This window comes from Achroia grisella, unplaced genomic scaffold (assembly GCF_030625045.1).
Source record: "Achroia grisella isolate CSIRO2021 unplaced genomic scaffold, CSIRO_AGI_Agris_v1 utg660, whole genome shotgun sequence".
NCBI classification, from domain to species: Eukaryota; Metazoa; Arthropoda; class Insecta; order Lepidoptera; family Pyralidae; genus Achroia; species Achroia grisella.
The window spans coordinates 5,783,714-6,030,634 of NW_026712984.1; the positions used below are offsets into that span (position 1 = coordinate 5,783,714).

The 246,921-nt window shown below is 34.7% G+C and overlaps 11 protein-coding genes across 14 annotated transcripts; 5 read left to right on the forward strand and 6 right to left on the reverse strand.

The window, feature by feature from the left end:
• Positions 1 to 503: 503 nt before the first annotated feature.
• On the forward strand, positions 504 to 30,628 carry LOC131849871 (trifunctional enzyme subunit beta, mitochondrial). The gene is made up of 11 exons (XM_059200003.1): positions 504 to 709; positions 2,420 to 2,591; positions 3,530 to 3,717; positions 4,960 to 5,147; positions 6,371 to 6,545; positions 7,561 to 7,691; positions 9,249 to 9,350; positions 10,148 to 10,261; positions 11,060 to 11,134; positions 11,683 to 11,760; positions 29,538 to 30,628. Exons 1-11 carry the CDS (start codon positions 652 to 654, stop codon positions 29,670 to 29,672), a joined length of 1,416 nt encoding a protein of 471 aa, XP_059055986.1. The 5' UTR covers positions 504 to 651; the 3' UTR covers positions 29,673 to 30,628.
• A 6,341-nt stretch (positions 30,629 to 36,969) lies between these two features.
• LOC131849870 (uncharacterized) lies at positions 36,970 to 68,501 on the reverse strand. Its single transcript, XM_059200002.1, has 16 exons — positions 68,000 to 68,501; positions 65,109 to 65,357; positions 63,689 to 63,802; positions 63,014 to 63,078; positions 61,378 to 61,575; positions 60,097 to 60,194; positions 59,514 to 59,658; positions 58,413 to 58,546; positions 46,922 to 47,078; positions 45,656 to 45,772; positions 44,682 to 44,827; positions 43,363 to 43,600; positions 39,724 to 39,957; positions 38,464 to 38,559; positions 38,131 to 38,346; positions 36,970 to 37,481 (listed from the first exon to the last, which is right to left on the reverse strand). The coding sequence occupies exons 1-16, from the start codon at positions 68,154 to 68,156 to the stop codon at positions 37,356 to 37,358; spliced, it is 2,490 nt and encodes an 829-aa protein (XP_059055985.1). The 5' UTR covers positions 68,157 to 68,501; the 3' UTR covers positions 36,970 to 37,355.
• Positions 68,502 to 68,760: 259 nt separating this feature from the next.
• Positions 68,761 to 83,804, reverse strand: LOC131849696 (probable ATP-dependent RNA helicase DDX27). Its single transcript, XM_059199808.1, is given in 16 exon segments — positions 68,761 to 68,802; positions 70,166 to 70,561; positions 71,574 to 71,722; positions 72,906 to 73,109; positions 74,135 to 74,315; positions 74,989 to 75,171; positions 76,025 to 76,169; positions 76,687 to 76,884; positions 77,472 to 77,599; positions 79,016 to 79,099; positions 79,489 to 79,637; positions 80,433 to 80,631; positions 81,228 to 81,328; positions 82,326 to 82,467; positions 83,076 to 83,162; positions 83,588 to 83,804. Coding segments are annotated over 16 exon segments (2,481 nt in total). The 5' UTR covers positions 83,681 to 83,804.
• A 567-nt stretch (positions 83,805 to 84,371) lies between these two features.
• LOC131849613 (phosphatidylinositol-3-phosphatase SAC1) lies at positions 84,372 to 102,354 on the forward strand. The gene is made up of 14 exons (XM_059199722.1): positions 84,372 to 84,521; positions 88,697 to 88,791; positions 89,936 to 90,054; positions 91,787 to 91,879; positions 92,555 to 92,686; positions 92,962 to 93,070; positions 93,573 to 93,688; positions 94,803 to 95,027; positions 97,152 to 97,319; positions 97,772 to 97,978; positions 98,403 to 98,570; positions 99,721 to 99,822; positions 100,920 to 101,056; positions 101,483 to 102,354. The coding sequence occupies exons 1-14, from the start codon at positions 84,484 to 84,486 to the stop codon at positions 101,562 to 101,564; spliced, it is 1,791 nt and encodes a 596-aa protein (XP_059055705.1). The 5' UTR covers positions 84,372 to 84,483; the 3' UTR covers positions 101,565 to 102,354.
• Positions 102,355 to 105,349: 2,995 nt separating this feature from the next.
• On the forward strand, positions 105,350 to 129,066 carry LOC131849797 (proton-coupled zinc antiporter SLC30A2-like). The gene is made up of 9 exons (XM_059199917.1): positions 105,350 to 105,630; positions 120,029 to 120,157; positions 122,070 to 122,232; positions 124,077 to 124,268; positions 126,011 to 126,206; positions 126,874 to 126,967; positions 127,639 to 127,879; positions 128,610 to 128,805; positions 128,998 to 129,066. The coding sequence occupies exons 1-8, from the start codon at positions 105,499 to 105,501 to the stop codon at positions 128,762 to 128,764; spliced, it is 1,302 nt and encodes a 433-aa protein (XP_059055900.1). The 5' UTR covers positions 105,350 to 105,498; the 3' UTR covers positions 128,765 to 128,805; positions 128,998 to 129,066.
• A 16,760-nt stretch (positions 129,067 to 145,826) lies between these two features.
• On the reverse strand, positions 145,827 to 156,114 carry LOC131849813 (uncharacterized). Its single transcript, XM_059199935.1, has 9 exons — positions 155,920 to 156,114; positions 154,448 to 154,639; positions 153,508 to 153,696; positions 152,657 to 152,778; positions 148,335 to 148,516; positions 147,613 to 147,812; positions 147,222 to 147,441; positions 146,662 to 146,791; positions 145,827 to 145,959 (listed from the first exon to the last, which is right to left on the reverse strand). Exons 1-9 carry the CDS (start codon positions 155,968 to 155,970, stop codon positions 145,827 to 145,829), a joined length of 1,419 nt encoding a protein of 472 aa, XP_059055918.1. The 5' UTR covers positions 155,971 to 156,114.
• A 145-nt stretch (positions 156,115 to 156,259) lies between these two features.
• Positions 156,260 to 158,116, forward strand: LOC131849794 (dynein light chain roadblock-type 2-like). Its single transcript, XM_059199913.1, has 4 exons — positions 156,260 to 156,345; positions 156,420 to 156,498; positions 156,624 to 156,724; positions 157,741 to 158,116. The coding sequence occupies exons 1-4, from the start codon at positions 156,343 to 156,345 to the stop codon at positions 157,849 to 157,851; spliced, it is 294 nt and encodes a 97-aa protein (XP_059055896.1). The 5' UTR covers positions 156,260 to 156,342; the 3' UTR covers positions 157,852 to 158,116.
• A 5,231-nt stretch (positions 158,117 to 163,347) lies between these two features.
• Positions 163,348 to 173,453, reverse strand: LOC131849551 (glycine-rich protein GRP33-like). Of its 3 annotated transcripts, none has more exons than XM_059199634.1 (8): positions 173,002 to 173,422; positions 171,326 to 171,450; positions 170,246 to 170,355; positions 168,835 to 169,040; positions 166,889 to 167,032; positions 165,427 to 165,605; positions 164,653 to 164,861; positions 163,348 to 163,857 (listed from the first exon to the last, which is right to left on the reverse strand). In XM_059199634.1, the coding sequence occupies exons 1-8, from the start codon at positions 173,204 to 173,206 to the stop codon at positions 163,830 to 163,832; spliced, it is 1,206 nt and encodes a 401-aa protein (XP_059055617.1). In that variant the 5' UTR covers positions 173,207 to 173,422; the 3' UTR covers positions 163,348 to 163,829. The 3 variants fall into 3 exon arrangements, with proteins under 3 accessions (XP_059055617.1, XP_059055618.1, XP_059055619.1); XM_059199635.1 differs by having other exon boundaries at positions 164,640 to 164,861; positions 173,002 to 173,410; XM_059199636.1 differs by lacking the exon at positions 166,889 to 167,032 and having other exon boundaries at positions 173,002 to 173,453.
• Positions 173,454 to 173,686: 233 nt separating this feature from the next.
• Positions 173,687 to 180,824, reverse strand: LOC131849814 (uncharacterized). Its single transcript, XM_059199936.1, has 6 exons — positions 180,617 to 180,824; positions 179,395 to 179,476; positions 178,467 to 178,567; positions 175,990 to 176,077; positions 175,152 to 175,252; positions 173,687 to 173,901 (listed from the first exon to the last, which is right to left on the reverse strand). Exons 1-6 carry the CDS (start codon positions 180,668 to 180,670, stop codon positions 173,758 to 173,760), a joined length of 570 nt encoding a protein of 189 aa, XP_059055919.1. The 5' UTR covers positions 180,671 to 180,824; the 3' UTR covers positions 173,687 to 173,757.
• A 5,519-nt stretch (positions 180,825 to 186,343) lies between these two features.
• Positions 186,344 to 210,316, reverse strand: LOC131849599 (transient receptor potential channel pyrexia-like). 2 transcript variants are annotated; one of them, XM_059199705.1, is made up of 11 exons: positions 210,186 to 210,316; positions 200,919 to 201,033; positions 199,716 to 199,916; positions 199,145 to 199,362; positions 191,931 to 192,112; positions 190,954 to 191,135; positions 190,083 to 190,311; positions 189,597 to 189,755; positions 188,207 to 189,322; positions 187,598 to 187,858; positions 186,344 to 187,267 (listed from the first exon to the last, which is right to left on the reverse strand). In XM_059199705.1, the coding sequence occupies exons 1-11, from the start codon at positions 210,205 to 210,207 to the stop codon at positions 186,404 to 186,406; spliced, it is 3,549 nt and encodes a 1,182-aa protein (XP_059055688.1). In that variant the 5' UTR covers positions 210,208 to 210,316; the 3' UTR covers positions 186,344 to 186,403. The 2 variants fall into 2 exon arrangements, with proteins under 2 accessions (XP_059055688.1, XP_059055687.1); XM_059199704.1 differs by lacking the exon at positions 210,186 to 210,316 and adding an exon at positions 208,523 to 208,596.
• On the forward strand, positions 195,172 to 197,982 carry LOC131849600 (dynein light chain roadblock-type 2-like). The gene is made up of 4 exons (XM_059199706.1): positions 195,172 to 195,268; positions 196,417 to 196,495; positions 197,240 to 197,340; positions 197,846 to 197,982. The coding sequence occupies exons 1-4, from the start codon at positions 195,245 to 195,247 to the stop codon at positions 197,951 to 197,953; spliced, it is 312 nt and encodes a 103-aa protein (XP_059055689.1). The 5' UTR covers positions 195,172 to 195,244; the 3' UTR covers positions 197,954 to 197,982.
• Positions 210,317 to 246,921: the final 36,605 nt, after the last annotated feature.

Here is a 246,921-nt window from a genome sequence, read left to right on the forward strand (position 1 = left end):
ACTATCCAATATTATTAAACATATATATTTGTCTGTTACACTTTAACGTTTACATGGTACTAAAGGAACAAGACACGGTTAGAAACAATTTTATCACCAAAAGCAAACACAGGGTTAGGAAAGTAGTAATTTTATTTAAAACTTTTTGCGTCATTTGATTTATTTGAAACTGTGCTTATTTATATTTACTAATACTTTTTGGCAAATGCACTTTGTCCCTAGCCATAATAAAAAAAACTAATTGACAAAATCAACATCATCGTGATTGAAATCGATGATAAAGGCTGTTAATCATTTCAATACTTCTGAATTTTAATGAAAATTAATCAAACATTTTTTAATCGAAAATATAATTTTTTTATAATCAACTTAAAGTGATAATAAGGCTTTGAAGTATGTTACAACTTTGATAAGTCTTAGGTAATTCATTGTGTACTCGTAGTTATTAACCCCTGCACAGAGTAGCTGTCAAAGGAACTGTCAATGTCAATTCATGAATCCAATACATATTCAATTAAAAAGAGGTTAAAGTCCAATATCATTTAGTTTTTACAAGTTTAAACTTAAAAATTCTATTATATAAAATAGAATTTATTGTATTAATAAACCTTCGTTTGCTTAATAGTAGTCTTTAAGAGGAAAGGAGCAATTATGGCGTCTCAAGTAGCGAAATCCTTCATAAAGGCTCATTCTACAACCGCTAAGTTTGGTAATACAATTCTTCATAATCTTAGACATAAATTTTAGATAAATTATTCTGAATAAATCTACAATCATTCATTTAAAAAAAAATAACAAATTTGTCCCGTTACCTAATATGGTAACTAAAATTTTTTAACTTTAAAACTACATTCAAATTCATTAAACTTTGGACTTATATTGAGTTGGCATTGGTACAAATTGTTGTTTTTGATGGATGTCTTCCAATTTAACATTGAAAATTAATTATATTATTGAACAGTTATAATAATAGAGAAAAGTATGCATTTCTTATATCCCAAGTGTATTTCTTTTTTTCTCAATTAGGTTATAAAAAAAAAGTTTGTGAAAAATCCCTATTAGTTTCTTGTTCTAAGAATTTTATTTATTTATTTAAATAACAAGATTAATAATGTTTTTTAATTTTAATTTTAGAACACTGTAATTTAAGTGGCTTTATATGTTTTTTTTTTACTTAAAAGAAAAAGAAAGGTCTATTCTTCCACAAATTATAGTTTCTGCTCCTTTCATTAATACATATGACCTTGTAACTTGCTACATTTAGTATCTCAATTTAAGGCAAATTATGTAAATCACAATTACATCCATTTTTTTTTTATGAGACTAAGGAGTAAAACTTTTTAGTATAATTCCAACTAAGCTCTTCCTAAAAATGCCAGTCCATGACTAACAAGCTGTGCTATCTAACATTGTCTTTGAATTTGTCCTGTAATATCACCAATAATTTTTATTTTAAATATTTCAAATAGCATATAAGATCTTTCCATTGAAAGGAAAATGGGTTTTCCTAATTACTACGGACATCATATTATCATGTCACACCACAATGTCACTCATATATTGCCGTTTCAGGAAAGTAAAGTCCTACTTCAGATCCTGGAATTTCAGCTTTTTTCTCGTTTAAGTAACATAAAGGCATATCTTGTTAGCTACTTGCGAAAATGTATGTTATTATCTAAATGCACTCTTGTCAAATAAAAGTATTTCTGTCAACTGATTGAAATACTTAAATACATTCAGATTTTTTGGTATTAAGCCAATAGATTTTTTGGTACTAAACAAATAGATTTTTTGGTACTAAACAAATAGATTTATTGGTACTAAACAAATAGATTTATTGGTACTAAACATATAGATTTTTTGGAACTAAACAAATAGATTTATTGGTACTAAACAACTCTAGATCAGTGTTATCCAATGTGCCCCACAGAGGGGCATGGGCCTCACATTTGAAAATTGATTTTTAAAGGGGACAATTTGAAAATGGACTTGACACAAGTTTAACCTTTTTATCTCTGGGCCATTTAAATTCAATTTTGTTGTCAATTAAATTTGACAACAAAATCTAGTATTTTGTTGTCAAATTTAATGAAATAAGCAAATTAACTTAAAAATGTTATAAAGGCTATATGGTATAAAAAAGGTTAAGAACCACTTTCCTAAAACCTATTATTTAAGTTTCTTAAGTGAAACATTCTATTTTTATAAATATGTTTGTAACATAGATAACTTTCTTCCCACAAGATTCTATTTCTAAGAAGATAGCTTCTCAAATGAGCGGTTGTTTTAAAAAAAAAACAATAACTATTCAAAAAATTAAGTTTATTATTTTTATTTGTTGATGGTCTATTTTATTTATTCATTAATTTCTACCCTTCCTACAGGTGTTGTATGATTAATATAATTTTTGTTATTATAGATACAGCACGAAGAGCTCTCAGTGTGGGTGCAGCTCTCCAACAGAAGAAGACCTTGCCGGACCGCACCGGCAAGAACATAGTGCTTGTTGATGGAGTCAGAACACCTTTCCTTGTATCTTTCACCGACTACTCCAGGATGATGCCTCACGAATTGGCGAGACATGCTTTGCTGTAAGTCAAAGATTAAAGAGATATTTGAAGGTCCAAGAAGTTTGTGTTTTTTATTTTGTCAATAGTTTTTTGACGACCTCGGTGGTATAGCGGTCCAGCTCGCCGCTTTACGTCCAATAGTCGCGGATTCGATTCCTCGCACGGCACAAACATTTGTATTCACGAGTATGATTGTTTGTATCAGTCTGCGTATTTTCTATGTATAATATGTATGTATTTACGAAAAAAAAATAATTATGTATTTGTATCAGTTATCTAGTACCCATAATACAAGCTTTAGCTAGCTTAACTTAGGACTAGATGTAGCTGTGTGAATTGTCCTGAGATTATTATTATTTTTTTTTTGAGTTAGAAAGTTAGTTAGAGACAAACATTACAGCTGTGGGCGATAGTATGAATAGACTGTATGCATTATATAAAGCAAATACCAAGGCAAATAAAAAATAAGACAATTCTATAAAATAAATACATTTAAAATTAGTAGAACAATAAATATATAATAATCTGCAAAGAGTTTGCAACAATAGCTATTACGATTTTATATAATTATTTATTATTTATGAATTTAACATCCATTATCCACAATATTAGCAACATCTATATTATTCTTAGTATTTTACGGACTACTGTAATGCTGTACAGTGCTTTTCAAGGATGTTACAATATAAAGAAAAACAAACAGCTGCATTGTTCTTTTTATATTGTAACATCCTTGAAAAGCACTGAATAAATATTTTTTCTTTTGTTCTTTCTTTCTTTCAATCTGTTGAATTCTTATATCTTTGCTACATACAGGGGTCGAAAAAATAAAAAAAAATATATATAATAATAATAAATTTATAGTATAATATAATAATATGAATGAACATGAATGTAACAAAAAAAAATGTATAATAGTACAGAAATAAAGGCTTCTTTATCTTTTATCTTACATACAGGGGTCTCCTACAGAAGACTGGTATATCAAAGGATCTTATTGACTACATAGTCTATGGGACTGTCATCCAAGAAGTGAAAACATCGAATATCGGACGCGAGGCAGCCCTAGCGGCCGGTTTCAGTGACAAGACACCAGCACACACCGTCACCATGGCCTGCATCTCATCCAACCAAGCCATCACAACTGGTAATTTTTAATTGAATGGCAATATGATGGCAATGATGGACTGTCTCAGTGGTCGAGCGGTTGCACACCACTTTATTTCCAATGTATATTCCAATTTCGATTCCTGACACGGTGCAAACATTTGTATTCATGAGTATGATTGTTTGTATCAGTCTGGGTGTTTTCTATATATATTATGTATGTATTTACACAGAAAAGATATAAGTATTTGTATCAGTTGTTTAGTACCCATAACACAAGCTTTGCTAACGTGGGTTTTTTATGGATGATAATGGAACGGTGCACCGGCCTACGCTAACGGTTTACGCTGGCGGGGCACCAGTGGAGGATGATGATCATGAGGTCAGGTCAGTTAGCCCATCGTGATAAATAGGATGGATTTATAACGATGGTTTCCAGGGGGAACCGCGTGGCGGTCAATCTGACATAGTACATTGCTAGTAATGTGATTAAGAGTCCACATTACTAACAATCCCTTTCCCCCGCTAACGTGGGACTAGATGGCGTTGTGTTAATTTTTTTCTATACATATAAATAAAATTTGAAGTGTCTGTTTTTAAAATTGAAATAACCGTTTTTTACTACATGCATATGAATATAAATACGGTACATACACCAAAATAACATTTTTTACAATTTTAGTCTGTCTGTCTGTCTGTCGGTCTGTTTGTTCCCGCTAATCTCTGAAATGGCTAGACCGATTTTGACGGGACTTTTAATGGCAGGTAGCTTATGTAATAAGGAGTAACTTAGGCTACTAGTCAAAATCTGTCCAACCATTTCAGAGATTAGCCGGAACAAACAGACCGACAGACAGACAGACAGACACCAAAATAACATTTTTTACAATTTTAGTCTGTCTGTCTGTCTGTCGGTCTGTTTGTTCCCGCTAATCTCTGAAATGGCTAGACCGATTTTGACGGGACTTTTAATGGCAGGTAGCTTATGTAATAAGGAGTAACTTAGGCTACTAGTCAAAATCTGTCCAACCATTTCAGAGATTAGCCGGAACAAACAGACAAAAATTATAAAAATTGTTATTTTGGTGTATATACCGTATTTATATTCATATGCATGTAGTAAAAAACGGTTATTTCAATATTAAAAACAGACACTCCAATTTTATTTATATGCATAGATGTATAGAACTTAAACACAAAGAGTTTTTTTACATTTTATGAAAAAACTTGTTAGCGGAGAATGTGTTAAGCAAGAAGATCATATATTATCAATTCTCAACAGGCATCGGCATGATAGCGGCAGGTGTATACGACATAATAGTGGCTGGAGGAGTGGAGTTCATGTCAGATGTGCCCATCAGGCACTCGCGCAAGATGAGGTCGCTGTTGTTGCGAGTCAACCGCGCCAAGACGCCCGCACAGCGTCTCTCCTTACTGGCTTCTATCAGGCCTGATTTCTTTTCTCCTGAAGTAAGTAATAATAGTAATAATAACATTCCTAGACAAATCAGCGCCATCTAGTGGCTATCCCCAAGCTAAGACGCCCGCACAGCGTCTCTCCTTACTGGCTTCTATCAGGCCTGACTTCCTTTCGCCTGAGGTAAGTCATAACAGTAATAATCCTGGACAATTCAGCGCTATATAGTAACTATCCCCAAGCTAAGACGCCCGCACAGCGTCTCTCCTTACTGGCTTCTATCAGGCCTGACTTCCTTTCGCCTGAGGTAAGTTATAACAATAATAATACTGGACAATTCAGCGCTATATAGTAACTATCCCCAAGCTAAGACGCCCGCACAGCGTTTCTCCTTACTGGCTTCTATCAGGCCTGACTTCTTTTCGCCTGAAGTAAGTAATAACATTCCTAGACAATTCAGCGCCATCTAGTGGCTATCCCCAAGCTAAGACGCCTGCACAGCGTTTCTCCTTACTGGCTTCTATCAGGCCTGACTTCTTTTCGCCTGAAGTAAGTAATAACAGTAATAATAACATTCCTAGACAATTTAGCGCTATATAGTAACTATCCCCAAGCTAAGACACCTGCACAGCGTCTCTCCTTACTGGCTTCTATTCTATCAGACCTGATTTCTTTTCGCCTGAAGTAAGTAATAATAACATTCCTACACAATTCAGCGCCATCTAGTGGCTATCCCCAAGCTAAGGCAAGCTCAAGCGGGTGCAACACTCCATTATCTACCAATAAAAAAACTAAGACGCCCCGCAAAACTTCTCTCTTTACTGGCTTCTAGGTCTGACTTATTTTCACCTGAGGTAAGAAATAATAATAATCCTTGACAAGACAGAATGCCTATGCTCAAGTTAAGGAGAGCTTGTATTGTGAGCACTAGACAACTGGTATAAATACATTTTTTTGTAAATATATATATATATAATACATAGAAAACACCCAGACCGATACAAATAAACATTCTATTAAAATGTTAGCGCAGTGAGAGGAATCGAACCCCTGGCCTTCTTCTTCGTGTTTCATGAGTACTCGTCTGGATTTAGGCTTAGTAGACATAGAAGAAGGCCAGCTATAAAAAAGACAACTATAAATTTTTACCCTTTTACCAACAATACCTATTATTTTTATAAAGATATTATTACTTTAATTTACAAGGTTCGGTCTATAACTGATTAATTTATATATGAACACAACGAATCAGCTAATAAAGCTATCATATCCTTAGCTGCCAGCAGTAGCGGAGTTCTCATCCGGGGAGACGATGGGTCACAGTGCTGACCGCCTCGCAGCCGCCTTCGGTGCTTCCAGAAAGGAACAAGACGAATATTCCCTACGTTCTCACACCCTCGCCGCGCAGGCCCAGCAGAAAGGCTACTTCACAGACCTGATACCGGTCAAGGGTAAGCTCCCTTATGACATTTACCGTGATTTAAAGTGATAAATTGATGGTTTCATTATTATAGTATAAAACAAAGTCGTCGCTGTCTGTCCGTCCCTATGTATGCCTAAATCTTTAAAAGTACTCAACGGATTTTGAAGCGGTTTTTTAATAGATAGAATGATTCAAGAGGAACGTTTATATATATAATAATACATAATACATGTACACCCGTGCGAAGCCGGGGCGAATAGCTAGTTACGTAATATAAAACAAAGGCGCTGTCGCTGTGTCTCTATGTATGCTTAAGTCTTTAAAACTACGCAACGGATTTTGAATCGGTTTTTTTAATAGAGCGAATGATTCAAGAGGAAGGTTTATATATATAATACATGTACACCATACATGTAATGCGAAGCCGGGGCGAGTAGTTAGTTAATATTATAAATGCGAAAGTTTGTGAGTATGGATGGATATTTGTTACTCTTTCACGCAAAAACTACTGAACGGATTTTGATGAAACTTTACAGTAATATAGCTTATACATCAGAATAACACATAGGCTATAATTTAAAATGATATTATGTAAATTGGACGAAATATAATGATAATTATGATGAAAACGAAGTTGTGCGGGTCAGCTATTTAGTTATATTTATTTGAATGACTTAATTCTTTGAGTAAATCACAATATCAGTATGTCTTCAAAGTTATTTATAAATAATGCGACAGGTGCAAATACAGAACATGAGGTGGGTCGAAGTGCGACAGAAAATTATCTGACCCTAAAACTAGATAAGATATGACCTATTATGGAACATACTCGTAAATGTAAACAAAATATACAAACAAAAAAACATGTTTTTTTATGGATGGTAATGAAATGGTGTACCCGCCTGCGCTTACGGTTTACGCTGACGGGGCACCAGTGGAGGATGATAAAATAAGCATGAAGTCAGATCAGTTAGCCCATCGTGACAAATTCACCAAGAATTTATCGCAATATTAAATTAAACATTTTGGATGAAATGATACAGTGGACGGCAAGGATGGACTGGTCGAAAAGGACAACGGTATACGTGTATCTACGCCCGAACAACTCGCTAAACTGAAGCCCGCCTTTGTGAAGCCACATGGCACAGTCACAGCTGCTAATGCTTCTTTCTTGGTGAGTTTTTTTATTAATTTGTATGACAAACAAGCAGAGCAACTAATAATAATAATCATTTATTCAGCATAAAAAAGAGTACAGAGTAAAAAAGAAAACTTAAAAACTAATAATTCGCTGCTGAAAAGGCTTCCACTCAGCTGGCGCCGCAGCGTGTCACTACAGCGCTGATTTTCAGTGGAGCCACTTGAAAAAAATAAATAGCATTCGTGATAAATTTAAATATGTAAAATGAAGAATGAGTTAAATGGATGAATTATAAGTATGTGTGATAAATAGAAGAAAAATATATAAGGATAACAAAGTGTTGATAGAAAGACTTTTGTGTAATATAATATAGCTTGAGTATATTTATTTATTTAATCAATATATATGTATATATAACTACTGTATTTATCTGCCACATTTAAGATTTTTATACTTTTAATAAATATTTTTTAAAATGATGTTTAAATGACGAAACTGACTGAATAGTATTTTGAATCGGGGATGGTAAATTGGTCCACCATTTACAACTAATGGTATTATTTTTAATAGATGGGAAAAGCAAATGAGCTGCAGAAAGTTTATTTTTGTGATCGAGTTGTACAGTAGAATTAATGCTAGTTGGTGGTTTGTATTCACACACTTCGACTTAAAATGTAACAACTAAATTATTTAAAAGAGCAACACACAAGTTTCGTGCTCGTTCTTCTTGTGATGAGACAGGTTTCTGAATGAACGGTAGATTAAAAAAAAATGTGATGTGAATAGAATAGAAAATCATTTATTCAAATAAACTTAATTTAAGCACTTTTGAATAGTCATAACAATTTTTTTTATCTACCGCTACCATAGAATGAATTACTAGCTTTGTGTAGACGGTATTTAGATAAAATTAGCTTATTTTTATTGCGTAAGTTTCTACTTGTACAGTCTTTAAGTTTCTTGAAACTATCTAAGTTCATCTTGAAACTATCAAGTCATAAATGTACTTTGAGGCAACGGTGAGTATTCGATGACTATTCAAGAGTGCTTCAATGTAAGTTTATTTGAATAAAGGATTTTCTGTTCTATTCTTACAGTAACGTGTTATTCTAAAACAATAGTTTAAAGACAATGTGATTAGTATAAAACATTGATATTAGTTTTTAATTTTTTTATGGATGATATTTGAATGGTGCACCCGCCTGCGCTAATGGTTTACGTTGACGGGGCACCAGTGGAGGATGATAAGATGAACATAAGGTCAGGTCAGTTCGATCATCATGGCAAATTCGTCAGGAATTTATCACGACGGTTTCCAGGGTGAACCGCGTGGAGGTCAACCTGACGTGGTGTTTTGCTAGCAATGGGAACATTAGTCCACATTACTGTGGTACATTGCTATCTATGGAATCATTAGTTCACATTACTGTGGACATAGACTGCAATACAAATGGCACCGTGCGAGGAATCGAACCCGCGACTATCGGAATTAAAGCGGTGTACTAAACCACTAGACCACTGAGGCCGTCAATATATCCAGTAAAAATGTGATTGTTTAAATTAATTTAAAATAAAATGTATTTTAAACAGACCGACGGCGCATCGGCTTGCTTGCTGATGCCCGAGGCCAAGGCCAAGGAGCTCGGCCTTAAACCCAAGGCTTACCTCAGGGACTTCACGTACGTCGCCCAGGTAACAATCATTACTTACTTACTAATTTTTTAAATGGGAAAGTAACTCTGTCTGTCTGTCTCGCATTAACGCCAAAAGTACTAAACCGATTTAAATGAAATTTGGTACACAGATAGGGAGACACCGTGAGCTACATTTTTGAATAAAAAGGGAGAAATTTGTATGGAAGGTTTTTTCATTTTTAATGCTAGAAGCCTGAAACTTAGTTTTAGGCTGTTGATTAATCATTATTACATAGTATAAAACAAATCGCTGTCGCTGTCTGTCCCTATGTATGCTTAAATCTTTAAAACTACGCAACGGATTTTGAAGTAGTTTTTTTTAATAGATATATAGTGATTCAAGAGGAAGGTTTATATGTATAATACATGTACACCCATGCGGAGCCGGGGCGAGTAGCTAGTTATTAATAAATATGACATTCAAAGTAAAAATGTTATTCTTAGGGAGGTAAATAAAACAGGGGATGATAATTTGTGTAGAACGATGAAACTTTTTTCTTTGACATTTTTGGGTTAGATTATTAAATATTTTTTATTATGTGGTTTGAGTTTTTTTAGAGTGGCTTTGTACAAAAGTATGATTTAACTGATGTTTTAAATTTATTTGAAGGTAATTCCAGTATATTCTTCGGTATCTTATTGTAGATTTTTGACAAAAGATTCATTGACTTCTAAATGATACTTAGGAAAAGCAAGTTTGTCTTAATATCTAGTATTGTTATGAATATGGTTAAAGCCAATGTAAAAGCAGGTGTAAAAGTGAATGGTCCAACATTATTATTATTATATTAACAGGACCCTGTGGACCAACTGTTGCTTGGCCCCACATACGGCATCCCCAAGATCCTGGACAAAGCTGGTCTGAAGATCAACGACATCGACACCTGGGAGATCCATGAAGCTTTCGCTGTAAGTACACTTCAGTAATATCGGAGGTTCTTTGAAGAGGAAGAAACGACCGCTTACGTGATCCTGGAATGAGTATCAGTAGTTAGAACGCACAGACAATCCTCGGAACAGTGAGGTCCATCCGTGTAGCCTGTGAAGACACCAGGAGGTTTCTGGGCTTACAACATATAGAAAACCTCCTAAACTCTCTGTGGTCGCTCCGTGAAGCCTGTGAAGAGACCGGGAGCTTCTGCGCTTCTGAGAGGAGCTTGGTGGGCTCTACCAGTAGTCTCTAAAAGACTATAAGCATACCGGCCCAAAGAGAGGCTATATGCGGATTTTTTATAGTATCTAAAGGCTAGACTATGTTTTCTTTATGGATGATAATGAAATGTACCCTGAATGTAGCCTGCGCTAATGGTTTACGCTGGCGGGGCACCAGTGGAGTATGATAAGATGAGCATGAGGTCAGGTCAGTTAGCCCATCGACAAATTAACCATGAATTTATCGCGATGGTTTGCAGGGGAACCGCGTGGTCAACCTGATATGGTATATTGCTAGCAATGGGGTTAGCCCACATTACTACCAATTAAAAAAAATAATAAGTGTTTGCGATATATTTTTATTAATGCAAAATGTTAATTTAGTAGTACAATACTGTATTAACTCACAAATACCAACTTACTCTCTTACTTAAGTTTCTCGCTCGTTCTTCTTGTCCTTAGCCTGCGTTCCGAATAAGTGGTACAATAAAAAAAGACTATTCAAAGTGCTAATTTCAAGTTTATTTGAATAAAGATTATTTCTATTTTTTACAGGGACAAATCCTGGCTAATTTGAAAGCAATGGACTCTGATTGGTTCGCGCAGACTTATCTTGGTCGTCAATCGAAGGTGAAGTATTCAGAGCTGTCAGTCTGCTATCAATGATTGATTGATTGATTGATTGATTGATTGATTGATAATTGTAACAGTAAAATAACAAACAGCATAGTTACAATAACATAAAACAGAACATAAAATAATACCATAGTAATTTAATAATATTTATTTAGTAGTTAATTAAATCTGGAATCAAATTTAGTTTACTGAACATGGAAGGTATATGAGAAACTATTTAAAACAGTGATTCTCAAAGTGAGTCTATATCGACCCACAGGGGTCTACGACAGCAGTCATCTTGTTGTTTTTACTTTATGTTTTAAAAAAAGAAATTTACAAAAAATCAATACCAGGTAAGAATGGGTGGGGGGTCTACCCAAAACCGAAAAATATCGCAAACATAAAAGTTTGGGAACCTCTGATTTAAAAGAATACTTATGAGGAGCTTCAATGAAAAATATTGCAAAAGGTGGAGAAATGAAACACAGACGAAGTTGCGCAGGTCAGCTAGTAGTATATATGAATTTGAAGTCGCGACTTAGATATTTTTTTTTATACAGGTGGGAGCCCCCGACCTGAACAAATGGAATCTGTGGGGCGGCTCGCTCTCTATTGGCCATCCGTTTGCTGCCACTGGGGTAAGTTTAATATATATTTCATGTTGTTAAGTCTTAATAATATTCAGGAGGGTTGGCGTCTTACAAGTAATAACACTATAAGCCGAAACCCATAGTAATATGGTTCAAAACATCTTAATAATATTATAAAGATGCATAAGCTATACTACAGTAAAGTTTCATCAAAATCCGTTCAGTAGTTTTTGCGTGAAAGAGTAACAAACATCCATCCATGCTCACAAACATTCGCGTTTATAATATAAACTAGAGGGTGCGTGTGTGCGCGGGCCTCAAGAGGCCCGCGAGGCGTTGTCGTTGATTTTTTTTGTGAAGACGGTTTTCTTTTTGTTGTTAGAGTTGTCTGTTTTGATACGATTAGGTGACTTCCTATTGTAACAGTTAATTTTTGTTTCACGTGTACCATCCTGTGGCGAAACTTTGTATTGTAATGGTCACAATACAAAACCTAACCTAACCTACCTTTCTGTATACTATATTAGTCTGGGGTCAAAGTTTTTAATGTAGAGATCATAATACGAAACCTAACCTAACCTACCTTTTTGTTTACTATATTATTCTGAGGGCATAATTTCTACTGTAAGAGTCGCAATACAAAACCTAACCTAACCTACCTTTCTGTATACTATATCAATTTCGGTTCACAGTTTCTGATGCAGAGATCATAATACGAAACCTAACCTAACCCACGTTTCTGTGTACCTTATTGATCTGTGACCACAATTTCCATATTTTCCTGTCTATAGACCTAACCTCATCTTACTATTCAGTATACTAATAGTCTGAAGCAATAATTACTACTGAGTAGCAATACAAAATCTAACCTAACCTACCTCTCTGTATACCTATATATCTTTGACCATAATTTCTATTGTAAAGGAAATAAAGAAAAACAAAACCGTCTAGGTTGCGTGTGGGTCGGTTTAGCTGATTTTTTTATGGTGAAGGTTATCTTTTCGATCTTGGTTGCAGAAACATGTTTTGATACGAAACTATACCACAAATGTCAATTCCTATTGTAAGAGTGAAAAAAAACCTAACTCACTGTTTGTATACCGTATTGACTTATAGTGCCATTTTATACTGTAATGGTCCCAATACAAAACCTAACCTACATTTCTTTACAATATATTAGTCTGTGATCATAGTTTATAATGTAGAGAACAGAATATGAAATCTAACCTAATTCACTTCTGCATACCGTATAGATCTGTGGCTATAATTTCTATTATAATTGGCCATTATATTACTACCTAACCGAATACGAAATACAAAATCATATCGAACCCTACTTTCTATATACTAATTAGTATGGGGTCGCTATTTCTAATGTAGAGGTCATATAACTGAACCTTATCTAACCAACTTTTATACCTTATAGAATAGATCTGTGACCAAAATTTCTAGTGTGAAGGACATATAAATCATAACTGTATTTTTTACACGAACGATTATCATTTAGAATAGTCACCAAAGCAGGAATGAATTCCAAGATAGTCTCCTTAGCTGGTAATAAACCGTGGATATCATACAATGAAAGAAATGTATGGACAAAACTTATTCTCATTATTTACATGCTGAAAATTTTACACATTTTGCAATCTTCAAATTACAAAATCCAAAGACACAAATTATTCAGAACAGCTTTCCTGAAAATAATTTCGACATCGAAAATGTTCAATATTTGTGTGAGATTTTATGTCACAATCCAAAACTAATTTGATATTTGTGGTCACCTATACTAAGGTATAGGCGAAAAATTGACGTTTTCGGCCGCAGTATTGAATTTTTATTTTTTTTTATTTTGGCTTAGCTACCAGGGTGGCAAAAACATTTCGTCCATACATTGTCAACTCCTAATAGTTTACTATAAAAACCGATGTAAGTTGTTACATCGGTAATAAAGTTTTTCAAATAATTTTGATAAAAGCCTTAGGGTTATTATTTATCGCAGGTCAAGGACCTATGATAAATAATAACCACTCATCACTCTTTTAATTAAAATATCATAAATATTAAAAACGGGGATAGTTTTTAGCGCTGGCAATACTGAGATTCAATGCCATCCCATAAAAGCGGACTCGCTGCATGGTTACCATGTACCAAAATAAAAAAATCTTCCAAATTTTGTTCAAAGTTAACCTCGGCGGCCATCTTGGATTTTTCCGTTTTGATACTTCTGACATATATATTACATGACGACAGATATATTTCGTCCATATACATATTGTACAGAGACTTTTAGTGGGTCCTTAATAAATATTACTTTCTACGAAAATCTATGCACGGTGTTGCCACCTAATTTTACAAAAAATTGCATAAAACTATTAAGATGAGATTTATTATAGAAACCCGTCACTTTTATGTTTAAATTTCGAAAAAAAAAATTCCCACATTTTGGGTTTGCAAAATTACCCAAAAATCGGAGAAAATTTGTAGCCTATATAATACTTCACGTCTTTGCTCCATAGAAGTCAACTTGCTGTAAGGAATAAAATAGTACCCCAAAAATGAGTTTCAAAACGTCCCTAAACTTGTCATCGGGAATAAAGTACTCTAACTCGGCCGGCATCTTGAATGATTCCTTTTTAAATAGTTTTAACATATACACCTTGGTGAGAAACATTTCGTCCATACATTGTACAGAGCCAAGGTAACTCCTTCGAGTAGTTCCTAAGTACTGTTTACAATGGAAATCGATGTATGGTGTTGCCAGCTCATTTTGACAAAAACCACCTAAGACCCCTTGGGGATTTATTTGAGAGATCGTCATCATTGTTTGGTCTAAAATGATGAAACAAAATATCCCACGTTTTTTACTTCTTTCCGATATTACCCTAAAATCGGGGAAAATTTTTAGACCAGGTAGTGCTTCGTACCGAGAGTTTCCACTGCTCCATAAAAGTCAACTCGCTGCAGTGACGATGGGGTACATGAAAACTGAATTAAATAAAGTACCCTAACTCGGCCGCCATCTTGGATTTTTACTTCTTAATACTTTTGACGTATTCACCCTAGTAACAGAAACATTTCGTCCATACATTATGTAAAGCCTCGGTGACTTCTTCTTGTACTATTCCCTTAGAAAACTGATCTAAGGTGTTGCCAAATAATTCTGACAAAAACCACGAAAAACCCATAAGGGGATGATTTTTGACAGATATCCATCATTATTTTGTTTGAAATATCAAAAAAAAAATCACACTTTTTTGGACTTGTCTTCTAAATTACCCCAAAATCGGGGAAATTTTCATACCATATATCCTTTTTCGTCCATATATTGTACAGAGACACGGTCCTTCTAGTGGGTCCTTAGTAAATATAACTTTTTACGAACATCGATGCATGGTGTGGCCACCTAATTTTACAAAAAATCGCATAAAACTATTAAGATGATATTTATTATAGATCTCCGTTGCTCTTATATATAGTTTGTCGAAAAATCCCAACATCTTGGGTCAGTCCAAATCCCACATTTTGGGTTTGCAAAATTACCCAAAAATCGGGGAACATTTGTAACCTAGGTAATATTTCGAACCGAAATCTACCATGGCTCAATAAAGGTCGACTCGCTGAAGGGAAGCCAAAGGTATCCCAAAATGTATTCCTAAATTTATCATCAGAGATAAAATACTCAACCTCGGCCGCCACCTTGGATTTTCCTTTTTTAAATACTTTTAACTTATCCACTTTGGTGACAGAAACATTTTGTCCATACATTGTACAGAGGTAAGGTGACTCTCCTAGTAGTTCCTTAGTACTGTTTACTATGAAAATTAGTTAATAGTTCGCACCGAGAGTTTCGATTCCTCAATACAAGTCAATTCGTTGCAGGGATGATAGGTGCCACAAAACTGAATTTTAAAAAGTTCTTAAAATTGTCATCATAGATACAGTATCCTAATTCGGCCGCCATCTTGGATTTTTCCTATTTAAATACTTTTAACATATACACAGAGCCCAGGTTACATACACCTAGGAGTTCCTTAGTACGGTTTAGTATGAAAATCGATGTATGGTGTTGCCAGGAGATTTTGACAAAAACCACCTAGGACCCTTTGGGGGATGATTTTGAACCAACGCTCATAACTGTTTTGTTCAACTTAAGGAAAAAAAAATTTCCCACGTAAGGTGTTGCCAGATAATTCTGACAAAAACCACCTAAAATCAATAGGGGGATTGTTTTTGACAGATTTTCATCATTCTTTTGTTTGAAATATCCAAAAATTATTGTCCCACTTTTTAGGACTTATCTCAAAAATTACCCTAAAATTGGGAATTTTTTTTATACCAGGTAATACTTTGTGTTGAGACACATCATCTCTCCATAGAAGTCGACTGGCTGTGGGGAGGGCAATGGTCCTAAAACTACATTTAAAAATATCCCAAATTTTCTCCGAAAAGCAAAACTCCCCTATCTCTGCCGCCATTTTGGATTTTTACTTGTTAATACTTTTGACGTATTCACCCTAGTAGCAGAAACATTTCGTCCATACATTATGTAGAGCTTCGGTGACTTCTTCTTGTACTATTCCCTAAGAAAACTGATCTGAGGTGTTGCCAGATAATTCTGACAAAAACCACCAAAAACCCTTAAGGAGATGACTTTTGACAGATTTTCATCATTCTTTTGTTTGAAATGTCGAAAAAAAATTTTCCCACTTTTTAGGACCTGTCTCAAAAAATACCCCAAAATCAGGGAAAATTTTCATACCAGGTAATACTTTGTGTCAAGAGACATCATCTCTCCATAGAAGTCGACTCGCTGCGGGGTTGCCATGTGTCCTAAAACAACATTTAAAAATGTCCCAAATTTTATCCGAAAAGCAAAACTCCCCTATCTGTGCCGCCATCTTGGATTTCTAAAATTTCATAATTTTCCCTAGATGCCGGGTCCTTCGGCTATCCGACGCCGCACAGTGCGTTGAGCTAGCACACTCGTAGGTACCCTATCAATTTCAGTTTTTGAAGCTAGACTTCAATTTCAAAATTTGTCCCATGATGTATGGGTGTTGCCAGCAAATTCTGACAAAATTCCCCTAAAACCCTTCAGGGGACGATTTTTGGTAGACCAACAAGACTTTTTCATTTAAAATGTCGAAAAAAAATTTTCCCACTTTATGGGACTTTTCTCCAAATTTAACCCAAAATCGGGGAAAATTTTTAGCCCTGGCAAATCTTCTTACTGAGACTTACCCATGTCAGTAGGTGGCGTTTAGCTACGGGGTTGCCATGTGCAGCAAAAACGCGATTGAAAATATCCCAAAATTTTTCCAAAAACTAAATCTCCCATAGCTTGGCCGCCATCTTGGATTTCTGAAGTTTCATAATTTTCCCTAGAGGCCGGGTCTTTCAGCCTCCCACTGCCCTACAATAGGGATCGGTAGTATCCCCGCAAGTACCCTAGGAATTTCAGTTTTTGGAGAGACACCCCAATTTCTATTTTGGTCAAACCATGTATGGGTGTTGCCAGCAAATTCCAACAAAACCCACCTAAAACCCTTTAGGGGATGTTTCTCGATAGGCCTTGATGCCTCTTTTGTCAAAAATGTCGAAAAAAATTTTCCCACTTTTTGGACCATTTCTCCCAAATTACCCCAAATTCGGGAATTCTTTTTAGCGCTGGCAATACTTCTTACCGAGACCCATCATCGCCCCATAGAAGCCGACTCGCTGCGGGGTTGCCCTGTACCTAAAAAATGATTTTGAAAATAATCCGGATTTTTAGGACCAAATTCACACGCCCCCAACTCGTCGGCCATCTTGGATTTTCGAAATTTCATAATTTTCCCTAGAGGTCGGGTCCTTCGAGTTTCCTATGCCCTACAACCGGTGTCGCCAGCACCCCCGCAACTACCCTGGGAATTTCGGTTTTTGAAACCCTAGAAAATTTTCAACCAGTTTTTGGCAATTTTTTCGCCGCCATCTTGGATTTTAATTTTTTGTTTTTACGCCATATTCTGGGTCCCGCCGAGACGTGTCAAATCACTCTTTGAACGGAATCGATCCGAGCGAAACTGTAAAAGTTAGCCGCCATCTTTGTCCGCCATCTTGGATTTTCCCAAATTTCGGAATTTTCTCGTGGTCACCCTAGCCAAAGGAACATTTCCCCCATACATCGTCTCGACCCCCGGACGCTCCTTCTGGGAGAACAACTATGTCAATCAGTGAGTGAGTCACCGTAATGCAGCTTTATATATTATAGACTAGAGGGTGCGTGTGTGCGCGGGCCTCAAGAGGCCCGCGAGGCGTTGTCGTTGATTTTTTTTGTGAAGACGGTTTTCTTTTCGAATAGACTTAGTTGGCAAGTAGAGTTGTCTGTTTTGATACGATTAGGTGACTTCCTATTGTAACAGTGAATTTTTGTTTCACGTGTACCATCCTGTGGCGAAACTTTGTATTGTAATGGTCACAATACGAAACCTAACCTAACTTACCTTTCTGTATACTATATTAGTCTGGGGTCAAAGTTTTTAATGTAGAGATCATAATACGAAACCTAACCTAACCTACCTTTTTGTTTACTATATTATTCTGAGGGCATAATTTCTACTGTAAGAGTCGCAATACAAAACCTAACCTAACCTACCTTTCTATATACCATTTCGACCTGTGCCTTTAATTTTTATTGCAATGGGCACAATACAAAACCTCACATTACCTACCTTTCTGTATACTATATTAATTTGGGTTCACAGTTTTTAATGTAGAAATCATAATACAAAACCTAAACTAAGCTACCTTTTTGTTTACTATACCATTCTATATACCATTTCGACTTTTTATTTTTTTTTATTTTGACTTAGCTACCCGGGTGACAAAAACATTTCGTCCATACATTGTCAACTTCTTCTAATAGTTTACTATGAAAACCGTTGTAACAACTTACATCGGTTTTCATAGTAAAGTTTTCCAAACAATTTTGATAAAAGCCTTAGGGTTATTATTTATCGTAGGTAAAGGACCTATGATAAATAATAACCACTCAACACTCTTTTAATTAAAATATCATAAATATTAAAATCGGAGAAAGTTTTTAGCGCTGGCAATACTAAGATTCAATGCCATCCCATAAAAGCGGACTCGCTGCATGGTTACCATGTACCAAAATAAAAAAATCTTCCAAATTTTGTTCAAAGTCAACCTCGGCGGCCATCTTGGATTTTTCCATTTTGATACTTCTGACGTATATATTACATGACGACAGATATATTTCGTCCATATATTGTACAGAGACACGGTCCTTTTAAAATATTCGGTCGGTTCCTTAGTAAATATTACTTTCTACGAAAATCTATGCATGGTGTTGCCCCCTAATTTTACAAAAAATTGCATAAAACTATAAAGATGAGATTTATTATAGATACCCGTCACTTTTATGTTAAAATGTCGGAAAAAAATTTCCCACATTTAAGGTTTGCAAAATTACCCAAAAATCGGGGAAAATTTGTAGCCTATATAATACTTCACGTCTTTGCTCCATAGAAGTAACTTGCTGTAAGGAATAAAATACTACCCCAAAAATGATTTTTTTCTCGTGCTCGCCTCTTACAAGATGGCCGTCATGAATTATTTTTAACTCGTTTTTAATGAATCCGCCATCTTGAATGATTCCTTTTTTAAATAGAATTTTAAATAAAATACATCTTCTATTTCGTCATACATTTACAGAGGCGCGCGCGACAGTGTGGCGAGGTACATATTTACCGCATTTATGTAGTTCCTGAGACAATTACATTTTTCTTACCATAAATATACTTAAAACTTCACGAGATGCGTTTCAGTGACGGGCGCGCCCGCCTGTAACAACACGAACGTCCCCAAAAATGAGTTTTAAAACGTCCCTAAACTTGTCATCGGGAATAAAGTATCCACTGTAATCCTTTAAAATAACTCGGCCGCCATCTTGAATGATTCCTTTTTAAATAGTTTTAACATATACATCTTCAGGTGAGAAACATTTCGTCCATACATTGTACAGAGCCAAGGTAACTCCTTCTAGTAGTTCCTGAGTACCGTTTACAATGGAAATCGATGTATGGTGTTGCCAGCTCATTTTGACAAAAGCCACCTAAGACCCCTTGGGGATTATTTTTGACAGATCGGCATCATTGTTTGGTCTAAAATGATGAAACAAAAAATCCCACGGTTTTTTACTTCTCTCCGATATTACCCTAAAATCGGGGAAAATTTTTAGACCAGGTAGTGCTTCGTACCTTGTTTCCACTGCTCCATAAAAGTCATCATTGTTTGGTCTAAAATGATGAAACAAAAAATCCCACGGTTTTTTACTTCTCTCGATATTACCCTAAAGAACGTACCTTGTTTCCACTGCTCCATAAAAGTCAACTCGCTGCAGTGACAATGAGTACCTGAAAACTGAATTTAAAAAAGTACCCTAACTCAGCCGTCATCTTGGATTTTTACTTCTTAATACTTTTGACGTATTCACCCTAGTAACAGAAACTTTTCGTCCATACATTATGTAGAGCCTCGGTGACTTCTTCTTGTACTATTCCCTAAGAAAACTGATCTAAGGTGTTGCCAACTAATTCTGACAAAAACCACGAAAAACCCATAAGGGGATGATTTTTGACAGATATCCATCATTATTTTGTTTGATATACAGAAAAACAAAATTCCCACTTTTTGGACTTGTCTTCTAAATTACCCCAGAATCGGGGTAAATTTTCATACCATTTTTCCTTTTTCATCCATATATTGTACAGAGACACGATCCTTCTAGTGGGTCCTTAGTAAATATTACTCTTTACGAAAATCGATGCATGGTGTTGCCAACTAATTTTACAAAAAATCGCATAAAACTATTAAGGTGAGATTTATTATAGATCCCAGTCACTCTTATGTTAGAATGTAGAAAAAAAATTCCCACATTTTGGGTTTGCAAAATTACCCAAAAATCGGGGAAAATTTGTAGCCTAGATAATATTTCGAACCGAAATCTACCATGGCTCAATAAAGGTCGACTCGCTGCAGGGAAGCCAGGTACCCCAAAATATATTCCTAAATTTATCATCAGAGATAAAATAGTTAAACTCGGCCACCATCTTGGATTTTTCATTTTTGAATATTTTTAACTTATCCACTTTGGTGACAGAAACATTTTGTCCATACATTGTGCAGAGCTAAGGTGACTCCTTCTAGTAGTTCCTTAGTACTGTTTACTATGAAAATTAGTTAATACTTCGCACCGAGAGTTTCCATTCCTCAATACAAGTCAATTCGTTGCAGGGATGATAGGTACCAAAAACTGAATTTTAAAAAGTTCTTAAAATTGTCGTCATAGATAAAGTATCCTAATTCGGCCGCCATCTTGGATTTTTTCTTTTTAAATACTTTTAACATATACACTGGTGATAGAAACATTTCATCCATATACTGTACAGAGCCCAGGTTACATACACCTAGGAGTTCCTTAGTACGGTTTACTATGAAAATCGATGTATGGTGTTGCCAGGAGATTTTGACAAAAACCACCTAGGGCCCTTTGAGGGATAATTTTGGAACAATGCTCATCACTGTTTTGTTCAAATTGACGAAAAAAAATTCCACGTTTTTTTACTTTTCTTCGAAATTACCCCAAAATCGGGAAAATTTTTTGGACCAGGTAATATTTCCCACCGAGAATTTCCATTGCTCTATAGAAGTCAACTCGCTGCAAGGTTTAGTGGCACCCCAAAATTGAATTTTTAAAAGTCCCTAAAAATGTCAACATAAATTAAGTACCCTAACTCGGCCGCCATCTTAGATTTTTACTTTTTAATACTTTTGACGTATTCACCTTAGTGACAGAAACATTTCGTTCATACATTGTATAGAGCCTCGGTGACTCCTTCTAGTACTATTCTCTAAGAATACTGATGTAAGGTGTTGCCAGATAATTCTGATAAAAACCACCTAAAATCAATAGGGGGATTGTTTTTGACAGATTTTCATCATTCTTTTGTTTGAAATATCGAAAAAATTTTTCCCACTTTTTAGGACCTATCTCAACAATTACCCTAAAATCGGGGAAAATTTTTATACCAGGTAATACTTTGTATTGAGACACATCATCTCTCCATAGAAGTCGACTGGCTGTGGGGTTGCCAAGTGTCCTAAAACTACATTTACAAATATCCCAATTTTTCTCCGAAAAGCAAAACTCCCCTATCTCTGCCGCCATCTTGGATTTCTAAAATTTCATAATTTTCCCTAGAGGCCGGGTCCTTCGGCTATCCGACGCCGTACAGTGCGTTGAGCTAGCATACTCGTAGGTACCCTATCAATTTCAGTTTTTGAAGCTAGACCTCAATTTCAAAATTTGTCCGATGATGTATGGGTGTTGCCAGCAAATTCTGAAAAAATCCACCTAAAACCCTTCAGGGGACGATTTGTGGTAGACCAAAACGAGTTCTTCATTTAAAATGTCAAAAAAAAATTTTCCCACTTTATGGGACTTTTTTCCAAAATTAACCCAAAATCGGGGAAATTTTTTAGGCTGGATAAACCTTCCTGCTGAGAGTTATCCAAGTCCGTAGGAAGAGACAAGCTTCGAGGTTGCCATGTGCAGCAAAAACGCGATTGAAAATATCTCAAAATTTTTCGAAAAACTAAATCTCCCATAGCTTGGCCGCCATCTTGGATTTCTGAAATTTCATAATTTTCCCTAGAGGCCGGGTCTTTCAGCCTCCCAATGCCCTACAATAGGGATCGGTAGTATCCCCACAAGTACCCTAGGAATTTCAGTTTTTGGAGAGACACCCCAATTTCTATTTTGGTCAAACCATGTATGGGTGTTGCCAGAAAATTCCAACAAAACCCACCTAAAACCCTTTAGGGGATGTTTCTCGATAGGCCTTGATGCTTCTTTTGTCAAAAATGCCGAAAAAATTTTTTCCCACTTTTTGGGACATTTCTCCCAAATTACCCCAAATTCGGAAATTCTTTTTATCGCTGGCAATACTTCTTACCGAGACCTATCATCGCCCCATAGAAGCCGACTCGCTGCGGGGTTGCCCTATATCTAAAAAATGATTTTGAAAATAATCCGGATTTTTAGGACCAAATTCACACGCCCCCAACTCGTCGGCCATCTTGGATTTTCGAAATTTCATAATTTTCCCTAGAGGTCGGGTCCTTCGAGTTTCCTATGCCCTACAACCGGTGTCGCCAGCACCCCCGCAACTACCCTGGGAATTTCGGTTTTTGAAATCCTAGAAAATTTTCAACCAGTTTTTGGCAATTTTTTCACCGCCATCTTGGATTTTAATTTTTTGTTTTTACGCCATATTCTGGGTCCCGCCGAGACGTGCCAAATCACTCTTTGAACGGAATCGATCCGAGCGAAACTGTAAAAGTTAGCCGCCATCTTTGTCCGCCATCTTGGATTTTCCCAAATTTCGGAATTTTCTCGTGGTCACCCTAGCCAAAGGAACATTTCCCCCATACATCGTCTCGACCCCCGGACGCTCCTTCTGGGAGAACAACTATGTCAATCAGTGAGTGAGTCACCGTAATGCAGCTTTATATATTATAGACTAGAGGGTGCGTGTGTGCGCGGGCCTCAAGAGGCCCGCGAGGCGTTGTCGGTGATTTTTTTTGTGAAGACGGGTTTCTTTTCGAATAGACTTGGTTGGCAAGTAGAGTTGTCTGTTTTGATACGAAATCATTCAGGTGACTTCCAATTGTAACAGTGTGGCAAAACTTTGTGTTGTAATGTTCACAATACAAAACCTAACCTAACCTACCTTTCTGTATACTATATTAGTCTGGGGTCAAAGTTTTTAATGTAGAGATTAACCTACCTTTTTGTTTACTACATTATTCTGAGGGCATAATTTCTACTGTAAGAGTCGCAATAGAAATCCTAACCTAACGTACCTTTCAGTATACCATTTCGACCTGTGGCTTTAATTTTTATTGCAATAGGCACAATACAAAACCTCACATTACCTACCTTTCTGTATACTATATTAATTTGGGTTCACAGTTTCTAATGTAGAGATCATAATACAAAACCTAACCTAACCTACCTTTTTGTTTACTATATTATTCTGAGGCCATAATTTCTACTGTAAGAGTCGCAATACAAAACCTAACCTAACCTACCTTTTTGTTTACTATATTATTCTGAGGCCATAATTTCTACTGTAAGAGTCGCAATACAAAACCTAACCTAAACTACCTTTTTGTATACTATATTATTCTGAGGCCATAATTTCTACTGTAAGAGTCGCAATACAAAACCTAACCTAACCTACCTTTTTGTTTACTATATTATTCTGAGGCCATAATTTCTACTGTAAGAGTCGCAATACAAAACCTAACCTAACCTACCTTTTTGTTTACTATATATTATTCTGAGGCCATAATTTCTACTGTAAGAGTCGCAATACAAAACCTAACCTAACCTACCTTTTTGTTTACTATATTATTCTGAGGCCATAATTTCTACTGTAAGAGTCGCAATACAAAACCTAACCTAACCTACCTTTTTGTTTACTATATTATTCTGAGGCCATAATTTCTACTGTAAGAGTCGCAATACAAAACCTAACCTAACCTACCTTTTTGTTTACTATATTATTCTGAGGCCATAATTTCTACTGTAAGAGTCGCAATACAAAACCTAACCTAACCTACCTTTTTGTTTACTATATTATTCTGAGGCCATAATTTCTACTGTAAGAGTCGCAATACAAAACCTAACCTAACCTACCTTTTTGTTTACTATATTATTCTGAGGCCATAATTTCTACTGTAAGAGTCGCAATACAAAACCTAACCTAACCTACCTTTTTGTTTACTATATTATTCTGAGGCCATAATTTCTACTGTAAGAGTCGCAATACAAAACCTAACCTAACCTACCTTTTTGTTTACTATATTATTCTGAGGCCATAATTTCTACTGTAAGAGTCGCAATACAAAACCTAACCTAACCTACCTTTTTGTTTACTATATTATTCTGAGGCCATAATTTCTACTGTAAGAGTCTCAATACAAAACCTAACCTAACCTACCTTTTTGTTTACTATATTATTCTGAGGCCATAATTTCTACTGTAAGAGTCGCAATACAAAACCTAACCTAACCCACCTTTTTGTTTACTATATTATTCTGAGGCCATAATTTCTACTGTAAGAATCGCAATACAAAACCTAACCTAACCTACCTTTCTATATACCATTTCGACTTTTTATTTTTTTTTATTTTGGTTTAGCTACCCGGGTGACAAAACCATTTCGTCCATACATTGTCAACTTCTTCTAATAGTTTACTATGAAAACCGTTGTAACAACTTACATCGGTTTTCATAGTAAAGTTTTCCAAATAATTTTGATAAAAGCCTTAGTTATTATTTATCGTAGGTAAAGGACCTATGATAAATAATAACCACTCAACACTCTTTTAATTAAAATATCATAAATATTAAAATCGGGGAAAGTTTTTAGCGCTGGCAATACTGAGATTCAATGCCATCCCATAAAAGAGGACTCGCTGCATGGTAACCATGTACCAAAATAAAATATCTTCCAAATTTTGTTCAAAGTCAACCTCGGCGGCCATCTTAGATTTTTCCATTTTGATACTTCTGACATATATTACATGACGACAGATATATTTCATCCATATATTGTACAGAGACACGGTCCTTTTAGTGGGTCCTTAGTAAATATTACTTTCTACGAAAATCTATGCTTGGTGTTGCCACCTAATTTTACAAAAAATTGCATAAAACTATTAAGATGAGATTTATTATAGATCCCCGTCACTTTTATGTTTAAAAATGTCGAAAAATAATTTCCCGCATTTAAGGTTTGCAAAGTTACCCAAAAATCGGGGAAAAATTGTAGCCTACATAATACTTCACGTCTTTGCTCCATAGAAGTAACTTGCTGTAAGGAATAAAATAGTACCCCAAAAATGAGTTTTAAAACGTCCCTAAACTTATCATCGGAAATAAAGTACCCTAACTCGGCCGCCATCTTGAATGATTCCATTTTAAATAGTTTTAATATATACACCTTGGTGAGAAACATTTCGTCCATACATTGTACAGAGCCAAGGTAACTCTTTCTAGTAGTTCCTAAGTACTGTTTACAATGGAAATCGATGTATGGTGTTGCCAGCTCATTTTGACAAAAACCACCTAAGACCCCTTGGGGATTATTTTTGACAGATCGTCATCATTGTTTGGTCTAAAATGATGAAAAAAAAATCCCACGTTTTTTTTTACTTCTCTCCGATATTACCCTAAAATCAGGGAAAATTTTTAGACCAGATAGTGCTTCGTATCGAGAGTTTCCACTGTTCCATAAAAGTCAACTCGCTGCAGTGACGATGGGTACCTAAACTGAATTTAGTAACAGAAACATTTCGTCCATACATTATGTAGAGCTTCGATGACTTCTTCTTGTACTATTCCCTAAGAAAACTAATCTAAGGTGTTACCAAATAATTCTGATAAAAATCACGTAAAACCCATAAGGGGATGATTTTTGACAGATATCCATCATTATTTTGTTTGACATATCGAAAAAAATTCCCACTTTTTTGGACTTGTCTTCTAAATTACCCTAAAATCGGGGAAAATTTTCATACCGTTTTTCCGTTTTCGTCCATATATTGTACAGAAACACGGTCCTTAGTCAAAATTCCCACATTATGGGTTTGCAAAATTACCCAAAAATTGGGGAATATTTGTAGCCTAGATAATATTTCGAACCGAAATCTACCATGACTCAATAAAGGTCGACTCGCTGCAGGGAAGCCAGGTACACCAAAATATATTCCTAAATTTATCATCAGAGATAAATTACTTGAACTCGGCCGTCATCTTGGATTTTTCCTTTTTGAATATTTTTAATTTATCCACTTTGGTGACAGAAACATTTTGTCCATACATTGTACAGAGCTAAGGTGACTCCTTCTAGTAGTTCCTTAGTACTGTTTACTATGAGAATTAGTTAATACTTCGCACCGAGAGTTTCCATTCCTCAGTACAAGTTAATTCGTTGCAGGGATGATAGGTGCCACAAAACTGAATTTTAAAAAGTTCTTAAAACTGTCATCATAGATAAAGTATCCTCACTCGGCCGCCATCTTGGATTTTTCCTATTTAAATACTTTTAACATATACACAGAGCCCAGGTTACATACACCTAGGAGTTCCTTAGTACGGTTTAGTATGAAAATCGATGTATGGTGTTGCCAGGAGATTTTGACAAAAACCACCTAGGACCCTTTGGGGGATGATTTTGGACCAACGCTCATAACTGTTTTGTTCAACTTAACGAAAAATAAAAATTTCCCACGTTTTTTTACTTTTCTTCGAAATTACCCCAAAATCGGGAAATTTTTTTAGACCAGGTAATATTTCCCACCGAGAGTTTCCATTGCTCTATAGAAGTCAACTCGCTACAAGGTTTAGTGGTACCTCAAAATTGAATTTTTAAAAGTCCCTAAAAATGTCAACATAAATTAAGTACCCCAACTCGGCCGCCATCTTAGACTTTTACTTTTTAATACTTTTGACATATTCACCCTAGTAACAGAAACATTTCGTTCATACATTGTACAGAGCCTCGGTGACTCCTAGTACTATTCTCTAAGAAAACTGATGTGAGGTGTTGCCAGATAATTCTGACAAAAACCACCTAAAATCAATAGGGGGATTGTTTTTGACAGATTTTCATCATTCTTTTGTTTGAAATATCCAAAAATTATTGTCCCACTTTTTAGGACTTATCTCAAAAATTACCCTAAAATTGGGGATTTTTTTTATAGCAGGTAATACTTTGTGTTGAGACACATCGTCTCTCCATAGAAGTCGACTGGCTGTGGGGTTGGCAAGTGTCCTAAAACTACATTTAAAAATATCCCAAATTTTCTCCGAAAAGCAAAACTCCCCTATCTCTGCCGCCATTTTGGATTTTTACTTCTTAATACTTTTGACGTATTCACCCTAGTAGCAGAAACATTTCGTCCATACATTATGTAGAGCTTCGGTGACTTCTTCTTGTACTATTCCCTAAGAAAACTGATCTGAGGTGTTGCCAGATAATTCTGACAAAAACCACCAAAAACCCTTAAGGGGATGACTTTTGACAGATTTTCATCATTCTTTTGTTTGAAATGTCGAAAAAAAATTTTCCCACTTTTTAGGACCTGTCTCAAATAATACCCCAAAATCAGGGAAAATTTTCATACCAGGTAATACTTTGTGTCAAGAGACATCATCTCTCCATAGAAGTCGACTCGCTGCGGGGTTGCCATGTGTCCTAAAACAACATTTAAAAATGTCCCAAATTTTCTCCGAAAAGCAAAACTCCCCTATCTGTGCCGCCATCTTGGATTTCTAAAATTTCATAATTTTCCCTAGATGCCGGGTCCTTCGGCTATCCGACTCCGCACAGTGCGTTGAGCTAGCACACTCGTAGGTACCCTATCAATTTCAGTTTTTGAAGCTAGACCTCAATTTCAAAATTTGTCCCATGATGTATGGGTGTTGCCAGCAAATTCTGACAAAATTCCCCTAAAACCCTTCAGGGGACGATTTTTGGTAGACCAACAAGACTTTTTCATTTAAAATGTCGAAAAAAATTTTTCCCACTTTATGGGACTTTTCTCCAAATTTAACCCAAAATCGGGGAAAATTTTTAGCCCTGGCAAATCTTCTTACTGAGACTTACCCATGTCAGTAGGTGGCGTTTAGCTACGGGGTTGCCATGTGCAGCAAAAACGCGATTGAAAATATCCCAAAATTTTTCCAAAAACTAAATCTCTCATAGCTTGGCCGCCATCTTGGATTTCTGAAATTTTATAATTTTCCCTAGAGGCCGGGTCTTTCAGCCTCCCAATGGCCTACAATAGGGATCGGTAGTATCCCCGCAAGTACCCTAGGAATTTCAGTTTTTGGAGAGACACCCCAATTTCTATTTTGGTCAAACCATGTATGGGTGTTGCCAGCAAATTCCAACAAAACCCACCTAAAACCCTTTAGGGGATGTTTCTCGATAGGCCTTGATGCCTCTTTTGTCAAATATGTCGAAAAAAATTTTTCCCACTTTTTGGACCATTTCTCCCAAATTACCCCAAATTCGGGAATTCTTTTTAGCGCTGGCAATACTTCTTACCGAGACCCATCATCGCCCCATAGAAGCCGACTCGCTGCGGGGTTGCCCTGTACCTAAAAAATGATTTTGAAAATAATCCGGATTTTTAGGACCAAATTCACACGCCCCCAACTCGTCGGCCATCTTGGATTTTCGAAATTTCATAATTTTCCCTAGAGGTCGGGTCCTTCGAGTTTCCTATGCCCTACAACCGGTGTCGCCAGCACCCCCGCAACTACCCTGGGAATTTCGGTTTTTGAAACCGTAGAAAATTTTCAACCAGTTTTTGGCAATTTTTTCGCCGCCATCTTGGATTTTAATTTTTTGTTTTTACGCCATATTCTGGGTCCCGCCGAGACGTGCCAAATCACTCTTTGAACGGAATCGATCCGAGCGAAACTGTAAAAGTTAGCCGCCATCTTTGTCCGCCATCTTGGATTTTCCCAAATTTCGGAATTTTCTCGTGGTCACCCTAGCCAAAGGAACATTTCCCCCATACATCGTCTCGACCCCCGGACGCTCCTTCTGGGAGAACAACTATGTCAATCAGTGAGTGAGTCACCGTAATGCAGCTTTATATATTATAGATAATATTACACGGGGTAATTTCATAGAGTGAAATTTAATTATAATTATTATTGTGTTATCTGTGCTTTACAGGTTCGCCTGGCTCTACACACCGCCAACCGTCTGGTTCGCGAGGACGGCCAAGTCGGCGTGATATCCGCATGTGCAGCCGGCGGACAAGGCGTCGCCATGCTGCTCGAGAGACACCCAGACGCCACACCCAACTAAATCTACAATCATAACATTTAGAAGCCAATCTCCTGTCTACCAACCCTAAAAATCGAATATTCCTTTCTTAAATTCTTTTTCTAAATAGTAAATTGGCGCGAATAACAACTTTTATACGACAGTTGTAAAATCTTAAAAAGGCCATGTATAACATTGGACGTAGAAACATTCTAGTAAAGGCAGATACACATTATTAGCGTTTCTAATCGTATTCTATTACATAAATATTTATTCTATTTCTGCCTGATTATTTGAGTTACTAATATTATTTATTTTGTCATGTTTAGATATAGTTTATCATCTATGTAGTCATTTTTATTTCATGTTGAGTATGACAATAAGAGTACGTAAAATTTCATAACTTTTTGACCTTGCGTTTGATAGTTGTTTGTTACACAAATAATTCTAAAATTTAATAAATTTCTATAAAAAATTGTGGATCATTTGGGCTCTTCTCGTGCTCTCGTATATTGTTATTACATAAATTAGTATCTCTAATGTATTAGAAGTCTAAATGTATTAGAGAAATTAGTATATGGATCATTAAATTGTATACAAAGATCTGCTATCATCAAAACAAATCACGTTTAATTAATATAGAGATGAAAAGTGTTCTATCCGAGTCGAGAAAATACATTTCCCCAACGTAAAATTGTAAAAAAATTAGACAAAGTTGGTGCTAACTACTGTTTTTTATAAAATTTGTATACTCTTAACATTTTAGATACTGGCGTAATATATTCATGTTGCACATAATTCAATTATTGAATTTTATCAAGGTTTTTATTTAGTCTCAATATAATTTCTTTTTTAGTTAATGTAGCGACTAAAGTGTAAGGACAATATTTCGAATCAGTTTGTGTAGTAAGTAATACTTCGAAATAATGTTAAATGCTAAGCGTATTATTGCTCGTTTTGTAATGGTTCTGTTTACAAATATAAAATATATTATTTAATGTCATTTTTACTAACCCGACTTAAGTTATATATAACCGTTTGGACATTTCAAAGACTTGAAAAATAAAACAGAAATCTTTCAAGGCAACCATTTATTACAAGTCGCCTACTTACCAGCAAATTGTCTTTATTCTACATAATTATACTATAGGGACGAATCCGGAAAGGGCGCATTCGTCATACGACGTCCATTTATCTGCAATTTTTACATAAAAACACGCCCTTTCAGGGGCGTCCCTTATTATCTGCTACAATAAAAATACAATATAATCTGAAAGAGATTATAAACAATAGACCTTTTATGTCTAATATAAATCATATTAAAATAATGCTTCGCTTGCAAACACCAAGTCATGGATCCACTGAAATAATTTTGATATTAATTTCTGTGTGAACTGTATATATAAGTAACACCCGAAAAATATGTATCTAAAAATGAAGACTGCTACAAATAGAAAACCGCATCATAATCGGTCCATTGGTTTAAGAGCTACAAATAGAGATGCACAGACACGACAAACATAACAGCATCATTTTTGCATCGGAAGTTAAAAATTATAAGTGATCGATTGTACTTTAAAATATATGAAAATCATAATATAAACCAAAACAATTACTCGAATTTTGTCTGCGGTTTTCACTAATATGTTTGTGGTAAACTTGATTTAAAATTTGTAGGCTCAGTAATTTCCTAATCTATGAAAACCAATCAACTCGACTGAACAATAAAAGTCATAGTAAAAATATCAAGTGCCTACTTTTACTTACAAAAAATATCACCAAACATTACACATTATATTTATTTTGATTTTAAAATAAAATACATATATTAATAAACAATAATATACCTGCACCTATATAAACTCTATATCATCATAATTTCTGTTATAATATATTCTGAACAATTTATATAAAATCTAGTGTAAAATTCAAATAAATATTGTTAACGGCATATACTGATATGGTCACAGTCGGACGGGGCCTGAAGGACCCAGGTGGCACCCCATAAGCTTAGAGCCCGATACTAGATAGGATACTATCTTTGTGCTTGCTTTTGTCTTCCCAGGTACTTCGACAGCATATACCGTTAGCGCCGGCGAGAAACGTTCTAATATTACCCATTTTAAAAAAAGCCAACTCGACTATATCAACAATTCGACTTACGAACACACTATATATATATATATATATATATGTACCTTTTTTTATGAAAGTTAAATTGAAATGCATATATGACAGACAGTATGTGTTTTTGTAAATATCTACAAATTGAGTACAAGCTACGACTTCGATTTCCACTATTTGAACACAGTATTTTAGTACCCACAATGTAAAAGAATATTTGCCTAATCTAGTACAACTGTATTGTATAAAGAGTCAAGCATAGTTTATAAGGGTCAATAATAAGGTCCATACAAAACTTAAAAAAAAAAGATTAATTATAGATTCATCACGTGACCGTGCAGTTTGTACTAGTTTTAAAACATTTTCAAATTTCCTGTTTACTTTGGGACCGTGATTTAGTTTCATTTTTTAACACCACAGTGGATCTAAACAACCCTATTGAATGGCCATACAGCTGTAATATTTATGTATATATATATACCTGAAACTCAGCTCTTATTCTTTTCTTTTATATATATGAAAGCCAAGAATAAAAGCAGAGTTCCTTATCAGTTCTTAGCTCGAAAGCACTTCTAACGATAGATTTGACATATAATAAATCTGTAATAGACATACTTGAATAAAGATATTTTGATTCCATTTGATTTGACACACATAATACAAAGGTATCTTGATCGGATAAAACATACAAACCGTTTTACACATACAAAAGTAGGCACTGTTAACTAATATAGCCATGCACCAAAATTATGATAATCAGTGATTAAATCAATCATTTTAATACAATAATTTATTACATTCAGTGTACCACCATTGTCACCGTCCGAAGTACCTATCAGATCGACCGCAAGTTAGTTACAGTACAGTCAGCTTCATATAACATTAGTGACAGTGTTAGCAAAAATTAAGGAAAAACAAGTAAAAAAAAAAATAAACAGATAATATTCAATTATGCATACTAATTTCACAAATTATACCAAAAAATTATACAAATATATAAGCACATAAAATATATATCATTAACGGCCTCGGTGGTCTAGTGGTTTAGCACACCACCTTAGTTTCAATAGTCGCGGGTTCGATTCCTCGCACGGTTTAAACATTTGTATTCATGAGTATGATTGCATCGGTCTGGGTGTTTTCTATGTATAATATGTATGTATTTACAAAAAAACTAAGTATTTTTATCAATTGTCTAATACCCATAACACAAGCTCTGCTTACCGTGGGACTAGATGGCGCTGTGTTAATTGTACAAAATTATTTATAAATATAATAAAATAAAAATGATCAACAAAATGATGATCAATCCAGTCACTTATTCATGTTTTAATGAGACTGACTGTTAACTGAACTTGCGCAGAGCAACCTACAAAATTATTTAAGAAAATATATACTCAACGTCCGCTACTATAGCTCTATACACGGTGCCTCTCCATAATATGACATTGTACTCAGCATCATATGACCGCACCTCCGTTCGAATAAAATCACAATTAAAATAAACAAATTAGCTAGAAAAAGACGTTTCAAAATTTACGGTATACCAGTTCTAGTCCGTGAAAGAAAGCATCATTATCTTTTTTTATAGCACAGGAGACATACGAGCGGACGGCTCACCTGATGATAAGTGATTACCGCGGCTCATGAGCACCCGCAACATCAGGGGAATTGCAAGTGCGTTGTCGGCCTTTTAAAAAGGAATACGCTCTTTTCTTGTAGGTTTCAATATGGAATCGGTTTGGAAATACCACTGTTGGAAGGTGATTCTTGTGTGGTTGTGCGTGGCGAAAAGATCTGATAAAGACGGATTCTTTAAATAAAAAAAAATTGTATATACATACAAATAATCAAATGTATACACAGTGCCGGATTAGGTCAGTGTAAGACCTTTAGTAAATTCTATAAAATCGAACCTATAGTCTGCTTTTTTTAATCCCGGAGACAAATTTGACATTACCAATGTTGCCAGGATTTCGCAATTTTTAAATAGCATTGTGGCACTATCGGAAATTAATATTAATTATAAATTTTTATAGGTTACTCAGAAATTATTTGTGGGTGTTAATTTAAAAAGCAATATTACAAAATTAGTACAGTATAGGTATTGATAAATATATGGTTGTCGTATCAAAACATATTTTTTCATTATCTGCTTCTTCCTTATCCCATTTATTTGTGGTCGGCGTAATATGTTTTTCTTTTCCATTCATCCCTGTTCGCAGTCATCTCGTTATTTACTTCCTATCTTACCATATCATCTTTCTCACAGTCCATCCATCTCTTTTTCGGCCTTCCTCTGCCCTTAGAACCATCCACATTCATATGTAATCAAATATATTTTTAAAATATAATCAAATTATATTTTTACGTTTCGTTTTAGGCCCTCGATGGACGGGCCTGTAGCGCTGCTCCTGTACTCTAGTTACTAGACTGCTCCGGCACTGAGTACTTATATTTTTTTGACATCCTTCCGATCGCATTCTTATTTTAATGACAGTCAGCTCGTGACCACAGCTAGTGCTACCTAGTCGAAACGTCGAGAGGTAAATACCATTATTTACCATAACATTATTAGTGTTAAAACCCGTTTACTATATTAACAATTCTTCTGTTCTTGGAACAAAATAACTGAACCATATAAATGATATTGTCTTGTATTTGAGCGGAGGTGCGATGCCTTAAAAATAATATATATATATATTTAATTGCTACATAATTTTTTCAAACAATCATCAGTCCCTATATTCCACATTTAACTCGCGTCCATATGTAAATGGTACGAAAACAAACCATAATATATTTTAATTAATATAGGCACTGATTTCTAATTTAATAACATTAAAAAATATTTACAATACTTAAATTGAAACATTAAAAGCTAGAGCCAATTTTATTATTGTATTGGATCATTGCGTTTTATTTGTCGAAGAAAATACATTAGGCGAGTACTCGAGTTAATTCCACATTTTGCCAGACAAAAGAGGAACTTAATACTTGCGAAATAGACCAGTTTTTAGTATGACGTACTAAAATTTGCGCTTGTTCAAATGTCCAAAACTATTTCCACATTTTGCCAGACAAAAAAGGAATTTAATACTTGTGGAATAGATCACTTTATTGTACATACATAATCACTATTAGACGCTTTTATAACTGAGTCGTCGCATTTTCATTTCTATGGGACGTATATATGCGCTTGGTAAAGAAATGAGTACCGTAACTATACGGCCAGTAAGCTGATATTTAATTAAATGCACTCGGTAACAAATCTAGATTCCGTACAGAAACTTAAACGCGCCGAGACGTTCAGAAAAGCACCTAAAGGTAATTCAAATAAAGATCAAATTATTGCAAAGTTTTTGCCTCGTTCTTATTGCAAAAGTGCATGTAAGTACATTTTCTCGTTAATTAATAGGCGAGATATGGGATAGCAATGACGGCGACTTTATAGAAAGACTAAATATGTAATAAATAGAATCAATCTGTTTATAATATAAACAATTAGAACAAACATTTTTGAATAAACATATTGTTTTATTTTCTCATGAACAGTCACTGAAAAACTGACAACCTGAAAATCATGCGGATGAAAATAATTGTACATTTTTTTTAATAAAATTAATACCCAAAGGTAATAAATTTTCAATTATCTATTAAATAATCAAATACAGTCGTATGATATCGTCTCTATTTTCAATAAACAACATTGTAAACATAATTTTAAATCACGAAATGCTTTTGAACTGAAATTGTTGAGCGGAGTGCGAAGAGCGGAGCAATCTTAGATATCAGACTTGCACTGTTTGTAACGATACTCCTCCGAAACGGCTTGACTGATCGAGACTAAAATTTCATCGAAGGTCGACCTTGGGTCTCCATCGTTTACGACTCAAAATAATCCGATCGGGCAAAGTCGACTTTTTAAGAACAAACGCGCTTCGCTCAACATGTTGCCTGGTGTATCACAAACCTAGTTAGTTTCATATATGCATGCAACCTCTTTTGTGATTTCATATAAAATCATGTACTGTTAAGTAACTTAATTTTTGTAAGTAATTGTTAATTTTTGTACCAAAAATGTAGCTACTTTAAAACTTTTACGTTTAGTACACATTATTAGTATAGTTAATGAGGTCTTAATACGAATAATTTTATGGTGAATAAGGTATTTACCTCTCGACAGTTCGACTAGGTTGTACTACTTATGGTCACAATAACAGGCCAGCGATATTGATGTCTAGTAAATTTAGGCTTGTGTAATCTAGTCGAAACGTTGAGAGGTAAATAAATACCTTATTTACCATAATGTTATTCCTGTTATTACCCCATTAACATATATTAATAATTTATTGTAATTATCGGTAAAATGTTTTCATATTTACGATGGAGGTATTTCACTAAAAAAATTTAATCTGTTCAGCTTTTGGTCCTTCGAGCCGGATGTAGATAAATTTAGTACATTACTTGGCGCATAAATAATTTTATTTCTGTTCAGAACCATATCTTTCTACTAATCAATTTGATTCAATTTCAGTCAACAATACTAGTGCCAAGTAACGCCTCACAGTTAAGACTGACGTTTTAAAGAGAGTTAAATATTTATCACGAGTATATCCTCCATTTTCTAATAGAATTTGAGGAAATGGTAAATATTACCTCTTAATACCTTGTTTCAAATTATACATGCTATATATATTAGAACTGTTTAGAAATGCTAACGAACCATATAAACCTTATTTGAAAACATGCACAATATTTCAACTAGTGCAACAATACTAGAGATAACTATTAAAAAAAATACACTCGTTATAACATAATTTTCTGTATGTGTAAGATATTTTAAAACTATTCAAGTTCAACTATTTTTTTGATATACTTAAAAGGGTTTTAACACAAATAATTTTATGGTAAATAACATAAAAGGATTTACCTCTGACCGACTCTAGCTTAAGTCACCTCATGACCACGGCTAGTGCAACCTAATCGAAACGTCGAGAGGTGAACACCTTTATTTAGCGTTATAATAATAAATTACCTTTATTTACCATAAAATTATTCGTCTTAAAACCCGTTTAACTATATTAATAATGTGTTCTATACTTGATGGTTTAAAAATAAGTATTCAAGTATTCTTTGAAATTGTCTATTACAAAATCAAATAGTTTCTACTTAGATTAACAGTACTAAACCTTTTTTAACGGTTGTTTACCGGGAGCTCTTTAATCATATTATCATTGTAAATATACCTTTTATAATGTATACTTTAGATTAATTTCTAAGTATATAGCATTTTTTTTATTAGAGATTTTGGCTTACTGTCAGGTGCGAAGACCTGTAGCACTGCGACCTGTATAGATCCATTGCGCTCGCCCTTTTTCAGTATAGCACTAAGAAAACATTTGTTTCACAATAATATTCTCAGATAATGTCATATTGGTGAGGCGTTACTTAGACAGTATTATTGTAAATATAATTTCTTTTAACCCAAATAATTACTTCGTAAAATGCACTTTAACACAATGTTATAAAATTTAATATCTATACAGTGGACAGAAAGTCTCGGGTGTACATACATAGTAAGTCACACTGGTCGGTACGCTACTGGAAGTCTGCGAGCGACTGCCGCCAGGTGGCGTGGAAGGGTATGCGCAGGAGTTTCAGTTTGGTGGTCGGCAGCTGCGCCGACAACAGCCGCTGGAGCGTCGGCAGCGGGAGAATCTCCACCTAGGTGCAATTAATATTTGTTTTAATTGAGGCAACTTAATATTGTTTATATTACGATATGTATATTATGTATATGTTTATATCCTGTTCTAAAAATACTGGATATTTTCAAAATAGTTGCAAACTCTTTGCAGATTTTTATATATGTTTATTTTTCTACCAATATTAAATGTATTTTTTCATAGAATTGATATATTTTTTATACAAATAAAAACATGTGGCTACTTAAATTACGAATATATAAAAAAAAAAAGTGAATTGAAAATAAGAACTGGATGAAAAAGGACGCTCCGTAATTTTAACAATACACAAGAAAAATTTAATTAATTGATTTAATTAATATAATAATTAATAATATAATAATTTAATTAATATAATATCATTGTTTTTATAAAAATATACACTCTTGAGTGCGTGGCCAGTAAACAGTACTACACAACGGAACATTCCTGAGCAAAGGTGAGTAAGTTTGCTGTTACATTGCTTACTTGCTCTGAACACCCGTGTGGGAGACGTTCTTCCAGAGCATTCGTTATTTTCTTGTACAGTCCACTATCTATTTTTATTTATTCTATATACAGATTCGTAATCCAACAGTATATATATATATGTTACTCTATTATTATAAAATAAATAACGGGTTTTGAACCTGCGGCGGTCCGGCGACGTGGTGGTGTTCCTCGGGCAGCTTGCAGCCGGGCACCGGCTTGAGCACGGGGATGCACTCTCCGATGTCCTTCTTCTTGGTGTCGGCGCCCTGCTCGCACTGGTCTATGAACAGCTCGGTGACGCGCAGCAGCTCGATGGTCACCCCCCACATCAGGTGCGTCAGCGTGTCCTTCAGCCGGAGGACCCCGCTCAGCACCTGCCCAAACATAATAGAATAAATATCTATGCGCTGAAGGGTATGGTTGGGGTCGTCGTCTTCTCCGGCGAGGACGGTGTCGTGTGTCCCTTCAATAATTTCAAACGTGTGAATTACCTGTTTGTTGGTGGTGGCGGATTGTGACACGTATGTGGGTATGATGAGGAGACGCTGGATGTTCTTGCACTCAGCTAATGCGTCGTCGAAGCCGACCTGTGAAATATATAACAAAATTGATATTAGACAGAAATGTATGATGTATATTTAAAGACTTGGTTAAATTATTATGTTATTGTATGTTCAATTAATGTGCTCAATTAGGGACCATCCATAAATATTTCTTGACCTTGTTCTTATACTTGTCACACTGGCGAGACTGCCTCTCCCTAATTTAACTTCGCATACTTTGCAATTTATTTAATATTATAGGAATATTTTATGTATTTCAGAGTTCGCCGCTAGACCCGTCAGGGACAAGAATTGAAGGATATTCTTAGGAGAGATTTTAACTCCTCAGGGTAGAGCATAAACTTTCCAAAAGAGGTATTTCGTTTATACATGAGTGGGCTACAACCACATAAGATGTGTAGTGGCGTTTCTTCCCCAGCTTGGCAAAATCGGCATGTACCTTAATTATCAATTACAATCGTACATATGATTTGTAACGTATCGGGCATGCACCTTCACGTCGATGTTGACAAGCTGTAGCACGGAGCGCGCGCAGTTCAAAACACTCGTATATCGAGGCAGCACTAGTTTTATTCAACATTGTATGTATGTCTGTATGTGCCTGACGCGCAGTTTAAAACACATTGTATCTATATATGTGTGTATGTGACATATACATACCTTGACGTCGACGTTAACGAGCTTGAGCGCTGAGAGGTGCAGCAGATGCGCGAGCGCGTAAGTAAAAACGCTCGTATATCGAGGCAGCATTATTCTTATTTATCATTGTATGTATGTGTGTATGTCACATACGCACCTTGATGTCAACATTGACGAGCAGGCAGGCTCGGAGAGGTGCAGCAGGTGCGCAGTTCAAAACACTCGTACATCTAGGTAGCACTGTACTTATTCATCGTTGTATATATATGTATATGTCACATACATAACGCGCGCAGTTCAAAACACTTTTTATATATGTATGTGTGTATGTCACATATAAATCTCGAGCGCAGTTTAAAACACGTCGTATGTGTATGTGTGTACGTGACATACCTCGACGTCGAGCTCTAGAACAGAGCGCGCGTAGTTCAAAACACTTGCATCTCAAGATATCACAGTACTTATTCCTCGTATGTATGTGTGTATGTAGCTGACGTGGTATGTGTATGTGTGTATGTGTGTATGTGTGTACGTGTGTAGGTGGCATACCTTGACGTCGACGTTGACGAGCTCGAGCGCGGAGAGGTGCGGCAGGTGCGCGAGCGCGCGCAGTATGGCGGGCGCGGCGCAGGCGGCGGTGCCGCGCTCGAGCCGCAGCCGCCGGAGCCGCGCGAGCTGCCGCAGCGCCGCCGCGAACTCCGCGCGGAACGAGCACTCGCCCAGCTCCAGCACCTCCAGCGCGCCCAGCTGACCCACCACGTCCACCAGGCACCAGCCCAGCTCCTGCGGCCGAAGCGATCGTTATTTCACTGACCGATGGTCCTTCGAGCCGGATTTCATTAAGAATATATATTTAAATAAAAAAGACATATTGGTCCTTCGAGCCGGATTTCATTAAAAATACATTTTAAGGAAAAAGACATATTAGTACTTCATGCAGGATTGAATATAGTAAGTTATGGGTTGAATCCAAGAACCCAACTCCTGCCGAGAACACAACCGTTACATATCCGAACTGTGGTCCTTCGAGCCGGATATGAATACAGTAAATTATGATACATTACATAGTAAAGTATACATTAAAAAGATATTCATTCAAGAAAGACACTTTAAGAATCTTTAATAGCGTATAACGATTACATCTCCAAATATTGGTCCTTTGAGCCGGATTACATCTAGTAAGGTATACATCGAAATAACATAACTTTGGACAAATAAATTGAAGAAATGATATTGTTCAATTGTACATTAGTTTCCACCATATGATGTAAATTAAAAGTAAACGTGTAACGAAATCTTTCCTCAGTACAAAAAACTAAAGACGATGTTTCATTGTTGATCATAGGACTTACCTCAAATTGTTTTACTCCTACGAAATTATGGCTCACTTTTCCGTGTCTTAGCGTCCATAGTGCTGTTCGTGTAGTATATATAGCATAATTAGCACTTACTATTAGTTGGGCCATCAACTTGTTTGCAATTCAACAATATAAAGACCTCTATGAGCAATGAGACGAGCCGGCGAGGCTCTCGAGGCGCAGCTCGTGCAGGCGCGGCAGGCGAGTGGAGGCGGGTGTACCTTGATGGAGGTGAGCGAGAGGTGTCGCAGGTGGTGGAGGCGCGCGAGCGGGCGCAGGTCGGAGGCGAGCGCGAGGCCGGCGAGGCTCTTGAGGCGCAGCTCGTGCAGGCGCGGCAGGCGAGTGGAGGCGGGTGTACCTTGATGGAGGTGAGCGAGAGGTGTCGCAGGTGGTGGAGGCGCGCGAGCGGGCGCAGGTCGGAGGCGAGCGCGAGGCCGGCGAGGCTCTTGAGGCGCAGCTCGTGCAGGCGCGGCAGGCGAGTGGAGGCGGGTGTACCTTGATGGAGGTGAGCGAGAGGTGTCGCAGGTGGTGGAGGCGCGCGAGCGGGCGCAGGTCGGAGGCGAGCGCGAGGCCGAGGCCGGCGAGGCTCTTGAGGCGCAGCTCGTGCAGGCGCGGCAGGCGAGTGGAGGCGGGTGTACCTTGATGGAGGTGAGCGAGAGGTGTCGCAGGTGGTGGAGGCGCGCGAGCGGGCGCAGGTCGGAGGCGAGCGCGAGGCCGGCGAGGCTCTTGAGGCGCAGCTCGTGCAGGCGCGGCAGGCGAGTGGAGGCGGGTGTACCTTGATGGAGGTGAGCGAGAGGTGTCGCAGGTGGTGGAGGCGCGCGAGCGGGCGCAGGTCGGAGGCGAGCGCGAGGCCGGCGAGGCTCTTGAGGCGCAGCTCGTGCAGGCGCGGCAGGCGAGTGGAGGCGGGTGTACCTTGATGGAGGTGAGCGAGAGGTGTCGCAGGTGGTGGAGGCGCGCGAGCGGGCGCAGGTCGGAGGCGAGCGCGAGGCCGGCGAGGCTCTTGAGGCGCAGCTCGTGCAGGCGCGGCAGGCGAGTGGAGGCGGGTGTACCTTGATGGAGGTGAGCGAGAGGTGTCGCAGGTGGTGGAGGCGCGCGAGCGGGCGCAGGTCGGAGGCGAGCGCGAGGCCGGCGAGGCTCTTGAGGCGCAGCTCGTGCAGGCGCGGCAGGCGAGTGGAGGCGGGTGTACCTTGATGGAGGTGAGCGAGAGGTGTCGCAGGTGGTGGAGGCGCGCGAGCGGGCGCAGGTCGGAGGCGAGCGCGAGGCCGGCGAGGCTCTTGAGGCGCAGCTCGTGCAGGCGCGGCAGGCGAGTGGAGGCGGGTGTACCTTGATGGAGGTGAGCGAGAGGTGTCGCAGGTGGTGGAGGCGCGCGAGCGGGCGCAGGTCGGAGGCGAGCGCGAGGCCGGCGAGGCTCTTGAGGCGCAGCTCGTGCAGGCGCGGCAGGCGAGTGGAGGCGGGTGTACCTTGATGGAGGTGAGCGAGAGGTGTCGCAGGTGGTGGAGGCGCGCGAGCGGGCGCAGGTCGGAGGCGAGCGCGAGGCCGGCGAGGCTCTTGAGGCGCAGCTCGTGCAGGCGCGGCAGGCGAGTGGAGGCGGGTGTACCTTGATGGAGGTGAGCGAGAGGTGTCGCAGGTGGTGGAGGCGCGCGAGCGGGCGCAGGTCGGAGGCGAGCGCGAGGCCGGCGAGGCTCTTGAGGCGCAGCTCGTGCAGGCGCGGCAGGCGAGTGGAGGCGGGTGTACCTTGATGGAGGTGAGCGAGAGGTGTCGCAGGTGGTGGAGGCGCGCGAGCGGGCGCAGGTCGGAGGCGAGCGCGAGGCCGGCGAGGCTCTTGAGGCGCAGCTCGTGCAGGCGCGGCAGGCGAGTGGAGGCGGGTGTACCTTGATGGAGGTGAGCGAGAGGTGTCGCAGGTGGTGGAGGCGCGCGAGCGGGCGCAGGTCGGAGGCGAGCGCGAGGCCGGCGAGGCTCTTGAGGCGCAGCTCGTGCAGGCGCGGCAGGCGAGTGGAGGCGGGTGTACCTTGATGGAGGTGAGCGAGAGGTGTCGCAGGTGGTGGAGGCGCGCGAGCGGGCGCAGGTCGGAGGCGAGCGCGAGGCCGGCGAGGCTCTTGAGGCGCAGCTCGTGCAGGCGCGGCAGGCGAGTGGAGGCGGGTGTACCTTGATGGAGGTGAGCGAGAGGTGTCGCAGGTGGTGGAGGCGCGCGAGCGGGCGCAGGTCGGAGGCGAGCGCGAGGCCGGCGAGGCTCTTGAGGCGCAGCTCGTGCAGGCGCGGCAGGCGAGTGGAGGCGGGTGTACCTTGATGGAGGTGAGCGAGAGGTGTCGCAGGTGGTGGAGGCGCGCGAGCGGGCGCAGGTCGGAGGCGAGCGCGAGGCCGGCGAGGCTCTTGAGGCGCAGCTCGTGCAGGCGCGGCAGGCGAGTGGAGGCGGGTGTACCTTGATGGAGGTGAGCGAGAGGTGTCGCAGGTGGTGGAGGCGCGCGAGCGGGCGCAGGTCGGAGGCGAGCGCGAGGCCGGCGAGGCTCTTGAGGCGCAGCTCGTGCAGGCGCGGCAGGCGAGTGGAGGCGGGTGTACCTTGATGGAGGTGAGCGAGAGGTGTCGCAGGTGGTGGAGGCGCGCGAGCGGGCGCAGGTCGGAGGCGAGCGCGAGGCCGGCGAGGCTCTTGAGGCGCAGCTCGTGCAGGCGCGGCAGGCGAGTGGAGGCGGGTGTACCTTGATGGAGGTGAGCGAGAGGTGTCGCAGGTGGTGGAGGCGCGCGAGCGGGCGCAGGTCGGAGGCGAGCGCGAGGCCGGCGAGGCTCTTGAGGCGCAGCTCGTGCAGGCGCGGCAGGCGAGTGGAGGCGGGTGTACCTTGATGGAGGTGAGCGAGAGGTGTCGCAGGTGGTGGAGGCGCGCGAGCGGGCGCAGGTCGGAGGCGAGCGCGAGGCCGGCGAGGCTCTTGAGGCGCAGCTCGTGCAGGCGCGGCAGGCGCGCGAGCGGCGCGGGGTCGAGTCTCGCGTCCCTGATGGCGAGCGCGCACAGCGCCCGCAGCCCGCTCACCGCGCACGCCGCCTCCACCGCCGCCGCCGGGCACCGGCACATCTCTATCCTGACACCGCACCGCACCATATCAATATAACGCTCGTAATACCTGCCTTTACACGTACGTTCTTTGACGCGTATATAGACTTTCACTAAGGAAAAAATGTGAATTTAAATGTAGCCAAAGAGAACGAGAAAGATCAGGCGCGTCTCTATAGCTCGCGCATGCTCGGGTCCTTCAATCGTACGTGATTTAGCGCCTTTTTGTAATATTAATTATCATTGCAAAACGCTGGACAACTGACTATGGAGCAAAGACATAATTATAGAGTAATTTAAGATTCCATAAACATGACTCTGGAAAAATAAAGTGAATCCTGATCGTGAAAGAATATATCATGTAAACGCAGATAATAAAGGAGCAAGGGGTTTGTTAGTAACGTAGAGTAATAACCCCATTACTAGATATGTACCATGTCAGGTTCTCCACGCCATTTCCTCTGAAAACCATCCTGTTACATTCCTAGAAAATTTTCCACGATGGGCAAACTGACCTGACCTCATACTCATCCTGACTTGATATCATCCTCGACAGGTGGCGTTCACACATTACTACTTAAAAATATAATATTACAACTTATTTAAACGATAATGTATAATAAAAATTGTATAATTTATAACATATCAACATTTAAAGAGCATGATAGAAGATCGTGGAAACTGGCAAGAGATCCACCGACAACAGTGGTTCTTAAATTATGAATTAATTAATACATTTTTAACACAAACTGCCATAATCTGTCATCAATCTGCCAGAAAAAAGATTCAAATGTTTTATAAAACACTTTCCTTTTAAAAGTGTTTATTATACAATTATCTGATTGCATAAAGATTGAGTGCGTAGCGGTTTCTATGTTGATTGTGGCATACCTAATCCTTGGCAATGTAAATTTACTTAGAACAACATTTATTTAAACGAGCTACATGCAAACATCTTGCTCATTGTTGGGATGAGTCTGCGTTCTGAATGGTATAAAAATGTAACTATTTAAAAGTGTTTATATTAAATTTATTTGAATGATAAATATATATATTCTAAATAACATTGTAAACAGCATACCAAAATTGTATAACACACAGGTACATACCTCTCTAATGTGTCTACTTTGGATATGTGTTGCGCGAATTGTTCCCAGAAGACGGTGTCGTTCTGCGGCAGTAGCATCTTGCGTAAATCCAACCGCTTTGTGCCGTGTCGTTTCAGTGCGTCACACAACCCTCCCCAGTCGCTCACCTGCAGGAAATATGGTCAAATTGTATTAATAATAATAATAATAATAATACGCTTTCTTCTACGAGTATTGTACTCAAACCGAAAAACAGGTGTAAATGTTTCAAATAATTTTACCACCTATAGCGAGGTAGTGGTGTACCTGCGATACCGATTTGTTTAATCGGAAGCTTTTATTTTAACATATTAGTGTTAAAGATTTAAACGAAATTTCCACAACCGTATTTTAAAATTTACGTACTGGTGTTTTCATTACTGTTATACTATTATAAAGTTTCATTAAAATCCATCCACTAAGTTCCAGTCGTTCGTGTACTGAAATATTTAATGATTTTCTGTATCTGGTACAATATAGAGTATAAATAAATATAAAGTAAATTCTCTGAAGTGTATGATGCGCTTTTAATAGGAATGTTAGTTTATGAGATTCTCTCAACTGTAACTATATAAAGTTGGACAGTCTGTGTTTTATACACTTTGGCGAGTGCCGGACCTGCATAATTTGATCTTGTCCCTTTTTTTACAATCGAACTACACGACGAACACTAGGACTTCATCCGTACGTAGTAGAATTACACAAATTCGCACTGAGCGGTTCACGTCCTTAATACGCACTGCCAAAGAGTAGAACACACTTCCAGCTTTTGTGTTCCCGGAGAAATACCAAACCGGATTCTTCAAGTCAATAGTGAATAAATTCCTGGGTAACCGCGCTACATTCTAGATCTCGCCATCATTTACCATCAGATGAGGTAAGATTAAGCGCAAACCCATTTATAATAAATATATATATATATATATTATTATTATACAAAGCATATTAGTACTTACGTGTGAATTTTTCATCCTTATATGTCTCCAGAGACACGGCGTTGACGCTAGTTGCCTCCATAGCTTGCAAACTCGCGCGCAGTGAGCCAAGTCACGCATGCCCAAATATTGGAATATCTGAGAACACAAATATTGAATTTATTGTAATATAGACTTAAAATATGGTAGTTTATATAATAGTAGGTAGTTGTAACAGTGTCATAACAATAAATATCGCGTTCCGAGCAAGAGGTGTTTCAATTATTACAGTTATGTTTTGTTGTAATTTGAATGACAGGTTATGGTCATAGTAATAAGTGTATAATAGTGGTGGTCACAGTGGTAAGTGGTACCCGTCGCCTATATACATGAACAACAGCATGGAAAGCACATGATCATGAGGCACACAAAGGTCAATCGAAACCATTGTGGCCCGGCACCGAGTGGACCCAACTTCTTGTCACGTGCCGACACCGACCTAGATTTTGAAGTACAAAAATTATAAAAAGCTATTTACGCCTTAGGGAGTAATCTCACTTTAAAAAGCTTATTATATTTACACAGAGAGAAAACAAAACTTCCTATAAGTATAAGGAGAAACTATTTGTATTTAACTAAAATAAAATCTTAATTAAAATTACCAACACGTTAAATCTTATTGATCCAAAAAAATTCTGTTGTCTACTAATGGTTATCCATATTAACATCAATGTTTGAGGTCAATGATCCTAAATAGCTCTACCTACTTTAGGGTTGCTAAGCCCAAATTTAAAAAACCAGCATTGCAAGTTCAAATTCAAATTTAAAATATCTTTATTCATGTAGGTCTATTACAGAATCTTATGATATGTCAAATCTACCGTCATTTCGGAATGATTTCGAGATGAGAAGAACTGACAAGAAATTCAGTTCGTATTTTTTTTAAGTAAATGTACATATTTACAATAATACAAAAAACGAGGACTACCCAGTTTAAAAACAGAACGCAGTAATAGTGTTGCAATAGGTATATCAATATGTAGTAAAATTCAAGTAATTAATATAATCAGATTTTTAATAAAAAGTATTTGATTATTATTATAGATATGATGTTATGATACATAATTATACTGTTGAAAATCAGTAATTAAGAGGCGTGCATATTTTAAAAACCCCAGCACGTTGCCAAATAACAATACAAGACTTCCCAGGACACTTCAAAAACCGAACGTGTCCTGGGAAAACAGGACGGTTGACAACCCTAACCCACTTCGATCAGTGATTATATTATTAGAGACATAACCGTACCTGTACGACAACATTGTAGTTCTTCTCCTGCGCCTTGTGATAGAAGGCAGTGAAGTAGTCAGTGTCGTCCGCGCGGGGGCGGCCCCGGCCGCGGCGCGGGGAGGCGGCGGGCGGCGACGCTGCGCCGTTTGCGATGCGACCACGACGCTTATCCTCGCTGTTAAACGTAAAGTACATCTATTGGGGTTTGTTTTTATTGAAACAATAAAAAAAACATTTCTATACACTTATCTGAGCCGGTAGCAGCGTTGCTAATGTTGATTTTAGTATTGCCGCTAAATAGGAATCAGTTCTCCATACCACATTTACCAAACACACTCATCAGTCACTATCATTACGGAACTGTGAGCTTAAACCGCACCAATATACATATATAACATCTGACAGGAATACGACAATTTTTATTTTTTTTATTAATTATAATACTATTGCAGGGGTCAGTGTAACAGTAAACAAGTACACAACACTATATTTTGGGTAGGCTAAGGATCAAAACAGTTCGCATTTTTGTTCAAAATAACAAAGTTACAACACTATATATTTATGACAATAACAAAACGTTTTTTTTGTCGGTATTGTCATGTATATACAATAAGCTTAACGCTGTTTCAGTTTCAACCCTGATTCGGAACATAACGGAAAGACGTGGAGGAAATATTATAAGAAACAGCAGCTAATAATGAGCAAGAAAAAAACAAAAATATCGATAGTAGTGATACCGCAGCAAAGAGGGAAAGATAGTCTCGTTTAGCGCTGGAACTTATTGGAACGTATCCCCCGCGTTAAAAGCGGTTTTACTGTATATCTATTGACACCACTTCACAATTCCTTTCAGTCTTTCAAAGATTGACTGGAATAACCTGTATATGGAAGTCCGCCATTGTACAGCTTATTTGTTAATATCGTTGTATCCTGTTATTTTAAATGAATTTACTGTACAATAAAGTGTTGCAGTCAAATATTTTTTATTTGCCAGACTATGGACCTTTCATAAGTTGGCAATATATATAAAATCTTGGGAATATAACAAAGATACGTAAATGTTAGCTACCCCTGCAGTATATAATAAATTTAAATAGTATATGATATAGAAAACTCCATCGTACCGGAATGCTATAAAAAGCACATGTGAATATTATATACAAAATACAAAGTAACATATATAAAAAAAAATACCTTATCCATACGTTCCCTTAAAATATACCATAATGTAAAACACCGGTATGAAAAAAATGGATTTTCATTTTATTATGAAAACTTGTGGTTTGATACATTTTCTCTATATGACTAACATAATTTTAAACTAAATAATAACATCTTTATACAGTAAAACCTAAAACTAGATTAAAAAAATAATTACACTGTTGGGTTAAAACATGTGTTATATAAAATTCTTTATATATAAAAACTGCGGGTCACGTTGTTTGACCGCGATGGACTCCTAAACTACTGAACCGATTGCAAATTTGATTTGCACATTGTGTGCAATTTAATCCAACTTGAAAGATAGGATAGCTTACATCTCAATTTATAGTCGTAATATTATTTTATTTCAAATTATTTTTATATATAAAGAAACTGTTAGCCACAGCAACGCGTGGCTGGGTCTGTTAGTATATATAACACATTTACAGTTTAATAAAAATAAGAAAACAATGACTTGTTTATACACAAAATGGCGAATATATATTACGAAAGGAATAAATATAAATTTTCTTAAAAATAATTTTGTTTTCGAATATTTTACTATTGCACTCCACATTTGGAATGCAGCATTCTTCACTGAACAAGGGACTGAATAAAAAGAACTTAGACCAATACATCAGCATGATCTTAGCACTATCGTGACCATTCCCTTATTACCTGCCTTGATACAGACATTCTTTCACTGAGGAAGGAATGTGCATGTAAATGTACACAAAGACAACGAGCAAAATTTTGCAATAATTAATTAACATTGCAAAATAGCGAACGTCGTTTTTTGCACTACAATGATGTCAATATATGTGTTTCTGTCATCTATAGGCTATGGTAACCGTTTACCATGACAAGAATACAGTCCATCTGATGGTAAACGGTTACCGTAAACTATGGAGGCCTGAAACACACCGTCTGAAATTTAACTTTATTCTTCTAAAATAAAAGTAGCCTAAGGTACCAAAAAAGGTCCCGTCAAAATCGGTCCAGCTATTTCAGAGATTAGCCGGAATAAAGACTGACAGATTGACAAAAATTGTAAAAAATGTTATTTCGGTGCATATATCGAATCTATATTCGTATGCACGTAGTAAAAAACGGTAATTTCAATATTACAAACAGACACTCCAATTTTATTTATATATGTATAAATTATAATTCTTTTATACACTTCAAATCCGTCTTGTCAATAGTTTCCCAATATATTTGCGTATACCAAGTCCTTTTCTATAGTTTTCATTTTACCTATACACATATAAAATATTACAACATAAATAATATTAACTCGCGTTGCAGGTAGATCTCAAATTGACCAGTTCGCAGAATCCAGGACGCATTCACGACATACGCAGATCACTAATATCATAATTTTTTTCACAAATTCACAAAAAAAATCAAAACACATGTATTTTTATTACTTAATGGATTAATATAATTTGTTTAATTCCGCTACAATTGGCAAGTATGAGACCACAAATATTCAGTGTGGAAACCTAACCACCGCTGCTGGAAGTGTTACCTCTCCATTGGTGATCAAATTCTGACCGTTATTGTTATCTACAACTAAAATACGTATATCTTTATTAGACTTCACTAATAAACAATGGTAAATAAGTTAATAAAAAATATAAGGACAACTGTACATTGGCCATCTTGTTCATAATTTTTGGTATCAAACTCCAATGTGATGTATTTATTCCATAGAATATACAATTTACAATATTAAAATGATTACCAGTTGATGAAAAACAAATTCGAAGCTACACAAAATGAATGAAAATCATTGAACGACATCTAATCAAATAAAAAATCCTTTATTCGAGTGGGACGATTAGGCGCTTATGAACGTAAAGTTTTTTTTTATTAATATATTTTTCCCTACCGTCAAAATAGAAATTTATATTTTATATGGCATTTAATTATATTTGTAAAAATATATATTCACATACATAATCTTATTCTATATCTTTACATATATCTTGTTTCTTATTAATCTGGTAGTAGGACTGACTTCTAACATTGTAAAGAATCGATTAAGGAGGGATATTATACAATATTGTTGTCCACGATCTCGGTGGTCTAGCGGTCTAGCTGTGGCGGTGTCGCTTTACGTCCGATGGTCGCGGGTTCGACTCCTCACACGGTACCAACATTTGTATACATGAGTATGATTGTTTGTATCGGTCTGGGTGTTTTCTATGTAAATTATGTATGTATTTGCGAAAATAAAAAAATTATCTATGTATTTGTATCAGTAATCTAGTACCCATAACACAAGCTTTAGCTAGCTTAACTTGAGTCTAGATGGCGCTGTGTGAATTGTCCCGAGATTATTATTATTATTATATAGTACGTAAAATTTTACATATACCAGAAATTATACGCTCAAAGAAATAATCATAGCACAAATATTTGTTCTCTGATGGGCTGAACAGAGCAGATGTGGCTATTTTTTGGGCTATTGTAAGGTGCTAAAACATGTAAACATATATACTGCGACCCGTATATAGATCCATTGTGCTCGACCTTTATCAAAGTCCGCTACGTAGAACTGTCAGGGGCAAGAATTGAAGGATATTCTTAGGAGCGATGGTTTTTATCTCCTCAGGATATAGTTTACTTTCTAAAGGAGATATTTCGTTTATGCATGAGTGGGCTACAACCACAGAATGTGTAGTGGCGTTTCCTCTTCAGCTTGGCAAAATATGCAAAGCTAAAAGCTCAGGCCTAAGTTTGCCGAGTGTTGATTCAATTTGCAGTGTCTAGTGAGGGCCCTGAGTGTGGGCAGTAAGTCATCATGGCTGATAGAAATAGAAATAATCCTTATTCAAATAGCCTTTTTTTGAATGGTCATATACTTTTTTTTTCTACCGCTCAATCGGAACGCATACTCAAAAAGATTAGTAAATAACTTGCGTGTTCCTCCTTTAAAATAAATTACATTTTTAAGACTGTGTGTGACTAAACGCAGAGCTAACTGGATTGGAGACTGGGATATCCAAACTGATGAACAGTACATGGATGAGATTGTACGGACTTGCCCAAATGACAACGATAAGAAAATCACGGAGCAAAGGGAGTTTTTTTTGTTATAATGTTTAGCGGTGGGGAGATCTGTTATAAAGATGGGATAACGTGTTAGAAAGATGGAAAGCAATGAATTAATAATATTTTGAATTAATGTCAAAATATATATAAAATGTCTAAAACCTTTCCAGCCAATATTATCAACTAGATCAATTCCGCTATTGAATGGCAAAGGCACAGAGACAACGAGCCGCCTGTGCTGTCATAAATGGCTGCCACAGAATATGCTAAGTGTCGGACATAGACCGACCAGAACTTTTTAAACGAAATTCTTATTATATATACAAATACATATATATATGGATCTGTATTCTTTTAAACAATTTTTTATGACAATACAATGAATCAAGGCGTTTATAGACAATGGAGGTAATATTTTTTTTAATATTAAGGTTTAAGAACGAGTATTTCGATGTGGGAAAGCGCCTTATTAACAACTTGGCCTGTTGGTAAACACATACTGCATTCAGGGGCACAATTATAATAATATAATTATGCCTCTGAATTCGGTATGTGCGTCAAACAATCATAATATGTCTATACAATATGCTATATAATTGTATGTGCAGTGTTGTCGTTTGTTGGCCGCGGGTTATCTGAAAATAAAAACAAATTATATTACCAATATTACTATAAACTTATCTTAATAATATTATAAACGTGAAAGTTTGTGAGTCGTTTGTTACTCTTTCACGCAAAAACTACTGAAAGGATTTTGATGAAACTTTACAATAATATAGCTTATACATTACTTATGCGGTCACAGCTAGTAATAATATAAAAGCGAAAGTAACTCTGTCTGTCTGACTGTCTGTTTAGGCGTAAGAGACACGTCACGCCTAAGCTACTGAACCGATTTAAATTAAATTTTGGTACACATAGTTTACACCCTAAGAAAGGATATAGGCTACTTTTTAATGCGAAAAAGGGTTGTAAGACGTGGGAGATGAAAAGTTGTATGAAGGAATCGTCATTTTTAAAACTAGAAGCTTAACACTTATCTTGTAGGCTGTTGATTGAATATAAAAAAATATGACATTCAAATTTTGTTAAAATATTTCCATTAAAGGGGCAGAATAAAATAGGGGATGAAAGTTTGTATTGAAATTCGTCACTTTTGAAACTGGAATGATGAAACAATTTCTTTGACTTTTTTTGGTTAGATTATCAAAATATTTTTTCTTTATTTGACCAAGGTCACAATTCTGTTGCGTAATTTAAAAGATATAAGCGAATAGACTTCATTCAGAGAAAAATCGTCTTTAATAATATGCTACGTAAAGACGATTTTTCTATAAGAAATATTGGTAACTCACTGATGTGAAGATTGTACTACAGATCTAGGAACCACAATGAATCGCCTTCCGTTGAGGATGGCCAGCGACTGCGGTAAGGCAGCACGCAAGGCTAGCGCGCGCGGACACGCCGCCGCCCGCACGGGGGGTTGCGGTACTTGCGGTTGGAGTTGCAATTGGGGTTGTAATTGGGGAGTAGGGGGTTGGGGGGTTGGTTTAGCAACCGCCCAAACCCTCTCGCCGTCTGGACCACCGCCTGCCACCTATCAGATAGATAATAAATTAATTAATTCCTGTTGGTTACCAGGAAGATCAAACAATAAGTGACCAGTCCTATTAACATTCCAGTGACCTAAGGATGCAGCCCAGCCGGCCGTCTTGGCTAAAGAACATCAGTATCAGAGATGTCACGAATATTCGCATCTGCATCCGCAAATGCGGAACTTCCGCATCAATCCAGACATCCGCAACCATTTATGCATGCGCAATAATGATGAAATGTCGCACAAGTTGCTACAAGAAAAAAATGGCCGGCGATCAGCGCGTGCTCATTGACCAATAGGAGCGAAGTTTCGTTCGATGTCAAATTTCTACGCGTTTGTTATTGTGTGTCATTTGTTTACCGTAAATTAAACATTACGTATCGTATAAAAATATGAAAAACTATTCTATTTTTGTTACTTTATTTCTATACACCCCCCAGTGATAAATACACGTAATATATCATCTTTGCCATCATCATTGGCTTGCCTTTATCCCATTATTTGTGGTCGGCGCAGTATGTCATTCTCTTCCACTGCTCTCTATCGGTCGTCGTATCTGAACATACTCTTCTTTTATTCATATCATCTTTCACACACTCCATCCATCTTTTCTTAGGGCGTCCCCTCCCTTTACATCCATCCACATTCATATTATACACTTTAAATACACGTAATATATATGCATTTTTATTCGGTATTAAAAAATAATGTTTCAGGCTGTTTTCATAGAAGCTTTCTTAGTCTTTTTCTACATACACATTCATCACACATATCCGTCAGGCGGGAGTTGTTGGTTTGGAGTGCCATCTGCACTCGCCCTCTATCGTCCTGTGAAGCTGTATAGACCAGCTGCGGCCAACAGCATTAGAGTAGTCCGAAAAAAAGCTCACCTTCATTCGCAGCAGCACACGTTTATCCGGTCGCACTTTCTGCACCGGGACCGGAACCGGAACCGGCACCCGGCGCGGAACTGGCGCCGGTATGGAGCCGGCCGCCGCCACGCCCGACTTGTGCAGCAACGGCGGCGGGTCCACCGGCGGGGAGGACGACTTGCGGCAATTCTGGAAAAATCATCAAATTATTTATTTTGATTTCTATATCTTGCGATCGGTTCTTTAGGCCGTTAGCAGATTTGTTATAGGAATCTGTTGACGGGAGAGAACTGTACCTCCAGTGTGGAAACTCAGTCGGCTCTCGAAGGATATTATTAGTCCTTTAAATATTGGATTTATTTGATTAGTGATATCTTGTACAGGACGGACGCGTCTTATCACGTTTCTTGTACTGAACGGGTGCGATAAGTACATTACACAGGTCGGACGCGAAGTACATTACACAGGACGGACGCGTTTTGGCACGTACTTTGCACAGGACGGGTGTGCAAGTACCTTGCACAGGCCGGGCACGTCTATTATATAACACAGGACGGACGCGTTTTGGAATGCACTTCATTTAAATTCTGCTTCAGCAATAGCTGAGGCAACTTCTATTGCCAACTTTCTAAGTTTCTTTTCTTTTTTATTGTATATTTATTATTGCCTTTCGGAGGTCTAGCGGTTTACCATACCATTTATGTTCGATGGTCGTAGGATTGATTCCTCACACGCTGCAAACATTGGTATTCCTGATTATGACTGTTTGTATCGGTCTGGGTGTTTTCTATGTATGTATTTACAAAAAAATGTCTAAGTATGTATATAACAACTTATATACATACTTAGACATTTTTTTACAAGACAACTCTTGTACAACACAATATCATCTAGTCCCACGGTAAGCAGTTACCGTGGGACTAGATGATATTGTGTTAATTGTCTAGGATTATTTATTTACATTTTTTCTCTTCTTTTGGCATTTATTTCCTTATTTATAATGTATATTTATATAGGTATAAAAATCCCGTGCATGAACAACTATTGCCATGCACGCTCGTCATTCAAGTAATCGTTTAGTGAGTAAGGCTTTGCTCAGTAAAAATCAATTAACAGATGTTTTGAATATGAAGGAAAATACCAGTATATCCCTCGGTATCTTACTCACCTACTGACTTTTTCTAAACGATACTTGAGAACTTTTTCTTTAGATCTTTAAATCTAGTATCAATATGACGTACCTTGCAGAGCACGGGGTCCGTTTGCGTGGCGGAGACGCCTGCGCACGCCGGGTGGTACAGGCAGAGACAGGCGGCGCACGCTAGCGTGGGCACGCCGCGCCCGCACGTCAGCGAGCACGGCCGCGCCAGCCGCCGCGCCGCGCCAGCCACGCCCACCGCGCACGCGGACACGCCCTCCGACCACGCCTACCGGACCGTTACACGTACACCACCCGATACCGCACTGCGGTCGCATCACCACGGACAACGGGACGCGGTTGCCCGTAGATAATATTGAGTTTGTCTTACTGGGCATATTTAATTGCGATTATTATTTTGATGTATATAGGTAACTGTGTCCATACCCATTTAAAAACATAGCGTTCTAAGAAATCAAGTATCTGAATATTAAAAACAGCATACAAATTATATTAAAATCTTGGCTGGTAGAGAAAAGCCCGCCTATTGTACAAGATCCAATATAATTTTAAATAAATAAATAACGAAAAGAAACCATGGGATCACAAACAATAGGCATGAATAAAAATATTTTGATTTGTTCTGTCTTGATCTGAGAGAGACGGTATTATTTCTAAATTGTATTATTAGACATCGTTTACTACTAAACTTTGCATCTCCTATCGATACTCCAATTCAAACGAGTATAGAAATTACAATAACCTGAGGCCAAAATTCGTAACCCTAAAGGTGTCGTCAGACTAAAGTCGTAGCTGTCAGGTGGAATTTTGACCTTCAGCCGCTCCATATAGTCCTTCCGTTGGTTTGAGTGCCACCATAATGGGCGAACCATAAGCGGCCAATAGCGTTAAAGTAGTCAAAAAAAATATTTTTATTCTTACTCTCTACGAAAAACCTCAGCAGCAGTTTTATGTATAAGATAAAATTACTTAATAACAGTAAAAAACCTTGAAGTCTGGGTAATAAAATAATAAGAACCAAAATTTTTTTGGTGAATACAAGAGTTTATTGAATAACTTCCAATAGGTCGATAGATAAAAAACCATAAAAGCTGTATGCAGCCAAAAGCATTAGAATAGTTCGAAAAAAAAAATAGATATAATCTTTATTCAAATAAACTTAATATAAGCACTTTTGAATAGTCACATTTTTGTGTTCTACCGCTCATTCGGAATGCAGACTCATCACAAGAAGAATGAGCAAGAAACTTGTGTGTTGCTCTTTTAAATAAATGTTGTTTTATTTAGACTTACAGTAACAAGGATTAGGCATGCGACATTCAACATACTTAACAACGCACTTAATCTCTGTTCAATCAAATAGCGCTATGAATTTTAAGTTAGAACAGAAAAACAAAAATAGTACTTATGATTACATGAATGTCCTTTGTCCTTAATATATATAAAAGTGACTCAAACCTGTGCGTCGGGAGAGGCTTGTACCGCAGGCCGGCTCTGCAGAGGCGGCGGCGGCTGCGGAGGCGGGGCCTGCGCGGTGGGCGGAGCATGCGGGGGCGGAGGCGGGGCCTGCGTGTGCGGGGGCGGGGCCGCGGTGGGCGGCGGCGTGGGCGGGTGCGGCGGCGGCAGTCTGGCCACACGCAACTACACTCGCGCCGGCTCAGTACCCGCAGTGGAGGGTTAATTGCACTGGTCAATTAACCCTCCGCTATTGTACTATTACACCAGTATGTGTGTTCTGCGCACACGAGGAACTATCCATTATTTACAAAGGAGGTACCTCATATTGAAAGTTTTGTATTTGAATAAATTTGTGTATTTGAAAAAGTGAACTGGCAAACACTCTACTAATGCAAAGTGGGTATGACATATGCCTGTTTGCCACCACAACATTATAAGAAAAAAGTGGTAACCGTAGCCTATATACATGAACAGCATTACTATCATCATGTAGCAATTGACGGCTATGGTACCACTTATGAGATACCATTCCTGAGGTTTTAGATAAATAGATAGAATATATTTTTATTTATATTTTACAGAAAAGAGAAAAAATATACTGTAACATTAATAAATGTAATAAGACAGCCATACTGCTAGAAGCATTTTTTTCAAGGCAACAAGTCATGCTTCCGTACCATGTAACTTCACTACCATCTCATCCTAACACTGAAACACATCTTGCAAAGGAAACTGCTTAGCAGCTCTTATTCGTGTCATAAGAGATATCCATGCGTGTGAAAATGTCTCCTTTATATTCTCAAAAAGAACCTCGTCTGTGCAGACACTAATATAGAAATAAGCAATATATAAGACAAATATTACAATACACATTACATAGTACACATATTTTAAACAATAATCTTAACCTTTTCTTCTTCATTGATGCAACAGCAGAGCGGTACCTCTTGACGTTGTGTTGGCAACACTGGTTGTTTTCATTAATCTTAGCTTTTTATCGATCTTGCAGTCCGTACGTAAAATTATAATTAATATGCATTTTACACATCAAATTCTAGGATAATACTAACAAATCCATTACATCAACATAATCTTCATAAATAGATGCATTTTTCACAAGTTCTGGTTACTGGCTTATTGGAAAATGGTGTTTAAATATCTCTATTAAACTATAACACTTTATATAATAAATAATAACATCTGATAGCCAATTAAATGGCCATAGAACATAAACTATCCCAAGAACATAGAAGTCTTAAATAAATAACATCAAGTTATTCCGAACACACTAACCAGAACTTGTGAAAATATTCTCTATCATAAACACCAAAACTTTTAAACTTCTTCGTTTACAATTATTACATTATATAAACGAAATATTGGAAGCTCGTGGAATAGAACAGAAGTTATTTATTCAAACTTAAATTTATGACTATTCCAAAGTGCTTAATTCAAATAATCATAAATTTAAATTTTACTTTGAAATAGCCAGTTATCTTTTTTTAATTTAACGCCCATTCGGAAAGCATCTCATTACAAGAAGAACGTATTCCACTTTTGAATGTATATTTATGTAAATCCCGTTTATATAATATGTACAAATTTGTATTATATTTATATGTACATATATTTATTTGTATAAACATCAAATATACTAATATTATTATGTAATTAAACAATTAATACAATCGTATACAAGACTACAATCTCAAATTTACAAACTACATACAATACTAACTTATATTACAAACAATATAAACCTTAACATAACAAATTTATTTATATATTGACGAATTTATGAAAATGTATCAAACCATATAAATATCTTAACACTAATTTAATTTCCTATCGAACTTTCAGCCGTAAATATAATCTTATATGTAATGGAAACATAGTAAATAAGGACCATATAATATATTCTATATATATATGAATAATCAGATCGATACAAAATTTTAATATATAATATTATAAATGCGAAAGTTAAGTAACTGGATGTTTGTTACTCTTTCAACGCAAAAACTACTGAACTGATTTTGATGAAACTATAGTAATATAGCTTATGCCTCAGAATAACATGTAGGCTATATTTTTTTTTTAATTTTTCCGCGGCTGTAACCGCGGGCCCAGTTAATAATAAATAAATATATAGGTACATACCTGGGCTTCTTCCACGCGGCAGTGTTGTTGTTATCCGCGCTGGGAGCTGGCTGCAATTTCTTCTGTTGCTTAGGAGTCGTTGTTGGAGTCGTAGCTGTGGGCCCGCTGTTCAATCGTGACCCCAACGATTTCACCTGTACATATTATACAAAAAAACTTTTAGTCATTATGCTAGTTGTGGTATTTTAAAAAAGTATATGTGGTAAGTATGTATTTGATATTCTAAAATAAAGAGTGTAATAAAACTTTGTGTTTTCATACAAGTGAATATATAAAATTGGAGTTTTATTACACTCTTTATTTTAGAATATCTAATTATAATAGTTTTTATTTTCACTTAACCTTTCATATATAATTTTTACAAATCTAGTGTTGCCACATATACTTTTTTAATATACCACACTAGTATCCAATATATTTTGTTAGATATTTAAGTAAATAAATAGATTTTAATAATAATCTCAGGACAATTCACACAGCGCCATGTAGACCCAAGTTAAGCTAGCTAAAGCTTGTGTTATGGTTATTAGATAACTGATATAAATACATAGTTTTTTTTCGTAAATACATACACATTACACATAGTAAACACCCAGATCGATACAATCAATCATACTTATAAATACAATTATTTGCACTATGCAAGGAATCGAGCCCGCGACCATCGGAAATAAAGCGGTGTACTAAACCACTAGACCACCGAGGCCGTTAATGATATATACCATATATTATATTGGTATAATTTTTTTAAATAATTTGTGAAATTAGTATGCGTAATTGAATATTATCAGTTACTTATTTTTACTTGTTTTTCCTTAATTTTTGCTAACACTGTCACTAATGTTATATGAAGCTGACTGTACTGTAACTAACTTGCGGTCGATCTGATAGGTACTTCGGACGGTGACAATGGTGGTACACTGAATGTAATAAATTATTGTATTAAAATGATTGATTTAATCACTGATTATCATAATTTTGGTGCATGGCTATATAGTTCACAGTGCCTATAGTACTTTAAAATTTTATGTTTTATCCGATCAAGATACATTTACCGCTAAACCACAACGAAACCACCAAAACAGTCGAATAAATAAATACCTTAAGCTTGATGGGCGGCGACTTGACGGCCGGCTCGGGGCTGGCCCCCTTGGGCGGCTTGGGCTTGGGGGTCCGCTTGCCCTCCGCGGGGGGCGGCGGGGCCGATGCTACTGGAGATTCTACGCGACGTATGAATTTTGCGTCGCTGTCCAACAGTAATAATACTTTTAAAGACTTGTTTAACAAACATATAAACATCCTCTGAGTCTGCTATCATACAGTCTAGATGCTATGATGTTGCTTGATGTAGAAATGATAAGAAATCTTTAATTTCTTGGTTTTTTCTATAATATAACACGCATGTATTATACATATAAATCTTCCTCTTGAATCAGTCTATCTACTGCTAAAAACTCCATTAAAATTCATTGCGTAGTTTAATAGATATAAGCGAACAGACATCAGAAGTGACTACATTTTATACTATGAAAGATTTAAGAACAGAATGCTTCAGGGAAATTTGTTGTACACAAGTTTTTATAAATTAAATATTAAATAATTTTATAGAATACTAGCTTCTAAATTTGACAAATAAGCATTTTCAGCATATCTAAATTATTATTTATAAAAAAACATAACTTACCGTATGATCTCTTTCTCAGGATCATCGACTCCTAACGGCTCTTTGAAAAATGAGAAGTTTTCCAACGTCAGTCCAGTCCCGGCGAGATTCTCAGCCACCTAACAACATAATATTATATTTTAAGGGAAAATATATAGAATGGTTCACGCGCCTGCGCTAACGGTTTAAACTGGCTGGGATAGGATGAGCACGGGGTCAGGTCAATTAGCCCATCGTGGCTTTTCACCAGGAATAAATATAAATATTATAATTAGAAGAACTACGAAAGTGACATAGTACATAGAGAGTAATAGAGCAAATAAAAAGCAGAATAAAACAATATATTATTTTTTAAATAAAAGTCTTGTCTTTCCTCTCTTGTTTCACAAGTTGAATATGGATCATCCCTAAATTATGAAACATGGATGTCACGATTCATTTACTTCCCTCTTTATCCTTGTCACAGTTGGTCACATTTGTGGGACTCCCTTCCCCTAGTATGACATTACATATTTTACAATTTTACACCTAGAAACGAATATCCTGAAATCTTATCCGATGAAGCTAAAGGCTAATTGCGGCCAACAGCATTAGAGTAGTCCGAAAAAAAAGAGATTCTTTTACATTTACATGAGACTCTAAACCAACACTGGATCAAAAGTCTTGGGAACAGCTCGGAGTTTCCCAATATACCAAACATTGGACTTGCTTCCGCATAGTGAATCCTTGGAATGCTGAGAAGTTTGTCTCACACCTTACCAGTAATTACCTCTTCCTGTGACACCACAATATGTCGATACAGATACATTAGGTAGGGCATTGACCTCGCCTGTGGAGCGCAGCTTCTTCCCTTGCTGCGTGCAGTAGTAGATGTCTGCGTTGCGGTGTGTAGTAGTAGTCTGCGTCGCGGCGCGGTACACCAGCTCGTAAACTAGGCAGGTCACTGACCTCACGTGTGGAGCGCAGCTTCTACCCGTGCAGCGTGTAGTAGTAGTCTGCGTTGCGGCGTGTACAAGTCTGCGTCGCGGCGCGGTACACCAGCTCGTAAACTAGGCAGGTCACTGACCTCACGTGTGGAGCGCAGCTTCTACCCGTGCAGCGTGTAGTAGTAGTCTGCGTAGCGGCGTGTACAAGTCTGCGTCGCGGCGCGGTACACCAGCTCGAACACTAGGCAGGTCACTGACCTCAGGTGTGGTGCGCAGCTTCTTCTCGTGCAGCGTGTAGTAGTAGTCTGCGTAGCGGCGTATACAAGTCTACGTCAAGGCGCGGTACACCAGCTCGTACACTAGGCAGGTCACTGACCTCGCGTGTGGAGCGCAGTTTCTTCCCGTGCGGCGTGTAGTAGTAGATGTCTGCGTTGCGGCGCGAGTGCGCGTCGAGTGCGGCGCGGTAGACTAGCTCTCGCCGCCAGCCGCGCTCGAGCGGCACGCGCAGCAGCGGCGAAGACATCTCAGTGGTGGCCCTCCTCCCGCGCATCGACGGCGACCATGCGCTCGTTGCCTGCATATACCAATAACTAAATGTTTTAGATCATTCCAAACAGCATATAGTGAGAGGAATTTTTTTTTAAATGATATTTTCGTCCTATTATAAAAAAGCGTTTTAACAACTACATTAACATACACATTCTTTACTGCGTGAAGACCGATACTCGCGTGAAAGACCGTACTTGTAAAGGCAGATATATTCTTATAGCTACCTTTACATGTACGCTCTTTCTTGTTCTCTTTGTCTATATTAACATACACATTTTTTACTGCGTGAAGGCAGATACTCACGTGAAAGACCGTACATATAAAGGCAGCTATACGAATATTGAAGGCCCATTCCGCATTAATGAGTAAACGAGTACAAATACTAAATTGCTAACAAATCATAGTAAAACCCATAAACTAAAATAGTCAGATACCTGTAGCATACTGTATTATATGTCAGGTGATAGCGCGAAGATGTAAAGTATAAAAAATGTGAATTCTTAGTTCAAAATTTGTTACTTGTTATAAACTAACATCTGACAACATTTGAAGAATTCTTCAAAATAGTTCCTATTTCGAATGTCATAAAAACGATAGTAATATATGAGTTCATATTAGTTTTATGTAGTATGTAGTTAATTAGTTTTTAAAATATTATTTCATTTGTATATTAGTCTATAACATATTTATGATATGGCCTAGTTGCCTGAAATAAATAAATAATAATTACTATTGTTTTTATGTCATTGCTTATATCCAAGATTAAGCAGAATGAGGTCTGTAGACTTACAATTGGAACCAGATGCACGTACTTCCATAGAGGGCAAGCATTAGAATGTGAAAAAATATGATATTATAGCATTATTATATTTTATAAATATATGTAGTATATGTATTTCCATTGGTTTCCATGGATATAGGTATGGATTTTCAGCCCCGTTTTATAAACAAATAGGTCGAGATTGAAATTGCACGGCAACAAAATGTTTCTGTTAATAAAGTTAATTATCTAAGTCTTCTTGTGGCGCAAGACTATATTGAGTACACCGTATACTCAAAATGAAAAATCAAATGGAAAATTTCAAAGACTAAAAAAACTTCTATTGTGTTCTTTATTGTTAATCTTTTACTTTTCTTTTATACCTTTATATGTGTGGTACTAACGTCTAATACAATATCCTACTTATATATACAACAACCCGAGTATAAATACTGTCCATACTAAGACATAGCATTTCTAATTTATTTCAATTCAATTTGCATACAATATTATTCCGCAGTGCACTTATTACAATGGCTAGACTTTTTATTTGCGTTAGAGAATTTGAGCATTGTGATTAGAAGAGCAAATATTCATTACAAGCACAGCTACATTACAAAATGAACCTTGATTGCATCAGAACTTGAGTCCTAATTGGACTGATTAATTCATATGAAGGTGTGATATAATTGTGTAAACTTACATCAGTCGAGATGACTCCATCGCCGTCGGACCTTGATGATAAGGCTGATGAAGGTCTTGATCCATCTAAACATAAGAAAGCCTGTTTAAAGCTGAGCAAATATTAGCTATTGGTGTGGTCTAGCCGTTTAGCACCGTCTTATATCTAACTAGCAGTTTCCGCGACTTCGTCCGCGTAGAATTAACTTTATTTTTATAAAATCTAAAATAAAAGTAGCCTAAGTAAGGGGACTTTTTTGGCAGGTAGCTGATGTAATAATGTACTCCTTATTACATAAGCTACCTGCCAAAAAAAAGTCACGTCAAAATCGGTCCCGCCATTTCAGAAATTAACCGGAACAAACAGACTGACAGACAAAAATTGTTATTTTGGTGTATGTACCGTATTTATATTCATATGCATGTAGTAAAAAACGGTTATTTCAATATTACAGACAGACACTCCAATTTTATTTATATGCATAGATGTATAGATAACTTAAAAACAACATTTACATTTTATGAAAATGACACAAACAGACAGACAGACAGTCAAAAATTGTAAACAATGTTATTTTGGTGTATGTACCGTATTTATATTAAAATATATTAAAAATTCAGAATATCTTTATTCATGTTGGTCCATACTTCAAATCAAATCTACAGTTAGTTCGGAGTATTTAAGTGTAACACATACCAGTGTCCTGCCTAGCTCGTTTCATGGCCTTGATCAGTGCAGGCGGTGTGGCCATCACACTCCGCAGTGGGGTGAAATCCTTTGTGGCTGCTGATACCTCTGCTTCCAGACGTTCTAGAGATAAATAATTCATTTTAGCATACATAATAATAATATTTTTTGTTATTTATTTATTTATAGCCTTTAGCAATAAACAACATTAACTTCACTAACAGTATAGTGAAGTTAATGTTGTTTATTGCTATTCACTGTTACGGTTCAACAGCTTGTTCTAGGGCATAGGCCTCCCCCAAAAGACTCCCTGTTCCTAGATCCAACGCGTTCCTTCTCCATGTTGATCCAGCTACTGCCCTTATATCATCCTCCCAATAATAATAATACCTCTGGACAACTCATCTAGTCCGAAGGTAATCAGAGCTTGTGCTATGGATACTAGGCTTAACAATACAATATTTGTTCAGCACTTAGATGTATCGCCAGTCGACTTGTCATCGCTGTAAACCCTCCAAAACAGACCAGGTCTCAATAGAGTCAAAGGCTTTATCATAGTCTACAGTACCATACAGAAATCGAACCTTTGAACTTCGGAAGTAAAGCAGTGTGCTAAAGTAAGACTATAGCTAAGGCTGTCGATGTATTTTAAATATTCCACAATACATAAGTAATAAGCTTATGTATATGGAAGAAAAATTAAACACTGTAACAGGATACAAAATCCGACAGAAGAAGCAACCAGTCCACATTAAATGGACATAGAATTAAACTGTAGGGATTAAGGAATCTAAGATTCTCTCAATTGAAAAGATATTACATCCAGGGACTTGCGGAAAGATTCTGAAACAGAGCCTGAGAGCTGACTTATTGGACCAGCCTCGTCTTGAAAGGAATCATTTAATAAAAGGGGCAATGATTGTACTCCATTAGTATGTTTTTTTAATCATGTGCTACATGGCTTATTAGAAACACGAACACTACGCTACGTAATGCGGACCGATTTTATACTGGAATTCAATCTAAGTCATAAGACAACTTATATACATATATACATATTGACGACCTCGGTGGTCTAGCGGTCTAGCACACCGCTTTACGACCGATGGTCGCGGGTCCGATACCTCGCACGGCACAAACATTTGTATTCATGAGTATGATTGTTTGTATCGGTCTGGGTGTTTTCTATGTATAATATGTATGTATTTACAAAAAAAATATATCTATCAGTGTATGTATCAGTTATCTAGTACCTATAACACAAGCTTTAGCTAGCTTAACTTGGATCTAGATGGCGCTGTGTGAATTGTCCTGAGATTATTATTATTGTTATACACATTACAAGTGTAAGCACAAAATTATAATAATCCATAAATTATTAATTACAGAAATTGATTAAAAAATACAAGTTATCTTTAAAATCACTTACCGACAATGCGACTATAGTCCACTGACACATCTTTATCATCAGCACTATCAAAACCTTTGAACTCTTCATCACCAGCATCGCTAAAAGCAGTGGAAGCTCTACGTTTGACTCCTCTGTTATCAACCTCATCATCTTTCTTCACTGAGTCAAGTTCATCTTCTGCAACAGGTCCCTTTTCTGGTTCTATGTCAGGTTCTGTTTTAACTTCTGCAGTCTCCTCTCCAATATTCTCTTCTGAATTTGGTGCATCTAAAACAATAGAAATAATGTTTATTCAAATAAATTTAATATAAGTACTTTTGAATAGTCATATTCTTTTTATTGTACCACTCATTCGGAAAGCAGAATCATCATAAGAAGAATGAACGAGAAAGTTGTGTGTTGTTAATTTAAATAAATATTGTTCTAAATAAATACACATTAACAAGGATTGGGCATGCAACAATTAACACTGAAGCCACTGGGCACTGAATCTTTGTGCAATGTGATAATATTGTCAGTGCTATGAATTATAAGTAAGATTACAACAATATATAGACTGAGGTAAGTTATTATCAAATCTAATCAAAATATATATATTGCCAGAGAAATAATATATCCAAAAATCAGGTAAAAAGGTAATGCTTTTGAGTGCCTTGGGTTTTTTCTCAGGTATATCTAAAGATGCCATGAAAAATCATTAATTTTAATGTCATATACCCTTTCCTACAAAAAAAATCTGTATCTCTGATACTGAGCGCTACACGGCTAAAAATGTTTGGTATGCTATTGCACTCATGGTACACTGGCTAAAGCACTTTAATTATAAGTGTTTTTCGACTTACTGTAGAGATACTTTAAGCAATAAAATCACTCTTGTTTATTACAACAAAATAAACAAAAGGCTAAGATATAGGAAGTCAATAAATAATGAGCAAACAAATTTACAGTAATGAGGGAAGGCGATTGTTAGTCATATGGCCTAATAACCCCACTAGCACTGTACAATGTCAAGTTGCCCTCCACAACACTTCCCTTTGAAAGCATCATATGTTCCTGATCAATTTGCCATTATGGGCTAAGTGACCTGAACTTGTGCTCATCCTATCATCCTGAACTGGTATATTGTCAATGTATTTAGGGATTAGGGAGTTGATACATCATACCATTATCATTCATTTAAAAAATTCATAGTAATAAGTAATATATATAACTAGCTGTGCTCACAATTTCAGCCACAATAAATTTCAATAAAAAATATAGTGTATATGTTATTCCGATGCATAAGCTATATTACTGTGAAGTTTCATCAAAATCCGTTCAGTAGTTTTTGCGTGAAAGAGCAACAAACATCAATACTCACATACTTTCGCATATATAACATTACTAGCTGTACCTGCAACTTCGTCAGCATAAAATAGTGACCTTAACGGAATAATGAACAAAAAAAATTTAAAGACCTAAACTAATAAACGCCAAATGAAAAAGTTTCATTTTTTTAGCTTAAAAAATGAGGATACAGAATTCCATACAATTCAATCAACAGCTCATACTCACAAACTTTCGCATTTAAAATATTATTAAGATTTTATTTGAGAGGTAAAGTTTTTGAGTTCCGATGTTCAGTATAATATTGATTGACTGTACCCATTTATAGAAAAATATTATTGGCTATAAAACATCACGCTACAACGAATAGGAGCAGAGCTGCAATGTAAAACGTAGTAATAACAGGGTAAATGTATCACACAAGAAGTTGTGAGTGTTAGCTGGAAGTATTATAAAGGTAAAAAAAATATTTTTTATTTGGTCCAAATTTCTAAATTTAATAAATATATTATAAATAATACTGTCTGTAAGTTACAAGGGCAGTATAGAATAAAAAAAATGGCATTCCTACAATAATAGTACTAATACAAAGTATGGGCTGATCGCAAGTAGACAATATAGAGTAATCCATCAGGAATGACAGTGCTTGATTGTATTATAATAACTAGGAACTCGACTCGGCTTCGCACGGTTGTACATATAATTTTGGTTTTTCGTAAATACATTCATATTAGACATAGCAAACACCTAGATTGACACAAACAATCATACTCATGAATACATATATCTGTATGGTGCGAGGAACCGAACTCGCGACCATCAGACGTAAGGTAGTGTGTTAAACCGCTAGACCACCAAGGTCATATCAGTAAACACATTACAATGTTCTATCAGGATTTGTACCTGTAGCACTGCAACCTACATAGATCTATTATGCTCTCCTGTTTTTAGAGTTTGCTACCTAGACTTCCCATCGGCAAATGTTTACACTCTATCCTGAGGGAATAAAAACCATCACTCTTAAAAAATCCTTCAATTCTTGTACCTGATGGGACATTTTGCTGTCTATGTACAAAGAATTTTACAAAGTTCCATAAAATCTATCATTAATTTATATAAAAAAATTGTAAATTATAACAGGTTAAAATGAGATAAAAGTGTATATTATACACATGACAGTCGAAATATAATTACACTATGAGTAATATTAGAAACTTACTATTACCGATGCTGATCGCCTAATTTCCTAAGATATAAACATTTGTCCAACTACATCAAAAAATATATTCTCATGTAAAATTTAAATAAGTTCTTTCTAGTATTTTTGTTGTGAAATGTTATAAAAAACGGACAGCCACTCATTTATAATCTTATTATGGATATGTATATATCCATTACAAGCTAGTTATATGAACTTCATAAATTATGTTCTTAAAAGTTAGCATGAAACTAAATAGTGGAAAATATAGACAGTTTAAAAGAAATAAGACTTGATTAGATATGATATATAGAATGAATATAGAGAAATTCTAGTAATGTGGCAAGATTTGACACTAAATATTTAGGTTATGTGAAAGTTATACCTTCTGCAGAAACTTCCGTTTTCAATACTTCAGGTCCAGTGGGTGGATCCGTAGGAGCTGTCTCGGCGTCCTCGCCACTCTCTGGTACCGTTTCATCACCATTTACCTTTGCATCTTCATTTGAAGCATTATCACCAATCGCCATTTCGTCGGACATTGTCAAATTTTACAAAATATGTCACAATTGCACTGTCAATTTAAATGAACACATAACAAGACGGTTATGAAATTGTAGCTATCCTCTCAACAAAATAAACTGCGTTTTGCGCGTCACAGCGTAGGTTTCCCGCTATATATTGGTGAAAAAAACTTTACTCCTTTTATTATAGACTGTACAATTCCATGAACTTTGCAAATACGCCTTTGGACACTGCATGTACATTACATAAAATATACACTCAGTCTCGTTAGTATTTAATAAAATATATGGATAATTTCAGTTTAGTTCTATTTCCATTTCGAAGGAAAATGTCGATCATAAACAACATCCGTTTAGCATAGCGACGACGCCACAGTTATTGTCTATGCATAACCTGTCATTAATTGTCTATATCCTATATCTATGCCCACATTACGTCTATGGTATCTCCATGAGTACTACGTAACTGGAAGCCCTGCCTTGTCTAAGTCTTGTCTTCATGATTCATGGAGTCAAGATTGGACAATAAGTAGCAAAATTAAAGGGAAACAGTACTGTTTAGTCCAACCGTTTATAGCTCTTAAACCGTGGTTTTTCAAATTACATCTTGATAAAAGATCAACTAGTGTTTTGATTCGTATGCGAATTGGTCATGTTTGCAGCCCTGAACATTTAACAAAACTACGTATAAAAGACAATAATATCTGTGAATGTGGAGAAGATGTGGGTGATCTAAATCATATTGTGTTTTCCTGCTCCTCTTACAATCGTTCTTCATTTATAGAGACACTCATCTCATTAGAAATTCCTTTTCCTTCATCCATTGTATGCCTATTAGCTCATCCTAATCCTATAATTTATAAATCTCTTGCGTCTTTTATTTCCCATAATAACATTAAACTTTAAAACCCATGATCACTAATTCCGAGTATATTCAAAATTTAACCCGTTCCTTTCCATTATCCCGTCTCGTTTCCTGTTTTTAGTGGCATAATAGGCAACACTAGCCTCTTGCCAAAGAAGAGAAAAAAAAAAAAAACTGGAAGCCGAAATATAAAGTTAAAGAAATTTATACCTTAACAGTATACCATAACGTTTAATTTTCAATAATTTCTATGTCAGGAAAACGAATTATCCCATGAGACATTTACTCAAAACATTCTATCCCTCTCGCGTGCTCTACCAAAAAATTAAATGATTATAATAATTATAATTTCCATATTTATGTATTATATTTTCAGAATATTGTTACAAATATGTCATAGTTAAAATAAGTTTTTTTATTTAATTGATATGCCATACAAGCTGACGGCTTACCTGAAAAACAGACCACGCTGCTTTCCGAAGCTGTAATTTTAACACCTAATAGCATTTTACAACTTAAACTCACCTTACAAAGTAAACTGTTTGGGGGTTGAAATAAATGGGACTGTCGATTTTGTACCAAGATTACCTCGGCAAAACTTAGTAATCTTGTTGCCCAGAAAGTTTATTAAATAATGGTTATTACCCGCGACTTTGTCCGAGTGGGATGTAACAAAAAACTATTTCATTGGCTTCAATTTTGTTTTCGTGTAGGGCTTAATTTTCTTTATTATTAAAATAAGGAAAAAAAAAGTAGCCTAAGCCACTCTTTATAACATTCGATATCTACGAGTAAAAGTCCCGTTAAAATAGGTCCAACCATTTCAGATTTTTTTGTTATTAAGTAACGTATATACATATACTTTTATATGAATCTAGTGAAAAGTAATTATTTTGAAATTACGAACAGATAAATCAATTTCATGTATTTGTATAGATTAGGGAAATATTTGAAAGATTTTCTCTAATAGTTCAAAATTTCGTGTTTTAAGATCCCATACTTTGTCATACTTTATACATAAATTTTGTAGGGCCCCTTATACATATATATTTTTGAAAGACAAATCTTAAGAATAAATTATTAAATTATTGCATTGGAGACAAAAATATTAGGTACACTTCTTTTTAACTATGTTAAAAAAAACAAAATTAAACAAAGGAACAATTGATTTATTTTATCTACGTCCCTGTTTCGGCGCTTGTGGTTTACCAAACGTCTTATTCTTGCCTTTCGAAAAACCTTTGCCTTTGTTAGGCGCTCCCTTTCCTTTTTGGGGTGTTCCCTTCCCCTTTTGGGCCATTCCTTTCCCCTTTGGGGCCGGTCCCTTCCCTTTTTGAGGCAGCCCCTTTCCTTTTTGAACTCTATTCGCATCATAACGAAGTCTCTTGGCAGCTTTTTGAGAGGTATCTGTAAGGTCATTAGCGAAGTTGCTCTGTTTTTTCTTTTGTTTGAATGATTTCTTCTGTTGAACCTGTGGCCGGTCATCATCATCATCAATCGTGCGGATGCGACGTTGTTTCTTTTTCCGTTTCGCCATGCGTGATTGCAGAAGGGCCACCTGACAAAAAAGTCCTTGTTAAAAACCAAGCTATACTAATATTATAAATAGATAAAATAAACAATGTAAGTTTGGATATTCAGGATAATCTCATGTATTACTGATACCATTATGAAATATAAATCACGCTACGACAACAGGTGAGGGGTTGCTGATAATTCGAAAGAGAAAAATTCAGAAGAGATTATGCGACGCAAACGAAATTGTGCGAGTCATCTAGAATTATTATTTCGTCTTAGATTTTAGACTTTAAAGTAGGGATTAATACCTCTAGGACTAGGACCGTCATAGGACACTGCAAATTAAACAAGCATATGACAAAACTAAGCCTATGCACAACAAAAATCTGCAGATTTTGCCAAACTGAAGAGGAAACACAACTACACATCCTATGTGGTTGTAGCCCACTCATGCGTAAACGAAATATTTCCTTTGGAAAGTTTACACTCTTTAATGAGGAGATAAAAGCCATCGCTCCTAAGAATATCCTTCAATTCTTGTCCCTGATGGGTCTTGGTAGCGAACTCTGAAAGAGGGCGAGCACAATAGATCTATATAGGTCGTATATTGTTTATAGTGCTACAGTCACCTGACAATAGCCCAAACAACCCAATAAAAAAAATAGGGATTAATATTTTATTACGAAGCAATTAACGAGCAGCAATTCATCTAAATATATATAACTCAAAGGTGACTGACATAGTGATCTATCAACGCACAGGCTAAACCACTGGACCGATCGTGCTGAAATTTGGCATGCAGGTAGATGTTATGACGAAGGCATCCGCTAAGAAAGGATTTTGATTAATTCTACCCCCAAGGGCATAAAATAGGGGGTGAAACTTTGTATGACACTTTGTCAATTTTAAACCGATCGGGCTAAGACTTTGCATGCATAAAGCTACTATGACATAGGCATCCCCTAAGAAAGGATTTTGATAAATTAACGCGAGCGAAGCCGCGGGCAAAAGCTAGTTTTTATATATATAGAAGATTTAAGTCCAGTGATTACCTTTTCCATCTCCCTATTGACTCGTTCCTCGGGCGTGTCCTTCGGTTTGTGTTTGCTTTGCCTCTTCCGCTTCTTACCGTCACCACCTTCATCCGAGTCGTCGTCCTCGTCTCGTTTGCGTTTCTTGCCTTTCCCTTTTTGATTCATATCTGTACATTTAGTAATTATTAGTACACATGTTAGCAATAATCCGTCATACTTGTGAACGGGTGCTGCTTGTGGGGACTGGTCTGTTTGGGTTGCGAACACTGATTAGACTATTTGCTTTGAAATAGCATATGCTGGTGGTCACTCTATTCTCCTTCTCCCAAGTTTGAATTTAAAAATTAATCTGTATAATTGTAAACACGTATAATATTAATTTGAAAAGAATACGAGCTGAGATTCTTGTCTGTTCTTCTCATCTCGAAATCATTCCGAACTGACGGTAGATTTGACATATCATAAGTGTAATAGACCTACATGAATAAAGATATTTTGAATTTGAATTTGAATTTGAATAATATTAATGTTTTACTATAATTTTGTTGTACGTACGCTGCGAGTGCATATAAATTATTTTCTAAGAGTGTAATAGACCTACATGAATGAAGATATGTTGAATTTGAATTTGAATAATATTATTTTGTTACTATAATTTTGTTGTACGTACGCTGTAAGTGAATATAAATTATTTTCAACACACTTGCTCTTAAACTGCATCAAAATTTACCGGTTTTCGATATATAAAGTAGCTCATAAAACACTCAAGCGTTGTAAAATGAAGTTATATTTCATAACCACAAAGATTGTTATACTATTTATCAAATTTTGAACGCCAACCGGCTCCAGCTAGTAGACAGCGCGTTGATTTAATAAAGTAAAACGACGGGAAAGCAACAGTGCGCATCACAGTTTTATGGTTGAGTTTATTTAAAATCAACTGTGTTGAAAAACATCGTGCGTTATACGTGCGTATTTAACACACTCGGGTATTCTACGCCTTCGGCTCGGGCTGAAATTCCGCCACTTGTTATAACGCACTTATATTGTAAGATACTATTATGTATCAATATATCCATAACATGTTATAGTCATACACAGACCATGACTTGTTTTGTGGTTTAAAAAAACCGATTAAACATCACATATTTCCCGCAGTACTGTCATCGTGTAGGTATATGCTATTTGTAGATATGTAGTGAAATGTATGTGAATTATAATCTTTCCTTTTTATAATATTATTATTTACAATAGATTACAGTAAATGAACTTTATAGACGAAACAATAAAGTCGATTTTCCAAAATATGAAATATTTGATTTACTGCACTTTATTATTGTGAAAGATTACCTTTTCCTTTGTGCTGGGTTAGAGCCAGCCGCCCCTTCTCTTCTCTCTTCTCTTTATTGGTCTGGAACCACTCGTGTTGCCTCTTCGTCTCGTACTTGGGACCGTCTTGACCATCCTCCTTCTTTAAATTTCCCTCCAACTTAGCGGTTTGTTTCTCCATTTTCTTCAGCTGCTTATCTGCATATTCTTCATCAAGTATGGCAGCTGTAAGTATAAAATCAGTTAAATTTTATATCTACACATGATGATTTTAATTACTGTATTGAAAAAAAATGTGCATTTTTTTATTATATAGCTTGGGACAAACGAGCACATCACAAGTGATTGACGTCACCCATGTGCACCCGCAACACCAGGGGAAAGGTAAGTTCATTGTCTGCCTTTTAAGAAGGACAAAGCTCTTTTCTTGACGGTATTAATATCGTATCGTTTCGGAAATATCAGTGTTGGAAGATGATTCTACGTTGTGGCATTACGGGTATATGAAGGCGATGTTAGACATAGACACCTATATAAAATACATTGTAAATAAACTGGCTTTAAAAAAAAAAGTAATTCAATTGAGTTTCTTGCCAGTTCTTCTCAATTGGATCTATATACCGAACTGGACGGTAGGGAAAAAATTAAATTATAATGTAAAAATTTGACGTTCATAAGCGGCTAAAATGTTCTACATGAATAAATTATTTTTGAATTTGAAAAATTTTGAATTTTAATTAGACTGATTTTTAATTATTATTATAAAGGAGAGCAGAACGCTAATATTTTTTTATAGTTAGATATAAAAATACATTAAATCAATAAAAAAACATTACACACACTACCAAGTATTTGATAATATACACACGCATCTGACATATTTTTTTTTCTACCACTCATTCGGAACATAGACTCATCATAAAAAGAATGAGCAAGAAACTTGTGTGACTGTGAAACTTTTTAAATAAATGTTATTTTAAATATAGATAATATTGTCAATGCTATGAATTTTAAGTTTTTTCTACAATTTATATTTAGAGAAATATAATAATAAAACAGATTAATATGTTTTGTCTTAATATTAATAGTCTTACTGAATGTCGAAATTCATTTACAATTTATATATTAGGTATTAAAGACCTTTGTAAGTCTTTGACAATATATCCTTAATAATAGTCAAACATATAAATTAAATTATGGTCAAATTTCGACCACTGGGCGAGCACTAGAAAAAAATAAACACCCCTCACCAATCTCAGGTTCAAGTCTTGCGAGCCTGTCTTTATACTTGGCGATGATTTCCGGCGGAACTTGGCGCGACTTGACCGGCCGCTTGGCTCGTTTCACGATCGCCTTGACTAAATTCCTCTCACCTTCGCCTGCTAGCGACACTGAGACGCCGGCACGACCAGCTCGCGCTGTTCTGCCTACCTGCACATTAAAAGTAGGATATTGGGAGGAAGGAAGAACTAACAACCCGTTAGTAATATGGACTAATAACCCCACTCGATAAATACATACATAATAATAATCTCAGTATAATTCACATAGCGACATCTAGACCCAAGTTAAGTTAGCTAAAGCTTGTGTTATGGGTACTAAATAGCTGACACAAATACATAGATTTTTTTCCGTAAATACATACATATGTATACATAGAAAACACCCAGACCGATACAAACAACATACTCATAAATACAAATGTTTGCGCCGTGCAAGGAATCGAACCCGCGACCATCGGAAGGAAAACAGTGTACTAAACCCCAAGACCACTGAGGTCGTCGAAACATAATGTCAAGTAAGTGTGATGCAGACAAAGTTTTTTTTTATAGATGATAATGGAAAAATGCCCCGCCTGCGCTCACCATTTACGCTGACGGGGCACCAGTGGAGGATGATAAGATGAGCGTGAGATCAGGGCAGTTAGCACATCGTAACAAATTCACCAAGAATTAGTCACGACATCAACTATTGGTCAACCTGACATGGTACAATGCTAACAATAAGATCATCAGTCCACATTATTAACAATTCTCTTGCCCCCTGCAGACGTAGTTGCGCGAGTACAGACATAATATTATCATAGTCAAAGTTCCTGTCTTACCCTATGTATATAGTGTTCGATGGTAGCTGGTAAAGTAAAGTTCAGGACGGTCTTCACACCTGGTATGTCCAGCCCTCGAGCGGCCACGTCGGTCGCCACCAGTACTTCTGCCAGCTCGTCCTTGAACCTCCTGAGGGAATCCAACCGTTGGGGCTGCGTCAATGCACCGTGTAGTTCAGCCACCTGGAAGAAATAGATATTAAAAAAGAAAGAAATTTACTTAAAATACAACCTGACACACTGACAATATCTGCTTGCACAAAGATTGAGTGCGTTGACTCTATGTTGATTGTCACTTGCCTAATCCTTCTTAATGTGTATTTAGAACAATATTTATTTAAAGGAACAAAACCCAACCGTTCTTGCTCGTTCTTTTTGTGATAAGTCTTCGTTCCGAATGAGTGGTAGAATAATAAAAATATAAATATTCATGCTCATATTAAGTTTATTATTTGAAGAAAGAATATTTTTATTTCTTATTTTATTTTATTTTTACTATTGATGGCCTGTAGTCGAAATTCGACCATAATTAATTTAACATTTAATGAGACGTATAGACAAATAATATTATTAGACAAATTATATTTGAACAAAGAAACGTATATATGCGTGTGTGTGTCAAATACGTGAAGAAAAAAACACTACGTGTGTAATGTTTTTTTCTTATTGATTTAATGTACTTTTTATACATAATTTAAAAAAATATTAGCGTTCTGCACTCCTTCTCTATATAAACTATAAGTGTGCGAAATTTCATATTGCTCCGTCGACGTAATTTTCGTAAAAAATGTAGCAGGTAGTCGAGAGTTGTAAATACCTTTATTTGGTATAAAATTCTTCGTGTTAAGACTCGGTTAATAACATAAATAATTTATATCAAACATGAAAGTTCAAAAATAAACTAAGGGGTACAAAGTTTTTGTTCTAGACCGGTGCGGATGACCAGCATCCTTCAATCATTAAAAATAATTAAGGGGTTCAAAGTTTTGTTATACTTCGGATGACTAACATCGCAATCTGTTCAGTGTAGAAATACCTTAACTCCGAGCAGCCCTAGGGCCACGTGCAACCTGTGTGCTTGCTTCTTTGTCTGTACGAAGATCACCGCGCGATCTCTGAACGTCCGGCACACTAGCGCCGCCAGTATGGCCTCACGTTCACTCTCGCGCTCCCTTCGAATCCTGGATTAAACCAACATATCAATGAATTAATGAAATAGTATATTGCTAGCAATGGGATTATCAGTCCACATTACTAACGTAACAACCACCTAACCCAGTTTTTTTATTGAGGGTTTTGGGCTATTGTCATGTGTTAAGACCTACATAGATCTATTCAGCACGCCCTTTTTTCCAAAGCTCGCTACCTAGACCCGTCAGGGACAAAAATTGAAGGATATTCTTAGGAGCGATGGTTTTTATCTCCTAAGGGTATACTTTCCAAAGAGATATTTTGCTTATGCATAAGTGGGCTACAACTAAATTGAATTGAGAGGGGCATGTTTATGAAGTCTCTAGTTGAGCCATATTTTATAAACTTAATTTGTGTTTTATATATATCGTGGGCAATCCTTTTCGGGCTCTAACTACTGAAACTACCAATCATAAATTGCGGTTAATTAACCGTTAATAACGAAACATGCATTTTTAATTGCTTGGTTAAAATCGTTAATAACCAGCTTCGTATTTATAAACATACCTGACAAACTCCTGCCTTAGATTGAAAGCTACATCCTTATTGGAGTCAACAAACAGCTTGACGGGTTTATTCAAGGACACAGCGGCCAAGTCTTTGACCTCCTCGCTCATGGTGGCAGAGAACAGCATGGTCTGCCGCTTTGGAGAACACTGTTTGATGATCTCCTTCATCTGTTCTGCGAAGTACTCGTCGAGCATTCTGTTGGCAAATTGTTTTTTTGTTTTTATGTACATGTAAAGCGTCTCATGCAAAGGTGGGGGATGAATCAATAAAGTGTGACTATGTCACACTTTACCGATACCTAAATTTAGTGCCGTCACATTTCAAAATCATGTAAACTGAATGACGAATAAGGAGTCATCCATAAGTACGTCCATGCTAAGGTGGGGGACGGGGCCGATAAAATGTGACAATGTGTGACAAATGGGCGGAAGGTGTTCTAAATTTCGTGAAATTATGTAAATGGAATAACAAATAAGGGGCCATCCATAAATTAAGCTAATGAGATGGGAGAGAGGACCGATAAAGTGTGACATTGATAGATATCTTTTAAATTACGCAATGGATTTTAATGCACTTTTCAGCAATAGATAGTAAATCAAGGGCAAGGTTTATATGTATAATACATGCGTGTTATAGTATAGAACAAGTTGAGGAATTCGAATATTTGTAATGCATCTGTACAAAGCCATGACGAGTCGCTAGTAATATATGAATTTCAGTAACAGGTGTAACTGCGGGCACAGATAGTATATAAATAAACGTATTCAAAGGGAAAGTTTTACCTGTCAGCCTCATCCAGCACCAATACCTCGATAGAGTGGAGGCTGAACGACGGCGTGTTCCGTATGTGGTCGATAAGACGGCCGGGGGTAGCAATCACAACATCAGGATTCCGCCGCAACACGCTTTCCTACAATTTATTTGATATAAATAATATTTATACCTTCTTTGGCATCTTAGATGGATATATATGGAATGGTGATACTATTTTTATAATGTTACAGAATATATGAATCAAAATGTAATTATATATGTAATTAAACCGTAATTATGATTTTTAAACTTTATTATGACGTATTGTATTTAGTTACACCGTGTATTGTGTACGTAATGAATTTATTTTATTTTATTTAATAATATCAATTTAATTGTATGTAATCAAATTTAAATTTTATAAATATAATTATTGTATATTATGACTTGCCATATATGTAAAGATAAAAATACATTGGTCAATAAATGAAACTAAACTAAAATATAACAAGAGCTGAAATCGTTAAATAAATTAAGTTGAATTAAAAGAAAATAGAAGCCACTATTATTAAAGAGTGCCTATAGTTTCTAATTGACGATATTTTTAATTAATTTAATATTATCATTGATATTCTTTATCAGAAATTAAAAATGTGTACCTAATTAAAAATAAGTGAAACACAACGTAAATTATTCATGATATATATAATACTAGCTGTTCCCGCGACTTCGCCCGCGTTGTATTTTATTTTATTTTTCTAAAATAAAAGTAGCCTAAGTTACTACTTATTATATCAGCTACCTGCCAAAAAAGGTCCCGTCAAAATCGGCCCAGCCATTTCAGACATTAGCCGGAACAAACAGACCAACGGACAGACAGATAAAAAATGTTATTTTGGTGTATGTACCGTATTTATATTCATAATCATCTAGTAAAAAACTGTCATTTCATTAATAAAAACAGACAATCCAATTTTATTTATATGTATAGATAAATATATAAATAAATGGTACGTATGCTAACAGTATATATTGGTACTTCATTGTGGTAAATTCACCAGGAATTAACTACGATGTTCTACAGGTACGGCCGAACTATATATATTTTAATATTTTACTTTATTACAAAATAATAAAGTAATATATTAAAATACATATGTTAGTCCTTAATATAATATACATATATATAATGTGATAGTATATATAATGTGAACCAATATTATTATATAGAATAGAATAGAATAGAAAATCATTTATTCAAATAAACTTAATTTAAGCACTTTTGAATAATCATAACAATTTGTTTTTTATCTACCACTCGTTCGGAAAGCTGTCTCATCACAAGAAGAACGAGCAAGAAACTTGTGTGTTGCTCTTTTAAATAATCCTTGTAAGTTTACATTTACAAGTCGAAACGTGTGAATACAAACTACCAACAAGCACTAATTTTTGGGTCAAATAATATGCAATAAATATGCAATAAGATTAAATCAGTCGTAGTGATAATTTATAATAATATTAAGCTGCCTGAAATAAATTGTATGTATTTAAATAAAATTTGATAATCACTTACCTGATATTTGACGTCGAGACCGCCGACTGAAAGTCCCACTGTGACCGTTGTGAACTGAGTCAACTGTCTAGTTACACCATGCACCTGAAACCATAAATATTAATTCCTCATATTAAAAAAAATATATTCTAAATATTTTTGGGTGTTTATTTCCTAATCGTATGGTAACGCCTAAACGGATTTTATTGAAATTTTACTTACAGAGTTAGGCCATATACTCACTAACCAGGTGTGTTACCAGGATGTAGTTTACATATCAGTTGTGGAATCACCTTCCAGCAATGGTATTTCCGAACCGATACGATATTGAAACGTTCAAGAAAAGAGCTTATTCCTTTTTAAAAGGCCGACAACGTACTTGCAATTCCTCTGGTGTTGCGGGTGCTCATGGGCGGCGGTAATCACTTACCATCAGGTGAGCCGCATGCCCGTTTGTCCCCTGTGTTATAAAAAATAAATATTTAACAATTTACCTGTGCGCCGAGCTCTCTGGTAGGTACGAGAACCAGTACCCTGGTGATGCGGTCTCCTCTGGCGCGGAACAGCAATCGCTCCAGTATGGGCAGCATATACGCTGCCGTCTTTCCCGTGCCGGTGGCTGCGCAGGCGCATACATCTTTCCCTGTTGGTCAAGTCGATATATTTATGAAACTGTTAATCCATAAAGCCTTTTTTTCGAAACATTCTAATACTGTTGGCCGCAGAAGGCCTTTACAGCTTCACCTGACGATAGGCGAGTGCAGATGACACTCAAAACTATAATTGTGCAGAATTTCATAATCCTCTGTCGGCGCAATTTTCGTTAAACGAGGTACAAAGTTTTAGCTCCATGTATTAATATATACATAACGTTATCTATACAAATAAATAAAATTGCAGTGTCTGTTTGTAATATTGAAATAACCGTTTTTTCCTACATGCATATGAATATATATACGGTACATATACCAAAATAACATTTTTTATAATTTTTGTCTATCTGTCTGTCGGTCTGTTTGTTCCGGCTAATATCTGAAATGGCTGTACTGATTTTGACGGGACTTTTTTTGGCAGGTAGCTGATGTAATAAGAAGTAACTTAGGCTACTTTTATTTTAGAAAATAAAGTTAAATTCTACGCGGACGAAGTCGCGGGTACAGCTAGTATAACATAACATTTAGTACAATTCACACAACGTCATCTAGTCTCAAGCTCATAACCTGTGTTATAGATACTAGACAACTGATATAAATACATCGTTACTTTTTTCTATAAATACATATTATACATAGAAAACAACCAGAACGTCAAACAATAATACTTTTAAGTACAAATGTTTGTACCGTGCGAGGTATCGAACCTGCGACCGTCGGTAGTAAGACTGTGTGGTAAACCGTTACACCACTGGGGCCGTTATAAATAATCTTTAGACATTTACCAAGTAAAGCGATAGGTATTGTAGCCGCTTGGATAGGTGTGGGGTGGACGTAATTCAGCGTGGATATGGCCTTGAGTAGAGGGCGCGAGAGATTCATCATCTGGAAGGAAGCTTGTTCGTCGTACGGCGGGGGCTCCTCGAAGAAATCCGAATCATATTCGATACGAGTGCCTTGCTCTATATCTAGTTCTTTCATTTCCTATAACAAAAAAGAAGCTTAGGTTACCTTAAGAACTTCAGGGCACCATATGAATATTTACTGTGGAGTCACATAGCGTATTACAGGTGACGAAAATGCTTCTAATATATTATTAATATTTATCATATTTTTTTCAACTAACTTGCTCGTAAAGTGGATCTAATTTCACTGGTTTTCAATATGTAAAGAAATTTATAAAACACATGTGCGTTATAAACGCATTTTGTGCATATTTAACATTCTAGGCTCTATTACGTGTTATAACCATCATAATGCACTTATATTGTGATATACTGTTATTTGTCTCTATACATCGCCTTCCTCGACTCACATTCTTCCTTGCTAGACATATATTATATTATTTTAATTTTAACATATCCTTTAAATAATATTACAAATAAATTATTTAATTATTAATAAATTAAATTAAATATATTAATAAATAAATTATTTTTTCCAAATAAATTACTTAACAAACAGATTGTAACAATGTATTACAACATGTAGAGTATTACTGGTTTTATATTAGCTGTAATAACAATAATAAACTGTTTATTACACATAGAATATAATATAAAAAAGAATAAAATAAATACCTGTTTCAATTTCTGTTTTTTAGTGAGTTTCTTCTCCTTTGTTTTAATTTCGTCCCTCTTGAGTTCATCATCAGATATTTGGAGTTCATCAACATCCTCACCTGTATTATTTTTAAAACTTCTATTATATCCCTTCACTATACATACAGTATTTTCTAGTCCGAAAGTAGAGAAAGAGTCTCTAAGCAGAACTTGTGTTATGGGTACTAGATAACTGTTAGAAATATTTAAAAACCTGCCTACCAGCCCCACTTTGGCTGCATCACACTCAGTTGACGTTTATCAGACTTCAACCAATTTACATAGTATCTTTTTAAATTATAGCCTACATGTTATTATGATAGCTATATATATATGTACAATCACATCAATATCAATTCAGTAGTTTTTGCAAAGAGTAAAAAATCTCTATCCATCCACACTCACATCCTTTATAAACAAAAAAATATATCTTACTAGTGTAAGATATATCAACTCTATGTACTAGTAAAAGTATGTATTATAATAAAATAACAACTATATAACATTAATTTAACTATGTCTCTAACACAATTCACTTAAAATACAACCAGCACACCCTGTGCTCAAAGACCGAATGCCGCGGCCTACAAAAACCCTCCCTTTTATACAGAGAAGCTATGAGTGGGGGTTATATGCAACTAGTTTAACAATACTGAGTAATAATTAAACTACCTTCTTTTAATATTAAATATCAGATTTTTCGACAATATCGATGTGAACCCTAACACTAGTAGTAAGATATATTTTTTTGTAAATACATAAGGAAAATACATAGAAAACACACAGACTAATAAAAACAATAGTATTCGTTACTACATTTTTTTAATTTGATACTATCTAAAGTAAATACCATCTGATGGGCCGTATGCTTGTTTGCCACCTACATGGTATAAAAAAAAAGGCTGTTTGCTTTTTCTATAGATGACAGAGTTTTTTAAATCTTGCAACTATTTTTAATATCCCTATTCCAAACCAAAAGCAAATTTCACTTTACAATATATACAATTACTTCATTACATACATACTTCTTACTTACTCAATTCATACATTCAAGAAATTCAAATTATTATTTATCACCTTTTTGGTCGACATCTGAATCGGTGTCAACGTCTACAGCGTTCCCGTTAATCTTGACCTGTGCTCGTCTCTTCTCTATCTTCTCATCTAATGTATGTTTCACATTTCTACGTACATATTTTTGTAGATCATCCCAAGTGTTCTGTAATAAGCATTAAAATATTTTATATGGTGTAATGCTGCCACAATTGAATAGACAATTTTAATTTTTTATGCATTTTTATAATCAAAGGGTGGCTTTGGGAAATAGATATATTTAAGTATTAATAATAATTTATTTGGAGAAAGCTTTTACCTGAGGGGGCCACATAAGAAAAAATAATAAATAAACAAAAAAATAACTATAATGTTTGAAAAATATTATGTGGAAGTTAAAGCTATAATAAAAAAAACTATATAAATTATTTTTATTATTAAAAAATAATTTATTTATTATTTTATATGTTCACATTAACATCCTAAACTAGGCTAGGCTAACTAAATATGTTTTTAAACAGTTTAGTATTTTTTGGTTTCATTCATTTTTTCCACTTTATAATAGTACATGTTTGTTTTCTTTGCTAATACATGTTACTTTTCAATTATGAAACATGTATTAGCAAAGAAAACTTGCACTTGTTACCTTAAATAGGTTGTTTTGATACCATTTTTGTGAAATATTTAAAATATTTTTTTCCTCAATCTGTTTATCTATTATAGCAATAAAGGTGCTGCTAAGCATTCAGTATTTTCTAAATTAAATTAACAAACCTTGTTGTACTCCTCCACAGAGCCTGCAAACTGGAAGCTTGGATTGAAATCAGCTTTTTTCTTCACTTTTTGTTTTGATGGTTGATACTGAAATTAAATGTTTAATTATATTTTCTAGTATTTAAGCCATTCGTCGAATTATGTTTACAAAATACCTATAAATTATATACACGAATATTAAGAAATTTGGACCTTAAACTTCTGGATCATACTGTTATTGTACAAAGCGCCAATTAAAATCTAGCAACTAACCTAAAAAAGATATAGAAAAGTGTAGTCTACGTCACCGCGATGATTTAGACAGCCCTACAACGAAAGATCCTAATTAATCTCCTTCTCTTTAGTAGTCCGGTAAAAAAGCAACTGTTGCTTGGGCATTTGAAATTAGCGATATTAAACTTATCTCCATGAATTATATATACATTGGAAACTGTATATACAGTGATAGGAGGTACAGAATCTTAAAACATCTTTCGGGCACTTATATCTTTAATATGTAAGTTAATAAATACCTCAATTTCTTCGTCAGAGTCGTCTGAAAAATCTTCAACTTCTTCGCCATCGTTTATTGTTTTTATAAGTCCAGGATGACCCTCAACTTCCATTATGACTATTATAAACTAATTACACATATTAAAAATATAAGAATAGTAAAAAATATAGAAATAGTAATTTATTTACTATGTTTAGAACACTAAATATTGAATATTGTTTTGAAACTTTGAGGTTATCAACAACTGTCAAACTCACATGTGTGACAATTTGACGTTTTTATTTTTTAATTATAATATTACACAGGTGTAAGAGGAGGGCTATTTTAACTGCAAGCTGCTGGGTGAATATTAATTTCATTATGAACGCTATGTATGCGAAGTGACTATATAATAGTGAAATAATATAAAGTCAAATAGAATTTTGAATGGACCTTTAAGTATGAGACTGTCTTGGATTTTCTGTATTCCTCTAAGGACGGTATAGGTTGTAACTTTCGAGCGAGACCCTTCACTTTTGATGCGATGTCTTAGGTTTGCTGTATCCTAAGGGTGGTATAGGTAGCTTTGGGGCGAGACCTTTCACTTCGGCTTTGTCTCCGAAGCTATTACCATTGGGTAAGTAAAAAAAGCTAGTTAATAGAGGGCACCTTTCAAATAATCTTTTTAAAAGCTGAAATTTAACCTATACTCGTATACCTACTATGTGCGATGGGTGGTAACAATTTTTTTTTTATGTGACGTCATTCCTGTAATCATGTACAAAATGTCATGTAATGTCATTGTCAAACTGTCATCAGTTGATTTGTATTCATCCATTACGAATTTTCAATCTTGTTGATTAATTTGATTTAATTTTTACGTGTGATTATTGGAATAGTGTAATAATTACTACAAACTGATTGGAGTCATTAAAAATGGCAGATCGATTATTTATTCACGATGACATTAAGTTGTGAGTATAAATTTGGTCACTTGAATGTTTTATATCATTTATTTAATAGTAAAGTTCATTTAACATCTGTCGTCTTATCGCAACACATAAGAAACCTTATAAGTACTTATTTATGACAACGAATACTCACAAATTAACTTCAGATATGAGTACTCTGTGTAATGTTATGAACTAAGAAATAGTGTGAAATTTTTCTATAGGCTACCGTTTATCGGTACCGACTTCAATTATTTCCTACTTTCTCAATGAATAATGGTTCATTTCAAATACAATTACATAGTAAAGTCCATACCGAAATATATACTATAAAATGTTACTTACATATATGTATTATATATAGGTGCAACTAAATTATCTGAATTTCCTGTAACAGGGAATAGTGCTTGTTAAAAATATACTAATAATAACTCTGTACAATTCATATAGCGCCATCTAGTCCTAAACAAAGCAGACCTTGTGTTATTCATACATTTTTTTTGTAAATACATATATAGTATACATAGGAAACACCCAGACCAGTACAGTCATACTCATTAATACAAATGTTTGCATCGTGTGGGAATTGAACCTACAACAGAAGTAAGGTGGTATGCTAAACCGGTAGACCACCAAGGCACTACATTTTATTATGTATTACTTTATAATAAAGGAATTTCATTACTTGTCTGTATGTCTTATCTTCTCATGTATTCTCATGTCAATATAAAATTATTAAAAGAAAAAGGTCCTTTCGTAGCTAATAGACAAGCACACACAACGGCCCGAATGAGAGGCTAATTGCGGAGACTGGAGTCCAACATACATACAGCTAATAGTCAAATAGCCACTATAGTATCAAATTTAAAGTTTATTATAATCAAATAGATTGTTTATAATCTCTAAGTGCTCTACGTGAGGAATGATGCAGTGAGCATGTATTAAAACCAGTGTATATATAGGCCAGGGATGAGCAACACTCAGGCGAACAATGCAGCCTGCCAAGCATTACTAAAATAGTATATATTTTCGACAATTCGAAAATTTAATTTCATTTTAGAATGCTTCTTAGAAATCCCATCAATATTTTAGAATGCTTATTAAAAATCCTCGTCAATATATTGTGAAATTAATAGTAATAATATGGTAGAATATACTGTAATGTATATAAATATTGGTTAGTTTGTTATTTGTAAATTAATTTATTGATGAATGTTAAATAGTTTTGCTTTACTTCTCAACCACATTGTATCTTTTACATATTAAACTGATCATTTTTTTCTGAGGTGTTACTCACAGGTGACCTGTTAACACATGTAATATAAATGCACCCTTTATGTGTGAAAAGATAAAGTTTTTTATTCTAATGTTTATTATAAAAAAAGTTGTAAATAATTAATAAAAGTTAATTTATGTGCGGATCACCAAAAAATTTAAATAATAAACTGTAGCACCATTGATAAAGTAAAGTTTATTATAAATTAAGTTTTGTAAATTATTAATTAGAGTTAGAGTTAGTTTATGGGTAGCGCTTCAAAATATTTTAAAATTTAAATTGGACCATGATGAAAATATATCTCACACTTAATATATACAATGTTGACAGCCATCAGATAGGAGGACAGTATGTTAGCTGTTACAATTAAAAACAACAATCAACTGAATATGGTAGTTTGTACTTTCATCAGTATAATTTGTTTGATTCTGTACTTTAATATTGACATTGACAAATTATGATATTATTACTGTAGATAAGAGGATTTTATTGTATCCTATATGAATAGTAATTAATTAATTACAATTCTATTAATATTATTGTTTCTTCATATACATTAGTATGCTGGACAAATAGGTGATGAATGCAAAATAAGTGATGACAGCTAGTAAGCTATATTATTATAAAGTTTTATCAAAATCTGATTTTATTGTATCGAATATAGTAATTAATTAATTACAATTCTACTAATATTATTGTTTCTTCATATACATTATTATGCTGGACAAATAGGTGATGAATGCAAAATAAGTGATGACAGCTAGTAAGCTATATTATTATAAAGTTTTATCAAAATCCGATTTTATTGTATCCAATATAGTAATTAATTAATTACAATTCTACTAATATTATTGTTTCTTCATATACATTATTATGCTGGACAAATAGGTGATGAATACAAAATAAGTGATGACAGCTAATAAGCTATATTATTATAAAGTTTTATTGATTTTATTGTATCCAATATAGTAATTAATTAATTACAATTCACTAATATTACAATTAAACAAATAGTTGATGAATGCAAAAAAGTTTCATCAAAATACAGTCCGATTTTGATGAAACTTTACACTAGTTTTTGTGTGAAAGAGTAACAAACATTCATCTATACTCACAAACTTTCGCGATTATAATTTTACTAGTTGTGTCCGCGGTTTCACCTGTATGAGATTTATAGCGTGTGTTATCCTGATGTATAAGCTATATTACTGTAGTTTCATAAAAATCCATTCCATAGGTTTTTGCGTGAAAGAGTAACAAACATTTACAGATATACACACATACACATTTTATAAGTCCGTTTATTAAAAAAGAAGTCAATATGACTTGGTTGACGATTCCTCAAAAAGAAGAAACTGATACAACATGACTTGACTTGACGATAAAAATTTGTAATCATGAGTATGATTGTTTGTATTGGTCTGGGTGTTTTCTATGTATAATATGTATGTATTTACGAAAAAAAATATATCTATGTATTTGTATCAGTTGTCTAGTATCCATAACACAAGCTTTAGCTAGCTTAACTTGGGACTAGATGGCGCTGTGTGAATTGTCCTGAGATTATTATTATTATTATTATTACAATATATAAGTCTCAACATAACATTATGTCACTGCTGTCCTTACTAGGTCATTATAATGACCTGTATGAAGGACATACAGTTACATTCTCTAGGTGAAAATTTAGTTGAGTAACAAACATCCATCCATACTCACAAACTTGTGTTTATAATATTGATAAGATTAAGTTGTGAAATTTAATTGTTCCTTACATGTTTTGAAAATTTACTTACTGAGTTTCATTAACGATTTCCTATTAATTTCTTCGTAAAAACGTTTATTTAAGTTTCATAAATGTACAATTCATTATTTAATGTTATAAATTATGTATGTTACTTGGAGCATAAGAATTTTGGAAAGGCTAAAAAGTTTTGGGAAACATAGTTCTAGATCTAAATATTATTCAGAAATAAATTGTTATAAAATAGATTATCTTGTTATCAGTAGTAATCACTGTAAATAAAAATTTAATGTCCAAATCCTATTTTTCATTTCATGTTTTAAAAATTTACTTACTGTGTTTTGTTAAATTTCTTTAAATAAAATATATAATAAATATACATATATATGTATTATATAAACACCTCTTTGAGTTATATATTATATATATAAAATAAATAATTGTAAAGAATTTTAGAAAGGCTAAAAATGTTGGTAAACACAGTTCTAGATCTAGATATTATTCAGAAATAAATTGTTATCAAATACATTATTTTGTTATCAGTAGATTAATGTATACTATGAATGTTTGGCTACTAGTGCCTATTTATAAGAATGTAAATAAGGAGTTACCTACTTCCTTAACGACCATTTTTATGAGCTGTTGATGACTCATGCAATATCTAGGTATAGTCAGTTACATCTATACATATAAATAAAATTGGAGTGTCTGTTTGAAATATTGAAATAAACGTTTTTTACTACATGCATATGAACATAAATACGGGACATACACCAAAATAACATTTTTATAATTTTTGTCTGTCGGTCTGTTTGTTCCGTCTAATTTCCAAAATGGCTGGACCGATTTTGACGGGATTTTTTTTGGCAGGTAGCTGATGTAAGTACCCGTGGGCAGACTCCCTTCTTGAGTGTAAATGTAATACAAGTTGACTTTGCTGTATTAACTCTTATTCTCCCCTTTTTGGACCTGTAATATCTATGTCTAGACTATCTGTGTACAAATTTGATTGAATTTTATTGAAATCAGCTCTGTAGTTTTGCCCTGAAAGCGCGACAGATAGACAGTGTTACATTTGCATTTATAATCTTAATAAGGATATTTACTAACAATATGTTTACTGAGTTGACTGTAATGTACTGCTATGTTGATGTTGTATAATTTTGTTTTTTTTTTCAGATATACAACCTCAGATAAATTCTATTTTGAGCCCACCATTAATCCAACAGAGATTATGATCATAGACCGAGTGACGGGGGAAGCATCCGTCAAAGGTATTTTATATAACTAAGTTTGTTACGATGTGTTTACACACCAGATCACATGTTGAGCAGAGCGCGTTTATTCTTAAAAGATTTTCAGTAGCGCGTAAATTTTCGCGCCATGTTTCAGTCTATAAGAACATTTATCACGGACAATTCCTCAAGGTTATGTCATTTGACTGATTGGATTTTTTTTAGTGGTAAACGATGGAGGACCAAAGGACCTTCGATCACATTTTACTCTCGATCGGTCAATCCATTTCGGAGGAGTATCGTTACAGAGTGCAGATCTGAACTCTAAGATCACTTCGCGCTCCGCTTAATGATGATTGTTTTTTATACTATATAATTATAGTTATCTTTACATACGCTCTCTCACGCATTTATCGTATTCATCATACGGGAGTTGGTCTTCAGCCGCTCTATAAGTCCTTCCGCGGGTTTGGAGTGCCATCTGCAATCGCCCCCTATCGTCCGGTGAGCTGTAAAGTCTATCCACGGTCAACAGCATTAGAGTAGTCCGAAAAAACCCGCGACTAGGCTATCACGCATGAATGTGCATGTAATTGTAGACAAAGACTAGAAGTTTAAGAATCGGCTACTATCTATTTTTCATACCCCTAAGTGATAAGGGTTGTGCTGCCTTAAAATTTTATTTTATTTTGTGATAATTTTTTTATAGTGTGGCATTAAAAAATACATCCAACCCTAAATTTTTACACTTCTACTATCAACCCCTATTTTTTAATAGCGATTTTAATTTATATTGCAAAAGAACGTTTTCGGGGTCATTAATTATAATTGCAAAATGAAAATACATGGGATTTAATTTATAGATAGGCTTAGTCAATGATAACACTGATAACGTCGAAAAAAAATACAAGAACCTAAAATTAACTTGATAACTGACGAGATAAATAAGTATATTTTGTATGTATAAATATAGAGATACTTTTTGACTAAGATATCATCTATATGATATCTTAGTCAAAAAGTATCGGATAGTAACAAGTAGATAGCCCGCAAGGAATATAGACAGCCCGCAAGAAATATAGATAGCTCGCAAGGAATATAGACGAAATTCCATGCAGGCTACTAGTGTAAAAATATTGTAATATTAATTTGTTTTATAATGTATATTTTTTTTGTTCTTCAGCATATGGCACAGTAAAGATCCCTATACCGCCCAATGCGTATAAACCTGTGTGTGGATTCCTTGGCTCTATCAAATTAATATCTGGACTATATTTAGTTGTAGCAAAGTATAGAATATTGGTAAGTGTAAAACATATATATTTATAATAATTACAATAATACATTTCTCCTCACAAACATGGATGAGAACAAATTTATGTATCTTTGGATAGCAATTGATATTGTGAGAACATTCGACGGTCTTTGTAGTCTTGTGGTTTGCCTATAGTCGCGGGTTCTATTGTCGCATGATGCAAATATTTGTATTAACGTGTGTTTGTAGATATTGGTGTGGATGTATACAGAGTATTTTTTTAACCTTTTATCAATTTTCACGTATTGGATTATATGTATTAGTCTTCTATATTTATAGCCTCACTTCTAAACGGCTAGATCATAGTAGATGATGTAATGAGTTGCTAAATGGTTTGAAAATACAGTTAGACTAGGTAAGTTTAGTAATTTTTAAACCTTTTACCCATTGTTAAGTATTGCATTGTATTATATATATCAGTTTTCTAGATCATAGTAGATGATAGGTTAGATCATAGTTGATGATGTAATGTCTTCCTTAATGATTTGAAAATGTGGTTAGACTCTATAAATGGTGCTGCTTTTTTTTGCTATTGCCGGGCAGGAGGATGTATGTCGAGTCCGAAAATTATTTCACTTGTGACTTAAAATAGTACATGAATATAATAATATAATAGGCAATTGAATATTAATAATTATTGCACTAATAACTTACAATTCTTCTTCTTCAGTCGTTCACTCTTGGCAGAGTGGTCGTGGCTTTCATGATGGTATATTTTGTGATATGGTATCGTTGTGGTCCTTGGCGAAAGAGCTCCTTACAATTTGTCTCCACCTGGTACGGTTTTTGGCTGCACGAGAACATTGTACAATGAACTTAAAATAGTATTATTATAATATAAATTAAAAATTGTGTGAGCAATGGTGTCTTATTTTTAATTAATAGTCCATGATTATCTTACCAATGCGGGAGCCTCGGCCTTGTTCTTACATTTTCGAGAAAAATAAATAAAAGAAAAGGTTCTTTTCTGTACAGATAATATCTTTCGTGTCGAAATCTACAGAGAAATCATAATGAATACAAATATAAAACTGAAAAAAGTATGTAATGAATATATTAATAAATAAATATGAGTAATTTATAATTATTGGCTGTTGATGATTATAATAATTTATTCTCAATTATTCTTGTTGTTTGTGTTGAATGTAGCGAATAAATTAATATTATTAATGAAATTAGCTGTACCCGCGACTTCTTCCGCGTGGAATTTAACTTTATTATTCTAAAATAGAAGATTTTTTTCTAAAATTAAAATAATAAACTAAGTTACTCCTTATTACATCAGCTACCTGGTAGAAAAAGTACCGTTACAAATTTGTAAAAAATGTTATTTTGGTGTATGTACCGTATTTATATTCATATGCATTTAGTAAAAAACAAACACACACTCCTATTTAATTTATTTAATAAAAAGGAGTTAAGTTCCACCCAGACAAGGCGCGGGTAAAATCAAATAATATTATAAAGAGATTGTATGTTCGAAGTAGTCTTCGGTACTTCTGTTACAATATAAAAAGATTTAATGGTAATTAAAAGCATATTTCTATATATATCCTCTATATTATAACAACAACTACTAAACCAAATACAAATTGGAACAACAATAGTTTCCGAATTAAGGATTGTACCCGTGACCTCATTTCTATACGGTTACCACTGCACTACGGAGGTCGTTCAATTACAAAATGTGTATATGGTGCTAATATGATCTACTTGCAGGCTGGAAGACTGAATGGCCATGATATCTTTCAATTGGCGGGCACTGACATCATCCCATACGCACGGTCCACCACGCATCTCACTAGTAAACAGGTTCGATTCTATTTTTTTTAATGGATGATGATATAATGGTACACCTGCATTAATGGTTTACGCTGCCGGAGCGCCAGAGAAAGATAAGATTAAGAGGTCAGAAATGTTTATTGGATGATAATGTAATGGTGTACCCGCCTGGGCTAACGGTTTACGCTGGCGGCACCAGAGGATGATAAGATCAGGTTAGTTAGCCCATTGTGGCATCAGGTCCACATTATTCTCTCACAACAATCTCTTTTCCGCCTTATGCCGTAAATAACTTCGTTCCGGACGGGGTTCTGGCAATCAAGAAGGTATGGGGCAGTTACGCTACACTTGAAGGTCTGAAGAAGTCCACGCAAGTCTCCAGGCAAATATAGTTCCATCCCTACACATAATGCCTTAAGAAATCAAGCACATATAGTCTCACCCCTCCACACAATGCCCTAAGAAGTCTACGCAATTCCCCAAGCACATATAGTCTCACCCCTCCACACAATGCTCTAAGAAGTCTACGCAATTCCCCAGGCCTCTTACCAGTATTTTTTTATTTATTTCTTTATGTCATACTAAGTGAGCTTTACAGTCTCCTAATATGCCCACTTAGGAAGATAATATACATATATACATTTTATATATACATTACTATACATTTTATACAACAGCACAGATTATTTTTTTTATGTCTACTAGATTGAAGACAACAATACATATGAACGGATGCTGCGTGCGGCGCTGGAGACACCCGGCATATACTTCTCGTATGGGTATGATCTCACACACACGCTGCAGCGTTTGCATTCGGTAGCAGCTGACTTTCACAAGGTAAATATATCATTATTCATTATTAGAGGCCTCGGTTTAGCGGTCTAGTACACCGCCATACTTCCGATGATCGCGGGTTCGATTCCTAGCACGGTACTACCATATGTATTCATAAGTATGATTGTTTGTATTGGTTTAAGATTTTGATCTGTGTATATTATGTATTTAAATATTTATATCAATTGTTTAGTAACCATTACTCAAGATGTGCTTAATTTGGAACTAGATGGTGCTGTGGAAATGGTTATTTTTTATTTTTATTATTTGTCGAACAGATGTCGCTGGCGTCACGTGCGGACTCGAGGTTCCTGTGGAATGGCCACTTACTAAAAGATTTCTCACACGACCAGTTTGCGAGGTTCGCGTTACCTATCATAGAAGGATGTATCCTTTTCATTACATAGTATAAAACAATGTCGCTGTCGTTGTCTGCCCGTCCCTATGTATGCTTAAATCTTTAAAACTACGCAACGGATTTTGAAGCGTTTTTTTTAAATAAATATAGTGATCTAGAGGAAGGTTATATATAATATATGTACACCCGGACGAAGCCGGGGCTAGTAGTTATTATATATAACTGATATTGTAAACTAACTGCAAAGAATTACTCGATGTTTTCCCGGAGGCCAGTCGGTCTCTCGTTCCTTGAGTATTATGCGTATACTAAGATACACTTCACAATAACAAATATTTATTTTTTATTTATTTATTTAATAGCAAACAAAACATATTACAATCATTACAAGAATTTGATTAGGACCATGTAGTTTGGTACAAAACTGTTCGTGTTAAGACACAGGTAATAATATAAATAATAGAGCAAAGATATTGGATACTGTGTTTATATTATGGTTAATAGTATGATAAATCCTTAAACGGTAAACAGTCGTGTCAATAAACAACGTGACGGTGAATGGTCACCAGCTGACGTGGTCGTTGGTGTCTCGCCGCTGCGTGCATCGTGCTGGTACACGGTTTTACATGAGGGGTGTTGATACTCAGGTATGTACAAAATATACTGATTTGGTACCCTGTCTTTTGTCTTTTTTCTTTTCTTTTTACTGGCTTGTTAATATTCTACATTTTAGTATTACACACGACGGTTTTATGGGTCCTTCACACGTTGATACCTTAAGAGACTATATGAAAGTCTTCTACCTTTTAGTATTTCTCACGGATGTGTTAAGGCTCCTTCACACACGGATAACTTAAGAGATCTTGTTAAAGTTTTCCACCCTTTAGTATAACACATGAAGGTGTTAAGGTTACTTCACACACGGATACCTTAAGCGATCTTGTCAAAGTTTTCCACCCTTTAGTATAACACATGAAGGTGTTAAGGTTACTTCACACACGGATACCTTAAGCGATCTTGTCAAAGTTTTCCACCCTTTAGTATAACACATGAAGGTGTTAAGGTTACTTCACACACGGATACCTTAAGAGATCTTGTCAAAGTTTTCCACCCTTTAGTATAACACACGAAGGTGTTAAGGTTACTTCACACACGGATACCTTAAGAGATCTTGTCAAAGTTTTCCACCCTTTAGTATAACACATGAAGATGTTAAGGTTACTTCACACACGGATACCTTAAGCGATCTTGTCAAAGTTTTCCACCCTTTAGTATAACACATGAAGGTGTTAAGGTTACTTCACACACGGATACCTTAAGAGATCTTGTCAAAGTTTTCCACCCTTTAGTATAACACATGAAGGTGTTAAGGTTACTTCACACACGGATACCTTAAGAGATCTTGTCAAAGTTTTCCACCCTTTAGTATAACACATGAGGGTGTTAAGGTTACTTCACACACGGATACCTTAAGAGATCTTGTCAAAGTTTTCCACCCTTTAGTATAACACATGAAGGTGTTAAGGTTACTTCACACACGGATACCTTAAGAGATCTTGTCAAAGTTTTCCACCCTTTAGTATAACACATGAAGGTGTTAAGGTTACTTCACACACGGATACCTTAAGAGATCTTGTCAAAGTTTTCCACCCTTTAGTATTACACGTGAAGGTGTTAAGGCTCCTTCACACACGGATACCTTAAAAGACCTTGTTAAAGTCTTCTAAAGTTATTATAATTATATTTTTTTCTTATTATAAGGGCAATGTGGCGAACTATGTAGAAACGGAACAAATCATTGAACGGGGTGGAGAGAAGTCTTCATTCGTGCAGACCCGTGGCTCAATTCCTTTATACTGGAGTCAGTACCCAGACTTGAAGTATAAGCCCCGGGTGACGCTCTCCCATGAAGATCACGTGGCAGCCTACACCAAGCACCTAAGGGACCAACATCAAAGATATGGAAACCAGGTGCTGGTTAACTTGGTATGTACTTTCTTTTACCTAAGCGACTAGCCAATTTATTAATAAAGTGCGTTAACTCCAAAAAAAGCTTAGAAAATGAGATTTTTAAGTTGTAACTTTAAAGTCTATTTTTTATTAATTTAGTTTTTAACTAGCTACTCGCCGCACGGGTGTACTGTATATATCATATATATTATATATATCAACCTTTCACTTAAATCTCTCTATTTATATAAAAAACCGCTTCAAAATCCGTTGCGTAGTTTTAAAGATTTAAGTAAACATAGGGACGGACAGACAGTGACAGCTACTTTACTTTATGCTATATATAATATAATAATGATTATGTTTATTATTTACTATTACCGGGCAGGTGTGCCGTTGCCGTTTCTTAAGTTCATCAGATAATGTAATCATTAATGTATTAATAGATAACGAGGTAATACGGTAGCAAGTATATAGAATTGGTTTAAAGGTACACAAATATTCTGTTGTGATAATTTTTGAACAAGCCATATATATATAGTTGTTACTTGACATATTAATATATAGACAATACAATTGAGATATATATTTTATTTATATATATAAAAGTGAATTGCTATTCGTTAGTTTCGCTAAAACTCTAAAACGGCTGAAGCGATTTGCCTACTTTTAGTTTTGATATATTTAATTTTAGTTTTTACTTCGCGGTGTCATAGCGGCGGGATCGCTATATATTATTGCGAGTGCTCACACCATTCAATTATCATAAATTTAAAAAAAAAACACAATTTACACGTCGTCTCATTTTTATTATCTTACGCGAAGTAAAAATCTTATACTCTTTTCTACGAAATTTACGTAGAAGAAGGAGTATGAAATTACGCACACTTATCCTTACTAAATTATCAATGCGAAAGTAACTCTGTCTATCTGTCTGTCTCGCTTTCACGCCAAAACTACTTAACCGATTTAAATGAAATTTGGTTCACATATAGTCTAGAACCTGAGAAAGCACATAGGCTACTTTTTAATCCGAAAAAAAGGGTTGAAAGGACAGAAGAAAGGTTATATGGAAGTATCGACAATTTACGCAGACGAAGTCGCAGGCACATCTAGTAGTTTATATAGAGAAGGAGTGCAGAATAATAATAATATTTTATTAAAAGTATGCTTAAAAAATGTATTACACACACTACTACCATATATTGGACAATCACAGGCATATATACTATTTTGTGTAATGTTAAAATATATGTTTGTTCTTGTTGGTTCAAAGATTTTTGTATTTTTTATTATGGCCGAATTTAGAGAACATTGCGTCCACTAATATGTAAAAATAATGAGGATTCGAATATGTTCGCAAGAATAAGTGTACGGAACATCGTACTGTAATAATTACATACTTAGTATAAAACTAAGTCGCTGTCGCTGTCTGTCCGTCCTTATGTATGCTTAAATCTTTAAAACTCCGCAATGGACGTTAAAGCGGTTTTTTTAATAGATAGAGTGATTCAAGAGGAAGATTTGTATATATAATACATGTATACCTGTGAGAAGCCGGGGCGAGATAGTCATATATAAAATACATAAATTACTTACGTAGTATGTATCATTTTACTTAATATAATAAAATTAGTATGCGCTTACAACGGAACGTATCTTTTATTTTATCATCCCAATAGATCATCAACAACAATTATATCATCAGGAGCATTATCAATTAGAGTAGAGACAACCCGTTTTTTTTTTATTCTTGGAGAAAAGCCCTCATGGAGACCCGCCCGCCCCGGGGGAGGCAAGCGGGTACTGTGAGTCTCCTACTCACTAAAAACTCCAAGGTATCCCGACGAAGCGGCTATAGCCGGAGTCGCGGGATCGAATGTCAGTCCACCGCAACTCCTGCGGCGTCGGCCCGCTTTAGTTTGCGAGCCCCTTCGCTTTTATTTTGGGGGTCCACCCCACCTCTCTTGAGAAGGTACGCGCGCCACCTTCTCGGGCTTTTCTTGGAGACGCAACCACCCCCGTGGTCACATCTCAGGCCCTTGCGGCGATCTGAGGCGCCCATGCGCCACTCCACCTCGGATCGCTTTGGATGGAGCCACCCTTACTGGGAGAGACAACGCCTACAATAAGTATAAGATTACTTTGATGCTATTGCAGATCGACCAGCGAGGTAGCGAAGAGGCGTTAGAGCACGGATACCGCGCTGCAGTAGCGGCGGCGGCGCTCCCCGGCGTGCGGTACGAACCGTTCGACTTCCACGCGGAGTGCCGCGGCATGCGGTACCATAGACTAAACGTGCTTATAGACCGCATTGCGCACGAGCAGGTACGTAGTACGTACGTAGTCAGAAATCATCGAAATAAAAGTATTATTTAGATGATTTCTTACTATTTCTGTAGGGGAGTTTAACTCTAAAAAATCATATAACAAAATACTTAGAAACCTATTTCAAAAACTTGTCTACTATATGAACTTATTATTTGTGCCGGTTACGGCAAGAGTTTCATGTCAAAAAAATAATTATATTAAAATGGGAGGACTTAAATATAACATTAAATTTCGTCAAAAACGAAATAAAATTATTTCATATGGCATTAAAAAATTTACTCTCAGATAGTAATTACAAGTGCAACGGTAATCATAATAGCGCCCCTCAGGTAGCTGAGTAAAAGAGACGTGAGGACGCTGTCTCACTCGCACTTAGCTAAAATGACGTCTTTAGAAGTAGAATGTATAATTTTCAATGATATATTAATTCAGATAATTATCTTCAACAGACGGAATTCGGGTACTTCTTGTCCCGCGGTGGCACCGTGCTGCTGCGTCAGAGCGGTCTATTCCGCACCAACTGCATCGACTGCCTCGACCGCACCAACGTGGTGCAGTCGCTGCTCGCGCGGCTGCAGCTGAATGCAGCGCTGCAGCTGCTAGCAGTAACCACTGCCAACTCCGTGCATCCACATCTTGACACGCTCTTCAATAATGTAAGTGTATTTTAGTGCGTAATATTTCTTTTCTTGCATTAGATTTAGGTATGTTTGTTTCGCCTTACTTATAATAAGGGCGAAACAAGCTGTATTATAATGGTTGCAAGTTCAATACCTCGCTCGGTGCAAGCATTTGTATTTATTTATTTATACTCCTTATTGGACCACAAAAACAAAAATTACAGAACAAAACAAAAACAATTAAAATAGAAAATATACATTGACTGATACAAAAGGCGGTCTTATTGCTAAGCAATCATTAGTATGTTTGTTTATATTGATTGGGGTCTTTTCTATATATATAATGGTATGTATTTACAAAAAAAAAGTGTCTATTTGTGTCAGTTGTCATACCCATAACACAAACTCTCCTTACTGTGGGACTAGATGATGCTGTGTTAATTGTCCAGTATTTGTTCAGGTATGGGCGGACCATGCAGACATGATCTCCACTCAGTACTCCGGTACCGGCGCTCTCAAGACAGATTTCACTCGCACCGGCAAACGTACGCATGTAGGCCTTGCGAGGGATGGAGTGAACTCGCTCACCAGATATTACAAGAACAACTTCAGTGACGGCTTCAGACAGGTAACACTATATTTAGTCATTTATTAGCAGGGATGTTAAGGAGATCCGTAACCGTAACCGAAACTATCGGATATAAAAAATATCCGTAACCGTAACCGAATCCGAAATAAAAGTTTCGGACAATATCGAATAGGGGCGGAGCCTAATTTAGACACGTAATGTAACCATTTTATTAGCTGTTTGTATTTTACTTTTGTAATTCCTTAAAAAAATATTATACGTAACCGAAATTATCCGAAAGTAACGGATAATCCGAAATAATTTCATATCCGCATCCGTATCCGAAATTTCATATCCATAACATCCCTGCTTTTTAGTACCGTAGTAGTGGTGAAGACTGCAGGTCTAACAGAACGCTGCCCTCGGCGGCCTCGCCGCAAGTAGCGTAAGAGAACGACGATGAAGTGCTTTATTGTGCGAGGAATCGAACCTGCGATCATCGGAATTAAGACAGTGGTAAACCGGTTTTTTTATGTTCATGATTATGAAATGGTGCTCCCGCCTGCGCTAACGGTTTACGCTGGCGGAACACCAGTGGGGGATGACAAGATGAGCATGAGATCAGTTAGCCCATCGTGACAAATTCACCAAAATTTATCACAATGGTTTCCAGGGAGAACCGCGTGGAGGTCAACATGATATGGTACATTGTTAGCAATAAGACCATCAGTTCACATTACTAACAATCCCCTTTTCCCCCTCAGTGGTAAACCGGTTTTTTTTTGTAGATGATAATGGAATGGTGCACCCGCCTGCGCTAACGGTTTACGCTGGCCGGGCACCAGTGGAGAGCGATAAGATGAGCATGAGGTCAGGTCAGTTAGCCCATCGTGACAAATTCACCAAGAATTTATCACTATGGTTTCCAGGGGGAACCGCGTGGAGGTCAACCTGACATGGTACATTGCTAGTAATGGGTTCAATACTAACATTACTAACAATCCCATTTCCCCCCTGGTAAACCGGTTGACCACCGATGCCATCAATAGCTAGTATTTGCAGGTACAGTGCGGGGCTTTGATTAAATATGCTTCCTTATGATTAGATGGATCAAGACCTTCATCAGTATTATGATGCTGCTAGACCACCTAAATGTACAAAAAAACCGTCAAATGAACTATGGTGTATTAATTCATGTATTCTTTTATAGGATTCCATCGATCTGATATTGGGCAAGTACGTGGTAGCTGAAGGCGAAGGTAACACAGTTCCGTGTCCTCTGCGCAGGGATAGAGACTGGAAATATATTACTGTGAGTCATATTTTTTGTCCTACTCAAACTTGATAAGAAGATAATAGACTATCTCATCCTACTAGAGATAGGAGAATATCGTCAGAGTGAGTCAGTCTCACCTTTTTTATACGACAAGCAACTTGCTTTGTAGTGTTTCGGTTGTAGGGTGCAGGGACCTAGGGGCTTTTTAGGCTGCAGTCCAGGGTCCCGTAGATAAAAAGGGCCCCCAGCCCCCCCTGAAAACAATAGACAATTTTAAATTTGTTTTTTCGTGTACTACATTCTGTCACTATTGAACAATAAGTAGTAAGTTTGTTGAGTTCACGTCCTACATCACTTTCATTAATTGGTGATATTTAAAATTAAAAACGTATATCAAAAATATCATAAGGTTGGCTGAGGTCAATTAATACATGCATGTGCACGTCTATGGAAAACGTAAGATTCCCCGTCAGTTGTTTTTGGTCGGTGTATTTTTTTAGTTTAATAATATAATTAGGTAGGCCCCTAAGTAGTTTTATCCCAGAGCCCCATAATCCACCTCTGCTAGGGTGCAAATTATACAGTCAAATTACTGCATATAACATCAGCATATTCATAAATTGTTTAAAAGCAAAATGAAAAATTGTCTGTCATTTGATAGTCATATTTACACTCAGCCCGAGTGGGCAGGGAAGTGAGCACGGAAGTGAGCAGCGCGAGAGTGTAAACACTTCCCATGCCATTGGCGCTGCCACTCGCGCTGCCCGGCGCTCTCTCGATTGTCGGCTTTTCGTGCGCGAGTCAAAGGACTGGCAGCGTAATCGGTAGCGTGTTTTTACATTCAGCCCTCTCGCTCAGTTGTCGGCCGGCAATATTTCCAGCAGCGCGAGTGGCAGGGGAAGCGGCTGAATAGCATTATAGTGTCCAAGAATATTTGACTAAAACGAATACTTTCATATAATTTGCATGCCTATTATGGTAAATATTTCTGATCAATAATATTTTAAGTAACATTTTATCTGCTGTACCAATATTTCACAAATGAATTATTTCATTTCATTAAACTTAAGAACTTGTAACTAACACTATTGATAATAATCTGACTATATATGTATGTGTGTGGGTGCGTACAGTTCCCGTCCGTGCTGCTGGTGGCCGTGTCGATGTTCTGCGCGAGCGCGACGCTGCCGGCGCGGTACTCCAGCGAGGTGCTGCTCTACCTCATGTTCTGGGGAGCCGCCGTCGGGGCCACGCTCTCCTTCATATTCAAGTCAGTATACTCATATCCACACTTTATCCTTATGATCGATCCCCCACCCAATTCAATCGGGGATCGAAATTACGACGGCCTGAGCCAAGCTTCGAAGCCCTAGCGGTGCCCTCAAACTAATGTCGTATCTGTCAGGCGAGAGTTGACCTTCAAACGCTCCATAAGTTCTTATGCGGTTTGAAGTGCCATTTGTATTGTCCTGTGAAGCCGTAAAGGCCAGCTGCGGCCAACAGCATTAGAGTAGTCCGGAGAAAAACTGGCGATTAGCGTGGTAAATTTCTCTTTCCCAAGATAGCCTAATTGACCTGACTTCATTCTCCACTCACTAGTGGATATCCTCCTCCCTTCCTGCGTAAACCGTTAGTGCAGACGGGTGCATCATTCCATTATCATCCATTAAAAATATGTATATATGTTTGTTTGCAGGCACGGCAAAGAGTTCGTGGACTGGCCACGCCTGGACCGCGGCGAGCTGGCGGCTGCGCGCGCGCCTCAGACGTCTTTATGATCTCCGACCTGCCGCTCGTAGTAATCGTGTAGCTGAACATGGTATACTACACCACATCCTGTATAGTTCACACCAAAACGCCTCAATTGCAATACCACAAATTTATGGGATACAAAATAATTGGGTTATTTTTTTTACAACTTTCAATATGTTTATTTATGCAATAAATTGGATATACCGTTTAGAGAATACTCGGGTAACCTACACTACAGTCCACACAAGCTCGCCTCAATTGCAACGCCATAAGTCAATGGAATACAAAATAAGTGGGCCATTGTTTTGATAACTTTCAATATGTTTATTTATGTAAAAAATTGGGTATATCTTAAAGAAAATACTTTATTTAAATAGTTCATATATTTATTTAATTTGACGCGATCCTTATGTAAGGATCGATCTCTGTTTTCACATATCGGATCTTTGTTCACATATTCATTTTTTTTGTAATAAATTTCTTAAAACACAATATTCTGCAATTCTCGTAAGAGAGATGCTATGCACGAATTGTCATCTGTCATTCTTAAACATATGTATCTAATCTTAAACGTAGTAAAGTTCAAAATGCGATAAACTTGCTGTCTAATAAGATTTACACGAATATATTTTTGTATTTTTTTTAACAACTAATCATTGCCAAGGTATTTTGTGCATACTGCTTTATACGCTTCACGATATGCTTCCTATGTACAAATGTGTATGAAGATACAAATAATATTGTTTTTACGAAATAGAATAGCTTATACGATTTGCCACCGATTTTAATCGATTATTCAAAATGCCGATCTATTCGAATACAGAAGAAGAGGGGGAAGAAACAAAATTGTAAATGTCTTTGGTACAAACAAGTTATCATTCCATTATGAGCTCTATTAGTTAGGGTATTGGTTGAAATTCGAACAAATAATTATATTCCATACTGTGGTTGTATTATGAACTGATTGAATAAGATACGTCCATACACAGACATGAGTGTTTTGTCTTTCTTGTTGAATTAGACTCTATGAGTTCTACATAAAGTGTATTTTTGCATGTTTTTATGATCTTAACAAGCCATGGAGATACGATTTTGTGTTCACTTTTATTTTATTTCTGTACAATCTACATACAATATTAGACTTTATATCTATTGGTATAAGATATTTGTTTTGTTGAATTTTCATTATGTGCAATTTTAGGCAGGTTTTGTTTATTTTTAAATTTACATCAAGAGATTTATTTAATTTTTTTTTTTAATATTATTTATATTGCAATACAATAATAACTTTACTACGCCAACCCCAAATAATGGGATTACACATTATGATGACTGTAATAATTTTGTTTGAACTTTTTTTTATATAATTGCAATACTGAATAAGACCCACATGATGGAAAGTGGTAGCCATCTCGTATATATAGTGGTAGCCATCTCGTATATACATGTTCAGCACCGCACACATCATAAAATATTGTTATGAACGTGGTTCAAGTGGTGGTGGTTAACGGTATTTATTTGTTATCTGTTTTCACTGTGTTATCTGTTAAATACTCGACTGGAAACCCCCGGTTCATTTCAGTTTATGACGAAAACCAAAGACAATGACAATGTTATTAGAACGTTTTCATAACATATAAATTAATACAAGTGGTTTAATTTCTGACGGCCTCAGTAGCACACCGCTATATTTCAGATAGCCCCGGGTTCGATACCTCACACGGTGTAAACATTTGTATTATTGAGTATGATTGTCTGTTTCGATCTGGGTGTTTTCTATGTATGTATTTATAAAAAAAACTTATATTTAAGTGTTTATAGCAGTTGTCTAGCACCCCTAACACGATCTGTGTTAAATTTGGGACTAGATGGCGCTGTGCGGATTGTCCCGTGTTATGATTACAATAAAATTTCTTCTTTTATGAAAATGTATTATGGCAACACTCAAATTCAGCCAGTATCATTTTATAGTTACAAACAATTTTACCAGAACCATAGTCAAATTAACATATGTTGTAGATGATCCTGTGTTATTTTTATTGCGCAGGTTACGAGGCAATGTGCTTAAGTTGTTTGTAACTATATGCTCATAGAAATAACTTAATAGATGATAACTGGTAAATACTAAAACAAGTAGCACGTCAAAAGAAGACAAAACACTCTTGTATTGTATGCTATGTTCAGAAAGCTAGCGACGAAACGAGGGCATGGTTTTTTTTATAGAAATAACATTGCGCTGGAATTTATTAATATTTCGAATGGCAACATCGCATACGACTTAAATTGTCGATTGTTGACAATTATAATTGCTAATATACGTTAAGTAAAGACACCAATTGTGATTAAATATTATGTTCTGTACTAGATATATCATATATATGTAGTTAATATATGGTTCTGGCCATAAAATGTAACTATTACTTAAAGTGATTTAAAAAACATACCGACTATGTAAAGGTTATGTAAAACATTTTTGATTAGTGTTGCCATTATCGTGTCCAGTAATTAAGAACATTTAAAATGGTTGTTGACATGTTATAAGAAATACGTCCTATAAGTTATTTATTTATCATTCCAAATGCGATGTTGTTTCTTGTAATATAATTGTTATTTTTTGTGATCGAGTAATTTAATTGGTAATTTTTAATATTAGTTATTATGGAAAGGATTAATAAATTATATTGAAGTATGAGTTGTGTTCGTTTCATTTTGCGTTCTTATTTAGTTCTTCTTGAGAGAACTTCGACGACTATTTTTCGTGTTTAGTTCTTCCAATGTACCGATTTAATCGAAAAGAAGAAGTACCACTATTACTTCTCTGATGTCTACAATAATTGCTTTTACTGTAGACCCTAAAATTGTTCTAGTCCACGTAAATCTGCGTCCATTATTATGTGTGTACCACCTACCAAAACTATGGTATGACAAATGTATGAACCATAACCATCTAAACTTGATTGCAGAACTCCCTACACTAGCAAATACTTGCATAAAGCTTACTAGCTTAGCAAAGCACCAAGCGTCAGGCATCAAGTCCAGCCGGCTAAGCATCACGCAACAGGATTTGCCTAGTTCAGTCTCACCTTTTTCAATCACCAAACGACTTACTTTGCAAGTGAAATAATGGTAAAAGGCTTGACATCTACGACGTAAATAAAATTTTTATTAGTCTCTGTAACGGCAACGCGTGAGTGGTATCACGAGTGTCGCATGTCCGTAGTGCTGTTCATGTGCTAAGGTTACCTTCAAGTAGACCATCAGCTTATTTGTCATTGTAATTACATAAAAAAACACATCCCATTTCCTGTAATATAATAAGAATGCGTCCATACATAAAAAATAATAGAATGTACCCTAATGTGTCTTAGAACATCTGTATACTTTTTTTTTGGTTCTGTTTATGCTTTAAAGGAAAGGCAAAGGGAACTGCGCCCATACAGCCAACGTCTGTGTACTTCAATGTCAACATCTGTCAATAATAATGTCAAAATTGACATACTTGTAATCAGTCGTTTTGAAATATAAACTTTTTATTACACTATTGTTTTTCACATTTTTATTTTAAAGTTTAATTAATAAAAATTTAAATCTTTACTACTATGCTTAACTTTTTTAAAGTTAAAAGTAACTATTATATCTATGCATTATTTAATTTATTTCAATTATATCAAATTTCTTACTCAACAAGCGACAAGAAAATATTTAGATTCAGAATCTGAACGCACTCAGTTTAGTTCCTTTTCGCTTATCGAGAAAATATTTTATCTCGTCTCGTCTCGTTTTATTTACCGTTCTAGTGATATCACACAAACTCCTATTGTATATATAATTATGATATAACGCTGATATATGTATTTACATATTGAACTTGCGAGTATCTGGCAGTTTTTGTGACTTCGCAGTTATGTGCTGTGTAGTGAGAAAATTTTAATTTTCGCGAGTGCTAGTCTAGGCGCCAGAATGTCTGATGAACTTGAAGCCAGAATGTGGGATGATGGAGGCTCCAGGTACGAGTCTAGGAGTCGGGGCGCGTATTTCGAGTCAGCTTTTGCATCTTCAGAACATTTAGACAGAGCTCCTTTGTTATCTGAGGTAAGTAATTCATATTTTCTTATGAACTATTTTAATTAATTTATTGACTTAAATTAGGTAGATAAATCTGTGTTTTTATTTGGTAATTTTGTTAATATTAATTTATGTCAAATTACTTGCTGTTATATATAAAAATAAATTATTTTTTGTCCACTTACATGTTAGGTAACAAAATTTATAATATAAATTATAATATTATGGTCTATTTTTTATTGATACGGCCCTTTTATTGTAACAAAAATTATATATATATGTATAATCAACTTCTGAAGAGGAGCTAAAAATATCAACTAAACAGTAAAAGACACTCAAATCTATAGTACATAGATCAATTAAATTCTCTATTTCTGACACAAGAATTTATTAAAGGAAAAATGACAATTTTATTATTATATTGCCTTGTATCTTTCTAGAATCCTATAGAAATACAAGGAAGTTTTATAAAAGAATATTTATTTAATTATACTTCAAATTATATGATCTATGCCTGCTTGTATCTGTTACTGACAGCTTGTCTACCATTCTTTAAACTTTGTATTTTTGATATCTGTTTTTTATATATCACTTTTGACTGTAGTTATCTCTTCTCTGTGAGCCCTTTTGGGAAAGGTACATGTTTATAACTATTATTTGATTATTAATAAAATAGTAGTTGTGTTCGCTCCAGTCATAGTATCTTTCTACAATTGTATGGAAATATGAGTAAATTTTATAAAGCAATAGTAGAAATACAAACAACAATTTACACATTAAGAAACAGAGTCAATGTTGGCCACAAGTCAGCATATATGGTTATTTAATTAGACTACAAATTATAGCATCCATGCTGTTTGTACTTCAGTCTATGTATCAGACCACAGGTAATAATGTTACGTTAGAATATTACCTTAATTCATACTTTTTAAGGTGTTATTATTAAATAGTCAAGTTCAAATTCAATTTAAATTAAATAACAATTATTTATGTAGGACATTTTAGCCGCTTATGAACATAAATTTTTTTATATTATAATTTTATTTCCCTACCATCCAGTTATAGTTGTAGTTGTAGTATATCTCTATCCAATTGAGAAAACTGGCAAGAGACTCAATTGAATTACTTTTTTTTTTAAAAGCCAGTTAATTTACAATGTATGTATATTTATATAGGTGTCTATGTCTAACATTAAATGAAGATCCCGTGCATGAAGAACTAAGTACACTCACACACACTCATTAATAGTTATAATTTATCTAAATTAATATTATAAATGTAACGTTTGTTTCTTTGTACATATTGATCTAAGGGGCTAACAATTCGGATGGAAAATTTTGGGTTGAATTACCCATTTATCAAGAAAAGCTATAGGCTATATAACATTACACTACAACCAATAGGAGTGGAGCATCTATGAAAAATGTTATAGTATTAGGGAAAATATATTTTTTACAAGAATATCCATTGTCTTAGTTGATGCAGAGGAAGTTGTGTGGGTGGGTTACTTATTTATAAGTCTAAGAGCAAACTACAGCTAATATCTATATAATAAAATCTATATAGATAAACAAGTTTCAGAGCATATTAGTTGATAGTATGTAGTTGAACATCTGTATTTTTCCAAATCACTATATATATAACTATGATAAAATTTATCATAATTTACTATACCAATATTATTGTTGCTGGCAGCTTGCTCCTTATTCTTTTTATAATTACTATTTATATTATTTTGTTACCCTTTTTTTGTATGTCATTTTGTACTTTATTCAGAGCCCTCTTGAGTTAAATGTGTACACAACTGATAGGAATATTTTTTTCCTAAATATAATAATTAGAAAACAACCATACCAATCCAAATACATATACTCCCAAATAGTAATGTTTGTACCATGCTAGGAATTGAACCCAATACCTTTAGAAGTAAAGTGAAGTGCTAAACTGATACAATACAAACACTTATATTTCCGAATACTAATGTTTGTACCATACTAGGAATTGAACCTGAGACCTTCGGAATTAAGGCAATGTGTTTAACCACTACATTACTGAGACCATCAGAATATATTTAAATCTTATTGTAAGAAAAATTTGATATATATTCCTTCACTTAAGTATTTGGTGCCATTATAACTGTTTTGTTTGTAGACTGATTGGAAAAAAATAACAGAGAATTTTAAGTGAAGATTTCCAGGATACATTAGTTATAGAGACAGACAAATAAACAAAACTTCTAACAATAATTATTTTGGGTTCTATTATGTTTGTAAATAAAGGCATCCAATAATTATAAAATTTTATTCTCATATATCATATATGTACAGACATATATATATATATATATATGTATATATATATACAGGGATCAGTTATATTTTATTATATACTACCTGTATACGCGATTTCGTCCATGTGGAATTTGACTTTTTTTGTCAAATTTTTTTTTTAAATAAAAGTAGCCTAAGATACTTATTATTATATCAGCTACCTGCCAAAAAATCCCATCAAAATCGGTCCAGCCTTTTCAGAAATGATTAAAAATGTTATTTTAGTGTATATACCGTATTTATATTAATATGCACGTAGTAAAAAACTACTATTGTTATTTCAATATTACAAACATCATCATCTGCTTCTTCCTTATCCCATTTATTTGTGGTCGGCGTAATATGTTTCTCTCTTCCATTCATCCTGTTCGCAGTCATCACGTTATTTACGGCATTTACGTTACACGGCCTTCCTCTGCCCTTATAACCATCCACATTCATATGTAAAACCTTCCTTAAAATATTATCCTTATTCCTACGCATTACATGTCCATACCATGATAGACGATTACTCTTCAACCTCTCTGACACCGGTGCCACTTTCATACTTCCTTTTATTTCATATATCCACGTTCTTTCAATATTACAAGCAGACACTCCAATATTATTTATATGTATAAATATTGAATTATGCATATATTCATTGCTTTTGAAATAGAACTCGGTAACATAACATACATATAATATCGTGCATTGTAAATAAATTAGACCAGTTGTTATCGCGTCGAAATTTTATGGTGGCCTGCAAATTATGTTGATAAAATTATTACATTTGTATGGTTGTATGTACATATACAACAATATTTTTATAATGGTGATAATAGAATGGTACAGTGGCGCAACCGTCTGCGCTAACGGTATACCCTAGTGGGGCACCAGAGGCTGATGAAAAGATGAGTATGAGGTCAGGTCATTCAGCGCATCTTGGACTATACACTAGGAATTAACTATGGTTACCATGGGGTTAAGGGGATGGTAGTATTGTGGACTGATCTTATTGCTAGCAATTTACCATGTCAGGTTGACCTCCCGCGGTTCCCCCTGGAAACCATCGTGATAAATTCTTCGTAAATTTATCACGATGGGCTAACTGATGCGGTCAAACGCTCTCAAATATTAATATTAAAAAAAAACTCTCCTGACCTTATGTTCATCTCATTATCCTCCACTGCTGCTCGGCGTAAACCGTTAGCGCAGGTGGGAACACCATTTCATTATCATCCATAAAAAAAAGTTTGGTTACTAAGAGGGACCGCGTGGAGATGAACCTGACACGACATTGCTAGGAATGGAGTCACTATTCCCCATTACTAACAATCCCCTCTCCCCCAATGCAAATTACTGATCGGCTTTTGATGAAACTTTACAGTAATATAGCTTATACATTAGAATAACATATAGGCTATAAATTTCTATTGATAAAGTGATGGACTTGAGATAGATTACATATACAGTTGCATCTGCACCACCTCGCACCCACATACCTTCCTCCCGCGTACACATAAAACTGTGAACTTAAGATTGTGGAATGAACTACCTGCCGAGGTTTTCACGAGAGACTACAGCATGGGGTTTTTCAAGAAGGGTATATTAAGGTTTCTTAAAGGTCGGCAACGCGCACGTGATACCTCTGGTGTTCCAGGCGTCCATAGACTACGGTAACCGTTTACCATAACATGGGCCGTATGCTTGTTTGCCACCTACGTGGTATAAAAAAAAACGTGCATTCACCTTCAATCGATTATCATCAATTAAAAAAAAATCAAAAAGAGAACAGTCATTAAAAACAGGTAGGTATATTTGAACCGTAATCATTGTCAATTGTAACGCGAGATAAAGTGAAATTGTCGAGCAATATCAATATACTATTTAGTGGTAGGTGGTAGATAACTTGTTATCTAGAGTACACTCAAGGATTTCAACCATGTTATACAATTTACTACGTACTCGATTTAGAAAAGAGTGAGCGCGACCGCGCGCTTACGTCTGACGGCTGATCTGATTATGACGGAATTTTCAGTCGCTGATAGTTAATGTTTTAAGCCGTAAGTTAGGTTACTCTTCTATCTTACTTCAATTAGATAGTTGTATTTTTAAGTATTGAAATTGGGGATGGGATAAATAAACATCTATATCTATGCTATGCTATTCATCAACAAGCTCTTACCGGTGACTTTGTCTGCGAAATGTCTAAAATGAAAATAGCCTAATTTACTCCTTATGAATATGAAAAGGAGATTGTTAGTAATGTGGACTGGTGTTGTTGACCCCATTGCTAGCAATGTACAAGTTGACCTCCACGCGGTTCCTTCTGGAAATTCTGGTGAATTTGTTACGATGGGATAATTGACCTGCGTTCATGGTCACCCTCCTTCATCCTCCAAGGTGCCCTGCTAGCGTATACCGGCAGCACAGGCGGGCACCATTCCATTATCACCAATTGAAAAAACCTTACTCCTTATAACATTAGCTATCTGCGAGTGAAAATTCCGTCACAATCACATTAGCCGTTTCAGAGATTTTTTTAGACAATTATGGTGGCTATTTGTCATACGGCTCATCTGATGGTAAACGATTACCGTACCTATGGACACCTGAATCATCAGGGATGTAACGAGCTTGTTACTAAGCCTTAGCAAGAACAAATAGACAGCCACACAAACATTTTTGAAATATTTTCTGACATATACAATTTCGTATGCATTTAGTAAAAAGCTGTTAATTAGAAATAACAAATAGACATTTCATTTTATTTACTTGTATAGATAGGAAAAATCTTGTACAACGTACTTCACAACGATGCCTAATCGGCGCATTCAATCTATGAAATTAATTCTTTGACCCATCATCAGAAATATTAATGCAGGTAGAAAAAACAAAATATGTTACTAATATTATTTTCCCAAGTTTGACCCCAATATACCGTCTTTGTCTTTAAAGAAATTTCCTCGAATCAACCCAATGATTTCTTGCTCCGTTGACTCTTCAACGGGCCACCGCGCGGTTTATATACAAATTTAGGTCTTATATCTCTTTACACATGACTTATTCTACTACCCTACATAAGAAAATAAAAATAAACATACACGTTTAATATTAAACCGCATTAACTCCGTAATTGCGTATTGTAGGTTATCAACTCTAATGTATTTATCTTTAAAGTTGATTTTACCTAGTTTCTAATTTGAGTTAAGCCAGTTTAGTAATAAGTGGGCGATGTTACCTATTAAACAAGGGAGTTAATGTGAAAATGTTAGTGAGTGGGCAGTAATGTTAAAGGAAGAATCTAAGTGAGGAATTATATAACTTGAAACGTGGCCAATATGAGAGTTAATGTGAGTAATTTGAACAGACTAGCTTTTTTTTCGGACTACTCTAATGCTGTTGGCCGCAGCTGGCCTTTACAGCTTCACCGGACGATAGGATGCGAGTGTAAATGGCACTCCAAACCCGCGGAAGGACTTATGGAGCTGAAGGCCAACTTCCGCAAGACGGATACGACTTTAGTCTGAGGACACCGCTAGGGGTTCGAACCTCGGTTCAGGCTGTCTTCGACCCTCGTTTGGCTTGGACCGGGGATCGATCGGATACTTTACTTAATAGTAGTAATATGTCATTAATTTCTAATGGATGTTAATGGAATTATGCACCCGTCTGCGCTAACGGTTTACGCTGGCGGGGCACCAGTAGAGATATGAGAGGATGATAAGTTGACATGAGGTCAGGTCAGTTAGCCCATCGTGGAAATTTCGGGAATAAATATAAATACTGCTTATGGGGACTGGTCTTTTATGGTTACGGCCCATGATTAAAATATTTCCTTTTGACAAAATTGCAATATCATATGCTGGTGAACCAGGAATTTATCATGGTGGTTTCCAGAAAGAACCACGTGAAGATCAACCTGTTATTGTATCATAAGTCTACATTACTAACAATCTTCTTTTCCCATTTATAACCGATTTCGTCGACACTTTAATATGTTTGAGCGTTGATGACTGGCTCACCCGTTATACTCGTGAACAGACGCTGCTTGTAGGGACTGGTCTGCTCTGAAGACTATGACTGATTTATTTTGTTACTCAATTAGTTATTATTTATATTATTTATTTACTATTGTCAATCCTTCACAGAATCTAAAAATGTTATGTTAAACAACATTTAATTTAAAACAGCTGACAAATCTTATCTTAAAACATTATAAACGCGAAAGTTTGTGAGTATAGATGTTTGTTAGTCTTTCACGCAAAAACTACTGAATTATTATGATGAAACTTTACAGTAATATAGCTTATGCGTCAGAATAGCATAGCAGGTGAAATCGCGGGCACAGCTAGTGAGTAATAATGACCTACAACAAAACTATCATTACCATTATAAATGTTTCCTTACTTAAACGTAAAATTTATTTTGGTTATTTAATTTATTTATTATTCATTACATACGAAAGATATTAAATTTAATATAAAAATATAATATAATATAAATTGTCTGTATGGTCACGGCACTGATGATGGTAATCTGCCAGGGTAGCGCCGATACACCACCTCCTTCGGCCAGTACTCCTCCTTTGGCTATCCATGGGACACAGTTTAGACACAGCAATGCTTAGTAGATAGATAGTAATATTGAATTTGTCTCACTAGACATTATGAAATGCAATTATTATTTTGATGTATCTGGGTAACTGTGTCCCATACCACTCATAATGAATATAAATTTATTTTTGTTATTTTATTTATTTATTTAATTATTATGGATCGACGATCTGGTCAAGATCGCTGGAAGGCATTGGATTCGAGCAGCGCAGGATCGATCGTCGCGGAGATCTTTGGGGGAGGCCTATGTCCACCAGTGGACGTCTTCCGGGCTGCGATGATGATGATGATTTATTTAATTCAAGCTTATTTATTCTTGCATAATTGTGACAATGAGATTGTTTATTACGAAATTTAACATTCTTTTTTTTTAGCATAGTGGACAAACGAGCTTGCAGCTCGTAAGCCAGCTCGTAGCCAGACGGTAAATAATTAACAGTGCTCAGGAGCACCCGAAATACCAAAGGAATTAAAAGTGCGTTGCGACCTTTGAAGAAGGAATAAGCTCTTTTCATAAAAGTTTCAATATCGTGTCGGTTCGGATATACCATTCCTTGTGATTTCACAATATGGTCGTGCATGGCAAAAAAATTCTTAAAAAGCAAAATTGCATTCCATATTACAAATACCTTACAGACTAACATACATATGAAAGATAATATAATATAAATTGTCTGTGTGGTCACGGCACTGATGATGATAATCTGCCACGGTAGCGCAGATAGACCACCCTCTTCGGCCAGTAGTCCTCCTTTGAAGGTGGGCAGCATGTTGGTGGGGACCCGGGCAACTAACGCCTTGAAACTCGCGTTGTAACTCGATTACATAGGCATATATAATATGTTGATTTATTTTTTGTAACTAAGTTTCGTTCGGGTCCTGTAAATTTATGGGTACTCTGCTATATTCGACCCCTATAACTTTGATGTAAGGTCGTAAGTAATGGGTTAAACGTGAATGTATGTGAAATTTCAGTTTTATCAGGTCACAATAAAAATTCTTAGATCATTTTATCTTATTCATTTGTATTGGTAACAGTAGTTGGTGTTTTTAATGTTTGCAGCAGGTTCGATTCCCTCACCCGGTGCAGTTGTATTAATGAGTAGTATTATTTTTATTGGTGTGGGTGTTTTCTATGTATATTATGTATGTATTTAAGTATTGATATCAGTTGTCTAGTATCCACACAAGCTCTGTTAGCTCGGGACTAGATGACGATGTGTATTGTTCTACGTTTTTATTATTATTATTGTTATTAATGAACTAGCTGTACTTAATTTTATTTTTTAAATTAAAAGTAACCTACGTTACTCCTTATTACATCAGCTACCTACCAAAAAAATCCCATCAAAATAGGTCCAGCCATTTCAGAGATTAGCCGGAACAAACAGCCAGACAAAAATTGTAAAAAGTGTTATTTTGGTATATGTACCGTATTTATATTCATATGCATGTCATAGGCCTAGGTTTGTCATATGTTTTGTTCAATTTGCAGTGTCCTGTGAGGGCTCTAGTCATCATGCATATGTTGTTTTTACTCAATAGCAATAGTCTATTGGAGTATTTACTCGAGTAGGCCGATATTAGGGCTTTTTAATGTACCCATCCTGGCATTTTCTGCCAACGTGACTGTAGCGGGAACACAACGGCTATTTTATTGAAAATCAGAATAATAGTGATAAAAGTGTATATTTCGCAAAAGGGCTCACAGCGAAGAAATAAAAACAGTAAAAGTGACATATAAAAAACAGATCTAAAAAATACAATGTTTATACAAAGAATGGTGGACAAGCTGCCAGCAACATCCAGTGATTCAGTGCTTCTCTAATATATACATAATGACGTAATTATACATTTTTGTCGATTCCATTCTGTAAACTAGAATCATCTTTTTTATTTTCCGTAATAAAATTAGCATACAGTCGTGAATTTCCTGTCGTTGATCATGGGCGGCGGTAATCACATACCATCAGGTGAGCCGCAAGCTCGTTTGTTGTCTATGCTATAAAAAAGAGCTCATAAATAATATTATCATGGTAAATATACCGCAAATAATGTATATTTCGACACTTGTATCCCGAGCCGTAAAACATCTATAACTATCTATATCTATCTATCTATATCTCCCAAATTTTAATTTTAATGACTGTATATTATTATAAACATGTTCCACTATTGTTTGAAAAAAATACGAGCTGAGTTTCTTGTCAGTTCTTCTCATCTCGATATCATTCCGAACTGACGGTAGATTTGACATATCATAAGAGTCTGTAATAGACCTACATGAATAAAGATATTTTGAATTTGAATTTAATTTGAATTTGAATATATATAAAAATTAATTGCTGTTCGTTAGTCTCGTTAAACTCGAGAACGGTTGAACCGATTTGGCTAATTTTAGTCTTGAAATATTCGTGAAAATCCAGGGAAGGTTTAAACAGTGATAAAATATGAAGAAATTGAATTTTATTTTCCCATACGAACTAGAACCCCTACTATAGATCCCCCGTCCAATTCAAACGGGGATCGATATTACGGCCTGAGCCGAGGTTCGAACCCCTAGTGGTGCCCTCAGACTAAAGTCGTATCCGTCAGGCGGGAGTTGGTCATCAGTCGCTTCATAAATCCTTCCACGTTTGGAGTGCCATCTGCACTCATCCCCTATCGTCCGGTGAAGTTGTAAAGGCCAGCTGCGGCCAACAGCATTAGAGTAGTCCGAAAAAAAAAGAAACTAGAACAAATAGGGTGCGTTCAGAAATTTCTTGCGTAACTAAACTTCAAAACTTTAACTCTGAGGCGGAACTGAGTTCGCGTGGTACCAAATAAAAATAAAATGTATATTTTCGTTACCCAATTACACTGTGAAATTTAGAATACCAGTAATTTTTTTTTAATGGACGATAATGGAGTGGTAACCTGGCCTGTGCTGACCGTATACGCTGGCGGGGCATCAGAGGAGGATGATAAAATGAGCATGAGGTCGGGTCAGTTAACCCATCGTGACAAATTTACCATAAGTTTATCAATATAGTTTCTAGGCCCTTGAAACTATAGTGATAAACTCCTGGTAAATTCGTGGATCCCCTAGATTCTAGAGGGAGCCACGTAGAGGTCAACCTGACATGGTACATTGCTAGCATGCTAGCATGTGGTTATTAATCTACAGTACTAACAATCCCTTTCCCTCTCGTGAATTCATATTCTAGTTTAACATATACAATATTTTATATTTCTCGCTTCTTAAGTTCATATTGTATATATTACTGAGATAGTGCCTAGTTCAGTTCCTGGCTCACACAATCACAAATTGTTTATGAAATTTATGTAAGACTTTTACATGAATGTGGCTTAATAAAATTTATTATATATATTCGTCTGAAACATTTATAATTTTATTTCGCCCAATTTGCATAATATCCTTTTACCGCATAGCCTATATATTATTCTGATGTATAAGCTATATTACTGTAAAGTTTCATTAAAATCCGTTCAATAGTTTTTGCGTGAAAGAATAACAAACAATATATATAGCATGTCCATCCATACTCGCAGACTTTCGCGTTTATAATATTAACTAGCTTTTACCCGCGCCTTCGCTCTCATAACTTCATTACTGGCTGTTACGTGGCGCTGATTTATAATTGATTTATAACTTCGTTACTGGCTGCTAAAGGGCTCTGGAGTAGTAAAATGTTGATATTTTATTTTTATGTTTTTTATAAAAATATATTTGTGTTTTTTTTATAAAAAGTATTCTATGTTCATTGTAATACCTCCAAGAACATGTGTACAAAATTTCATAATGATCGGCTCAATAGTTTTTGCGTAAAAGCGTAACAAACATCCTTACATTACATTCATCATTTATATCATTTATGATATTAGTCTAAACGGATAAGATTATATTCTATCAATTTTTTATATTTTACATCGTTTATACTTCTACGTTTATTTGCAGTCGGTTCATTTTTATATATGTAGATGATATTAGTAAGGATAAGATTATTATCACCCTTTATACCGTTTATTTGCAGTCGGTTCAAAAGAGCTTTTCCCCGTCAGACGTTGCCTTGAATGTGTCATGGCCAGGAAACAAAGATCCATTTGCCGACTGCCCTCACAAAGGGGAAATGGGAGCAATTCGTTCAAGTATACTGCCATGCTATTGGCCCGACGTGTAATTTATTGCTTATTTCCAACGAGATCACTATATTATGTAATAAACTAGCTAATCGCCCCAGCTTCATACGGGTGTATATCTATACTTATTAATATTATAAAGCTAAAGAGTTTGTATAAACGTGCTAATCTTAGGAATTACTGATTCGAATTGAAAAAATATTTTAGTGTTGGATAGTCCATTTGTCGAAAGAGGCTTTAATAATAATAATAATAATCTCAGGACAATTCACACAGCTCCATCTAGACCCAAGTTAAGCTAGCTAATGCTTGTGTTATGGGTACTAGATAACTGATACAAATACATAGATATTTTTTTCGTAAATAAATACATATTATTCATAGAAAACACCCAGACTGATACAAGCAATCATACTCATGAATACCGTTTGTGCCGTGCAAGGAATCGAACCCGCGACCATCGCAGTCAGGCGATGTGACCACCGAGGCCGTTTAAGCTATATAACATTACGCTACGACTAATAGAAGCAAAGCATTAGTGAAAAATGTTGCAAAAACTGGGAAAATTATTCATATTTGAGGGCTTCCAAAGATACTCGTGATAGTGTTTTTGATAACCACGCGAAGGAAGTCGCGGGCACAGCTAGTATATATATTTTTTTATAGATGATTATGGAATGGTGCACCCGTCTGCGCTAACGGTTTACGCTGGCGGGGCCCCAGTGGAGGATGATAAGATGAACATGAGGTCAGGTCAGTTAGCCCATCGTGACAAATTCACCAGGAATTTATCACGATGGTTTCCAGGGAGATCCGCGTGGAGGTCAACCTGACATGGTACATTGATAGTAATATGGTCATGGGTTATGAGTCCATATTACTAACAATTCTCTTCCCCCCACAGCTAGTATATTATATATATGAATCTTCCTATTATTATTCCGATATTCGCTCTATCTATTGCTAAAAACTGTATTAAAATCCGTTGTGTAGTTTAAAAGATCTAAGCGAACAGACAGTGGATGCAATGTGAGTTCTTTTCCACCCAGTATCCTACTGCTACTGTGACACAGTGGAAGCTTTACTTATACGTGATAGAATCTTACTAATATTATAAACGTGGAATTTTGAGAGTGTGTATGGATGTTTGTTACTCTTTCACGCAAAAACTACTAAATGGATTTTAACGAAACTGAACAGTAATATAGCTTGTACATCATAACATATAGGCTATAAATTTCACGCGTGTAATCGCGAGCACAGTTAGTTATATATATTTTTAGTCAAGTATAGTCTAGTTTCAAGGGCCCGATTTTAAAGAATGTTATTTTATTTTGTCCGGATACATAGGAAGTTTCACGATATATTATATTGCAATTTCATTCGATTTTAGTAACATAACAAATTCGATAACATTTATTTCTCATCAATCATCCATTTCGCTATTTGTCTCAATAGAAAGACAAATGTCACAGCGATGCCTTATTCAATACAAAAAACGGTTTGGTACGGCAAACTGATGAAATATCTCTTTACCACTTACTGTATAGCAAAGTAGAATTTATTATACATTTTATAGAAATAGAAATAGAAATAATCTTTATTCAAATAAACTCATTACAAGCACTTTTGAGTAGTCATATTTTGATTCTACCACTCATTCGGAATGCAGATTCATCACAAGAAGAATGAGCAAGAAACTTGTGGATTATATATTCTTTATTGCACTTTTAAATACAGTTCTTAACTTAAACATATACAGAGTGAGCAAAGGTGGACTTATCTCTAAGAGAGATCTCTACCAGTCAACCCAACAGTGTGGCAAAGCTAGTGGTGAGATAGGTAACACCTGTGCAATTAAAACTATTATGTTAAAATCTCCATAGGTTGTTAAAATAAAATATTTAAAATTCAACATTAAATAAAGTTCTAATTATATTATAATTATAATAAAATATAGAGTAATAAATAAAATAAACATTAATAAAAGTTATATATGACCAATATAATCTTTTTCTTCTCTATTTTGAAATCTATTAAAATGTTTTTGTTTATGGGTATAAATCCAATAGCGGTCGAAATTTGATCACTAATTGGGAAGGTCATAACGCTTCCCTTAACCGCGATCAGATTTCCGCACTGATTATTTGTGGTCTCACACATGCTAAAGGTAGTGGAATTATACCAAATAATAAATTCATTATGTAATCATTACATAGTATAAAACAAAGTCTCTGTTACTGTCTGTCCGTCCCAATGTATGTTTAAATCTGCACAACTACGCAACGGATTTTGAATCGTTTTTTTTTAACAGATAGAGTGATTCAAGAGGGAGGTTTAATGGTTAATACATTACACCCGTGCGAAGCCGGGGTGTGTAGCTAGTACATAAATTAATTTCTAAAAGTTTTAGTTAATTACTTCCAGCTTCGTAGTTCTGGAAGAGTATTGCATACACTTCTCATGAAATATATCCAGATTTGGTAATATAGCAGTTGTCTTATTGTAATTGCGACATATCCAGCATTACATTAATCAAAAACACACGTCCTGTATAAACCATGTATTCATAAATACACAAGCGTGCGAAAAATATAAGCCAGTCTTTGTTCAACCGGCAAAATTCCTAAATCACAATCGAGGGAAACTGTCAACCCACCGCCGCGCTGCGAGACATTAATCAGACCTTCTCACGAAATCTTCGATAAGTCCATTCTTATATTAAAGCTACAAAAAGATTTCTACGTCCTTTACCGTTGTGTTTGTTCTCCGCTTACTGTTGCTACGAGGAAAATGGTCGTACGGATCAACCGTACGGGTTTTTGCGAGTCGGCATTTAAGTATTTTTTTCATTCCAAAGTATACTGATGATGCTAATAGACGATAGAGAAAAAAATATTGAATTAGATACATGTATTGAATTGAAGGAGTTTCATGTTTGAGAGACCTAGTTTTAGGTCGTTATGCATCAGCTTACAAGCCCTACAAAAAACAAAAAAGAATGAACATGAAGTGAAAAAGTGATAGCACGGGCGGGTCATGCATTTATGATAATGTTAAAGTAGAAGGGTGAGCTATCTTTAAAATTAAATAGCAGATGATACCGCGGGGCACAGCTAGTAAGTTGTATTACTAGGACGACGCAACAGTTTCCAAGACCTTTTTTCATTTATATTATCGTCATAAGTCTGTTAAAATATGTATATGTCAAATAGTCGAATCAGTATTCGTAACCAGAACAGAGTAGTCCCCACAAGCAGCACCCGTTCACGATTATGACGGATAAGCCAGCCATCATTACACACAACCATATATCATATTGATTGACAACTGTGTAATACTGATTTGCAATTACAGGAGACGTACACGGACGTGCCAGTGTCTCCGGCACCTGAGGCCGAGCATTGCCATTGGAAGCCGCAAGCGGAGCCTCCCAGCGCGATACCTCAACTGCTGATCGCTCTAGTCCTCTGTGGATTCTTTATGGTTAGTTTGTTTTTGGTTACCAGATGAAAAAACATGGAGGTCCACCTGACATTGTACATTGCTGGCAGTGGGGTTATTAGTGGTGATCAATCGAGTCATAACGCGAGTTTCAAGGAGTTTGTGGTCAGAGTTCCCAGTAGTTCCCACATCTAACCACTTTATTGAAGGAGGACTACTGTTCGAAGGGTGTGGTGTATCGGCGCTACCGTGGCAGATTACCATCATCGGTGCCGTGATCACACAGACAATTTATAGTTCTTTTCTTATAATTATATTGTATATGCATGTTAGTCTGTAAGGTATTTATATGGGCCATTAGCTGCCTGATTTAAATAAATAAATAAAAATAAAAAATAAATTACTAAAACCAAACAAATCAAATCAAAAATTATTTATTCATGTAGGATTATTCATTTTAGCCGATTATGAATGTCAAGTTTTTGTTTTAATTACATATGCGCTGTACAGCGCTGTACAGCATTCGTTTAAGAAGTTAATTTGTTTTTAGTTTCTTTAAGTAAACTATTATTTTTTTAATAATACGTGAAGCAAAAACATTGTACCCTTTTTTACGAAAATAGTGCAGGAGGATGAAATAAATTTCGCACACTTATCCTTACTTCATTATATAGTATAAAACAAAGTCTCTGTCGCTGTCTATCCCTATGTATGCTTACATCTTTAAAACTCAGCAACGGATTTTGAAGCGGGTTTTTTTAATAGGTGCAGTGATTCTAGAGGAAGGTTTATTTATATAATACATGTACACCCGGGTGAAACCGGGGCGAGTAGCCAGTAAAGTATAAAATTGTTTATATCAATGTATTGTTACCTAGTTTTCGCCGTGTAGCTTGCCAAAAATGTCCACGATCCTTGCGTCGTTTCTATTGACGTTTTCTATATTTGGCACCAATGCTAACTTGCACATTACATTGTACGTTTTCGATGCTGAAACACGGCCCAGTTGTTTACCCGACTAACCAAAGAATATTCTTTATTTTTTTACATATTTCTTTTATGGTTTGGCATTCAAATTATATGCAACCCTAAAATGTTCACTCTTCTACCCTTAACCTAAGTACACCCTAACCCTTATGCTTTAACAGCGATATTAATTTATATGGCAAAACAACGTTTGCCCGGACAGCTAGTGTTATTAATATTATAAACGCAAAAGTTTGTTAGTATGGATGGATGGATGTTTGTTACACTTTCACGCAAAAACAACTGAACGGATTTTTATGAAAGACTACTGTAATATAGGCAGAATAACACATAGGCTGTAATTTAAAAATATATTATGTAAATTGAGCGAAATATAATGCTAAATGTCAAGTAAGTGTATATATAATATACTTAAGTAGACTTAGAAGAAAGTCATCTCAGCAGATATCACTTCCCAGTGAATATGTCATCGACAATTGGCATCAGATGGGCCGTCAGGCTGTAAGCCATACCAGTTATAAAATGTATGTAGCTGATTGGTGCCATCAGATGGGCCGTCAGGCTGTAAGCCATACCAGTTATAAAATGTATGAAGATGGCTGAAGATGGAAACTCATCTCAGCAGATACCGCTTCTCAGTGAATATGTCATCGACAATTGGCATCAGATGGGCCGTCAGGTTGTAAGCCATACCAATTATTATAAAATGTATGTAGCTGATTGGTGCCATCAGATGGGATGTCAGGCTGTAAGCCATACCAGTTATAAAATGTATGAAGATGGCTGAAGATGGAAACTCATCTCAGCAGATACCGCTTCCCAGTGAATATGTCATCGACAATAGCCAACTGGTGGGCATCACTTATAAAATTTACTTATGTAGCTGACACTTGATGGTAATTCAAGTGAGCCATCAGATTGTAGGTCATTCCTAAATATTATATAAAAATGATGTTTTCTATTACAGATATGCGAACTTATTGGTGGGTACTTAGCCGGTAGTCTGTCGGTGATGTGTGATGCTGCACACATGCTCAGTGATTGCGGCGGGTTTGCACTTGCCCTCCTCGCGTTCCACTGCGCCAAACGACCGCCGGATGTACACATGTCTTATGGATACAAGCGTGCAGGTTTGTAATTTTATATTGACAGCCTCTATCAGTTAAACAATGTATGTAGGCTGCCATTGCCATCGATAATTGCCATCAGGTGGGCCGCCAATTTGAAGCCATAGCAGTTATAAGATGTATGTAGCAATCTCTTGCCATCAACAATTGCCATCAGGTTTGTAATATTATATTGACGGCCTCGATGGTCTAGCGGCGACCAATGTAAGTAAAGCGGTGTGCTAAAGCACACCGCTTTACTTACATTGGTCGCTGGTTCAATTCCTCGCACGGTGCAATTTTTATTCATGAGTATGATTGTATCGGTCTGAGCGTTTTCTATGTATATGTATGTGTTTACGAGAAAAAAATTCTATGTATTTGTATCAGTTATCTAAGCTTTAGCTAGCTTAGCTTGGGACTAGATGGCATGATGGCTTCTATAAAAATAGTTTAAAATACTGTCCTGTCAGAATCTTATCAGACACTCTTTGGAGTGCGTCAGACATTATCTAACAGAAAATTCTCGCCTGTATATACCCGCCAGTATATAATCGCCCTAAATTACACGGTTGGCTGAGCACAAGTGTCGGATACCTTCACTTGTATAGTGCTATGTCATTCACGTGTGGAAGAGAATATGGAAATTAAATTCTCAAGTTCTAACATTGGCATAATTATTTAGATGGATCTATTCGGCCTTGGTGGTCTGGTGGATTAGCACACCGCTTTACTTCCCATGGTCGCAGGTTTAATTCCTCGCACGGCACATTCAATTCAATTCAATTCAAAATATCTTTATTCATGTAGATCCATTACAGACTCTTATGATATGTCAAATCTACCGTCAGTTCGGAATGATTTCGAGATGAGAAGAACTGACAAGAAACTCAGCTCGTATTTTTTTCAAATAAATGTTGTACATATTTACAATAATACAGATTCATTTTTAAATTCAAATTTGGGAGAATATAGTGCGCAAACATTTGTATTCATGAGTATGATTGTTTGTATCGGTCTGGGTGTTTTCTTTGTATAATATGTAGGTATTTATGAAAAAAAACTATATATTTGTATCAGTTATCTAGTGCCCATAACACAAGCTTTAGCTAGCTTAACTTGGGTCTAGATGGCGCTGTGTGAATTGTCCTGAGATTATTATTATTATTATTAAAATTTCATTCAATGTTGTATGGATTTCTTTCTTGGAGATGACTTTTTTAAATATTACATTATAGAAGAAAGTAAATATTGATTTATTTAAGGCTAAGTTCAGAGTAATGCTATTAATCAATTAACCATTTAAATTTAGTAAGAATTCAAAATCTATACAACTATAAATATATAAAATTGAAGTGTCTGTTTGTAATATTGAAATAACCCTTTTTACTACATGCATATGAATATAAATACGTTATATACACCAAATATTTTTTTTAGATTTTTTGTCTGTCGGTCTGTTTGTTCCGACTAATCTCTGAAATGGCTAGACCGATTTTGACGGGACTTTTTTTAGCAGGTTGCTCATGTAATAAGGAGTAACTTAGGCTACATTTATTTTAGAACAATTCTTTGATTAGGAAAATAAAGTTAAATTCCACGCGGACGAAGTCGCGGGAAGAGTTAGTTTATCTTATATATAAAATTCTCGTGTCACTTTTCGTTCCCATACTCCTCCGAAACGGCTTGACCGATTCTCATGAAATTTTGTGAGCGTATTGAGTAGGTCTGAGAATCGGCCAACATCTATTTTTCATCCCCCTAAATGTTAGGGGTAGTCCACCCCTAAATTTATTTTTTTATTTTAAGGCAAAACAACGTTTGCCGGGACAGCTAGTAATATATATCTTTATGTCTGTCTGATACAGAGGTGCTGGGCGCGATGGTGTCCGTTCTTCTAATCTGGATCCTGACGGGCGTGTTCGTGTACGTGGCTGCAGTGCGGCTACACACAGACGAGTACAGTATCGAGCCCAACATCATGATGATCGTATCGGGCTGCGGCGTCGTGTTCAACGTTATACTAGCGCTCGTGTTACACGGCTGTGCCTCCGATATAGGTCAGTGTTTAGTTAGTGTTTTAATTTATTTATTTCAGGCTACTAGGCCCATATCAGGGTTGTAAGGGAGCTCCGTAACCGTAACCGAAACTATCGGATATCCGATATAAAAAATATCCGTAACCGTAACCGAAACTATCGGATATCCGATATAAAAAATATCCGAAACTATCGGATATCCGATATAAAAAAATATCCGTAACCGTAACCGAAACTATCGGATATCCGATATAAAAAAATATCTGTAACCGTAACCGAAACTATCGGATATCCGATATAAAAAAATATCCGTAACCGTAACCGAAACTATCGGATATCCGATATGAAAAAATATCCGTAACCGAAACTATCGGATATCCGATATAAAAAATATCCGTAACCGTAACCGACACTATCGGATATCCGATATAAAAATATCCGTAACCGTAACCGAAACTATCGGATATCCGATATAAAAAATATCCGTAACCGTAACCGAAACTATCGGATATCCGATATAAAAAATATCCGTAACCGTAACCGAATCCGAAGTAAAAGTTTCGGATAATATCGGATAGGGGCGAAGCGTAATTGAGACACGTTATGTAACCATTTTATTAGCTATTTGTATTTCACTTTGGAAATTCCTTAAAAAAATTATATCCGTAGCCGAAATTATCTGAATTTAATGGATAATCCGAAATAATTTCATATCCGCATCCGTATCCGGTAGAATAATCATTCCTATATCCAAAACCTATCCGTATCCGAAATTTCATATCCATAACATCCCTGGCCCATATTATAAATATCTTATAGATTAACATACATAATTCAAATTCTAAATATCTTTATTCATGTAGGTCTATTACAGACTCTTATGATATGTCAAATTTACTCTGAAGGTAAATCTACCTTCAGAGTAAATTTGATTCAGATCAGATTGATGAGAAATTTGATTCCTAAGATGTATTCGATGCAGTGGTTATACAGTAAAAGAGAAATATTCAATTTTTTTTTAGGACGATAGAGTAGTCCGAAAAAAATGTTCCGCCTCAGAGTTAATGTTTTGAAGTTTAGTTACGCAAGAAATTTCTGAACGCACCCTATTTTTTCTAGTTTGTTTTTTTTCGGACTACTCTAATGCTGTTGGCCGCAGCTGGCCTTTACAGCTTCACCGGACAATAGTGCGAGTGCAGATGGCACTCCAAACCCGCTGAAAGACTTATGGAGCGGCTGAAGGCCAACTCCCGCCTGACGGATACGACTTTAGTCTGAGGGCACCGCTAGGGGTTCGAACCTTAGCTCAGGCCCTCGTAATACCGATCCCTGATTGAATTGGACGGGGGAGAATTATTCAAATACCGACCTCCATATTTATAGACCGAAGTCAGTGTAGTAGGGAGAGAAGCGGAGGCAACGGTTATCTTATGACAAACAACTTAGTTCGGTCTATAAGTACTAGATGGCGCTATTTATAATATTTGTAATAATCCTTACATTTAATACTTCATTAATATTAAATATTAAGTAATAGTGATTTGATCAATATATACCGAATATAATTAAATTAATTAATTAACAATGAAAATAGTTATTGTATTGAACTTGCGCTATCATATATATATATATATATATATATATATATTTTTATCAGCTCTAGTACTCATAATTCAAGCTCTGCCTACCGTCGGATTAGATGGCGCTGTGTTAATTGTCCAGGGGGTATTATGATTAATTTTTTTTTCTATATTTTTTCACAGCTCACCATCACACGCACGGTGGGGCAGCGTGTCCGCACACGCACGCACACACGCACGACACGGACGCGCCGCGCGTCGGGTTCCGTCTGTTTAGGAGATCGCGCGAACATAAACAGACAAACGGTGCTCTAGTGAATGGAGATTATGGTATGAAGGATCTGTCCAGTGCGGAGGCTAATGTCGGATCTAGAGCCAGGTGGGTTGTTTTTTTAGACCAGCGAGGCCGTCAATTATTGATTCCATATGCACGTTTCCATCATGTTCCAATCATTATTACTTGGTATTAAATAGTTTTAAGAACTATTGTATATATGGAAATAATCTTATATATAAAATTCTCGTGTCACAGTTTTCGTTCCCATACTCCTCGGAAACGGCTTGATCGATTCTCATGAAATTTTGTGAGCGTATTGAGTAGGTCTGAGAATCGGCCAACATCTATTTTTCATCCCCCTAAATGTTAGGGGTAGTCCACCCGTAAATTTTATTTTTTTATTTTTTAGACAATATTTTAGTTTCTATTTTTATATGATACAACATATAAAAATACATACAATCCTAAATTTTCATCCTTCTATCATCAACCCCTATTTTTTTTATAGCGTTATTAATTTATATGGCAAAACAACGTTTGCCGGGACAGCTAGTATCATATAAGCACAGAAACTGTATGTATAAGTGTTGTAGGATATTGTTAAGTTATTTCTTTAGTCAGCCGAGCACCTAACATATCAATTATGTGTAATGATATCCTCTGAACCACATACTGACTTGCATGTCTACTGTGTGGTTCGCCGTAATGTGTATTAAATGTAAAAGTGTTTTATTGCCAATAAAGTTTGTTATTATTATATATTTTATAGGAACATCAACCTACGTGCTGCACTCATCCACGTAATAGGAGATTTGATACAAAGCTGTGGAGTACTGCTAGCTTCTGTGGTCATCAAGTTTTATGTAAGTCTGTCCGTCTACAATGTATTAGAATAGAATAGAATTCAAATATATTTTATTTAAATAAACTTAAAATAAGCACTTTTGAATAGTTATATTTTTTTATTCATTAATTATTTAAAGAAAATAGAAACCTAAACGTATATGGAGGGCATATTCATATATATAAATCTAAATATATATAACTCAAAGGTCAGTGACATAGTGATCTATCAACGCACAGCCCAAACCACTGGATGGATTGGGCTGAAATTTTGCATGCAGGTAGATGTTATGACGTAGGCATCTGCTAAGAAAGGATTTTGATTATTCTACCCCTAAGGGGATGAAACTTTGTTAATTTTAAACCGATCGGGCTGAGACTTTGCATGCTTAAAGCTACTATGAGGTAGGCATCCTCTAAGAAAGTATTTTGATAAATTCCATCCCTAAGGGGATAAATTAACTCGAGCGAAGCCGCGGGCAAAGCTAGTAATCTATAAAAGTATAAGTGTGTGAAATTTCATAATCCTCCGTCTGCGAAATTTTCGTAAAAAAACAACAAATATTTTTGCTTCACCTCTTAAGATATATGTACATGTACAAGCGTTACTACGATAATCCGCGTCAACGTGGAACGGCGTGAGAGCGAAGTGTAGACTGACCGAAGTGACTGAAGAGAACGATGTTCACAGCCGGCGGCGAAGGTGGTGGACCCGGTGTGCACGTTCGTGTTCAGCGTGGTGGTGCTGATGACGTCGGCGCGCGTGGTGCGGGACGCGCTCCGCATGCTGATGCAGGGCGTGCCGCCCGCGCTGCGCTACCGGGACTGCGTCGCCGCCCTCGCCGCGCTGCCCGGCGTCAGGCACGTGCACTCGCTGCACGCCTGGCAGCTCTCCACGCACCACCTCGTGCTCACCGCGCACGTGGCGCTCGGTTAGTACACTACACCACGTGCACTTGCACGTGGCGCTCAGTCAGTACAGTATACGATGTGCACTCGCACGTGGCGCTCGCTCAGTACAGTACACAACGCGCACTCGCAAGTGGCGCCCGGTTAGTACACTACACGACTTGCACTCGCACGTGGCGTTCGGCGTGTTATCCCCTATAGACATGAATAATGCTATGTACATAAAACTAACGAAGTGATGCTCATGACACCATGTACTTTATTATACCTTATAATTTCACTGTCATGTCTCACTCAAACCCAAAAAGAAAGACGTTTCATGAAGAAACAGTCAACACAAATATATCCTGGCATAAAACTGGGCATAATTTCTAACTCAAACAAACACAATGAAACAATTTCCATTGTTTCTAAATGTACGATTATGTATGTACAGTTTTCTTCGGCTTTTTTTATTATAATTATCGGCTATCAAACCCTCCAGGGTTCTCACGCGCCGTTCACAGCTTAATGGCCGCATGACGCCAGCAGTGTGCGATAGAGACGATGCAATGCTTCCTATTCTTTCGCACATACATACCTTCTACACAATTGTAATATTTGTTTTCCTAATTATCGGCTGTCATACACACACCAGTGTTCTCACTCACCGTTCACAGCATAATGGCCGGATTATGTCAGCAGTGTGCGATAGAGACCACATGATGCTTCTTACTCTTTCCCACATATACTACAACGTATCTGTGATGGCAGATGATCTGGCGGATCCTGAGACGGTGCTCCGCGCGTGCCAGCGACTGGCGCGGGTGGAGTTCGCGGTACAGTCGGCGACATTCCAGCTGGAGCGGTACTCGGCCGCCATGTCCTCGTGCCACACGTGTCTCCAGCAGCCGGCCCTCGTGCCCTGACACCTTCACACGCTCTCGCACTAGCTGCCGCTCCGTACAAGGTCAGTGTTGCCAGCAAGTGACGCGTATTTTTTTTTATTTGTCTCTTACAAACAAAAATCATATTTTTCTTTACAATATAATATTTAATATTCAGTTGAAACAAAACAAAACAATTATGTAAACATTGTTTTCTACCACAATTGTTTATGTTATAATAAAAAAAAAATGAATCATAATAATCTCTTTTTCAGGGTGTGATAAGCTACAAAGGAGATATACGGGTCTGACAGATACACATTAGTCTGCAACTGCTGTCACAGTAAAAATAAAAAAAATGGACTGAAATTTGACTGTTCCACCGTGGATTTTAAGGACATAGAGTAAGAATTGTTACTTGGCTTACTGACTATTGAACTATGCTTATTTATTTCACTTAATTATTCGCCCATTTGTAGGTAGTTCGAGAAATGCATAATATATACTATGTTATACGTAATATATAAAAAAGTTAGTATAAATGTATAATATTAAAATGTTCGTTTGTTAATCCATCGCTATTGTAATATATAGCGGGTGTTCATGATAGTTAAATACGTAAATAACATATGAAGAGCTTAAAAAAGCGAACTGTCAAAATAGTCATTTTGACAGTTCGTAATTTATGTACAGTTTTGTCAAGAACCCGGGTAAAAAAAAAGAATCGGGTAAAAGAATGGTGAATTACTTTCTATTATTAATATGTATATATTTAATCATTATAATTTTGATAGTATATTCGTTGGATAGTTATGAAGTAATTCGACCAATTTTGTCTGGTAAATTAAAATGTTTGCTCCCAAAATAGTATAAAAAAAATGAAATGTAGAAAAGAGCTGGTACGATGTTCAAACGCAAAAATTTCCTAGATATTTTACATTCTTATTTTGACATTCCATTAACGAATTAAGAATATAAAATCGTCATAAATTAATGAAAGATACAATATATAATAATGAAGACGTATATAACACCACATTACTATATATTACGTATATAAATTAAAAAAAATATTCGTACAACGGATGCTAGAGAAATGACACTAGGAACACGATATAAAAAAAATGATAATAGTATTGTAAATGTGCCAATTGTTTTATAATCTGTGGATGTTGTTATAATCTATTTGTAATAATATATTGGACAAATAAAGAAATTGTGGACTTGGACTGTAAAACTTGCAATATCAATATTACACTAATGAATTTAAAAAATTATCATTGAAAAACGCCGTTTTTTTGGACCTGTATTTATGTAAGCCTCTTAGGGCGAGTGAGAAAATTATACTATTCATATGTATGTATTAAAAAACGGTTATTTCAATATTAAACAGATAATATAAATCCATTTTTATTTATATATATACGATAAACCTAGTGAACTTTCAGTAATATATTTTATTATAAATGACCCCAAAGTTTATAATTATTCTAGCTGTTCCCGCGACTTCGTCCGCGTTTATATTATTTTTCTAAAATAAAAGTAGCTTAAGTTACTCCTTATTACATCAGCTACCTGAAAAAAAGTTCCGTCAAAATCGGTCCAACCATTTCAGAGATTAGCCGGAACAACTAAAAACTGCATTAAAATCCCTTGCTTAGTTTAAAAGATGTAAACGAACAGACAGCGGAAGCGACTTCATTTTATGTATAAAGACTTTGACAGTTAATATAAATGTTGCAAGTTATACAGGCTGATCTAATAAATGTATTTTTTAGATTTAAAAAAAATGGCAACATTAGCCTATGTGTAAGATACGATGTTAACGAATCGGTATTGAAAAGTGACTGAAAAAAAGCACAATGATTATATTAAATATTTATACTAAATATTAGTAGGAGTAGAGTCAGTTCGTATTCTGTATTTCTTAAAGTAATAATAATTCTGGACGATTCGCATAGCGCCATCTATCAAACGAAGCAGAGCTGGTATTATGGGTACTAGACTACTGATAGAATACTTAAATATATATTTTTAAATACATACATAATATATAGAAGATACACAGACTAATAAACAATCATACTTATTAATACAAATGTTTATACTGTGCGATTGTTTGTATTCCGGCTCGAAGGACCATTAATGTAGGGTCCTACACTAAGGAGTTTTAAAATAAAAATTCATTATTGACTGTAATTTCGTATAATAATTGAAATGAGAGAATGAGATGGAATATTGAGCGCATGTCGTATTCGGTGGCGAGATCAGAAGTGAGGGCCAGTTGGTGCATTGCTCGCGGACTCCAGTCCGGCGAGACGACGATGTCCGAACAGTATTGTAGTATGGGTATTTTCTATGTATTACATACATATTCACAAAAACAAATGTTTTTAAGTATTCTATAAGATGTCTAGTACCTAAGAAAGCTTATAGAATGTAAATTGTTAATACTTAAATAACACAAGCTCTGCTTAGCTTGGGACTAGATGGCGCTCTGTGAATTGTCCTGGATCATTATTGTTAATTATATAAAACAAACTATTTTTTAATTATTACTCGATTTTCGATGATATTGATATCTCTATCCAAGAGCCTCCTTACAAACGTATGAATATTGCCCAGTGTTGCCAGTGTACTTAAATAAATCAATTAGACTACCAAAGTTAAAAAAAATCACTGAACCATCTTTTCTATCATCATTGTTCCCGGGCATCCTACAAGTCTTAAAATAATACAAAGGCACCTTCCTGACCGGGTGATTTCGTTAGAAGTGTGTACGCACTTGTAAAATTGTCTATACCAAAAGAACTCGGCTAGGAAACATCAAAGTAATTAGTGCGGTCACATTATTGGATTCAGTCGATCGATTTTACCATGCAAAGAGGCGGGGCTTAGCAAACGAACGCGCCAATCGGAAGTAAGCAAATACTGATGACTGAATGAAAATCGATCGACTGAACCGCATAATGTGTGACCACCGTGGCGCGCACTAGTCAAAGCTTTTTTCTTAAGGTAGACTCTATTAAGTAAGGTTTATTATTTAGGAAGAGACAGCGCGTGCCATCGTCAGTGATTGCATTTAGCTATTTTTTGTGTTCACTCTTTCGCGCGTACACTTCAGGGTATTTCAGGTGCTTTTAAAATTTTTATTTTTTATTCCATACACTTTATTTCCCAAAGACACGTTTAAGATTTATTACTTACTAACTTTTATCCGCGGCTTCGCTCGCATTGAATCGAAAATTGTTTTTTTTAATAAATATCCTATGTTCATTGTATTGATGATCGGTTCAGTAGGTTTTGCGTGAAAGCGTAACAAACATCTACTTTCACATTTGTAATATTAGTAAGCATCAATAACTCTATAATTATGACTTTAACAATAGTCAGATATCCGTCTTTTTGCAATGATTGCTACAAAAGGAGCTGAAACGTGCGTGCTTCAGCGCCTATTTTGAAGATATTGAAGAACGCGGGAAGGCCCTCACTGACGGCACGTGCAGTCTTTCTCGCTCCCTTTCTCTACACTTACATGCATATTATTTCTTGCTTGAAAGCCTATTCGCACGTGAAAGAGCGTAGGTGTAAAGGAAGCTGATGAAATCTTCCTGAGTTATTTCGGTATAGACTCATTTACAAATCGCATACATTCGTCTATAAGCGAAGACGTCCCTACCGAGACAGGATAGGTTGTCATAGTGATAATATTGTACAGTAAAAATAATTTAATTAAACTAGGATTATGTTATAATTGAACAGGGTTTGAAGCTGTTGTACAAGTCAATTCTGGCTACGAGATATCTCACACTTATTACAATACTGTATTAACTCAAAATTTATCAAATTTTGGAAATAGACTTTAATAAATAAAACCTTAGAGTTCATTTTTCTAAATTTGTTTATTTTCAGTTAAATCAGTATAGCACTAAGGGTGTGGTATGTATGTATAAGAAAAAATATATTAAGATATTAAATTATAGACTTTCTCGTTACTGCAATGCGTTTAGATATTATTATTTTTAAACTATATATTTTGTTATGATTAAAAGTACTGCAATGGGCTTTAATAATGTTAACATTTCTTTTAGTGATGTAAAAATGTATACACGTGTTTTATTTTTTACTCTTATCAACAAAATAGAATATAGTTAAATTAATACTTTACAAAAATTATGAAAAGATTCAGTATCAACACTTTCTCCAAACTACGATTGTGAGATCCATTTTCCACTGCATTAGTATTAAATCGTAATAAAACAGAAACTACATAATAATCTGCTTATTACTGGAGACAGATTCCCCTGTCCAATTCAAACGGGTATCGTAATTACTATTGACTCAGACTAAAATCGTATGCGTCAGGCGGGAGTTGTCCTTCAGCTGCTCCATAAGTCCTTCCACTGGTTTGGAGTGCCATCTGCACTCGCTCTCTATTCCTCGAAAGTTGTAAAGGCCAGCTGCAGCCAACAGCATTAGAATAGTATAATTAAGCGTCTGAATCGTAGTAAAAGATCACTAGAATGTTATCGTTTGATTTTCGTATGATTTTAATTGTTTTTCTGATTTTTGGTATTGAATACAGCAACAGTAACGAGAAGACGCCGTATTGCAAAAATATATATAGAAGTAAGAATATAATGAAATTATCCCAAAAATATATTAATAGATTTGTAGATAGTGATTGTTATTGCTTTTTTTTATAACTAGCTTTAGTGTTTGTTTACATGTTACTTATTAATTTATTAAAGTTTTAGAAATTAAGCAGTATGGAATATGTTCTGTGCAATTTGATTGAAAAAAAAAAACGAATGACGAATTTTTGATATTATTATGTAATTTTTCAAAATATCTCTTCAAAAAGTTTCTTAAATTTTTGTGGAGCATGATTTTTTTTATTATTTAATCTGGTAACTTTCAAAATATGTCTTAATTCAATTACTATGAAGGAATTATTTGTTATTTCATTGTAAAAAGATTAATGAATATCAAAATGTGTTATCTATTATTTTTTTATTGTCTTCTTACGCTTGAAAATGTCACAATTGCATTATGATTCTGTTCTTAGAAGTACTTATGGTGTTTTTTTTTTAATTTACTATATTTTATATCAATTCAGGACTCTAGGCTTTTTAGCTTAATATTATTTAGTTGTCTATGACTAATAATGATATCCACTATCGCATTACTCTTTGTTAATATATAAACATTTTTATTAATTAAATTATATAATATAATTACTAATAAAAAAATAACGAAATCAATTACAATAAAAACAATAAAATTATATAACTTAATAATTTAAAGTATTTTTTCAACTTCCGAGAACAGATTCATATGTATTATTTGGATTGTACTTAAAATTTATTTTTTTATATTATTTATAATTATTAGATGTAGTTATGGATTTTGTGCTCAAATAGTGAATTTAATGTGATAGAATTAGATAGAGTATTATGTAAAATGTTCCATGTTAGTTAGATCTATATTCCGAGCGGAAAATACATACAGCTTTATGTATTAATATAATAGTCAAAAAGTCACGTATATTTGTTGTGTTCAAGCAAATAAGTTGTCTATCTATCTAATCCATCTATCTATATATACTGTATTTAATTAATAATTTAAATAAAAACAAACTCGCGCTTCACATTTAATTTGATCGTTCCCGCCATTTTCATAATCTGTATTGTGAAAATGGCGGTCTGTAAAAATGCACAGTGTATGTTATAAACATCGACTACAAACTTTACAGATTAATCAGACCAAAGACAATATATACTACATTATCTATAGACTAGCGTTTCTTAACTTTTTTAGAACCATGGTCCTCTTTAGCATTTCTAAAATTCTTATGGCCCCCCTCCACTGTCATAATATTTATTCGACACTAAAACATTCTGTATACAAAAATATATAATAAAATTCTTAATAGTAAAAATATAATGTATGAACTATAAAAGTATGTGGCCAGTACGTCAGCAATATTAAGTAACATTCATAATTAAAAAAAATATTAGAAAATTGTATTGTTCACTTAAGAAACTTATATAATATCTTTTAGGAGAAAATCACTACGATATTGTTAATGAAACAGTGAGCAAATTTTTAAAAAATAATGAAAAATGATATTCACATTCCATATCATTTTAATAGAGTACATTAGTAGAGTTTTAGTAACATTCTCAAATTGCCCCCCCCGTGGGTCGTGGGTCTCAGGTTGGGAAACACTGTTATAGACTATTGAAGGATTTATAACGCGAAGTAAACATTTTAATGATAATATTCAGTCAGATTTCATAATGGGATGATAATAAAATGGTGCTGACCAGTAGAGGATGATAAGATGAGCATGTATGCCATGTACGAATGTAGCCCATCGTGACAAATTCACTAGGAATTTTTCACGATGGTTTCCAGGATGAACCGCGTGGAGGTCGACCATTAATAACAATCCCCTTACCCCTGTTTTCAAATATTAGGAACACAAGTATATATCGCCTTTATAAGGAATGACAATTATATCTATTTAAAATAATTGGTAATTGAATATGTATTTGGAAATGCAGTCGAAAGAGCAAATTTTATAATAAAAAATATATATTTACATCAAAAGTAAAAATTATATAACGATATGTATTAAATATGAATTATTATTATATTCATATAATTTGTTGGGTGTTGGCACGAATTATTTTATGTTAAACGTTTGTGTCTTTTTAGTTATTTGGTCAATGTTGGTCCATGTGATACTATCTATGTTCACGTCAAATATAATAGAATAGAAAATATTTTATTCAAATAAACTTAATTTAAGCACTTTGAATAGTCGAATAGTAGTAATAGTTGAATAGTCACAGTTATGTTTCTTTTAATCTACCGCTCATTCGGAAAGCTCTCATCATCAAAATAAATACATATAAATTTAATAAGGATCCGTGAGTTTCATCCCCTATTTTATTTTACCCCTTTAAGGGTAAAATACTTACATACAAAGCTTCATCCCTTTCAACCCCTTACAACCCTTTGTTCACATTAAAAAGTAGTAGCCTGTTCTTTCTCAGGGTCTACACCTATGTACCAAATTTAATTTAAATCGATTCAGTAGTTTTGGTGTAAAAGCGCCACAGACAAACAAAGTTACTATCGCATTTATAATAGTAAGGATTAAAATTTTAAATAAATTATTCGTGTTAATGCTCAACAAACTGTATTTATAATGTATAGACGCGATAGTTCAAAAGTAACAATATATATTGATAGTGGAATATAGTCATTAGTGTACATAAGTGTGCGATTTTACGTAATCATTCCTTGGGGCACGCCCATTGGTTTCTATATGTATGTCGAATGTTTATTAAGGGTGTTCACACAACATCGGTCGGACGACTCGTGTGAACGACGGCGTCTGATTGGTGCATTTCTAAAGAGGGCGGGGCGTAGTATCTATGCGCCAATTGAATCGTCCGACGGATTGTACTAATGTGTGAGCAGCCTTAGACGTGGAGTGAAGACGCCGAGGCTCACTGCTAGTAGATAATTCCAACCAGTGTATAAAAAACGCCAATTAGATATAAATAAAACCACTAAGTGGTGGTCCTGTAATTATATATTGCATGAACTAAAAAAATCCAAATTTTGCAAAATCAACTTTATCTAAATGTTGAACTAATAAAGTTGATTTCCGAAATTTTGAAATTTTTACAGTTCAGTTGTACTTACTATATTTCGAATATATTTTTAAACTATAGCCTATATGTTATTCTGATGTATAAGCCATATTACTGTAAAGTTTAATCAAAATCCGTTCAGTAGATTTGGGGCTGTTCAAGTATTACGTAAGCAGATTTATCACAATTATTTACCCTTCATCCCCCGTTGTCAGCAAAAGTAAGCAAAGCTCTTACCCCTCCCCCATGCTTACGTAAACATTTCTCAATTAATGTATTGTTTTTTTAACAAAGACAATATGAGGGTTGCCATTCGTGTAAAAAAGTAAATTACGACCGATGACGTAATCATCATACAGACTCCCCTACCCCCATGTCATCCAAAATAAGCAAAGAAAAGACCCCCCGCCCCCCTATAGTGCTTACGTAATACTTGAACGGCCCCTTTTGCGTGAAAGAGTAACAAACATCCATTCTCTTAGGTGTGTTATAACAGCGTTGAGCCTCGTAGCCGTTGCCAAATCGTGTAACCAAATAATGTATTTTTATATATTTAAGATGTAAGTAACACTGAATGTTAATTTTGCTATCGTTTCCGTTTTGTTAGAGTAATGCATGCGTTCTCCGTCCCTGTTCGTAATATTTTGTTGTATCCATTGTATTGACAAATAAAAGTATGAAATATTCAGTTTTGTCTATTATTTCTTGAGACTGAATAATAATAACCCTGGACATTTTACACAGCGCCATCTAGTCCTAAGCTAATAGTAGTAGTAATAGTCCGCTAATATAACAGATTTAGTTCAGTGTAACGATATACTCCGCGTCGTGTTATAGCGCACTATCAAATAAACTGTACAATAAATAGTACAATTATTACATGTGTATAATCAATACCTATTAACAAATTATGTAGCGATCATCGTATATAATATATTTCTGTCAACTAAACTAAAGAAAAGATTTTTAAAGTACCTACACTTCCATTAGATATACCATTTTCTTATGTACTCCTAAAAGATAACAGTATTATAACTGGTATTAAATTTTCACTCCACCAGGTGAGCAGCGTCGGGTAATAGTATTGAATCATTTAGAAATAAAACACAAAACAAACTACTTAAATATTTATTATTCTTTTGAAGGCAAGTCAACACATATTTTATTTACAGTATATTATTAATTATGACCTTAGAACAATAACTACCATAGACTAAAATACTCTCATTTGACAGTTTACTAAATTTGAATTTTTAATAATCTATGAGATCTTTTCTAGCTTATTAGGGGCCGTCCATTATTAATGTATTTTTTTAAATATTTTAACCCCTTCCCCCTCTCTCTTGGTGGTATGTGGTGAGGTTTAAGACTAAGACCTCTTTCCATCCTAAATCACATGTATCTATATTTTAGTACCAACAAAGAATATGATCTTTAAATACAGAGTATTTAAAGATAATTATAATCTAACTTATTCTAGAAAAATCAATATCTCACAACACGCTCTTTTGTTTAGAAATGGAGCGTTTGACGAGGAAATAAATACACATGTGTATTTATTTCCTTATTACTATTCTTGCAAAGTAGGTATATTGTCCTAATGACAATGTACAATAAATAAAATAAAGATATTGTGGCGACACGCGGCTTTGAAGCCGCCCGAGTACACATTACCTAAAGCAGGGTAGGTGAACCAATGGCACGCGTGCCATTGACGGCACGCGGTACAATATTTCGGGCACGCGGTCGATCATATAACTGTTTGAAGAAGCTGGCTCATGCTATTTTAACAATATTTTCACCTACCTATGCCTGCGAGTCATTATTTTCAGAGATGAAAAACATTAAAAACTCGGTTAGAAACCGTTTGACAGATGAATCCAGTTCAGCATGTTTGACAGATGAATCCAGTTCAGTCACACTAATTTTAGAGTAATTTAATTTATGTAATGAAAACAATCCAAAATGTATCATTGTTTACTTTATTTAATAAGTTTTGAAGTAACATAGTCAATGACCCCATTAAACATGTTTTTGGAAAAAATGACCGGTGATTCGAACCCCGCCAGCATCGCCCACAGCAACACGTCAACACATGATACCTTCCATTTTTCGTGATTTATGCCGAACACCATCCTTTCACGGCCCCTTCATAACTCTACAAGTGACATGTGACAAATATATAATGTTGAGTATTTCTATTGGCTCAGTTATTGTTCTTAGATTATCAGTTTATCACGCATGATGTCATGATTTGTACAGAGTAATATCACAATAGCAAAATTAATATCGTTTTAAAGCCGCCTCGAAAACTATCACTGTAGTTACCTCACTATATAATTAAATAAATTATCAGGTTTTTTAATTGTAGTACTTTCATTAAAGTGTGAGACGTACATATATAAATGTTTTATTAATTTATTTGATGAGATATTTATTATTTTAAATAAAAAATCTATAGAAGTGCAATAAAAATATCACGCTCTTATATAGACATAAATAAATATCACAACTAAGACCCGACTGTTAACTGAAACCATAGATTTTTTTCCTATGGTAAAACATAATTTCTAATAATAATAATAATTTATGTTATCACTAATAGACAATTAGGGGCGATCCATATATGTCACACGAATTTCAGTCATTAATAACCCCGTCGAACCCCCTCCGTCACATTAGGTCACATTTCGTGTTTTATACTAAAACCAGCAGACCCGGCCACGCGTTGCTGTGGCTAAGGCAATAAAATAATATTGCGACTATAAATTGAGATGTAAGCTAGCTTTCAAGTTGGATCAAATTGAACACAATGTGCAAATCAAATTTGCAATCTGATCAGTAGTGAGTCCATCACGAACAAACAATGTGACACGTATTTTTATATATAAAGTCATTGTAATGTGATGTCACAATATCTAAGACCCCTCCCAAGAAATAGAAATAATCTTTATTCAAATTAACTTAATAAAAGCAGTTTGATTAATCATATTTTTTTATTCTACCACTCATTGCAAGAAGAATGAGCAAGAAATCGGAGTGGAAGTCCCAGGTTACATTTTTTACACGAAGTTTGTACTCCACCAACTTGTTATGCAATGTCACACAAGGGGGTCGACGCCTTTAACATGTGCCGAAATTTATGGTTAGCCCCTTATTACAAACAAAACAGGTCACGTCCCACATTTTGTTACAAAAATGAGTTCGGGATGATGTCTGAACTTGTAAATATTAGCAGTACCTAATCTTTATGGAAAGTTAGATATATTATATATATGTTATCGCTTTCTTTCAAATGAATCAGAATAGATGACACTTTCATGATTAAGTTAGTAAAAACGATGTCGAATATTTAACAAAATATAAATACAAATTCATATATTTTTCTTTACAAATATTCACAAGTCCATCGTTATAAGTAATTTAATATTCACAAATTCCAATTAGTGAACAAAATAATGGCTTATAGAAATTATTATTATTATATGTTTTATTTATTTTTGCTAGATATTTTATTAACAGTACCTAACCGAAATATAGTCAAGTGCAATGATATGTAAATTGTGAAATAATAAAGTAAAAGTAAAATGTGATTCGAATCACATTTTACTAATATTTTGTCAAGTTTATACGTATCAACTGTAAAATAACAACTTAAAACCGGACGAAGCTCAGTCGTCCAGGTACTTAACATCTACAAAGGGTTATATTTTATATATATGCATATTAGGTACACTGAACAATTGTATTGGAGCAGTAAGTATTATAGTCATATATTTAAAAATTACATATCATTGTACCTGACTGATATTTCGTACACTCAATAACAAACTGCATGAACTCCAAAGCAATGGTTTTAGAAAATAGACATTAAAATTTCTAGCATAAAGTCTACCTTCCAAATAATATATTTTTAATAAATGCATACTTTTCTTTGTGCTATGTAACAACTTCTATTTGTGACGTTTACTGGCGTTGTTATACAAAAACACACATTGTGCGAGATATAAGCGTATTCAATGAGAGTAAGCATTTTGTATTAATATCTAGTTATATGGGCATACCCAGGGTTGGAAGGAGCAGGGAGAGGGCGGGGAGGGAGGAGGCAACGAACAACAGCCTCCCCTCCCTGAAAATTATTATTTACTATATTACTTAATAGATTTATATTTGTTTAATTCCGCGACATAGTGATAACATCATCATAACACATGGTCATACATCAGAATAACAAATGGTCTATAAATTTCATGGGTGATAACGCGGGCATAGCTAGTTTACAAATTAAATTTAAAGCATAATAATTAATTTTCTATATAAATAAATAAATTCGGTTGCCCTTCTCCTTGGTACAAAAGAAAACCTTACCTTCCTAGTTTACCTGGATACGCCCATTTAGTTCAATAATCTTAACCTAAATGCCTGACCAATGCTTTCAAATCAACAAAACTCTTTTACAACTAAATGCTACATTCAATATCCATACGTCACGACCTGTCTAAGGACAGGGGTATTAAATAAATAATTTATCTAAATGCAAAATAATTTCTAAGGTCATTATACGGATGACAATTTGAAATTACAAAAGTTGTTGGGTTGTCATACGTTTTTTATGTAACTAGCAAACAACGTAACCAGTAACTGTTCTCCAAACATCACGTTATCATTACGCCGTGATACTTATGCATTGCCATTCTAGAAGTCTAAGACATGCCTCATATGCTATACTATAACTCCCTTAAAAGACATTTAAGTAAGTTAAGGAAGTAACATCTAAGCTGTGACAAAAGAGCGGGTTAATAGCTAAAATTTAGTATTTAATTACTACAATTGAAATGTAATGTCAAAAATCTAAGAGTCCTCTTAAGAGAGTGAGAGTAGTCTTAGATATCATCATTTCATACGCGAAATTATTGACTCCTTTAGCCCCTTGATATACAATGACACACTTTGTCAACAACAACGTTTGATAGCCCCTTTACAAAAATTGTACTTCAATTAACATTATCTTTTAAAATGAATCTACATATTAGATTGAAAATAAATTATAAGCGGCCAGTCTATGGTCAGGCATAATACTAATAAAATAGTTAACAATATCACTTAAATATATACACGATTACGACGAAAACTTTCAATTTATATAATATGATGTAACAGGAAATACTTTAAATCATGGAAGACTGAGCAAAAATAAATTAATATAAATATAATAGAAATTTTGCTAAAAATATATAAAAGTAACAAAATTTATAAAAAAGATGAGTATCCAATAATTAATACACTATGATCGTAGCCACAAATAATTTTGGTTTAAAAAATAAAAAAATAAAATGGCGGGAAATATAATCACTACAAACATGGCGCCGATCATAAATCTAATGAACTACTTAGTATACGAAATTAATTTAATAATACTGTGTTATAATTATAAATATATTGAATTTTTAATAAATATTTGCGACTGTTATCCCGTATAGGATAGTCAGAGGCATTGGCAAGTGTCTACGTCGTGATGAACGTCTTGACATTCCCACATTTCTCTGTGATATATATACATATATTTGACTACCATTTTGACAATAAATATATAACATAATGTAATATAAATATTTAATGTACAGTAAACGACCATCCATAAATGACGTCACGATTTTTTTAACCCTCCTGATGTGAAAGGTCTCACAATAATAATAATAATCTCAGGACAATTTACACAGCGCCATCTAGACCCAAGTTAAGATAGTTAAGCTTGTGTTATGGGTATTGGATAACTGATATATAGATATTTTGTTTTCATATATACATACATATTACACACAGAAAACACCCAGACTAATACAAACAATCATACTCGTGTATACAAATGTTTCTACCGTTCATAAGCAGCTAAAATGTCCTACATTAATAAATGATTTTTGAATTTGAATTTGAATTAGGACTCTTCCCACTTCTTGTCACAGAATGTCACACTTCATCACATACTGACAAACTTCGTCACACTTTGTCTAAATATGACGTAATTTATGGATAGCCCCTATTGTACATTTCTTTGAAGACGCAACAATTGTATGCGTCTTCAATGTAATGCGTCATGTGTTCAATACACATGACGCACTACATTGAAGACGCACTTAATAATAAACTGTATTAACTAAAATATACAAATTTTGGAAAATCGACTTTAAAGCAAAATATCATAGTTGTTTTTACAAAAATTACAATCTTTTAATTTGTTGTCATATTTTAATAGAGAAGCTTGATTTCATTTCAAATTTGTGTAAAAACACAGCCAAAAAAAGCATAAACAATTTTAAATCATAATGAGTATATACATATTATAATTTATGAACTAAACGATTTAATAATTATTTTTAGGCATTTCATTATTTTATACACGGTCCTAACTAACATTAATATTATTATCATTTCGCTTATTGCATAATATAATTGAATTTTCTACTATTCTAAGGTTATAGGGAATAACCGGTGTAATAGATTGGGTATGGCGCGCTATAAGTCGCCTTATTTTTGTCGAACTACTCTAATGCTGTTGGCCGCAGCTAGCTTTTACAGCTTCACCGGACGATAATGGGCGAGTACAGATGTCACTTCAAGCCCGCGGAAAGATTTATGGAGCGCCTGAAGGCCAGCTAGAGACAAATTTCGTCAATCATTTCAATTTTTTTTACATGTTTACAAGGTTGCTTCTCCACAACTCGCTCTAGTAACCGCAGCTGTTGTTCACTATGCTTCAGAATATAACTATTTTAGAAATTTTAAACTGAGAGGAAATTGGTCATCGGAATATGTTTTTGGCTCGCGAGCCATATATGTCAAAAACAACGACAAATCCTATTTAATATCTATTTTCAGCTGAGAGAAAAACGGTCATCGTAACTTGTTTCTGGCTCGTGGGCCATGTAGGTAAAAAAAACTGCGAAAATCTATTTAATATCTATTTCCAGTTGAGAGCAATATTGGTCATCGAAATTTGTTTCTGGCTAGCTGCCTATCATCCAAAAACAACGAAAAAGAAACTATTTAATATATAGCGTGTGATATATGTATATAAGATTCAAATTCCATTACTAATTTGTTTATTACATATGTAAGAACTTTATCAACTAGATGATTTATACGTTATTTATATGACTTGTCATATGATATGTTTTTATAGTTTTGTGTGAAAAAATATTGCATAATTTATAGTAGGAAAGAATCATTATTATTATATGTCACTATATTAACCTCTCATCTGCGAAAGAACCAATTATCGGACTCTGAAAATATAGTGCCATCTGAGGAGGTTCCAATAAGTTTTAAGCAAATTTAAGAACAGTCAAATTTCATCTAACAAGTTTTTGTGGCTAAACAACAGCAGATAATGAAAAAATGAACAGGACCTGTTTTGTGCAGATTTTTTTTCTCTACAACTTTTATTTAAAACATTTTTTCATATTTCATACCATTATCGAGTTATTTTGGAAAAAGACGTCTTTCAACCCTATTTTTAATTTTACATCCTTTTCCCGTCAATGTAAATCAAAATTTCTTTCTGAATATTATTCACGTATTTACGGGTTTATTTTTATAAATTGCGCCATAACGATCACATCATGGTTTATATTAAAATTTTATTGGACTATTTTGAAACCACTTTATAAAATTATTGGATTATCCACAGCTGGGTTTAACCCCCATCTGTGACAAGTCCTGCAATTGATCTCACAGATGGGGCGTTAATGTCATTTTGACAGGTAACAGTTGAAAGATTATTATCATCTGCTTCTTCCTTATCCCATTTATTTGTGGTCGGTGTAATATGTTTTTCTCTTCCATTCATCCCTGTTCGCAGTCATCTCGTTATATTCTTTCTTGCTATGTCATCTTTCACACAGTCCATGCATCTCTTTTCCTCTTTCCTCTACCTCTACCATTATAACCATCGACATTCATATGTAACACATTTCTTAAAATATATCACTATATTATATTAATTAAATTATAAATAGGTGTGAGGATATTTAGATGTTTATCTATACTAGTGGCAAGCTTCGGTTTCACTCAGGTGTCCATAGGACCCTGTCGCCTATTCATTAATTATTTGAAACATACATAAGTATGTTGTTATAACATACATACCTCATTAACAGGTTGACTGCCAAAATGACAATTTCTTTTGCTCACATTATATTATTAAAAATTCTAATTGTACAAAAACATACATGTTTTTTTTTAATTTCACAAACAATAAATTTTATTTTATTTCCTGAATGAATATTACTTTTATAATTCAACTTTTTGGTCGTTTATTTATTTGCTTTGAATAGGTTACCTTGTTTTTAGAAATGAATACACAGTTATATATTCAGCTACATTTTGAGTATGCAAATGTAAATTAATGTAAATATTAATTTTATAAATTTAATAAATATTTATTAATATTTATCGTAATGATAATAATATTTATTAATATATGATAATGATATTTAATTAATTTTAAGCAAGTAAACACATTACGAAATAACTTGTAGTTGGCAGTCAACGTATTAGGTATCTTTGAATGAATGAATGAATGAATGAATGAATTTCTCAAAGCAATATAGAATAGAATAGAATACAAAATTCTGTATTCAAATAAACTTATATTTAAGCACTTTTGAATAGGATATAGTATATACTTCCTTCTAACAGAGTGCACTCTCTCTGTCTTTTTTATATTACTCTAGGTTTCATTTACGGAGTATCTAAGAACCTATTCTTACTCTATTTTTTTATTATGCTATTTCAAATCATATTGGAATGTACTTTATATTATCGATTGCACTTAAAAATATTGCATAACACGTCACGAGAATCATACCTGCGACTCTTACGATAATTACTTGGATAAATATATCGTAATACACATTCTAAATTGTACCTTCAATCCCTTGTAATAGAGTTCAATATTGCAAACTTATGTATATATGTGTTATTCTTATAAATATATTTTTTTTTATGAATTATTCTAAATGCATTGCTATATCTTTTCCAGAATAAATTTACAATTTTTATAGATTAGAAGCTAAAATAAGCACTAAAAATTAAGCACTCTTCCTTTCTTACCATATCATCTTTCACACCGTCCATCCATATCTTTTTCGGCCTTCCTCTGCCCTTATAACCATACACATTCATATGTAACTCTATGGACAAGTGTTATTCTGAAATAAACATAGAACAAAGTCGACGTAACAAACCAAAACTACAATACACAAATCTATTTCTGTGAAATAATCTTAAATTATATTGCACCTTATTATCTACGCTTTACGGTTGACAATTACTTTTATATGATAAGCAAAACTTGTACTTTCCAAATTAAAGATCTAGAATATCAGGTGTGTCATGTTAAGGTAAAGTATACCTTATGTATTTAGAGTTACGGTTCAAAATCTGGCTTCGGGGGAATTGGGGGAGCGCGGCTGTCGTACCGCGACGCCGGCTAGTCTTTCGCAGACTGCTTCAAGCTGTGCGTCGAGCATGAGTGATGCTATTTGATCATCGGTGAGCATTTCCACGCTAGAATAAAGAATATATATATCACATACCATCGCGCAGCTCGCCATCGACAGGGAATTCATCCCTACACGGTGGAACCTAAGTGGTCTTGGACAGTGCGGTTTCAGAGGAGTTTCTTCTTGCGTACACATAGATTGGGGAATGAAATACCTGCCGAGGTTTTCACTAGACACTACAGCGTGGAGCTTTTAAGAAGGGTATATTATGATTTTTAAGGGTATACCCCTGGTGTTTCTGGCGTCATGGATAACAGTGTCATATATATGGGAATGTATATCGTCTCTATCGCACACAGCTGGCGTCATACAGTCATAAGTTGTGAACGGCGAGTGAGAATAGTGGTGTGTGTCTGAGAGCCGATAATTAGGAAGATAAATATTTAGTGTGGTACGTATATATGTGGGAAAGAGAAAGAAGCATTATCTTATCTCTAGCGCACATTGCTGGCGTCAAGTGGGCATAACTGCGAACAGCGACTGTTCTCAGTGGTATGTGTCTGAGAGCCGATAATTAAGAAGACGAATATTTCTATAGTTTGGTATGTATATATGTGGGAAAGAGAAAGAAGCATTATGTCGTTTCTAGCGCACACTGCTGGCGTTACTGTGAACGGCGAGGGAGAACAGTGGCGTGTGTCTGACACAGTATGTCTGTACAAACGGATAGTGCTAAATATAGGATTTAAAACTGCTGCTCAAATACCTGGCAAGACTGTCGGTGTCGGAATACCGCTCGTCGGAGGAGGAGGCGGCGTGGGGTCGGCCGGGCGACGCGCGGCGGGGCGACCGCGGGGCCGACGACGACCCGCGCCGCTCGCCGAACAGCGACAACCCTGCCCGCGAGTACATCATACAAATACTCGGATAAACGTCTCTTTTTTATGTAAATAGCTGCCTTTACAGATTTGGTGCGGGAAAGCCAGCGTGCAATCGTGAGGGTTTGCATTTAACTACTTTTTTTTGTTAATTCTTTCGTTCTGTTCTGTTTAATCTATATAACCCAACGAACAACAGTTACAACATAAATTATAATAAAAACAAGATGGCGCTGAATTATTATTATTATTATTACCGATTACTTAAACGACAAAATGCGTTGGAATATTTGTTCATGCACGGAATTTTCATTTAACGATCGACTTAGACACCTATGTAGGCATGGCAGGGAAAAATATTAATTATAACAAAAAATTACGTTCATAAGCAGCTGAAATTTCCTAAATGAATGAATGATTCATGAATTTGAGTAACATCGAAACTGACCTTGAAACATTTCTTTGACCTTCTCCCCGGTGTCGTGAAGGATCGCATCCAAGCTCTGTCGCCTGCCCTTCTCCAGCTCGGCTCGGAGGCAGGCGTTGCGGTCCACGGACCTGATGATGCGACGAGGGGATGCCGCAGATACCTTGGACTCCATGGGACTTGGTGGGGAACACTTCTCAGGCGTGGAGCGTGGACGAAGAGAGCATTTCTCGAAACTTATCTATAAAATATTATTTATTTACTTTTAAGATTACCAACATAAGATACAGCAATACAATATGTCATGCTTCTATATAATTCTAACGGTCCCTTTTTTTTTCAGTCTACTTTAATGCTGTAATATATATAATCTGTCTTTAATAGAGTACACCTCGTCTCCAGGATACGTTACCTCTTCGGGGCTGGAGTAGTCCAGGTCGATCTCGGTCCAGGTGTCGGCGTCCGTGAGACACCTGGGCCTGGCGTCCGCCGTCCGCCGCAGCCACTCCCGGACGCTGGCGTCAGCGCTGTGGTCGCACAACTCCTCCAGCTTGTCACTTGTCGTCGTGTTGGTATCACTGGCCGTATCCGTTATGGTAGACCGGTCGATGTCTATTTGAGTTCCTGAAATTTTTATCACATTAAATACCGAGTGGATATAAACCATTCAAAAATTAAATATTGTAAATTAAAAATTGTATCAACCGCAAGGTGTTTTCCGCGACTTTCTCTGATTCCATTTAAACTTTTTTTATGACGAAAATTTGTAAGATAATAGTTAAACTTAGTGTCAGTTACTTGATATAACATTAGGTGCAAATTCTGCAAGTGAATATCCCGTCAAAATCAGTCCAGCCGTTACAAAGATTACTCAGGACAAATAGATATACAGATATAAACTTTGAACATTAAATTATTATTTATTTAAGTACCGCATACCTTCATATGTATTTAGTAAAAAGCTGTTAATTTGAAATTATAAACAGACACGTCTAGTTTAATTACTTGTATATTTTGTAAAAAGTCAAGTTAAAATCGATCCAGCCATTTCAGAGATTAGTCAGAACAGACAGACCGACATTTTTTTTAAATTACTGTTTAATGTAAGATTTTTTATATGTATAGATTAATTACCATTCCTGGCAGACTGTCGTCTTGACCGATGCCTATGAATTTCATCAGATATCCTCTCCAGGTTCCTCAAGGCAGAGGAGTATTGCTGTTTAGCTTCCGCCACCTGCTCCTCCAGGGTTTGGATCCTCGCTTTCTGGTTCTCCAGCGCAGAGTTAATGCGCGCTTTCTCCTCAAAATACGGTCTGAAAGGTGTCCATATGATAAATTCTTCTTAAATGTGCTAAAATTCCCACTTTGGATGATTGATAATAGGAACGTAATATTACATTCAATTAAAATTAATAGGATTTTCTTTAACTATTTATTTATGCTAATAATTTTACAATTTCACATTCAGCACCAAAATTACGACATCATTTTCGACACAAAATCGTGACGAGTGGTAAACTGCCTGTAAGTTTATTTGTTTGTGTGTTAAGGATTCACGCAATAATGGCTGGAGGAATTATAATGTAATTCTTACAGAACATGTGAGCTAGCATATAGGGAAAGAAAATATAGGAAATATTTCTAATTTATTACAAAGAATAAGGAGTAAGTAAAAGAATAAGAAGGGACCTATCTTTCCTAATAAATTAATTTTTTTCTAATCAATTTTAAATGTGTCAACTAAATAGTAGTTGATTTAATAACAAAATAATAGAGGATGTTGTATAAATGTTTTATTTATTTTTATCATTTCATTAACGTCAATACATAGTATCTACAAATATGAACTGACGATGTTGTGGAAATAAAAATATAAATCACATGTGAATGAAAATTTTCTGAATCCTATTTTCAATCAACCAAAGTGATCATTATAGACAGGATAACCAACCACCAAGTAATGAAAATATGCGGAGAGAAGAAGCTATGCGGTCTATATTTGTTGATGGTTTTGTGGTCAATAAACATTTAACCTTTAACTATAAATAAAACTAACTCCAATTGTGATAAAATAACTGTTATGACTAACAGGATAGTAGACCCGACAAGTTGCTATAAATATATTCTTGAACTAGCTGTTCTCGCGAATTCGTCCGCGTGGAATTTCAACTTTATTTTTCTAAAATAAAAGTAGCCTAAGTTACTCCTTATTACATCAGCTACCTGCCAATAAAAGTCCCGTCAAAATCGGTCCAGCCATTTCAGAGATTAGCCGGAACAAACAGATAGACAGATAAAAATTGTAAAAAATGTTATTTTGGTGTATGTACCGTATTTTTAGTCATATGCATGTAGTAAAAAACGGTTATTTAATATTACAAACAGACACTCCAATTTTATTTATATGTATAGATAGTTAAGAATTAACAAATACATGTATTCCCAAACAGACTTTATAAATAGTTTGTATTTTAAGTTCTTTATGTTTTGGCTTTAAGAAATACATGTAACAATATTTTTTTTTTCCTTTTCATCGTTCTACTGCTTTTCTAATAGCAATAGTAATAGCTCAAGAGCCCACGACGGCCAGACCTACGTCTTATCAGTAAATGTGAAAGTTTTTGTATGTGTCCCCCCCAACACAAGCTTTAGCTTGCTTAAGTTGGGTCTAGATGGCGCTGAGTGAATTGTCCTTAGATTATTAATATTACTCTTATAATAATAATTATCCATTCTACAAACTTATACATACGACTGATTTAATCTTATTGTGTTTTTATATTTGAGCCTAAATAAATTAGTGCTGGTTGGTAGTTTGTATTCACACGTTTCGACTTGTAAAATGTGAACTTACAAGGATTGTTTAAAAGAGCAACACACAAGTTTCTTGCTTATTCTTCTTGTGATGAGACAGCTTTCCGAATAAGCGGTAGATTTAAAAAAATGTTGACTATTCAAAATTGCTTAAATTAAGTTTATTTGAATAAATGATTTTCTATTCTATTCTATTCATAAAATTCTCGTTTCTCACAAGTTACAATATTCTTCCAAAGCTTGACCGATTTTAATGAAATTTTATTCCACATTCAGTAGGTCTCAGAATCAACTACCATCTATTTTTCACATCCCTAAGTGTCCCTAATATTATTTTTTTCTTTTTATATGTTTTGGCATCATTACATAGTATAAAACATAGTCGCTGTCTGTCCATCCCTATGTATCCTTAAATTTTTAAAACTACGCAATGGATTTTGAAGCGTTTTTTTAAATAGATAGAGTGAATCAAAAGGAAGGTTTATATATATAATACATGTACAGTGTACACCCGTGCAAAGCCGGGGTGAGTAGCTAGTTAAAAATATAAAAGTATATAAAGCTATATAAAAGTGAACATTTTCACCCTTCTACCACCAACTCCTATTTTTAACAGTGATATTAGTACTTAAATCTATATAGCATAACAACGTTTGACGGGACAGCTAGTAAAATATAACTTTTATAATTATAATGAAATAAAAAACTAAATAGGCTACAAGTAGCATGCAGGAGTTATAGCCATGCAAAAAGGTATAGTTAAAATAAAATTAGTACCACTAGTGAAGGTGCCCGTGTCTGCGTGGGTCAGCCTGCGGAAAAAAATGTTTGTGCCACTAATTAAGCAAAGGTACAACACTACTCGACATTCTCAAGATTTAAATGCACTTTTGTAATCTCTATGTGTAAAGTTTAAATGACTACTCAACATTCTCAAAATATAAATGAGCTTTTGTAATCTTTATGTGTAAAGCTTGAAAATACTACTCAACATTCTCAAGATTTAAATGAACTTTTGCAATCTCTGTGTAAAGCTTGACAACACTACTCAACATTCTCAAGATATAAATGAACTTTTGCAATCTCTGTGTAAAGCTTGACAACACTACTCAACATTCTCAAGATATAAATGAACTTTTGCAATCTCTGTGTAAAGCTTGACAACACTACTCAACATTCTCAAGATATAAATGAACTTTTGCAATCTCTGTGTAAAGCTTGACAACACTACTCAACATTCTCAAGATATAAATGAACTTTTGCAATCTCTGTGTAAAGCTTGACAACACTACTCAACATTCTCAAGATATGAATGAACTTTTGCAATCCCTATATGTAAAGCTGACTTTACACGATACGTTTTTTGACGCGAGATCAGGATTACGCGCAATTCGGCTCGTAAAAGACTATTAAACATTCTCAAGATTTAAATGCACTTGTGCAATCTCTATATGTAAAGCTGACTTTACACGACACGTTCTTTTACGCGCGATTCAGAAATGCGCGCGAATCAGCGCGGGAAAGCTAACGCGTGTAATCGTGAGTGATTCCATTTAACTAGTTTTTGTGTTCAATCTTTTGCGCAAGATTGCGCATATGTTTCATTTCACTTTACATAAAAGTTTATTTTTTTTATTCCACAGATTTTGTTTAATTCAAAGACTTAAAAAATATGAATGACTCTATAATTATGCATTTACTCCGTAGTCAGATGTCCGCCATTTTGCAATGATAATTAATTATTATAAAAAGGCACTAAGACACGTTTTTCTCGTTCTCTTTGTCTACATTTACATGCTCATTCTTTTCTGCGTGAAAGACCGTATAACGGCAGCTTACATCTTAAATGAAAGTGCATATTCCATCATCTCGCATTAATAATAAATAGTTAAAATGTAAATAAACAAACTTTATTTTTAAAAATATATAAGTTTAGACAATAGATCAATCAGGTTACGATTTCGTGCGCTGACTTTTCCGCGCTAAATCGGGCTACTGGTCGCGCGTGAAAGAACTTGTAGTGTAAAGGGTCATTTTCATATTTATTATAAAATTATTATTAGGTGACTAATATAATTAATTATAATTTGCAAGCAGAGAATCAATTACAAAAATGTCTAAATAGGAAATTTTAGTGCCAGTTACAAATTAATGGAAGCAGATCAAACTGTATGGAGCAAAGTAATATATGTAAATGCAGATATTTATAAACTCCAATTGGTCACTACACAAGCATATGAATTGTTTTAAATAGTGACTACAATTAATTTATAATACTAGTATATACTGTATTCAATAATATACAAGCATTTGTTATGAGTCGTGCATTCATGTACAACTAGCATTGTTTTTATATTTAGCTATATAAATATAAAAATATATATAGCTTTACATAATATATATATAATTCAAACGGGGTTCGAAATTACGACGGCCTGAGCAGAGGTTTGAACCCCCCGCGGTGCCCTCAGACTAAAGTCGTATCCGTCAGGTGAGAGTTGGCCTTCAGCCGCTCCATAAGTCCTTCCGTGTGTATGGAGTGACATCTGCACTCGCCCCCTATCGTCCTGTGAAGCTGTAAAGGCTAGCTGCGGCCAACAGGATTAGAGTAGTCCGAAAAGCAAATCCGTAAGACTCACCTGGACTTTGCTATGTGTCTCTTGAGGCCATTTTGTAGTTGCTGTACAAGGGCGGAGGCAGCTCGGTGGGCGGCTGCCTTCGTTCGTTGCGTCACCGTTGCGTGCGCGCGGTCTGACTCCGCCTAATTTTTTTTTAAAAGTTAAAATTCTATAGACTATATTAGAATTATTTTTTCACGAAAAAGCGACTCTGTCGCGTGCCCGCGGTCTGACTCCGCCTTTAAATATTATTTTGAAGTGACCTTTCAATTATATGGAATTAATATAGATATATAACCTAAGTTAAGTCTATTTTGTATTTGTTTTTTGCACAATAAATAGGATTTTTCGGTCACGAACAAGCGTTACCCTCGAATGGGGAGGGGGACACCATATATCGCGTTGCGAGAGAAAGAGAGAGAACGACGGCAGTCCGTTGAAGTTTCACTTCTATTATATCTCCCAGCACACCTTTTTGTTTATGATTAGCTGTGCCCCCCGACTTCTTCCGCGAGTATTTTTTTAAATAAAAATAAATCCATTTTCTAAAATAGAATAGTCTAAGTTACTTCTTAAAACATTACCTACTTGCGAGTGTAATTCTGTCATAATCGGTCCAGCGTTTTTAGAGATGAGCAACAGCATTATTTTTGACTAGCTGTTACCTGCGTCTCCATCCGCGTGGAATTTAACTTTATTTTTATTAAAATAAATAATCCAAAATAATAGTGGCCTAAATTACTCCTTATAAAATTTGCTATCTGCGAGTGAAACTCTTGTCAAAATCAGTCCAGCCGTTTCGGAGAGCAATAAGAACAAACAACAAGGATAAAGAACAAAAATGAATTAATTTTTTGATATAGGTACGTTACCTGGTTAACTCTATGTGTGGCATGATTAAGCATCTCCTGCCAGGCGGGGTCCAGGGTGACCCCACCTTCAGAGCCCTCCGCGAGCCTCGCCAGACCCTGTTCTGCCAGGAACACCATCTCCCTGGCAGCTGCGTGGGCACTGTTTGCCTTATCGTATGCAAGAGTTGCTGTTTGCAGTTCTTGTGATGTCTGTAAATGTTACTATGTATCAAACACTACAATAGATGGTGATTGATGACTACAAATGATAGTAAGTATTTTTAATGCCACATAATAAAATAAAAAAAAAGCTTTTGCCCATTTCGTCAAATAAAAATTTTGAGGTGGTCCACCTCAAAATTTTTCCTTTATCACTTACGGGCATAAACAATACATAAAACCTATTCTCACATCTACCAAGTATACATATAAAGTTTTATCAAAATTAAGCCGTTTTGGAGAAGAGATAGATTCATTTTGCCGTACCAGAGTGTGGACGAGATATTATTATTGTTTGTATTGAGTGTTTCCGATTTTTTTTTAGTGTATAATAATGGAATGGTGCACCGCGTGCGTAAACGTTTACGCTGGCAGGGCACCAGTGGAGGATGATAGGATGAACATGAAGTCAGATCAGTTAGCTCAACGTGACAAATCCACCGGGAATTTATCACGTTGGTTTCCAGGGGGTACCGCGTGGAGGTCGACCTGACATGGTACATTGCTAGCAACAGGATCATTAGTCCACATTACTAACAATCCCCTTCCCCACGGTTTTGAGATATTGTTAGGTGTTGTAGCACTGCGACTTACATAGATCTATTGTGCTCGCCTTTTTTCAAAGTTCGCTATCGAGAACTTTCGTCTGGGACAAAAATCGGCAGACAGAAACTCCAACCTAATCTAACTTAAGAAACTTCCCGGGACATCTGAAAAATTATGAATTGTTAAAATGACTTACAATATTGGATCTAAATCGAGCTTCATAATAAGGTCTAGCTTTGTGCACGCTGGTTCCCAACTTCTTAGTTAACTGCTGGATCCGGAGGTGGCCTTCAGCTAGGAGGCGCCGAAATGCGAGACGAGCCTCATCAAGTTCTACTTCCAGTCTGTTGATCTCATCAGTGGCCGTATTCAGTCTTTCTAGTTCTATCTGGAATTGTCAAAAATTTGAGTACAAAGATTAAGTAGCTGATGCCTATCACTTTGGAGACACTTGGCCCAGGTCTTGACCTTGGTCTAGTGGTGTAGCATACACTTTATTTTTGACTAGCTGTACACGCGACTTCATCCTCATGGAATTTTACTTTATTTATCTAAAATAAAAGTAGCCTAAGTTACTCCTTATTACATCAGCTACCTGCCAAAAACAGTCCCGTTAAAATCGGTCCAGTCATTTTAGAGATTAGCTGGAACAGACAGACAGAAATTGTAAAAAAATGTAATTTAGTATAAGTACTATATTTATATTCATATACATGTAGTAAACAATGGATATTTCGTAATATTGAAACAGACACTCTAATTTTATTTACATGTATAGATGATTGCCGGTTGTGCCTCTCAAAATATGTTTGTATTCATGAGCAGGAACGGTCTGGATGTTTTCTATGTATTTCTATCAGTTGTATAGTACCCATAACATGAGCTCTGCTTATCTCTTGTCTGTGGACCTCTAAACCACTTGCCTCTCTCATTTGTATATCCATCTGCCTAATAAATATTACTATAAAATTATTTAGAGACACATTTGAGTATATGTAGTAATATTATATAATATTTTAATTAAAGTATAATTATACTTGTATTTAAGACTACAAGAATCTTTAATTTTTATTTTTTATAAATGTAACTAAAATAATGATATTGTCTTCTTATAGGATTTATTTTTAAGTATAGATTTTTTGCATTTATTATTTTTAATGACATTATATTTTTTTACATTTTTTTTTGTGGCTCAGAAAACATACTATTACATTTATTAATGTATCTTTAATAACAGCCTTTTTACAATACTTTATACTGTCAGTAAAATTAAAACAAAAACGAATAAATGAATTTTCTTTGTTTAGCCCAATGGTTGACTAGTTGAAAATGCCACCAGGAATAAAGTACTCCATGCCTATAATTTCTTTGTATTCAGAATAATAAATAAAAAATATGTTTTTTTTTATTATATAAGTAAGAATCAGATATATAACGTATACCTACTCAAACTAAATATATATCCTATGATTAAATAAATAAACTCAACTAACAATAATAGGATATGTGTAGGTGTATTATGAAAGAAGAAAACATAAACAAGTTCTTTTTTAAATTATTTTAAATAAAACGCTTACTTTAATGCGCTTAGTTTCATTGTTTATTTTACAGATACATTATTCTGTGTCTGTATAATCAGTTACCATCAAAAATATTGATTTTATTCACCTGTACTCTGGGATCAAGGGCCTCGGAACATTCTGCACCGCTATCGTTCATTGTTCTCTTAGAACCAGCGCATTTTACTATACGTTACAGTCAATAAAACTTAGTTTTACTCTTTTGAAACTCATACTTAAACATGTCTACTTATGTAAAACTATTAAAATAAGTTTAATTTCTTCATTAATCCGTGATGATTATTATTTCCGCCCGGGATATCTGTCAAACTGTCAAATAAATGTCAATTCAGGATATGACAGCGAAACTGAACTGAGACATTTCTATTAAATGACAGCTCAATGATGTCAAAATGACATACAACACCGCATCTGGTTCTAGCACAGAGCCAGTGAATAAAATAATCTGAACTCTGAAACTGCTGTGCCTGTGACATCATATAAATAATTTTCATAAAAACAATCTTCAAAAATGGTATATATTTCAAATACCCAGTGATTTCTTAAGTATGTAACTTTGTAAACACTATAAATAATTTTAATTTCCAGGCCACTGAAGTAGAAGACACAATCAAACGAATTCAAGCTCACAAAGGTGTAATGGGCGTAGTGATCGTAAATCACGAAGGTTTGGTCGATTTTTATGCGATTCCATGGTTACCTGCCCTAATTATATTATATAAATCGACCTATAATCATATTGATTTTGTGAAAGTTTGAATTTTTTAAGAAACCATATTGTTTACCTTTCAGGTATCCCCATAAAGAGTTCTCTAGACAACGCCACATCAGTACTTTATTCAGGATTGATTGGTCAATTAACAGAAAAGGCGAGGAATGTCGTAAGAGAAATGGTAAACCTTACATTTTAAACTAAAATACCTTCAGGGTAGCACTGAATCTCTTCTATTTACTACATTAGAAAGTAATAGTGCATGCAGTTGCTTAAGTCCTATTTCAGTCAAGACAAATTACTCGTTATGAAAGATGTGTTAGAGGTGATGTGTCATGCATCTAGGTTCATCACTTTACATAATCTAAGATACTAATTATTTTTACAATGGAGTATGTTATGCATTGTACTGAGTTACATCTTTTTAGATATCTTTACTTCTAAATTGTCCCTGTTATGTTGTACTGAGTTGCATCTTATGAGAATCTTTATATATAAAATGTTTAGGGAAGATACTATAATTTAGTAGTGTTACAATGTATTTGATTTAAATGTTAACAAATTTTCTGTTATATTTAATTTCTATAATCTCAACTTCATCAAGTTTAGATAAAAAAATAAATATTTTATGCAATTGGAATAGCAAACAAGGTGATAGCTTACCTGATGGTTTGTGATAACCATTGTCTATGTACATAAATAGCACTACAGCCATCACATCAGGGGAGGATTGTGAATTTGTGGGGCCCTGGGCTAAAATGGGTCTACCTAATTATATTACTCAAGTAAACAAATACACTGACCAAAAACAAGCAACAGTGAATTCTCCGTTCCCTTCTATAGACATGCACATCTATGGGTTGATTAATCTCAGGGTTGTCAACCTTATGATAGGTTTTTTAATATTATAGATTTTTTAATCTAAATATTGCCTATTGTTTTCAGTGGGGGCTGAGGGCTCTTTATATTCAATGGGCCCTGGGCTGCAGCCCATAAATCCTTTGATTTTCTTTGATCCTTTGAGATGCGGTTCTGCATCACATTATCATGTGACCTGTGATACCATTCATGTGATGCTATCCCAGTACTTAGAATCCACTCCTCTTCTATACTTTCAAGTTCTTATTAAAATCTATCTACTGAAAACTGTAATTAATTAAACCATATACTTACAGTAAAGAAATTTCTCTTTTTCAGGATTCCACAAACGAGCTCACATTCCTACGACTGCGGAGTAGAAGACACGAGATCCTCATTGCACCTGACCGCGAATTCATACTCATTGTAATACAAAACACCTCAGACTAATATTATTATAGATAAAACATTAACTTTAGTAACTACAGACAACATAAACATTATAACTAGTAACTACTCAACAGCCCATTGTTACATGTTTGACAACTAAATATCCTTATTACTGCTATTCATAACTCATTCTTTTAAGCCTTCTTTTTATTGGTAATTTTACTACATTAAGTTAAAACACAACCAAGTTTTTTTTGTTCTGGTGCCATTAATATCAACAAATTCTTCCACAAATATCAGTCTTGTCAATAGTCAAATACTGAGGATGAGACATGTAAATAATTGTAGCTATAACTTAAAAAAAAACTATTAGACCATTTACTTGTGGAAAACATTTCAAATAGTCTATGGCGTATTAATTTGTGGCTCGATCTTCGCATCGTCCATACAAACAGCCTGCATTATAAACCTAATAAACATTGTATTTTTATTATTTGCACCAATTATAAGTATTGACCCTAAGTCATAAGAATATTTCGAGTTGCAACAATTTCGCATTTCCCAGTAGGTAGTATAAAAAAGTAGTTGTTTATTTTTCTAAGATTTTTTTAAATATATTTTTTGTTTTGGGGTCTAGTCATGAGCAACGATGGACCTCGTTGATTTAGTCAAATTTCTTTAATATATCTATTTACACAAAAGTATTAATGACATGTAAAAAATCTTTTATTTTATATGAATATTCCATTATCTATGTAAATATATCTGACATGGGAATATATTGTACGCAATACTTGTGCTTCTAAAATGTTTGTTTATAAAACTTTTTTTTTCAATCACTAATTTAAGCATTTTTTTCTCTTAATTTTATCTTAATATGTACCCTCCCCATACTACACTGGCTAGGCGACGTAATATTTCAGATTTCTCGATACTCCACTGATCCCTATCCTCAGTTTTCTCTTACAACACCGCGATAAGTTGTTAAACTTTCCTACATCATCATTATTTCTAAATAATGGAAATTTTCTATAATATTGTAACTACCGATTTGTAATACAATCATTGTATTCACGGCCTCGGTGGTCTAGAGGATAGCACGCCGCTTTACTCCCGACGATCACAGGTTCGATTCCTTGCACAGTACAAACGTTTAGAGGAGTATGATTGTATCAGCCTGCTGTTTTCTATGTATACTATATATGTATAAACAAAAAAATCTATGTATTTATATCAGTAGTCTAGTACTAATAACACAAGCTCTGCTTACCTTGGCACTAGATGGCGCTGTGGTGTTAATTGTTTTGTACCTAGGATCTAAATTATGTAATTATTTTATTACCAATTCTCAATTGTAATGCATTATAGGGCGAGTTTGCGATTCACTATCAACATTTTAACGAGTTGCAAATTCGAGCTAAAATTGTAATGTTAATGTTACAATTGACAAATGTTAATAACATAGTTACGTAAGCTCCTGGTAAAATACAAAACCTCTATTTATATAATAATTAGCAGTCTCCATTCATATTTTTAAGTGATAATTTTCTGCACCAATCGACTATAAATTCACATTTAATTAGGGGCTATCGATAAATTGCGTCAAATATTTTTTATAGTTTTGACCTCTGTCACAGATGCTAGTTAAAGAATTCGTGATTTCTACTAAAATAAAAATGTCTCAAAATGTAAGAAATAGTTTTCATGTTAGTAAATACAACCTTTCGTTACACAATATCAGACTGTCAACACCACAGATGCGAAACCGGTTATTAACGGTTATAACCAAGCGGTTAAAAATGCATTTTTCGTTGTTAACGGTTAATTAACCTCATTTTATGCTTATTACGGTTAAATACGACCGCCAGATGCAGCTAGCGGCTTGAAGTGCTAAAAATTGGTGAGACGGTTGAGTCAACCCTCTCCCATCCCCTTACAAGTGACCTAATTTATCGATAGCCCCTTACATATATATATATATAATATAACGATGACTTAGATATAAGTTAGCTCTATCGAAGCTTTATTTTCTACTTATAGATAATTGCATGATAATTGAGCTTTTATCAAGTTTGTAATATTATTTATTTTAATAACATTATGTAATAAATGCAGTTTATACACTGAACACAATATTTTATTTGAAATGAAACGAAATGAGATTGTTTTTAAATATATTTTATTAATAAATCTGTCAAAGAAAACACAGTTTATAAAATAATGGTTACAAATGACAAGCGAATGAAAAATACAAATCTACTGACGTTAGCTGAAATGGAAATCATAGTAGTAGCTATAATAAGTACTGGGTTCAATTCCGGGTAGAAAAATTAGATATACAGATAAAAAAAAAAGATGCATACATTTCATGTTTTCTTTTTAATTAATACAAAGTATTTTAAAGTAAACAAATTGGACTGTAGAGTCAACAGAGGTATCTGTTTCTCCCGCAAAGAAGCTTTGTTAGCACTGCTCGGATAAAGGACAGCATTTTAAGATATGGGTAGTCCAAATTGGACATATATGGGTAGTCCAAATCTATATTTGGACTACCCATATCTTAAAATGTGTTTACCCATGTAAAGAGTGTTTACTTTACTTTCTGTGGAAATCCGTTCAGAATCATGAATATTGTCACGATTAAGTCTAATCCTGCATGTTACCATATGTTCAGAACTATATTTTAAGCAATTGGAACATCACCCGAGCACTGATTATTGCCTCTACTACTGGAAGAATGGGATTGTTAGTAAGATGAACTAATGAACATTGCTAGCAATGTACCACGTTGACCTTGAACCAGTTCCCCATGGAAACCATCTTTATATTAGTTCCTGGTGAATTTATCACCTGACCTGACACTCATCTTATCATCTTCCACTGGTGCCCCGCCAGCATAAACCGTTAAAAGATGAGTGTTAGGTCAGGACACACTGTGCCCTGACCTCACACTCATCATTCTCCACTGGTGCCCCGCCAGCGTAAACCGTTAGCGCAGGCGGGTGAACAAATCCATTATCAACAATAACAAATGCTACAATATAACTAACAAAAGAAAAGCCACTTACCTTTATCGCAGTATGGTCAGCCATTTTGTTTTTATTTTTTATTTTTACCTGTTTGTTAATTATTGTGTATTCAAGTTTAAAGCCTTGGTGTTATCCATTTTTCAGTAAATTTTCAACAGATTATTTATTTTTATGAGGTATTTTTAAATATTTATAGCGTTTTTTGATAGCTGTTTGTTAGTTATCTTCCCACATAATATCTAAATATATGTGGTTTAATTATATAGCGTATCCAGTTTCCAAAATCATGTGAGATGGTTCAATAATTTATTATTGATTTGCTGCTTTGCAATATTGGACTCTAAATTGAGTCTATTTAGTTATATTACAGAATACGGATATATGATTGACACGTTTGGTCTCAGAAAAATATAAAATTGTAATAGCATATGCTGGTTGTCTCTCTATTCTCTCTAATTTGAATTTAAAAACGAATCTGTATTTTAGTAAACATGTACAAGCCGTGAATATGAGCGGAGTTTCTTGACGGTTATTTTTAGCTCGAAAGCACTATGAACTGACGATATTTGACATATCATAAGAGTCTGTAATAGATCTTCATGAATAAAGATATTTTGATTTGATTTGAAAACGGTATTACATAATGTCCGTAGTGATACTTATGTATAGTCATTTTTCATCAGGCAGGCCTTAAGCTTGAGAAAATCAATGGTAGTGTTTTATCTAGTTTTTAATACTTTGAAATCTTATTTTATCCATTTTGTCAGATATCAAAATTTTTATATTTTATAACTCTATTATTAACATATTTTTACATTTTTATTTATCGAGTTATACAAGAGCTAAAATTCATAAATAAATTTTGACTACTATTATTATTAAGTTAGATAAATTTCTATTAAAATTAAAAAGGAGATATATTTAATGTTATCTTAGTAATTAAAGAAAATACTCAACCGATTTTAAAATTCTTTCATCTTTTCACGCATTATCACAGAGTAATAAAATAGTAAGGGTATATTTTATATTCAATAAAATTAAGATCAGTACAACAACGCCACCCGTACGAAGCCAGGCCTAATCATTAGTATTGCATTATTTACAATGGATTGTTTAATAGTAATAGTAGTTTTTAATTGAGCATGATATATTATTAAATTAATATTTATTTTAATTTGCAATATTACTGACTTTTCTTCTATCATATTAATATATTTCCTATTTAATACTGTTTTTTATTACTTCCATAAGTATATATAATCTTTAGTCATTCGTATTTAAAGTTTTTTTTGAGAGATCTTGAGATTACGATTTTCAGTGAAATTGCAAATGAAAATATTTATTACAACATCTTATAATGATGAGATTTATCTCCCTATGTAGATCACCTTTTAAATGATTAACATAAAGCTGTATGGCTTTTTACCTGTCGTACCTTTCGTAAATTGTTAAATTGGTTAATTTTTTTGTTTTATAAACTTTCACGGCCATTTTCTTAAGCATTTTTTAGAATCATTTTATCGATGCATATGTCGATACTAAAAATGACATAAAATAAAAACTAACCAAGCTATAAAGACCGGCTAATCTTAAAAAAAAAACTAATACTGAAAATTTAGTCTCAGTCATAAATAAATTAAAAATATATAATATCACATCTGTCTACTGAAACAGAATAAATTAAAATGAATAAGCGTAAGTAATAAAATTATTATAGTTAACAAAAACGTTACAGAATAGACTGATGTTTGCAAAAATTATAAAAAACTTTTAACAAAAATACTAAATGTTATCAGATTCAATTTTATAGTTTTATTTAGTGTATATATTATATGAGTACTAATCAGTCCCATGTGTACAGTTTTTTTTTTATATTATTCTATTTTTATTTTAACTTATTTGGGATACAAACAGTTTCATAATGTAGTATGTATTTAAGTGTATAAATATGAATTAATAATAGTCAAACCAATAGAGATATGCACGGATTTTTATTATCATAGCTTTAATATCCACATAATATTTTTCAAACATTATACTTTTGGTTTATTTTATTATTTTTTCTTATTATGTGGCACCCATCGGGTAAAAGCCTCCTCCATCTTCCGCCACCCTCTCTATCCATGGCAGTTCGCATATCCACGGGTTAATTATACTTAAATAATATTGGGTTGGAATCGTCACTATTCCAAGTCGTATTTAACCGGAATTTAAAAATATTACCGGATGTCGTATTATCAGGTATTGAAAGTCCAATTAGTTTAAAATCAAAATCATTTTTTAAAATTAGGATTATTTATTTCAAAGTCACACAAATTTTGCATTACAACACTTTGTCATACATCTTCAACATGTTTCAACACATTTAGCAGCTTGAAAGAAGCCATACATAAAATATTTTTATTAATATTTTGAGCCCCTACTCGCTAGTTCATTGTTTTAATCAAAACATGTTGAATTAACTTTATCCCTACTATTATTTGAATAAACATGACGAGAGAACTATACTTAAATTTAATTTTTATGAAAAATAAAAAGTATTTTGTTCAAACAACTAGTTTTTTTTTAGATTTATTAGTCACAAATGCTCGTAACCATATTGATTTTATTATAAAAATTTTGCAACCTCTATTTAACTGCATGCATTTAATTATTTATTATTTAATGTGCAACTTCTATATTAAATCCATTAGATTTGATAAAAAACTGAATTTTTAATATACATTTAATATAAAAGAATTATAATTATATTATAGAAGTTATTTGTTTTTGTCTCGTTATTTTATCTTGGTATATTGCATACCAATTACAAATCAGCAACACAATGTTAGGATTTTGGTCCGTCGTATGAGAGAAAATTATAATTATTTTTAGTGCCTATACCTATAGCGATGTACTTATAGTTTAATTTATAGTTTGGTGAGTTTCTTCATATTTTAGATGTTTTGTTTGTTCTTCGGTTTTGCTTGTAATGAAGAGTTAAGATTTTCGAGACAGAATACTACTCACCTATTGCGAACGCTTTTTAGGTGCGGTCCTGGAAGAAAAACAACTTCAAATTAGAATCTGCAGTCCAATACTATGTACGAAAAAAAAAATATAAAAGCAACAAAATATTTAATAAACAACAAAATTAAAAATAAAAAGCGAACAGAAAATAATGTGCATAGGCGCGGTCTGGTGGGTAGGACCAAGGGTTTTGTGTGTAGTAATAGAATGTGATGTAATGACCCAGAAGATACATAGCGCGTGCGTGCGTGCGTGTGTGTGAGAGAGAGCCCTTAAAAAATCTTATTGAATATATTTATTAACGTATTAATAATATTACCTTCCTTTATTTGATTAAATATCCCTCTATTCCCGATTATCCTAAAGAGTAAGTAGTCAATTGTCATTAAGTTCTAGTATTTAGTTCGCCTTTTATACCATGTTTATTATGTATGTACAGTAAGGTTTAATATATTATTGTTTTATCTATACTAATATATATGGCTGAAAAATTTGTTTGAACGCGCTAATCTCCAACTCTACTGGTTCGATTTGACAAAATATTTTTGTGTTGAATAGTCCATTTGTCGAAGTCTTTAAGGTATATAATATTACGCTACGACCAATAGAAGCGAAGCATCAGTGAAAAATGTTGCAAAAACGGGGAAAATTGTTCATATTTGAGGACTTCCGTTGCGTGCGCTGCGCGAAGTCGCGGACACGGCTAGTATGTTAAATGTGTATATTTTATAACAGGTAAAGTTACTTAAATAACTACATAGGTGGTAAGGACGGATGGGTGACCGCACCATGCACTAAATCGATACGAACAGCCGGTATCTACTTGGGGCGGGCGTAGGGCGAAGCCCTGGCGTAGTGGCGCTGCTGCGGGTGCTGCGGGTGCTGCGCGGGGCGGCGCGTGCCCACGTCGCGGGCCGACGTCTTGAACTCGCGCTCCTCCTTGTAGTAGGGCTCGTCCTCGTAGTACCGCTCGTGGCTGCGCTCGTAGAAGAACTCCGACTCAGGCGCCGCCCTCTGTGGCAGGCCGCGCACCTATAACAAGTAATTTATTTAATAAATAAATAACCCTGGACAATTAACACAGACCATCTAGTTGCACGGTAAGCAAAGCTCGTGTTATGCGTACTAAACAACTGATATAATTACTTATATTCTTTTATTTTAAATCTTATTAAATTATTATAAACACGAAAGTTTGTTAATATTTCACGCAAAAACTAGTGAACGGATTTTGATGAAATTTTACAGTAATTATTTTTATTAATATAACATATAAACAATATTTGATGTCCTCAGACCATCTTCTCTGTCTACCTACTCTCTGACCACCCACTCGCCTTTTGTCTGCTTCTCCTAGCCATTTTGTCAATTGGCGAGTCCACCTTCAGTTCAGTACAGCTAGCTATATGCCCATTTCCATTTCTGTCTTAAACCACATTGAAATAAGTCTTTAATTTTAGTCATCTCGCGAATGACAATGTTTCTTATTTTATATTTAATTTTTCCGTAGCTTTAGTATACTTCTCTCCACTGCATGCGGGCATGGACATCCATATTAAACGATTACCGTAGCCCTATTTTTAATAGACCCACTTACCGGTGGCTCCGGAGGTCCGTAGGGGTCGTCATAGCTGTAGTTGGACTCCATCGCAGTGCGAGCGCGGTCCAGGATACTGAGTACCTTATTCTTCGCCGGCATGGCACGCCCCATCGGCGCCTGCATGCGTGGACGGCCCGGGGGGCCTCCAGGTCCCGGCCGGGGTCCAGGTCGTGGTCCTGTAAAATCAATGTGAATCAAATTAAGTCTTTATTTGTTAGTCTCGCCTCTATTAATAAAACGAGAATTAATACAATTTAGGACAGACTACTTTATTATTTTTTATGTTACTAGAGACTAAGGAACAACCATTATTGTGTATATGGGAGGTATATCATACCTCCCATATACACAGTACTTTAGTCCAAAGAAATAGCATGAATGGGAATAGCACTGATGGTCCATGGTAAGTTTGTGATGCAAACATTCACCTTAGTTGCAATTTCAGTTAAAAACATTCAACCGAGAATCGAATTGGGACTTCATAAGCAAGGCAATATGCTTATCACTGCGACAGGAGGTCGACAAATAGTTACATTTCTATTTGAGTTTGGTTAGAAATAGTCCAATACTCTGACTGAGCTCAAACGAGAAGCCTTGCGGATTTAGGGCCCATACGTTAGAAAAGCAACAGTTTTCATTTCTCAGGGAAAATCTGATATGATTCTATTGCATTTGAGTTATACAAAATTATATAGCTATTGCACTTCAAGCTTTTTTACCTTATTTCGTTCAAGCTTTTTTTTCTTTATTTGATATTTTTTTCTTTCTTTATTAGAAAATAAGAAAACACTTCAATATTTTAAATGGGATTGATTGAGATTTTAGTTTTAATGAAAATTCTTAAGTGTTCAGTCTATTAACAGTGACTAAAGCCTGTATTAACTGTCAATGTACAAAAATAAGCAATAACATATATTTTTTTTATTCTCGAATACTTTTTTAATTTTACATGAGAATTTTATTGCATACACATTTTCAATTAAACATTCAAACAATATGTATTAGAAAATAAAGTTCAATTTACCTTGTTTTTTGTGTGCTGGTATTGTCTAATACAGGTTTGTATAAACTAAAAAGGATAAGACTCACGCATTTTGTGTTATGAAAATAAACTGTATGTTTTAGAAAATAAAGTTCAATCTACCTTGTTATGTAGAGGTATCATATAACACAATTTCATATAAAATTAAAAGAATAAGTCTCACACACTTTGTGTTGTAAAATAAACTATATGTAAAACAAAATAAAGTTCAATCTACATAACACAAGCTTTAGGTAGCTTAACGTGGGTCTAGATGGCGGTGTGTGAATTGTCCTGAGATAAAAAAAAAAAAAAATATATTTGTTTTTTGTGTGATGGTTTTTCTTATAGAGGTTTGTATAAACTAAAAAGGATAAGGTACACACACTTTGTGTAGTAAAATAAACTATATGTATTAGAAAATAAAGTTCAATCTACCTTGTTTTTTGTGTGGTGGTATCGCATTGTGATCATTGATGGGTTTCATTGGGTTTTGGTACGACAGGGCTCGTTTTGTGACTGCATACGGATTGTACTGGACATCCGGACCAGGAGCCAGTAGAGGTCGCGGCGGGCCCATATCTGATGACAATCGAATACACGTGGTTTATTTCATTTTATTATCCATGTTAGAGTTACCAACCATCCTGTTTTCCCAGGACATGACCTAGTTTTTGTAGTTAGCGGGACATCCTGAATTTAAGCAACATCCTGGGATTTTTGAAATTAAAAAATATGTTTGTTTTAATGACTAGAATTTCATTTTACCTATTTTCACTACATATTAATAGCTATTCCAACTCTATTATTGGGTCTCATTTTTAAACTAAATTGTCTTGGTTTTTCTAATTGAAAATCCTGGTTTATTAAATTAAATTAAGTCTCAACTTCAGTAATATTTAGTCCCACCCGTGTACCAGTTGGTTTATATTATTATTAAATTAAATTAATTCCCAACTTCAGTAATTTGTAGCCCAGTTGTTGAAATATATAGTAAAACTATTTATGACTGGAAAAATGTATTTAATGGTAAGATGGTAGAGAGTGAAGTGACATAATATAATTTTGTTTTTATAATTTTGATTAGAGAATACAAGAAAACTTTAAATATATCAAGTTTCTCAACAAGCCCCTACCCATGTCTTTGGTTGGTTACATTTAATGGTCAAAGTTTAAATACTAAAATATATCAAGATATTTAAACTATTGCCAAAAATCAATTATTGTTAGTTGATGTACTAAAAAAATATTACATGTAACAAGAAGTCAATTATTTTTTATGTTTAGTTTTAAATATTTTAGCTACACCACAAGTTGTATACAGATAGTGCTCAACTAAATATAATTTTACGCAACATGTCGATCTCCTGTCGCAATCTGATATTTTGTTTAAATATTCTTTAGTATAAATTTAATTACATTTATCCCACACTAGCCTATGGTGTCATCCGCATATGTTGTTCTGATGTACAAGCTGTATTACTATAAAGTCTCAGCAAAGTCTGTTCAGTTTTTACGTGATAGAGTAATATACAACCATCTATCTATCCATACATACTAACTTTCGCGTTTATATTAGTTCAGTTCAGCAGACAGGTTTAATTGTGAAGAACTGGCAAGAAACTAAACTGAATTTTTTTTTTAAGTTCGTTTTTTTATTATGTACTTATTTAGGTATCTATATAATAATCATAATATCTAACATTATAATATGTAACATTAATGAAATTCCGTGCAGGAACTACTACTGTAATGCACATTTGTCATTTAAGTAATCCTTTAGTGAATAATAGGTTCAAGAAATATGATTTAACTGATGTTTTAAATTTATTTAAAGGTAATTCCAGTATGTAAGATAAATGTAAGTAGGACCTAGTATTGCGTATGGACCTGAGACTACTAAAGTAGCCAGTCAAGCTATTACTAGAAGTGCAGAAACTTTCTGGTGTGCACAGGTTTCACGAGCGACTTCACCGTTCCGAGGTTTAGTGTATGTTGGGTGGTCACTACTACACACTTCAGAATTACGTATCAATTTCTTTGGCTTTAAGGTAACCCCGACAAAGAGGACTGTCTGTTAGGTACCACAACCTAACAGTGACAGTCCGATATTGTCCCTATCATTATTTTAAGGTCTATGAAGACCTTTAGGTTGCTTTTTTTAATGCTGTTGGCCGCAACTGGCCTTTACAGCTTCACCGGACGATAGAGTGCGAGTGGGATGGCACTCCAAACCCGCGGAAGGACCTATGGAGCGGCTGAAGGCTAGGCGGGACCTGATAGATACGACTTTAGTTCTAGGGGGGCTTCGTACCTTGGCTCAGGCCGTTGTAGAATTGGACGGCGGATCGATCTTACGTTTTGGTACATTGAACACAACAAACCTCTGTCAATAATCTCGCGCATCTGGTTTTGCCGGATCATGTCACTGGTGTCCGGTGTCAGATGCTTCTTAACTTCAGCGAGAGCGTACGCAATCCTTGCGTGGGCCTCTGCAGGAGGCGCCAGCGCGGAGATCTCGACGTGGAGCTCATCGGACAGGTGAGAATGCTTCGGGTCTAATGAGTTGCGGAATTCCTCTTCTTTTTGTCTGTATTCATAATACTTTAGTTGTACTATTAACATTTTAGGATATTGAAATACTTTTTTAACAGTAATAGAAAAATAATAAGGTGTGATAAGGAAATTGCTATTGCATGGCTATTAAATTGTATTAGTGGTCGAAATTCGGCCATAACTAATTTTAACATTCAGTAAGACTATAGATTAACCACAGATTTCAACAAATAAACAAGAGTATATATGCCTGTATGTGACTAATACATGACAGTGTGCGTGTAATTATTTTAATGCATATATTTTTTTTAATATTTTAATTTTACACTCTTTCTGTATAAATATATAAGTTGGCAAAAGTTAATTCTTCTCCGTCTGAGCAATTTAAAAAGAAATTGTTTAACTATGTAATAATTGTCTTTATTCCTTAAAATATTCTTAAACTGCAATTTATGATAAACTAATTATAATCTGAAATAAAAAAAGAGTATGTATACTATAGTAATTTAATAATTTTGTTGTTGTAAATGCAATATCAATGTACCAATATCGCCATTAGCTTGCACTATTCCTTTATCATCATCAATAACTATCTATATGCAAATGTTAATATTAATATAATAAATGCGAAAGCTTGTGAGTGTGGATGGATGTTTGTTATTCTTTCACGCAAAAAGTACTAAAAGGATTTTGATAAAAATCTACAGTAATACAGCCTATACTTCAGAATAATACATAGGCAATAAATTTCATACGGGTAAAACCGCGAGCAGAGCTAGTAAAGCATATTTTCTCTCAAATGTTGTACTGCATTATTACTGCTGCTTTTTAATTGTGGAGCATAAAGAAAGAATTTTCTCTTTTACTTCTCCTATATATCTAAAAGACAAGGCTGAATCATGAAGTTGTGTGGCTGGGCTAAAATTACTTAAGTATGACTATCTCATTATATTACTCAGCTTAAAAAAAACACAAACCAAAAACAAGCGACGGGAAATTCCCCTTTCCGTTTGATAGACGCGCCACATGCATGAGTTGATTGATGTCAAGGTTGCTAACCTTATGATAGGTAAGTCAATATATCCCCTATTGTTTTCAGTGGGGGCTGGGGGACCTTTGTATCCACAGGGCTCTGGGTTGCAGCTCAAAAAGCCCTTAGGTAGATCTCTCCTGCTAATAGATAGCTGAAGGAGGTGGTGCTCTTGTCGTAAGTGAAGCAAAAAGGTTTTACAACATTACCTGTCTCTCATTGACCCACGTCCAAGTACAGCCATTTTGCACATAGTCTCATCTTGCATCTGCTTCATGGTGTTGCCTTTTGGACCCAAAAGTTTGCCCACAAAATTGAACTAAAAAGAAAATTATTAAGGAACATTTATAACTAGCTGATAGCTGGGACTTCCTCTACATTATAAGTAAAATTTCTAAAATAAATGTAGCCCAAGTCACTCCTTGTAACATTAGCTATTGGCAAGTGAAAGTCAGCCAAAAGTCAAGCAAACAACAAACAGACAAATAATTTTTATTTATTTGTATAGATTAGTAGTAACTTGTTATTATTAGGAAAAAGGATAAGGAGTATAAGAAATACCCCCTTCCTTTAGTTGGGTTATTCTATAAGTACTACATTATTTTTTTATAAGAAAATTTTTCTTTCTCTATATACATTTACAAACATTAAATTTGAATTCAAATTCAAAAATAATTTATTCATGTAGGACATTTTAGCTGCTTATGAATGTCAAGTTTACATTATAATTTTTTTTCCCTACCGTCCAGTTCGGCATATAGATGATCCAATTGAGAAGAACTGGCAAGAAACTCAATTGAATTACTTTTTTTTTAAATCCAGTTTATTTACAATGCATAGGTATTTATATAGGTGTCTATCTAACATTAAATGAAAATCCCAAACATGAAAACTATTGCCATGCACGCTCGTCATTCAAGTAATCGTTTAGTGAGTAATAGGCCTTGCTCAGTAAATATGATTTAACAGATGTTTTGAATTTATTTAAGGGTAATTCCAATACCCTTAAATAAATTCAAAACATCAATTCACATTCCATTGTATTCAACATTCCATTGTACTGACAATTACTAAAACGGCACAGCAGTTAAGTGAATTGTCCTGAACATTATCTGGTATGTCTATAACCCGGCCGACATCTATTCTCTGCACCATCTATGGTGGACTGGTAGAAAATTCCACATGGCATTAAGTCCATCAAATGTACTGTACTATATTCTGTATTGGGTGCATTGAGGATAAATTAATAAATAATAATAAATTATCATTATTATTAAATTACTACTCACTTTTGGGTAGTCTTTGACGGGTACCAGAACTTTAGCGACGACTTTGATTGGTTTCTCATTGTGGACATCAACATATTTGTATTCCTTTGCTGGGGCACGTCCACTTGTCTGTACACGGGTCACCTCTGTAAAGAAATTACAATATATCTATACATATAAATAAAATTGGAGTGTCTGTTTGTAACATTGAAATAACAGTTTTTTACTACATGCATATAAATATATAATATAAATACAGTACATACACTAAAATAACATTTTATAAAATTTTTGTCTGTCTGTCTGTCCGTCTGTTTATTCCAACTAATCTCTGAAATGGCTGGACCGATTTTGACGGGAGTTTTATTGGCAGGTAGCTGATGTAATAAGGAGTAACTTAGGCTACTTTTATTTTAGAAAAATTAAGTAAAATTCCACATGGACGAAGTCTAAAATATAATAATAATCTTTATTTGTTTCAAATAATAAACCTACATAATTGCTGCATATAACAAAACTAGCATGCCCACAATTCATTCACATGGTTATTAAAATCACTATTGCAATTATCTTTGGAAGCCCTCAAATATATATACTTTGAATATTTTTCACTAATGCTTTGCTTCTATTGGTCCTAGCATAATGTTATATAGTTAGTATAGATTTAAAAGTAATAAACGAGACAAAATGGTCTGTAACTCAGAGGGGGAGTGTGTCCTCTCTCTCTGCTATTGGTATATCCTTTATTAGTAAATTAATACATTAAAAGTTTGATGACAACAGTAGCACATAAGTTCTAAACCGTAGAAGGGGATCATTAGTAATGTGGACTGTTCACCCCATTCCTAGCAATATACTATTTCAGGTTTTTTTGCCTGCGCTAACGGTTTACACTGGCGGGGCACCAGTGGAGAATGATAAGATGAGCATGAGGTCAGGTCAGTTAGCTCATCGTAACAAATTCACCAAGAATTTATCAAGATGGTTTCCAGGGGGAACCGCTTTCACACAGTTATAAGATGTTTAATTGAACGGTATGACTATACAATGTTGCAAACTTCATGAAAATGATATGATGATAGTACATGATAGTTTATGATTATCGTGAACATGTCTTAAGGATTCGGCTATGGGACTATGCTTCGTCCGTCTATATATACACAATCTGTCCGTCCCTATGTATGCTTAAATCTTTAAAACTACGCAACGGATTTTGAAGCGATTTTTTTAACAGATAGAGTGATTCAAGAGGAAGGTTTAAATATATAACACATGTATACCCGGGCGAAGCCGGGGCGAGTAGCTAGTAATACATATAGATAAATGATAATGGGCTACGATAGAGTAAGCAGCAGTGGAAACTACGACGAGGTCAATTATTCAGGTCAGTCGGCAGTGATTAGTGTGGTTTATTCATCAGGAATTCAATAGAATGATATTTTACAATGGGTATCCTTCAACGTCTACGAATGTCAGTTCCGGCTTATTTAAACTTGCTATGATGTATTTGCGCAATGTGGAGATTGGTAACTATGACGGACTGATTAAACAATGATTAATGAGACCGTTAATAAGAAGATAAAGATAAAATATCACTTGCCAAAACAACTATATTGAAAATAACACGTGCCAAAATATAACGGGATATTCAGTAGCAAGTATGACATGCAAATTATAAAACAAACATACAAACTTACCTTCGTCAATTAGTTTAACGGATAGCGGGAATTTTTGTGCGTGTAATTTTATTTTCTCGCTCAACAACTCCCTCATGTATTCGGAGGCTTTCTCATTTAGATTAGGTGCATTTTCGCCATCTTGGTTATTTTCTTGTGAACCGGAATTTGAGTTTCGTTTGAAATCACTGCTGTTGTAACCATTTTTATCATATTTGTCGGCCATTTTGACTTATTAAAAACACTATAATACTTTGTATTCGCAATACAAGTACAATTAATACAAATTATGCGCGGCACTGAATAATTAAATTTAGGACGCCAAGCAAGAATGAATCACTAGTTTTCAATCATTCACTGAATGAATAATATGAAAGATTTTTTGAGTGAGTGATATAAGTTACGTTACCCGATTGGTTAAAGTTACATAAATAGTATGTTAAAAGTATAAACTGAGTAATTATTGGTGCAAATGACGATGTCTAACAAACTTCATAAGCAGTTTCATTCTACTATTGGTTGTGAGGTTTCTTTTATGTTTTCTTATAAGGCTTTGGATGCGAGTTTATTTGTGGACGTCTAGTTTTAAGAAAAGAAAATAGAAATATTTAAGCAAGAAAGTCACTACAAAATAGTTTTATTGAAAATAATTTGAAAACCTAAAACTATTATCTATGGTTTCTACTTCCCTATCTCGAAATAACAGTCCGAAGTATAATCAGTTTTTTAATACTTGATGACTTCAATTACAATAAAATTTACGAATAGTTAAGTTACTTATTTATTAATTTTATTTTTCATGTGTTTTATTTTATGCCTAGCGTGTTGGACGACTATTATGTTAAATTCCGTATGTGGTGCCACGAGCATTTCAATTTGTTTCGTATTTATTCGTACGGCCAGGACCTCGTCAAATGGATCCTGTGAATGGATAAAAAAATCAATCAATAACGTATGTAGGTAGGTAATTCCATAATATCATGTGATAATGGAATATGTAGCAGTGGCCACACTACGAACGAACGGGAAGATCGCTACGTGAAGCCTTTGAAGATACCAGGAGGCTCAGGGCTACTGGGAGGCATAACTTTTTAATTTTACATTCAGTACTCGACTTACGTCGTTTCAAGTTACGTCCAACAATCTTTTAACTATTCCTTAAGCATATGTCAATTGTTTTGATTTCCGACACAGGAGAATTCACTTGATGCGAGGTCAATTTTGAGAGATTTTTAATGTTAAATTTTGAGTCCGTGTGGATCCTAACCCCTGACTTACCTACTAGCAATGTACCATGTCAGGTTGACTTCCACGCGGTTCCCCCTGGAAACCATCGTGATAAATTTCTGTTAAATATGTCACGATGGGCTAACTGACCTGATCTCATGTTCATCTGATCATCATCCACTGGTACCCCGCCAGAGTAAACCGTTAGCGCAGGCGGGTGCACCATTCCATTATCATCCTCTTTCCTCACTCGCGTAAAACGTTAGCGTAAGTGGGTGCATCATTTCATTGTCATCAATAAAAAAAACATGCCGTAAGTACCAGGACTGCCTGTATAAGTCATAAAACAGTTGCCAAACGTCCTGTTTTCCCAGGATATGTGGCAGCGTCCTGGGTTTTTTAAATATGCGTACCTCTTAATTATTGATGATTTTAAATATTGAATTTTTAAGAGTTGAACGAAAAACTAAGACTTATGTAGGGTATACTTATAAATAATATAAATCGTGTCGTTGAGGCAATGAATGTGTCACATCGTATGGTCCAACTACAATCGGTGCATAAATACTTGCAAGTGCGATCACTAAATTTAGGAACTTATCCAATAAAGTATGTTTGTTAAAAAAAAAACGGTTATACATATATTTATGTTGAATATAAATAGTTTGTCCTTATACTTATAGGAGTTAGGCTTGGCAACGCTAATATGTATAAGATGAGAATTGTATTTAATATATTAAAAATTATTATTATTTTGTACCATTTTCAAAATTTGTAGAAAAGGTCCGAAACCGGATCGTTTTGCCGTCTTTAATGAAGTATCATTTAAAAGTATTTCTTATATGTAATTTGATTGGCAGCAATAAAATTATTGTTATTCCTATAAAAAAAATTATTAACATTCAACTTTATTATTATTTGTCATAAATATCATTTTATATTACCAATTCCTGTATATAACTTTGTATCATTGTTCCTAATCGTTTCAATGCTAATCCAAAGTTAGTTGCTCTAGTTAAACTGATGTTCGTCAGTATAGGTGCTCCTGTAATTGAACAAAACACATAACTACATATCCCAATTGGCAGGAGAGAGATGGTAAACTTATTAATATTATAAACGCGAAAGTTTGTCAGTATGGATGTTTGTTACTCTTTCACGCAAAAACTACTAACGGGTTTTGATGAGACTTTACAGAAATATAGCTTCTACATCAGAATAACATATAGGCTATAAATTTCACGCGGCTGAAATCACGAGCACAGCTAATCTATACATATAAATAATATTGGAGTGTCTGTTTGTATAAATAAGATACATACACCAAAATAATTTTATAACTAAATGGCATGACCGATTTGACGGGACTTCTATTGGCAGATAGCTGTAACATAACAATAACTAATATCTGAAATGGCATGACCGATTTTGTCGGGACTTCTATTGGCAGATAGCTGTAACTTAACAATAACTAATATCTGAAATGGCATGACCGATTTTGACGGGACTTCTATTGGCAGATAGCTGTAACATAACAATAACTAATATCTGAAATGGCATGACTGATTTTGACGGGATTTTTATTGGCAGATAGCTGTAACATAACAATAACTAATATCTGAAATGGCACGACTGATTTTGACGGGATTTTTATTGGCAGGTAGCTGAATGTAATAAAAAATAACTTAGGCTACTTGTATTTTAGAAAAATAAAGTTAGTTTCCGCGGACAGAGTCGTACTCGCGACTTTGTAGCAGTATATATATATAAATGTGTATGTACCATCTCTGTTAGTCATAATAACACCTTCTACAGACTCGTCCTCTATTATTCTATCCACAATTGGATTGATTCCATTGATATTAGCGGTCTGTAAAAAATATTTCGTACAATCAGCAACATACCTTTTTGTTATTCACTTCAGGTTCGAATCCCTAGCGGTGCTTTCAGACTAAAGTCGTTTTACGACAAATTACGACAGCCTGAGCCGAGGGTCGAATCTCTAGTAGTGACTAAAGTCGTATCCGTCAGGCGGGAGTTGGCCTTCAGCCGCTCCATAAGTCCATCCGCGGGTTTGGAGTGACATCTGCACCCGCCCTCTATCGTCCGGTGAAGCTGTAAAGGCCAGATGAGGCCAACAGCATTAGTGTAGTCCGAAAATATTCGTGTAACTTACAGTTCGTGCCAGCCACTCGTCGTGATGGTCTTTCAATAAGTTATTAATAATCTTCATAATTGTTAGAAGTTTTCCTTTGATATCCAGTAAACAAAACACTCGCCTGAAATTGATTTAACAAAACCAATTATGTATAAGTTAAGAATTTAACTCTAATTGAGTTTAGAAATTACTTTTGAAGGGCAAAAAGTACTGTGAACTCTATCTTTCTATATGTATGTATTTACACAAATTTAATAATCCGACAGAAATTATAAAAAATGTTATTTTGGTGTATGTACCGTATTTATATTCATATGCACGCAGTAAAAAATGGTTATTTCAATATTACAAACAGACACTCCAATTTTATTTATGTAGAGATAAACCTGGACAATTAATACAGCGTTATCTTGTCCCACGGTAAGCGGAGCTTGTGTTATGGATACTAGACAATTGATATAAATACTTAGATATACATTTTTTTGTAAATACATACATAATATATCTACATATATAGAAAACACTCAGACTCAGAGAAACCTGCTACCATCGGAGGTAAAGCGATGTGCTTAACCGCTAGACCATCAGGCACCGAGGCTCTCAAATTTCAATCAAACCAACAACTGTGTTTGTAATTATGTAGACAAAAACACTTACAATATACAGTTAGGTCAGAAAAACAAACAATTGTCTGGAAATTTTGGTTATTTTCTAGACTTTCGCTTAAACTTATGCACGACGCAAGCGGCGAACTTTTTGTCCGCAGCCACTGAGATCTCAAATGATGGTGTCATAATTCTATATGTAATCATTTCGTCCAATACATCCTGTTGGCCATGAAATAGAAATAAACTTTATTCAAATAAACTCAATAGAACCTTTGAATAGTCATTTTTGTTATTTTATCACTCATTCGGAATGCAGACTCATCACAAGAAGAATGAGCAAGAAACTTGTGTGTTGCGATCTTGAATATTTTTTTTTAAATATTTACACAACAACAAATAAGACGCATGCGATAATCAACATAGAAAAAGCTACACATTCTTAGTGCAATCAGATAATATTGCCAGCGCTATTAATTTTAAGTTTTTCTACAAAAACATTATTACCATTTACAATCTTCAATTTTATAATAAGCATTTTTACAGATAATTTTTTTTCAGGCATATTTTGAACAGACTCTGGTAGTTGGTTGTAAAATCTTACGCAATTAACATAAAACGAATTACTAACTTTAGTTAAACGGCATTTAATCAGTTTGTTTTTTTACGTAAGCTAGCATAAAATATTTAACTATCATATTATTTGTTCGAAATTAACTTTATAAGTACGTATCTATTATACACTATAAATAATATATATGTTTTTTTTAATTAAATATATTTAATACATGAACTGTCATCGTCACATTACAACGGAATCAACAGACAATTGTAGAGGAATTGATCATTAAAAAGTTATGTCATACACACATATACTAGCTATCACTCGTGAATTCGTCATAAGGAATATTTATCATCTTTTTGATTAAAAAAATAAATAAAAAACATTACTCACACTGCCATGTATTGTACATACGCATAGAAGGAGTTCTGTGCATAGAATTCTTTGACAATAGAACGTATATTATATTCGTATATTATATTAATATTCAAACCCGTAATTTAAGTTATGGTCGAATTTCGATCAATGGACAACCATTACTTGGTCAAAATATTTGAAGTTACGGTTGATGCTGGAGCATTGAATATATAACCTTCTTAACAATTTATCACATGCATAGAAGACAAAAAGACCTTAAAATGTTCAAACTTATAATTTAAATTTATTATGATCGAATTTCGATCGTTGAACGAGCTACGTTTAATGTTAGAGCATTGAATGTACAACCTTCTTTACAATTTCACACATACATAGAAGACAAAAAACCTTATAATCTTCAAACTTATAATTTAAATTTATTATGATCGAATTTCGATCAATGGACGACCTTGTTTAAATATTTGAATTTATGTTTAACGCTAGAGCATGGAGTGTACAACTTTCTTCACAATTTCACAGTGTCATTTAAATGTCAAGATTTATAGGATAAACTTACAATTTCAGCGAAAGCCTGTTTAGTAGCAGTGTTTAGATGCGGCAATCTTTTTATCAACGTACGTGCCATGGATCCAGGTACAGTGGATAATTCAACAAAGTCTGTAATATATGAAAAAGACTCTTCAGAAGAAACAGGCTTAACCCATACATCTATATATATAAATAAAATTGGAATGTCTGTTTGTATTATTGAAATAACCGTTTTATGCATATGAATATACATACATACGGTACATACACCAAATTAACATTTTTTACAATTTTTGTCAATCTCTGAAATGGCTGGACGGATTTTGACTGGACTTTTTTTGGCCGGTAGCTGATGTAATAAGTAGCAACTTAGGCTACTTTTATTTTAGAAAAATAAATTCCACGCGGACGAAGTCGCTGGTATAGCTAGTAAACAATATAACGAACTGCCCGCGGATTTACCTACTTCAAATTTATACTCTATGTATTATTCTGATGTATAAGCTATTATATTCATTACTAGTATTTACATAACCTAATTGTACAACTAAGAACCTAAAATTAAAATTAGCGCTATAAGACTTTTCAAAGAAATAACGAAAAGAAGACGTCTCACAGAAGACTCGAAGTTTTGAATCACAGAAGACCGAAGAGCTGGCAGCTACCTTGGACAAAGAATTAGTCTAGCTATTCAAAGAGGGAACGCTGCCAGTATCTTCGGAACTTTGCCTAAAATATATTATTAAAAGGGGTCCCCCCTTTTAATAATATATTTTAGTCATCATATTATATTTTTTTAAGCTATTATTGTAAGGTCTCATTAAATCTATTCAATAGTTTTTACATGAAAGAGTAACAAATTTGTATGGTTTTGTTTAACTTCGCTACTATTAGCATATGAAGTAATACTCTATTACTAGTCTTACACATATACTACACCTCAAAACTCTACTTACTGTTGCAAAAATACATAAGTCCAATAACATTATGGTTTCCTTCTAAACGTGATATTGTGCTCATTGTTTTCTCATCAAAACTCTACAAAAGAAATTATATACACCTATATAATTATGTATTGACTCCCTCTGATCTATTCCCCGTCCAATTCAAACGGGGATCTATTACGGTTTGAGCCGAAATGCAAACTCCTAGCGGTGCGTCTTAGCCTAAAGTCGTACCCGTCAGTCCTTCCGCGGGTTTGGAGTGCCATCTGCATTCGCCCCCTATCGTTCGATAAAGCTCTAAAGGCCAGCTGTGGCCAAAGCATTAGAAATGTTCAGAATAGAATAGAATAGAATAGAATAGAAAATCATTTATTCAAATAAACTTACATTGAAGCACTTTTGAATAGTCATTACATTTTTTTTAATCTACCGCTCGTTCGGAAAGCTGTCTCATCACAAGAAGAACGAAAAAGAAACTTGCGTGTTGCTCTTTTAAATAATTTTATTATTACTTTACATTTTTAAGTTTAAGTGTGTGAATACAAACCACCAATTAGCACTAATTCAATTAAATACTCAAAAAGAAAAAATATTAAATACATAACCAACTGGTTAAACAATTAATAAGAGGAAATCAGTCATAGTGATTAGAGCAGACCAGTCCCTACAAGCAGCACCCGTTCACGAGTATGACGGATGGTTCGAAGACAAAACTCGTTTTGGTAAATGAAAGTATGATTTTGTTTACTTCGAAGACGAGAGTTGGCCTTTAGCCGCTCCATAAGTCCTTCCTTTGGTTTAGAGTGACATCTGCACTCGCCCCCTATCGTTCGATAAAGCTGAAAGGCCAGCTGCGCGTGTATTAGAATTGTTCGAAAACAAAACTCGTTTTATTTAGTTAAAGTATGATCTTGTTTATTTGGCAGGCGGGAGTTGGCCTCTCCGATCGATCCCCCGTCCAATTCAAACGGGGATCGAAATTACGACAGCCTGAGCCGAGGGTCGAATACCTAGTAGTGACTAAGGTCGTAACCGTTAGACGGCCTTCAGTCGCTCCATAAGTCCTTCGCGGGTTTGAAGTGTCATCTGCATATCGTCCGGTAAAGCTGTAAAGGCCAGCTGCGGCCGACAGGATTAGAGTTGTCCGAAAAAAGGTTTACAGTCTATCTCTGTAATCGACATTGAAAATGTAGGCGATACAACTAGTTTATTAGCTGATTTGACTATTCCATACCTGAGGTAGTAAGTATCTTTTTAGAGACATAAATTTCTTTAATTCGTGTGGCATTTTCTTTAATAATTTAAAAGTGAATGTAATATAATCAATAACATAGATAATCAGAGATATACTAGTATTAAGAACAATTTTTAAAATATCATATATAAAATAAGTTAAAGTTATTAAAAAACGCCATATATATTTTATAAATTTTGTTGATACATCGAATCTAGTCGGCCATGAATGTTTTTTTAACATTGTTTTTTTGGACAACGTCTAGTCCCACGGTAAGTAGAGCTAGTGTTATGGGTACTAGACAACCGATATAAATCGACAACGATCAACCGATATCCAAAATAATACTTAGATATTTTTTTGGAAGTACATACATAATATACATAGAAAACACCCACACCGATATAAACAATCATACTCATAATATGAATGTTTGTACCATGCGAGAAATCGAACCCATGATCATCGGAAATAAAGCGGCGTGTCAGACCGAGGCCGTCAAATCTGTTCAAATTTTCTTGATGACGAAGGTTCCTGTTTATTATTTTGATGATCAATTAGTGCGTGAGCTAGGGATTCATTTAATTAATATATTTAAAAAGAAATAAGCTCTATTTTTAAAGGTTTCAATATCGTATCGTTCCATAAAAATGTCTCTATACAACTTTATTAAAATTAATTTCATACCACACTCTCCATTCGTAAATATAGTGTGCCTTACATTATGTTTTTTTTTATATGATAATGTAATGGTGCACCCGCCTGCGCTAAGGTTTAAGCAGTATCAGTGGAGGATGTTAATATGAGCATGAGATCAGGTCAGTTAGCCCTTCGTTATAAATTCACCTGGAATTTATCACCATGGTTTCCAGTGGGAACCGCGTGGAGGTTATCTTGACATGGTACATTGCTTGCAATGGGGCACAATGTGACACCCCTGTTGTTTCAAGCGTCTATAGGCTACGGTAACCGTTTACTATCAGATGGGCCGTATGCTTGTTTGTCACCTATGTGGTATAAAAAAAATGGGTCAAGAGTCCACATACTAACAATCTCCTTCCTGCCCCTTACACTATGTGTATGAATGGAGATAGGTATGAAATCCTACTGCTCTTAAGACTGGAGGTACAAATCCATATGTAAGAAGCACTAATTAATGTGGATGACTTAGGCTTTGAAGCCGGCTACCGCAAGGGCAACCCCAAGTATCGCCCGTAACTTGTGACACGGGTGTAGATTTAAAAGGCCTCTTTAGAATGCATTAACACTCACCTTCACTACTTGCAACTTCCCCCCAGGCCCAACTAAGACTGGGATAAACCCATTTCTAATACAATTCACTTTAGTATCTAAAAACAACCGGCACGCTCTGCGCTCGTCGACTGAATGCCGCGGATCACCCAACGAAAGAGGATTATTCAACTACCGACCTCCGTATTTATAGACCGAAGTCAGTGTAGTAGGTCGGACTATAAATACTAGATGGCGCTATTTATAATATTTGTAATAATCTTTACATTGGATACTTCATTAGTACTAAACACAAACTGCCTTCTTCTTCTAATATATGTATAAAATATCGGATTTTTTCTATGTGTATATTGATGTGAACTCTAACACATATCTGTGTCTTTATTAAAATGAGACACCCCTTAAATGTTACTTCGGTAATGAACGTAATTAAAAAAATATACTCGTTTCAGTCCAGTTACATATGAGTTTGTAATTTTCATATTTTGAGGTAGATATGTAATCCTTTGGGGCTCATTAGGCCTTCCAAATGAGTTGAAGGGGGTCACGCGTCTGTTACAACATATTAAATTAATGCGTTAATATTAAATGTATTGGATTTAAGACCATTTATTGGGTGTGTTAGGGTTCACATCATAATTGTAGAAAAAATCCGATAATTTTTAAAATATTAAAAGAAGTAGTTTGTTTTAGGAAATGTTAAAAAAAGTAAAGATTATTACAAATATTGTAAATAGCGCCATCTAGTATTTATTGACCTTACTAAGTTGTTTGTCATAAGATAACCGTTGCCTCCGCTTCTCTCCTTACTACATACACTGACATCGGTTTGTAAATACGGAGGTCGGTAGTTGAATAATTCTCTTTTGGTGTATAACAGCTACAGCGACGGGTTAATCCCGGATTTAGTTGGCTCGGGGGGGAAGCTGCAAATAGTGAAGGTGAGTGTTAATGCATTCCAAAAAAGGACTTTTAAACCTATACCCGAGTCACAAGACACGGGCGCTACTTGGGGTTTCTCTTCCTGTAGCTAGCTTCAAAGCCTATGGCGTCATCATAATTAGTGGACCATACAGGTGTAGAATGAAGTCATGAGATACAATGACTGAATTACGCAGTACTTAGTTATGTAGAATTAATAGCTGGACTAACAGACCCGGCCTCGCGTTGCTGTGGCTAAGGTTCTTGAATAAAATAATATTGCGACTATAAATTGAGATGTAAGCTATCCTATCTTTCAAGTTGGATCAAATTACACACAATGTGCAAATCAAATTTGCAATCTGTTCAATAGTTTAGGAGTCTATCGCGGAGAAACAACGTGACACGTAATTTTTATATATATATATAGAATATACTTTATTTGTAACATACACCAAAGAAAAGACATAAACACTATATATATATATATATAAATAAAATTGGAGTGTCTGTTTGTAATATTGAAATAGCCGATTTTTAGTAGATGCATATGAATATAAATACGGTACATACACCAAAATATTTTTTTTACCATTTTTGTCTGTCTGACTGTCTGTCTGTTTGTTCCGGTTAATCTCTGAAATAACTGGACCGATTTTGACCTGACTTTTATTGGCAGGTAGCTGATGTAATAAGGAGTAACTTTTAAAATAAAGTTAATTTCCACGCGAACGAAGTCACGGGAACAGCTATTTAAACTATATACACTTACATGTTATTGAATTAATAATTAGAACTAGTAAATTTATTATCATCGTTATTAGATTAAAAAAATTGTTATGACTGTTCAAAAGTGCTAAAATTGAGTTTATTTGAATAAAGGATTTTCTATTCTATTCACAGCCTACTGCAGTCCACTGTTGGGTTGGTCACGATCTTCAGTCCAGAGAATATATAATTCTTATAATATTAGAAATTTCAACATTGTCTTGTAAATAGTGCTTGATGATGAAAAGAAAAGTCAAAAAAAGAAATATTTTTCCGGCTTTTTTAGTTTTCGCACCTGAAGCTGACATGAAGTGAGAGTGATCTAAAATAGATTTAGTGATGAGGGTCAGAATTATATGAAAAAATGACTTAAACAATAATAAAAATGTATTAAAACACTTAGGCGACGTAATCGATAGGATCAAAAAAGGAATAGAACGAAAAGAAAGGACTGATTTAAAATTGGCAAAATAATCGTGTAACATAATTACGGACAGTCTCGTTTTAAAATGTAATTGTAATCGGTATAAAGTAACTGTTCAACAAATTTTGTCATCTTTAAAAATAAAAATGATATATTTGTAATCTGGCCTGGATACTTAATAGAGTTGCCTTCTTTATTTAAAAAATAAATTTCCATAAACAAATGTCCGGACGTAACTCGGTACTCCTTAATTTAAAAAAGCCGATATTACACAGAGTAGTTTAAGTTTTTAGGCGGGAACTCTCACATGTCCTACTTCTAATACTGTTGCTATGGTAACCTTATTTATTGGTACATATAAATTGCCACCGACTTGGGGCGTAGTTTTCAAAGCGCAGCCTTCATTGAATCCGTGTGAAACTTTGATGCGCTGACTGAGTTATGAGCAGAAACTGTTTAATAATTCAAACGTTTGCGCTTTGAGGTGCCATGCTAAAAATAAAGCCGAAAGGTGTCGTTTCCTGAGTCTGTCGTATCGTTTTAAAATAGTCAACGGATTGCCAAAATATACTGTCATTGTCAGTATTTCCTGTATTTTTAATGTTTTGAAATAAGTTGAAGGTCCGATAGAAAGCGGTAGAAATTGCAAATTCAAAGTAGCTACTATTTAATTATTTGTAGTCTGTCTCCTTATATCACTTTTGAACTGGAATACAATGTTGAGAAGCCATTTAATAATAGAAGATTTTATTTATATTATATCTGTCAAAAAGTTGAATAAGAAATTTAGTATATTAGAGCCTAATAATAAAAAATCTAGGTTTAATTAATAATACAACGCTATGTTCACTTCATATAGTTTACAAAATATTCTGCTTGAAGGCAGAAATAGGTGAGGCCGGATATATTTATTCATAAGGCCCTGTAAAAGTCCGCATTGGTAATTTTTTTTTAATAATATTATATTTTTTTAATAATAACATAGGAATATAGGCACAGTGTGGGTATATGATAATCATAGGTATGTAGTAGAAATTAGAGTCAAAACTAAAGCCAGCTATGCAGATAACTTTATGCAAAATGGGTCTTTGTTTAAATTCATACAAAACACGCTTCTTACTATCTTACTTCTGTCTATAATCTTGCAAATATGGTAATCACGTAACTTATTTGAATAGGTAACCTTTCTTTTACTGGCACCAAGTTTATTGTCAGTTCTTCTCGGCTCCAAGCAAATTAATAACTGATGATAGATTTTAAATATTAAGTACCTACTTGGATGACGATATTATGACGTTATTACATTTTTTTTATATTACGTAGGTGGCTAACAAGTAGACGGTCTATCTGATGGTAAATCGTTACCGTGGCCTATGAACGTTTGAAACACCAGGAGTATCACGTGCGCGTTGCCGACCCTTAAGAAAACTTAATATATCCTTCTTGAAAAACGCCATGCTGTAGTTTCGTGAAAAAACCACGGCGGGTACTTCATTCCACAATATAATTACAATGTCATTTGTAGTCAAATTAAATTAGTACTAGGCGCTGAGTTACGTTCAGACTTATGTTTGTGTACTTAGTGTAAATATGAAATCTTTTTTAATATATCAGCGAGAGCCTAAAATATAACTTACACTTATTCACTCCAGTAAAGTATTACGTTTCCACGCGGCTTTTCCTGTTTGCGGTCGACTTTATTAACAAAGTTCCATCCTTATTTGCCCCAAACTTACTTTTTGTTTCGCATAATAACTTTCCCCTTTTTAATAAGTACACTTTTATGTTATCGCGGTGCGGTTAATGACAGTTTTCTGTTAACTGATTCAGTTGAAATATAAAGGGTGGTTTGTTCGGAATGTGTTTATTTGCTTTAACATCTAGAGGGGTAAGGGATAGGATTCCTACTAATGGGAATCTCTATACGGTCTCCATGTCCCCAGATATTTGCTACGTTGGCTTACTGACCTGATTTCAAACTTATCCTATCATTTTCCAGATACCCTAGTGTATACCGTTAGCGCATGCGGGTGTTTCATTGTTTCCATATTTACTCCAAAAAAATTCATTAAGCCTAATACGAAGAAGCATAAATTTCCTCAATTTGTCCTTCTAACATCGAACATCAGCATATTTTGACCGATTTCCTTAGGTCAAAACCTCGTACATACCACGTACGAGGATAAAACTGTACCTAAAGGCCAAAAATCTGTTGGAAGATTCTCGTACTGTTCATCCCTGGTCTTTAACTACCTTTATCTTATATCTTTATCTATCCATATCGAGTCTACATTGATACATTAATTAGAAATGAAATGAGGTAAAAATATTTCAATTATTTAGGTTTAATCTCATTTGTCATACAATATATAAAAGGACTTCTTTGCTATAAATTATTACTACTACAATAAAACTTTAATAAATTATAATTTACCTAACTTACTTTCCAATCTACTTAAAAATTGTTTGATCTCCTCAATTTCTAATGATATTTGATCCATTTTTACGTTCAACTTTTCTACTGGTGATTTAGAACTGTCGGCGTACGCTGTAATTTGCTCTTTCATATCAGACATATCTTCATCTAAATCATTTAATTGTTTCTTTATTTCTTCTTGCAATGTACCTTTACCCGGTACGTCCCGTTCTTTGGCTGCTTCATTTTCTAATTGTTTATTCGTTTGTTTTACCACAAAGTTAAATACTACATCGATTTTTTCCTTAAACTCTTGGAAGCCCTGTTCATCATCCATTTGTTTCTTCTGATTCTGTGCCTTTTCAAAGATGGCATTCCTTATTCTGGACGGTAAATCTTTTTCATGTTTCCATTTTGGCTTGCCTGGATTCATAGTAATTGTTCCTCTTACGTTTCGTTTATTTTTTATGTGAGAATTAATTCTGTGCGGTAGAAGTTTCTCGAATACTTTATTATATACTAACGTGTCTAAGGTACTTAAAAATTCTACTTGTTTTTCTAATCTCCTTATATTACCGAGTACCTCTAGATCATTAATATCATTTACAGCGACACCAACCATCAAATTCATTAGAACGATTGCAGCTAATATTAAGAACACAACGAATATAAGTCTGACTATTATTAAGGATGTTTCAAGTTGGTCGGTATGCTCTTCATCGAATAATGCCACGTAATCGAATTCAGATGTCATCATAACCATGGTTTTGACGAGTGCAGCCAATGGACCTTCGAATGGCATTTGAGAATGAAACTGTATCATGAAACTTAAGGAGAATCCGATGACGAGGAACCCAAATGTACAAAGAATCTGTGAAAGGTTAATAAGACGGTTAATTATGTCTTTATATCGACTTTGATTTTTAAATTCTCATTAAATGCAGTGAAATTATAGTTAAAAGTATTGTATAAGTACTGTCACGGTGGTCGAAACATAGTGTAATAGAGATTAGCAAAATTTTTTAACTTGTAGATGTTTAAAAACCGTGGAAATTCTATTTAATAATAATAGCAAAATTTAACACCATTCGGGCATGATACTTACGAATATAAAATCCTGACTGCATGAAAAAGAAAGAGCAATAGATACAGTTCCTATCAGCACAGTACAAAGAGATCATAGTAGTCAAAATTTACTTACCTTTATTACATTGGAGGCTACTTTGCCAAACATCAAAACATAATATCCCCAATTTGGAAATCTTGATAGCAGGAACATAAGTTCTAACCAAGACAGAAGCAATGCTAAGGTTGCTACATGTCTAGGCCATTCTGCTTCTGACCAAGATGCCACCATTACAGCAGGAGGTAGTATAGCTGCCAGACCAATTGATCCAAATTTTACCCACGTTTCTAGATGTAGAAAATATCTACTAGATTTTACGTTCATATACAGTATCTCCTGAAAATTAAATATGATAATTAATATTATATATTTTTATTATTTAGTCCTTCATTGTTTAAAAATTAAAATTATCATGAGTGGTACATTAAAAATTATGATTATTGAAAAGTGCTTACATTAAATTTATTTAAACGAAGATTATTTCTTTACGTTCTACTATATTACGGCTCATAATTGAATTATTCATAAAATATAATTTTGCAAACATTATATGTAACAAAGTGTTAAATTATATTGTAATAATCAACATGGTATTAGGTTAAGAATGAAAATTTGGTTTTGAAGAGAATAAAATATGACTAAATTAAATACGTATGGTTTAATTATATATAAAATTAAACTCACTTGTAACAGAATCAGAAATATCGTTGCATAAACTGCGTAAAACCATATATGCGGACTCAGCCAAACAGGAGCCTTAGCCTCTGTGTCTTTGTAGAAGAATAATGATATTATAAAAGTTGTTAAAGACATAACAAAAAAGGCATAAACTGCTATTATAGTGTAGAAAAATGGCAATAGTGCCTTCCACTTCAAATACAAAAAGCTTTCAATTAATGGATGAACCAGCAACCTTTTCTGATTATATCTATTTCCCGTTTTCAATAAAGCCTCTATAACTTTCATTTGCTCCATTTCACATATTGTAGGCATCAGTATTTTGTAGTCGACAGTAATCTTACAGTTTGCATCTTGGAGATTTAAATTATTCGTAGATATGTACGAATCAAAAACATTTTCCAAATAATTTGCAGGTTTAGATAGATTGTTAACAATCATGTCTATTGCAGTTCTTTTAAATTTCTTCGGGCCGTCAGTGTAGCCTGAAAGATCAGCGCCTTCGCTTAAAAGAAGGCTAATTACATCTCTACTACCATGATGACTTGCGGAATGTAATGGAAACCAGCCCATACTATTTACTTCGTGTATAGTTGTCTTATCGAATTCTAAAATTGCTCTTGCTACTTCTACTAAATTTTTGACAGCAGCTATGTGCAAAGGAGTTGAGGATTTATGAGGACTGCATCGGGTTCTTAATCGTATGTCAGCTTGCTTTGAAAGCAAAAGTTTAACACAATCCACATGATTTTCTGTTACTGCAAAGTGTATTGGGCCAAAACCTCGTCGACCTCCATCGGTCAATTCATTTATCAATGCTTTGGTTATATCTTCATCGTATTCAAGTAATACTTTTAACACTTCATAACTTCCAGTCTCTGCAGCTATATGTAGTACATTTGCGTCTCCTCGTAAAGTTATTTTCATAGATGCACCTTCATTTAATATAGATGTAACACAATCGACATGTCTATGTGTAATAGCTTTAAAAAGCGCTGTTTCTCCTTCATCATTTTGATAATCGATTGAATCCTTTTGCTTAGCAACACTAAGAATTTCATTAAGAACATCCAAATTGCCCAGTGCTGCTGCTGAATGAATTGGCGTTTCTCCATCATTAGCCTGAAATTAACAGGATTGCTTACCGTTTGACACTTACTTGTTTATTATGTAATTGTACATTTGCTATTGACTTACATACATACGAACTCTTGAAATCAATTTGTATATTAATAATGCATTAGAGAGATATTATTTGAACCCTTCAGACTTAAAAACGAAAGATTTTTCATACAAAATTCTACTGTTTTTTAAATTGATATGAACACAAAGAGCCTGAACCACGGGCAAATCTCGATTTATGCATGTTTTCTAGAGAGTTTCTTTTTTATCATACCTTCAACGTTACATCTGCTCCAGCCTCCAAAGCGACACATACTCCAGGCACCCAGGCCGCTTCAACAGCCGCCTGGAGCACTGTATGTCCTTCTTTGTCCTTTACGTCGACTATAGCCGATAAGGGATCTGCATCGTTGTTACCGTAGTTGGCTAAAACCTAAAATCAAATTATCAAATACACATGTGAAAGTTGTAAAAGAAATAAATCTGCAATACGTTTTATACTTGAATTAAATCGGAATTGTGTTAAAATATTCTTTTATACAACTTAAAATTAAAAGTAAGACATTTTCTGGTATTAATGTAAGATAGATTTTATCATAAATTATCAATTTTCTGATCTGTGTATATTCTAGTTTTAGTTTTGAGAACAATCTCTTAAATTATCCATTAACGATAAGTAGAACGGAATATTACTTCTTCACCTATGTCATAAATTTTAATTCTATTATTTTCTGTTGACTCTAAAATACTTGTCACATACCTGTAATATTTCCTCATACTGTTTCTCTACACAGGCATGCAACGGTGTTTTTCCAGCACTGTTCAAAATTGCTATAGACGCACCAGCCCTTAGCAGTTCATTCACGCCATCCAGACATTCAAGATATACAGCTGTATGTAGTGGAGTATCAATATTCTGTAGACCTCTGGTCTTCATTGTATTGAATGTACCATTAGCTTTGATGAGTGTTTTTATTACTTCAACGAAACTGGAAAGAATAGACGCTTTTAAATTTTCTTTTAAATTAAGAACAATCTCACTTCGATTGATTCTTTATGAAACTAGAATGGTTAAGAAGCTGATAGACTATATGATGGAATGAAGCAACTATTGGTATAACATGAATGATCTGGTAACGCTGATAGTTTTAATCATAAATTGCTACCCTGACGAGTAAGCCTGCAACCTTCAACTCGAAACACGGAAAACATATTAGCAGAAATAAATAAAGGAGTTTAATGATGATTATATTTGTTACGCTGTTCATGTTCAGACTGCAACAGGCAGACAGATGCCACTTCGCATCAAGTATTTATTTAACGATTCTAATGCTATTGGTGGAGAGAGGCCATTTTCGACCGTTAAGGCTGTAATAGCTTTACCGGACGAAAATGGGAGTCATTGCAGATTGGATTCCAAACCTGTGGAAGAACTTATGGAGTGGCTGAAAGCCAATTCCTGTCTGACAGATACGACTTCAGTCTAAGGGTACTGGTAGATGTTTGAACCTCGAATTAAGGCATCGTAATTGCGATCCTCGGATGGAATAGGGGAGAATTCCCCGTTAGAATTAAAATCATATGGAATTTTCATCAGTGCCATTCCAATTAATAAATAAAAAGGTACCAACTATGAAGGGTCGACTTCTTGATCGTAGTAATAAGCCGAGCCAGCAACGTCGAGAGCTGTACGGCCCTGTTCATCGCAGATGTTGGGATCAGCCCCTGCTGCCAGCAGTAGACGGGTACAATGACGGCGGGCACACGATGACGCAACGTGTAACGGTGTCCATCCAGGTTGTATTAAAGGAAGCTGCAATATATTCGATTATTTACATTATCGCACTTGCAATAAGTTTTAAAGTAAAGGTGCAGATGATATCAGGATTCTCTGGAAGTTATTTGATTATATATACTATCGTGCTAGGAATAAGTTTTAGGCAGCGGATTTTTGGATACTCATGAGCTGGAACATCATAATAAAGTATGATTGCAAGATAGAGTTTTTTTATTTCTTTGAAATTTAGGGACATTTCTACGAACTATAAATACATACCAGTCCCATTGTACTATAAAACAAATAAATTTAGTTCTCCGTGAAGCCAGTGAAGACACCATGAGGCGTTTGCGCTTCTCAGCTACTTTAGTAGTCTTGGCTCTACACGCACAAGGGCCCAGATGATAGGCTAATTTCAGACAGACAGCCGTCAACTTACTAGTAAAAAAATTAAAAGTGTAAAGGCAGACTAATATTATGAGTTCATTGATCAGCGTGTGTGGCCTAAGACAATAGGTTGACCTTATGTTCGTGCATTAATGTGATTTTATTAAAGCAACTTATAATCGATAGCATTAACGTATAGAATATGCATAATTTGGGAAACGTTTAATACCTTTTTATATAATTTGAATCGGAAACAAGTTGACAATCCACGAAATGAAATTAGTTTGCTATATTCAAAACAAACATCACTCATGATCTTCGTCCCAGTAGAGATATTTGAGAGGAATTAGATATATCAATAATATTAAAATCAAATATGACTAGCTTAAAAAATATAATAAAATAATAAATGTACATAACCGTAAAATGAATAAATGTACATACGCTGCCCTTTATGCCTTTGCAATTGTGGTCGATGTTGTCCTTCCATTGGTTTGCAAGTACGGGCTGTTCTTCCCCGATGCCGCACCGAACATTCGCCAAAGCTTTGGTCTTCTCGCAAAGTTTCTTAACATCGTCCTCTACTTTTGATAACATTTCCAAGTCGACTAAGCTATCGTGCATATCTGGAAATAATAAGATGGCCTGGGATTAGCACAACGAGTTACATCCGATGGTAGCAGCACAGATAACATAATATTACATACAGATACCCCATCCCATACAAGAAAATGGTTCCTTCCTAACTCGGGCTATTCTTCGGGCTATTTTATTTCGCCACCGTAGCCGCTAGATGTCGCTAGATCTGAAGCAGTTCGGATTACTAGTGGGTGCTTAGTAACAAAGCATGAAAATAGATGGCAGTCAATTCAGCTACATGACATCTGTTTTGCAAAGATATGTATATAATAGATATGTAGGTTACTGTATCGTGTACCTCATTAGGGACGATTCAAGATTCAATGTAAATGTGTAGGTATAATATCGTTAGCCGACACTCTGCAGATATGGCTTATGTGCCAATGTATATACCTATTATGTTATGGTTTATTTTACATTCCATGCCTATTTTTTTGATATGTTGTAACGCGTCTGCGCTATACGTATAGCCTGATTTTGATACGTTTATACTCGTACGTATCAAAATCGGGCTATACGTTTTTTTATTTCAATCGTTATATGTATGAGACTGATTTTAGCTACAATTAATTTACTGGTATATACCTCATGTATTCTACGATGTACCCCTCTTTTACCTAATGAGAATTCCGCTATATCTTATATTGTTGGATCGTCATAAAAATAATTAAAATAAGTTGGAAGACTATTGCGCTGCGTGCGGTATTCAACGACCAACTGCCGCCGGCCTCCCGTTACCCAACCGCTACCGGGGTATCCGTTGCTTAGCAACGAGCCAACAGCGCGAGGCTACCGGCGGGTGCGCCGCTATATATATATATCTACTTAGAGGTAGTGTATTACAATATATAAATTTTGTATCACAGTGTTAGTTGCCATATTTCTCCCATGATGAAAATTGATATGTATACTTGCCAGGTCTGAGGTAGGGTTGTTATCTATTTTTTATACCCCTAAGTCATAGGGGTGGCCTACCCCGAAAAAATATTTTTTTGTATTATGGACAATTTTTTTTTTATTTATAATGTTACATTGAAAATACATACACGCCTAAATTTTCACCCGTCTTTCACCAACCCCTATTTTTAATAGCGATATTCTTAAAAATATTATAAATGCTAAAGTAACTCAGTCTGTCTATTTGTCTCGCTTTCACGCCAAACATTCTGAATTACTCGTATATCTTTCAATATCTTTAGCGGTATAAACCAGGTTATGTACTACTACTAGTATTGTTAGTGAGGGATAAAGTTGATGAACAAAAATAAAACAATATTCGTATTAAAAATATATTCATCTAATATTTTTGGCATTATTTTTAAGTTTCTTCCAAATACAAGGGGTCTGACATGGGGTGTTATGTACCTACATTAAAAGATAATTTTTGACATGTATGAAATGTATGAAAGAAATGTATGTACCTACATTAAAATATAACTTTTGAAATGTATGAAATGTATGAAAGAAATGTATGTATGTACCTACATTAGAAGATAATTTTTGACATTTATGAAATGTATGTACCTACATTAAAATATAATTTTTGAAATGTATGAGATGTATGAAAAAAATGTAAGTACCTACATAAAAAGTTCATTTTTGAAATGTATGAAATGTATGAAAGAAATGTATGTACCTACATTAAAAGATAATTTTTGACATGTATGAAATGTATGAAAGAAATGTATGTACCTACATTAAAAGATAATTTTTGACATGTATGAAATGTATGAAAGAAATGTATGTACCTACATTAAAATATAATTTTTGAAATGTATGAAAGTAATGTATGTACCTACATTAAAATATAATTTTTGAAATATATGCACCGTACAATAACAATACACGTTAAACATCATACCACAGAGTCATACGCAAGTTAAAAACAAACTGCTATGATATTAATGAGAAAGGAAAATCAACTTTATGGTATTCGAATTAGGATCGATTTCTTTCTTTTTTTTAAATACTAATTTAATCTTACCAGTTGCCAGTATTCGAAGACAGCTACGATTCGTACTCGATATTTTAAATTATTATGTAATCGATTTTTCAGTACAAATGCAAATAACCAACGACACTAATAATGTACTACTATATTCCGTTCTTTGAAACGGAACACTGCTATAATACAAAATAATGAAAATTTACTGTTCACAACGACTCATTAAAAGCATCATCGAATAATGCGTAATAAAATCCTGTTATCGATTATTAAAAAAAATCGATAATACATGTATTTATTTATAATATGACAACACTTCATACATAAGTATTATTGGAAATATTATTACTTGCTTGTTCGGCTATTTTTAATTTACTTAAAAAATTTTTATATGTTTAATTTACAATAATAATATATTAAGTGCTTATTATTGGAAAATATAAAAAAGACATTTAATTAGGCCGATACAAATGACGACAATGCCATCTATGAAAGCATTTTGAAAACATTGAGCCCCATATTAGCACTGATTAAAGTGTAATTAAGTACTGGAAAATAACAAAATGAGTAAATATATGAAAATTACTTTTCTAAACGCATTATTTCATTTTAACATGTATATATAACTTTTTAAAAATTGATTAAACATTTTTGAAAACACAGTTTTGTTTTTTAAAACGTTTGCAAAACTATGAAGAATTCCATCGATACCAATCACGCCATCTATATGCAACTTTTAGCAATAATAATGGCTACTTCCTCATTGAGTGCCACTGGTAGCAGGTTCGATTCCTCGCACGGCACTAACATTTGTATTCATGAATATGATTGTTGTATATTTGTATCTGTCTAAGTGTTTTCTATGCATGTTTTTACAAATAATATATATATATAACATAATATGGATTATGAATATACGAATTAAAACATAAATAAATATATTCTTTAAGAAAATATTTACTTTTACACAATTACGTTTACGTTCAGTTTCCGCATATAAACTAAACTAAAAGACAAATCGTAAACAGAAATTTAGAAGAAATTAAAACTGATAGAATTTGTCAAAGAAAGTAATTAATAATATATGTCAATATATTATAATGTCAGTAAATCTGTTGCAAACAGGAAACGTGATTTTCTTTTTCATTGCAAATATTCGAAGTTGTGCTAAAACATGGAAATAGCGCAGAATTTTATGGTATTTATAAAAAGATATTTATGATTTCTGCATTTGTATCAGTCGTATTCATTAATCATCATCATTAACAATATCTACACGAATTTATCAAAAAATATTTAAATTAGTAGATAACAAATGTACTAATTTAAATATATTTCTTACTTTCAATTCCTTTTTATTATGATACTAGAATAATGACGGTCTCGGTAGTCTAGCGGTTTCGCACACCGCTTTACTTCCGATGGTTGTTGCTTCGATTCCTCGCACATTTCTACATTTGCGTAAAATTGCAATAATATAAAGTATTTATATCCGTTATCTAGTACCACATACACAACCCCTGCTAAACGTGAGACTAGATGGCGCTCTGTTAACTGTCCAAGATTATTTATTTATGTAAGGACCGTATATATTTCACATATAGTTTTAGTTAAAAGCTGTTAATTTAAAAATTCAATTATATATATATTCAATATAATAGAAATTTAATTGGAATTTTAATTGTATACATATAAAGACTGTAAAGAAGATAATATTATTATTTAATTTCTATTAAAATTTATGGATATTTGTACAGTCCAGTCAGCCAGTCCCATTGTACCCTAAAACTAATTACTCCATTACCTCACCAGTGTACAAATTGGCAGTATACCATTATGGCACCAACATCCAATGAATTTTTTCTATGGTCTGACGTTATTCTGTGTCTTAGACTCTGTTCCTGACACACTTCATCAGCAAATTATATAAATAGAAACAATCTTTATTCAAAGAAATTCAATAGAATCACTTTTGAATAGTCATATTTTTTATTCTACCACTCATTCGAAACGCATATTCATCACAAGTGGAACGAGCAAGAAACTTGTGTGTTGCTCTTTTGAATAGAGGCATGCGATAAATCAACATAGAAACCGTTACGCGCTGATTCTTAATGTAATCAGATAAAATTGTCAGCGCTATGAATTTTAAGTTTTTCTACAAAAACATTATTATCGTTTACAAACTCTTCAATTTTATAATATGCTTTTTTATAAAGGAAGACTTTTATACGACATTTGAATCTTTTATCAGCCAGATTTATAACAGACTGTGGTAGTTTGTTTGAAAACCTTACGCAATTTGTAAATAATATTAAAATTGTTTTAATAAATATTATGTGTCAGGGTGCTGGTGCCACAAACACTATGGTCCGCATCAACGAGAATGGTAACGTCGTTGGCACCATCATTGTCAACTGTGAAGGTATTATTATTATTTTTTTTACTAGCTATACCCGCTACTTCGTCCGCGTAGAATTTAACTTTATTTTTCTAAAGTAAAAGTAGCCTTAGTTACTCCTTATTACATCAGCTACCTGCCAAAAGTTCCGTCAAAGTAAGCCCAGGCATTTCAGAGATTAGCCGGACCAAACAGAGAGACAGACAAAAATGGTAAAAAATGTTATTTTGGTGTATATGTACCGTATTTATATTCGTATACATGTAGTGAGACACGGTTATTTCAATATTATAAACAGACAATCCAATTTTATTTACCTATATGTATAGAAGATTGCACTTTTACATAGTATAAAAAAAAGTCGCCTCCGTCGTCTGTTCGCCTATATCTTTTAAATTACTCAACATATTTTAATGCAGTTTCCAGCAATAGACAGAGTCATCCGAGAGGATATAAGATTTATATAATTATTACGTTTTATAGCACAGAAAAAACCAAGAAACTATTTATATACTATATTTATAAACTATACAAATATTTGCGTGCATACGTTTTTTTTTCGGACTACTCTAAGCTTGGCCGCAGCTGGCCTTCACAGCTTCACCGGACGATAGGGGGCGAGTGCAGATGGCACTCCAAACCCGCGGTAGGACTTATGGAGCGGCTAGCGGTGCCCTCAGACTAAAGTCGTGTCCGTGATGCTGGAGTTGGCCTTCAGCCAGACCAGCTGCGGCGATCAGGATCAGGATGCTGTACTGATTTTTTTAGGGTTCCCTGAGACAACAACCCTGGACAGTTTGACAGCTGCGACGTACTCCACGCATATGCGGAATCTTTCGCATCATGCCAGTAATGCTCTCAAGGAAATTGTAAGTTGTAACAATAATAACTGTAAAATTGGTTTGTATTTGGATATTACGGACAGCATAGATAGTCTAGCGGTTTAGGACACCGCTTTATTTCCTATAGTCGTGAGTTCGATTCCTCGCACGGTACAAACATTTATGTTATTGAGTTTTATTGTTTGCATTAGTCTGGATATTTTTTGTTGTAGTAGACAACTGATGTAAATACTTGTATATTTTTTTATTATTTTATACAAAAAAATGTATTTATAAAAAAAATGTAAACAAGTGGGTACTAGACAACTGATATAAATACATGGATACATTTTTTTTTGTAAATAAATACATATTATACATAGAAAACACCCAGACCGATACAAACAATCATACTCATGAATACAAATGTTTGTACAGTGCGAGGAATCGAACCCACGACCATCGGATAGTAAAGCGGTGTGCTAAACCACTAGACCACCGAGGCTGTCAAAGTTTTTATGAGTACTAGTTTTCTGATGCACCATTGTTTTAGGACGTGACTGATGAACTGGTCGTGCTAAGACTGATCTCCAGGAAGACGGAGGCTGTTGTGGCACCGGACCACGAGTTTCATCTCATCGCTGTCATGAGACGCTCGTGAAATTATATTAATGTACGATTAAAAGTTAATTTTTGGATAAACTTGGTGTCTTATTCTTTCCTAATGGTTGCCTTTACATATCCATTATTTCATGCCCCCAGGAAAGATTGAGCATGTAAATGTATAGGTACATAAAGAGAAAGATCATAAGCAGAGTTAGTTCGCACGTTTTAAAATTGTGTATGCTTTAGCGCCAGCCATTAGGAAAGAATAAGACATATTCTTTCCTAACGCTGCCTTTGCACATCCGTTCTTTCACGCGCACAAGAAAGAATGAGTATTTAAATAGATGATAGTAGAGAGTATTATTTAGTATTAGAGAGTATTTATGTAGATGAAGATCCGCGCGCGTAGCCAGTTCGCACATTCTCGCGTTCTACAATGTGTGTGCTTTAGCACACTTTTAAATTTATTAATTAACATTGCAAAATGGCGGACATTTCATTATGGATCAAAGACATAATAATTAATAATAGAGTTATTGATAATTTATTAATCTTAAACATGTCTTCAGGTAAAGTATGTGGTGGGATATCTAATAAAATTTTAAAAGAAAGTGAATGACATGAAAGTGCAATCACGCGTGAAAGAGTGAACCCAAAAGTGCGGGCTGATTTTCCCGCACTAATCAACGCGCGGTTCTGAATGCGTGAAAGAACGGGTCATGTAAAGATAGGTAATAACATTTCTGCAACAAGACATTTTAGTGCCCTAGTGATTTACTACCCTTAATTACACATAAGAGTTCAAATCTGGTAGACACATAAAATACCTTTGTGTGTCAGATTTTATTTTTGTCTCGGATTCCGGCTACGGAAATGTTAATGACATAACTTAAAATTAATCTGAGAGACGGGAATAGGTTCACTCTCTGCTACGTTTAAAACATCTATTCAAAAGAGCAACACACAAGTGTCTTGCTCATTCTTCTTATGATGAATCTGCGTTCCGAATGTGCGGTAGAAAAAAAATACTTGAATAAAGAATATTTCTATTTCTGTTGGATTCGAATATACAGAGTGAAATGTAGGCATGGCAAGTTATGTGAAATGTGGTAACAGTATTGTGATCTCTATAGTGACAATTGACAATGCTTCTGACTACCTCATTTGTACTTCTAGTCGTGAAGTTGAACAAAACAGGAACAATCAAACAAATATTGATCTGTACATAACAAAATCCAATGCTTACCTTCAGGAAAATCCAGAAGTACGGCCATTTGTCTCGCATTCCCGGCCCACGCCGCCAAATGTAGTGGCGTTCGACCCAAGTTGTCTTGACGTAATTTCTCAGCTCCAAATTTTGTGATCAGGGACAGGGAGTCCCCACCAACAATAGCGGCGTAATGGCATGCTGAGACCATGTCCAAACGACACGTGGCGTTTGGACTGGCGCCGGCGTTGAGCAATCTAGCAAATTATTTTTGTTAGGTATGTTACTGGGAGCTGTATTTATATTCAGTTTGGTGTATGTGTGGTATTTTATTATAATAGAAGTAAACTGCAGACATAAATAGTAAAAACAATAACATAAACTAATTTATAATGAAGATCACAACAATTAATCAGTATGTCTGCAGAAGAAGCCATTTTGAAATGCGGGTCGTCCATCTTGTGGCAGACAAACAATAAATTTTAATTAACAATAAAAATATGTTAGAATTCCAACGCCATCCAATATACGGTTGCCATCCAATAGTTGAAATTCTAACATATTTTTTTTGTTATATAGTTTTAAAAAATGTTTATAAAAATGGACTAACCTTTCAACTTCTTCCACATCATGATTCTCAATAGCCTCCAATAATTCCGTATTGAGTCTTCTCTGGCGGCGGTCGCTTCTTCTCCATTTCCTTGGCATGTTCTCAATGCCTTCCGTAACTGGTGTGTTATTGACAGTCGATGGCTCCGATGGAGTCCAGTCAGACATGGTGACCATCGACGGATGGGGGTTGTGAAACGACCTGATGTATTGAGATTGTTAAAACAGTAGTAGTAGTTACTCTATTCTCCCAAATTTGAATTTTAATGACTGTATATTATTATAAACATGTTCCACTATTATTTGAAAAAATCATTCCGAACTGACGGTAGATTTGACATATCATAAGAGTCTGTAATAGACATACATGAATAAAGATATTTTGAATTTGAATTTGAAGTAGCAAATCTGCTGTGAGCAGTCTAATGCTCAATACCATAGGCCATCCTCAACCACCACTGGTTGACGTCAAAAGTTGCGTTGTTGGCGGCATCACACAATCGACCAGTGAGAAGCACCGCTCACCACGCGACACATATGAGCACCAATAAAAAGGGTGGATACCACCCTATGTAATTTAAAAATGTTTAAGTTATTGCAATAAACGCTTCATGAGAAGAGGCCAGAAGTTTTATTTAACAAAACGTTCCTTACAAAAAAAAAACAAATTAACAGAGATTGATTTTTTTTAATGGAGAATGGACTAGGTACTTTTTTATGTAACTGGATTGCAGGGTTCCCAGCCTTACTAATATTATAATAACTATAATCTTTAACTTAACTGCTTACAAGGAATCTTACAATGGAAATAAATTATATTTAAACTTACAAGTTAAACCTTTTGAGAATCTGGAGTCTGACTAGGTCGAGACCTGTTCTTCAGACCTCCAGGCTCTATTCGGGGCCTTACTGTACTATGTAATACGTCTTTAAAAAAAACGTGATTGACGTAGAAGTCATTTCTAATATTATAAATGCAAAAGTAACTGTGTTTGTCTGTATGTCGAGCCTTCACGCTAAAACTACTGAACCGATTTAAATGAAATTTAGTACAGTAGTCTAGACCCTGAGAAAGGTCATAGACTACTTTTGCGAAAAAAGGGTTGTAAGGGGTTGAAGGGGGATGAAAGGTTGTATGGAAGTATCGTTATTTTTAAAAGTAGACGTTTACAATATGATAACGGTTAAGTTAAATGGTACGTACCCTAAATTGAAAATGGGTAAATTGGTAGGTCTTGAGGTCGTCGGCCGTCCATTCTCTGGTATGGTGAACAAGAGAGGCCTCAGATTCTCAGCATCATCACGACCCCGTTCTACATCTAGAATAAATAATAAATTACTTACAAAAATAGCCCTTAATTAATGCTCGTTTAGATCGCGAATTGACTAACGTAGTGGGACATTGCAGGTTTTTTCTTTTCGTACCAATCTAATGCTGTTGGCCGCAGCAGGCCTTTACAGATTCACCGGACGATAGGGGGTGAGTGCAGATGGCACTCCAAACCCGCGGAAGGACTTATGGAGCGGCTGAAGGCCAACTCCCGCCTGACGGATACGACTTTAGCCTGAGGGCACGCTAGGAGTTTAAGTTAAACCTCGGCTCAGGCCGTCGTAATTTCGATTTCCGTTTGTTTTGGACTAAATTCTGTTCGAATCGGATAAACTTACAGCTAATTGCCAACACGTTTATATTTTAAAACTATTAACTATACACTACTTAACTATATAACGACAAAAATATTCTTATTTTATTTATTACTAGCTGTTCCCACGACTTCGCGTGCAATTTAACTTTATTTTTCTAAAATAAAAGTAGCCTAAGTTACTCCCTATTACGTCAGCTACCTGCCAAAAAAAGTCCCGTCAAAATCGGTCCAGCCAGAGATTAGCCGGAACAAACAGACAGACAGACAAAAATTGTAAAAAAAATATTTTGGTGCATGTACCGTATTTATATTCATATGCATATAGTGAAAAACGGTTATTTCAATATTACAAACAGACACTCCAATTTTATTTATGTGTATAGATAGAATTCAAGGCTTCTATGGATACATCAGCATATTACATATAGGACATTATCCAAAAATAAATTTAACAGATGTAATAGAAATAGAAATAGAAATAATCTTTATTCAAATAAACTCATTACAAGCACTTTTGAATAGTCATATTTTGATTCTACCACTCCTTCGGAACGCAGATTCATCACAAGAAGAATGAGCAAGAAACTTATGTGTTGCTCTTTTGAATAGATGTTTTTATTTTATATAATAATTACAGTATAACAAGTAAGAGGCATGCGATAAACAACATAGAAATCGTTACGCAGTCATTATTAGTGTAATCAGATAATATTGTCAGTGCTATGGATTTTAAGTTTCTCTATAAAAACTTTATTGTCGTTAACGAATTCTTCTATTTTTGTTTGCATAATGGGACAATTATTAGCGTGGTTTGTGTGTACCTTTGTTTGTGTGTAATGTAAGCTGTGTTTCAGTTGTTGGGTGAGATAACTTATATATAATAATAATAACCTCAGGACAATTCACACAGCGCCATCTAGACCCAAGTAAAGCTAGCTAAACCTTATGTTATGGGTACTAGACAACTGATACAAATACATCGATTTTTTTTTTCGTAAATACATACATATTATACATAGAAAACACCCAGACCGATACAAACAATCATACTCATGAATACAAATGTTTGTGCCGTGCGAGGAATCGAACCCGCGACCATCGGTAGTAAGGCGGTGTGCTAAACCGCTAGACCACCGAGGCCGTCAATATAATATCCTTTCTTTATTACTTTATTAATCCTAGTGACTTTGTGACTGTTTTTCGCCACAACTGTCCCACAACGCTTTCTGTATATAACCTAATGGTTCTAGGTGAAAAATGTCTATAGATTAATATGTTTATTGTTTAATGCAGTTAGCATTAATGAATAAATAAATAAAAATAAACAAGTTCTTGTAATTTCCCTGCCTTATCTAAGCAAAGCATTTCTTTTTTACAACACTAATTCATAGTATTTACGATTGGCAGGTAAACATATGATTTGATTTGAAAATGATCAAATAGTTCCCCCTTTTGGGTTTTTTTATGAATTATGTGCTAAACAACACTTATTTAAAAGAACAACACGCAAGTTTGTTTCTCGTTCTTCTTGCGATGAGTCAGCGTTCTAATATGACTATTCAAAAGTACTGCAAAAGTTTATTTCAATAAACACTATTTTTATTCTTTATAGAGTTTAAGTTTGAACAAAACGGTTAGGTACACCACTTTACTTCCGATGGTCGCGGGTTCGATTACACGCACGGTGCAATTATTTGTATTCATAAGTATGATTGTACGTCTCTGTCTGGGTGTTTTTCAAAAGTATTTATATCAGGACTAGATGACGTTGTGTTAATTGTCTAGTGTTATTTATTTATTTATTATAATGGGTATACGCACTTACCTCTACGAAAGAGTCTTGATATAAAATATCTCGACATCAAAACTGATCATAAAACACGATGTTTAATTAATAACATAATAATTGTCCGTTGTTGATTATGTATAATAGTTTTTAGTTTTCTTTGAATAATATGTATATTTATTGCTAAAACTTCACAGAGAATCTTATCATTTCCCAAAGGTAGACATGTAGAGAATGCTATAATTCTATTAGATTGTGGAATGAACTACCTGCCGAGGTTTTCTCGAGAGACTACAGCATGGGGTTTTCAAGAAGGGTATATTAAGGTTTCTTAAGGGTCGGTAACGCGCACGTAACACTTCTGGTGTTTCAGGCGTCAATAGGCTACGGTAACTATTTACAGATGGGAAGTAGTATAAAAAAATGCACCTTTTGTGCCTTATTATACAGTGTGTTCCATATCGGATATCCGATGATTGACCCACGTATCGTACGTTATATTTTATCGACAAAATTCAAAGAGCGGTCTCACCCTTCACCCCTCTGAATGACAGCCATTTTTAAATTTAATATCTCGTATTTTTACGGTTCACTGAAACTTTTTTTTTTTCATGTTTTCATTTCGCCCCCATACACAGAAGTGGTCTTATTTGAAAGATTATGATATTTGCTAGCATTTAATTTTTGTTACGCTACGTTTATATTCAGCCGCTTCCCCTGCCACTCGCGCTGCTGGTAATATTGCCGGGCGACAACTAAGCGAGAGGGCTGAATGTAAAAACACGCTGCCACTCGTGTTGCCAGTCCTTTGACTCGCGCACGAAAAGCCGACAATCGAGGGAGCGCCGGTCAGCGCGAGTGGCAGTGCCACTGGCATGGGAAGTGTTTCCACTCGTGTTTACACTCTCGCGCTGCTCACTTCCCTGTCCATTCGGACTGAGTGTAAATTGGGCATTAAGAAGTAATGCAAAATAATCCATGAAATTAGTTTAGCTGAAGAACTTGATAAAATTTCACTATTTTTTTAGTTAATATGCGCCACAAGAAACCAACCGTTGACACATTGTTTTTTTCCATTTAAACTGTTCGCAATGAACTGCGTAATTAAAAAAAAAGTCTAACAAACATGTGTAAGAATTATAAAAACTTAATATTTATAAATATATCCGTCATACTCGTGAATGAGTGATGCTTGTAGGGACTCAAAGTTATTCACTCTTATATAGTTCTCAACCAGTTGGTTGTATATTTAATATCTTCTGTATTTGAGTATTTAATTGAATTAGTGCTAGTTGGTAGTTTGTATTCACACACTTCAACTTAAAAATTTAACAACAAAATTATTTAAAACAGCAACACGCAAATTTCTTGTTCATTCTTCAGCTTGACAGATAAAAAGAAAATGTAACGACTATTCAAACGTACTTCAATGTAAGTTTATTTGAATAAATGATTTTCTATTCTATTCTATTTAGTATCATAATCTATATGACATCACGCTACGACTAATAGGAGCACAGCTGCAATGAAATATTTTGTAAAAACAGGGAAAATGTGACACATACGAAATTGCGCGGATCTACTCGATTAATATGCCTCAAACGGGCTGTCGTTTTGAGGTAGGCCTTGAATTAAAAAAAGGTATAAAACATTATATGTATTGTAATAATATGAAAAATCTTTGCATAAATTATATTATTGTATTTCAACCGGTTTTCAAATTTAATATTAACCGGTTTAAAATGACATTCCCAAAGATGTGACAAGTCGCGATTTCCAATCTCAATAAACAAAATTAGTTTTATATAAGAGAATATATATTTGTTTATGTAAATACATACATAATATACATAGGAAATACCGAGACCGATACAAACAATCATACTCATGAATACAAATGTTTGTACCGTGCGAGGAATCGAACCCGCGACGTCGACGACGACGAAGGCTAGACTACCTGCTAGACCACCGAGCGCCTTCTTTCGTTGGCATCAGATCATGTGATGTTCCACATATTAGATGTTAAAATAACTTTCCTTGGTTACTCATTATATAGAAATTTCATAAAACTTAGATTTTAGTGAAATCATTTAAATATAACTCTAAACCAATATCGTAAACATTTATTTTTTTCTATTTTCTAATTTATAATGAAGAAATAGCTGACTGAAATTCTTTCACTTGTATATTATAACAGAGTAACATAACCTTTATTTTATTTTCTAAAAATTACGGACACTATTTGAACTCATGCGAAGCCGGAGCGGTTCATTAGTATTTGTTTATATACGTAATATGTATATTTATATAATTGGTTTTGGTAATATTTGCTTAGATTTTGTTTTAGGAAAGTGTCCTGTTTCGATTCGATCCGCTATTTAGAAAATTTCGGAAGATATTGTAGTGGTTGTTTAATATATATAAATATTGTTATGGTTATGATTAGTAAGGTCGATTTTTTACGTATTTTGTCGTAAAATTAATATAACTTTTAATGTATATCACTATTCACAAAACTACGTTTTACACACAACTGGGCCATTATTTAGATGTTGTTTTTCTTATAAAAACGCGTTTTCCTTTTAAACTTCCACGACTTACTGACGCGAGATGAACAATTATGTTTAGCGAGTAGTTGCTACTCAAGGTCTATGGATCTATCACATGATATTGTAAAATATCTATTTTGGACTTTTTTTATGAAGCGACAACGATCATTTTTTATTGAGTCCTGTTATGTAAACTTTATGGTTCGGTAGTAATGCACTATTTAGCTACGCCTTTGTTTACTCTGTGGTTGTGTGATTAAGGAGATTGTTTTATTAAGAGGTTTTGAACTATTCTAGAATAATCTTTGGTTTTATCTCTTGTCTATTGTATGAATAAATTTTCCCGCCATATTTATTTGTTTTAGGTTATGTTTTTATTAATTATTATTTTTTATATTTTGGTTCATTTATGATAATGCCTATAATAGAAATGAGTAAATATTACTAGTATAGCAGTTTATGTTTTTGCTTTTTTTTTATAACTTTTTATATTCTGGTCAATAATAAATATTATTCAAACTCAATAGCGTACAAGCTGCCGATCTCATTGCTGGAAATTAGTAATCTTTGTATGTAGATATAAACAGTATTACGGTAATAAAACATAATGATGTGCGTGTACGCAGCCAGCCCTTCATATGATGACTGAGCAATATGCCATGTTATCGCATATTGCTCAGGCAACTATTTATTTCCTTTATTTTATAGATGTAGATAATAGATTCATACAAAACATAATTTTAACTACGGCTTCATACTTTGATGGTGACCTCGTGGTCTAGAGGTTTAGCATACCGCTTTACTTCCAATGGGTTCGAGATCTCGTACGGCACAAACATTTGTATTCATAAGTATGATTGTTTGTATCGGTCTGTGTGTTTTCTATGTACATATAATATGTATGTATTTATTTAAAATAAGTATCTATGTATTTGTTCTACATAAGTAACTAACCTATAACACAAGCTTCAGCTAGCTTAACTTAGGTCCATTTTAGATTGTTATTATTTTTTATTTATTCTCGAATTTCTTCGGTGTTATAGTTATATATACAAACTGATTGTTGTAATTCTTTTTTATATTTTGTAATGACTATGTGTTAAAATAACTTGTAGTAATTCTTTTTTATATTTTTATATTAATGTATACACCAATATAATATACATACTTAATAAATTATCAACCAAATATAACAAGGCCAGTGGGGCATTACGACATTAATTTGTATATCACAGAGATAATGATATATTTAGTACATAATCTAATGATTCATCGATTGATAAATAAAATGAAACAAGTTAAAAAATAAAACAAAAAGAGCTACGTGCCAAACCCGTAACATTAAATAGAAATTGAAATAATCTTTATTCAAATAAACTTAATATAAGAATTTTTTAGTAGTCAAATGTAAAAGTTTGTGTCTCTTTTTACGAAAATTATAGTGAGCGGGCAGTATGAAATTTTGGCACAATGACAGTTTCATATTGGAAAAAGAAAAAACACATAATCCTATTTACAAAAAAAAATATACATACAACCATATGTTTATCATACATATATATTTATATCTATATGTATATATAAAAATAAATAATAATCTTGAACAATTAATATAGAGCCATCTAGATCCACGGTAAACAGAGCTTGTGTTATGGATACTAGACAACTGATATATTAGTTAGATTTTTTTGTAAGTACATACATAATATATGTATATAGAAAACACTACAAATGTTAGCACCGTGCGAGGAATCGAGCCCGCGACCATCGGAAGTAAAGCGGTGTGCTTAACTACTAGACCACCGAGGCCGTCTAACTGCAAATGTATATATAAATATATATATCTTATATATAAAAATCAGTATTAACAGTGTTTGTAACAAGTTTCGAAACGGCTAATAAAAATATTTTTATTTATTCCACAAATTTTAGGTATATATAACCCTAAATTTTCACCCTTCAATTTCAACCTCTAAGTTTTAATAGCCATATTAGTACTTATTTTCTATTCTCGGTGGTGGATAACCAATTAATTTATATGGAAAAACCTCATTTATCGGGTCAGCTAGTCTATCTACTATCTAAATATATATAACTCAAAAGTGACTGACGTAGTCTATCAACGCACAGCCCAAACCACTGGACGGATCGGGCTGAAATTTGGCATGCAGGTAGATGTTATGACGTAGACATCCGCTAAGAAAGGATTTTGATTAATTCTACTCCCAAGGGGATAAAATAATGGGATGAAAGTTTGTATGAAACTTCGACAATTTTAAACCGATCGGTCAGAGATTTTGTATGCATAAAGCTACTATGACGTAGACATCCCCATAGAAAGGATTTTGATAAATTTATTAAGGGGATAAATTAACGCGGGAAAAAGCTAGTATAATATAAAAAGAAAACGGTCAATAAAAATAAATTTGTAATACAACACTTGAATCGGTCTAAAATGTATAGCATAACACATTACATCATTTTTAATCAATTTATATTTGTATAATGCTTTGTAATTGTATAATTCTTTAAGAGCTCGAAGTGTAACACATAAACATTCACGTATATATGTATGTAAGTATGTATTTATTTATAGGAGCCAACAGAATATCAGCGCTGCAGACTTATCTGTAGGTTCATGCTGAGTTGGTTGCCTCTTTATCATTGCGACACATAAAGCCACCTCCATTTTTTAATTTGTAATATTTATATTCCTGCTTTTTTAATTTGTAAACTTTATTTCTATTTAAAAAATTTATCTCAGATACACTATCTGTTTGTGAAGGTAGAATTTATCTATCAAAAATAGTCAACAAAAAAAATATACCTTTTAACTTTCTTATTTCACGTTTTGACATATTCATCACAATAAACCACTTAAATACATAATATCTTCATTTCGTACAAACGTAAGTGAATTAAAAAATCCATTTGCAACACGTCAGTTTCACAAACCGAATAAATTGTATTTACTTTATACGTTATGGATTTTACTGTACTATCAGTTTCTTCGTCCATTTGTTTGCTAAAGACATAGATAAAGTTAAGACTTGCTGAAAGTATTAAAGTTTTTCGATTATGCACAATCTCGTTCAGATTATACTTTTTCGTATTACTATATAATACATATTTTTAAACATTATTATTTTTTACATAATAATTACAATTTTATAGTACACGTATCTAAAGCTACACTAGCAGACTCCTACCAGATTTGATTGTTAGGGAGAGAAACACGAGCGGTGAAGGTGAGTGATGTAGTGAGTGGTGACGTATGTCTGCAAAGGGGTTCCTCAAACATACACGGGTCAAAAGTCACGGAAACAGCTCGCAGTTTCCCTCTCTGCCACACGATGGACTAGGCTCTCGCACGGAATCCATGGAATGCTAAGCTCATTTCGCAGTGATCGTGTTTACAGCTATACTTAGACCCAGATCGAATAAATTTGAAATCAATTCGAATAAGCCTAAAAAAAACCTTCTGCGATAATCTACTGATTTTGATAATGCACAGATCGTAGTAAACAAATTAATCCAAGATATGGCGATAGGTTGGCTCTGTCTCGTTCAAGTATACTCAAATATCAGTACATATAGCGAAATGTAAGCATGATTCACTGCTACGTCGACAGTTATCAATGACTACCTCATCCAGGATAATAATTGTGAAGGTAAGAACGTAAGAGAGATAGAAAGAGAAGAGTAGAGAAGAGGTATAAGTAGGTGAGAGATCAATGACGAGTATATTTAAAACAGTATTATAAAAGTATATATTAAACAATAAATAAGAAAGTATCTTTACATAAACAATGAGTATTTGTTAAAAATAAAATTGCACAATCATTGAAATAAATTCTATTTGTTTAAAAGAATTACAACAACAATCGTTGCTGGCAGTTTACTCATTTTTGCATTCTACCTAAAATTATCTTATCTGTGGTACTACTGTGGTACACATATAAAGAATGCATGCATGCATGAAATTATATATATGTATATTGAATTTGTTTCTTCTTTTTTATATACTCTTCTTTTTATTGTAATTTAATCTGTTGATGCGATGATATCTATTATTTTTCTACTAAATCTTTATATTATTTTGATACTTTTTTATGTAATTTTTGAGTTTACTATGTGAGTTTCTTTTGAGGCTAATATATATATATATATAATTATTTCTTGGTTTTCTTAAATAATAATATAATAATCACGCTCCAGTGACAATGTTTATACAGAATTTGCTTTATAAATTAGCTTTGATATAAAAATACATCCGGTTATTCGTATCTTCATTAAATAGTATAAAACAAATTCGCTGTCGTTGTCTGTCCGTCCCTATGTATGCTTAAATCTTTAAATCTACGCAACGGATTTTGAAGCGGTTTTTTTAATAGATAGAGTGATTTAAGAGGAAGGTTTATATGTATATTACATGTACACCCGTGCGAAGTCGGGGCGAATAGCTAATGAAAATAAGTTAAGAAACCAACCTCTTAAGTTGAACATTTCCATAAGTTACACTGATTTATCACTTCAATATCACTTGAAAACAATCACATATTTATTTCCTATATAATGTGCACATAATACAAATTAAATGAAAAGAAACACATTCAATACAAACACGTCATCTTCACACATACAAATAGATTATAATAATACACAATACATACAGATAAATAAGATATTTGTTATCTTTAGATTTTGTTCTGATACAATTTATAAAACAAAGAGTTATGTGAAATCGAGAGGTGATAGAGCCATTGTCTATGAATATATTTTTTTATACTCTTCATTGCACCAAATACATATTCAAATTCAAATTCAAAAATCATTTATTCATGTAGGACATTTTAGTCGCTTATGAACGTCAAGTTTTATATAATAATTTTATTTTTTCTCCCTACCGTCCAGTTCGGAATATAGATCCAATTGAGAAGAACTGGCAAGAAACTCAATTGAATTACGTTTTTTTTTTACAGAAAATAATTAAAATAGTAAATATACATTAAGTGATAAAATAGGCGTTTTTATTTTTCATGGATGATATTGAAATGGTGGTTTACTCTGGCGCACCAGTGGAGGATGATAAGATGAGTGTGAGCTCAGGTCAGTTTGCCCATCGTGATGAAATTACCAGGAATTGACCAGGATGGTTTCCAGGGGGAACCGCGTTGAGGTCTAACATGTACCGTGTTAGGTTATTGCTGGGAATGGGGAAATAGACCCTATTATTAACAATACCCTTCCCCTCAAAAGATGGTATTATCATTAAGCAATTTCGTTAAGACTACCTTTGGGTGTCACTCACGTGTCTCTTGTGGTGTCGCTTGTGGGAACTGGTCTGTTCAGGTTGCGAACACTGATTTACATTTTTTGTTTTTATCAATAGTATATGCTGGTGGTCACTGTATTCTCCCAAATTTGAATTTAAATGAATCTGTATCTGTCTGTATTCTAAACATGTACATTTAAAAAAAAAATTCTTGTCAGTTCTTCTCATCTCGAAATCATTCCGAACTGACGGTAGATTTGATATATCATAAGAGTCTGTAATAGACCTACATGAATAAAGATATTCTAAATTTTGAATTTTCAAATTTTTATGGACAGAGAAAAATAATAAGGATTTTATAGTGATTTATTTGGGACTAGCTCTTACCTTTGACTTTATATGCTTTATTTGATAGTAGCTGTTACCGGCGACTACGTCCGTGTGGAATTTTTATTTATTAAAATAAAAAAAAATGTCTTTTCTTAACCTGTAATTTCACGTGGTGTGCTGTTTGTACAATTCCTATATCTATGGCAAGGCAGCCGTTATCAGTAGATAAAAAGGTCCATGTACATACATTTGCGGATAGTTTGCGTATCAACAAAGGCGGTGAATATTATATCCCTTATTACAATGCCATAAGGTTTAATCTACAATTTTTGATATACTTCATTCTGACAACTCATAAAAATACCTAATGTTTAGTCATCTTAATCTTGTTATGTTTGAATATTATTAGTATTAATATTATACATTAAGGAAAAGGTAAAGTGATTATTACGGATGGCTTTTTTGCTATTTGTGTCTCTTCATATTTTTTAAGTGAATCTAAATATATATAACTCAAAGGTGACTGACATAATCATCTATCAACGCACAGCCTAAACCACTGGACGGATCGGGCTGAAATTTGGCATGCAGGTAGATGTTATGAGGTAGGCATCCGCTAAGAAAGGAATTTGATTAATTCTACCCCCAAGGGGATAAAATAGGGGATGAAAGTTTGTATGACATTTTGTCAATTTTAAACCGATCGGTCTAAAACTGCATGCATAAAGCACTACTATGACGTAGGCATCCCCTAAGAAAGGATTTTGATAAATTCCACCCCTAAGGGTATAAATTAACGCGAACGAAGCCGGCAAAAGCTAGTCCTCTATATAGGCGGCACTTCTTCTGGGTCATCCTTTTTTTTCGGACTCCAATGCAGTTGGCCGCAGCTGGCCTTTACAGCTTCACCGGACGATGGGGGCGAGTGAAGATGGCACTCTTCTCTTCTCTTCTCTTTAAAACCCGCGGAATGACTTTTGGAGCTGCTGAAGGCCAACTCTCATCTGACGAATACGACTTAGTCTGAGGGCACCGCTAGGGGCTCGAACCTCGGCTCAGGCTGTCGTAATTTCGATACCCGTATGAATTGGACGGGGGATCGATCGGAGGGGCATTCTTGGTCATCCGCAGGTTTTTATGGACCGCTGGACTCCTTGCCCGGGCATACTGCTGGGGTGGACCCCAGCGTCGTTCGTTTACGCTACTTTATTGCGGTGAAACCAGCTATTTTTAAGTACCCATCTGAGGCTATTGTATGACGGGTGCTCAATAGATGAGGTGTATTCTTCTGCATGATAATGGAATAGTGGACGCGCCTGCGCTAACGGTATACACTGGCGGAGCACTAGTGGAGGATGATATGAGGCTCATCTTATCATCCTCCATTGGTGCCCCGCAGGTCAGCTAAATTAGCCCATCGTGGCAAATTCACCAGAAATTTAACATGATGGTTTCCAGGGGGAACCGCGTGGAGGTCAACCGAGATGGTACATTGCTAGCAATGGGGTTTTTAATCCACATTACTAACAATCCCCTTCCCCTCTAAGATAGGGTGTATTAGGATACTCCGGTGGTCTAGCGGTTTAGCACACTGCCTTACTTACGATGGTCGCAGGTTCGATTCCTCGAACGGCACAAAAATTTGCATTCATGAGTACGATTGTTTGTATCGTTCTGTGTGTTTTCTTTTACTAATAAATAAAATAGTGCAACTTTATCAAATTAAAAGTTTTCATATTGCTGTAAAAATGAAAAACTTAAAATAAGCTTTACAAACGAGTTATATTAACTTAATAACTCCACACAATGTTAGCGATTGCAGAACTTATACCCTCCGAGACTTAACTCTGGTTTAATCTAACTTGCTCTGAACTCTTATTGTGTTTACTTGTAGTTCTATAGTGTTTATGGGTCACCATCAAAATACATGTATATGAGTTTATGGCTTTAGTACGATTGTGTACGGCACTGCGGTTTCCTTCTAGCCAAGGAAGGGATAAGTCTAAAGTTTACACGGAAGTGACTCAAACAATTTTCAATCTTGTCCAAAACAGTTATCAACTTCTCTTGAATGAATATATCACTCAAATGAACGAGTCGTTCAATTGTTTCGGATTTGGAATTGGTGTACAATTTTGGTGTTCCATTAATTTGAATTCGAATTTAGGCTTGCGCGTAATAGTTCGCGATACGGATCGCTCAATATTCTTATTTTATTTATAGTTCGTTCGCTCTCAACTCGAGTCAAAAGAAGATGGCCTACAGTTTTTTTATTTGCGTTGAATTTTAGGGACTGTTGTATGAATTGTAATATATTGCCAGTCTCATTGTATCCTAAAGCAATCAACTGCTTCACTTCACCATTGAGCACATTGCTTTTGCAGTACTATTTGAAGACTCGACTTTCGAATGGCATCTACATAGAATCTGGTTATTTTATTCTCCGACGGTTATTCTATACGCCAAACTACTTTGCTCTTGTATTTTTAAGTGCGTTCTTGTTTTTTTAAGACACTCTTGTTTTCTTCAAGGCTGCGAATACAACGATATTAGGGGGGAAGGGGATTGTTAGTAATGTGGACTAATGATCCCATAGCTAGCAATATACCATGTCAGGTTGACCTCCACGCGGTTCCCCCTGGAAACCATCGTGATAAATTCCTCGTGAATTTGTGACGATGGGCTAACTGACCTGACCTCATGTTCATCTTATCATCCTCACTGGTGCCCCGCCAGCGTAAACCGATAGCGCAGGCGGGTGCACCATTCCATTATCATCCATAAAAAAAAAAAATACAACGATATTTTAATTTTATCACGCATATCAGTGTTCTTAGCTTTTCGGTAAGACCTCTATAGTATAATGTCAATTTTATAAAATCAACTAAAGAGCGAAGGATCTGAGAACTTGCTCGTGTAGTTCATCTTGGGTAGCGTTCTTCCGTACTAGTTTGTCCGTCCGTCCCATACTACTTTTGTGCTCTAATCTATACATATAAATAAAATTGGAGTGTTTGTTTGTAATATTGAAATAACCGTTTTTTACTACAGGCGTATGAATATAAATACGGTACATGTACCAAAATATTTTTTTTTATAATTTTTGACTGCCTTTCTGTCGGTCTGTTTGTCTCTAATCTCTGAAATGGCTGGACCGATTTTGACAGGAGTTTTTTTGGTAGGTAACTGATGTAATGAGTAACTTGGCTACTTTTATTTCAGAAAAATAAAATAATAAAATTAAATTCCACGCGGGAACAGCTAGTAGATTAATATAAATGTGGAGGCAGAGAAAGGCGTCATTTGATGATTGACTGATATCAGTAGAAATTAGAGGAGCTTCCTCTCGAGTACATTTAGATTATGAAATTAAGTACCTTGGTGAAGTACCGAGGATTTCTAAAGGGACTACAAGCATGTGCCTTTAAGGGTATAAAGTTTTTCAGGCGTCCATGAGCTACGGTAATCGCTTACCATCAGATGGCTCGTATGCATTTTTTGCTACCTATATGGTATAAAAAATAGGTGTTCAAAATTGTTCTCTCTGCCTGACTCCGCAATAGTAATTTGTCGAGAGAGTCAATATATTTATTGACTATTTTCAAGTATATAATTACTGATAAGAATATATTTAATATAATTAATATATTTAATATATTTATAATATAATTGACATCCTTCATGAAGGAGGAATACTGGCTGAAGGGTGGTGTATCGGCGCTACTGACTGCGTGACTGACGGTTTTATTTATTTACTAGCTGCTCCCGCGACTTCGTCTGCGTGGAATTTAACTTTATTTTTCTAAAATAAAAGTAGCCTTATTATAGCTGATAGCTATTTACCAAAAAAAAGTCCCGTCACAATCGGTCCAGTTATTTCAGAGATTAGCCAGAATAAACAGACAGACAGACAGACAAAAATTGTAAAAAATGTTAATTTGGTGTATGTACCATATTTATAGTCATATGCATGTAGTTAAAAACGGTTATTTCAATATTACAAACAGACACTCCAATTTTATTTATATGTATAGATTTATAACACGCGACGGCCTCGGTGGTCTAGCGGTCTAGCACAGCGCCTCACTTCCGAAGGTCGCGGGTTCGATTCCTCGCACGGCTCAAACATTTGTATTCATGAGTATGATTGTTTGTGGTCTGGGTGTTTTCTATATATAATATGTATGTATTTACGAAAAAGAATCTATGTATTTATCAGTTATCTAGTACCCATAACACAAGCTTTAGCTAGCTTAACTTGGGACTAGATGGCGCTGTGTGAATTGTCCTGAGATTATTATTATTTGTATATTTTGTATTTTATTATTATCATATTATAAAATTTATTGCACTAATATTATTAACACTAAAGACATTAACAAGATTAAAACATAAAAAATAAAACTAAGTACAAAAGTTTCTAGGTGATACTGGATTATTCTTTGACCCACAAATATACAACAAATTTAAGGTTATACAAAATAAATTTGGACATTGAGTGAATTATTCAAAATTGCTTACATAGGTAAAATGACGCGGCGCTAAAGGAGTTGTTACACTGCAAACGAAAGACCAAAAATTATATATATATTTATAAAAATTATATAAATATATATATAATTTGTATCTACCTACATTTTTGAAATAGCTATTATTGTTCAGCATACACCTAATATTGTAAAGAGACGGATAGGTAAATTCACGTCACCTAAATAAAAAAAATAGATAAAGATTTTTTTATACTAGGGAAAAAAATAAATAAAATATTCTTTGAAATTAAGAAATATGAGAGAAGACGCAAGCAATTCACTTCATTATTCTTTTCACTATCCTTTTATTATATCTATAAAAAAATGTGTTCAATTTCATCATTATGAACATTAGTGTTATCACAGAATTATGGTCTTAGACTTGTGGTAAAGTTTCAAATCAATTTATATTTATACAATATTATAAAAATTACAAAATTATCTTCCACCAGATTCCAATAAAATATTTTATATGATGATAAATTTCATCTTTCGTATATATATATATTATAATAATATTTAATTTATTAAAAATAATTATTACATTTAATAAAAAAAATGTAATTAAAAAAAATGTATTGTTGATCTGAACTTTGTGTGGCGAAAATGTCTCCCAATATATTGTATTCAGATCTGACCCTCTAGACTTTGTAATAGAACAATCCCCGTAGTTTTAAATTGTCTACAACAATTCAATTTCGATATATAAATATATAGATATAAACATTTTGTACACAAATATATTTATTACTAGTATTTACATAACCTAATTGTACAACTAAGAACCTAAAATTAAAAAGCTTAAAAAAATATAATATGACATACGACAACCTTTTGAGCTGTAGTACAGGTTCGGTGCGTGCTAGGCTTTTGGCTGTGGGTGCGCATGAGGCCGGCTACTGGCTTCACGCGTACCCTTCGTCAAATACAGGAACATTTCTTGAGCCTGACACGCTCCGAATAGGAACCTGTCTACGGCTTGGGGTTCCGGTCTGCGCTTCTCACAAATGTCCCTGTGGCAGTGATGTCGACAAACTAGGACATTACGGACTGTCATGCCAAAAAAGTGCAGGCCGTTTTTCGATACACGCCGCACTTAACGATATCATACGCCGGTCCCTTGCCATCGTCAACGTACCAAGTCTACTTGAGCCGACTGGTATTGCAAGAGACAATGGTAAGAGACCGGACGGTATGAGTTTGATTCCATGGAAGATGGGCCGGGTGCTAGTATGGGATGCAACCTGTGCAGACACGCTGGCCCCATCCCATCTACATGGAACCAATAACAGAGCTGGTGCGGCATGTGAAGCGGCTGAAAAAGCCAAAACATGTAAATACAGGGGTCTAGGCTCCGAATATGAATTTGTCCCATTCGGTGTCGAGACCCTTGGTCCGTGGGGTCCTAGCGCTATATAGACTTTTAAAAAAAAAAACGAAAATTTAAATAATATATTTTAGTCATAAACATTTTATAAAACAATCTAATAAAACATTTAACATGAGTTGTAGCATTGTTCAGAATTTTGATCTGAAATTTATGTGGCAGCAATGTCTCCCAATATATTGTATTCAGATCTGACTGTCCAGATATTGTAATAAAACAATTCCCGTAGTTTTAAATTATCTACAATAATACTATTCCCATATATAAATAATTTTCAATGCAATCCAATGTATAATCTCCACAAGAGTCAAATAAAACATTTAACATGAGTTGTCGCGTTGCTCAGAATTTTGATCTGAAATTTATGTGGCAGCAATGTCTCCCAATATATTGTATTCAGATCTGACTGTCCAGATATTGTAATAAAACAATTCCCGTAGTTTTAAACTATCTACAATAATACTATTCCCATATATAAATAATTTTCAATGCAATCCAATGTATAATCTCCACAAGAGTCAAATAAAACATTTAACATGAGTTGTCGCGTTGCTCAGAATTTTGATCTGAAATTTATTTGGCGACAATCTGCAGGATGTCTCCGGTACACTGAATATTGTATTCAGTTCGGACTGTCCAGACTTTGTGATGTACATACTAAAACATTCCCGTATCTTTAAATAATCTACAACGATACCATATTTAATGTTTTATTATTAATCTAACAGATTTTTAATATTTTTTAAAGTAAATCCATTCTTAGGGGATGCCTTCGTCATAGTAGCTTTATGCATGCAAAGTCTCAGCCCGATTGGTATAAAATTGACAAAGTTTCATACAAACTTTCATCCCCTATTTTATCCCCTTGGGGATAGAATTAATCAATATTCTTTGTTAGCGTCATAACATCTACCTGCATGCCAAATTTCAGCCCGACCCGCCAGTGGTTTGGGCTGTGCGTTGATAGATCACTATGTCAGTCAGTTTTGAGTTATATATATTTAGATTTAAAAGCACAGTAATAACATATTGTACGTTTAATTAAAATACAAACGAATATGATTGAATATTTCATTTTCAACTTCACAACGATTTAATCTTACATAAAGTTGTCCCGACTTTGCGGAGTATTGGCGAGTGGGCGAGCAAAAACAAGTTATGCTCAAGTTAAATTAACATTACACTGAAGTTGGTTTATCTTATTTTGGTATCGGTTTTAACAATAGCTCTGTATCCACAATCTTTAAACTTTGGATGAGGGTGGCTGTTTGCATCGTATACCTTTCTTTTATTTAATTACCTCGTTGAAATATCTAATTACTCACATAGGGACTTGAATTATTTTTATTGTTAACTAGTGTAAGATATATCAACTCTATGTACTAGTAAAAGTATGTGTTATAACAAAATAACAACTATATAGCATTAATTTAACTATGTCTCTAACACAATTCACTTTAGCATTTAAAATACAACCAGCGGGGGAAAGGGGGTTGTTAGTAATGTGGATTAATAACCCCATGCTAGCAATGTACCATGTTAGGTCGACCTCCACGCGGTTCGCCCTGAAAACCATCGTGTTAAATTCCTGGTGAATTTGTCACGATGGGCTAACTGACCTGACCTCATGCTCATCTTATCATCCTCCACTGGTGTCCCGCCAGCGTAAACCGCTAGCGCAGGCGGGTGCACCATTCCATTATCATCCACAAAAAAAAATACAACAAGCACATCCTGTGCTCAAAGACCGAATGCCGTGACTTACAAAAACTTTCCCTTTTATACAGAGAAGATATGAAACTACCTTCTTTTAATATTTTTAAAATATCAGATTTTTCGACAATAATGATGTGAACCCTAACACTAGCTGTTCCCGCGACTTCGTGGAACGACCGCGTCGAAGTTAACTTTTTTAAGTAAAAGATATTTCTAAAATAAAAGTAGCGTAAATTACTCCTTATTTACCTTAGCTACCTTCCAATAAAAGTCCCGTCAAAATTGGTCCAGCCATTCCAGAGATTAGCCGGAACAAACAGACCGACAGACAGACAGACAAAAATTGTAATAAATGTTATTTTGGTGTAGGTACCGTATTTATATTCATATGCATGTAGTAAAAAACGGTTATTTAAATATTCCAAACAGACACTCCCATTTTATTTATATGTATGGATCAATGGAAGTGATGTGATGTGATGTGATGGAATGGAAGATTGTGGAAAACCACAAGAGCTCCACCGAAAAGATTGCGGCTCTTAAATTATGAAATAAAATTTATATTGTCAGTTTTTTGTAATGGATGTTATGAAATGGTAGACTCGCCTGCACTAACGGTATACGCTGGTGGGGCATTGGAGAATATTAGGATGAGCAGGAGTCAGGTAGGTTTTTTTTATGGATGATGATGTCCTCACACCTTCAAACCGTTCGAAACTGGCTACATTTAAGTAGCCATCTGAGGGTATTGTATGATGGGTGGTCAATAGACAGGATGTATTCTTGTGAATGGTAATGGAATAGTGGAGGATGAAAGGATCGCCTAACTGACCTGAGCATGAGGTCAGATCAGTTAGACCATTTCGTCAAATTAAACAGGAATTTCATCATGATGGTTTCCAGTGGGAACCGCGTGGAGGTAAACCTTACATTAAATGACGTCACACGAATTTCGTGATTTATCAGCCTTCCACCACTCATCCGGAACGCAGACTCATCCAAAGACGAATTAAGAGGAAACGTGCGAGTTTTTCAAATAAATGTTTTTAGGATTCTATGTGAATATTTGGTTTTTAGATTTCGTTTATTAGTAATAGTAATAAGATATATTTTGAAATGTGACTACTATGAGTGATCATTTTTACCGTCCAGTTGTTCTCAAAATGAATCGGTCGTAGTAATTTCTTGAAGAATATTTAATAACGAACTACCCACCCCAGCTTCGCGCGGGTGTACATGTATTACACATATAAACCTTCCTCTTGAATCACTCTAGTTTTAAAAAAAAACCGCTTCAAAATCCGTTGCGTAGTTTTAAAGATTTAAGCATACATAGAGACAGACAGACAGCGACAGCGACTTTGTTTTATACTATGTAATGGTGATAATTACTGTGCTATATGGGGATATAGAAGAGTAAATATGCCTCAAGAAATGACTCCCCTCACATCCGTATTGGACAGTGGGAAGTACTATACACATATACCATAGCTATTGGCTAAATTATTCTCAAAGGAAACCGCAATCTCTGCGGAGATATTTGGTAGATAATCCCACTGGGAAATGTACCCACCAAAATGAGGGTGCGGTCAATGACCTTGTCCGAGACTATTCAATTGCAATATAATTTATTCTATACTAAGCACCCAACCCGACTCTGCTCGGATGTAACTTTTGTAGGAATCTTAATTTTATTTACCCTGGACAATTAACACAGTGCCACGGTAAGCAGAGCTTGTGTTATGGTTACTAGACAACTGATATAAATAAATAGATTTTTTTTCGTAAATACACAGAAAATAAATACAAACAATCATACTTATGAATATAATTTGCACCGTGCGAGGAATCAAACCCGCGACCATTGGAAGTAAGGCGGTACGCAAAACAGCTAAACCACCGAGGCCTTCAAAATTATTATTAGTATTTTTTTTTAATAATAAAAATCTGTCTTTTTTTATTCTTTATTGCACAATAAAAAGTGTACAAAAACGAGCTTAATGCCATATGGCATAAAGCTCGCCTTTTGTCTACCGGCTAACCTTTAGGTAAAAGTGGAAGTGCGTTGTAGGAAAGTGATGGTGAAAAAATGTGACAAAAATACTATATTATGTAAATAACGAAATAACATCTATTTAGTACAAATATAATTAGTAAAAATCACGGGATCTTGCCACGTTTTATTTTTATTGAGTTCCCGATATTTCGGCAGTGTTTCAATCGCCATGATCACGAGTAAACACCCGTGATCATGGCGGATTTTTGATAATTATTTCATTTTTAATAATGATACATATAAATAATGACCGTGTCAAATTTAAAACAAATATAATTAGGTTATATGAATATTAAGTTAAAAAATACACAAAAAAATGAACACCTTAATATAAAATACTATATATAATATAAATTTTAACTTTTGTTAGCCACTGATTATGTAGCTTTTTATAGATAGGTGTAAAGAATTTTGAAAACCATGAGTGTTTTTGACTTCTTTATCTAAATATATATAACTCAAAGGTGACTGACGTATGATCTATCAACGCACAGCCCAAACCACTGAACGGATCGGGCTGAAATTAGCATGCAGGTAGATGTTATGAGGTAGGCATCCGTTAAGAAAGGATTTTGATTAATTCTACCCCCAAAGGGATAAAATAGGGGATAAAAGATTATATGAAACTTTGTCAATTTTAAACCGATTGGGCTGAGACTTTGCATGCATGAAGCTACTACGACGTAGGCATCCCCTAAGAAAGGATTTTTATAAATTCCACCCCTAAGGGGATAAATTAACGCGAGCGTAGCCGCGGGCAAAAGCTAGTCCGTTATAAAATAAACATTACGGTCGTTATGACTGTTTTTTTAATGGATGATAATGGAATGGTGCACCCTCCTGCGCTAACGGTTTACGTTGGCGGGGCACCAGTGGAGGATGATAAGATGAGCATGATAGGTCAGGCCAGTTAGCTTATAAGGTAAATTGACCAAAAATGTATCCTGTACATTATAGAGAATAAATAAAATTTTATTACTCAAATTTTAAAGAAATGGCTCCCGCTCCCCGCCCTCCGCGTCGCACCGCAACGTCCGTTCGTGCTATTACTACGTTTCCGTCCATTCTTCTTTTTCCTTTTGTTAAAAATAAAATATCTTTATATTTACAGGCTTGTTACAGGCACTTGTAATGTACTAGCTAGCCGCCCTAGCTTCGCACGGGTGTACATGTATCTAAATATATATAACTCAAAGGTGACTGACATAGTGATCTATCAATGCACAGCCCAAACCACTGGACGGATCGGGCTGAAATTTGGCATGCAGGTAGATGTTATGACGTAGGCATCCGCTAAGAAAGGATTTTGATTAATTCTACCCCCAAGGGGATAAAATAGGAGATGAAAGTTTGTATGAAACTTTGTCAATTTTAAACCGATCGGGCTGAGACTTTGTATGCATAAAGCTACTATGACGGAAGCATCCCCTAAGAAAGGATTTTGATAAATTCCACCCCTAAGGGAATAAATTAACGCGAGCGAAGCCGCGGGCAAAAGCTAGTTATACATATAAACCTTCCTCTTAAATCACATTATCTGTTGCTGAAAACTACATTAAAATACGTTGCGTAGTTTAAAACATCTAAGAACAACCGGAAGCAACTTCATTTTATACTATGTAAAGATACAAAAATGGACGCACGAATTGAGTTTTTCTTTTATGTAGTCGGTTGACAAAGGAATCAATATCAAACAGCTATAGTTCGCTGTAGAATGTAGTTTTGTTTAATAGCATATTGGATTTGAACATATTAAATACCAGAGTACATGAGAGGTAATATTAAGATGCCAAGGTGAATGCCACCGTGTCGCGTATTATCAAATTCCTACCTCAGAATGGGTCATAGATACGTGTAAATGACCAACATCGCGGTAGAAGCCGTGTAGGTGGCGCAAAGTGACGCCATTTTAAATACATATTTGTGAATCTTATTACATTTAAAAATAGAATGACGGAATTCGTTTAAAAATATTTGTTTTTATTAGAATTTGAAAATGGAATGGAAATTATTTGGTTATTAATCTAAACTAAAATTATCGCAGCTGCTAAAATAAAATGAAATATTTGGACTTTATTTTGTAATAGACACAGTCAAAAATACTTAGCTAATATTTACTTGAAAATAACTTGTTTTTGTAAAAATTAACTATTATTTATTTTCTGCTCCTAATATTTATCTTTCTTGTCCAATTCATTTCGCTGCTTAGTGCCCGCATGTTTTTTTAATCTATAGGGAGAAAGTCAAGAGTGAATAGGCATTATTTGAGCTTGCGTGTAACAGCTTAGACTACATCATCACTTAACATGTGAGATTGCGGTCAAACGCGCTCAAATTATACCTAATATAAAAAAAAAAGAAAATTCTGTTAATTGGCAATATGTTTGAATGCAGTTTGCATTCAATGTTAATTAATTTAAAAAATATACATTAATAAATCATTACTACTTAAGTAAAATATTATTTATATATAATTGCATTTTCTTAATGGTTGATAATGGAATGGTGCATCCGCCAGCGCTAACAGTTTACGCTAGAGAGGCACCAGTGGTTGATAATATGGTCAGGTCAGCCCATCGTGATAAAGTCACCAGGAATATATCAAGATGATTTCCAGAGGAAAATGCGTGATGGTCAACCCTTACTAGTGATGGGCTCATTAAGCCACATCTTACTAATATTATAAACGCAAAACTTTGTGAGTATGTATGAATGTTTGTTACTCTTTCACGCAAAAAACTACTCAACGGATTTTGATGAAATTTTACAGTAATATAGCGTATACATCAGAATAATATGACGAACTCGGTGGTCTAGCGTTCTAGCACACCGCTTTATATCCGGTGATCGCGGGTTCGATTCCTCGCACGGAAAACATTTGTATTCATGAGTATGATTGTTCGTGTCGGTCTGGGTGTTTTCTATGTATAATATGTATGTATTTGTATCAGTTATCTAGTACACATAACACAAGCTTTAGCTAGCTTAACTTGGGTCTAGATGGCGCTGTGTGAATTGTCCTGAGATAATTCTTATTATTAATAATATACAGGCTATAAATGTCACGCGAGTGAAACAGCGGGCAGAGCTAGTATCTAATAATTCCGGGGAGTGAGAATCCCTTTGATATTAATAATAACTAATAATACATAATAGTGTTGCCATACGAGTACATTATTAGTTAATTATTGTACAAAACCCCTAACAAATGGCGTGTTATATTAGATTTATTGGGAACAACTGGTCAAGCATGCCTTGGTACAAAATGAACTTTTATAACTTGACCCGTGTATAAGTTCTGTAATGTCCCGTTTTTTATTATATTTTGTACAGCAAAGAGAGGAGTGGTAGGTCACAGTTAAGTGGTGCTAGCAAGTTTGATACGCCTGGTGAATAATGATGTAATGTCATTGAGTGTAAACACACGGATTGGTATTTGGTTTGCAAACGTAGCGTTTCTCAAAACAGTGACAATAGGTATAATTATGCCAGGTAAGTAATGTTATTTGTGACTTCGTTTGCGTTTTTGGTTAATAAATAACTTAAATTGCGTTTTAAAAATTATAATGAATTGAAAATTCTTTATTGTTCACCTCACAGACAAACAAACATTTACACTATTAATGTTAGTTAGATTCAAATTCAGGACCTTTGGATCTAATCTAAAGGTCGTGAGTTTAGGCCAGTGGTTCATCACTCTGGAAAAGTATGTTCTTAAAGTTATATACAACAAGCAATTTAGATCTAGGCATATTACAACTAACTACACTATTTAACATATATTTATATACATAAATGACAATGGACATAAAACTTAAAACCTTAAAAAATATAATACAATAACTAAAATATATTAAATAGAATTTTATAAAGACATTTCTATAATTTTCTGTGTATCGAGTGTTTTTTTGTTGGAATTGATATTATATGAATATTATAGGCACACCCACCTGCGTTAAAGGTAAACTTTTGGCGGATTACCAGTGATGTAAGATGAAACGATGAGTATGTGGACAGTAAATTTATATAGTCTGTCGTGGTGGAAAACTTACTAATATTATAACTGCGGAAGTTAGCGATTGTGGCTGCATGGATAGATCTTTGTTACTGTTTCACGCAAACACTACTGAATAAATTTTAATAAAACTACAATAATATAGTTTATACATCAGAATAATATATAGACTACAAATTTCATGTGGGTGAAACCGCGGGCACTGCTAGTTAACTATAATATAGTTCTTATAAACATTAGTTTTGACTTTATCAACAGACAACCAAAAGTAGAAAGAACAAACTGGTTTTACTTAAGTGCTGTTTGACGAAAGTTAGTAATTCGTTTTATGGAAATTGCGTAAGGTTTTACAATAAACTGTCAGTCTTTCCTCAATTTGCTAGAAAAATGATTCAAATATCTTATAAAATATTTTATTTGTAGAGTGCTTATTATAAAATTGTAGAATTGATAAATGTTTTTGTAGAAAAATCTTACGTAAAATTAGCATAGCGCTGACAATGATATCTGATTGAACGAAGATTGAATGCGTAATGGTTCCTACATTGATTGTCGCATGCCTAATCTTTGTTAATGTATATCTACTTAGAAAAACATTTATTTAAAAGAGCAACACACAAGTTTTTTCCTCATTCTTCTTGTGATGTATCTGTGTTCCGAATGAGTGGTAGAATAAAAAAAATGTGACTAATCAAAAGTGTTTATATTAAGTTCAATAAAGATTATTCTATTTCTAGAAAACGAAGTGCTTATATTAAAATTATTTGAATAAAGATTATTTCTATTTCTAGTAAGCCTATAACTGAAGAACGCCGCAGTTCCGCGCAGAACTGTGTCCCGTGTATTACAATATATAAGCTTGTTATTGCATTATTAGAAAGGAAAAAGAATGTTCTATAACTTATTTGATTTGTTTTATTAACTATTTCAGGCATAGTAAGTTTAATATGTAACTTAACTGGTAAGCAAGTATAATATTACTTATTACATATACATACTTTTTACAAATCAAATAAAATTTTATGTTCTACCGGATATATAGCGGACTGTGTTCTGATGAATTGTGCAACATGATGCCCATGTCTAGCTTTTAACATCGCTTCGCTCGCTATCATCGCAGGACTAGGGGTGGATCGTGAATTTATAAGTCTCTGAGCCCTCTAAACTACTCAGAGGCCTACCTAATATATTACTCAGCTAAAAAATGCACCGACCAAAAACAAACTTTTTTCGGACTACTCTAATGCTGTTGGCCGCAGTTGGTCTTTACAGCTTCATCGGAAGATAGAGGGCGAGTGGAGATGGCACTCCGCAGATGAACGTATGGAGCATGAATGCTAGCTCCCGCCTGATGGATATGACTTTAGCCTGAGGGCACCCGTTAGGGGTTCGAACCTCGGCTCAGGCCGTCGTAATTTCGATCCCCGTTTGAATTGGACGGGGGATCGATCGGAGGGGGAAAAGCGACATGTAATTATAATTTTTGATTTTTTTTAAATTGTCGTTTATTGTTTTCAGTGGGTGCTGCGGGCTCTTTGTATCCACTGGGCACTGGGTTCCACAGCCCAAAAAGCCTTTAGGTAGATCCGCCCCTGGACAAGAAATTTATCCCCACACGCTGACACACAAATAATCTACAAAGAGAAAAAAAAAGAATAATAATGATAAATTCTGGATCTCTCCTGTCGATTTTTTATCATGAAAATTAGTTTATGAAATTCTTTATTCTCTAACCATTCTCGTAACTTTTTTTAAAAATAATACTAGCTACCCACCCTGGCTTCGCACGGGTGTACATATATTATACATATAAACCTTCTTGAATCACTCTATCTATTAACAAAAACCGCTTCAAAATCCGTTGCGTAGTTTTAAAGATTTAAGCATACATTGGGACGGATAGACAGTGACACTGTCGCTGTCTGTCCGCTGTCGCTGCGACAGCGACTTTCGACATCTATTATGTCGGCAGTCTGCATGTTTTCCTTTACAATTACATAAAAAAAGAAAAATTTTCAGCTCAAGTCAAAAAACAAGTGTTGTTTTTAGTCTGAAATAAGAATTTAATCTTCTAAATCAACATTTTAGTACATAATGTGACAAATTGCAATATTAATGGAATGCTAATGAACACGCTCGTAATGGGAATGCTATGTTTCAGGTTATTAAAACTTAAGGTGTAACCACATTGCGACGGTTTTCGATGCTGATAACATGAGTGGGGTTGGGTCTCAATTACAGCGTCTAAGAAATGACATTGTTCGCAAAAGAAAAAAGATATGTTTTAAATGTTGCTGAAATCGCTAAAAAGATATGTTCTATTTAGAACATTTGATGCTGTAATTTTTTTAAGGTTATGAGTAGTTAAGGTTATCTTGGTACATCAAAATTTACAAATCTTATTTCTTTATATACCTACACGTCCCGGCTTCGCATGGGTGTATATGCATATAAAACTGCATTAAATTCCGCTGCGTAGTTTAAAAGACCTAAGCTAACAGACAGCGGAAGCTACTTCTTTTTATACTGTGTAAAGATGTTATATTATAGAATAAACTAGAGAAGATAATTACCAGTAGAAGTAATATAATTAGTTAATTTATGAATAAGAAATAGAATTTCGGTTTCTTTTATATTTCAAACATTTTTTATAAAAAAAATATTTCTTATTGTCAAAGAAAAAGTACCAAAATGTTTTGACATTGTAGTAATCATAATATAAGCTCTGCTTAGCTTGGAACTAGATGACTAGACGCTGTGTGAATTGTCCTGGGTTATAATTATCATCATATTAAATATCATTCAGATGTATCTAGCCAATTAGACAGGCACACATACACTTGAAATGTATAATACTAATATGCAGGATACACGCTGTAACTCAGACCATACCCAAATCACTAAGACTTATTCGCGCGGGTAATTTGCAGGTAATGGCTTGTTCATATCGAAATATCAATGTTGCCAGTAAATTCAGCTCTATTACTTAGTATGTGGGAATAAATTAGATCTGTCAGGGAAATGCGAGTGTTCTAAATTACAAATTGTAGTCACTCCAACAGTGTTGCCATATGTGTATTAAATGTTGCATCAGATTGAATATTTTAGCATGTACATAAAGGGAGAAATGAACCCATTGCTAGCAATGCATCTTGTCAGGTTCACCTTCACGTGGTTCCCCTGGAAACCATCGTGATAAATTCCGGTGAATTTGTCATGATGAGCTAACTGACCTGACCTCATGTTCATCTTATCATTCTCTACTGGTGCTCCGCCAGCGTCAACCGTTAGCGCAGGCGTGTGTTCCATCACATTATTATCCATAAAAAAACATTACACTCAGCATTCTGGGGATTTTCTAATTAGACAGTAGATGGCCACGATGTCCGAGACATTGGGTGTTAGGCCCCTAATGAGGTCAGGTCAGTTAGTCTATCGTGTCAAATTCACCAAGAATTTATCACGATGGTTTCCAGGGGGAATAGCGTGGAGGTCAACCTGACATGGTGCATTGCTAGCAATAAGATCATCAGTTCACGTTACTAACAATCTCCTTTCCCCCTAACAAAACACTCTTCCCAAGGAGAGAGGCAGAACCGAACTACCATCCGGATGAAGTGTCTCCCACCCTTAACATCCTAAAGGATGAGCCGAGGCTACAAAGGTACAGGTAGTATACTGTATTATTTTGAGACCTCTGACAGGCCGAAGAGGAAAACCCGGGAGTTTTAATGAGTAAGAATCTCCCATATCCCTCTCGCTTCCCCGAACGGGTGGTAGAATCTTTGAAGATTTCTCCTTGTTAAAGGCTAGGTATGGTGTTCAGATACATCATCTCCCAAAGAGAGAGAGGCAGAACTGAACCATCCAGATGAGAACTGTCCCTCATCCTTAATATCCTACTAGGGTTAGCGAAGACTCCGGTAGAGTTTAGAGGCCTTTGACAGGCCGAAGAGGAACACCCGGAAGTTATAATAAGCAAGAATCTCTCATATAACCCCTTATAGGAAGGGAATTGTTTCTAACGTGGACTCATGACTCCATTACTGGCAAAGTGCCAGTTAGTGCCAGTAAGTGCCAGCAAAGTTGACCTCCACGTGGTTTCCCCAGGAAACCATAGTGACATATTCCTAGTGAATTTGTCACTATGACCTCACTCTGAACTCATGTTCATCTTATCATCCTCTATTGATGCCCCGGCAGCGTAAACCGTTAGCGCAAGTGGGTGCACCATACCATTATTATCTGTAAAAAAACCTCTCGTATCCCATTCGCACCCTCGGGTAGTCGAACTAACTAACTAAGATTTCTTCTTATTTAAATTATCCGGTTTAAGGCAACAATCCTCAAACAAATCAAGTTAGTGTTACCATAACCGTTGATTAGGTACGTCCTATATTTCCTGCTCTAACAAATCACGACGCGTTCGAAATAGGTTAGTGCCCATATATCAAATGGAATGGCTCATTTAGTTGGTCGTGTTGTCACAGAATATATTTATGTCTATCATACTCATGAATAAACATAGTAATTTCAGTCTTTCCTGTAGCAATTTAAACTTTCATCTAATAATATTTCATTTAATCCTTACATCCTATATTATAAATGCGAAAGTAACTCTGTCTGTCGCGCTTTCACGCCAAAACGACTGAACCGATTTAAGCGAAATTAATACACAGATAGTCTAGATCCTAAGAAAGGACATGGGCTACTTTTTAATGTAAAAAAATAGGTTAAAAGGTGAGATAAAAGGTTATATGAAAGTATCGTAATTATTGAAGCTAGAAACTTATTTTTAGGCTGTTGATTAAAAATAAATAAATATGACATTCAAAGTTTGTAAAAATTTTACTCTTAAGGATAAAATTTAAAAATAGGGGATAAAACTTTTTCCTTTGATTTTTTTGGGTTAGATTGTTCAATATTTTTACATTCTTTAGTCAATGTCACTTTTCCACGCAAACGAAGTCACGGGCACAACTAGTACTACAATAAAGTCGCAATACAGTCCTATTTATTTCCTAATATATACTTTGCCTTGTCTTTTGTTGTTGAATTTAAAAAATAAACATATCCGAACTTTATTGCGATCAAACAAATAGACTATAATCTGGAATATAATCTAGATAGCCAAAAACAATGGCGATTTATCGAATTGAGTTTGGCGAACAGTCGAAAAACGTCCAAACGTACAGTTAACTTTTGCGCTCCGATTATTTGTATAATGGCCTAAAAACAAATTAATTCTGTTTCCAATTCAAACAAATAATAACCGTTGCCGCGAGTTATGGACGGAAGCGTTTTCAAAAACAGTTATATTTAAACAGTTATAAGAAAAAGTTAAAATCATATTACCTCTCTACTGCTATGTGATTAGTGTCATCATTGTATATATATCTTTGTAGTATTTATTATTTGATTTAGTATATATTTTTTTATCTTTATGTATATTGTATTAGTATCTGTATTTTGGACATTATATTTTTATGTTTAGTTTTAATTATTTTGACATTTTCATAAAAAATATAATTTGCACATTTTAACCCACTCAACACTTCCTATGCCACGCTCTATTGGGTTGACTGGAAGAGATCTCTTTTAGAGATAAGTCCTCCTTTGTTAACATTAGCTGTAATTAATATACTTACAAATGTATTTAAGTGCAATAAAGAATATTTAATAATATTTTTTTATATATTGGTTATGTTCAACGGTTTATCACTCCGTAGCTCCGCTTACTTCCAATGGTCGCGGGACCAATTCCTCGCACAGTGGAAACACTTGTATTCATGAGTAAGATTATTTGTATCCTATTAAGTTATTACTTATATAATAATTGAACGCAATATATAATTCATATGTTTAGAATAATAATCTCAGGACAATTCACAAGTTCCCAAGTTAAGATAGCCAAAGCTTGTCTACTTGATAACTGATACAAATACATAGATATTTTCATTTTTCGTAAATACATACATATTACACATACTACAGAATACACTCAGACTACAAACAATCATAATCATGAATACAATTGCTATTATATTACAACTGCAATATCAAAAAGATTGGTAGCAATAGCAGTAGCAAATATAAAGATTGGTTTTTGAAAAATTTGTAGCATCAATTTGAAGATAATTAATATATGTGGTAATACTGTATATTATATATCATTAATTAAATAATTAATGATATGTAATATACAGTATTTTTTAATTCACCAATTACTATTAAAAGAGTTTCACATTATACTTTTTATCACGTTTTATTTTATCGCTACAGCTTATAACTTGCGCGTTTTAATTAATCGCTGCCGTTTAATACTTGTGTATATAAATCGTTACCTATCAACTTTTAATGACAGCATACAGGGTGTTCCAAACTTAACCACACACCGTTTTGCAGTCAGTACCGTATATTAACAGTAGTTGTAACTCGTTTTTGCTATCGGTACCATTCCTGGGGTTAATTAAATTCTAATGGCACCTAACTGGATTTGTGGTCCCATCTCTGTGCCGTGTTTGACAAACTAAATTTAACTTTATTATCGATGGAGCAAACTTTAATATTGGTTTTGTTTTTAAGTGAAAACATCTGTTCCTTGTCATTAACAATACTTTGTTTCTTGTCAGTTCTTCTCATCTCGAAATCACTCCGAACTGACGGTAGATTTGACATATCATTAGAGTCTGTAATAGACCTACATGAATAGAGATTTTTTTTTTCACTTTATTTTATTTACATAACTCAATTGTACAACTAAGAACCTAAAATTAAAAACCTTAAATAATATAATACAACAACTAAAATATATAATTAAAAGTTTTTTTTTTTTTTTTTACTTTTATATATAAAACTTTTACTTTTACTTTTTACTTTTATATATAAAACTGCAACTGATAAATGGTGAATGTTGCCTATTGTATGTCAGAATTTTTCATTGCAGCTCCACTGTTATTGGTCGTAGCGTGATATTACTTAACCTCCTCTACAAATGAGCGCGGTTTCAGAAGAGCTTTCTCTATACACTTAGGTTGTGGACTGAACTACCTGCCGAGGTTTTGTCGAGAGATTACAGCATGGGGTTTTCAAGAAAGGTTTCTTACGGGTCGGCAACGCACTTGGTGTTCCAATGACAACGGTAACCGTTTACCACCAGATGGGGCTATTTTATAATGGGCGAATTTAAACGAATTTTAAAAATGGGATGATTAGGGCTGATTATTACTCCGAACATACAATAATACATGAACAGATAAGTATTCGAAATATGTATATAAAAAATATTTACCTTTTTTTTTGTACTACATAGTTAGGTGGCAAACAAGGATCTTGACTGACTGTCAAGGTATAGCCAGAACAGAACTAATAAATCAACGATGTTCTACCTCATTAAATTCCATTATTTTTATTTAATTGACAGAATAGAATAGAATAGAAAATCATTTATTCAAATAAACTTTATTTAAGCACTTTTGAATAGTCAACAATTTTTTTTTATCTACCACTTATTCGGAAAACTGTCTCATCACAAGAAGAATAAGCAAGAAACTTGTGTGTTGCTCTTTTAAATAATCCTTGTAAGTTCACATTTTACAAGTCGTAACGTGTGTATACAAACTACCAACCAGCACTAATTTATTTAGGCTCAATTATAAAAACACAATAAGATTAAATCAGTCGTAGTGATAACAGCAGACCAGTACCTACAAGCAGCACTCGTTCACGAGTATGACGGATGAGCCATCATTGCGGTGGACAGGTTAAGAATACTAATTAAATTTATGCTTTACAATAGCGTATGGTGATCACACTGTTCTCCCAAATTTGAGTTTAAAAATGAATCTGTATTGTATGCTATGTTAAATTGTTTCTTGACAGTTCTTTTCGTCTCGAAATAATTCCGAACTGACGGTAGATTTGATATATCATAAGAGTCTGTAATAGACCTACATGAATAAAGATATTTTGAATTTGAATTTGAATTAAGACCACAACGGTAGAAAACACTAAACACCTAATACCCTCGATAGCACGGCAGCTCCGTTCCGGTAACAACGAGATACCTGTTCCGCGGAAGCCGCACAGCGCGCGCCGGCGTCACTTCCGGAAGCTTATCTGGTAATGCGAGGTGCACACCGCAGTTTAGTTTCACTTATCATATAGTACCTACTACTCCTTTTACCTCTACTTTCCTTCAGACTAGCTTCTAGTCCATGCTTTTGTCTGTACGATCGATGTAAAAAGCAAGGTACAAACCAGATGTAGATTTTGTATAAGTCTTTTGCGTGGACACCTCAGTCCTGGGGGGAGGGTGATTATTGGTAACGGGGAAAGTAACACCTGCTAACTATTGACCATGTAAGGTCGAGATCCACGGGGTCCCTCTGGAAACCATTGTGGTTAATTCTTGGTGAATCCGTCACGATTGGCTGACTGACCTGACCACATGCTCATCTTACCTCATCTCATGATCGTCCACTGGCGTGCCGCCAGCGTAAACCATTAGCGCAGGCGGGTGCACCATTCCATATATTACCATGTCAGATTGAACTTCATGCGGTTTGTCCTTGAAACCACCAGGAACTTATCAAAGTTCCTGGTGAATTTGTCACGATGAGCTAACTGACTCGACCTGATACTCATCTTTCTGTTCTCCACTGGTGCCACGCCAGCGTCAATCGGTACTGAAGGCGGGAGAATCATTTCTTTGCAAAAAATATTTAGTCTCGCATGCAGAAAAAAAGTATCTAATTCTACATACGTAGATTTGCAGGTAATAACTGGAAGAGAAGGACTGAAGATCGTGGCCAATGTGCTTTGGGAGAGACCTATGAGGCTGATGATGGTGATGATGATGAATGGAGAGTGACATAAATGGTCAGATTGGTTACCATTCTAGTTAAAAGTGCATCTATATCTACATTAAGAATTTTTTATTGGGAAACTTGTGTCCCAGCCTTAGAGAACGTAATATTTGTCACATCGAGTATTCGGTGAAGGGTTAGGGACACCGGCACAGATACCATTTTACGACCACCCCGTTACTGAGGGGGTTACTTTATGACGTCATGTATTTGGTCTTTATACGTTAGACTTTATGTTATATATCTAGGCAGTCTATGTTTTTATTTATTTGCACAGAATATTTTCCCTTTTTGAGAACATGTCATATATAAAATTCTCGTGTTTGTTACCAAACTCCTCCGAAACGGCTCTATCTATTTTTATAAAATTTAATGTTCACATTGGGTAGGTCTGCGCATCGGATAGTATCTATTTTTTATACCTAAATGATAAGGATGGCCCAACATTTAATATTGTTTTTAATATTTTGACAATTTTCTTTTATTAAGATTTAGCATTTAAAAATATATACAACTTAAAATTTTTACCATTTTACGATCAACCCCTGTTTTATAGCGCTATTAGTACTTCAATTTATATGGCAAAACAAAGTTTGCTGTATAAATATGATTTAACAGATGTTTTAAATTTATTTATAGGTAATTCTAGTATTCGTTTGGGCAGGGCCGGCGCTAGGGTCCTCAGCGCCCGCATGTCTCCGTATTCAGTTAAGTTAGATTATTTATTATAATTTATTAAGTATTCTATAGATTCTATAATTTACTAAAATTATAGTATATATCCGTGTATATATCGTGGAGATCTTTAGGGGAGGCCTATGTCCAGCAGTGGACGTCGTCCGGGGTGCGATGATGATATATCCGAATCTCGTGATGGAGCCCTCTTCGACGAGACGCCCGCATGCTCCGCATTCGTTGCATGTCGGTTTCCGCCGGTCCTGCTACCTACTACTACTAGGCATCTTATTATAAAAATTTATTTCTATTCTCATAAAAGACCCATTGACTTCTTCTAAACGTTACTTAGCAAATTTGTCTTTAAATTTAGTATTATTTCAAAACTTAATGTCTGTTTTTTGGAAATAAGATTGTTGCCTACATATAGAATATTTGAATATCCGGTATATCTAGTTCTTCAAAAATTTCTCTTCCATATATTCCAATAACATGCATGAAAAGTGCACACTTCTCCTTTGACGAAGCTGATTCTTTTCCCGAAGCAATTAAGAAACAATCGAATGCCATTTTCCATTCACGCCAATTGGTCGCCATATTCCCGTCTTGTTGCATCGGTGCCGGTTGTTGCATCTTTTCACTTGTCATTATTCACACAAGACGACCATACGCAAAACAATATTAATATTTTTTAACTTTACTAAAATTAGTTTTCACACCTGACACCATGTTGTATGTGTATCGAATCAAACAACGTTTGTATGACAACTGATTTATTTAACTAATAGACCTACCTTCAAGTTCTACAATAATAGTTATATGTGAATGTACAACATACCCACTACATATATATTGAGAAGCAACGGAGACAATATTTGCTTCTTAAAAGAAATGGTGCATCTAAATATTTTAAAAATACACGTTGGCGAGACAGTGGATGATGATAGGTAGGGGATGAAGTCAGATTAGTTAGTACTTTCGCTTCATATTCCAGAAATTAACTTTTTTTATATAGTTTTTTTATATATGATAATGGAATAGCGCACCCGCCTGCGCTGACGGTTTCGCTGGTGGGATGGTAGGATGTGCAGCCCATCGTGACAATTTCACTAAGAATTTGTCACGATTTCCAGTAGGAACCGCGTGGAGGTCAACCTGATATGGTACATTGCTAGCAATAAGAACATCAGTCCACATTACTAACAATCGCCTTTCCACTAGGATTCTCAGGAAGGACTGCGTGGTGGTAGACCTAACCCGTTACCACAGCCAATAGCCTCCCAAACAAGACAGTTTCACAGATCGAATAGGCCGTGTTTGATGATTTAAATTATTATAATGGACAGAGATTAATGTGAAAGCCGTAAATCAACAATATCTCAGGATAGCTCGATAACCCTCTTTAATATACAGTTTACGAGTAATAAAATATGGTTAGATTGAATTTGACGCCCAACTTTATGGTTTTATCCCTTGATCAATAATGGAATTAGATAACAGTGAGAATTGATTTGAATTAAAAATGTTTCCAATAGAAATGCGGTAGAAGTCTAAAAACTACTGAATACAGCTATAAAGAATCAATAATTAAAATTATAGTTTATGTCCTTTCAGCAAGACCCACCGCCAGGTCATAAAGCTCGATGCACTTAAGCTTGCTTGGATATAAACGTTTCGGACTTCACTGTCCTAATATCTAATGCCCTATTTACACTCAGCCCGAGTGGGCAGGGAAGTGAGCACGGAAGTGTGCAGCGCGAGAGTGTAAACACGACTGGAAACACTTCCCATGCCATTGGCGCTATCACTCGCGCTGCCCGGCGCTCCTTCGATTGTCGTTTTTTCGTGCGCGAGTCAAAGGACTGGCAGCGCGAGTGGCAGCGTGTTTTTACATTCAGCCCTCTCGCTCAGTTGTCGCCCGGCAATATTTCCGGCAGCGCGAGTGGCAGGGGAAGCGGCTGAATGTAAACGTAGCATAAGTAAACCTAATTAGCATTGTACCTAATTTTGTGATAAAGCTTTGTGCCTATTATAATATTGACCGAATTTTATGAAATTTTATATGCATATTCAGTAGGTTTGAGAATCGGCTACTATCTATTTTCATACCCCTAAGTGATAAGGGTTGTCTACCCCTACAATGTTTTGTTTTTATTTTTGATAGATTTTTAAAATTTGGCATTAAAAATACTTAGAACCCTAAATTTTTATCCTACTATCTACTAAACATATATTGTCTAATATTTAATACATATCATATACTCTTTATTTATATGTTCTGTTTTAGTCACCAGTTATCTAATTGTTATTGTACATCGATGGTTCTAACCTCTTACGCTCCGTGTAGCTGTCAAATTAATGTCAAAACTTGGAGAGACCACAGACCAAACTGTACAGCATATCTCCTTCAATTAATTTAGCAATTTGAGCGGTGAATTATTCATATCTATAGAAACGCCATAACAATATTTACTTGTAATATCATTCTTATTTAAATTACATGTCGACGATCATTTTGTATTTGTTGGAAAATAATGCGTGGAAGCGTGTGATTAGATCAGTCAGTGATTTCGATACTCCGAGGGTTTCTTAGCGTTTTTAAGCACGTATCAGGTTCTGGGGGATGTACTAGTACTTCAGTGTTTTAACAGTCAATTTAAAGATTAGTTATAATTATACATTATTTATATTATTAACCGTGTCTTAACACGAATAATTTTATGGCAAATAAAGATACTTACCTCTATCGACGTTTCGACTAGGTTGCACTAGGCGTGGTTACCAGCTGACTAGAGTAACAGCAATGTCAAAGTTGTTAGGTTCCAGCAGTTTTTTCTACCGTCCCTAGATTGTCCAACGAAAGTTCGCGACATAAAATACGATATACGTACACTTATTTACTGTTGATGCTTGACGTGTCTCGACGTTAGCCGTAAATGAAAATAGTATATTTACGCAATAGTTTTAACTTGACTATAGTCAACTATTATTGATGCAGACTGTACTACGAAACCCTAAAAAATGTAAATATCAACATGCATAAATATATACAGTAGATCCTCAAAATGTAAGTGAATAAAGCAGTGGATAGGAAAGGAAATTCCCTTTTATTTTATATTCAAAGAACTACGAAGCAGACTTCCTTCGTATAAATAACTCTACAACCTTCCAATTGATAAACATGTTATGTTTTTTTTGTCTTTTATTTCAAAGTATCTTCAAGTGGCATATTTAGCTCAATACATTTACACACACAGAAGCACATAGCTCGTAGGACAGATGGCCGTTGGGGCAGTAAAGTCGCAGCAAAGACGCAGCGTGGGAAGGTCACCAGCAAGGTGGACCGACGATCTGGTCAAGATCGCTGGAAGCTGTTGGTTGCGAGCAGCGCAGCACCGATCGTCGTGGAGATTTTTGGGGGAGGTCTTTCTTTAGCAATGGACGTCTTCCGGGCTGAAAGCATGATTTACACACGGAAAAGGTATTGCTCTTATTTGTTCAGATCATTTATACTAATATTATATAGAGATAACGTTTGTACGTTTGTTTGTTCGAGGTAATCTTCAGTTCTGCGAATCTCATTTTAAAAATTCTTTGACTGTTACTAAGATATATTATCCCCGAGGCTACAGGCTATATACGACTGATTTCTTCTTATTGTGTATTTATATTAGTTTGTATTCACACGTTTCGACTTGTAAAATGTGAACATACAAGGATTATTTAAAAGAGCAACACACAAGTTTCTTGCACGTACTTCTTGTGATGAGAAAGTTTTCCGAATGAGCGGTAGATTAAAAAAAATGTTATGACTATTTAAATATGCTTAAATTAAGTTTATTTGAATAAATGATTTTCTATTCTTCTATTCTATTCTCTTCTATTCTATATAACATCACGCTACGACCAATAGAATACGCTAAGACTTATAGGAGCGGAGCAGCAATGTGGAAAAAATATTAATATGACACGATTTTTCGGCCTGGCTTATTTGCGACCCTGGGCGTAGTTTTAAGGGGTCCCTTTGCTGATATACGTCAACACTTACCTTCACCGCTCATGTTTCTTTCGCTCGGCATACATACCGACGTATATACATACATTGTTTTGGGTACAAAACCGTATACTTCAATAATTTATTTGCAGCAATTGATTCAGAATGTTAACAATGTCCAAACGTAACAATAACGCATGTAGCAACTTATTTTAACTAGGGAACAAACGATAACCCGACGAATCGGTATTTTATTCAAATATATACGGTATGGGAAGGTTCGACTGTCCTTTGGGACCAATAGTGATGGGACGTTTGATATTTTTTATCGATAGTTTTTCAATAGTATAACTTAATATTTTTTAAAACCGTGAATTACTATATCTCACCAATTTAAACCGTCAAGCAGTGTTCCCGGTAATAATAAGATGTTGTCAGCTGATACGATGATTACCGATGATAATGGACTCACAAAATGTACATAGAAATATTGATCTTATATACGAAATAACAATAGTAAAATATAAGGTGGGGTGACACAGTTTAGACACGGCAGTGTTTAGTAGACAATATTGAGTTTGTCTTACTATTAATTATTTGCAATTATTATATGATGTATCTAGGTAACTGGGTCAAGAGCTTATTCCTTTTTAAAAGGCCGACAGCGTACTTGCAATTCCCCTATTGCGGGTGCTCATGGGCGGCGGTAATCACTTACCATCAGGTGAGCCGCATGCTCGTTTGTCCCCTGTGTTATAAAAAATATATATATATATAAAAAAGGTCTCTAAGAGTGAGTCAATGAAATGGCAGAATACAATGGTCAAAAATGACAACGACTGAATGTTACTATCGTTAATGCAACTGTTCATGTGTGTAGTTAACGGTTATCATTTATCATCAGGTGAGCCGTCCTTTTTTCCATACCAATAACATAATGCCCAATTTACACTCAGTCCGAGTGGGCAGGGAAGTGAGCAGCGCGAGAGTGTAAACACGAGTAGAAACACTTCCTATGCCATTGGCGCTGCCACTCGCGCTGCCCGGCGCTCCCTCGATTGTCGGTTGTTCGTGCGCGAGTCAAAGGACTGGCAGCGCGAGTGGCAGCGTGTTTTTACATTTAGCCCTCTCGCTCAGTTGTCGCCCGGCAATATTTCCGGCAGCGCGAGTGGCAGGGGAAGCGGCTGAATGTTAGTTAAAAAAATATATACATTATAAAATGAAAATCTATTTAGTCTGTATTGTGTAGGTAGTAAAATGGAGTGTTATTGAGTTAGTGAAATAAAAAATTGTCGAGAAGAAAAAAAATGTGTTATAGCTTTGAAGTTTTTGTTTTTAGAGAAGTATTCCTTTTGAAACAATGAAAGAACTTTTTAAATCGGTGCCAGAGTTCCCTTTCCTCATAACAAAATATGTTCTCCTTGTTTCTTATAATCTTATATATAAATAAAATTCTGGTGTAACAGGTTGAGTGTTTATACTCCTCCGAACCGGCTTGACCGATTTTGATGAAATTTTGTATGTATATTCAGTAGATCTGAGAATAGGTTTATAACTAATTTTTATACCTCTAAGTGCTAAGCCTGGTTGACCCCAAAAATTTCTTTTCCTTTTTTCGACAATTTTTTGTTTATTATGTGGCATTACAAATATATGCAACCCTAAATTTTCATCCTTCTATAACCAATCCTTATTTTTTAAGAGCGATATTAATTTATATGGCAAAACAGCGTTTGCCGGGTCAGGTAGTATTAGTACAGATATAAATAAACGTGAATTGATATCTTCCATTTTTAAAGTTCTCATAAATTTGTCGATAAATACTTTTCCAACAATAAACAGCCGGGGAGGGTCGAGAGTTATCGATAACACGCTATTTTTATTGTTATTCTTACCTCTAGTGAAATTTATCGTATGACAGTCGACCATTTACTAACTTTCCCGGCACACACTTGACTCCGAATTGTTTTTGTACCGAAATTGATTCGTAAACTACGTGCTCTATTTGGATTATAAACGTTTGTCAGTCAGTGGCGTAGCTACCTAGGGGCTAGGCCCCGGGGCCCCCAGCCAGGGGCCTCTCGAACACTTACCAGAAAATCTCGTTCGAAATGAACGTTTAAATATTTCTTCCATTTTCAAAATAAAATTTGATAGGTTCCGACTTTAATCATGGCAACTCAGTTGAGAGAAATTCGAAAGTTATACCTTCGGAATCCCACTAAATTCTTTCAGTGGGTTGGTAGTGTTGTCAATTTGACGGACGTTTTAATAAAACTGTAAAGTAGGGTCTGTGGGGCCCCATTTTTTGATTTGCCCAAGGGCCCTTTGTTACCTAACTACGCCACTGGTCAAAGGCGGAAGTTTAGAGATAGTAAAGACAAAGTTATCATTTTATGTATTTTGGGAGATCTTTTGTTTTCATCTTTGGGGTATTATAGCACAAATCAAATCAAAAATCGGTTATTCATGTAGGACATTTTAGCCGCTTATGAACGTCAAATATTTTGTATTATAATTTTTTCCCTACCGTTCTGTTCAGTATACAGATTCAATTGAGAAAAAACTTAACTGAATTTTTTTTATATCAGTTTTTCAAATCAAATCTCATCAAAATATCTTTATTTATAATCAAATCTCATCAAAATATCTGTCTTTAGCGGCTATATTGGGGCTGCTATTATTTATATTTATTGTGTTCTTTGTAGCTGCAGCAGGAAAGGAGGAGATGAAATGATGAGTCCAGATTGTAGCTATGTACATATTTATAATATAGAAGTATTTACAATTGTATGTACAAGAAAGAGATTCGGTCTCGAATGGCAGGCTTGTTATTTTATTGTTCACTCGTAACTAGGCAACGGTGTTGCCGCGCGATTATAATAAATTCGCCACAAGTTTATTCCAAACTTTCATATCATTCACATCTTCAAATATTCAGTTCGGAATGCTTGCGAGATGAGAACTGGCAGCTGGTATTTAAATTGTTTACTTATATAGGTATCTATAGAGACATCTAACATTAAATAAAAATCCCGTGTATGAACAACTATTGCCATGTACGCTCGTCATTCAAGTAATCGTTAAGTTTATTTTGTTGTAGTGTAGTATTTCTTTGATAAATTATTGAATGAATTGATTATTGAATGAATTATTATTATAAGAAAATACCTGAAATACACTAATTTCAGGTATTTTCTTTTAGATTACTTAAAAATTGGTGAATATAATCAAATTATTAAACTTAAATTCATTTGCAGCAGGACCGATCGTCGTGGAGATCATTGGGGGAGGTCTTTGTTCAGCAGTGACGTCCTCCGGGCTGAGATGATGATACTTGTATTTAGGTTTGTTAATCATTGTTCAATAAATAATAATAATAATAATGCTGGACAATTCACACATTGCCATCTAGTCCCAAGCTAAGCGCTGATTATGGGTATTAGACAACTGATATGAACACATATATACACACTGCGCGGGTCACTATATCCTTACTAATATTAAAAATGCGAAAGTAACTCTGCCTGTCTGTCTGTCTCGCTTTCACGCCGAAACCACTGAACCGATTTAAATGAAATTTGGTACACAGATAGTTTAGACACTGACAAAGGACATAGGCTACTTTTTAATGCACAACAAGGTGAAAGGTTATATGGAAGTATCGACATCTTACGCGGACGAAGTCGTGGGCGCAGCTTGATATCTATATGTATATATACTGTCCCGCGCAAATTCGTTTGCATCATACATACTTGACATTTATTATTATATTTTGCTCAATTTTAATAGTATCTTTTTAAATTATAGCCTATATGTTATTCTGATGTATAAACTGAATAATAAGACTGTAGTACAATTAGTTTCATAAAAACTGGTCAGTAGTTTTTGCGTGGAAGAGTAGGTAACAACCATCGACCCATCCATTCATACTGTGCACGACGCACCTCTTTGTTTATTATTTATGTATTTTGTCTATTATATTATATACAAAAATATATATGACTTTGTCATTCTTGTTCTGCTAATTATTATACTTTTGTACATATTATTATATTATTGCTTCTTAAAACCCGTATTTGCATAATTATATCTACCAGCCCCATATATATACAGTCCTTCGTTCACATTTTGACGCACCTCTTTGTTTATTATTTATGTATTTTTCTATATAAAATAATAGACAAAATACATAAATAATAATATTACTAGCTATCTCGCCCCGGCTTCACCCGGTTGTACATGTATTATATGTATATATAAACCTTCTTATTATTAAGAAATCTGCTTCAAAATCCGTTGCGTAGTTTTAAAGATTTAAGCATATATAGGGACGGACAGACAGCGACAGCGACTCTGTTTTATACTATGTAATGACTAACATTGTTTTAATGAAGCTGTAATACACAGGTTAACTATGTATTCTTACAGGTAAAAAAAGGTAAATAAAAAACAATAGGTAGGTATCTAAATTGTATTTATTTCCTACTATATGATTTCAGTGTACACTCGCCAAATAAGTCTCCATATTATACATATATAAATATATATCGAGGCAGTTTTTCATTATACTCATTTATAATGATTTAATGATATTTTGGATACAACGATAAATTTGTTAGTAGTAATTTTTTCTGAGAAAAATTGTAAAGGTAGTAAAAATGACTGAATATTTCTATGAAAAACTGCTTCGAGTATTTATTCTCAAATGAAACATTAAATTCACTATAGAAAAGAAACAAGCATCGCAATTCCACTGTGGAAGACTTAATTAAAACTATTTAATTAAATTACACAACATAGACAATTATAACAAATATCGTACATAATTATGTATATATATCGAACATTAAATATATTTAATTTAATTAAAATACAGTTATTTACAGATATTTCTGAAATTATAATAATTGGTGTTATCGATTCGTCGTATAATTATATTTATACATATCCGGAAAATTTAATAATTAATATTTCAGAATTATATGTCGAAAATATTATTAAATATAAAAATTATATAAGAACTAATTAAAATTTCAAAAACAAAATAATTTTAATTAATTATGAAGTAGTAAATGATATTATATATATAATTTGTAAAATTGTAAATCTAACTACGCAGGTATCACAAAACACAGACGAGGTTTTAAAGCGATTAATTTATTTCATTTATTTTTTACATTAATTTATTTTAGTTTACGGTATTATTGTTATACAGTTATATGTCTATGTTTAATTTATTGACACCAATTTAAATACTTTATTATACAATCATCGAAATATTTGAAAATCCTTTTAAATAACTATTTGTTTAGTATCCTTCTTAATTTTCAAATATTAAGACACGATTTACACGATTTACCATAATTCTGAACATCTTGAACGCATCCTTTAGTGTTTTCATTAATATTAATCTATTAATAAATTAATTAACTACATTGAACATGTCTAATACATTTATATCTAAGATTTAAAATTTATTTACTACTTTACAACAACTTTGGGCTAAAACACCTTTTCCGTACTTTTACTGGCAATAAATATGATGGTCAGGAAGTAGGAGTTAGTGTAAAAAAAATATTAATGTCCAGTCTAAAGTACGTAGTAGGTTATATATAATAATTATTCGATTTGTGCTTTTTTTATTCGATTATGTAAATTGTAATAGCAAACAAAAAAATACAAACGTGCACGGTGTAATTATTTATCTCATCTAAAAGTGATTAATACAATTTACGTAGTAATGTAGTGTGATAAATTTATATGAACATATATGGTAAGATATTTATTATAAAATGTCTAATTAATTTAAATTATTCTATAATATGTTTTTGATTATAATTATACTCGTTACTGGTAAATACGGGTTATATTTATACAACTTTTATACTTAGTCGTATAATAAGTAGTATGTTGCAAACTCTTTGAACATTTTTATATATTTATTTTTGTATCAATTTTAAATTACTTATTAACAGTTTTAGAATTGTCATTATACTTATATTATTGTAAAGAAGACATTCAAAATTAATATAAAAATAAATAGATAAAAATGTACAAAGAGTTTGCAACAAACTATTTATTATACAACTATATATAAGAGTTATTTATGTATTATATGTATTTTTTATATAAAATATCTTACCATAGAACACATATGTATATTAATAAATTAAATATTTATTAATTATTTTCAAGTATAATTTGAATATTATATATATAATTGCTGAGACAATTTTAAATATTTCGTCTGTATATTTTGGCTTACATCTATTTTAATATCGATACATTTTTATTTATATACAAACTCCACTAAAAGGCAGAGAGTAATATTAAAAACACCATGGTCCTTTAAATTTATATATTAAAAATTAATATATCAATATTTGTATGGGGCTTTGAATAAATTGACATTTTAATTGTAAGTAAAATAAAAAAAAACACTTCTGAATTGTGAAATTAAAAATGTTTTTGTAATAATTCATCGTATAGAAAAAAAATAAGATTTAATATAATGCAGTATGATAATTAAACCTACTGTTCAAAGTATGTAGGAGTGAACTGGCTTTCGTGGCACAGGTTCACCTATATCGAAAGCCAGGCTAAATTTATTGAATGGTACTGTATATTTAAGAGTAAAGATTATTATTATTAATTTTGTTACGTTGAAATTGTTACATCTTAAAAATATGTTTAGAAAGGTTCTGAGTTTTTATTGTCTAATTATATCTATTTATTTTTACGTAGTATAAAATGAAGTCGCTTCAATCTTTTCGCAATATCTTTTAAATTACGCAACGGATTTTAATGCAGTTTTTAGCAATAGATAGACTGATTCAAGAGGAAGGTTAAAATGTATAATACATGTACACGCGTGTGATTCCGGGGCGGGTAGTTAGTATATTATAAAACTTCATATCTTCATGATAAACTAAAAAGACTTCAGGTATTTTTGTGCGGTTCTCATACAAATAGAAATAGTTTATTTAAACTTTTTAAATATCTATATTGTATTTTTTGTCTTCAAATAAATATGCGATATCACTATAAGGTACAGTGAATAGGTTATTTCTTTTTGGAGCAGGGAATAGGAAATCACACACTGGGGACTGACTAGTTTGGTAAATGATTTATTTCTTTTGTGTTAGTTTGTAGACGAGTGTAATATACCTTGATGGGGGTAATTGATACGGAAAGAGCAGTTTGTCTAGCGAACTTTGAAAATAATGATGCTCGATATTGTTTTTGTATACATTATTATAGTTATAATAATAATAATCTCAGGACAATTCACACAGCGCCATCTAGTCCCAAGTTAAGCTAGCTAAAGCTTGTGTTATGGGTACTAGACAACTGATAGAAATACTTAGATATGTTTTTTTCGTAAATATAAACATATTATATATAGAAAACACCCAGACTAAGACGTCAAACTATAGATATATGTATGTTAGTCTATAGTTTGACGGCCTCGGTGGTCTAGCGGTTGAACACACTGCCTTACTTCCAAAGGTCGCGGGTTGTATTCCTCGCACGGCATAAATATTTGTATTCATGAGTATGATTGTTTGTGTCGGTCTAAGTGTTTTCTATGTATATTACGTATGAACTACAAAAAATATATATCTAAGTATTTGTATATATGACTGATATCGGTCTCAGACTTTACTATATATATTATGTACTTACAAATAACAAATATTTCATTTAAGCTTTTATATCTGTTGTCTAGTACTCATAACACAAGCTCTTAGTTTGCGACTAGATGGCGCTGTTTGAATTGTCCAGGGTTATTATTATTATACTCATTTTGTGTCAATGAATGATGATGATGATGATGAGTTGATTATTTGGAATTTTAACTGAAAGTAATAAACAAAGGTGTTTATTTTATAATAAATTATTTTAAATAACTACAATATAATAAACTTATAGAGTTGTTTAAGTTAACATAGTATTGTAATAATTAATAATAAATTCTTTAATAAAATGGTAAACATCTTGATCGCAGATCTCTATAAGCAACTTTAATTCTGACTATAATATTTGAGCTACCAAACAGAATAAAGCGCCATCTATTGACTTGAATTTTTTATTGTAAAATAAATTTATATGTAATTTTAAATTATACACATGTTTCCGACTATTTTGTAATACAAATAAATAATGAATAATACTAAAACAGGTACAAAATATAAATTAACATTTATTAATTATTATTCTAAATAATTCCAGCTTAACTCAATCGACTAGATTATTTATGTTATACAGGATGTCCGTACGGAGTTGTTTAAATACTGACTATAATATGAAGTAGATTGAAAATTGAAAGAAAGTAGAGGGGCGTCTAGAAATCTTTTCATTGAATTTGTTGAACCAAAA

What these genes read in the sequence shown, in the direction of transcription:
- LOC131849870 (XM_059200002.1), bottom strand. Translation starts at nt 68,156, where the DNA reads ATGTCCGACGAAATGGCGATTGGTGATAATGCTTCAAATGAAGATGCA. An exon ending in ACGAGCTAGGCAGGACACTG is followed by an intron (nt 63,079 to 63,688) that starts GTATGTGTTACA and finishes TCTTATGTTTAG; the next exon opens with ATGGATCAAGACCTTCATCA. An exon ending in CCTGAGAAAGAGATCATACG is followed by an intron (nt 59,659 to 60,096) that starts GTAAGTTATGTT and finishes ACTGTTGGACAG; the next exon opens with CGACGCAAAATTCATACGTC.
- LOC131849797 (XM_059199917.1), top strand. Translation starts at nt 105,499, where the DNA reads ATGTCTGATGAACTTGAAGCCAGAATGTGGGATGATGGAGGCTCCAGG. An exon ending in GAGCTCCTTTGTTATCTGAG is followed by an intron (nt 105,631 to 120,028) that starts GTAAGTAATTCA and finishes TTGCAATTACAG; the next exon opens with GAGACGTACACGGACGTGCC. An exon ending in CGGCTGTGCCTCCGATATAG is followed by an intron (nt 124,269 to 126,010) that starts GTCAGTGTTTAG and finishes ATTTTTTCACAG; the next exon opens with CTCACCATCACACGCACGGT.
- LOC131849599 (XM_059199704.1), bottom strand. Translation starts at nt 208,559, where the DNA reads ATGAATATGTCAAAACGTGAAATAAGAAAGTTAAAAG. An exon ending in TGAAATAAGAAAGTTAAAAG is followed by an intron (nt 201,034 to 208,522) that starts GTATATTTTTTT and finishes TATTTATTCTAG; the next exon opens with ATGTAGAACGGGGTCGTGAT. An exon ending in GCAAAGGCATAAAGGGCAGC is followed by an intron (nt 191,136 to 191,930) that starts GTATGTACATTT and finishes AATATATTGCAG; the next exon opens with CTTCCTTTAATACAACCTGG.
- LOC131849813 (XM_059199935.1), bottom strand. Translation starts at nt 155,970, where the DNA reads ATGAACGATAGCGGTGCAGAATGTTCCGAGGCCCTTGATCCCAGAGTA. An exon ending in ACGACAGTCTGCCAGGAATG is followed by an intron (nt 147,813 to 148,334) that starts GTAATTAATCTA and finishes GAACTCAAATAG; the next exon opens with ACATCGACCGGTCTACCATA. An exon ending in GACACCGACAGTCTTGCCAG is followed by an intron (nt 145,960 to 146,661) that starts GTATTTGAGCAG and finishes TCTTTATTCTAG; the next exon opens with CGTGGAAATGCTCACCGATG.
- LOC131849613 (XM_059199722.1), top strand. Translation starts at nt 84,484, where the DNA reads ATGGCAGATCGATTATTTATTCACGATGACATTAAGTT. An exon ending in TAGCAGCTGACTTTCACAAG is followed by an intron (nt 92,687 to 92,961) that starts GTAAATATATCA and finishes TTTGTCGAACAG; the next exon opens with ATGTCGCTGGCGTCACGTGC. An exon ending in GTTACCTATCATAGAAGGAT is followed by an intron (nt 93,071 to 93,572) that starts GTATCCTTTTCA and finishes AACGGTAAACAG; the next exon opens with TCGTGTCAATAAACAACGTG.
- LOC131849551 (XM_059199634.1), bottom strand. Translation starts at nt 173,206, where the DNA reads ATGGCCGACAAATATGATAAAAATGGTTACAACAGCAGTGATTTCAAA. An exon ending in CCGTCAAAGACTACCCAAAA is followed by an intron (nt 170,356 to 171,325) that starts GTGAGTAGTAAT and finishes TTTTCTTTTTAG; the next exon opens with TTCAATTTTGTGGGCAAACT. An exon ending in ACGGACCTCCGGAGCCACCG is followed by an intron (nt 164,862 to 165,426) that starts GTAAGTGGGTCT and finishes TACTTGTTATAG; the next exon opens with GTGCGCGGCCTGCCACAGAG.
- LOC131849871 (XM_059200003.1), top strand. Translation starts at nt 652, where the DNA reads ATGGCGTCTCAAGTAGCGAAATCCTTCATAAAGGCTCATTCTACAACC. An exon ending in TTCTACAACCGCTAAGTTTG is followed by an intron (nt 710 to 2,419) that starts GTAATACAATTC and finishes TTGTTATTATAG; the next exon opens with ATACAGCACGAAGAGCTCTC. An exon ending in ATCTTGGTCGTCAATCGAAG is followed by an intron (nt 11,135 to 11,682) that starts GTGAAGTATTCA and finishes TTTTTTATACAG; the next exon opens with GTGGGAGCCCCCGACCTGAA.
- LOC131849794 (XM_059199913.1), top strand. An exon ending in AGTGATCGTAAATCACGAAG is followed by an intron (nt 156,499 to 156,623) that starts GTTTGGTCGATT and finishes TTTACCTTTCAG; the next exon opens with GTATCCCCATAAAGAGTTCT. An exon ending in GGAATGTCGTAAGAGAAATG is followed by an intron (nt 156,725 to 157,740) that starts GTAAACCTTACA and finishes TCTCTTTTTCAG; the next exon opens with GATTCCACAAACGAGCTCAC.
- LOC131849814 (XM_059199936.1), bottom strand. Translation starts at nt 180,670, where the DNA reads ATGCCACACGAATTAAAGAAATTTATGTCTCTAAAAAGATACTTACTA. An exon ending in AAAGATACTTACTACCTCAG is followed by an intron (nt 179,477 to 180,616) that starts GTATGGAATAGT and finishes TTTCTTTTGTAG; the next exon opens with AGTTTTGATGAGAAAACAAT. An exon ending in TATTATGACTAACAGAGATG is followed by an intron (nt 175,253 to 175,989) that starts GTACATACACAT and finishes GTTCAATTACAG; the next exon opens with GAGCACCTATACTGACGAAC.
- LOC131849600 (XM_059199706.1), top strand. Translation starts at nt 195,245, where the DNA reads ATGGAAATAGCGCAGAATTTTATG. An exon ending in CATCATTGTCAACTGTGAAG is followed by an intron (nt 196,496 to 197,239) that starts GTATTATTATTA and finishes TGATTTTTTTAG; the next exon opens with GGTTCCCTGAGACAACAACC. An exon ending in GTAATGCTCTCAAGGAAATT is followed by an intron (nt 197,341 to 197,845) that starts GTAAGTTGTAAC and finishes CCATTGTTTTAG; the next exon opens with GACGTGACTGATGAACTGGT.